General features: G+C 38.7%; 3 protein-coding genes and 2 long non-coding RNA genes across 6 annotated transcripts in view; 2 read left to right on the forward strand and 3 right to left on the reverse strand.

Moving 5' to 3' along the window:
* Nucleotides 1-54,291, reverse strand: part of trpc7b (transient receptor potential cation channel, subfamily C, member 7b) — an 83,824-nt gene extending 29,533 nt beyond the window's left edge. Inside the window, exons 1-7 of the mRNA XM_036575712.1 lie at nt 53,915-54,291; nt 37,273-38,035; nt 22,393-22,575; nt 18,338-18,502; nt 14,410-14,626; nt 10,532-10,765; nt 8,156-8,420 (exon numbers count right to left, since the gene is read on the reverse strand). Coding sequence (XP_036431605.1) covers nt 8,156-8,420; nt 10,532-10,765; nt 14,410-14,626; nt 18,338-18,502; nt 22,393-22,575; nt 37,273-38,035; nt 53,915-54,291 — 2,204 coding nt within the window. The remainder of the gene's footprint in view (nt 1-8,155; nt 8,421-10,531; nt 10,766-14,409; nt 14,627-18,337; nt 18,503-22,392; nt 22,576-37,272; nt 38,036-53,914) is intronic.
* A 52,046-nt stretch (nt 54,292-106,337) lies between these two features.
* LOC118811492 (nucleotide-binding oligomerization domain-containing protein 2-like) lies at nt 106,338-116,900 on the forward strand. Of its 2 annotated transcripts, none has more exons than XM_036575713.1 (9): nt 106,338-106,563; nt 109,012-109,080; nt 110,446-110,517; nt 110,771-110,866; nt 111,317-111,409; nt 113,780-113,881; nt 114,520-114,621; nt 115,307-115,371; nt 115,494-116,900. In XM_036575713.1, exons 2-9 carry the CDS (start codon nt 109,031-109,033, stop codon nt 116,441-116,443), a joined length of 1,530 nt encoding a protein of 509 aa, XP_036431606.1. In that variant the 5' UTR covers nt 106,338-106,563; nt 109,012-109,030; the 3' UTR covers nt 116,444-116,900. The 2 variants fall into 2 exon arrangements, with proteins under 2 accessions (XP_036431606.1, XP_036431607.1); XM_036575714.1 differs by having other exon boundaries at nt 114,529-114,621.
* Nucleotides 109,656-113,324, reverse strand: LOC118811493. Its single transcript, XR_005007480.1, has 3 exons — nt 113,058-113,324; nt 110,381-110,435; nt 109,656-109,805 (listed from the first exon to the last, which is right to left on the reverse strand). It is a non-coding gene; the product is annotated as an uncharacterized LOC118811493 (long non-coding RNA).
* Nucleotides 116,901-119,297: 2,397 nt separating the features above from the next.
* On the reverse strand, nt 119,298-242,775 carry LOC118811494 (dedicator of cytokinesis protein 2). The gene is given in 53 exon segments (XM_036575715.1): nt 119,298-120,366; nt 120,521-120,669; nt 122,272-122,374; nt 122,592-122,693; nt 123,383-123,479; nt 126,420-126,538; nt 126,631-126,768; nt 126,915-126,998; nt 127,106-127,282; nt 128,015-128,101; nt 128,551-128,635; nt 128,741-128,822; nt 129,498-129,639; nt 129,742-129,846; nt 130,891-130,980; nt 132,892-133,002; nt 134,048-134,138; nt 138,919-138,959; nt 142,051-142,207; nt 143,006-143,091; nt 143,192-143,340; nt 143,506-143,564; nt 143,911-144,011; nt 144,176-144,254; nt 145,329-145,423; nt 145,898-145,996; nt 180,267-180,362; nt 191,437-191,579; nt 204,770-204,876; nt 209,583-209,653; nt 210,019-210,127; nt 220,811-220,945; nt 223,188-223,288; nt 223,524-223,613; nt 223,754-223,851; nt 225,382-225,568; nt 226,065-226,118; nt 226,120-226,169; nt 229,411-229,483; nt 230,002-230,100; nt 231,161-231,411; nt 232,507-232,583; nt 232,811-232,886; nt 233,206-233,341; nt 233,502-233,583; nt 233,940-234,097; nt 234,477-234,612; nt 235,938-236,086; nt 236,341-236,437; nt 236,541-236,596; nt 236,720-236,760; nt 237,392-237,475; nt 242,598-242,775. Coding segments are annotated over 53 exon segments (5,499 nt in total). The 5' UTR covers nt 242,641-242,775; the 3' UTR covers nt 119,298-120,294.
* Nucleotides 155,783-177,971, forward strand: LOC118811496. Its single transcript, XR_005007481.1, has 3 exons — nt 155,783-156,032; nt 173,263-173,337; nt 177,947-177,971. It is a non-coding gene; the product is annotated as an uncharacterized LOC118811496 (long non-coding RNA).
* Nucleotides 242,776-246,434: the final 3,659 nt, after the last annotated feature.

The following is a 246,434-nucleotide window of genomic DNA, read 5'->3' on the forward strand; positions in this document are numbered from 1 at the left end:
AAGAACCTCATTTAGGAGGAGTTATAACTTAAGAGAATCTTCCAGTGGTGGGCATCACATCATTAACTGCTTCATTTGGTGTTCTAATAGCGCACGAACCACAGCTGCCACAGAGCTGACCCTGGACCAGCCTGTGGGGAACATATTAGACCTGAAAACTCTGATGTATCTTAGGAGGAGTTTGGGTGTTTGAGAATGAGAATCTTCTAGAGGTGGACATTACAGTTCTTTTCAAAGATTTTTTTCATATTTCAAAGCATTCAGTGCAAAGATTCATTCATTGTGAGTCATTAACTGATTTGTTTAGTGTAACTATGCTCCTGACTTAGTTGTAGTCCTAAACACACCTGATCCTCCTAATCAAAGAGCTCAAGAACGTATATAGTTGCACTCAAAATTATTCACTTCCCGCTGAGACTGGAACGATTTACAAATTCAAGCTGTTATGAAGTGAAAAATGCAAAATATAATAATACAAATATAATATAATTTGCATACATAAATCTTATCCATGCATGTGTTCAAACTCAGCAGCAAACATGGCAAAGAAAAAAAAGCTCTCAAAAAAGCGAAAGGGTGTGGAATAAAGAGCAAAATTTCATCAAAAGGAATCAGACACTTGAGCACAACAGCTGTATTGATGCCAAAGACTTGCTGTATGACCTGATGAAGACAGAAACATAAGTATCTGTGAATACGATAAAAAGAACATTACACAAGCAAGGACTGGACACCAAGCTGCACTCCACTCTTGACCAAAAAGCATGTAAAAAGTCGACTTGAACATACAAGAAGGCATTTGGACAGATCTGTGGAGTTCTGGGAGACAGTTTTGTGGAGTGGTGAAACTAAATTAGACATTATTTGGACTCATGGATCAGCAGTACTTCTGGTGTAAGAAAAGCAAAGCTTCTGACAAAAAGAACAGCATCCTCACAGTCAAGCATGGAGGTGGGTCAGTCCTGTTGTTTGGGTGTTTTGCTGCTGCAGGAACCGGCAATCTTGACTGCATGACTGGCATCATGGATTTTTTTGAAACACCAGGCCATTTTGAAGATGAATGTGATGCCTTCAGTGCATTGATTGAAGCTTGGTGATCATTGGAATTTCCAGGAATACAATGATTTGAAGCATACATCCAAGTCAACCAAAGCTTAGTTCAGGGATTGGTCTTGGAATGTCCTTGAGTTCCACTGAAAATCTTTGGTAGGATTTAAAGAAAGCTGTGGCAGTACGGAAACTTAATGAGCTGGAAGCTTTTGCACATGAGAAATGGGCAAAGATTTCAATAGAAAGAAGTCAGAAGCTCGTGAGCACCTACTGGAAATATAGTATATTTATATACTATAAAGTGTAAAGGATGTGCCATGAAATACTGACTTTGGGGGTTGAATAATTTTGCACATGGACATTTGTGGAGAGGATGATTTTTTTGTTTGAACTGTTAGCAGTAAACTCAACTTTAAGTTCTCAAAATCGCTTGAACATGTAGTAATAAACCTTCTCTGACTGCTTACTACAGCCTCAGTTGATATATTTTCAACTGCCTTGCACTTTGAGGGGGTTGAATAATTTTGAGTGCAACTGTACATATGAGCGGTTTGTGCGTTAAGTTAGGGTTGAAACTAAACTTTGTAGAAGAAGTAGGCCTGGACAGCCCTGGTTTATTGTGTCTATAGGGTAAGAACCATAGCTGCTGCAGAATGTGTTAGACCTTGAAGTCCCAGGTGACAAAGTGTAAAATATTAAAAATTGCTTGTTATATGAAACCTGACTGTTAGACATATTCAGCAAACATCCAGTCTGAATTCAGACCTATCTGAGACCTGTCTGGATGTGATCCAAATGTTCCAATGTCCTTTCCTCTGTCCAGGACTCCCAGCCTGTTATGCCACTCAAGTGAGCAAGAGGAAATGAGTGAAATGGGCTCTACATATGCAGGTTGTGTAGTAGACCCCACAGAATTCATGGCTCACAAAAAAACATTATCCAGCTTTTATGTGGTGATACCTTAACATTTTTCACAGCAGCCATAAAAAGAATGCACTATCCACCTGTTCTAGGGGTCCCTTCAGTTGAACCATGTATTTTTTTCCTTCAATAACGTTGATGGAATATATATTAATGGATGTGTATGATTTACAAAACAAGAAGTAAACTTCTTTATAAATGAGCAAGAAAGCAAACATTCATTGTCATTTCTCCAATGCAATTTGCTGTTTGACTGTGAATACTAAACAGTTACATGGCTTGCTAGCACATGTATGACATGCTAGACACAAAGCTTCTTCAATCCTAGCTGCATTTTCCATGGTGTCAGAAGTCTGTCAAGAACAGAACATTGAGGAATAATGGCTATTTCTCAATTTGAACACCCAAAAAACAACTGGGATTCGGCAGATTAGTATCATAGCCATGCCATGTTTGTTTCTGATTGTCCCCTATCTGAGCTCATGGCTAAGCAAGGAGCAGTCTGGCTAGGCACATGGATTGGAGAACAAAGCAGAGAAGCTGCTAACTGTATAGACAAAAAAGAAACACACACACAAAGGAATAGCCAGACACCGTTTCAGACAAAGAAACCAGGAGTGAGTGAAAGCTTTGACCACTCTGTGAAAGACTTGTTACTCTTGCTTATGGACAGTGAGTATGCTGACCCAGATGACATGCTGATAGACGCTATTATTACAGGGGTCTGAGAAAAGCGAGTGCAGGAAAGGCTACTAGATAAAGGTGAAGACCTGGCGCTGGCTACAGCAGAAGAAATTCTGAAGCAGTTTAAAATGTTGCAAAAGCAAATGTTTGCTGTATCTGCCAGAATGAAGCAAACTACTCCTGAACAACCACACACTCTAAAGCAGCCGAATGCCATACATCCGAGTAGGGCTTCACGAAGTCAGACAAAAAACTGCCCAAGCTGTGGTAAACGACCGCAACACAAATGGAGTCAAGAAAATGTCCTGTCAAAGGCTCTGTGTGTTCATACTGTCACAAACCAAATAACAGGCCAATGGTCTGTCACAAACGTTCAATAAATGTGTTGAGTGTGGAAGCAGCGCAACATTCCATAGATGATGAAATTCTGGATATAACTGTGACACAGGCAGAGGATATCTTTGCTGTCCAAAGAAAATCATGTCTCTCCATTCTGGTTGATTTTTATTTTTCTACATCTTTTGAACTCAGCAGCTGTTCTTTACATTGTATAAAAAAATTACAATGAATGCATTAGAAATGCTCTTAAAACACTTTGAATAAAACCTTTTTTACATTAACTTTACATTAAAAGTAAAGAGTGTTTTTCCTCTCTCCTGTAAAGTTAACATTTTGGTGATATGTGCTTTTCTTTGTACAACGATGATATGGTAACAGCAGCTCTGGAAGACAAATGGGCAGTAATTGTCAGGATTTTGTCTCAAGATGTTGCAAATTTAGAACAGACACTGGAGCAAAGTGCACCACTGATGGTGGACAGCTGTCAGCTACTCATGCACCCAGGTGAGTTGTAACACTCAACAAAAGTGCTTTGCTCTTAATTAAATCATAGGCTAAAGCCAGTGGGTGCAGTTAATCTCACACTCGAGACCCTACAGAATGGCACTGAAGTCAGCAAGACAACTGGTGCTGGTAAAGCGTCTGTAGTTTAAAATGTACCAGAGGGGCTGATGATTTCCCTGAGCTACAGCATACTAGTGGAGCATTACCAGCCAAATACACAATCCAGATTGAGGCAGATAATAAGGGTGTACTTCAACCAGTGTGATGCCTGCTGACAGCTCTCAAAACAAAAATAGTGAAGAAGCTCTGTAAGGCGGTGCATTGCAGCTAAGTTACCAAAGTAGACCAACCAACAGAATAGGTTAGTTTTATGGTGGTGGTTGTGGAAATGTCAGAATCTGTATAGATGTTGGAATAGTTAGGGACAGTATGGTAAAGACACCTGGAGGAAGCGAAGTATTGTCAACCTCTCCTTCCAAGTTAGTTTAAATTTAAAAGCTGTCAGATGGGCTCTCGAGTGGCGCGACCGTCTAAGCGTTGGCCCTATCATCCGGAGATCGCGAGTTCGATCCCTGGTGATGCTACAGCCATCCGTAGCCGAGAGTCCAAGAGAGCACAATTGGCCTCGCTCTCTCTGGGTGGGTAGGATGGCCCCTCCCTCTCCCCCCATCACTCAGCGCGATGCTAGTCAGCGCAGGCGTCTGTTAGCTGACGTAACAGATCTGGCGGTTGACGCTTTCCTCCGAGCGCGTTCGGCTGTCCAGTGACGTTGCGTGAGCGGCAGTTCGAAAAGAAGCGGTGGCTGGTTTCACAGGTCTCAGAGGAAGCCTGTGTTAGCCTTCACCCTCCTAGCGTTGATAGCATCGTGTGATTGGGGGAGTCCTAACTAGCGGGTGGAATTGGAAACGACTAAATTGGGGAGAAAATTGGGTAAAAATCCTAAAAAATAAATAAATAAATAAATAAATAAAAGCTACCAATATTTATTTGATGATATTAATTTCAAATATCCGAGTCAATTCCCATTCCGCCCGTGGAATGGCCACTCGACAGATATAAATTAGAAATAAGCTAAAACACAGACCAATCAAAATTCTAGTTGAACAATTTACTGTTATTCTGAGGCGTTTGCTTAGTGCTTCAAACTTGGAATGGGACGAAACTTAAAAGTCAAAAAAGTTTGAAAAATGCCCAAAAAAGTGAAAAAAAGAAGTAACAAAAAGTCAAAGAAAAAATTTGCTTCCAAGACCACAACTGCTGCACATGGACTGGAACTGCTGCGGGACTGAAATTCAAGGTTAGGCTCACCCGTGAATTAGTCATGCCCATCCAAAACCACAGTTCTTGCGTCACTACTGCACATGAGCCAGTAGATTATATCAGCACTGAAAAAATGGTTTAAGGAATCATATGACCATTTCTCTCTCTCATATGAATATCTTTAAATGCGGTGCTGGATCCACTAAAATAGGTACCAGAACCAATCTGGAAGGTCCGGCTCCAGGTCTAGCTTGGTCTGGCACAAATTAAGCTCTGGTCATCAGTCAATTTATTGATTGCTGGAAAGTTATTCATAGTGCATACTTTATACGTATTGTATATTGTGTGCCCACAGGAGAAAGGTTAACCTAGTTAGAAAGGTTTACCCTCCCTGGGGTTTTGATGTAGCTTGGGAAAATCTGATAGAGTCTTCACTGTTGAGTCTTAGATGGTAAAAGCTGGCCAGCTGATATAATTTCTGCAGCTTCATTCCAATGACTGGTCAGAATTTAAGAAGTAAAACTCTTCCTAGACAAGTTAACCACTGAAAGAGCCAGATATGTTCAAACCATTACAAGGACTCCAATTTTGGGAACAAAGACAGCTAATAGCTGTGCTAATCTGAGCAGCTGACTATTCAGCGGAGCCTAGCACAGGTCTATTCAGTTTCTAGAATCAATTGCAATGAAGATGGACTGTTGGGGTACACATCAAATGGAGCCTCAAATCCATTTGCAGAGCGATTTGAGAAAGATTACAATCAAACGATTCTCAGCTATCTCTGTTATATCTGCAGAGAGAATATCAATAAGCCTCACTGCAATGCAGAGCACTGTTCTTCAATAAGAGACAATTGCCATGAGAGAAGAGAAGAGGGGAGGGAAAGAGAAGGAGGGACGGAGAGAGAGAGAGCAAGAAAGGGAGTTTAAATAATGGAGACCCACTGACAGCACCTTAAATGCAGGTTTTGTGACAGTAGGAGCTTAAAATGACAGATTACATATGGTGCGATCAGAAATGTCAGTAGATGTTAATATGTATGCATGCACTATTTATATGTGTATGAGGGTGCATGGCAGTGTAGCAATGACATTTAGGAACAATGGCTGGCATCAGGGGATAATACATTTGTGTGCATGTATGTGGGAAAGAAGGACACGTGTATGTGTGTGTGCATGTGTGTGTATGTGTGTGCATGTGTGTGTTAGGGATGTAATTAAATTAAAAATTCAAAATTTGATTCAATATGATACAGTGGTGTCTCAGCATGACATTTTTCGATACAGCAAAAATAAGGAGTTCCTGAATTATGCGCCTTGTGTTCATATGTTAATGTCAGGTATATGCACATTTCCCTCACACTGTACAAGTGCCCTCCTGGTTGGTGTGTATAATAATTGTATATTATTTTGCCACCCCTATTTTTCAAGATCTGTTTAAGCAAGATGAGGCTCAGTCTTGCCCTGAGAATAGGGCTCAGCTTTGGTTCTTCAAGATTCACCACACTTGGGCGCCCCCTGGTGCGGTACAGACCGCCTGTAGTTTTCCTCAGTAACTCCAATCTGCACACATCACCACAGCACCTGAAATCCCGCTGATAAAAACTGATAACACCTCTAAGAAAGAGTCAAAAAATGTTGGCAATAAGGGGAGTTAACTTGGTACACCAAGTTTTCATTACTGTAAAAAACAGATTTATACAAGACTCTGTGAAGCACTTAATGCACTTATAACTCAGTACTGTCATCATTAAACAGCATAGTGAGTTATACCACAGTTCTGTGTGCTGGCGGCCAGGGTTCAATTCCATGCACAAATAATAACATCAGTGCTTTTGGCTGCCTTTATTAAAACATGATGTTTGGTTTTCTCTAAAATCGTGATTACACTGTCTTTCTTAGTGATAGTGATTGTAATATATGGTAAATTAATTTAATTTAATTTTTGTTCATGTTGACATTTTTCCCTTTTGAGCCCTTACCCCTGCCAAAAAATCACTGTGCACAGGCCAGGTTAATGTTTATATGCTACCCGACCCGAGCCTGATGGTGCCTGGCAAAACATTTTGGGCCAATTTTCCAAGTACAGCATGGGGCTCGGATTTGTTTTCTAATGAATGACTTTTTTGATGTAGTAGATTGGTACCACTTCAAAATAAGACTAGCCATTTAAAGGGTTCATGAATGGTTTAAAAATTTAGTTTGTTAATGGTTATTAGGTCATAAACATTTAATCATTAATAAGCAGTTATTACACATTAACAAAAAAGGGCAAAAGTGAGATGTTATAGTTGATGCATATGAATATGTGGTGATGTTGACAGGTTTAATGCAAACTGATGAAGAAGACAAAGTAAGATCAGTAACATCGAAGTTTAACTGTTTGAATGAATGTGGGTTCACTATTAGGCAGACAAAGGTCACTGCTACCCTTTTTATTTATGCATTGTGAATGCTTATTAATGATTTTTTTAATAAACTCATTTTAAACCATTCATAAACCTTTTCTAAGGGTAGATTTATTTTAAAGTGGTACCAGTAGATGTTGTGCATCATGTGTATCATGCATTTCCTCTCTGGGGTTTGAGGAGTGGGTGAATGCACCCCTGAATGAAACAATGGATGATGTGAGGGCCAAGTTGGGGTGGTGGAAAGGTCAAAGTGGATTTTCCATCATGCTTGTTAAGCTCGAACAAAGTGTCAAGCAGTTCTGCAGCAGTGGCGAGAGTAGCAGCAGTAGCTAGAGGACCTTCAGTGAGTGTGGATGATGTTCTCTGCCAGGTATGATCATCAATTCCACAAAAATATTCTGATAGTAAATACTATTAGTGTATGACAGATGTGTAAAATACTAGTTCTTTTTTTCCAGCACACCATTTTTAAACAACAAAACACTGTAAAACCTTGTCAGAGATAATCTGTTTTAGTGTGTGCAAGCGAGGTTGGGGCAAGTTTGTCAAGATTCAGTTTCATTTTCAATAGTTTGTGTGTTAAATGTGTCTTGATTCTACAGTGTTCTATTTACATTACACAGATTGGTCTGCCTAGATTAATAAAAGTTCTCCAATAGAACTTTTTCATTGCTTGTTGCACCAGTCCTCTAATAAATAGACCCCAAAAAATCACAATTCTTAGAATTTATAATTGATTTATAAAAGCCCAGTCATTTGAGCATGAGTGTGTGCGTAACATTAGCCCCTCCCGCTTCTAGCCCACTTTAATAAGCTGCACTCAGATGTATATGTTCGATCATTGACAGTTGTTTTCAACAAAGTTGATAAATGTGAGACCCTCAGAAGATACAGAGGGGTGTATCAGTGTCTCAGATTTTTCGATATGTACTAGAACCATTACCCTTAGTGTGTGCTTGTGTGTAAGATAAAACACGCTGTACTTACGTTGTGAAGGCGGGGTTGTACTTGGCTCCTAAGTAGTAAGAGTACAGGTTGAACATGCCAATCATGAAGGCGACGAAGACCATAATGAAGATGACCATGAATTTGAAGATGTCTTTAACAGTGCGACCCAGTGAAATCTGCAGTGGCCCAAAGCTCTCATTGGCTGGGAGGATGTAAGCGATGCGGGAAAAACTTAGGACCACCGCAATGGCATACAGACCCTCTGAGATAATCTGCGGATCAGACGGCCTCCACTTATTCCTGGCTAAGAGAGGAAGAGAAAGAATTGGAAGAAAGACAAAGTATGTTAAACTGGATAGTCTAAACATCTGTTACACTACTGAGCACAATATGTGTAACTGAATCTGAGCTGAACAGGAGCTAAAGCATCACTGTGTGTGGCTTTAATAGTATCTCCTCAAACTGAAATGTCTGGTCTTATTAAGTGTGTTCAGCTGTGATAAGACTTTTGTTTGAAAGTTCTCTGAAAGCACAACAAAGATCAAAGACGCACTGTCAGCAAAGAACAAACACACACACACACACACACACATACACACACACACACACACCTTATTTTATTTGTGAAGGAACAGATTAAAGGATGATTTTCTATCTCTACATCTTTCTCCCTATCTCCCTCTTTCAACATCATCCGTCTCTTCCTTTTCCCCCCTCTCTCTTTCTCAAGCTCTCTCTATTTTCCCCTCCTATTCTCTCATTTTCTTTCTCTACTTCCTCCTCCCTCTCCATCCTTTTTAACACTGTTTTTCTCTCTTTTCCTCTCCTGTCTCTTGCCTGTATCTTCTCTCTTTTTCTATCTCTGCTTCCTAATCTTCGTCTCTGTCTTTCAACACCCTCAATTTTTCTTTTTCTTCTCTCTCTCTCTTCTCTCTTCCCTCCTGTCTCTCACTAACCCCTCTCTCTCTCTCTGCCTCTCCCTGTCTTTCAACATCCCCATCTGTCTCTTTCAATCTCTACTTCCTTCTCCCTCCCCCTCTTTCTACATCACCCATCTCTGTCTCTCTCTTTCTCTACATCTGCTTGCTTCTCCTCCTCCCTCTCTTTCTACATCTCCCATCTTTCTCTTTTTTCTTCCTCTTCTCTCCCTCTCACTCTCTCTATGCCCTTTTCTTCTTTCTGGTTGTTCTCCAGTAGAGCGGTCATCCATGTCATTACCAGTGTACACCAGTAGATAGCAGCATTGATAACGACACATACAGAGGAGCAACCTGTGTCATGGTGTGGAGCATTAGTCCTAAACTGGTGCTGTCCTCTGGGATTTAATCTGTACTGTAGTCGTCATGAGACAAGCTGGAACTGCTGTTCAGTATAACAGTCATACACTGGGCACAGACAGAGGCAATTCAGAGATACTGATAGATACAGCTAGTGCACCATACATATATCAGACTGTGAAGCTGTGAAGCTGTTCTATTGTCCCAGACACTGAAGCGTTTAGTGCATGGACTGATCTATTATCTAGCAAAGACTCTGAATCATAGATAATAGATAATATAATCTTAGATAGATGAAAAGACCTTATATTCACGTATAGATAATAGATCAGTTCATGAAATGTTACATTTAATGGTCGTAAAGGCCACACTGTCACTGTTCATGCATTCATGAGGAGCCATCACCTTTGACCCAACTGATGAGATGCTTGTGAATGTACCTTGACCCTTTGAATGAGCAGCCATTGTTACTGTTTTGAAGCTCATTCTTGTAGAAATGCTGCTTTTCTATTGCAAGAATCTAATTCTAAATCTTAGTAATTAACTCTCATTGATTGTACACCTGTTGCTGGGATGCTACTGCACTGTGCATTGACTTAACAATGATCTTAAATGAGCAACAATTATAGCAATCCAGCACAAAAAAGAAGCAAAACTTTGTCTTAAATGGGAGCTTCATAGGAGAAGCAAAAAATGTTCTGGACATGATGGTATATTAATGTAATAATGATTTTATTGGAAGTCATTTTCGAGCATTTCTACTGGTCCATTCATCATAAAATGTAAAAAGCAGCTGGAGGTTTAAGGCATGTACATCATATATGTTCAAGCAAAGCTTGAGAACTTAGGTTGGACTTAAAGAAGAAGGACTATGTTTTGGCAGAATTTTTGTTTGCAGCAAAGTCAGACAGGTGTGGAGAAATGTACAGAAATTTGTTTTGAAATATGCTGGAATAAACAAAAAGTAACATTCTGAAGAATTTGCTATAAATTACTGTAACTATGGAGTACAGCAGATATACTGTGGACAGATAGCATATTACTGGAGTGCTTGTTATCAGTAAATGACTGTAATTTTGAATTTTTATGCCTGTACTGTATGTACTGTAAACAGACAGTATGTCAGTGAATCACCCACCATATGTGAAGTAGGCGACATCGGCAGGCAGGGAGGCGTTGCTGATGTCATGATTGGGCACATGGAGGTCGATGTAAAGCTGTGCTTTCGATGCTTTCAGAAAGGCCATGAGACGAGCTGTGAAGGATGCCACAAAGATGGACAGCATGCCAAAGTCCAGAACATTCCAGAGGTGCATGACATACTCCCGTGGGCCGTCAGACCAAATCTCCTTACACTCTGACCAGATCATACCTGAAAGAGAGTGTGTGTCCATGCAAGATAGAAAGAGAGTGCTCATCAAAAATACACAATATGTGCCAAATAAAAGATTATAGACAGAGGAATCCTGTCATATGGAAACCTCTTATATTCTGAACAATAATTTTATATGAGAAGGAAAATAAACCTTCTTTTATTCCATTCATCATTAAGTATTCAGTCAGGGTGTCTGACTGAAAGTCAGAGACTCTTGTTTGTATAATTTCCAGTCAAAACAGTCATTTAAAAGCTATTCATTTTCAGGAGACATTTCTGAGGTGATAAGATGTACAATAATTCACTTGCATAATGAAAGGGAAAGTCAACGGAAAATTAACGAAAAAACAGAGTTTCCAAAAACAGAGTTCAAGCAAAGAAGGTGCTGGTGTTCTCAGAACAATGGACTGACCAGCCCAGAGTCTGGACCTCATCATCACTGAATGTGTTTGGGACTGTGTGGATTGTGAGAAGCAGAAAATGAAACCAACTTCTAAGACTGAACTTTAGGGGTGTGGAAAAATAACCCTGCACATTTCTTTGTGACCTGAAAAGAACAGAAGCAGTAATAAAAGCAAAGTGTGGAAACACTAAATACTGAAAATGTGTAATTTAAATATTACATTAAAGTAAAAACATTAAATTGTTAATTGTTTTCTGTTCCCTGATATTCAAAATGAACAACTTGTGCTTAAAGGCCAGTTTGACTGGAAATTAAAATAAATGAAGGGTGGTCTCTGACATTTGCACAGTTCTGTACACACAGTTGTATGCAAAAGTTTGCAAATCATTAACACACCCTCCACAGAGAACAAAATTCTGCTCATTTTTATGCACAACTACTGTTTATTTCCTGAATTGAACACATTTTTGAAAACATAAAAATGTGTCCAATGTGTTAAACTCAGCAAATAAACAGAAATTGAGCATCAAAACTTGCAGAAAAAAAGATTCTTTTAAGTTTTAAGTGTGCTCTCTGTAGAGGATGAGTTAACTTACTTTCACTTAGAAAATCCACAAAACATGTCATTTGACCGCAGGTGTTCAGACTGAGTTATAGCTCAAAGCACTTCACAAAATATAAAGTTGAGATGCACTATGGTCCCTCCAGTGAACAGAACCACCACCTGCACACACACACAGGGAGCTGCAAATGCTGCAGAGTCATCTCTGCTACAATTACACTTACAGGCACAAAATGTTCTGGAATGAGAATCAAACACACACACAGAGTTCATATTCTCTCAGAGATTGCCTTAGTATGAATGGAATAGAGTCATTACCAGCAAACACACACAAACACGATAACAGGACAAAATTGGGGAAGGAGCAGCTGGACAGAATGAAGAGAGGTCAGAGCACAGATGCAGTGAGCAATGGAAAGCTACTGAGCTCTTCATCTTCTGTTCCCTTTTTTAAATCTCTTCTTTGCATTCTATCACTCAGCAGTAACCGTCTACTGAATTTACCAGATTCAGATGAGTGACGTGTTAAAATGAGTTCAGCATTCATTTATTTCAGCACCTAACGCATATCTGTGCAAGCAGATTGCTATTTTCTCTAATTCACTGTTGTTTTGTGCCTGGCTCTACCCCACCTGAACACCTTCAGGGAAATCACACACTAGAACAGCTTTCAGTGTGTTTTTCACATTTCCTAACATTCCCCACCATCTGCAGCTTCTGTGTTTGTTAGAAGCCTTATGTTGCACCTAAGGGAATATGTATGCTTTCTATCCTAAGACAATAAATATATATATTATAATAAATAATATATATATTTATTAATATATAATAAATATATATATTAAAATTTGGTCTTAAAAGACCAAGAGTTTTGGTGATACCATCATAGTAGTGAGTGGGTTTTTAACAGATTGGGGGAAAAAAAGGGCTCAGTTTTAGCTGCAGACATTGCATTGTAAAAAAGTAAAACTCTAAAAACCTGTCAGGATCAAAATAGCTTCAATACCAGGCCTTTCATACAAGCCTTCAGAAACAGAAATGAAAGGAAAGAGTGAAAACATGAAAACAATTTACATAGCATAGATTTCATAGCATAGCTATATACGTGAGCCAGCTAGACCAACAACTAGTCTAGCTGAAACTCTGTTAAGCTTTAAAGGATAAACTTCATATATTAGCTGACTGTATTAGCTGACAACTTCCACTAAATTGGCTATTGCACCAACAAGCATATTTGCTATCCCATCTACATGCTTGCCAACCATCTGAAGTTGTTTTGCCTCTCGCTTTTAAACACTGCACTTACCGTATGTAGTGGTTCCATCAGACTGAAAGTTATTTCTACAACGGAAGGCTTATTCTGTGAACCTAAAGCCACTGCAAGCTGCAGAAAAACGATATTTTAGTAACGACTGCGCATGACAATAGTAAAATTGACAGGCAAATCGATATAAGGGTTTATTAATAAGGTTGGGGGTCAGAATTGAAACAGTTAAGGGCAAGTCTGAGTCAAGTCACAAATCAGTCAACATGCTACTCAAGCGCCACTCTAGTTTGGTTCACTGCCTCAAGTCCCCATCTCTGTATTTGCATTATATATTCACATATTGCAAACATTCATTCATGCAACAGCTGAATAACTTCTGTTGAGTTTCAAATCAATAGGTTCTTTTCAAGTAAGAGGAAAATATGTCTGGATTATTGTATGATTCTGATGCAGCAGATAGAGACAATGTTGAAAAATGCTTACTGAAGTCTTGTTCGATCAATCTATTTGGTTCTCTTTGCAAAATTCTTCTTTGCTGTTATATCATCATGCAAGGTTTAAGGTTTGATAGGCACAGGAGTGGAGCTGTTGTCCTCAGGGCTTCTGAGTCAGGTGCTAGATGTGGAATTGATTAAGGTATTAATTGACCCCTTTTCTATGGGAGCTGCTCCCCTCTCTGAGGTCTAGGAGCAGCTTCTGTCACAGGTGGGGAGCAGTGCTAGTGCTAGTGCTAGTAGTTAATCAGTTGGCATATGAGATCTGGTTGTGTGTAGAAGCTTTGGGTTCACTGTCTTCTCTGACTTCTCTGTGCTCCGGTTCAGACTGGCATGGCACCCATGAGGCCGAATCATAAAAATGATATATTGTCGTTTGCTTACAAAAAGCTGCAGAGTGATGAAACCATACTTTCTCCACCATTCTGACTAACTCTCAAAAGGAGAGATTTATTGTCTCATGAGCTTTTACTAACATCTAAACTTATGAAAACCCAGTATCACATGATCTACTGCTGGAGTTGTAGCTAAAATGAAAGCATTCACTGTTTTCACAACTGTACTGTAGTTAGAAACTTCATATGCATTACAATTTGATTACCAACAAGTATTGTGTGGTCAGGCTTTCAGCATATTTGAAAATTCATTATCAAGCTAAATGTGTCAGCAACAGTGGTTTCAATCAATAAAGTGTCAAACAAACGTGGCAGACTGAAGAAATATCGTATATGTAATATCTTATATGTAGTATCTTGAAACATATTGATTAGCAATCAACAGTGAGAGAATTTGGCCGCTGCAGTAGTGAACAGAACACTGAAATCAAATGAACAGAATAACTCCCCACCGACTGTACTCACATTCCACAGACCCTCATACCCACCCCACCTTCTCTCAGCATGCATCAGTGCTTACCCAGCACCCATTTCATGATGAGGAGCTCTGTCCAGGAGAACTGGGTTGTCTTCACCCGGAACACCTGGCGAGGGTGGTCAGTAATGGTCTCATTGGGAAGGTTCTTCACACCCTCAAAGCGGTCTGATGCGTTCAGAACCAGCAGTCCCAGAAAAAGTGTGAAGGACACGGCATGGGCAACAAACTTCATAAAGGGGCTCCGCAGAATCTGACCCAGCTAAAGGAAAGAGAGCAGTAAACAGAAACAGTAAACAGAACAGATGCAGGCTGAATGGATGGATGGGTGTATGGATGGGTAGATGTGTGGGTGGGTGTATGGGTGGGTGTATTGGTGGATGGACGAAAGGATGGATGAGTGGATGAACAGATGTATAAGTGGTAGAGATAAGATAAACATAAAGGAATGAGAAAGGAAAACAAAAGAAAAAACATTCTGAAGGGGCAACTGGCAAAATGAATTTTCAGTTAGCAATTTAAAAAATGCAACATATTCATAAAATAAAATTTTGTTTCAACAATACACTGTGTCTGTAAATAATTCATTTAATTTGTCCCTAATTCAAAAGACAAACATCAGAAATCCTTTTGTTTTTTCAGTCAAAATTATTCAGTGTTCAAGGCAAGTGTCCTGAAAAGAATGGAAGCCATAATAAAGGCAAAGGGTGAACATATAAAATACTTAAAATACTGATATTATATTTGGTTATCAATGCTTCTGTATAATTTTCTGTTTCTGCTTTTTACTGATTCTGTAAAATGCATAAATTTTATTTACGGGCTGTTTTGACTTGAAATTAAATAAATAAAAGTGTAAAAGTGTGAACTTCTTATGTTATTCACCTCAAAAAGGTTTTTACATGAATGTTAAGTTAACATAATGATAGAAAAGAGGAGTCCCTGTAAACCATGCAAGTGCAGCATATTCAAAAAATGAAAATAGCACTGTTCAAACAGAACACACTCACATGCAAATAAACACACATAGATGAACCATCCTTTCTAAAATAGCAACAAAAAATGTCTATGAATTCAGGATCAGAGTGTGTGTGGAGTAAGGGGAGACTGAATCGAACCCTATATCCCTCCATGTCTCATTACATTCTGCTGTTACCTCAGGAACACACACGCACACTCAAACTCACATGCAATCTATAATCTCCTCACTGCTGATTGCCCCTGGCATGTAGTCAACCATTTATTCTTCATCTCCACATGTAAACAAGCTAATCAATAAAGCCAGTAATGTTTTACCCCCAACCCCTGCATTGATCTGAGCAGAACTGTTGCTGGATGTTTATGTAATCAGCAGGCTTTTGGAACATCTCGACAGCAGTGAAGCTTAATCAGTTAGTGTTGTTTTTCTCACCTTGTTCACCACAGACAAGCATTGTTCCTGTGTCTACAGCACAGTTTTGGAAATCTCGCAGGCGTTTGATCTCTTTTCATTGGTGTGCTTTTCACTGATCTACCTGCTCTGCTCTTCTGAAACATCACCAGAACATATTCCTTTCACAAAACTTGTCATCTCTTTCTTTCTCTCTTTCTTTCTTTCTCTCTCTCTCTCTCTCTCTCTCTCTCTCCCTCCCTCTCCCTCTCTCCCTCTCTCCCTCTTCCTTTCTCTCTGAATTTTTGCCTCTTTTAATGGCCTCTGTCAGTGTAGGAAGATGCTTTAATGAGATGTTAGACAGATTCACACTCAGAGAACTTAGAGAACACACACACACACACTCACACACACAGACACACACACACAGATACATACAACACAGCAAGTACCTCAGATTACCTTTGCTCATTGTTTAAAATATGCAATACAAAAATATGCAAAAGGGTGATTACAGATAGATACAAAATGATTACGGATAAACATGGAATGATTATGGATATATATAAATATATATGATTACAGATATGCAGAGATTACAGATATATATGGAATGATAACTGTGTGTGTGTGTGTGTGTGTGTGTGTGTGTGTCTGTGTTTGCTTTTGTACATTTTGAAAAATAGCCTAACACTGTAAAATGCCTTTAACAAAAGCTATGTTTTATTCTATATTGATTTTTGCGTATGGCCAAAAGTATGTTTAGGAGCAACAACAGCTCAGCTGTGAAGCAATAGATCAAACAAGCTCACAGAACAGGATTGCTGAGCATTGAGTGTCTGTCCTCAGTTGCAACACTCACTACAGAGTTCAACACTGCCTCTAGAAGCAGCATCAGGACAAGAACTGTTCATTGCAAGATCTCAATGCACGATGCCTAGCTTCTCTGTAGCAGTGGAAACAAGTTCTCAGATCAATCGTCCTTCACCATTCGGCAGTCTAACAGGCAAATCTGGGTTTGATGGATGGCAAGTGTCATGCATTCGGCTAGTCAGCCAACAAACTACATTCCCCGGAGTACACTGGGGAATCAGGAGACGGAGCTATTTCCTTCGCTGGCCAGTAATGACTCAGACTCCATTTCCCAGAATCCTCAGCCAGCTCACATGACTCCGCAGACATCCTCATTATCCTATCACCGTTCAAGATCACCTGAATACTAATGCTGTGCACCTGTGTATTTGTGTCACATGACTCAGATAGACAGTATTTCAGCCCAGGCTAAAGCTAGAATCATTGCGAGGTATTGCTTTCCTTAGAGAAACTTCTGAGTGTTCTTCCTGTTATCTATCATATGTATGACCTTCTGCTTTCCGTTTTCTCTGACTCTGTTTTTGGATTTGCCCCTGTGTACTTTTGACTAGTTTATTGGATTTATGGTTTTGACCCATCGCCTGTTTTTTGGACTTCGCTCTGTTTTCCCCTTGTCTGTTGTGGTAGCCATTTCTCTACTGCTGTTTATATTGGAACTGACCCATGCTTGTTTGCTGACTACGTTATACTTGCCTGAATCCACAAGTAAAGCTTTGTTTGTGTTTTTAACCGCGAGCGTCTGCTGACTGGTCGTATGTTACAGCAAGAGGACACTGTCTGTCTAAACGCACAACGCCAACTATAAAGTTTGGTAGAGGAGAGATAATGTCCTAGGACTGTTCATGATCATGGGCTTCTTTGTTCCAGTTAAGGGAAAACATAAAGCTACAGCATTCAATCACATTCTATAGCGGGGGTGTTCAACTCTTGTCCTGGACGATAGCACAGTTTGGCAATTAACAGACGTGAATCTGGTATGTTTGAGTAACTATGTTGGACACCAGTCCTTCAGTCTCAAAGTTAAACACCCCTGCTCTAAAGGACTGTGTGCTTCCAAATTTCAGGGCTACTGTTTTAGCATGACAATGGCCCTGTGCACAAAGTGAGGTGCCTAAAGAAATAACTTGGGAAGTTTGATGTGGAAGAACTTGACTGGCCTATGTACACAGCCCTGATCTCAACTCCCAACACTTTTGGGATGAAATGGAACGGCAACTACAGGCCAGGCTGTATCACCGCATATAAGTGAACCTCGCTACTGCTCCTGTCGCTTAATGGAAACAAATTCTTGGAGCCATGTTCCAAATCTAGTGAAAGCCTTCCAAGAAGAGTAGAGGCTGTTATAGCAGCAGAGGTGGCACAAAGTCCATACTAATGATATTGTTTTTAAAATGTATTGATGTGATAACTGTCCAAATACCTTTGGCTATGTAGTGTACATACATGTGACATGTTATTACATATAGGTACCTACACAGTACACAAAACACATATAGGACAGAGGTCTTCACAACTGGACGTTGAAGCCTGTTTTTGGTTGTGAATTTTGCAGTCACTGCTAGGTATGACGCTAGATGGCCAATCAGCTACATCAACAGTTTCATTAAATACCAGTGGTTGTAAAATACAAGGCTGGACACCAGATTTGAGTTCCAGATTTGTAGAACTCTTAACTCATATTATTACATATAGGTAGTTATGTAGTTATGTATGTGTATGTGAATGTGTTACCTTGCTGCAGGGCATGATCCAGTATGCTATGGCGAGGAAAGGCAGCCCTACAGTCACTCCCAGCACAGTCAGACACTTCACCCCTATAGACTGCTGCCTCAGACCAGACAGATTCTCATACCAGATAGTCAACAACTGCTGCTGGCAGTTCGGGTGAGCTACAAACTACAGAGTGAGAGAGAGGAGAGAGAGAGAGAGAGAGAGGAGAGAATATCATTCCATTGACACCACAGTGAAAACGACTTACTTACAAAGAGTTCACAGTGAAGCTTCTTCACCTTTAGAGTCAAACACATATTGATTTTTTTGTGAGAATTTATTTGTGTGAGCCCTGATCTGTGAAACACTCTGTGTGTGTGTGTGTGTGTGTGTGTGTGTGTGTGTGTGTGTGTGAGTGTGCGTGTATGTGTGACAGTTAAACGTGTGTGTAAGTGAATCTGCTGGCACCTGCAGAGTACATTATTATTGAATCTACATTATTTCACCAGTGAAAGGGTGAAATGGAACTCTCCACTGCTGTGTACACACACACACACACACACATAGCCTTACAATAATGACTATCAGTAGAGAATGAGCACTAGCTACTGATCTGTGCTATTGCTGTCATCATTCTCTCACTGCCTGACTCCAAATCCAATCTCAGCTTCATTTAGAAATCGCACTCAAATGAGTTTAAGTTCGTTCATTCTTTCTGTCTATTTCATTCTGCACATACAGTATGCAATGGTCAGAGAGCTAAAGTTATTCACTTTTCATCTAAAAGTTTTCAGTATTCAGTAGGTCCATCCCTTTTCCTTCATTACAACTTCCAGTCGTTTCTGAAGGAATTTATTTAAAGGAAAGCTATAGTGATATTTCTCCACACCTCCAAAGGAAAACTTGTACTTAATGGCCATTTTAATTAGAATTTAAATAAATGAACAGTAGTCTCGGACGTTTTCAGTGTATAGTACTGTATTTGCCAAAACACACCCTCACATGGTCACACCAACAAGATTAAAGGAATACTCTGGTGCTTTTTCAAGATAGTTTATAGTTAACTATGATTTTCATCAATCATTTCCATGTGCTTAGAAAAAAAAACACATTTATAGTCATAAATTATAAAATTATAAAACACACTTATATGTCAATGGCTTGATGCAAACCATCATTTATACCAGAGGTGTCAAATGCAAGCACTAAAAGGGCCATATTAAAAAAGCTCAGCAAATCTGTGGGCCAGCTGTGTTTTTATTTTACTGTTACTTAACATTTTGCCATGACCCCAACTGGCCACTGTTTGTTCAAAATATGCCAAAACTACAATGGCAAAAAACAGGCAACGAATACTTGAACAATTAAAAAATAATTTTAAATAAAAACAAATTGTTTTATATAAAACAATAGACTACATTAGCTGTGGATAACTATTAAACCTTTTTAAATGTCCCCAGTGTACAGTAGGTTTTTAAAAACTGCTTCTTTGCTTAAACTACACACCTGGCATCTTTTTTTTTTCTGTGGTGCTGTCCCATAGATCGTTGTTGAGGAGGGGGTGAAACGGGCATTATTTGAATTAATTATTTCAAAATTAAAATAATTTTGTGGGCAGAAAAGGATTTTGTGGGCCCTGTATTTGACACATGGGATTCATACCATGTCTGTGCCGTGGTACATATACAGTGACCTTTAGGGTGTGTTTATACTTCTAGTCCAGTTCCGTTGGTCCAGACAAAAGCAGAACGGAGAAACCTTGGCACCTTAATACATAATATAATCTATGTGGCAATCAAAAGTACATATTAAGTATTTTATAACGACTTCACACATGCCTCATCCTTGTTTTGAAGTGAAACGAGACCGACCTGCTCAGGGGGTCTCGGTCCACTTATTTGGTATGCACATGAGTTCAGATGGCAGTGTTCTTGTTAGCTCTACTGAACTGCACTAACAGAGCAGTCACACCAGGGTTGGTTTTAATCGAACCAAATCAGCCCAGTCTGAATGCACACTTAGATACTGTATTGATCTTTGACTTTGTCCTTGCACACATATAGATGTGTGTACATACGTTCGTCACATTGTGTGTGACCTATTTAACCCAGGTTGCTAAATGGTTGCATGACCTATAAGGTCAACCTGAACCAACCATGCACCTGGTTGCCACGGTAACAGCCCTGCAACCCAAACTGTCTGCTCTGATTGGTGCTGATGATAATGACAGCATTGCTGACCATCTTGCCACTCTCTTTTGGAGTAGTAAAGCACTTAGCATTCACATCACAGTCTCTCTGTCTCTCACACATATGCACAGAGAGATAAACACCGTTCAGGAGAACGCCTGGTACCAATAATTAACACTCTGCTGGTGCCGTTTTCTTTGTGGGAAGTATATTCGCGTGTTTATGCCTGTTGGTTTGACATTTACTCCAAGTGAAAGAGTGGACAGAAGAAGCTACAGGGATTACGATTCAATTCCAAAAAGAAGCCTGATATTTGCAATGTGCAAGAAAAGACAGACAGACAGCCAGACAGACAAACACTGAAGTCATCACGCACACAAAATGTCACGAAGCAGCATCTTGTTTCAGGACAAAGGCGATTCAGCACCATAGACAGCAACCTCATTATGAAAGGCAGCTGTCAAAAAGCTTTCAACACAATTACTGCACGGCTAATAGCACAGGTCACAGAATTACTTGACTTTTGACCTCTGGAACAGCTACAGTCTCTTTCATTCAGCATAAGGACTGATAGATGGGGAAAAAAGGAAATTGCAAGGGTTTTTTTTGCCTCCAGTCCCAAAGTGAGGCCTTCAACACTGAGACCAACCTGGTATTTGTAATTTTGTAGATAATATAGCCCTCACACTGTACTATTTAGGTAAAGTTAAAGTTAGCAAAACTAACCCAATTTGAGCAAAATTACAAAAGTACAAAGCTGCCAGTTATGTTATAATACCACAGAACAATCATTTCATTTTAGTATAATGCGTATGTATACAAATATTAGTATCTTTACAAACTCTAAATATAATATTTATGTATTTTAAGTTGCTTTTAGCATGCTGTTTCTCTTATAGCTAAGAGTGTAACAGCCATACAGTTATATATTACAGTTATGCAAAATTACTTGGACAAAAATTCTCATTATATTGACTTTCATTAAAAGTAAAGAACGTTTTTACCTTCTCCTGTGAAGTTACAGTTTTGGAGATGTTTATTAATTCATTTATTTATTTATTTTGGACAGCGGTGATATGTTAATACATCCTGTACAGGAAACAAACAAATATATGGCTTTTTCTGCCAACTGTAGATGTTAATTTGCTGAAATTAACATATTGAGGGGGAAAAAAAATCAAAATCCTAAATTCAGCGGAACATATCATCTGACCAGTGGTGCCCAAACTTTTGCATTTTGATTACAAAGGTTTAGACAGCAGTCATTGCAGATATTACAAGGGGCCACTGGGCTGTTTTCATTCTCCATTTTAAAACGGTTCTGCACTGCAGACATTTAAACCGCTCATTAAATTCTCAAAACATTCCTCACTGCTGTAAGTTGTGCATCCATACAGATCATCTCTAAGTAAAGCACAATGCACCAAACAGCCTTCATTAAGGATAAGCATTTGATTAGAATGAATACAGATGATACTAATCTATTAAAATATGCTTGGATAAGCTGAAGTGTCAGTCTTTCAGAATCGCCCAGGACATACCCAACTGCTATATATATTTAGACTCTGAATTACAGACTGACTACAGCAGACTAATCATTCTAGCAAAGCTGAGAGGGCTCTAGAATCAGTTTGGGAGTGTGATGAAGGTTTCAGGCTCAGAGTGTGTTGTATGATTAGATTATTGAGCTTGTTCTATATTCAGAGGTTCCCAGCAGGATCTAGAATCTTATGGTTTAGTGTTCATTTGGTTTAATGGCCTTCTTTAAGCGACGTGCACTCTCCTACTCTAGCCAGTGGAAACAGTGTAGCTTCAACCTGTAAACAAACACAACTTTGCTGGACAGTAGGAAGTGTGCAGCTGTCTTTGCTGCTGCTGCTATCTGACCTTCTTGACCTCGTATTTGATGGCGAGTTTGACACGGCTGAGGCAGGGCCGTTGGTGCTCTGTGGGCAGGATCTGGTCCACATCACCGTTCAAAATGGCCTCCACCTCCTCTGTGTCCCGACACAGGTCAAGAACCCCCACTACAAAGTCTTTACACTGCATGGACAGCTTACGGTAGTCATTCTGCAGAGAGAGAGAGAGAGAGAGAGAGAGAGAGAGAGAGAGAGAGAGAGAGAGAGAGAGAGGGGTTAGGTTTGACAGAGTGAAAAAAGATTATCTGTGTGGTTTCGTTACTTATTAGCAGGTCCCATGCACAAACGTGTTTGGGGGTATGGGCTCAGGGGTAAAAAGGACTATATGAACATGAAATAAACTTAATTAATCCACACCACCACAGACAGTGGTAGTGTAAACATTTTTCAGTGGAAACCAAACATAGTTTGAATGTAGGAGTTGCCATTCCTAAAATAGCCAAAATATGCTAGATTTACCACTTAACTAAGGATTTAAATTCTCCAGCATAACAGGCTGTAATGTTAAATATGCAGTGTGACACTTTCTGAAAGAGATGATCAGTGCTTTATTTCTGTGATTCCCAGTACAGTTGTGATACATGCATCCATGATGGGTTGGGGTTGCTGAGGAGAAATTTCCACTGGCGCCTACTGCATCAAGTGGAATACCCAAGAATGGTAAATCTTGTGGAACCTGTGTACATGTGCCTGCTTGTTAGCTACATTAGCCTTGTAGGTCCAAGAAAACTTGGTGTTCACCTTCTCCTTCTGTACAGCTTCATCCTCTATACATATCAAATGCTAACTGGACATGAGGAAAAGACCTTAATTATGTCAACTCTGAAGCAAAGACTCAAATCTTTAACTGCCATGTGCGGTTATAATCTTACATTCAGAGAAAACCTTCAATCTGATGGACAATATCGAACTGCTACATATGCAATAAATGTGGCATTTAAAATCGTTTTTTAAGATATATAAAAATAAAAAAACAAACCAAACCAAACCAAAGTTGGTTAAATAGCAGTTACAAATCGGGTGTACAAGCATACAGCCAGGGTCATCCCAGACAGAAGGCTGTAACTGAGACCATAATAATATAATAATAATGTTGTATCCTGTACAGTGTGCACTGCAGCACATTGCATATTAAAATATAGCAGGTTTAGCTTAAATGCTAATAACATAATAATTGAGACTTCATTTCACATCTAAAAAGTCATGACTAAAGACTTGACACTCGGACTTATGAACATCTATACTTGCAGTCAAGAAACCAAAACTTACACTGCTAGGCTAATGTAAGGTTGGGAGTCTCTTGTCCAAAGATTCTTACTGGAGCAATGGTGTTATCCACTGTGCTATCCACCACTTAAGGTTCAAATATTATATCATCTGCTTTGATCTTGGTTTCATCACAGTTGTATCAAAGTCACACACACAGCATTGTTCAAATGGCCACCGTTAAACAGAAAAGGATATTTTATAGTTACATTCCACTAATATCAGCCCTCTTCCTGGGTGTGAGGAGAGAATTACTCAGCCTTTGCGACTTCATATAACACACTAATGCGCTCGGTAGCAGAAGCAATTTAAGTGAAAAGACTGCAAAGTTCCCTGAGTGCTCTTTATCCATCCTTGCAGCTCTTATTCAATACACAGCACACTCCGTTTATAAGGAATGTCATAATGAGCTTCCAGAGTCATTAGACTGGTGCCAAAGCTGGAGCTAAAGCATGTCGTGAAACTGACTGATGCACAATGGTGAGGATGAATTTATACAGTGAGGGAGACACCTGGGTCTTTCAAAGCAGCTGGCTGACGATGCGTCACAGAACTGATGTCAAAAGGAATCCTATGGGCCTCACAGGCTAACAGCAAATTCAGCCTATATGAATTATTCAGATATAATAGATTGAAACAGTACTCATTATTATTACACATGTAATTGAATGGAGGACAGCAGCACTCATTATGGAGTAAATGCCTCGTGAGTGTGATCTGCAGGTTGCATTTTAATATTTTAAGGCCTCAACTGTATTGCTTAGTAACCTGGAGTTTAAAGAGAATTAGGTAAACATGCGCACATAAACATAACGGAGAAAGAGAAGAAGAGAGATAAAGAGAAAGAATGAGATGGAGAGATACAGAAAGAGAGAAAAGGAAAGACAGATCAAGATAGAGAGAGAGAGAGACAGAGAAGGGAAAAATAAAGAAAAAGAGAGATAGAAAGAGATAAGGAGAGAGAAATAAAGAGAGATAAAGAAAGGAGAGATGGATATAAAGAAAAGAGGGATAAAGAGAAAAAAGAATCAGATAGAAAGAAAAAGGAAAGAGAAAGAAAGGACAGAGAAAATGGAAGAAAGAGAAACAGAATAGAGAGAGAGAGAGAGAGAGAGACAGAGAGAGACAGAGAGACAGAGAGAGAGACAGTGAGCCTGGGAGACAAGAAAAAAAAAACAGATGAGCTGAGAGAAAGAAAAACAGATAAAGAAAGAGAGATAGACAGATAAAATAGAGAAAGCAGCTAAACTGAACCAGAGAGAGAGAGAGAGAGACAGAGAGAGAGAAGGGAAACGTAAAGAAAAAAGAGCTAGAAAGAGATAGAGAAATAAGGAGAGAAAAGAGAGAAAATTGAAGAAACAGCAAAAGAAACTGAGAGAGAAGAGAGAGCGAGAACCCGAGAGACAAAAAGAAAGGAGATAAAGAAAGAGAGATACAAAGAAAGAAAGATAGACAGATAAAAAAAGAAAAAGCAGCTGAACTGAACCAGAGAGAGAGAGAGATTTTCATTTCTCTCTCTCTCTCTCTCTCTCTCTCTCTGTCTCTCTCTTTCTCTCTCTCTCTGGTTGAGCGCAGTGGCTGAGGTCTCCAGCTGGGTCTCACAGCTCCAGTCTCGGCTCTAGCAAACTGGAGTTCCCTGACGATGTCTGGATTTTCAGTGTGAAACTGAGCGGAGCGATTCTGGCTCATTCCAGCCTGAACCGTCGTTCTGTCGTGTCAACCTCGTTACAAGATTAAAATCTCACCCCTTGTTTTAGCTCCACTGCACATTCATCTCCCACACGTTCCTCTCTAGTTAGCAGAGCCGTTAGATAAAGCGTTTAGCTCAGAGAGGCAGGAATGTTTTTAAACTCTGAAAATGTCTTGAAACTTCCTTGTACATCTTGTACTTGCTGAATAAAAGATTGCTATTCTGAGAACATGTTTCCAGTTGTACCAATGTCTTCTGCATCTGGACACCAAAATGAACATGATGCTACTTTCATTTGACAGTGTTACTGCTGAAAAGGGCTCATTTGGCCTGTCCATGCTCCGCCCACAAATGTGTTTCTCTCATAGCAACTGTTGTAAAATTCCAGTTCTACCAAAGGCGAATTTGTAGCTCATAACTTAATTTCAACCAGAATATGTACATTAACAGTTTGATATGAATTTCAAATCATTTTTATTTCATTGAGTTTAAGAGGTCACACTGTACACAACTTGTTCAGTTTTGTGTCGCTACAACAACATAGTCTAACTCAGCAGTGTAGTAATTTAAACTGGAAGCCCAAATGAAGATTATAGCAGTTTTATTAGGCTGAATGGGATTCTCTCTAATGTTCTGTAAAGCTTGTCTAACTTTGCAACAGTTGCTATGAAATAATGAAGAATTCGTATTTATGTTTTTGCTTATGCAATTGTCACATTGCAACTGAGTCTCAGATCCAGCTAACAGAGTGAATGTCTGTAGGAGCTACTGGACTTCAAACTCTCCAAGACCAGCACTCGCCATCAGTAAAGCATGTGGTTTATTGTGCAGTCCAGGTCACTCTGACACTTTATATGCTAAGAAATGCTGCTGCCTTTGTAGAGCTTTTAGGCCTAATGTTCAGGAATACAGTCCACCTTCAAACTATTCCAGCAGCAGATCCCCTCCAGACCACAACACACGCGCACACACACACACACACACAAGCAGCACATTAAGTGTAGTGAGCTGAGTATATTCAATGTAGTGGGTGTGTTTAGGTCATTCTGACACACAGAAATGCTGCACCTCACACTGAGCTTTCAGACCTAATGGTGGCCAAGAAGCTAATACACTTATATACTTCCATATACATATTGTTTCCATAAACAGGAGAAATATCAAAACAGAAAACTGATTTTCAGAGGTTTTATACTAGGAACATTGGAACATTGCTGTGAAGATTTCATTGCATTCAGCCACAAGATTAGAACAGGTACTGATGTTGGATGATTAGTTCTGAATCACAAACTCCACTCCAGCTCATCCCAAAGGGTACTGGATGGAGCTACATCACTCTACACACTTAATGATGGTTCTTCAAGGGTTCTTTGGTAAAGAAAATGGTTCTATATAGAACCATATATAGTTCTTGATTGATTGATGTGTTGAATACGGGTATATAGAGAATCTTTTTGAAAAGGATTCTTTATAGCACCAAAAAGAGTTCTTCTTTAACTACAAGCTTGATATTTTTCTGTATAGAACCATATTCAACACCTTCTATGATGCAAAGAATTCTTTACTCATGCAAAGAGTTTATTGAGTGTTCAAGGTTCTGTATAAAACCACTGTCTTTACTAAAGAACCGATGAAGAACCACCATTTTTTAGTGTGCAGAGAATGCAGTTCCACTGCTCCACAGCCCATATACCCCTTCTACTCAACACCTGGCATTGTGCATGGTGACCTTAGTCTCATGGGCAGCTTCTCCAGAAAATCCCATCATGTTACTCAATGTTTTTCTATGAAGATTATAAAAGTGTACAAAATTAAATACCTCAGTCAGTAAAAGGTTTGCCTTACAGTAGCTGAATTCTCTAATTAGAAAGGCTGACCTGTTTTTTTGTTTGTTTTTTTTTTTGACACAGTGCATCACCCAAGTCTTCAAGTCTTATTCAGTCTACACTGGCTTCTCATTAAGTTCAGCATTGACTACAAGATCTTGCTTTTGACATTTAAAGCCCCTAATGACCTAGCTCCAGGATATCCTGCCGATCTTGAAGCATTATAGCCCATCCAGACCTCTTTGATCAGCTGAGGCAAGCTTACAGCAGACTCTGAGGATCACTTGCAGCTCAGCTGGTGAAAGACTGTTCTCTTATATAGCTCCTAAACTTTGCAGTAGCATTCTGGTCATTACTGGGAGGGCAAACTCGATAGGTGTTTATAAATCCAGATTAGAAACACATCTGTGTAGGCTAGCATATGCCTAGTGTTTTGTCTTTTTTTTCCAGTGTTGTTAGTAATTGTGCTGTTACTTCATTTAGATCACTGCATTTTATCTCCTCAATCTTTCACTCATCTTCTTGTGTAAAGCAAGTTGAGATTTTGTCAGATCCACGAATATTTGGACACTGATAAATGTTATTTTAGCTGTCTACCACAGCATGCTGGAGCTCAAAGTGCAGCTTCCAGCTTTAATTTGAGGGTTTTTACAGCTAAATCAAGTGAACAATGTAGTAAATGTTACAACAATTTTCATATAAAGCCCCCCACCCCTCATTTTTAGGGGCTCAAACATAATAGGACTATTTGCTGCACAGCTGTTCTAAGGCCAGATGTGTGCTATTCCCCTCATTATACTTACAAGTAAGTGTAGCACTTTCATTTTGGGTCTGCTGCTGTTAACTTTCAATATGAAGTCTGAAGAGCTGTTACTGCCAGTGCAGTAAGCCATCATTAGGCTGAAAATCAAAACAAACCCATCAGAGAGATATGTGTGTCCAAATAAACTATTTGGTACATTCTTAAGAAGGAAGAACGCACTGGTAAGCTCAGAAAGGCCCAGACAACCATGGAACAACGGTGGTGGATGACAGAAAATTAATTCCCCGGTGAAGAAAAACCCATTCATAACAGTTTAAGATTAAGAACACCCTGAGCTCTGTGTCAAAGTCAACCATTAAAAGAAGACCAGCATAAATACAGTGGGTTCACCCCATGTGGACACATGGAGGCAGTGCTATAGCTTGGGTATGTGTAGCTACCATTAGAACTAGTTCCCTTGTATTTATTGATGATGCTACTGCAGACCAAAGCAGCAGGATTATGCTTAGTGCATACTTTCATGGAAATCCTATAAATCTACAAGCATTAAGCTGTAAATGTCTGCGTACATCTAACTGACAATTCATTCTGTTGTCTAAAAAAGTTGCTGGAAAGGGTCACTGTGTACTCCAGAACTGCAAAATATAGGTAAGAGACCAACAGTTCTTTGAGGTGGAGTTAGCATAAGCATGGTGGCAAATTCATCCTTCTCATTACCAACCTGCCTAGTTTCAATTAGTTACAGCAACAGAGTCGAGCTCAGCAGGAAGCATTTTAAACTGGAAATCCAATGATATGCAGCGACTGAACAAACACAGTGTGCTACAGTTTCTCATTATGTTGAATAGGATTTTTGTCAATGTTCAGTAAAACTTAGCAACAGTTGCTATGAAAGGCTGCATCTGTGAGCAGAGTGTGGTCAGGCCAATTAGGACAGGGCTGGTGTTATCACAAAACCTTTGCATAAATCTTAGTTTGTGATTATGGCAAAATGATGTACATATTGATTTTGTGCATTGATTTATTGACAGACTGATAAGGCTCTTTTCAGTGTGTCACCTTATGCACACATAATATTGAATTTCTAACTAGTGAATTCAATTTTTTCCCTTCTATAGTCTCTCTCTCTCTCTCTCTCTCTCTTTCTCTCTCTCTCTCTCTTTCTCTCTCTCTCTCTCTCTCTCTCTCTCTCAGAGCTGTCATTGACTACAGTGTGATGGATTACTTGGGATGAAAATGTCAAGCTCATGAACGATGTCCCCTGTCACACATTGCCATAAGTAAGGTCTGACAGGAGGTTTGTGTGTGTGTGGATATTTTAAGCACCCCCCCCCCTTTCTCTCTCTCTCTCTCACACACACACACACATCAACACACACACACACACACCATAAATGATACTCAGCTAATCCAACATGTTTGCCACTATCACAACATTGTATGAAGGACATCAATGTAACTGAGCAAAGAAGTGAACTATATCTGCTATTTAAACACACACACACACACACACACACACACACACACACACACACCACACACACACACACACACACACACACACACACAGAGTAATCCTGAAAGTCCTGAAATGTATTTTCACTTTATAAATCTACTATCCTGCTGCCGAGCATGAGTGCCTGCTCGAATCTGTGCCCTTGTAAAAGGGACTATTCTAACAGAACACACACTGCTATTTAATTCTGTTATGGTGCTTTTAGATAAGAATAAAAGAATTCTGAACCCTGAGTCTTACCCCTGCTTTTAGCGTTGTGCTTACAAACTTTATGCTCTTGCATAACACGGGTCATTGGATGTTACATTAACACTCACATTTTGGAATAGAATAATTGAGCTGCATGCGTGTAAAGCGTAAATGGGTTTCGGTTATATTAAAGTGTGTCAACATTTAATCCAACTGCAAGAAAAGATGCACTGCTGTTTAAAAGTTTGGAATCCAAAATCAATTTTGTTGCAAGTACCTGTATAAAATGATTCTGTTATGATGCTAAAGCAGCTTCATAGATTCTTCATAGATTCTCATTAAAAAAGGAAGGAATGTTAGAAGTGTCCAGAATGCTGAACAGCTGTAGATAATTTGAACTGATGATTGAGAAAGCTGTACTACATTCAGAACGTAGATACACTGAAATTAAAATCCAAATAGGTAGCCTAATAACAATATTTTATTTATAATTTAATAACTTCTGGCTGTTCCTCATAAAACTTGAAACATTGAATAAAACACCTTTAACTTTCTTTTACTATTTATATCTACCTCATATTATTTATTATTGAAGAAAAGAACAGTATTTTTTTAGCATAAGAAGTGATTTCAAACTTTTAAAAGGTAGTGAATATGATACAGCCTTAGAAGTAGCAAAATTCTGATTTAAATTAAGCTTCATGATAATAGCAGATGTTTCAAACAAAAACAACGATGATTATTATTACCATTATTAATATTTTTATTTTTATTATAAGGATGACGCTTAACGTAATTAATGCATGTAGTGTAAATCTGTCATAACAGTGAAAGACACACTGACAGACTGAGGGTTACTACACACTCAGAGATACATGCCTTTGGCACAGCAACACTGACCTAAAAAAAAAAAAAACAGGATAAAAGAGTGATGGACATGAGTACAGGACCGCCACTGAAAACAGTGAGCTTCCCAAGATGTTACCTGGGAGCCTCAGGCTCTCTTCTCCAGGTCATATGCCTGTCTATGCATATCTGACACCAATGAGAATATCACTGAAGCTGGTGACCAGGTCTGAAAATGGTAAAGAGGTTATTTTGGCCCCACCCTCCATGCAAAATGTTTCAATCTATGCATATTTGAAAGATGTCTTGCTTGAATGTTGCAGGTCATGCCACAGTATTTTGAGACTGATGTCAGGACTCTGAGTTGGTCATTCTAAAATGTTGTTACATTGTATGACTCAAACTTTTAACCTCTTAACTCTTCGGCTTTGCATTTCCTTTAGAAAATTGAAAATGTCAGCATAGTTAATTAAGTCGAAACATAAGTTCTTGAAATTAATAAGAAGTTTTGTATGGCCACTTCAGCTCTGGTGTGTCCTCAGACCTGGGCTTGGTTTTCAATTTCACTGCATAGTCCATGACTAACAGGATCTGATAAGGTTCTTCAAATTTGAGCTCTAATACTCTGCACAGATGCTGTGACTTGGCAATGAACACACACTGTCGAGGGACCACACTGCGTCCTCTCAGCTGTAGTGCTCTTATACTGCATAGTATGATTAGTAGTGCATCTGTACATGGTGTGCTGTCTCACTGCGTTTTTGACAGTCTCACTTTGATGTTCCAATCAGTATGTTCCATTAGTCCTCATGACTGAGGGTGACAGGGACAATGTAACTTCAAATCTACTCCTTTGATGCAGGACAGTAGCTCCCATGAAGTGTGAGACCCAGTCTAAGTCAGTGGTTTCTAGAAGGTCCTGACATCCACCATCAACAAACTTTAGAAACAGCGCTGTCAACTGTAGGGGCAGCGGCAACGCTGTAGACATTTTGGGATGTTTGCAGTTTTTTCTGTTTGAGGCTGTTTTGCCTGATGTCTTTTATCTGTAGACACAGTAGGACTTGAGGTCTGCACAGACATGAAACTGAAGACCGAACCCGAACCATACTCATGACTCATGTCGCAGCTGACTGGTGATGCTATACTAAAACCCAAACATGACCTGAACCCAACTGCATGCATTAACAGAGAGCGATCATTGCAGATGCAATTTTACAGCTTTACTTTATTCCACTGACTTAACTAGTGCAAAGAAGGACTCTGACACTTGAGGTAGTCGGTCACTACTTCCTGCTGCTCCAGCTGATCTCAGTCTGTTTGTTGTTTTGACTGTAGTAACTGTTTGGGGTAAGTACAGTTTGTGAGTTTTAGAATTTACGTATTTTATAACTGGCTCCTGTTGCAATCAGCAAAGGTAACATTATTCTATATTTGAGCTTATCCTCTTTCTGCAGGTCCCCTAGTGGCCTTTCTGCTGTTCATTTAATTTAAAAAAAATAGCTACAACTCTTGGTTTATAAGTTAATTCAATTATGTTTTTTAAAATCTATGTTCACTTTTCCAGATTGTTCTAAAACCTTTGCCACCAGACAAAAGGGTTCCCTGAGTAAAACCTAGCCACTTTCACCCCATCTTATAATCACCTCTTTCAACTGTATAACAAAGATGTACGGAAATTGATTCAGACATTCTGAATTAACATAATCAAATAAAACACAATAAATAAATCAGACCAACTAGAAAGCTGTTGGCACTCTTGTGCAAAATGCTGTGTCTCTGTGTTGAGCTGCTAGTAAGCAATGATGGGTGAAAGGAGGGGGTGACAACCCCCTGAAAACAATTCACACCTCTCCACAAAAAACAGTTGCCCCTAGATAAAATGGACAGCACAACTGCAGCTTTCTTGATATCAAAAATTGTGCACAACTCCCACAATAAAAGTAGCAGTTAAATACAATGAAATGTTGACTTGCTTGCTCCCCTACTAAGACAAAAACCCAGTTAGCTTCCACTTTGTTTTTATAAATCATACACATTTCCATTACGAAAATAAATTCCATCAACATTGTTCAGGAAAAAAATCCACAATTTGAGGGCTGACCAAAGCAGGCAGAAATTGCACTTTATAGCTAGTGTGAAAAAGGGTTATTAGCAATGTCATACAGTAACCTAAGGACAGATGGCACAAATACTTTTTAAAACTTCACATCTCACATCTTACCTATACCTCCCTAACTGGATTAACAGCCATCTCCTCCTCCAACATCCATTTCACCCTTGGATGCTGTCAAACAGAATATACTCTATTGTGAAATGTAATTACATTTCCTAACAGTACAGGCTCTACTAGTTAGAATGATGAGACTATTTCAGAATATCATTCTAAGCCACAACCGGCCTCATTCAATTACAACTCTGGACGTTCCATCAGCACACCCCACGTAACTCCAGGACACATGTCGCCCACAGCAACCAGCCTCATCGTCAATGGCAACAGCACTGATGCTGCCCTCTGGTACAGTATTTAAGTCACTGAGATGGACGGAGCCTTTGCTGATGATCTATAATGATAATGTGAGAAGCATTTAAAACTATAACACTAAGCATTTTTGTACAACATGTGAAGTTAACCCCTTACCAAGCCAAAAGTTTTATTACACACTTCTATAACCTAAGAAAAGCTCCATTATTTTCCCTGTAGTTACTGAATAATAAGCCTTAGTATCTAATATGCCTGAAATGTTAAGGGGTTAAATGAACAGCAGGATTATTTGTAACTACCAAACAAGCCTTTCATCAAGCGCTTGTCAAAACAACCACTATTTTACTCACATAAGATGTGATCTACTTAGCTAGGAATCTAAAAATTGTCCACTGCCCATTCAGTTATATTTTTATATATTTAGATATTGAAGTAGACTATTTAGCTCAGTATCATTACTTTACTTTAGAAATGGAGGAAAACAACTCTATGCAGTTTTACCTACTAAAAAAACTGCATTACCTAGAATGTAAAATCTGAGCTGGATCGCTGTTCTGGCCTGTTTTTTACTCCCAGAACACTGTTCTGGTACACTCCAGCCCATCTCCATCTCTATCTGATTACAGCAGAATTTGTAAGAGTATTCAAAAAATTGTTTAAAGACAGAAAACAAAAGTCAGAACAAATAACAATAATGAAAAGTTTAAAAAATTAAACAAACTGATAAAAATTAAATATGAAAACACTAAAATAAAAAACAACAAAGTCCATGCTCTTGATCTAATCTGCTCAAAGCTTATTTCACAACAACTATTTTAAATATCTCAGAACATCATATTTCTACTCAATTTCTACTCAACAGCAATGGTGGCCTCCATTCATCACAGATATTTAAGTGCTCATGATGCATTTGGGAAGTCCTAAGAGTCTTAGCATGAAACTCCAGGAAGTACATATATCTGCCTTTACTTTCCCAAATGTTGGTCATAACTGACTTGTTGACTGACACCTTCGTTTTCACTAGGCAACTAGTCATTTAAAAACATAGTCGAGTAGACTACATTAGAAAAAAAAAAACTCGGATGTCAGTGAGAAGTATTTTATTAGCAGCTATGGGGGCTAGAAAGGCAGATGCTGTCGTGGTTTGAGGTGTGAGATATGCAGAAGAATTTTCTCACAGAGAATTTAATCTGGCTGTGTTCCATGCACTGTCTAACAGGAAACAAACCATTGTTCATCAAGCTAAGTGCTTGTAGCAAGAGGTAGCTCTCTATTCACCAATAATCCTTTTAGAGTGAGGTAGAGGCCTGGTTGTTGAACTAGGGAACATTCATGGTAGGCCGTTTGAAAATGGTATTCCAGAATTGTGTTTGAAACTGTAGGCAGTAAATAAACGAGATATCCTTGTGCATTTGCCGATTGGCACTGCAAGTTTGTTTTTGTTGCACATATTGTGTAAATGTTAGTGATTGGATGTTTTGCATGTCATTCAAATGGCCCTTTCCTATGGCAGTTCTAAAAACCTACCTGGTCTGGATAACGAGCCTGTATTTCAGTAAAGTCTTACGCAGTTTGCAGTGGAATTTTCGATTTGTGTAGAATTTCCACACTAATAAAGCACTTCGGACTTTGCGTTGAGCAGAAAAACTGACCTCTGGTCTCTCCTTCTACATTTTCATCTACCACCACTGCATTGTTAGGCACTGTCCTCAATTAATCTGATTGCTGCCCATAGCGATAATTAGCGGATTTATAATGCAACCCCTGTAACTGACCAGTAAAAGTGACATCATATAACATGTGTATAGTACACATATGTACTCTATCATTCAAAAGTTTGGAATCACTTGTCATACTAATAATTACTGTTATTTTATTCAATAATAACTTGCACAGTGTAGACTGAAATACTATAAGCTAAACCCTAGAGGGTATTTTAAAATGTTTAAAAAAATAAAAGAAATAAAATAAGAAATCTAGTTCTAAATCTAAGGGCCCATATCATGGAAAGCTGCATGTAAACACAAAAATGTAATTTTTTCAAATTTTCAAAATGCAACACGTTCTTCCCAGTCCATATAGTCTACATGAGGAAACTAAGCTGCAAGAACAGCTCATTTCAGATTAATTGTTTTTGTGACGTCACAAAAACCAACGCATTTAAATACATATCTGCCTACAGCAGCGCCTGAATTATGACTGTTTTTGGTATATAAACCCACACACACATTGTAAGTGGACCTTAGGGGGAAAAAAAACATACAAGGAAAATGTAGGACATGGGTGCTTTAACATGAGAGTTCAACAAACAGTAAACGGCGAAGCATCAAATAACTGTTCTTTCCATTCGGAGTGGCATCTACAACCAGATAAACTGAAAAACAATTTTTTGACACAGTTTTCCTGGCTGTTTAAAAGCAGCCTGTGAGAGATCCAAAGACTCCGGCTGAAGGCTGATCAGAAGAGTGTGACTTTTCTGTGGATTAGAGTCGTGCAGTACATTTGTAATCAGCATGTGTGGAGAGGCAGCTGTGAGCATGCTCCGTTTCCACCAGTAAAGACTGCCAGACTGCTTTACCTCAGCTTACCTTGGAAACAGACTCCCTCCCACCCCTACACAGACACACACATACGTGCCCATACACACACAGCTGTGGAGAGACAAGTGGTAGCTAATTACACAAGCTCCTGCAGGAGAGACTCCTTAATTTACAACTCTGTGCAGAACGCACACGCTGCCATCTGAGCCCTAACATACACGCACCACCGCCACGACTGCTTTTCATCTCCTGATTCTTCTTCTAATTCTTCACTTCTCCTCCTCTTCTCTGTTCTCTCTCCTCTCCATTCCTCTCCTGTCAGTCTGACTCTCCTCTCCTCCTCTCTCCTCTGCTCCCATCTGCCTTCTACCCAAGATATCCTCTCTATTGCTCTCCCCTCCACTCTTTTAGTCATCATCTAAAATAGTTTATGATAGTTAAAGAATAGAGTCTGTAAATGTTATTATGAATTTATTAATTATGCAAATCATTCTTCTTGAGGAGCCCATATTATAGTAAAACTAATTTTCTTCAGTTTTTGAAATAAAAATGTTTGGACATAGTATGCAAACATTGTTAAAATTACAAAATGTGTCATTACTTCGCCAGTCCATACTGCCTATATATAGAAATGAACCTACAAAAACAGTCCATTTGAAAGTCACTGATTTTGTGATGTCACAAAACCCATTAACATATACCCACCTATTCAGCCTACAGGAGGTCAGCCAGACCATTCATGTTAAGGTTATAAAGAGTGTTTTAGTCAAGATTACTTTTTTGAATCAGGCTCAATATAGAGCAGCCAATCAGAACAGTACAAAAACAAAATGTTGAATTCTACAGGCACAATAACTTCTTTCATTCTAATGTTAGTTACTTTAATTCTGATAAATTAAGAGAGCTTGGTAAATTTCATGTACAAATTTTCATCCCTTATTCCCTACTCAAACTGGTGGTGCTGTAATTTGAATAATTATCGACAACATTCATCATTTGAAAACTGTATGTATTAGTAATAACCATAGTTTTACAAATCTGCTAAATAATAACTCTGGAGGAAAATACCTTCTATAATTTGCTAAACTCAGAGCACCCTTGGTAATAGTAGTCCTGTTTTAATCAACCTCATTTTAATGTAATAACAAAATCTGGTAATAGACAACAGCACCTCTTTTTTGCCAAGTAGAAGGCAAAGCTAACTGTTCAAATACAGCGCAGCTGAAAAGTGGTCCTGTATTCAAAACCAGACTACTGTAATCCACAAGAATTTTGGTAATAGCATAATTAGAAGCAGAAGAAAAATGAAATATGAAAATATGAAAGTACCTTTTGCAAGGCAATGCAAATTCTGCCTCGTTTGTTGTAACTTGAATGAGTGCATATTACTAATGCTATTCTATCTGGCATTAACTGGAACCCAAAAATCTACTTTATATGATTATCTGCTTACTTCAGATGTAGTCAATCAGCCAATGCCTGTTTGGGTTCAAATTTTGCTTCTTTCATTTAGAACTGGAGCTCCCAGGCAAATGGTGCTAACAATACTGGAAATCATCACCCAGACCTATTACACAAATACTTGCCAAAATCTTAACCAGTAGAACTGGTAGCTCATAGTTAAGCTCAACTGGTAGTACATAGTTAATGCTAAATTTCATTTTTGAAATCCAGGTTCCACTTGAATGACTAAGAAACAAAAAAAAGCATTATAAATAAGTGCTTACCTTAAACTCTGTCTCTATGTTGGCAAGCCGTGCCAGCTCATTGCTGAGCTCCAGAGCAGTGAGTACAGGGTCTTCACTTGAGAGAGACAGGTAGGCGGCGCTAGCGAGCCCTTTATACGCGTTCATTCGTGAGCGTGAGTGGCTGAAGGAATCACGGCGCTGTTTTTCTGTGCACTCACTGCATTTGCAGAAGTAGTCGTGTGGCCGCTCAATTCTGGCACCCTTCATCAGCAGGATGTGTACAATCTCGTACTCCTGACAGTGTGCGGCCAGAATCACCGGCGTTACGTCTTGGGAGAAGCGCGTCCCATCCTCATCGTATGCGTAAAAGTCATCGTCTCTCAGTTCTTGCTCCAGAGGACTTAACGTTAGTCTCAGTCCTCCTGCAAAGGCTGGGTGAGCCAAGATGGCTTCAACAATTCGTACGTAGCCTTTGCTAATTGCCAGTAAAAGAGCATCACCCACTCTTGCAAGCCCTTCCTTCTTGAGGAGCAGCTCTGTAACTTCCAGGTGCTCATTTCCAACAGCAAGCTGCAATGCATTCTGGCCCATGTAGTCTACACAGTTAAAGTTAAGGGTTTTGGACTCTTCTAGCATCTTGCGAACAACAGGGATGTTTCCATACTCTGCAGCATCAAGGAAACGTTCCTCCTCTGCGGTTAGACTGGTCCCACGCTCGTTAAACATGTAAGCGGGGCCTCGAATGGCCTGGCGACGCCCCTTCTCTCGCAGGGTGGTGTGTCTGCGATGCATGATCTCTGGCCTCAAGGAAAAAAGAAAAAAGTGTCAGATGGAGAGTAACCGCAAATACAACATGAAAATCATACATATGAAGACCTAAGGCAGAACTATTAGAGTATCTAGAGTTATTTTAGCACTGATATTCAGTAAAAGTGCTCTTAGAACTTGCATACATAGACACACATGTACACATCCTGCAGCTTTGTCAGCTACTAAATGCTACTTGCAAATGTTACCATGTTTCTATAAACTCCAGACCACAGCAATGTAAATTAGTCAATATTCCTAGCGCACCTGTGCACACATTAAGACGTTATACTAAAACATACCATATCATACTGTGTTACACAAACAGTAATTTAGCTTTTCAGATGAGAGATGTCCTCTACGCCAAACTCATTTGAATCCAGAACTCACAGACATTACGGTTACATTCATATCTGGTGTTCTTTGTCATTCCTGCTGGCCGCAGATGCGTTCCCAGATATCAAATCTGAAATGGCCCAAACCCAGACCGCATCTGGCAATTACTTGCTGCCCACATACCACATAGAATGATATCACAGGACAGAGCAAGATGCGGTTGCTGGAACCCAGCCTGTTTACAGCCATTAGAGGCCACATCTCAGCCAAATTTAAACCACCACTGCCAAAACCACAAGTACAGAGACTGGGATGATACACTGTACAAATTAAAAGTGCCACCAGGGTCAGGGATTTGGGGTTGGCCTGTACTTCCCAGGGTTGGCCTGGACCCCTACCTGCAGGTGGCTTTGGCATTAAAAGGATTGTAGCTCACCATCTTTTGATGATAATGGAACAGTCTGCTGGTTGCACCATTTCTGGTTTTATATTTAATGTTCTATGTACAAATATGTTGAATTCACTGTTAAAAAAAGATGTTTTAACCTGAAGTAAGTAATAAAGCTGGCTTAAATATTTAAGTTAACTAAACGTCAGACAGCACATTTTTTGTTGTCTTCGCTTACTGTTTGATATTCAAAGAAAAGAAAAGTATAAGGCATTGGATGGAAACATACAGATACTTTGGCTTATATACAATAATGTCAGACTCCACGGCAACCATATTGGACTCATAGACAGTAAATGCATCTTAGGCCAGAGCATGTAGTCCTTGGTAAAATTTAATGGCCGCATAAAGCCTAACCGAAAATCCTATAGCAGATTTCTAGGAGGGTAAAGGCTCTGACCATTGCATGTACCTAAGAATAATCCTTCCATATCCTAGTGATAAGCAAAAATGTCTCATGAATTTTAGGAACTATTATACCATGGGAACATTATCCTGGAATGCACTGAGCAGGAGCTATTATGATTAGCCCTCTAAAAAGGGCTTCGGCAATGGAAAATACAGCTAGGCAGTCTACCAGTAGAACACAGCGGTTGCAACTCTGAATTCTGCCTAAAAATTCCAAAAAGGGAAATAACAGGAAAAGAAAAAGCAGATGGTCTAACCAGTAATGCATCAACACATCAATCAGCACATAAAGGCCCAGTAGGTATGATGGATTTTATAAAAAAGAGCCCCAGGCAGCACAAGGTTGAGTTTCCACTGGCAAATAAAGGCACCAAAACCATGCTGTTTGTGTACCAAGTCATCTGCAGGTGCACCTGGCACTCCCCTGAAGAGCCAGATGAACAGAATGTAGCTCCAACAGATTGATGTGTTTCATGGCCACTGATTCCATGTTGATGCCAAACTGCCCCCAGTTGAGTACGTCCATTTTCCTGCGCAAGGGGTCCCAAAGGCACTTTGTCAAAGAGAAAATACCTTTGCCCCCAGGGAGCTAGGGCTGTCATGCGTTGATGTGTGATTCCCACCATGATGTGTTTGTGCTTTACAGCATCCAGATGTAAGCCTCGCAGCCACATCTGGAACATCAGGCCCAGGAGGAATAACTGTGGTAGCATCTGTCAACGCACCCACTAAATGCAGCAGTGTGTGTGATGCCAATCGGCTGTCTAGCCTAATAAGAAAAAAGAGGCAGAGAATGACTTCTGTGCTAGCAGAAGACAGTGAGGCTGTCATGGAACATTAGCCCAGAAACAGACCTATGAACTGGATAGTCTGAACTGTCAAGGTAAGGAACCTCTGCTGCTGATTCACAATCAGTCTCTAGAACAGCCATTTGTCCACCAGGGCTCCTTCTGGGAGCACAGCAGAGCCAGTCATCTTAATAGGGCAGAATTTTCATGCTTGTTGCTTTCAATTGGCCATAAGCCACCAGCACCCTCCTATTATGTGGCCAAAGGGCAAAGCTTTGAACTGACATGCCTGTCATAGCAAGCAAAGTGTATCACCTCTGTTTGAGGGTGATGGGTAAATAAAGTAAGCAAATCTGGGATGGACGTGAACCATTAATGAGTTAAAAGTTCATGTACTCAGAACGTAACATGACATCTTAAGTGTAATGTGGAATTCACCATTGCCTTCTGAGAAAAAAAAAAGTATATTTCCAGAAAAACAATAGGACTGCAGGTTGTGGGCAGGGAATATCTGGGCCTGAAACAGCCAAGGCTAGATAAAACAGTGCTCAGTAAATCCATTTGGGAAAGTGAATCTTTTGCAGCTGTAGATAGGATATAATGTTGGCCTGAGTTGCCACATTCAAGGGTGCTCCGTCAAGCATGGCGTCCACTGAAGGGCTGAGCTTGACTGTAGTCCCATGAAAAATGACTTTATTTGATAATAAATTCACATCACTTGCATGTGAAAGAACAGTAAGCTGTGAATAGATGTCTCAGCTACTGATAGAAAAGTCTTTGCAGTGCTTCTGTTACAACAGAGGTTCCCAATCTCATTCCTGGCAACTACAAGCTCTGCTTATTTTGGTGTTTTCCCTATGTTGCACATCTTATCCAGCAAACGAGATTATTTAGAGAGGTGAATCAGGTATGCTAAACAAGACAAAGCAGAAAATGTGCATAGTGCAGGGTCACCAAGACTGGGATTGGGAACCCCTGTGCTCAAGCACTGGAGTGGCTGTAATCAAGGCCCCACCAATCAGTCCCAGCAGGCTCCAATTCTTCAATAATTACCTATAATAATTATCTATCTAATAACAACTACATTGTCAAGCTCACAAGGGAGCCACTCAGGAGAACAGTTTTGGGAAACTGATGTACTTCAGATGACAGTTTAACGATACATCGCACCATGTTAGTTCAATGCTAAACTCCATCGTTGTACAGGAAACACCCCTGATGTGCAGGTGCTATAAAGGGGCTAAAGCTACACCTGGCAGTAGGGTTGCCAAGCTAGTGAGTTACTGCTCTCACAGCCCATGGAGGGCAGCATGGGACCGACATCTCTAACATTATAACAAGGCTGTACACAAGAAGTCCAGATTGTCAGCCTGTGTCAGCTAAAAGAGAAACAAGGGCGGCTCCCATGTAAGCAGAGTATTTGTACCCCCCTTGTTGCAGGGTACATCAGTGTGTTTATTGGCATGAGATCTTGACCTGTGTATAGGTGCATAAGGAGTGTCCAAAGTGCTTCAGACTGCCTGAGGTGATCAGTGGGAGTGTAACAGAACTGAAATTTCCCCAGAGATGAAGGTAATGGAAATACTTTGCTCAATTTGTTCTTCATGCGTGTTTTTAACTGGAGTATGGAGCACAATATTTTTATGAGCTGCCAAATATGCCTCCCAAAACAGCTCTGCTTTTCACCCTGAAGAAGCAAATAAGCAGTTCAGCAACTGGCTAACTAATCTTAGACCAACAGGCCATATGTTCTTTTATAATCTTCTTTTTACTTTATTGTTTTAGAATAACAAGCATTACAGCTGTTTATTAAACTTAAAAGCTGTTTTGTATATGTTTTATCATAAGTCCCTGTTAGTTATCTATTTTAAAAAAAGGATAATAAAGAAGGGCTGTTGCTAAAAATTCTCTTATTAATCAGTAATCTATTGAATACCAATTAATCTGATTTTGTAAACAAAATAAAAAAAAATAATAAACTTAATTAAACAATAACAAACTATGCACAGCCTTTCAGGGATTCTAAACTACTGTTTTTTGACCATCTGTTGAAAAGAAAACAACAAAATTAAGAACCGTATAAATCATCTAATCATGTAATGCAAACCTTGCTTTATTAATGATTTATTTTTAATGTTTTATTAATGCTTTTCAACACTCTTTACATTAATGTATTTCTATATATGAAAAGAAAGTCAGGAGAGATGGAAATATATGTGTTGATATAAAAAAAAATAAAGAGGTACATTACACCTCAATTTTTCATAGTTTCATCAGAATACACAGTGAAAAAGTCAGTGATATTTATATGAGTGTTTTTTAGTTTCTCAACTCTGTGCTTTAAGAGAGGCATATGTGACCTTCTCAGGCTGGTTCAGCTCTCCCCCGATCACACAGCCTTCTGTCTGAATCCTCAGGGGGTGAACAAGAACACAGGAAAATCCATTCACTCAATACAAGTCTCTGAAACACACACACACACACACACACACACACACACACACACACAATATGCCCGTCAATAAACCTCAAACTGTCAGGGATGTGTGTTTCTAGCCTGTAAATTACATTTCCTCATCCACAAAAGAGTGTGACCTATTTGCCAAACCTGGACCAAACGAGGTCTTCCACCTGCAGGAAAACAGCATTCGTCATTTTCATGCTAATTCATGAGAGACTAGAAGCAAAAGTAAGCTAATAAGGTTTATGTCTTGCTTCTTGTAAGCTTAAAAGCTGGATATGTCTGAATATTATCCCATTTAGCATATGAGTAAAGAGTATTAGTATACAGTAAACACTTAAAAAGGGTTCTTCAATAATTCTTTAGTAAAGACCTTATTTATTTACAGAGCTGTGACCACTAGGGTTGAATGATTTGAAAATATTCAATTACATTTTTCTGACCAATATTGCGAGTGTGCTTAAATTTGATTATTTTCTATAAATTCACCTCCAGGCTTTTTTCTCCTTGAAGCTGAGCACATCAGTATTTTTCAGACTTAAGGCCTAAATGCTAAATGTAGTGAGCCCGACTGGCAGCTCACGAGCTTTGTTATTAGGTTAATTGTCCCCACTTAAAATAAGTGAAGGCAACATTTAATAGTGTATAGTAATAGTACTATACTTTAAATTGCAGCTCTTGCAATTTAAAAATTGCACTCTTTCAAAACATTTCAAAACCAGTTAATCATTCAGCCCTAATGAGAGCTACAGCCTCTTGGCTCTTCTCTATGATGGAAAACCTGTTGTAAATGACTGGTGCAACACAGAGCCTTTAAAAACGAGTCTATATACAGTTGTAGGCAAAAGTTTGAATACCCCAGATCAAATTGGATGTTTTGTTGATTTTATAAGTGAAGTAAGTTAAAACATCCTATATAGGGAACAAATTTTAAATATAGCATTTTTCTTCATTTTAGAATTTTAGGGGTACAATTTGTATGTGTTTGTGTAATGCTGCACAAACACAAGAAGACGCTCACGGATCTTAAAAATGAAAGTCTGTTTAATGAGAGAGGTGTCAGAATGGAACTCCGGGTAAAACACAATCTCAGGGCAAAACCAATATCAAAATCCAAAAACCAAGCAAGAGTCAAAAACCAGAATAGACAAACCATACAGACAAACAGAGCAGAAGAGCAAAATCCAAAAAAACAGTCAAAAGGTTCAAGGCACATGTAGAGAAGTCAGAGAAATAACACTCAGTAGTCCAGTGAAATGACAATACCTTGCAATGAGGAGAACAAACCAAGGGCTATTTAAAGTCTGAGACAAACACAAACACAGGTGAATCGAATTAGAATTCAGGTGACTGAGAATGAGGCAGTTGCGTATGATTGGAGGAATAGATGATGTCATCGGGACTGGAATTATGGGAAATGGAGTCCTGGAGCGTGCTAGGCAAGGGAGGAGAACCCTGAAGCGTGACAATTTACTGAATTTAGCATATTGAAAAAATTAAAATATTTAAATGTACCATAACTGTGTTGTATTTTCCCCCGATCTATGTTAAATCCAGGAAATGATTAGTAATTCTGTATTAAAATGCCAAGACGTGTGTGCTCTGTAGAGAACATGTTAACTTATTTTCATAAATCAACAAAACATGTCATTTGACCTGATGCACCCAAACGTTTGCACACGACTGCAGCACCAGAAAGGGCTTTGTTAACCTTTGTTCTGATTCTATATAGAACCCTTCTGACAAGAGCAAGCACGTTGTGCAATGTTGCATAATATGCTGTAACTAATGTTTCAGATAAGCTAATGTAATGAGACAGACATACACAGATTAATCTGCTTTCACTTCATCATCTATTCATAATTATTGTTACCTTATCATGGAATTAGATCTGACTGCACATAAGATGGTCAGTGGCTTTAGCCTCCTGTGACCCCACATCATCATACGAGTCCATTACATTTCAGCTTTTGTGTGCATTATTTTTTCAACTTAGAATGTACTTAACATCATGTTTTGACATTTAGTTTGTTTGTTTACAGTCGGCAGTTTGGTCTGATGCACTAATTTGATGACTTTAAGTGATATTTAAGACCCAGCGTGGCATTAAACATGTAATACTCGTAGGAGGATATCTGTAAAAAGTTCAGGTAAAAGGTAAAAACAGGTAAAAAGTTCATGGAGAATAGTAGTCTAGCAATTCAGTAGTCGCCTAGTATACCACATGATTTGGATCACACATTAAACACATTCCGCATGTTCGTGTGTTTTAGTTTATAACAGTTTTTACGCATTGCATAAGCTGTATGACAGGGGCATTCAATTCCAGTCCAGGAGGGCTAATGTCCAGCACAGTTTGGTAAACCCCCTACTCAAACAAACCCACCAAACGTGGCAGTAAACTTGACAATTAACAGATTAGTTGAACCAGGTGTGTTTGGGGAAACTCTGCTGATTTCCTGGGCTTGCAAATTAGACGTGACTGTCATGCAGCGTTTCACATTAGAGAAAAGGAGATACTTTAGTGACTCACTACAGAACTGCAGAATAGTATAATTTGTACTGATGAGTCATTATACATGTGTTAAAAAAACTTATTTTAATTTTATGTATACTGAGTTATGAATGCCTTAGGGAAGTATCTAAATATGAATAGGCTACATTATTCAGAACAAACAGATCATTCATTCTAAACAGACATGAATAGACAGTCCCTTTATTTGTTCTTGTTGCTTATTTGTTTTAACTGCACAATTCCCTCTGAAAGTTTTCTATAGGAAACTTACTTGTCTGTACTCATGCCAGCCACTTGCTATTTATACTTTACAATAGCAAGTGATTCACAACATTACAAGAAAACAAACTTGCTGCTCTCATAAGATGATTTTCTCCCCCCACAAATGTTATTTTTACATACAGTTGTTTACATACAGATGGGAGATTACAGATGTTCAGCAGCAGATATCTACACTAATCATAAAGGATAGGTAAACAGAGGCTACATGGGATGAGATGTTGAGGTGTCATTGCAAAAACAAGTATCCAAGCCCTTTTAAACTTTTCTTAGAGGCAAAAAACAGAATCATCCATAGTTCCAAGCCTTTACTGGGTCCTTTCAGCCACTTGGGTCATATATGCCCCTTGATATTTATATAACTGACAGCTAGCTACCAGGCCAAGTAGCTAAATATTATGAAAAGCTTGTTTCATAAAGCTTGAACTGAGGAATGTTTTAGCATTCCTCTCACAAGGTTTGGCATGAAGAGCTATTTGCTAACATCTGATTTGCCCCAGGACATTCCGGCTTATTCAATTTAATTCTGATAATCTAATTTCATATTTACCAGGCTGACAACGACAAACATAAACACCAGAACAGCACTGATCATGGGCTAAATCCAGCCTGGCATTGTGCTCTACAGCACATGAGTATGCTGGGGTAATTTCTGCTTTGGAGAAGTTTCTTAGTTTTAGGATGGTTCTTGAAATGATTCTGCATTTTGCAAAAGTAATACATTTGTGGTGCAATTTATTGATTGACCTGTTCATGCTATAACATAACATGCGTTATTTCATAGCTACTGTTGTCAAGTTGAGCAAGCTTCACAGAAACTGCACTGAGTAAAACTGAGTACTCAGTATTTCTCAAAATACGTAAATTCAGAATGCATTAATAATTTCAAATTATATTTATTTTCCTGTGTGTGTGTGTGTGTGTGTGTGTGTGTGTGTGTGTGTGTGTGTGTGTGTCAGGCAATGGTGGATTTGGTAATTAGGAGAAACAGGAGAATTCCCTATGGGCCAGTAATGGTTACTATAGGCTAATATATATGTATAAACCCATGCATAAAAAAAAACATAAGAAATACAAGGTTAAGGATTACAACCAAGTCTGTGTTTGAAGCAATTTACAATTAAATCAGTGGCCCGGTCAGCTAACGAGTCTCATAGAGTGGGCAGAGATTGGCCTGTTCAAACTCTGTTCAAAGTGGTGCTAGCTGACACAGCAGGCAGTGCATCACATTTACATGAAGATGAACAGCAATGACAAAAAGTGAAAAAAACAACAAGGTGACACCAAGTAGTCAAGAACAAAGCACTTCAGGTAGATGCAATGAAATACTCTGAGAGAAATACTAAGAGAGACTTAGCTAGCCAAAATTAGTTTGTGAATGCAGACCACACCTTTAATAAAGAGAACAAATGAGAGAAGGGGAACTCTGAGGAGCTTGGGCCAGAGTTCTAAGTGGCCATTGCGGGTAGCTAGAAGACCGACCCCTCTGTTCAATTGAGCAAGCACGGAGAAGGTGGTGGGATGTGAAATTTCGTCAAAAAAAGAAGCAGTGAAAGAAGGGTATTCATAAGATGTAGGGAGTGAGAGGGAGGAGTTTCAGGTGTGGTCGTTCCCCAAACATCAGTTATTCCATAACTCCATTTTGCGAATGCAGACCACGCCTTGAGTAGTGGGAAATTATGAGAGGAGGGGAACTTCAGCTGGAGTTCTGAGTGGCCTCTACAGGTTGCTAGAAGGCTGACCCCCAAAACTCCAGGTTAGATGGATGTCAACGGTTCATGAGCTTGTCTGAGGTCTTGTATTTTAGTCCATATGTAGCCATTGTATGCTTGAGAAGACCATCATCTGAGTAGTTGGCCGGTGCAGTCGGGGAGTCCTTGGTGAAATTTTGTCAAAAGAAGAGTGTTTATAGGATTTAGGGAGTGAGACATAGGAGTTCCAGGCGTGGTCTTTCACCAAACGTCAGTCATTCCATAATTCCATTTTGCAGCATGTAACTGTCATGATTTTGCACAAAGTCTTTCTCTAGTTTTAGACTTAACAGACCAGCATTGTTGTCTGAACTTAGGAAATGAAGAAAATATATTCTCTGCTAAGTTAGTTGTTAGCCAGTAAAAAGTTATCCGTTAGCAAATTGCTGTTTTAGGAAACATTAGTCAATAGTCCACACCACTAGTTACTGTAACATGGCTGTTCTCTGACATCATTTCCTCATTACAGCGTAAACAGAGAGCACAAATATGTCTCGATTTAACTTTGCATCAGTAAAGCCAATGTAGTCTGTGACAGCAACAAGAGAGACAAATAGAGCTTTAGCTAGCAACGTAAAACCAATTTACTATCTAATTTTCTGTCAAACTTGTTCAACCCTGAATGCAACTGGGGTCAAACCATGGTCAATTGTTTTGAGGCGATGAAAACTCTTGCGAGGAAAACAAAGCAAACATGAAAAGCTGAAAACAGAGAAGCACTGTGACATGGCTCTGGGGTGGTCTCGCACAGCCAGCCATCTTAGCTTCTGTACCTACAGTACATCTCTCTGTTCAACGGTGTGGAAGAAGAGAAACGAGGGATGAAAAGAGAAAGGAGAGAAAAGCACATAGATGATTAGAGATCCAGGGAGATCAAACGAACAGGGGGACTGGGTGAAAATGGAACCCATTCAGGCAGCGCATGTTCCCTGAGGGACATGAAAGGGCATGGGACTGGTGAGTGGGTGTCACGCTGAGTGAAGGCGAACAGTAGCATAAAGCTGTATGTGTGTGAGTGTGTGTGTGTGTGTGTGTGTGTGTGTGTGTGTGTGTGTGTGTGTGTGAGTGTGTGTGTGTGTATGCATCTGGCTGTTGGTGGACTGAGAGCCTGATCTTATGACCCTGTCTTTTATGAATAAATACATATATGTACTCGGACTTGACAGTCATGTATATATTACTAATGCTCCCCATTTCCCATTTTGTTGTCTATTCTCACGCTTTTGGGTTATCTGATTTTCTTCCACTGGGTTATATTCACAGAGCTGTGCTACGATTCTGTAGAAATGATCATGGAGTTCGATGAACACCACACACACATACACACACACACACACACACACACACACACCAAACAGATGAAGAAGAGTAATGACTATGCATACTCTGCTTTGTCCTTGTTGACCTCGCCTCTCAAGCTGTCTCTCTCTCTCTCTCTCTCTCTCTCGCCCTTTCTTTCTCTCTCTCTCTGAACAGTCAGCCAGTATTGGTCATCACAGAACAAAAGAACCTGCTGGAATTACAATCACGAGAGAGAGAGAGAGAGAGAGAGAGAGAGAGAGAGAAAGAGAGAAAGAGAGGTGGACAGTCTTGACAGGGTCATTAAGAGTGGTGATGCCAGATGTGCTGCCTGTACAAAGCATTCAGCAGATGTAGCATGTAGCAGACACGTGTGCACCTTTAGCAGAACCCCTTTCCCTAAAGTACCTTCAATGGATGGTTGTTTAAATAACCTTTTTAAAATGAAAAAAAGAAATGTGAAAAGAACCTTTTTAAAGTTTAAAGAGCCTCCAAAGGTTCAAGCTACAACACCAATTCAGTTTTCTTAGAACTGTCTAAACCAAGAACCATTCAAAAAGACATTTTTAATGGTGTAACAGAGAGCACACAATAGGCCTTTGAGGTCCTGCGGCATTCTATAGTCAGTGCCTTGCCCATATTCAGAACTCTGGATCTAAGCTGTTTTTCTCTATGAGAAAAATGAATGGCATTTTTGAAGATTGCTGCCATGTGTTAAACAAAGATATTCTAAAGTTGACAGGTTTTTTGTGTGTATATTTTTCCCATGAGTGTCACTGAATCCTCTGGATTATGAGGTTGTTTAGTAGTCAAGACGAGCACAATGCTAAGACCATGCTACTTGCAAGCTAACACTCCTGCGCAATTAAATGACGCTGCATGAAAGTAAGCCCACTGTTAAACTTCAATATTATATACCCAAACCAGCCATTCACTGTTAATATTCACATAACTTATCTACCACTGACAAATCTTATCACAATATTTTACTTACAATATTTTGTTGAAGTTGCCAGATTTATGAAGGAAGTCATATTTCAGCTGATTAATGATTTCATAATTCAGAGGACTCAGCAATGTTCAGCAGAAAAAACAAAATATAAAATACAAAAATATATCAGCTTTGTAAACCTTTGTTTACCACAGAGCATGACAGCAGCAATTTTTAAACTTTACTTTTCTCTTAAAGAAACTAATATGGGCGTAAAGCCAGTCACAGAATGACAACATGACTTGAGAGGTCTATGAAAAGGTCACAATTCTGCTGCAAGACTGGATTTAGCTACACTTGTGGTCTGTATGCTGAGTGCAGAGTGCTGTGCAGAACAGAAAAAGCCTCAAAATCCAAAACACAAAAAAAAGCCTGCAAAACTTGGTGGGTCAAACATATGATGGGTAAGATGTGCTCTACAATGCACCTTTGGTCATTCTGCCCCAGAAATGCTACATCTCACACTGTGCCTTTAGACCCAGTGATACACAGCAAGACACACACACACACTCTCATGGGCAAGGGAAGGTTTGTGGCTAAAAGTGTAGTTTGTGTCATTTTGACATGTTGTACTCACACCTGCTACACCTTACACAGTCAGAAAAAAAGGTACTGAACAGGTACAAATAAGTCCCCCACAGTACAAAACAGCATACATCTACCCTTAAAGGTACAAAACAGCCCTTAAAGAGGAATTCCACCAATTTTTCAAAATTTCTGCATCATTTAATCATTAATACCTAAACAAAGACATTGTGTGAAGTGCTCTGTTCTAGAGAAAGCAAATCAGAAGAGTTTTTGGTGATAGAAGAGTTTTTGGTGATAGAAACCAGATGTCTAAAGAGTTTAATGCCTCTAAAAGCTACATCACAGAAAGCCATTTCATGAAATGGTTATGAGAAGAGTGTCTGATGCCTGCGACATTGTTTTACAATAGTTTTGAGAATGTCTTGCCTGAAACCTATTTTATTATATATTTTCATGGCAGAGGGGTGTGATTGTGATGTAGGGGGTCATTAGGCAAAATAGTCCCCAAAGAAAACATATTTTCTTTGAATTTACCATAACTTTACCATCATCAGCATTACATTTAAAACTGAGAAGATGGGTGTAGGTCCAGTGGTCATTCTGAATAATAAATAAAATTGCTTTATTTGTGTTGTGGACATTGTGACCCCTGGTTCCTATCAGCACCACTGTAAAGAAATCTAAGTCGATAGGTTTCTTTACAATAAACCATTTCATATCAAACCACTCTGAATGATTCATGTACCTACATTTTAAAAGTACACTACATTCAATTTTCCTGGGAAAAATGACGTTTATGTTTTCAGAGCTGTTTTGAAACAGAAACATTAAAGGAAAAGCCTGGAGTCAGTATATGTAACTTAATGTAACTTAAGAAAATACTTCCAACAGAATGTGGTGTATTTGAGAACCATCCAAGCAACTTAAGGGCACCACCCTAGTGACAGTGTACTACCTTTTTCTGAGAGTATGGACTGAGCCTTTGCTAGGGAGCAGAGAGAGCTCTCTCTCTCATCTCCAGTCTCACATCTGATGGATCATTCATTTGCATATCACTCTGTTACAGCAGAAGTAATAATACATATGTTCATCATAAGAAAGCAGACCACCGATGTCTGTGGGTACAGTGAGGTGGCCAAGGAGACTTTTTGTGTTCTTCTGAGAAACTCGTACTTTCCCATTAACTGTGTCACAATCACAAGTTCAGAAAGTCAGTTTGCTTTAGAGTGTAAAAAAGACTGTCAAAATGCTTTTTGCACATAGCAAAAATGGCTCCTCAACTGTTTAGCTGATGCATGAGTGCTTAAGGCCATAACTCAGTCCTACTGAGAGGTACATCTGCCTGTTTCCAGTGTGAGGAGATGAGAGTTAGCTGCCGGCATAGCATGAACACTTAGCTGAAAATGAACTCACTTGGTTAAAAATGAAAGTTATTTAGTGAGCTTTCCTCATTTAAACCTCCTATTTCAGATCATGCTAACACCACATGAAAGCAGCATAGAACTGAGGACGTGTTGTCATTTTGTAGTTCCTTATTAGCACCTGTACAAATACCTGGTCTACACTATTTTTGTCTACGGAGAACATATGTATGGCTTTTTTAACAGTCATCCTTATTGTGGTCTACAATTAACCTAATGAGTTCCAAAGCCTATATACTTTGTCCCAGGTCCATTTGTTGGCCCACATATCACTGTGTCATTTGAAAAAGGCAGTTGAAATAGTTGAAATGCAAGGCAGCATCATGTGGCATTAAATGCGTCATGTAGCATTAAAGCACAACCTCTTGAACACTGACTTCAAGACTGGCAACCTCACTAAAAGATCCAGAACAAACCAACAAGCTTTGTGACGTATGTCAGTCAATAGACTTTTTGCAGTGTTGTTTATCATTCTTATTCTCCCCAGATCAGCCTCAACTTCTACCTCCTCCCCAGACATCTCACTCATGATCTTATGATTTACTTGCGAAACCCACAAAATCCCATCTACTGAGTGACAGGACTGTACAATGTGCCAAAAAACTGTCACATAGCCCCTGGACATTTCACAATGACAGCAGCAGGCTAGAAAACTACTAAAATAACCACAGAATGAACTTAGTAGCCTCTCAAACTTGGCCCCAATAATAAGGAGAGGCAGTGAGCGAGGCCCGGGGTCACTAGTCGTGTTTCACTCATCGGTTTTAATCAGAGGCCATTCAGCGTGAGGCCAGCTGGATCATTATCGGAGGAGAGCCAGCCGGATTCGTCAATGTAGGCAGGCTGAGAGGTTGAATGAGAAACGGGATATAGTCGGATCTCAGATGAGAGGCTCAGTCTCAGTAGAGTCTTTAAAGTGTTTATGACATCCTGTCTAACTCCCTCCCGTTCTCTGTGATGCCCCAAGAGCAGCGGTCAAATGAACAGAACAGCCATAACCATTAAAAACTGAACAAAAATAATGCATTTAATTAACACCATTCAAATGTGTACATTGGTACCACATGAGTAAAATAAATATGTCCAAAAGCTACTTTAAGGTGCACCCAATGCTGGCATGGGCATTTAATATTGCACAGACAGCCTGTATAATATCCACAGGACATAGAATGGAATACTCTGGAGCATGTGCACATGAGCCTAAGGCCACCATTGCCAAATGCTAGCTAAAGGGGTATCACTCCCCTACAGCAGTGGGCTGTGGAGCAGTGGAATTGTGAGGGATGGAGCTCCATCTGATACCTTTGGGATGAGTTGGAGTGTCATTTGTTATCCTGACATACTCATCTTACATCAGCACCTGACCTCACCCATGCTCTTGTGGCTGAATGCAATCAAATCCTCACAACAATGTTCCAACATCTAGTGCAAAGCCATTCCAGAAGTGTACCAGGAACAGTGCTGTTACGGCAGCAAAGGGGGGACAAACTCCCAATTAGTATGCTTGATTTCAGAAGAAACATTGAATGTGCAGGTGTTTGGACACATAGTGTATATTACATCAACACCTAAAGTGAACTGAACGACAAAGATCATGCTGACGTGCAAATTAAGTACATTCAATGCATAACTGGATAGAAGCACTGACAAACTGAGTTAGGAGCAGCAAAAACACACACTTCACACCCATACACAGCTAAGACATGTACAAAGCTTTGCTCTAGAGGTCTGTAGTAGAGCATGTGAAGCACTTTCCTTACTGTGAGCTGTGATAAGGCTCTGACCTGCTGTAGCCTATGCTCAGCAGCAGTTTACCCATACACTCCAACAAGCCATTTACCCCTACCTCAGAGAGGAAACGGAACTGGCAATTATTTTCTGCCCACAGTATCAGGGCGATGATATAAGTCGTGATTTTGAAGGAGTGGAGTCAATCAGTCAGCCAGTGAACCAATCAATAAATCAACAGGGAAATAAATAAATAAATAAATAAATAGCACTGTGAAACAGACAGAACTTTTAACTAGTAGAATGAGGTAAGGGGAAGGACCACCACATAACTGCTGAGGGGCCATTTTTACCCGTCCTACCTTCTTTATCCTTTGTTCATCACTAGTAGTAGTATGTAAAAGTAGCTGCTACTCTAACAGTACCTGTAGTGCTAGTATTTAACCATTTAAAACAAATGTTAATAAATTACATGAACATTTACTCAAGAATTATTTTTCTACTTTAATTCTGTGGATCGAGAGAGAGTGAGAGAGAGAGAGAGAAAGAGAGAGAGAGAGAGAATGAGAGTTCTTTGGGATAAAGACAGTAGTAGTAGCAGAAGTAGCTCTACTATTTATCAATTTATAATGATTCATGAAGTTAATTAATGAATTGTTTTACTTATGTACGAATTATTTTTTTTATTTCTATCCGTTTATTCTTATTATTTGATTATAATTTGATGAAATAACTGCTCAAAAAGAGAAAGAGAGAGTTCTCTTTCCCAGTTGTGTCAGTTATTCACACTGAAATCCCTCTCGGTCAGTCATCACGCCGCCGTCGGTCGCGTGCCACACCGCGGTCACTCTAATTAACTCTCTAATCGCGTGATCTCGCGCAGCTTTTCGCCCTGTAATCGCGTTTAACAGCAGGACTTACGTGTGCGGCTGCGCGCGGTGGGGCCGGGGGTCTACTCCGTGCTCTGCGTAGTGGTTCTCGTGGTTCTCATGGCCGCTGGAGCAGCGCTGTCCGTGGTGCTGAGGCGCGTCCCCGCGCTTCGGGGCGCTCTGCCTCGGGCGGAACAGAGAGCCCGCGTCCACGAGGCGCCAGGGGAAGCTGGGCGCGTGCCCGCAGCCGCAGAGTGCGTGCGCGCTGTGAAAGAGCGGCGCTGACGCTCGCCGCGCCGGAGCACAGAGGTGGAGCTGGAGAGGGTGTGAGGAAGGGTCTCCGGTTGGCCCGGGCGCGAGAGGCGGGGACGCGGAGGCAGGGAGCTGCTCGCGCTCTCCCAGGTCTCTCTCGGGCTGTTCGTCAGACATCGGGGGAGATCGGCATCGGCATCTAGAAGACGAAGCGGCGCGCGGGGACTCGAGCGCAGGCAGAAGAACACAGAGGCGCGCGCAACAAGTAGGAGAGGAAAGTTGTGCTGAGACGAAAGCGCTAGCGACACGATCTCGAACGCAGGCGCGCGCGCACATGCACACACTTGCACGTGCACACACACGCATACGGATCAAATCGACACGAAACACAAAGGGGAGAGGGGAACCACGGGGGAGCGCGCGTGAAACGCGTGCACAGGTTTTCTATGATCTCAGTTAGACATACAGAAATATTAAAGGAAGATGAAGCAGCCTGTTACTGTCTTAATTAATTACATAAAACTTTCCTTAAAGGGGAATTCCACCATTTTCTCAAAATTTGAGCGTAATTCATTCACTGTGATGTACACAAAGCCATTGAGAGAGGTTTGATGTAAAATGGTTCATTGTAGAGAAACTTGCTGACTCAGGGGTTACAATGTCTACAGCACAAATGTGTCCATTTTATTTACTACCCAAAACCACCAGTGAACCTACACCTGTCTTTATATGTAATGTTGATCATGATATTTTGCCTTGAAACGCCCTGCATGTACCTCTTCACCAGGAACAGATTAAAAAATAAAGGCATTTTGGCATAAAATGTGCTTTTTTAATATATCCATTCATCTCAGACACCAGACAGCATGCTCATATCCATTTAAAGAGGAATTCCTCTAATTTTTCACATTTTCTCCAAAATTCAATAATTGAGATGTAAACAAAGTTATTCTTTAAAGTGGTGGTCATAAGAACCAGAGATCTACAACACAAATATAACCATTTTATTTATTAAATTGAATTAAATATTTATAAAATCACCTGTGACCTAGTCTAAAGTTTGTGTGTAATGTTGCTAATTGTAAAATAGTAGTAAATCTGAAAATCTCTCTTTGGAGACCATTTTGTCTCACAACACTTTGCAAGTTTCCTGTTAGAGGCAGATGCATTTTTCGTTCATCAAGGTACAAACAATGTAAATGTAGCCTCAAAGGCACAACAGTGGTTTTAAGGTCCAATTGTTTTCCTTAAATAAGTTGTTTCCCAGGTGAAAAGTACATATTTGTACATAACCTAATGTTTTAAAACAGAACAATAAAATAAAAAGCCTGGAGATGAGACGGGGTGTGTGGAGTCAATACAACTTAGAACGTATAATTTCAATGGACTGTGATACAATTACGTTCCCTGACTAAAGGTACTGAGATGTACCCTTGAGGGTACCACCCCAGTGACAAGAGGGGTCCTGCCGCAGTGACAATTCCATACATTTTCTTTCTGAGAGTGTATATCTCTACCATGAATGTGTTTTAAAAAGATGTTTTAGGCCAGAGTCTCATCACAAAGTTATAGTAAAACAATGTCTCCAGCATCATTGAGCGTTTTTACAATCATTACATGTAATATCTTTCAGTGAGGTTTCATTTAGAGCATTAAACACTTCAGACGTCTGGTTCCTATCACCACCGCTGTAAACAATTCTGACTTGGTAAGTTACTCTAGAACAGTACTTTCCATCATACCACTCTGTGTGATTCGGTCAACATCTTAGCCATTTAATAATGCAGAAATTTTAAAATATGAATGGAATTCCCCTTCAAGATGTGAAAGCACCCTACTGTCTCAAATAATAGTATTCACCTCGAGAATTACGTCAGCAAAACCTGCAAGAAAACTGATGTGATTGTGAGATTTTTGTGAGCAGTAAAGTGTAAGGTGCCAGCTGGGGATGTTTGTGAAAGAGGCTGTTACTCTGTTAGATAAAACAAATGCTCTGATAACGTTGATGTTTACTACCTGCCAGCAGTGGCGTCATGCTAAAACCTGGACAGCCTTATTAAGAACCCAGCAGATCTTATCAGTATGTACGTGTCCGCATAAATGAGCAGAGCAAACCAAGGCCCTGATCTGAACTCCACTTGGTGTCAAGGCTATGTAGCTACAAAAGAGCTGAGACTCACCATGCAGTACATGAGAGCATGAGATATTAACCACACACTATAACCCTGCACAGCATCATGCAGCTCTGAGAAACTACACAGAGCAGTGTCTAATCAATTCATCAAGTTTTTTCTTAAGTTTGTTCTTGAGAAAGCTCCTAAGAAAACATCTATGTCAGATTCATGACATGTTCTTAAACCACATAATTGTTTTCACCTTTCAGTTCAAGTGTGTATAGATGTGTGATTGGGTTTTAAGAAGAAATTTCTCCTTAAGAACAGTTGGTGAGGTCCATTATTTATGATGTTTTTTTGTGTGAACTCTCTCTCTATCTCTCTCATGCTGGTCTCAGTAGGAGGTGAAATCAGGATCAAGCAGTGCACAGAGAGAGAGAGAGAGAGGAGAGAGAGAGAAAGGAAGAGAGAGAACTGTCATCTGGCCTTCATCGATGATGGGTTTGGAAAGGGTTAAATGAACACACATAAAATCACACATAAAATCACGCAAATGCTTACTGCCCAGATAAACAGCTTTTTAAATGTACCTTTCTCAGGTGTCTAAAACATTTGCACAGTACTGCATGCATACTCTTGAAAAAGATGGTTCTTGTATGAATCATGTACACTCAAAAGTACCATTTGCATGCTTAAAGGATTCTTTGCATTGTGAAATAATTCCTCAGATTGACAGATAATATGTTGTATACTACGCTATATAGAACCATCTTTATTGTTATTATTAAAATAAGGAAACATCCATATAAAATGAAAACAGTTTGGCAGGTGGTGATTCAATTTCAGATACAAGCTGAAGATGAAGGGGAAACCTGTCACCAACATGGTAGCCATCTTAGATTCAACTTCAGTTTTACAAATGGGAAGATAGGTGTGTGACACATCAAACTGGTAGAAAATTTCACCAGAAAAAGAGCGGAGAACGTCAATAAACCGAAAGCTGGACGGCCAAAAACAACAGTAACCGCTGTTCTGGCCTCATTCGGCAAGAACCCAAACCATAGAACCTATCATCTGTCTCTGAAATGGGAGGTTAGCCGTGCCTCAGTTCAGCAAATTCTGTCTCCCCATAAGTGGCACCCTTACAAAATTCAGAGGTTGCAGTACATAATCAAGGACGACCCAGACCATGGGATAGAATTTGCAGAATAGGTGAAAAAGCAACGACAGATAAACCTTCATTTTCCCTATCAGGTGCTGTTCAGTGATGAAGCCAACTGCTTTGTGAATGGTGAGGTCAACAAACAGAATCACAGATACTGGTCGGACGCAAACCTTTGCTGGACTGATCCATCTAACACGGATGCCTCCCCTAAAATTACGGTATGGTGTACTGTGGGACCTTTCTTCACTGACAGAACATTAAGTGCAAGGTTGTTAGATGAAGACGTGTTTCCTTCCTTGTTGTCAGAGGATGAAACATTTCCTGAATCCTTCCAACAAGATGCGCCCGCCTCTACAGACGCATTGTCAAAGACTATCTTGATGTGCAGTTTCCCCAAAAGTGGACTGGTTGTAGCAGTCCAATCTATATATATATATATATATATATGTGTGTGTATATATATATATATATATGTGTCTAAATCTGTTGAGCAGTTTTAGAACTTTCCTACTCATTTATAGAGGAGAGGACATGCCATCAGACTCATCCATGTGAAAACTGTGATTACTTCAAATCTTGGATATTCTGTTCTTTTCAGTCTTATTTTTGTTACATTTTTTGAAATAGATTTTTATTTAAATAAATTAATGTAAGGTATTAAAAGGTATGGCCTAATGTGGGATCTTCAATACATAGATACATAGGTCTGCTACCTTAGTTTAGTACAAGACTAAAATTCTCTAAAATTGTCATTTTGGCAACTTAACATCATGAAAAAATGATTTAACATATAAAATGATTATGTGACTGCATATATCCTTTGTAAAAAAAATCCATATTCATAATGCTGTATTGATGAAGCCCAAAGCTCCAGTCATGTGTGATGAGACAGATATCTTCAGTGACTATTTATGGATTCAAGAGATTCACTAATCAATTCTGATTGGACCATACAGGCATCACTCAAAGCCAAATGGTCCTATTAAACTGTCAAGTGTTTGAATTATGATTGACAGGTTTATGCAAATTTCACTGCCCCGCCCTTCTATTGTAATCTTTTTTAATTATGACTGTCAGGCAGTGCTGTTTGCCAATATGCCTGCAATACTACCGTGTACATTTCTGTGTGACTGTATATGAATGGGTGAAGAATTCAATATTCAAGTCACAAGTCGCATGCAAGCGTTAAAAGAACAAAGGGAACTCAAGGTCAGGTCAGAGGTCATGCAGAATCACAAATGACACTCCATGTCAATAACACACACATGCACTGAATCAGATACGCACCCACCATGATCTGTCTTACAATTTCACAGCTGTAAGGTGATTGTTTATTCGCATTCATGAGAGCGTAAAGGTGTAGTGAAAAGAGAAATGAAGACAGTGAGAGAGAAATACCCTGAGGGAGAAATCAGCTACCTCTCACCCCCAAAACCAATGAGAAAAACAGAATAAACAAACAAGAGCTGATGAAGGAAAGAGGTGAATGGAGTGAGAGAACATGCATTCTGACAGAATGATTAGCCTCTGCCCTGCTGAGCAGGAAGTCAATATGCATTACACATGCTCTTGTATTATGGGCTGCATCTACTTCTGCACTGTTTATGCATTTACCTTTAAGGGTGGGCAATATGGCAAAATTATAACATACATATCACAAGATATATAACACACAATATCTATCTCAATATCCAGCTTCCCCGACTATTTGGAATAGGCAAAATGTAGCAGCAAAAGAGTAATGCCACATTTAAAAGGCTAGGATAAAGTATGTCTTTTTTTTTATTCCAAAAAATTAAACTATTTAAAAATAATATTTAACAATAGAAAAAATATTTTTACCATCAAAAATTTAATACATAAACTGTATTTTAACACTGCCATTATTAACTTGAATAACTAGTAGTAATACAGGGAGATTCACTCGAAAGAGGCCCCGAATATTCTGTTGTTACTCCCGTTAGGATGAAGCAATCTAAACCAAAAAAATACACTACGTACCTTTACGTATGTGTAATCGATTGCATTACATGCGATGCTGGAAGTGATCTCTGTTTTTTGCCAGACACATGAAGGGGTACGGGGGTAGGAGGTTAAACACTGCAACGGCTGTCCGGCACCTACCTCTTCACTCCGGCGCAGGGTGCATCCTGGCTTGTTCATAGCTCCATATACTGAGGAGCACATTGTACATTGTTTCGTTCAGATTGCTTCATCCTAGCAAGAGTTATTACAGAATATTCAGGGCCTCTTTTGAGTGAATCTCCCTGTAGTTAGCATTACTAATCATAATATGTAGTCATATTGTCTACCCCTATTGACAGTCTTTGTCCTAGAGCTCTAACAAATAATTTGCACAGAAGGGCTTCTTAATGAGCTGATTAAATGGATCAGGTGTGTAAGACCAGAAAAGCACTAGGACATGTGTATTTCAGGGATAAATTTAGGAACCACCTCAATTTAAAGGCCTTCTTCTAAAACTCTAAACCTTTAGCCTCAGTGGGACCTTTTGTTGTACATAAAAATACGTAAATAAATGTACCTTTTTTCCAGGTATCTTTCCTTTAGCCAGTATGTTGATTTTTTCCTTCTTCTCTTTGGTGTACTTCCTCTCCTCTTTCCCCTCCTCTTCCTCTCCTCCTTACTAGGTACTCATTGTAGCAGTTTTACTCTTGATTTAATTCTATGATCCTCTTTATCATCTGTAGGATAGTTTAGTTTAGAATAATATAGTACAGAATAGAATAAAAAAGTATAGATAGATAGATAGATAGATAGATAATTAAGTAGGTCACATATAAATGATTGATTAGAAATTTGAACTCTGCAGTTTAGGGCTGGAACTAAACTCTACAGAAAAGGATCTCCAGCATTCAGCTATTCTGCTCACTCACGTCTTTTCCTCTGCTCAAATCAGACGAGACCTGTCTGAGGGAGAAGCTCGTGTGGAGACTCAGGACCGGGCTTTAGCAGTGTGTACTCTCAGTTTAATGAGCCCTGACATGGTGGCAAGACGTTGGCCAACTGTTGGTTAGATGTTAGTGCAGCTGTGTGAGCACTCTTTCCTGTCCTAACTCTTGGAAGTAGAGGGGAAGGAGATACGGGTAATGAGGGAGGGAACGTATGTCAGTGCTCCATGCAAAGTTTGGTCCATTTTTGAAGACTGTCTCTCTGAATGTGAAATGTAATGTGAAGAAAGTCTGACCCATTGTCTTCCATTCCCCCACTTGTCCATCATCCTTTGTTCCAATATTCCATTCACAGGATCCCTCGGTTTCTCTGGCCACCTGTCTATTCTCCACCTCGTTCACTCGCTCTCTGTGGTGGAAAAGTCACATCCATAATGCATTATAGCTTCTCTTCCCCAGACATTTCTATGATGCTAAAGGCCTTGTGAACAGTCTCTCTCTTCCTCTCTCTCTCTTTATAAGCTTAAAAGGTTTTGTAAAAATAAACCCAAAACATCTGCAGTGGACTCTAATAATAAAGTGTTACTGTGAATTCTCATTCAAGAAAAGTAATTGAGTAACTGTCCAGTCATTATGACCCATCTATAGTCTGTGTGTGTCCAGACTGTTTTGAAGGGCTCGTCATAAATATTGCGATCACAAGTGTGCTTTAAGCAGAGACTAGGACCTCTTTATATGCAAATCTATGAACTTGCCAGAACAGAGGAGAGCAGAGGGGTTCTGGATTTCTAACAATCTTCTGCACAATGAGGAGAGGCAGCAGAGAGCACAGGAGAGATAAATGCTAATCAAGCTTCTGCCAGAAGAACAAATCAAAAAAATTATTCCTGCTGAGATGAGTGAGAAGAACAGTCTGTACTCCCCACTACAGAGAGAGAGAGATCTTGTGTGATGGAGAATCTTAAGGATCTTCAGGAGGCACAATTAATATATATCCACGCTCTGCCCACAAATGTACTCTTTAACAGCAACTGCAGCAAGATTGGATAAGCTTTATAAAACAAAAATACTATTCAACCTAATAAGAAATTATAGTAATGTTGTGCTGGACTATATTGTTGTAGCCACAGAACTGCAGTTACTACTCACATTTATTCAGTCGTAAAGTTTTCATGAACTTGTACAAGTATAGAACATCTGTCCAAAATTCTCTATTTTGGATCACAGCAGCTGTCCTTTACAATGTGTGAAAATTTCATGACGAGTGGACCAATAGAAATGCTCCAAAAGTTGGAGAGAGTTGAAAGATAAAGTTGACTTCTTCATGTCTAGGAGTGAGGATCAACTCTTGACTGATGACTCTGAGAGTCGAAATGCTCAGAGTTAATTCTTCGACTCTCTCATCTTCACAATATTTCAGATGTAACACTGTGATCAGCTTAAGGGAGTGCAAGGCATTTCTGAAACTTTATTAATAATGCTGCTAGAAAAAACAGCAGCAAAACCAGCATATATTGTTTTTTGGATGCTGGTATACTGGTCAATCAGCAAGATCTTGTTGGATGACCAGCTAAACCAGCACCAGAGCAGCATAAACCAGCCTAGACTAGCATGGAGTCGAAATACACAGAGTCAAGTCTTCAACTCTCTCATCTTCACATTATTTCAAACATAACATTGTGATCAGCTCAAGGGAGAACAAGGCATTTCTGAAGCTTATTATTTATTAATAATCCTGCTAGAAAAACCAGCACAGACCAGCACAGCTGTTCAGCTGGTCAGAGTTCATACTGGTCTGAGCTGTCTTGTTCAGCAGGGGTAGCCTGTCTATTTCGACACCATGTGGAATACAAGAAACAGCTTGAGTTTGCGTAGCATTTATTTGCTTACTTTCAGGCTTGGAGAGTCAGCGCACTATCCTAAAAGCCTAATCAAGTACTTGTGTCTAGGCCATGCCAGTGCTGTTCTCCAGCAGCTGTAAACACGAACTCTGTTCAAAATATGTCTTTTAGCTCATCCTAAAACCAACCTCTTCATAAACATTCTTCAGTATTAAGGCTGCAATAAATAGGGAGTAGAAATGAAACAAAAAGAATATTTTTGTAGAATGTTGTATAAAACTTGAAAAAAAAACTTTTTCAGCTGTTCTGGAGTTTAAAAAAAGTATTTTTTAAATGTGGTTAACTCGTAAATAATTTTTTAATAGTTGTTTATTCTGATTACTCTTCCCAAAATTGTGACTAAACCAGCTCAGTCACTCTGCACTATGGTACTGCCTTCAGCATGGCTGCTCTGTATGCTTCATTATGAAGTTGGCTACATGTGCTTCCTTTTAAAGATCAGTATTACGTTTTGCATGTGTGTGTGTGTTTAATGATTCAGGTTAGAGTCTGGAAAATGCAGGAAAATCCAAAAGAGGTGGAATAAGTTCTTTCTAATGCACAGTAACATTAGCCTGTTAATCAGCCAAACTTTTTAACCTGTTGTGATGTCACTATACGTAATAGCTCTAAGAAGTGGGTAATCTACATCTAGGATGTTTTAATAATGCCTACATCCTTGTATCCATGGTTTTAGTGCTGAGTTCACTCCAGAAAAAAACATTGTGCATTACTACAAAAAGTATTTGGAATATAATTGTTGCATTAACTTACATTACGAGTTAAAAAGCTTTTTGCCTTCTCCTGAAAAGACACTATCTTGGAGATGTGGCATCATATGAATAACATGACATATGCAGCTCTTAAATGGTACATGATCATATGTTGTTTTACATGTGATAATGTTTATTCCAAATGTGATCACACCTTTCTCACATGTGTATGAAAAATAATATGAGATGTTTAAAAACCACATGATTCACATGTGAAATACGTGTTTTTTTCTGTAAGTGGGGGGGGCAGTTTATTTCATTATGTTACATTGGTGACAATATCTGTAATGCTTTGCAATAGGTGAGGCCTCTGGCTTTCAAGCTACAATATTTTAGTTTAGACTAAGAATGCATCAATGAAAGAAGAATAGCACTTAAACTATGGTTGCCAGCTGATAGTTGCAGGATATATTAATAAGTTAAACAATACTTGTAGTTAAACATTACTTGTAGTTTTTGACCTGGTACTTTATACTTCTACTCAAGTTGTTCTTGGAAGACTACTTTTACTTATACTTTTTCATTTATTATCATGTTTGTTGCATGTTTCAGCAACTTTACCCAAACTTAACCCAACTGTGGTTGTAGCTAATCAAAACTAGGCAGATTAGAAATGACAATGTTAAATTTGCCACTGTGCTAACATTAGCTCATACACAGCAAAACAAATTACACCTAATCTGCACTAAAACGAAACTCATTCTATAATTTTCATTTGAAATTCATAGCACACTTAAATAAGGGTACTCTTACAAAAACTACAATATCCAATACACATTGCTTTGCTATTGTCCTGCAGATGTGCCAATCACAGCACTAACTTTAATTAATACTGTAGCACACTCGGTACAGATACAGAGACTTCCTCTGCCTTTGTGAAGGTGCTATTCATCAGATCAGTGTTTAAGGCACTGCAGCTGCTTGTTCTTTTAGAGACACTGATGGATATGAAGGTAAATCATTTTCTCATCAGGTAGTAACAACTAATTCTTATGAAATATATCTGAGAGGTGAGAGCAAACAGAGCTGCACTGAATTCATTAACCATCAGTACTGAGGCCCTGCAGGGGTGCATCAGCCCAGCAGCACTGTTTATTCTTTATTCAAATTTCTGCACTAGTAGTACAGATAACACCTACTTTACAGAGTTTTCTGATGACACAGCAAATTTGGGCATTAGGGAAGTATAAGCATTTATAGGTTGGACTTTCTCCACAAGCTGAAAATGTTTGGGGTAAGTGATGCTCTGTTTCTACTAAGCAGTGACTAAGAGCTTTGCCCATTATGGTACACTGTCCTGGCTTGTCAGTCCTTCTGTACTCCCAAAGGGCCAAATCAATCAGCTAAAAAACAGAAATAAAAATAATAGGAGTCATCTATAAATCTCTATAGGAGATCTTTGATGAGACAATTAGAAAACAGAATGAGAAAATTGCTTTGGGGCCTGACTCACGTACATTGGGAACACACATGTCTTTGTTTTGGTAGATGCTTTAGAACACCACTGTGCAGAACTAATCGATACACCCATCTGTTCCTATGTCAGTGAACTGTTTCAATAAGAAACTGATGTGAGGTGCTAGGGTAGGAGAACACACATTTTAAGGCATGGTGCATGACTTATGAAAGTACACTCAGGCACCAGTGGTACTGCCTCACTCTTGGAAATAAAGGTGCCACAAAGAGTTGCTTGTGTGATGCTATACAACACGGGCATCCAGTCTTATCCACAAAAGTCCAGTGTGGCTTTTTTAAATTCCAAATAAGTAGAAATACACCTGATTCTACCTAATTAGTACATCAGTTGGACTCAATCTTCAAACAACTGATCATGTGTGCTTGTGCTTGATTGGGATGAAAACCTGCAGTCACACCAGCCCTTTGCAGGTAAGGTTGAACACCCCTGCCATAGACGGCCCACTTTTGATTCCCTAAAAAAACTTCTTTACACAAATGGATGTTTTTAGAGAATCAATTTTGTAAAGAAGGTGTGTGAGTGTAGAACCTTCACACATTATTATAGGTTTCATTTCAACTTTGGGAGGGACGTACTGCTCATACCACCGGACTCATCATATCACTTTACCTTTGAGCCCCAAAAAGTTCCAACATCAGGGTTTTTTTTTTTTCATTACAGTTGACCGATCTCTGACCTCTCTAACACAGATCAGTGTATGATGTGATGACAAATCTTTACTTACATTTTATCTACTTCATCAAATCAAACGCCTTGAGATTGACACTCAACTGTCCAGTCAGCAGTACCAACCAGGCACCAGACAGCAAAGCTCAAAACCAGACACCTGGCAACCCTAACAAATCTAACTCCTTAACTTCAAACTATTACTTAAACCTAAACCTAGACCCTAAGTCTAGCCGTACCTTCAACACAATAACTAAACTTAATATTGAAATTCACCCCAACAGTCACTTCAGCTCAGTTTCTAAACCTAAAGCTAACTAAAGTTCCAGCGTTGCGTGGCGTTGATCTCTGTTCAGTGAGCGCGCGCGCCTGAGGGTTTCATTTGTGAAGCAGACACTCCGCCTCGGTTTCCGCCACCCGGTAAGCTAGCTAACTAGTTACTGTACGCAGCTGAACTCCCCTCCTGTCGTACGAGGAGCCGCGGGACGTCCGGTGAGGCACTGGTGGGTCCAGCATCCAGCTGGCGCGTTTCTTCATGTGTGTGTTTCAAATTTGAACTTATACGGCTGAAATGTGGTGATCAAAATCGTAAACGGACATTGTTTTGATCTGAAAAGTACAAAAACTCATCTTCTCTGCTTCTCCGCCAAGTTACGCTGCGTCTGTGTGTTTATGAGTTCACGTAGCTCCGCCTTTGGTCGGGCTTGCATATTGTACTGAGGTAAAAGTGATTTCAGTTACTCACAATGGCAGCCCCGCCGTTCAGCTGTGCGGAGAAGTTTATTTTTCTTATGACGAATAAAAAACTAAAAACTAAAATAAGTAAAATAAGTCATAACACGTTCTTCACCACATTGATGTGTCTGTGAGGAGCAGATGCGGGTTGAGGGTCGTTATTGGGCATGTCTTTACCGAGAGGAGATCAGAGACCGTCCAAGTTCAGCGTTTAGTAACGTTAGCTTAGCATCTCCCGCTGTAAACAAGAGAACCAGACGTCAGATATCAAACGTGTCTTGGCTGATCAGCTGCAACTGCAGTAAGTGGTGAATAATTTTAATTTGAACTATTCCTTTAACTTTAACCTCAACCTATTCTTAAACTGTCCCTAACCTTAATTTAACCCCAAAACCTAATCCTAAACCAACCTTAACCTCGACCAAAATTTAATCCTAATCCTAAACCATCCCTAATCTTAAATTAAACTCAAAACCTAATCCTGAACTAACCCTAACCTTAACTTCAACCCAAAACCTAATCCTAAATCATCCTTAATCTTATCTTAAACCCAAAACCTAATCCTAAACTAATCTTAACTTCAACCCAAAACCTAATCCTAAACCATCCTTAATCTTATCCTAAATTTAAAACCTAATCCTAAACTAATCCCTAACCTTAACTTCAACCCAAAACCTAATCCTAAACCATCCTTAATCTTATTTTAAACTCAAAACCTAATCCTAAACTAACCTTAACTTAAACCAAAAACCTAATTCTAATCTTAAACCATCCCTAACCTTAAACCCAAAACCTAATCCTAAATTTACGATAACCTTAACTTCAATCCAAAACCTAATCCTAAACATCCTTAATCTTAGCTTAAATTAAAACCTAATCCTAAACTAACCTTAACTTCAACCAAAAACCTAATCTTAATCCTAAACCATCCCTAACCTTAAACCCAAAACCTAATCCTAAACTAACCCTAACCTTATCTTGAACTCAAAACCTAATCCTACACCATCCTTAATCTTATCTTAAACTCAAAACCTAATCCTAAACTAACCTTAACTTCAACCAAAAACCTAATTCTTATCTTAAACCATCCCTAAACTTAAACCCAAAACCTAATCCTAAACCAACACTAACCTTAGATACAGCTAAAAATCTAATCCTTATCTTAAACCATCCCCAACCTTAACTTCAACCCAAAACCTAGCCCTAGACCATCCTTAGTCTTATCTTAAACTCAAAACCTAATTTTAAACTAACCTCCTGCTTGAAAGGTTCTTCCCTCAGACAAGAAGCCATACACTTCCTCATCTACTCGACTCTTATGCACGTCTCCACTTTGCTGCACTTTAACCAACATTTTGAGGACTATTGTAAAAAGGCCATCATTCTTGTGGATAACTTCAGCCAATTCCAAGCACTGCAGGGTCGAGTTAACACCTGCAGATCTGAATTAACTCGAGCAGTGTTCATTTGTGCGCAGCTGGACTTGTGTTAGATGTTAACAGTGGGGAGGTTTCTGTGTAGAAGCCAAAATATTCAGTCTGTGAACTTCTAACAGTTCAGAACAGGAGCTTAACTAGACTTAAAATCATTCTTTACAAACTTTCCATAATAATAATGAATGCGCAAAGTGTGGATTACAGTGACTAACAGGCACATTATAAGAGATTTTCACATTCTTAAAATTTTAATTATCCTATAAAATATTTACATGCACTTCCAAGTGGATTCAAAGTCCACGTTATTGGTCGTAGGTCCACAGAATGCTGTGAAACAGTCTTTTATGCTAATGTTCAGTTTTCATCTTCAATTGTCTCCCGTTCTTATAGCAACAGCAAATCGTCCCCCACCAGGGCTGCGCATTTAGAGTGCAAGAGGCTTATTGACATGAGCCCACTCCTGTCACGACAAAGATCAATAAGAAGAACTAATTTCCTCTTCTGGTTAATCTGCCTAATCACAGCCACCCTGCAGACATCTCTGCTCATCATTAATGAAGGCAAGATCGCAGGTAATAAGCGATTACGATTGGAGTAATATTTGACCACATGTCTGTGTGACTTCCTGAGGATCTGTTTGCAAGTTTGTTTGTCTAACTGTTGTGTGAAATAACTTACATTAAAAACATCCTTCCCCAAACAAAAATAAGTTTGAATGTGTTTTGCTTTCTTTCTCACTAACATTGACATAACCATGTCATGACTGATGTGATATGCTGCGATGTTATGTTGGTGTTATGTAGCATTTAAGTAAAGTGTTATCATGTGTTACCCCTCAGTGGTACATCTCAGTACCTTTAGTCAGTGAAATAATTGTACCATAATCTATTTAAATTATATTGTCTAAGTTGTACTGACTCCACACACCCCGTCTCGTCTCCCGGCCTTTTATTTTACTGTTCTGTTTTAAAAAAATAGGTTATGAAAAGATACAAACATTTACTTTTCACCGAGAAAAACTTATTTAAGGTACATATTTGGACCTTAAAACCACTGTTGTACCTTTGAGGGAACACTTACATCGTTTGTACCTTAATGAACGAAATGCGTACCTTCACAGTACCTTTATTTCTAACAGTGTGAAGAGAGACTATGCTGCTATGCATGTAAATGTAACTATGAATCTTTTAGTCATGTGAATGTCTTGACTTCGTCCAATCCCTTGAACTAACAGAGCTCAGAGCTCAGTTGGGCCTTAGCATGCATGTAAACATAGCTAATAATGCTTGGTTTCAAACACATGTGGAGTGTGAAAGTGAATGGGAATATATCGTCACTGCCCCCCCACCCCACCATCCAAAAAAATGTGCTATCTCCTTTACATTGTTTGAACTTTTTATGGTGAATGGACCAATAGAAATAATAGATAAAGTTAAGAATGTTTTACCTTCTCCTGTAAAGTTACCATTTAGGAGATGCTTTAGTGTTTATATATATATATATATATATATATATATATATATATATATATATATATATATATATATATATAAAATTGACTGTAATGATATTAAGTGGGACTAAAGCCAAACAAAGGTGGTAGATGTGTTGTAAAGATACTGTTATACTAACCAAGAGAAAGCAATGTAGGCACAGACTGTGTTGACTAGTGAAGGTACAAGAATGTTGGTCTGGCCCATTGTGGTAAGCCGATGTGGGCCAAAATGTCCAGGGGAAATTTTTCATCCTAGTACAGCCCTGGTTATCCCTCCTGACAGTATTGAATGATTCTTCCACCCTCAGTCCCATTTACCTTAGAAAATAGTTTAAACATTGTCTGTCTTAGATGTCAAATCACTTCAAACCAGAATCCAGAGAAAGAGAAAGATGTCTGCAAAAGTGGTACAGCTGCCTCTTTATTTTGATCTTTTTCTCTGTCTCTGTCTAAACTCTTTGACCTTTTTACATGCTGAAATATGGATTCTGCAATATTGCTGGCGCACATACTGGACCATTTTAAACCCAGGTGTAAAAAGGTTTGCTCTCTCTCCCTCCCTCTCTCTCTCCCTCCCTCTCATTGGGGCTTGATAGTGGAGCATGTGCCAGTGGAGCTGTGCATGGCTGCTCAGATAAAGAAGCCTGAGAGGGCCACTAGAGTCAAAAACAAATCCTGCCTTGTGTTTCCATTTTGCGTTCCGCTCACCATGACCGCCAGAGATCTCCCTCAGGTTGGTATGCAAATGCTTCCGAGAGAATATCTGCTCCTTTGAGGGTCACCAACAGTGAAAGCCACTGGCACAACAAACAATTACATCAGTCCAAGCCGGCATTAAATTAAGTACAAGAGATGGAAAATGAGTAATGCTTAAACAGGTACAGATGGCTATAAAGCCAAGATTTCATGTCACTCTGGCTCTGTTTCAAATGTGGATCTATGGTTGTTGGGCAGAAATAAAATTTACACAGTGTTGACCTCACCACAAATGTAGTCAGTCAGACAAGATGTATTTGGTGTCTGACATTTGCTTCTTTTGTTTCTTCTAGCTTTGCTTTGAAGCTACAAGGCTAACAAAGCTAACAAGTAATAGATCCTTTTCACACTTCTGTATTTGACGCAGTCGGGAAAACATTACAGTGGTGGTGGCATTAACAAATGACAATGTAGATAAAGTCCTCCTTTATAATATCTCTAATGTAGAGGGCTTGCTTACTTTTACATTCTTATTAAGGTATATACTGATTTTTTACCATGAAAGATGTTGCTTGTTTAGTAGAGAAGTTTCATTTTCAGAGAGAAGAGCAATCTTGACAAGGCCTACATTAAAAGTTAGTTACTGACATTGCTGCTCCTGCGCTGGATAGATTTAAAGAAGGTGAAAAGCTGTCTGTGAGCAGGAGAGAATGTGACATCTAAAAATAACGTAAAAACCAGTGGAATTACCTTAGTCATCTAATGTTAGGTAGATGATCCAGTGAACCATGTGATCAGTATGTTTTAATGCTTTTCCACAGTAAACTTCATCGTTAGTGATACAGTGTTACTGCTCAAACACTGAAATAATTAAACATTGTCATGTCAGTCAGGTTACACAGGAACATTTGACTACAATCTGACCATTTGCAACATTGGACACTGTACAAAACAACGCGAGAAAATGTAAAATGAGTTAAATCACATAATACGAGCAAAAGACGAGATATAACTGATTAACTTTGCTCTAAACTGGCACAACACTGATTATATTCCAGTAAACACTGGACAGCTTACTTTAGCCAAACCTGTTTCTGAAAATGAAATCTGCTCCACAAAATGAATGAGAGTAGGTCAGTACCTTAATAGGAATGTAAAAATAAGTGAGTATTCTACATCAGAGACATTACAAAGAAGTCTACATTCTTATTTGTAAATTGTGCCACTACTGTAATGTTTTCCCCGCTATCACGACTTCCACTGCATCGAATACGGAAGTGTGAAAAGGGTCTACAGAAGCTTATAGCAACTTTAAGCATTGTGCCAGCTGTCTTCCTAACTGTACATTCACACTTCTTTCTTTTTTTTTTATCATCAACTGCTATAAAGCTGGACAAGTTTTATACAACCTGAAAATCCCATTGAACCTTATCAGAAACAGCTCAGTTACATAATTAATTTCAGTTGATGTTTATTCTGAATACATGTGAAATGTGAGACAAATTTGTTGTTTTTCCAACCTGCCTAGTTTCAATTAGCTCCTACAACACAGTTCAGCTCAGTGGCATAATATAAACACAGAACTCCAGCCTGAGGTCATTAGGTTAAAAGGGATTTTTGCCAACATTCTATAAACTTTGTCAAACCAGGAAACAGCTGCTATTAAAGAACACGCCTGTGGGCAGAGCATGGTTAGGTCAGTTGTTAAGTCGTCTCATATAGACTTGTCTGTGTGTCTTTTATCTATAAAATTGGACAAATGTATATTGCATGGCTAACAGTAGTATCAGCCACTGAAGCCTGAAATTTGTCCACACTGTTTTTGTAGATAAAAGTACATCAAACCATCGCTTTAAAGATATGCTTCAGTGATTTATTATTATTCGGGGCCCAGAACCCTTTTTTCATGTGTGTTGAAGCTCAGGGTGACCCCTGTAGCTGAGTAAATGTTCCTCCTTTCCTCTTCAGCTAAAAAGAGGATTCAGACCCTCACTGAAACCTTGCTCTCTCATTCTCTCACATTCTCTCCCTCTCTGACAACTAAGCGAAATGGCTGCCTCTACAGGTAATTGGGCTCAGCTGTTCATCCATGGAGAGGGAGGGAGCTTAGGCAAACCATCAAACTCCCTCTCTCTCCTTCACTTTCCACTGTCTGTTTATAGCTAACCATCCTCAGAGGAATAGAACTGAGCTTTGTGTGCAATTTCCAGACATGTACAGAACAATGCAAAGACAAAAAGAGGGAAATATAAGGCCAAGAAAGTCCACTCTAAAAATGAGCACAAACTTTTCCATGTAAAGGTTCACACATCTCTCTTCAAAGAACGAGTCATCAGAAGATTCTTTAGGGAAAAGTGGTTCTTCAGCTGCAGCACAGCAAGGAACCCTTTTTGTGACATATTTATTTCCGTATCTTAAATTTTTCTGTTTTTTTATTTTTTCCCTGATGTCCACTCATGGCATTTGTTTATGCACTAAAATCAGTCACAGTTCACTTTTCACATGATAATTTCCAACTTCTATTTTTGTTACTATGCCTTTAAGTAAAGATAAATATATGTAAATGATCTCTGTTCTGATCGGCTGACCTGTATTGTGCATCATTCAAAAAAAGTCTAGGCTGAAACACTTCAGTGCAAATAAATGGGGTTAAACTGCTGTAGGCTGAATAGACGGATATATGTAAATACTTTTGTTGTTGTTGCTGTTTATATATACACCAATCAGGCATAACATAACAAAAACTCCAGCAGCACTGCATCTACCACCCAAATAGTACCTGCTCTGTGAGGGTCCATGGGGGTCCTGACCACTGAAGAACAGGGTAAAAGGGGGCTAACAAAGTATGCAGAGAAACAGATGAGCTACAGTCTGTGGTTGTAGAACTACAGAGTGCTCCTATATAGTAAGTGGAGCTGATAAAATGGACAATGAGTGTAGAAACAAGGAGGTGGTCATAATGTTATGCCCAATTGGTGTGTGTGTGTGTGTGTGTGATGTATATATGAATGGGGAGAGGGATGAATGACGTGTTCTGAAACTTTAACAGTGTTTCCATGCAACATCAAACGGTTTTCAACTATATGGGCCCTTCAAGAGTACAGGTAGACACAGAATAATTCAAATGCACATTGTTCATTCACACTGTAGCTGACCATCCTAGGTGCCCTCCAGATGACCTGGGAGAAGCCCAAGAGATGGAACCAAACCTCCAGGCCTGGAGAAGGAGAAGAAGAAAATAAAGAGTGAGTGGGAGGTGAGAGGAGGAAAAATGAGGGAGAGCTGTGAAGGAAAAAGGATGTGATTTTTAAAGGAACTGCACAGAGACCTGTACAATAATAATAAATCTATACAAACTCCAACCCCCTGCTGAAATACTGAGATATGCTCTGTAGGGGAGAGATGGAGACTGAAATTAAATTTCATCCGTTTATGCAGTTTTTCTTTCCGTTTGAGTGGATTTATTCAATACTGTAGATTATTTTGCAATAACAAAATGCTGCATCTTCCCCCTAACCCCCCCCCCTCTCTCTCTCCCTCTCTCTCTCTCTCTGTCTCTCTCTCTCTCATTTCAGTTCAGCTCAATATAGTTTTATTGGCTTGATTATATCTATTACAAAATAGCCAAAGTACAATAAAGAGAGTTTTAATTATTGACATCACAGTTGAACGAATTTGGGAGCAATAAAAACAACATTAATGGTGTATTAAACAGCACACTTCAGTATTACATGCATTTGGGAGTTTTGTCTTTGGGTTTTCAGAACCTTTCTACAAAATTATGCCTGTAAGGTTTTTTGTGGGATGCTTGTTCCATCTGTACAGCATTTTGTCCATGTAGTACAATGGTGTAGTATTATACTGTCAGCTGCTTGTACCAAATTTGTATATCAGCAGTGTAGGATTTCCTCAGTCTCAGTTTATTTGGACAGTCCTCTGTAGATTATTTACAAATGTTCAAGTTGTTAACAAACCATCACTCAGTTGATGCTCAACAGAGTTAAAGTTAATTGACCAAGATTAGGTTTAGCATGACATTCAGGGTTGAGATTCAGGTGAGGGTTCTAGAGGTTAGTTATGTTTAGTTAAGAAAGTTTTTTTTTTTACCTCTAAAGTTACCATTTCGGAGATACAAGGTTTTGTTCCGACAACAATGATATGTTAATGATCCACTGTAGATACTTTGCATAATCATAATTTTTCATTAAATAACATTCAACTAAACATCTCAGTGTGAAAAATGATGCAAAGTTTAACTTAAAAAGTAAGTAACCTGGTTGTCTTAAAATTCTGAGTTCATTGAACTTCAGAAGATGATAAGTTATCTGTGTAAACCAGATTGTTCTGTTAACTTACTATTAGAAGTACAGTTAACTCACCAATTCAAGGCAAACTTGTATCTTTTTAAAGTTAAAACATTGCATAATTTTTACATTGTACTTTACTGAATGTAATTTAATGACAAAGTAATGATCTGCAAAACCTCTACAGTGGACCATCAACACAAAAAACATTCCTAACTTGTAATGGAAGTTAATAAGTCAGATGACCATTTCTGTATGTCCAGTATTCATGACATTTTAACACAGTGTAAAGAGTAACTGGAGTTTTCAAACTGTGCAAAGTAAAAACTGACAGAAAATGGAAATATAGGTTTTTTGTGCGACAGCAATAATATATTGTTATAGTTTCCTCTTTGCGTTAGTGCTGCATATAGTGTGTTAAGCTTTTCTCCTGAAGTGCATCTACTGCCATGCTAAATCTCCCTAATGCAGTAATGATGAGCCGAGATATGTGATAAAGAACATAAAACAGTGCACCTAAGACAGCACAGCTGAATAAGCTGAGTAAGAAAATTCTGTGGGTTTCTTTTGAAAGATACTGTTTTTCTGGCTGTTCTTCTCCCCAGCAGCTCCTGGTATTGCTTTCACCTTGGGCAGTGATAGGCAGACCATCTGCATAAAGCAAGAATTTTACCTTCCTGTCTTTTTAGAGTAAGCCTGAGGGAAGTTAACTCTTTAGACTGCACTCCTAACTGCTAACTGCAGAGGATGAACAGTGTTGTACTGAGTTGGTATCAAACCTCTGTTTTCTGGTTTAAGAACTGCATTTGTCATCAGTGCTTGCTTAGGCCTCGTTTGTTTCCTGAATACATAAATCAAATTATGTCATAAAGCTCCCCCCTACACCACTTTTGAAGGAGTTTGTAATATCATGCCTCGTGTAAAACAGAATCGAATGCCTTCAGGCAAAATTTTTCCTCATTTCTTGCTTGGTTTGTATGTTTATCGGTTAGGATGTGCTGGGAGTAAATGTGGTCAGTAGTGTGATGATTTTGAAAATAAGCCTATTTGACTCTTGCTTACGTCTTCATGTTCAATGAAGACGTAAGCAAGAGGTCAAAATTTAGTTAATTAAAAAGCTACTAAATACCTTCCCCAGATTGTGGCTTACACAAAGGCCCCTGAAGACGATAAGGTTCAATTTGTCTCCACTCATAAAGATTTGTTATAAGACCTTAATTCCAGATCTCAGGACAAAGTTAAATATTTCAATATATTATACTCAGTCTAAAAACATACGTTGTCTAGTTTATTTTTTAATAATTGCTGATAAAGCCCTGCAATGGACTGGCAACCTGGGTGTGTCCTGCCTTCCTCCCAATGACTGCTGGGAAAGGCTCCAGCACCCCTCCATCACACCACCGCCCCCCCCACCCCCCACAACCCAGAGGGACAAGAATGTACAATTTTTGTAAATGGGTGCATAAAATTAATTTGGTAGTTTAAGTGAATTTTTTTCAGCACAAGTTTTTTTGTTTACTGAACTGTTTGGTGTAAATCACAATATCTACGCTTACATAACTGTAATTACCACGTTGCCTTCAACATAGCACCATTTTAAAGCAGGTGACAGGCTTATAGCAAGTGATAGCTAGGCTAAAGTACAGCCTCCATACTTTGGGGTTAGTTGTTACATGGCATTACAACTAAGCCACCCTTAGTGAACAAAGACAAAGTAGATTTTGTCTTTTGTTCCATGTGTTCACACCGATTTTAAAATGAAAAATGAAATTTCCCTCTATTAGTATCCTTCAGATGGTAGTATTTTGGTTTTAAATAAGCATTATTTAAATATTAATGAAATTGACGTTAGCAGTTGGTAAAGCTGTAGTTATTTAGAAACAGTGTTCCATATTTTACTGATGTGATGTTTTCTATTTGTTGTCCTTCACTGGACAAAATATAAATGTCATTGTTTGACACAGAGTCTCATGTCAGTTTTCATATATAATTTGATGTGTGTGTGTACGTATCAATTTAACAGTCTTTCTGTCTTACAGATTATATATATTGCAGTATAGTTGGAAAATATATTTGTTTCTTATAACATGGAATTACATTGAACTAACATTGTTTGCAAAGCTACAGCTCTCAGCTTCATCTCGCTCCTAAAATTGACACCTCCATAACGACATTTCTGGATTAGATTAAACCACTGCTGCAACCTAATGAACCCATTAAATCAGAGACTACACTGACATGTGAAAGTCTTCCTAAAATTCAAAAACATATTGGATATTGAATGTTTAATTCCACATGTATTTGCCCTGAGGAGGAAAAGGGAAATAGCTTTAAAGATCTGTTACTGCTGAAGTTATCTGTCTGTGGCATTAAAGATAAGGATTTCATTTCTGAAGGATGTCACTGAAAAGGAACCGGACTGTCCCAGTGTCCACAGGGCACCTTATATAATTCCAGTGTGCTTAGAGGTGTCATACAGTGTTGTAGAGAACAGAATTACACATATGTTCTATGATTTGGAAATAGAATGAAGCATTGTATCTCCATTTTGTTACTTTTCCTTTTTTGACATAATTCGGAAACATCAGCCGTTCTTAAAATTGTGCGAAGCTTTTTTGATGAAAATATCAATATCAATGGCTAAAATTACTTAAAATCTCTTCGCATCAGCTCAGATTAAAAGGTAAGAGTCTTTCCCTTGTAGACATACCATGCTTGAGTTGCATAGTTTTGGTCTGACAGCAATGAAATATTAATTATTTATGCATTTCTGTCCCCATTAGAAGCAGTGTCTGTATATGAAGTGTGGTGGGATAGTGTTGGTGTATCTGAGGTCTAATGGGACAGTTGTGTTTCTGATGCAGCTCTGCTGGTGCTGAAGGTGTGAAGAGTGAAGAACAGATGAAACCTCGTAGGACATGTTTGGCCAGCCCGTTCTTTTCCTGGAGAAAACCTCAATATAACCTGTGTGAAATTGTTGCTCAAGGGTTTTTCCTTGAGCAGTAATTTCACACAGGTTATTCTGAGTTCAGTACCTGTACTGAGAGAGAGAAAGAGAGAGAGAGGTCATCAAAATCAGATTTATCCCTGGAACAGTACTGGAACAACACTGTTTCTACCCTCTCGGCAAAAATAGTTGTATATGCAGTGAGGGGAAACAAGGATTGAGACACTTTTTGTTTTTTTTTTGAAAATGCAAGTACAACAGAGGGACCCTTGTAGCCTTGAGCAATTTAAGACTGTGTGACAAGAGCAATAGGCCAAAATGAAACCACAGTCCTGCAAAATGCTAATTATTATTTCTATAGACATCTCAGAGCTGTAATAGTCAACAACAACTTTGCAACAATTTATTAATATTATTCATTTGTGCTATCTGAATATGTTTTCCCTATACATTTCATTTGTTTTTGTTCCTATTTATAAGTACAAAGTCAAAAGACATACTGCATGTACATTTCAAGTGAATATATGCACTGGAAGAATGTCTACATACTCATTTCCTTCGCTGTTGTACTAAAAAGGGACTCTTTGACTCATAACAATAGTGGAACAACTTCTAGTGTTATATCAAACCATTTTAGAAAGGTTCTTTAAGAAATCATACAAGAGGTTCTCCATCAAATCAGACAAAGAACCATTTAAGCATTCAAATGCTTTTTTGAGTTTTCATGGTCTATATATAACCATTGCCTTTAATGAAGAACCCTTGAAGAACCTCTTTTTTGAAGAGTGCACAGTTCCTAAAAAGTTTCGTCTGAGAGTCTCAAAGTTCTTTATGTTTTTAGAGATCGAAACCAGACAAACCACCTAAACTGCACGACTCCCAGGAGACGTCTGTAAAAGAGCTGGTCTTGGAAACAATCACACGCGAATAAAACAAGTGAGATGGAGAGAGACAAGAAGATGGAAAGGGAGAAAGTAACATACACAGGCAGACAGACAGACAGAGCTGAAGAGAGAGAGACAAGTAGATACAGAGAGGAACAAGGTTTTGCATCAGCAGCGTTTTCTCACTCTTTACTATAAGAACCAAGAACACAAAAGCGGAACTGCTTAATGTAAAGGTTACACAGTCGTATGCAAATGTTTGGGCACCCCTGGTCACATGACACATTTTTTGATTTTCTTAGAGAAAATAAGTGAGACATCGTCTACAAAGAACATGCTTAATTATGACAATTTAAAGCATATTTTAGTGCACAATTTCTGTTTAGCACATTTAAAATAGTTTAACATACTGGAAAAATATAAAATGTGCCATAACTTTTGCACAGGCCACATTTTATGTTTATCCATTTTTCCAATTTGTTTAGTTCAACAAATAAACAGAAGTTGTGCATTATAATATGCAGAGGTATGTTCTCGGTAGAGGATGTGTGAACTCATTTTTTTGACTTAGAAGATTAACAAAACGTAATTTGTCCAGAGGTGCCCAAACACATAACTGTATTATCACTGTCGCAACACAATCTTTAATCTCTGAAATGGAAACTACACAGAAAACAGGTGAAAAACAATTGTGATATACAGCAGTGAAATGAGTTTCAAGTAATTTTGAATAATTTCTGTTGCCACATTCATCATAAAATGTTTACACAACATAAAAGACAGCAGGTGCTTCAAAACAGTGTTTTTTTTACAAAAAATGGAGTGATGTGCTTTTGATATGACACAAGAAGTAAGAATGTAGATGTGTTCAAACTGTCTCTCTGTCTGTCTATCTCTGTATCTGTCTGTCACACTCTCTCTGTATCTGTCTATCTCTCTCTCTCTGTATCTGTCTATCACTCTCTCTCTCTGTACCTGTATCTCTCTGTATCAGTCTATCTATCTCTCTCTCTGTGTATCGGTCTTTATCTATCTCTCTCTGTATTTGTCTCTCTCTCTCTCTGTGTGTGTGTGTGTCTGTCTCTCTGTCTCTCTCTGTGTCTGTCTCTCTGTCTCTCTATCTGTCTACCTCTATCTCTCTCTTTATTTGTTGTAGCATGCAAGAAACTAACAATGACATGTTAGTTTAGGTTTTTAGCATTTATTCATGGGATTATGACAAACTGTCTCTCTCTCTCTCTCTCTCTCTCTCTCTCTCTCTCTCTCTCTTTCTCTCTCTGTATTTATTTGTCTGTCCACCTCTCTCTTTCTCTCTATGTATTGTAGCATGCAAGAAATGTTTTGACACGTTAGTTTAGGTTGGGGATATGTGTGTGAGAGCAGGAAGAACTGGGAGTCAGACAGAGCTGAGAGAGTGAGTTATGAGCTGAGTAGCGAGCGAGCTGTTAGAGGAAACTCTGCCTATGCACAACAGCTGCATAATAATTCACCATGATGTGTGAAAGCAGTGTCTCTTCTAATAGCAGTGAACATTACAGTAAGCTGGTGTGTGTGTGAGTACTTCAAACAGTGAGCTCCTCTCTGACTCATCGCTACACTGAAAGCACTTCAGGATGGAGAGATATTCAGTATCACAGAAAAAGAGCTGCTCATACACCATCCAGTACACTCCACACTGATTTAATTAATATGAAACATTAAAGCCTCATCATTTCAGAAGTGAAGGGTCTCAGGGACTTTATAAGGGGATATTATGAAACTGACCTGCTTTAGCTTGTTAGCTTTCTGATACAGAAAAGGGGAAAAAAACCTAGAAAGTGCTCACTGTCTCACAGATACTCGAACTCCAGTGCTAGCAGAAGGAGTGTGTGTGTGTGTGTGTGTGTGTGTGTGTGTGTGTGTGTGTGTGTGTGTGTGTGTGTGTGTAAGACAGAAAGAGAAATGGAACCAGTATAAAAGTGCATTCTATTCTCTTAAAATTGGATGATTAATAATTAATCTGTGTTAAACAAGACGGAAGGTTTAATTAACTGTGGCTGCTTCTGACCAGACAGGAAATTAAACTTTTGTTAGAGTGAGCGAGAGAGATAGAGAGTGAGAGAGAGAGAGAGAGAGAGAGAGAGAGAGAGAGAGAGAGAGAGAGAGAGAGATAAAGAATGAGATATGGTGAAACCAAAACTTTATATAAAATACTACTGGCTGGTGTACTTCCACAGTACAGTTCCACATATCACACTGTACATTTCAGACAGAAAGAGCAGCCTGCAGCAGGACAAAAAAAGAGAAGAGAAGAGAAGAGAAGAAATGGAGCCAGAGAAATAAGAGAGAGGAGAGGAGAAATGGAGCCTGAGGAAAGAGGGAGAGGAGTGGAGAAATGGAGCCTGAGGAGTAAGGGAGAGAAGAGAAGAAATGGAGCCAGAGGAATGAGGAGAGGAGAAGAAATGGACCCTGAGGAATAAGGGAGAAGAGAGGAGAAATGGAGCCTGAGGAAAGAGGGAGCGGAGCAGAGAAATGGAGCCTGAGGAAAAAGGGAGAGGGGTGGAGAAATGGAGCCTGAGGAATGAGGAGAGGAGAGGAAAGGAGAAGAGAAATGGAGCCTGAGGAATAAGGGAGAGGAGAGGAGAGGAGAGGAGAGGAGAGGAGAGGAGAGGAGAGGAGAGGAGAGGAGAGGAGAAATGGAGCTTGAGGAATGAGGAAAGAGGAGAGGAGAAATGGAGCCTGAGGAATGAGGAAAGGGGAGGAGAGGAGAAATGGAGCCTGCGGAATGAGGAGAGGAGAGGAGAGCAGAGAAGAAAAGAGAAGCTGCAGTTATTTGGGTTTTCATGTTTCATTGTGTTATTTCAGCTTTATTAGAGCATCAGAGTCACCATCAACAGCATTACACTTCTGCAGAGACACTCTGGTGAATAATTATCATGCTCTCCTCCTCTCTTAAACGACAGAGCCTGACTTCAAAGATCTTTCAGCAAGAGAGAGAGGAAGAGGGTGAGAGAGAGAGAGAGAGAGTATGACATCTTCATTCCTTTGACACTGTCTTGTTAAGAGCTATAATTATTTTCCATTACAGCAGAGAGAGAAAAGACATCACTAATTTCAATGTTTGTCTTTAACTGTCTTCATTCCTCTCCCTCTCTCTCTCTCTTTCTCTCTCTCTCTCGTCCTCTCCTTTTCTGTCTCTCTCACATCCTCACCCTTTTCATTAATTAAGCTGACAAAGGCACTTAATTTGTCACCGTCTCCGTGATAAAGGAACAGAAGGATTATAATTAGGATAATAAACATGGTGGAGGCTTTATTGTGTGTATGAGATTAATATTTCAATTTGTCTTCATGCTTGAGTCGCCTCAATCATTTGCCATAAGCCGGTGATGGAAATAGTCGAGGTAACCAGGACAGCCAGACAAAGATGGAGAGGTAGAGAGAAACGAAGTGACCTCAGCCAGCTTCAGCTTCAGCGCTGCCATTTTCTCTGCTCCAGCTCTGCTAGTTATCTGATGTTGAATCTGCTGTGGCCACCGAGGACTGGACTTGTAGAATTCTGATGATGGTTGACCTTTAATACAGTATCGTTCAAGAATTTTGAATCACTTCGTGTGAATATGAATATTATTCCTTAATTTTCATACAGTATAAAAAATGCAATGTAGATTTAAATATGTTTAGATGCTTGATTCAGTATGTTTAAACTTTCAGATGTTTATAAAATAAACATGTACAACAGCTGTTGGCATTAGCTGGCTAGTTAACACAGAAAGAACAAGAGATAATATGTTGAAATAACATTACAACACACTCTGTTCACATATATGTAACAATACATTTAACTCTTAACAACATGTAACAGTATACTTCATTGTCATGTAGGTGGGCAAAACAAATGCATGATCTCTGACCTGAGGTTTGGACATGAAGGTCGGTAAGGTCATTTACAGCTGACAGGTTGGACAGACTTGTAAAACCAGCCCCCCACCCCTACCCCCTGCCCTCCCCCTAGCATCCTGCACCGAGCATCAGCAAGTCATGTTGGGGTGAGATTGGAAATGTGTCTAAATTACCTTGATCATTAAAGCATGAGCTCTCATCAAATATGCATGGGAAATTGCAGGCAGGCAGTGCAAACACACAGTGCTGTAATTCATATTAAAGATTCTCCGCCTGTCATATTACATACACACTGTCATCTCTCTCCTTCTACCCCCTCTCTCTCCCGCTTCATTAACCCACTCAGCATTTACACGACTGATCGTTGCGTTCAATAAGCACTTAACCATTTATCTTTACTGTCTTTACTGTTCTAAGAGTGGAGCAACAGCTCCTATGGCCACCAATATCATTATAGTCACCGTCATCATAATAATAATGCTTATCTTTATTATCTTTCTCAGTACAGCTAACAGCTCACGTACACAAGGTCTACATATACTGCACCATAAATACAATATCTGTTTGATCACCTTATTATAGTCTATGAGTGATCTGTAGTCAATGTAAATATATAAAATTGGGGGAAATATGTTACTAGGATGGCTCTTGCTGTTGCATGAAATATCTGTGTAAACTTTTTAATCAAGCTTTTATTCAAGTCACCTATTTCAAATGTACTAAATTAGAGGTATTGTTAATGAATTGTTCCACTACTATAAATAAAGCTTTTTACAGTCCACATTTTCAGAGCAGTCGTAGGATTTCTCTGTTTAATAGCTGGATAGAAAGAGCTGAGGCAATAAAATGCAGTTCCACTGTAAGTCCAAAAGTACAGACAACTTACTGTAATTTTTACAGCTGTTTTTACAGCATATTAATAAACCTTTGTGATTAATAAATAAATAATTTGACTGGGATTTAAAGGGCTTAATGATTGTGGAGTTCACTGCCTGGATGTGAGCGTAGTCCTTTCGTTAGGATCATTCCAGCAATCATAGTCATGGTTCATAGAGGGATTCAAAACACAGGCTTTGAGGGTTAATTCAACCATTTTCAAATCTGAGAAACAGTTCATTTTCATTAATGAGGAACCATAGAAAAAAATGACAAAAGCAGAGGAAAAATTTAGTAGGAACTGGAAAGTAAGGAAGTAGGAAACGCTAAAAGACTCGGAAGAAAAAGAAAGCAAGGAACTAGGTACTGAAAAACAAGAAAACAAGGAAATATGAAACCCTAAAAAGGATGGAAAAAGATGGTTCTTCTAGGGTTCTTTAGTAACCATGAGTTCTATATAGAACCATTTTGTGCTTAAATGGTTCTTTGCAAAGTGGAATAGTTGTTTAGATTGATGGAGAATCTGTTGCGTATGGTTCTATATTGCACCAAAAAGGGTTGTGCTATTGTTGCAAGCTTGATGTCATAACAATAACAGAACCCTTTTTGGTGCTATATAGAACCATTTTCAAAAAAACTTCTATACAGAACTATATATAACACGATCTCCATCAATCTGAAGAACCATTTCAACATGCAGACACCAATCAAGCATGACAAGCTTCTATACAGAACTCATGGTTAGAAACATTCCTTTTACTAAAGAGCCCTTGAAGAACCATCTTTTTTAGAGAGTGGAAGACTAAGAAATGAAGAAAAAAAAACAAAAAACAAGGAACTGGGAACCAACAAGGCAGAAGACACTAGGAGACTTAGTACACAAGGATATGGCTCAGAATTACAGAGAATAATAAACATGCAAACCCCAGGAGCAAGCTTTGCAAATGGGCAAACAAAATAAGAACTACGCACATTCATATACAGGACTAATGAAATAATAAAACACAGGTAAACACAGTGATGTGCTGAAGCCCAGCCCTACAGACCCTGACATGTACGGATAGCTTCTTTATGTACCTGTACATTTCTATTTGTTGTCTTGTTGTATGTCAGTTAGAAATTAAAGAATGACACTTTTTGGTGGAGCCCTGTTAGTAATGAAATATACAAAACTTAAGTGAGTGAATTGTTCACTTTAACTTGCATAGATATTGCAAACTGCAGTAGGCACTTCAAATACAGTGGTAATTTCTGTTGTTACTGGACTGCTAGAATGTGCTGCATTGCTCTATCATCCATTTATATATACTATTCTAACTGAAAAGGCAAAGTGACTGCACTTTATTGACTATGGTTGCCATGTCAAACATGTTTGTGGGTACTGTGTACGTATGTATGTATGTACGCATGTATGTATGTATGTATTTATGTATGTATGTATGTATGTATGTATGTAGGTAACACTGCAGTGTCTTGTATTTTAATCCTGTTTAGTAGCCTTCATGTATTGTTTGGTATTGCTGCTGTGTTATATTGTTGAAATCTGTTGGAAACAACGCTCAAACAAGTATATCATTGCACTTTCAGCACATGACAATAAAAAGCTTGGATTACGGTACTTTATTAACATGCACATGGATACACTCTCACACATTCTTGCTTACCGTTTAAATGTTGCATAATTTCACTGTAAAGCAGATCTGCCCTGTAAAAAGATCTAACTACTAGGAGAGAGAGAGAGAGAGAGAGAGAGAGAGAGAGAGAGAGATACAGTTGCATTTGGGTCTAATTCTCCTCACATCACCTAGATGGAATAGTAAGTGCAAATGCTGTGAAAACACTTACCCCATTCTCCAAACAAGACTGGACACAATGCAGTGCTTATTTAGACCATTTTAAGACTGATAGCCTGATCTAAACAATGCTAGTCAATGGGATCCCCCAGACACACACACACACACACACAGAAAGGAATAAATAAGTGCACCTTGAAATATTTCCGTCGAAATGTTATTGATCTCTGTGGCTCTTCTTTTAATCAATGATCTCAGGGCCTGTCTCAATTCATTTTCTACACAGAAGGTTCTCCTAAGTGGCTGAAAGTTCTTCTGTGTAGCTGACAACAAAATTGTCTTGGCAATTGGGTTTTTCTTTATTTCTTTTTTTCTGTAGAGATCTGCTGTGTATTCTTTCCATCTTTGTTTGATTTTTTTTTATTCAGTCTGTTATGACAATCCTAGTCATGCAGATCTACCACCCCGGAAAAATCAGAACCTTGGAGATTCATCCCTGGAGATACAACACACCTGATATTCAGCCCGATTACTTCATTAGCCTGGATCAGGTATGTTAGAAATAAAGGTTCTGTGCAGGTACATGTTTCATTCATCAAGATACAAACAATGCAAATGTTCCCTCAAAGGTACAACAGTGATTTTAAGGTCCAATTATGTACCTTAAATATGTTTTTCTCAGGTGAAAAGTACTTATTTGTATCTTTTCATAACCTAATGTTTTAAAACAGAGCAATAAAATAAAAAGCCTGGAGACGAGACGGGGTGTGTGGAGTCAATACAACTTAGAAAATATAATTTCAATGAATTATGGTAAAATTAAATTGATCCATGCTGCACTAATAAAGGTGTTCTTTCACATCAACTGTTGTGAGGTTGGACTCAGCAAAAATTCCATTCAGGCTAGTAAGTTTAGGTTAGAGCTGGTGGCTGTAGCACTCACTTCAATTAAGGTGGAGCTTGTTAATTAACTGATTTGTTTTATCAGGTGTGCTAGAACTAGGAAAACACCAAAATATGGAGGATAAGGTACTCAAGAAACAAAACTGGGAATCACTATGCTGCACAACGTAGTTGGACTGGTTGTTTTAGGTAAGTCAAACCTATCATATTTGACACCATGCTAATGCTAGCTTGTGCACATGAAATAATAATAATAATAATAATAATAATAATAATAATAATGCACCCTAAATATCAATATTTTGACCAAAAAAAAAAAAAGAGCGCACTCCAGTTTCTCATCAGGTTGAATGAGATTTTTGCCAGCTTTCTATAAAACTTGTCCAGGAGCTACAAAAGAAGGCATTAATGGGCAAAGCACAGATAAAGCAACTGGAGTTCACATTCTGAATCTTTCTAGCGTGGAGATTACGTTGCATCATCTTCCCTGTCTAAGATCATTTTTTGGTTACTTGCCATGCTTACCAATGCTATGGAATATGGACACCCATTCTTAGAGAAGAAAAATTTGCCCATGTTTTTTTCTCCTCTGTTCTATGTTGAAGTGAGCGTGTTACCATGTCAAAATAATGAATTAGAATTCTGAAATAATGACTATGTCAAAATAACTTTTTCTTGAAATGCTTACAATGTATCTAGAAATAATGACTTAATATGTCACAATAATGAGCTACTGCTGGATCATAAGTCATTATTTCAAGATAATATGTCAAAATCTGGACAAAATAAAGGCTCACTCTGTGAGAGTGAGTAAACATTTCAAGAAAGTATGTGATTATTTTGAGATACTAAGTCAGACTTTTGACATACCGTTACTTGAAACAGAGGAGTGTTTTTCTCTCCTACCTCATGAGAATGGACCTCCGCAATAACAGCAGGGAATAAGGATGCTGTTTCTAGCCTGAGAAAGAAAGAGTGATGTTACTGAGACTGTAATGATTCTAATGATCGTCATAAGCAGATTAACATTAACATTAGCAGATTAACATTATATTTGGGAGATACTTTTGTGCTAGTGCTTGTTCTCAAGGTGAGAGTATGTGTGTGTGTGTGTGTGTGTGTGTGTGTGTGCTGTTTGAGGGTGACAAACAATCCTCAGGGGATTTGTGTCTTATAATCTTACAACCTCCAGGGGATTTCCTTCCTCCTCCTCCCCCCATTAGCAGTCCGATCATGCTTAGCAGCAGCAGGTAAAGAAGCACTCATCTCTCCTGCCTCTTATTTATTCACACCTAAGGCTATGCTTTCTTCATCAGTATTAATGAACAGGCCTGTATGCAAAAACCCTTACTGATACTCTCTCTCTCTCTCTCTCTCTCTCTCTCTCTCTCTCTCTATTTCCTTCTTGCTGCCTTTCATCACAGTAATAATCTACTGAGGTTTTTGTTTTTATTAATGATCCATCATTGTCATTTTTGAAAATAGGTGATGATGAGTCTGTTTGTGCATGTGTGTGTGTGGTAACCAAGCACAGCAGGTGTTGTTTCCACTATATAATCAATACTGCAGAATGACCATGGAATTGCTGTATACTTCATACATTTGCTATAACTTCAGTCTTCTCATCCATGAAATACACCTCTGTGGCTCTGATGAAATGCTAATGTGTGTGTGTGTGTGTGTGTGTGTGTTCAAGCTGAGGATGACTTCAATGCACAGGCATGTGTGTGTGGTGTATGATTTTGCTGGTGCTGTGATTCAAAGCCTGGATTCACTCGAGCATGAAATATCATCTACGTTTTTCTGCAAATATTATCTTTCATCAGAGCATGAGGTGAAGAACCTCCTAAATCATAAGAACAGCGGGATGTTATCAAAGATGTTCTTTTTTATTATAGAGACAAATTATTTTTCAGAAACAAGGATATTTTAATTGTGTTTACGTTTGAATAATGTTTTAATTTCTGATTCATATTATATAAGATCAATTGTGAGCTACTGATGTTTTCTACTTATGCTGCACTCGACTCGGAGCTTGGCATTGCGTCATTACGTCACTTCAACCTCATGTTTGAGCTACACAGTGGCGAATAAGTGAGAAACCAGCTAGCCAGATAGCATCATGTGTGGTAACTAACATTTATGATGTATTTACCTTCTCAAAATACCAAACTCTATGGTCAGACTCTAATTGGTCTTCTTCAATGGGAGCTGGTTCAAAAAATGTGGATGGGGAACAAATGTATCAAAAAAGTGTTTTTTCAAGCATGAATTATAACTAAAAGTTTTCTAATGTTCTACTTAATTCTGCAAACTGAAATATGATAAAGCTTGCCCAAGTATGAATTTTAATTACATAACATATACACTCATTAAGTGCATCTTGAGCCCTATTTGAACTGGATTAGTTTACCTGGGGAGGTGCTGTAATTTGAGTGAGCATCTACGGGATCCATCATTTTAATCCAGTATGAATCTGCAGTTTATACAAGTCTGCTACATAATAATTCTGGCATGTTAATTACTCACAGCTCCCTCAGTAAAAGTAGTCCTGTTTGAATCGACATCACAATAGTGTAATAGCAAAACTGGGTCAAAGAAAACACTGCTTGAATTTTGTTTTTTTTTGTTTTTCTTGGGCCCAGGCGACAAGGCTAACGGCTAAAATTGAACTTGATTTGACCCATTTCCTTTAATCCTCAAGTTCATGACAAGACCCCTGAAATCCACAACATTTTTGGTGATGGCCATATTACAAAGCAAAAAAGTGAAACACCTCAGAAAAATGTACCTCTTGTAAAAGCAATGCGATTTTTGTCTTGTTGGCTGGTATTTGGTAAGTTTAATGAACACACTTTACTAGCTCAGTGCTAGTCTATTTGCCGTTTAGCCGTACAGCATGTTGTTGTTCGGAGGTGTGGCGCCTGTTGCATAATGCTGACATAAACAAACTAATCCAGCTCAAACAGGACTTTAGTCACTGTTTATTTGTAAAACTTCTGTCACCACAAACTATAACTACTACTATTATTCAGATGTTATCAATAGTAGTTGTAATAATACTTAATATTAATACTAAATATTTATTAGTAGTAGTGGATGAAGCAATCATGCACCTATATTTTGAAAAATATATAATGAAAAAAGATTTGCTGGCCACATTTAAGGATAAACTGTAAATTTGTGACAGGCCACTAGTTTGAGACACATCTAAATCTCATTTAAAGGTGGGGGAGAAACACCTTTCTGAACCACCTTTCAGAAACACCTTCCTGAACTTCCATATTTGGAATTCCCAGTAAAGGGGACTTTTGTTGTTTTGTTGTTTTTTCCTAGTCATCAAATGTTGTGATATTTAGTCAAATGCAGCATTTATTCTGCTAGTTTGCTAGCTGCTGAGCTAAGGGCTACAAAACTAGCTATAACAACAACAACAAAAGAAAAGCAATGCACCACAGTTCTTACTCTGAACCTAACACTTAAACCAGCCAATACTATTATTCACAAAGTTTATGCATATAATTCTTGGGCTACTCATAAAAGTTCACACTGCAACATTTGCTAAGCTAGCTAATTAGCTCACAGATGCTAACCAATCAGAGGAAGTACTTTCCTATTAAACAGTCCACACCTTATTAAATACCACCTGCAGTGCGCATCTGCATTGTTCCTGAGATGGATGTCACTACCAGTGAATACTAACCAGTTTATCTCTGTTAGTACAGTGATTAGCATTAACATCAGCAATTGTGAACATGTGTGTCTTCATCATCAGGCCTCACATCAGTTCCTTTAGGGGATGCTGCTGCTTTGGAGGGTCTCAGAATAGTTGAAACGTCAATCAGAGGCTTTACTGAATCACTAGGGTGTCTAGATTATGTAGTGCATCAAAGCACAAATCGCCCGAGGACATCACCCATCACTATTCATGAACTTGTCAACAAAGTCTGGCAAAGCTCAAGTGCATTTATGAGTGCTTGCTGTACAAAATAAACCTCTTTTCCAAACCTGACTGCACTACTCACTGAGTACTCTTTCCTGCTTTTGCATTTCAAAAGCCGATCATCCCTTTCAGTGCTGTTTTTATTTTTTTAACATGCTATCATAGCTTTGCTTTTCCAATTTGGAAGTGTGCAGCCCCATGCCTGGATCATATATCTATGTGTGTGCATATATATATATATATATATATATGTAGAGAGAGAGAGAGAGAGAGAGAGAGAATTTCCCCGTTGTGGGACTAATACAGGATTATCGTATCTTATATTTTGTACAATACAGTAAATAAAGTTTATAAATATGTGTACATAAGCATATTAAGCAACTCTGGAGTATTTTTTTCCTGCTGGCTTATTAACAGCTTTTTCCGCCTCTTTTTCAGAGGGTTAAAAGGGAAAATGTGTCAGATAGCGATGGTGTCTGGGTTAGTTGTTTACTTTGGATTGACTTGCCTCTCCAAGGGGTCATCTTATCAACTTCAGCTAATACAGTAGTGTTTTTAAAATAGCACTGGGGATTCCCTCAAGGAGGGACAGCAGGGGCAAATTGACGAGGGCGTGTCATACCATATTTAAACAGAGCATGAATTCACTCAGTCGCTTCCTTCTTCTGAAAAACATGGCTTTCTCCTCTGCCCAGAGGACTCAGCACCACCTGCTGCTGCTCTCCATCTGCCTCTCTCTCTTCTTCACACCTCCTTTCTTCAGTGAAAATAAAGAGTGAGGCATCAGGCCTCCTTTGATTGTTCATTTCTGCCGCGTTTTGAAAATGTCAGAAAATCTCATCATCGATCTGAGGCACCTGTCCAAGGAGTAATTGCTTTCATGGATACCTTTTCACCATCTGCCTTTCTACTCCCACACTTCTGTTTTTTTTCCCCTCTCTGTCTCGCACACACTAACACTCTTACCGCCATCTCTTCATGCCCCAGTCAACGCTCCCACACACACTTCTGCATCCCTCCCTCCCTGGTGACCTAGTGCTAAATTGATATTGTGTTACGCAGATGTTGGGTGTAATAGGCCTATATTCTTCTTTTTTGTTTTTCTATTCTTTCATTGTTGCGTCTCTCTGTCTCCATCACTCTGGCAAATGTTCCTATGTTCCTGTTAAAGGTTTCATTTCAGCTACATGACAGCAATGCTACCATCAAAAGACACAATTCCCCAAAGGGCCCTGGCTAAACTCTGATTAGAAAGCTGTTTTTCTGTCAGCCGGCTGAGCCGAAACCTGCTCCCAGCTAAACTACCTAAACAAAACAATAAGGCAATATTAATTTCAGGTGTATTAAATACAGAACTGAATCTAATGCGGCTACTCAGTGACTGTTTTAATTGCATAAATGATTTGACAGACAAAGCAGTCAACCAAGAAAGCAAGCAGGCGACTTCTTTTGAATAATATATTGGTGATTTTTTTTTTTGCAGAGTGTGTGTATGTGTGACTGCAGTGTGAAGTGTCATTAAAGCCCCATGGTGTTCTAATTAAGAATCACAAAGACGTGGGGGGAAGGGGGCTTTGGAAAAACTGTGCTTAATTAGAATCACAAAATCGTCTGTCCAGTGGGAGCAGAGAAAATGGCATATCTCATTAGATTACTAGAGAGAGAGGGAGAGAGAGAGAGAGAGGAGCAGTTCATAAACAGCTGTCAACAACAATTTAGAGAATTCAAATTTTCATACATATTAATATACACACACAGTCGTATGCAAAAGTTTGGCCAAATTGCATGTTTTGTTGACTTTCTCAGTGAAAATAAGTAAAACACATCCTGTACACAGAACAAACTTAAATATGGCAATTTTCTGCAAGTTTTAGTGTATAATTTCTACTTATTTACGGAGTTAAAATATAAAATGCAAAACGGTTGTGGCACATATGTATATGTATGTTTGCTTTCTCCTGTAAATTGTTAGAGATATAAGGTTATTTAAGATAATATGTGAGCCTACAGTTTACTACTGCATTACTGCTGGATGTTGTACAGCTTGTCCCAGCTTGTCTGGCAGAATTCCTCCCTACAGGCACGGAGAGGAGTCGGCTTGTGTTTAGCATCCCCCTCAAGGTTCTCTGCCTCTGAAGGGTTGTTAGAGGAGTCAATATGCAGTCACTGTTGTTCTTGTTCTGTTCTTGTTTGGCATAAACTTGGTCCAACCAATAATCAGCTTTACACAATTTCCCTTTTACTCCAAATGTAGTTAATTAGCCAGAGTATGCCTCAAACACACAGAGTTGTCAAAGTATGTGGTTTCTGACACTGCATGACATACTTTTATTAATAAAATAGACAAAAGTACAGAGAATATTCAGAATAACATTTTTTAGCTCTGTCCTGTATTTATGAATTTTTTTGATAAGTGTGAGGCGCCACATAAGCCAATCTGTTTGAGATCAATTAATAACACAATACAGTTTGAAGAAAATATGATGACATATGCAAAAGTTTGGTCATCAGATTACAGGTGGTGGTGTTTTTCTAAGTGAAAATAACACACCCTCTACAGAGAGCACACTTCTGCACATGTTAATGCACAATTACTGTTTATCTGCTGAATTTAACTTAAAAATCCGATCCATGCAAAAGTTATGGTACATTTAATAATTTCGTCTTTTTCCTAATATGTTGACAAATCTAACTTAGCAAATGAACAAATAGTGCACTAAAATTTGCAGAAACAATACCGTATGTTGTTCTCTGTAGAGGATGTGTTAACTTATTCTTCATTTAGATAAGATTCAACACACGCAATATTTGACGAGAGCTGTTCAAACTTTTGCATATAGCTGGATGTAGTTTGCATAATGCTAACAGGTAGTTATAAGCTTCCATTACTTGTTAGCTGCATTAGCTCGTAGCTCTAGTGCAAAACTAAAGAACCTCAGACACAAGATAGGTCTTAATCTCATTGACTAGACTACATTAGGGGTAAGAAGAATACTGTGTAAACAGTAAAAATGTGTGAACAGTAAAAATACTGTATATTGTTAAATAGTGTTTATAGATTTATGAAGATATAAAACTATACTGTATAGATTGTTGTTTGTATAAAAGTTCTAGAAACTTATACTGTCTGGTTTGTTGAACTGAGATGAGCAGAATCTCTCTGTGCTGGTCAGTGCATTAACCTTCCACCAGGTACGGCCACTTTGTATTAATCTGTGTATGTCTCTTTCGTTAGGAAGGGGTACTAATGAGTATGTGCTGGCGTGTGTGTGTGAGCGTGCGCACAAGACGGTTACTGTACGGTTAAACTATGTGCCCTGAGATTTGGAGTTACCGTGGAAACAAGGACGACTCATTATACCTCATTCAATCAGTGCATGTAATTCCAGAGAGATAGAGAGGGAGAAGGAGAAATGAGCTGGGCTTATTGTGTTATGCTTAAGTGGAAAACACATTTATGGATAAGTATGTGTTTTCATATTTCATTTATTTTTATGTTGGTATACCTCTTATGTGATACAGCCATAATACTTCCATGACCTGGAATTGACCCCTTCCCATCAAAACTTGTATTAATTGCCCTTCCAAGGGGCATAAAATGTAACCTGATGTAAGAATTATGCAAACAGAGGGAATAATGAGCTTTTGTCCTCCAGTACACATACACAAACCTCTAATGCCAAGTAATGATGACATGTCCATGTCTGACCTGATGATGTCATTGTGCTCTAAGCCCCTGCAGCTTCAGCCTCATGAAGCCAGCAGTCCCGCAGACAGATAATGTTATGCTTTTCACTGATCCTTGCCTTTATGCTGAACACACAGCCAGTTGTGATATAAATTATGAATTGTTGAATTGCTGTTCAGTTTGAAAACCTAGAAATTAGTAGAAAAAAGTTTTATCCGGTATTTCCTGCCGCTCTAGTTTTCCTCCTTACTGTATTCATCCTCTGTACTTTCATTTCCTTAAAACAGTTTTTAATCCGGCACGCTGGAGTCACTCACTCATGTTGATGACAGAATTTAGCACCAGGTGGCCTACGCTTGCGAGAAAATGGACATGCAGGAAATAAAAGAATCAATTCAGAACAGTTCAGCACAGCCAAAAGAATGTTTATATTCACTTTGTTTAGCCAAAAGCATTTTTATGTTATATGTAACATGTTTTATGTAACGAAACAGAGCTTTAGAGTGAAACACCTGAATGCTAATATCTTAGCACCGCAAAGCGTGAGAATGGTGCTTTATGGACAGCTTAAGACTAAAGACATTTGGGATGTTGTTCGAAAGTGTTGCATAATGAATAAATTTATTTAAGCAGAACTTCATCTTAATTTTGGGCAGCTGATTGTTGTATTATATTATTTTATATTTCTGAGATCTAATGATGACCATTGTTGTCCGTGCATTGTCATTTTTCTTCGCTACCATATCAGGTTTTATTTGGCACTTTGGGATGATGAGCAGTTTTGGACAGAATTTTGTTAGACTGGGGTCAGTTTCAGACTCGCCACTTGATGTGGCTCCAGTCAGGCTGGGTTTAGACAAAATGCGGCTAGCTAGTTAAATTAGCTGAATAATGTAAACAGCATATACCTTTCCTGAAACAGTTTATTAACAAACTTTATCTTAATGTTAGGTATCTCACCAACATATCTTAGTTAAGTTAGCCCAATACTACAGCATATACCTCATCTGAAATTGTTTTGACTAACAAACTTTTACCTAATGTTTATGTTAGAACATAATGTTATGTGTCTTTTTACTTAGCCAGCTAGCTGGGTAACTTCTACCCAAGCTGGGGTTTCCTCTGCCCAAGCTGAGGCTTTTTCAGGGGGTTTGGACTGTGGGACTACAGCTAGATGTCAATCCATGTCAATCCAGGCCCATCAGAATAAAAATAAAAACCAGAAAACTACTCTAAATCCAACAAAACTCCATCGACTTTTAAATGGGAAATGCTTACACAACTTGAGAGAGCAAATCCTGTCCAGTTGAGTGAAAATTGCTGCTTAGAGACAAAACAAATGCCTTGGGGAGAACAGGGCTCCGTTCTGTTGATCACTGCTCAGTTTGTTTTCAGTTGTGAGCATTTTCGCTGCCTGCCTCTTTAGACTTTCAGCAAACGCATGATTGAAAAAGAGGTTTAAATTACAAAGCGAGGATGTATGTCTATGGCTTTGGTGTGTTCAAGAGTGTGTAGACGTGAGCATCTCATTATGAATGCGACTGTATGAGTGTGCGCGTGTGTGGGTGTGTGCTTCTGATTATCTAGTTCATGTATTGTTTCAAACTGATGGCAATACTTTGAAGTATCAGAGAATCAGGCATTAGAATACAAATGAATGCAACAGCTCTCAGACTGCCTAAGCAAAGAGGCCTTTGATGCAGGTGGTCGACAGGAGGTTTGGGTGTGTGGGGGAGTGTGTACGTGTTTGTGTGTGTGTGTGTGTGTATGTGTGTGTGTGTGTGTGTGTGTGTGTGGCTAATTGGAGATAGTAAGATAAGACTGATTAGACGCCTTATTAAATTATAGTTGCATCAGCACAACAGAGCACAGAGGAGATAACAGGGACTTTCTCTTCTACACTAACACACACAACCCACCCACCAGCATCAAAAGTAAACACAAACAAAAATGAATATTTCAGCATTGCTCATACGTCTCCATCAGAATATCATTGTTGTCATATTAAAAACTTGATTTTATTTTTACACTACTTGCCAGCTGTTGGATACATTGTGTGAACATTTCATGATGAACATAAACTCTCATTATGTTAGCATAGATAAAAGTTAAGAATGTTTTATTTTTATATGTAAGCATTGTCATTAAATCTTTTATAAGGATTTACTAAAAAAATTATTACAATACAATTGCCAGTACAAAAGATACAATCAAATTCATTCAGAGTGGGTTGATGTGAAATGGTTCATTGTAGAGAAACTATATATGACATGATATGATATGAACCAGGAGTCTTTAAAGTTATCATTTTGGAGATACAAGCGATATATATCTTTTCCGACAACAGCGATATATATATATATATACATACACACACACATACATACATACATACATACATACATACATTATTATTAGTAAACCTACACCTAAATTTTATATGTAATGTGGATAGTGGTAAAATAGTAGTAAATCTTGAAAAAGAAGTTTTCTTTGGGGACTGTTTTGCCTTAAAATGGCCTACATATAACCCAATTCCAGAAAAGTTGGGACAGGATGTGAAATGCTAATGAAAACAGAAAGCAATGACTAGTAAATTCTATTTGAAATACATTAAATGATAAAAAAAAAGATACAAAATCACAATATTTTATGTTTTATCTTGGTTTGTCATTTTTTTAAGCTTATATGTCAGCAGTAGCCTCTGCAAGTGTTGTTTTTGTTAAACACTTACAGGGGCTACTGCTGACATAAGCCTAATTTACGCACACAGACACTGAGTCAGCCATACAGGGTGCTCTGGCCCTTTAAGAGCGATCTGAGAGAGACTTGAGTCATGTATGCGCATTAGCTAGTGAGTTTTTCTTGTGTTCAGCTTAGCTTGAATAAAGTTTCCCTCCTTGGGATTTTTCTTATAAAGCTGAGTTCGTCTCAGCGACTCTCCCCAAACCTTACGCACTCATTCCAAATTTGATGCCTGCAACATGTTCCAAAAACGTTGGGACAGGAGGGTGTTTACTACTGTGTTACATCACTTTTCCTTAAACAGTACTTAATAAATGTGCCGATTGATCCAGTTTTGAAAGCGTAATTTCTTGCCATTTCTGTTACACAAGTCTTCAGCTGTGCAACTGTACAGGGCCTTTGTTGTCATATTTTGAGCTTAATAAGACACATTTTCAATAAGAGACAATTCTGGAATGCAAGAAGGCCAGTTTAGCACTTGCACTCTCTCATTACACACCATGCTGTTGTAACATGAGCAGAATGTGTTGAAAAAAGCATGGGTGTCCCTGAAAAAGACAGTGTCTAAATGGCAGCATATGTTGCTCCAGAATGTGTTCAGTGTTAATGGCGCTTTTACAGATGTGCAAGTTACCCATTAATACAGCCCTCCCCATACCATGACGCACTCTGGGTTTTGAACTTTATGCTGGTAGTAATCTCGAATGTCTTTATTTCCCATCCATTGTTTTCATAAACAAACTGAAATGTTGACTCGTCGGATCACAGTACAGGTTTTCAGTGTCCATCAGTCCATTTCATGTGTTGATGAAATGATTTAGACTCAATGGACAGATACTTGTCAGGACTTGTTCACACTCCTTTGCACTCCATCTTGCACAACTTACTGTATGTTTACATCCTACAACACTTATAACATATCTTGAGCCTCACAGTTGCTTATATATACATACATATGTTGTATATTTTAAAACTGTATACTTGTTTACATCTTATAGCACCTTATAACAAACTCTATACTTACTATACTACTGTGATTTACCATACATGTCCAATACTTTTACCTGTTACTGTGTAATAACCTACTGTGCAATAACAGTATAGACACTTTGAGATTATTTATTTTTCTAGTTATTTGTTAGTATAATTGTTCTATTATGTGTGGAGGCACTAACTGGACTGCTTTTTAATTTCACTCTACCCTGTGTAGTGACAATAAAGGAATCTTGAATCTTGATATATGGCTTTCACTGTGCGTAGTACAGTCTTAACTTGCATTTGTGGTTGCAGCGACGGATAGTGTTAATAACAATGGTTTTTCGAAGTATTCCTGAGCCCATACAGCGATACCCATCACAGAAACATGCCAGTTTTTAATGCAATCCCATCTGAGCAGTCAAAGGTCACAGGCATTCATTTGTAGTTTTTGGTCTTTTCCATTATGCACACAGATTTCTCCAGATTCCCTGAATCTTTTGATGATATTATGCACTGTAAAAGATGAAACACCTAAAATCCTTGCAGTCGCTCACTGAGAAACGCTATTCTTAAACCGTTGGATTTTTTGCTGGTGCACTTTAGGCAAAGTGGGAGTCTTGCCCCATGCGTACTCATAAAGGACTAAGCCCTGAAGCTCCTTTTATATCCAAGCATGATTGCATCACCTGTTTAAGATGTTTTTTGAACATTTCACAATGTTCCTGGTTATAAATTGTCCTTGTGCCAATTTTTTTGGAATGTGTTGCAGGCATCAATTTCAGACTGAGCTTATATTTACAAAAAACTATGAAGTTGATAAGATAAAATATTACATGTCTAAGTGGATTACAGGTCAAAGTGAATTCTCATAGAAATTATGTGAAATGTCCTTTCACACAACCTTTTCATTGGTCCATGTCTGATACTTGTCTGTTTTGCAGTAGAGAAGTGTTATCTATTACTTTCATCTTTGGTATATACATTGGTATATACATTGTATATAACAACTGGTTACTTTGATGATGTTCTTTAGGTAGCTTTTTAAAATGTGTAACAAAATTATATCTGTTCCAGAGGGGCGAAAAACACTTTTTAGCACAACATCAAACTGATGGTTTAATGTTCAAAGCCCAGAGAACAATTCCAACCAGACTGCAATAAGAGTCCTGTAAATCACAGAGGTGGAGCGTCAAAGTCTGGAGCAGAAGTGTACAAAGGCTTTTTGGATGTAATTCTGCAGAGGTCTGCAAATAAACGGCTAAAAAAATAACAATCTGAATCACACCTGCCATCTTTGAAAGAATACTTTGACAAAAAGAAAATGACAGTCTTGGAATAATCTGTTTCAAACAAGCGCTGCTTGGTTTGATTCCTAACATGTTGAACTTAATACATTTTGAAGTATGGCACAAATGTCCAAATACCTTTAGGGGGGGCACTGTATATACGATCAAACTCATGTCTGGTAGTAGTGCATGTAAATTTGAGTGTAACGTTATAAGAGCCTGAAAAAAGGCTTGATATGTGGATAAGCCAAAATTATTATCAATATCATCAAGAATGTAACAGCAACAAAAATAAAACAAAATATTACAGTGATGTTACAGTGGTAATACTAATAATTGTACTAATAATTCTTGTACTAAAATGGGTGTACTTTTTACATGTACACTCATATAACCCAACAAACAACAAGGTGTTTTTGCTTTATATGACTTACACACTAAATAAATACCCCTCAGTAATATAAGACACAGGAGTAGAAGCCATCTCAAGTAATGTAGTAGCTCAAGCAGCCGATGTTTTAGGAAAACAATCACAATCGCAATCATTCAGTCATCCTAAACAAAGCTAAGACATTTTATGTGTTATTCTTTTCAGTCGTAATTTTAACACTTAAGTTATTTAAACTCTGGCCAGGAGCGGGAGACATGCTCTCCACTAGGGGTGCGGGAAAAAAATCGATTCTTAGACGCATCGCGATCCGGACGTGAATGATTCTGAATTGATTCACAAATGTCAAAAATCAATTTTCTAAATATTTAAATTTATAACGTAATGTTGACGGAACGCAAAAGGCGGAACTTAGAAGTGCGGAAGTGCAGCGCCCGGACAGTCTGTGACGGCACACAACAAAAACACAACTGGACAAGTGAGAAATCCGAGCGGCTCCCTCTAAAGCCAGGTTAGATCAGGAGTCACAACCCAAATGATAAGAAGACCCATTTTGTCCTTTCAACAAAAATCAAACCACCTTGGGAGCCACAACATTTAACATCCAGTATGTCTCAGTATGTGTTAATGTCCTAGTATAAACTAAACAATATAAACGAAAACGCAGATTTACTTCACTCTGCTTTAAGCTTTAGCTACAGCCACTTTCCTCCCATCTCCGCCAGAAAACTTTTCCTCAGAAGTAGATCAGTTAAATGTCTCTCGACGCTCGACTGTTTAACGAGGCTGAAGTCGCTTCTTATTCTTCAGCTTCTTGTTCGAATTTACCCGTTCCACCTTAAATTCTAACTGATGTGCCGAATGAAAATGCGGCACCATTTAAGGTGGAATGGGAGAATTCCAAAGAGAAGCTGACTCTAGCTTCGCCACTTTTTTGTGTGACAGTCTCTCTTTGCAGATTTAATGTACCAGGAACCAACTGCGCTGCTTATGAATGCATGAATAACGCATCGCTGCTATGTGACCTGCAGTCTGCACGCCGGGTTCTCAGTCGTTGCAAAACAGGGCTTTCGCGCTATGTTGCACACGACCCGTAGATATTTTACTGACACAGCGATCCCCCCCGTCTCTACAACGAGACCAAAACCGAAGTTATAAAATCACTAAAGAAAACGGGTAGAATAGCTGTAACATGCTGCGTGGACATCCATTACCACTGGATCTTATTTCACCGTAACTGCGCATTTTATCGCATTTTAAGCAGCTTCTCGTGCTCCAAACAAGAGCACTGATGAGAGCCTACTAGTTCACTTGCCACAATCACTTCCATTTGTTTTATTAAAAAAGAAGTAAATTCATTATGGATCATTACAAATACTTTGCTTTAAAAGTACTAAGTCAAATAACAATAACACCAAGTTACTTCGTCACTTTAAAATGTACATTGTCTCTATATTCTGTGTATATTTAATATATTTCCGTTGGTTTTTCTTGTATTTTTATTTATTTACTTTCTGTAGAGTGATTGGCTGAGCCTCACCACAAGCATTTCAGTGCATAAATGTCCTGACATGTTGTGCAAATGACAAATAAACTTGAAACTTGAACTTGAAACTTGAGCTCACACAGTGAGAAAATATAAATGCTATATAGAAAAAAAAAAGATGCATCGAAATGCATCGATAATCGTTTTATAATCGCATCGCAGCCCTCTGAATCATAATAGAATCGAATCGTGAGGTGCCTAGAGATTCCCACCCCTACTCTCCACTAGCCCTGAACTCCACCTATGAGGACAATCACTGGTTCATGAATCTAGGAAATGCTTTTTTGTCTGTCTATCAAAAAATCTACATGAATTAGGGCATTTTTCATGTGAAGTATAGGTAAATAAAGGTAAACTGCAAATGATGTGTAAAAAGGCAGTATTGTGGCAGTGAGGAAACAGATGTGGAGTAGTTTGTATGTCAGTCATGGTGGCTGAATCTGTGCTGGGTTGTAAGTGTGATGAATAAGGATTGTTGAGTAGAGAGATAAGAAAATGCATTACACACAGTGTGTGTGTGTGTGTGTGCGCGTGTGTGTGAGTGTGTGTATGGCAGGATTGTTGACAGGATATCTTAGGCCATCGTCCCCATATCCTGACTCACCATCAGATAACACGTACACATGCGCTCTACACTCTGCAGTCTGCCTGTCACTCATTCACTCACACACACACACACACACACAGAACACATGACATTTGGTGTTTATCTGTCTGTCTACTCTGTCATTCCCCTCGTATATGTTTCGGTGATAGAGATTCTGCTCAAAGTGAATGTGACTCAGAGTAAATCCTAAAGCTCACACAATCCATCTGCTCCTTCTTTTTCAGTGCTCCAAAAATGAGAGATTCTAGTGATAGTAACACACACAAACACACACAAATCAGGAACAGTCTCACAAGGTCTCTGAGCACAAGAGGCCCCTCACATCCCACAATAATGTAATAACACAAAACTAATAAAACAGACAAGAGCTGAAATATAACTTTTATAAACAGCTTGTGTTTGTTTATGTGATCTTTGAACAGTGCTGTAAAAATGTGATGTTAATACATACAATTATTAATTCCCCAGAAATGTACAATATTTTATATATTTTTATTATTTCTCATTATTATTTCCTGCTGCACATTTTTGGTGTTTGGAGCTTTTAATTACTTTAATTATAGCGGCAGGGTATGTGCAGATGGGCTTTTATTCCATCTATGGGTGTTTCTGCAATCGTGGACACTTTTATTTTCAAGATTTCTGCATAATTCAGTCACTGAGATGTAAACAAAGTCATTTAGAGTCATTCAGAGTTTGATGTGAAATAGTTCCTTGAAGAGAAACGTGCTGACTCAGACTTCTTTACAGTGGTGCTGATAGGAACCAGGGGTCATATATAGTTATCAGTCAGATAGTTGTTTACTATTCAAAAGCACCAGTGAACCTACGTGTGTTTTTCTATGAAATGTTGATTAAATAATGTTGGTGAAATAGTGGTAAATCTAAAAGTATGTTTCTTTGAGGACTATTTTGTCTCACAACAGCCTGCATGTACCTCTCTCCACACTTGGTTCTTTACTAAAGAAAATGGCTCTATATAGAACCATGAACACTCAAAGAACCCTTTGATGGTTCTATATAGAACCTTTTGGAAAATGGGTCTATATAGCACCAAAAAGCATTCTTGTGTTATTATAAGCTTGACATCATAACAATAGAAGAACCCTTTTTGGTGCTATATAGAACCCTTTTCAAAAAAGGTTCTATATAAAACTATATAAAACACATTCCCCATCAATCTGAAAAACCCTTTCATGATGCAAATAACTCTTTAATCATGCAAAGGGTTATTTGAGTGTACATGGTTCTACATAACAGTTTTCTTTACTAAAGAACCCTTGAAGAATCATCATTTTTAAGAGTGAACCATGAATGAGTTTAAAAATTCTGTTAAGGCCAAAACCTTCTCATAAAACAATGTGTCAGACATCTGGCAGCATAATTATAAATATTTTCACATAATTGCTTTTTGTGAGGAAGCTTTTAGAGGCATTCGACGTCTGGTTCCTATCACCACCACTGCAGACAATTCTGACAGTAATTCTCAGTAAGTTCCTCAGTAAGTTCCTCTAGAGCATTTCGCATCAAAGCATTCTGAGTGACGTTGTTTACATCTTAGCTTGTTGAAAACTATTTGGAATTCCTCTTTAAGACCCAGGGATGGATTTTTAATAAAATAAAAGTCTTGGAAACTTTTTGTCATGTTTCCTTTTAATTACTTTAAATATGCATTTTATGTAAGAATATAATTATTTGCCTTTGTCCCAGATCCAGACAATCTTATAATATTACAATCCGAAATAAAAATGTTTGTTTTTAAATTTGTTCCTCTACAAAAAAGTGAAGTATTTCAGTATTCAGTGTGTGAGTACTTTCTGTTCATTTTTAGACAAATCATATTTTTTGACTAATTAATTATTTTATTAATTTGTACACATTTAAGGCTATTAATTTGTCTAATTTTTGCGTCTGCAGTGGACCCTCCCCAGTCTTTGAACTGTCTCGGACCCTTGTGGCCTGAGGCCACGGAAGGCCACAGGAGGCTCCTGGCCATCAGAAGTCCCTGGGCCCCACTGGCACGGTCAGTAATCCATTCCTGACACAGAGGTTTGTTTTTACCTCTTGTACCTGGAGGTGGGGTCATACACGCAGTATCTCCCACACATTACCCTCAGTAACAACAACAAAAGACGATTTGTCCTGAAAATGTACAAAACACACATACATGCACACAGTGGCTTATGTGCATGCAAGCTAACATTTAGCAAAACATAACAAGACCATTTTCTGTCCAGCTGTAAATCTGGCACAAGTGTATTCTCTCACATGATCCACTGAACAGATCTGGCAGTCCATTATCTCTCTTTTCATTCATCATTCTTTCTCTGCATCCATTCAGTAATTTAAATGCACTCGAGTACTGTACAGCAAGAATATCTGGCCAGTTAAAGTGCTCATCTTTTCTGAGCCATTACCCCGATCTCCAGCTGTGTGAGAAACCCAACACTGCCCTCTAGAGATTCCTGAGAGATTGACTCATAATAAGCAGATGTAATGAAGAACTGTATTGGAATAACCAGACCTCACAATAAGTTGATATTAAAAACAATAACTACATGCCACTTTTAAACTGGATTAATCTCCTGATTATATTCCAATTAAAGGTCTAGTTAGGATTTTCTGAAGTAGTTTCATATCAGAGGGCCAATTTGCTAACAGTAAGTGGGGTGGACTCTATATCACTCTGTTTCAGAAGGCTGGAGGCTTGTCTCGTCCTGTGGTCATACAAAACCTTCCTGTTGTATTTGCATAAAAGTCCTTCTACTGAATCCTGATTGGCTGTTCAGGTTCATTTATATATTCTAACATTGTGCATGTAAGCAGCATGGGTGTAATTATAGCACGCACACTACAATCTGCTGCTATCATAACATACTTTGAGTGTTTGTTCACTAATGTCACACAAAAGTGAACTTTTTTTTTATTCAGTTATTCCCAATATATATTAAAGCAGTAGATAAAGCCTTTACTTTTAGAGCAGTCTAGCACAGGGGAGCCCAAACGTTTTGTCTCGGGGGAGTTAAAGTGCAGTGTTTGTGGTGGGCCAAAGGCCAAAAAGAGAAAACATCAACAAATACTTAAGAGGAAAATAAGAAGTATATAGCATACAGTACAAAAATGTGGGTTAGGAGTTTTGGGGGAGGAGGATACGGTAAATTATACTGATATGTTCCTTCACTCTTAATGAGCATGTGAACTGAGAATCTCAGAAGGGAACGTGTTCACAGGGGAATAGGGTCTTCAGAGAGATGGCATTCTGAATTTTGTGGCTGTTTAGCTGAAGAACTACCAAATCAACTCATCCTTTTCTCGAGGAATCAGATTAATTCATTTCACTGATTCATTTCATTTACTTACATTTTTTTCCATTCGGAATCTTACAGATTGGCAGCTGAATTGGTGCTGCTCCGAGCAAAAAGTATTCACATGTATTCACCTCATAATGAATGCTGGGAACTTCTGTCTGTGAGAAACAAGTCAAAGGAAGCAATTACTAAAATGTATTAAATTTCCACTGCATGTGAATTTTACTTTTAAATACATTCTTCTTCATATGACCACATTAGTATGTTTGAATTTGGAATATTCACTCACTCATAAAGACATTGAAGCATTCGGTGTAAGAAGCAGAGGAGAGCCTTCCTTGACAGACTTTAATCTGTTGATCTGATTTTTATGGCTCTTGAGCAGCTGAAATTTCACACATACCAACACAATCAACATTTTGTAAATGCTGTTTTGTTGTAAACTATCCAACACTGCCCTCTACTGATTGATAACAGCTGTTCTGGAAGGTGTGTACAGCATCTTCACTGTCTGAAGTCTGGAGTCATTTGGTAAAACACTGAGGCAGAATCATATGAAGATTCCTAAATTATCAGTCTTTAAAGGGCACATATCATGGAAAACCAATTTTCCCTCACTTTTTTGAAATAAAGGATAAAAAGAAAAGTAATATTTAAACATTTGTTAAAGTTTTAAGATGTACCACTCACTACAACCCAGACACAGAGAATATTCTGCAAAAACGGCACCTTTTGAATCCATTGTTTCTGTGATGTTACAAGAACCAACTCATTTGTATATTTCCACCTATTTGGCCTATTTAGCAGTTTCGCCCCCCGCCGATTCACAATGCGTCAGCTTTGTGTGCTTTATGAATGACGCACAGTACAGGGCAGCAGATCAGAGCTGACGTCATTTACATATGTCAGCATTAAAGGCAGTAATAAAAAAAAATACAAAAAAAGAGTAGGACCCTTCAGTGTAATCAACAATGCACAAATAATTTATCTTGGGAAAGGTCTTGTGATGGTGTATAATGTCGATGGTGGGCTGAAGGCCAAAATGATAAAACAGTATACAAATAAAGAAAGTACAAAATTCTAACTGCAAACAAAACTATGAAACTCACACTGCTTCATCATGTGTATCTAGGTTGGCATTCTTTGCATCTACTGTTTTTTTTGTTTATTTACTGACAGGCTGAGTGAGTGTTAGATGGGGATGTGATATGCAAATAAATCTTCTTAGTCAAATGAGTGGAGTTGCTAAAATTAAATGACTTTTAAGTTCATAACAGCTTTGAATATGAGGCATTCACTTGTATTTCAGCAGGAAATGATCTGTCTACTCCGACTAACTGTGAACTCAAGTGGTTGACAGGTACTGTCTACTTCTAGTTCTAATGTGCTGCCCTGTTAACACCTTATTTAGACCAGCTGCACAGTCAGCAATGAAAAGGATTGCAGGTTAATCTTGTGTTTTCAGGTGATGAAAAGAACAGATTACAGTACTTCAAAAGAAGGAAATTCAGGCCTGTAACTCTGACGTCCCCATGTGGCTGGAGCGTGTAAGAGTGAATGTGAGAAACTTCAGATTCAGCAGTGATGAAGCCATTGTTCAGTTTTGTGCACATATTGATGGATAAGAAAATAGGAAACTTTAAAATGTGACAAAATGCACAAAGCATAGTATTTCAGTTGTGATGTAACAGTAGTCATAGAATAATTAAATAACCATTATTACTTGTGGAGAACTCTGGAAATCTGAAATGTGGCAATATATGAATTTCAAATATATGACACGTATTAGCATATATGGATTTCCCTCATTCCCCAACTTATATCTGTCAAAGAGTAAACATTAATAAGCATTAATATGTGCAGAAATATGTTCTCTGTAGAGGATGTGTCCACTTATTCCCTCTTAGAAAAATTATGTCATTTGACCAGAGGTGCCCAAACCTTCGCATAAGATTATTTATTATACTATTAATGTACATATGAATATTAATGTTAATAGTTGAAGATACATGAAATAGTTTTAATAATTGTCCTATTTAAATAAGAATATTTAGACAAACATCCTCTTTGTTTCTTCCTAATGAAGTGAAAATAGGTATAATAGGTACATAACTAAACTCTAAAAACATGAAATGAATGAAAATATTGTTCCCTGACACATTTAAATAAACAGAAAACATAACAACAATAACAATGTGTTCAACCATGCATCAGACACTCACACACACACACACACACATACATATATATATATATATATATATATATATATATATATATATATATATATATATATATATATATATATATATATATATATATCGAACATTAGATCAAACATTTGTTATTGCACAAGCTAAACATTTCAGAAGAGAACATTTGCCTGTTGCTTTCATCCGGGTTCCTGAATTGATAACACAAATGCAAATAAGGAAACAAGAAATGTTTGTGCATAAGTGCTCTATATATATATATATATATATATATATATATATATATGCGCATGATTTTATACATACACATATATATATATATATATATATATATATATATATATATATATATATATATATATATATAAACATTTATTTTATTTGCATAATAAGTTGCGAAAGAAGAGAGAAATATTAAATTTCCTAATAACTTCCTTGATCGTCCCCTGTTACAAGGTTGTTATCTGCCTCGAACAGAGGGACGGGAAAAGGAGGGAACCTTTCAGCCCATCAGTAGGAGTGTGCTACAGCCTATTAGCATTAGTGTGAACATGCCCTGTTCCCTTCTTTGACAGAGTTTCAGCAACAGGCAGACACGAAGAACCTGTTCTGCTGTGCTGCTTACGCTTCTTTCTGTGAAAACAGAGTTCATTTCATCTGCCACATCATTGTGGAGACTTTCAAGTGTGGGTTTCTTCCCCTTAACAAGAGACTCCTTGACAGGACAGTTATCTAGCTGGGACAAGAATACCTTTGAATGCCCTTTGTGGGTTTGATTTGTTAAAAACTGTTTGGCTTCTTGTGAAAAGACGGTAAGTTTAACCCAGACTACCTTTGTTAGGTAAGGAGGATAGAGGTCAAGCTAAAAGTCTTGATGTTTACACTTTTAAAAAGGTTCAGGGGTTCTTTGGACACCTTCCCCACAGACCCTAAACTAAGTGTATATATATATATATATATATATATATATATATATATATATATATATATATATATATATATATATTTGCTACTTAGTATATTTCTGATGATTTCAGGATGTTTTTGGCATGTACATGTATATACAGTATATCAAAATCTCTTTGTGTTTGCTTTTGTGAGACCTTGGTTTCTGTAGCTGACTAAAACTATTACTGAAACAAAGACTAGCAGTGAAAAAATATCCTCATTTAACTGTCATATAAATAAAAATGACAGTTTTCAAAAACACGAAAACTAAATCAAAACCAAAATGTCACCGGCAAAGCTAACTGAATCTAAATAGGTATACATAGAAATGTGTGAATGAGTTTTGTAGGTGCTCAGTCTACTGTTGTGCTAATTTTATTCTACTCTTACCAGATACTTACTATCACAGTGTCCATCATAATCCTAAAAACTAAATCTGAATAAAAACTAAACCGAAGTTGTTACTTTTCAGAAACAAAACTAAAACTGTTACTGCACCCATAAAAGTAACTGAAACTAAACTGAAATCAAAAAGCAAAATGAAAAACTAAATAAAAATAGAAACTAATGAAAAACTATTAGCTGTGTGGGACAGCACATTTGGTCAGCAGTGTAATATTTGGGTTTCACCGCTATTAATCACTTCACTACGGTTCAAGTTATATTTCAGGTTAAATTAAATTCACATATTCTATTTCTAATGATTTCAGTAATAAGTGTTTTAATCTTATTAGTAATAAGCTGCCGATAATAAAGGGAGACGAGCAATAAAAGAATAGTGAAGCAATGCCTTTGATTTTGGCACATGTATCGTCACATGGGGGCTGGCATCAGCAGCCTGATTGGTTAACTTGAGTTTGATGAAGAATTACACCAATTTATCCTAAAGAAACAGAGATTAAGCAAAGTTTATTTTTATTGCTTTGATTGTGATCCATGTCAACATTAAGCATTTCTATTTTCATGTGACATAATAGGTGGGACAATAAAATTACATTTACATTTATAGCGCTTAGCAGCTGCTCTTATTCTGAGCAACTTACAAAAGTGCTTTACTTTCCACTCAGAAACTGCTAGAAACAAGAGTTACTGCTGATACCTAGAGGGAAAAATAGAAAGTACAGAATTGAGACATAGTAAAAGTGCAATACAGAACATTTTGTAGATTAAGATTCTTTTAAGTGTTCCTCAAAAAGATAGATCTTCATTTATATTAGTAATATACTGTGTATGAGGAATAGATCCTGGTTTTATACAGTGATAGGCTAATAAAATGAAATAAGTAGATTGTTTCTTTTGGCACTAATAGAGGTAAATGTGAACAAGTCTGTATGAACCAGGTCCATGAAAAAAGCTGGGGGATCCCTCTTTTCCATCCTTCTTCTCTGTACTGCTGGCTCTTTTCAGTCTTTCCTCATTCTGCCTGTTATACTTCCGACACACAAAAACTAATAGTATCCTATCATTCTTCACCATGCTATCCCTGTGTTTTTCTGGTGCTGTGTCACTCTGTGCTGAGATCACTTGCATCACCTGATATATTTATTAGCACCATTACACTTCCATTCCATTCCATACATCCAGGTGTGTGCTAAATCTCTGAGTGCGTCATAGACTTTCTGTCCCTGCTGTTCTGGCTCCACCCTTCATAATCTCACTCTCAGGTGTCTCAGTTGTGACCCCTCCTTGACTCACCTGTGTCTGGCCTATTTTGTTGTAATATTATATAATATTACGTGTACAGTATATTGCATTGTGTGTTTGTGTGTCTTGTAAATGTAGGTTTTTCCCCGTCCTTTAACTTGGACAATTAAGTTCTTTGGTATTTTTCTATGCTCTTTTGGTTTCTTCTTGTCTTGTAAAAACAGGCTGTGTACATGTGTCCAACCTCCACGTCTGAAATATTACAGGGTGTTACTGTAAGTGCATGAATGGTAAGAAAGGAAGAAGCCAGGTTAAGATGATGACCGCAAATGCAGTGCTACATCATTTTGCAATGCAAATGCCCTGTTCTGTACTTTCTTAAACCACTCAAGCATACAAGCATACAGGGAATGATACTTATAGTTATTGTACTTATATATATATATATATATATATATATATCCTTGTGCTTATACCCCTGTTTATCATAATAATAATTACATTACTTTGTTGGATGGTTATTATTAAAATTACTCTTTCAATTAATAGAGCTTACAGTCAATACATAATATGTGTTGAATGGCTGGATATGAGAAGTATTTCCAAAAGAAGAAGTGGAAGCTGTGGGCATACCTCTGAACTTACTCTGAGGCTTTCTTATATTTCAGCTCACGGTGCAAGGCAGAGATGGATCCTTCTGAACTCCAGGCCCCAGACTTGGAAGCAGTGAAAAAAGGGTGAGCATGAAAGGAAATGAATGATCTCCAAAATAGTAACTTTAACTTTTAATTTGAGTTAATGTTACAAGATTTTCCAAGTGAAAATTATTTTGAAACATCATTAAACGTTCACACACACTGCAAAATGGTGTAGAAAAAAATGGAGATACATGTTTTATTTGGAAAGTGATCATATTCTTCATACACAACCTGTAGAAAAAAAGTACTCCTTCAAGAAATGAAGTGAGCAAGTATTATTTGAGTTGTTTTATTTGGTGAAGCAATTAGGAGATGTATGTACAGTCTGATTAAAAGGACTTGCTGGCCGTTGCTGGCAATAGAACTAATTTTTGACCTTATGCTAAGGAAGCATGACCTGGTGACTGACGTTAGTGATCATGGTGTACAGATCTCTTATGCAATTAGAGTTTTTTTTTTTTTGTTTTTTTTTCCCTCCATTTTGTCCAATTCATTGCTCAAAATGTAAAATCTATGTATAACAATATTAAACGCTAAGAAATACAGGACTTCAGTCAGACACACTCAATTTAAACACATTGATCTAGGACAGGAAAACTATTGCTTACTTGCTGGAACTGAATAAAGAGAAGGGCTCTGACTGAACTGGTAGCACCGGATTCTTTCATGGTTTGTAATCAGTTTCGTCAAAACCTCAGCTGCAGCACTGTGGAGTTGAGTAGAGTGGGTCTTAGTCTTTGCTGCAAGTACATCACTGCCACTTCCTGAAAAGAGAGAGAAAATAAAAAAAAACAAAAACACACAAAAAACTCAAAGTTAACACCTTAACTGATAACTATGGAAATATTCCAAAATTACTTTACACAAATGTGAACCAGTTTTTATCTTAGCCCCTACCTAATATACCCATGTAGCCATACTGTATAACAATAAATATTGCATCATCACCTGCTCATTCATCAGAAACTCACTTTAATAGCAGTGTTACGAAAGACAAAAAGAGAGAGAAAGAATGGAGCAGGGAAACCACACACACACACACTCCTATCTCCAACCAGCATTGATTACCCCACATAATAGGTATATGACACCTCTGAATAGAATTCCATGGCTAAACAAACCCACACTGAGAAATCTGAACCTCACGTGTTTTCATGCACAGGGTGTGTCGCACTGATATGGAATACATCAGTTATTAACAAAAAAAACATGCATTCTGATATTCGGTTCCCACACTGTGGCCAACTCTGATATTCACAACTATGGAACAGACCTAGTTCTTAAAAGTGGGCCTGAAACTTTAACATGAACTTACTGTTGTATGCCTGACCACACCTACCGAAAATATACCCCCTGGTACAGGCATATAAGTTCTCATCTCTGTTCTTCGGCATCTATTCACAGGACAAATCCAGAGATGGTGTGTTCGAAGTCCAGGGGCCGGAACCACCAAAAGGCAGAGAAAAAAGATTCAGGGTAAGTGAAATTCATTTATTGTTAATTACGGTGCTGATCAATTTAAAGCCTAAATTCCTCTGTCCAAACGTGAGCTGTATGGACATTTTCTAAAATGTATTTATTTATTTTATTTATTTATTTTAATGCTGCCTCGCTTTCTCTGAAGATGGAGCACTAACTTATGCTTTTTAAAGAAGACTAATCAAATGTTATTTTCAACAGTTGTTTTCTCTGGGATGATTTATTCATTTTATTATTCTTGTTTCTCAAGGTTTGGCTCTGATAGATCTGTCTCGCCTCAATCTCGTGCTGGATCAGTGGAGAAAAAGTCTATGAGTAAACCAGACAGCGATAAAGGAGAGCACAGGCAATAACTCACTTACACTTCTCCTCTTTTTAGAGTAACTCTAGGAGTAACAGGAGCCAGTACAATGTAACCACTCCCACGTTTTGCTACTGAAATGCAACACTGACCAAACTGACCCTGATGGCTCCTGTGGCTCTAAATGTTGGCAGTTTGGTTTAGAAGTTGTGTTATTGTTCTCTGTATTCACTCAGTTTACTGGAAAAGTGCTTCAGCTTTTGAAAGCCTAGGCTCAGTGCCACTCTTAGCACAATAGTCAGAGTGTTTTGAACTGTAGGACGTCAGGCCACCCAGCTAACAACAGACATGTGGAAAGTACCATAAAAAAGAAATTTCAGGGTGTTTGTGCATGTTTGTGTGAAGGATATGGGAGGGGATATTTCCAATATTTAATCTAATAATATAGTTACAAATGAAAAAAAAGATTTAAGCAAAGATTATTTATGTCCACAGAGACAACAGATCAGAGAAAATCAACACTCATCGTAAACTAGAAAGGACGCCGTCTGTTCCGTGGACAGTGAATTCACCTTTCCAAGATTCCAGGTAATCCACATGCAAATGAACTGTGTTAATCTTAGGGGCCCCAGTGTCAAAAAAGAAAAGTACAAATGGAATTACAATGTAATTTGCTAATTTATGCACTATTGCTATATCTTAATCAAGACATTAGGGGGCCCATTGGCTATGCTTACACTGCTGCATGCAGTATAATTATTGCAATATAATAATTGTCAGCTCCATAATTATTGACACTCTTGGTACAGATGGGTAAAAAAGTAATGAAAAAAGGTTTTGTTTTGTACTCTTTTTGTCCCCCTGAGTGTTCAGGAACTTTGAAGTGGTCACCCATGACTTCCTGTTTCACTGAGGTGTCAATATGAGGTGACACAGAGGCCAAGATTCTACACTTATTTGCCAGCATGGGGAGGATAATGAATAAATAAATGAGATAAAAGTGCACTGACCTTCACAAATCAGTCCAATGGCAATGGCTGTAAACAAATAGCTATGTGCCTGAAAATGCCCTTATCCACTTTTAGGGCAATAATTAAGAAGTTTAAAACAACCAGAGCTGTAGTTAACCTGCCTGGCAGAGGACACGTGTTTATTTTACATGTCCCTGCACTCAGGCAAATTTAGTACAGACCCAGCTCAGTATTACGGCTTACTCCCTAATTTAAAGCTAATTTTGGCTATCAAAAATATCTTAATTACTCTTTTAATGCTGGTAACATTTTCTAATAAGGACATTCGCCAGCTTGTTGTTTGAATTTTTTCTGTTCCAACTTAAATGGTGCAGCAGTTACATTCTGGTGCCTGAGGCATTATAATAACTATACTATAATAGGTTGCTCAGTTTCTGCTTGACAGGTGGGAAACAGTAACATTAACTTATGTTTGCTGTTTCACTGAACCAACAGGCCAGTATTGTTTTGTCCTGTTCGCTAATGTTTGTGCCGCACCATTTGAGGTAGAACAGAAAAATTTTAACAAGAAGCTGGCAAAAAAGAAGCTAAATTTGGCCTCGTAGTTTAAATGCTAAAATCTACACAGGACAAAACCAGTTTCTGAAAAAATTTATTTACCACAGAGTGTGATAGAGGTGGTTATTCAAAAAGCCCATCCACTTTTGTAATGTGGCAGCTTGCCAGAAGTGGGATTAGAACCCAAGCCGTCTGGACGGTATTTCAAAGGCCAACCGGGTGAGCCACCACGGGGTTTTGGAAAGCAGGACCCAAACGCTGAGCTTCTATGCGATTGGAAGGTATTATTAAAATAATATATACAACCGCAGATGCCGGGGCTCGAACCCACGGTTAAGAAACCGGCGCCCTACCACTGCCCTATGGAGGCGGTGTCACGTGATGCAGGAAGGGTTCACTTTACAAGGGAACGCCGAACACGGGTGGAAAACAAAACACGTATGAAAGCCCACCTGCTAAGGCTTAGGCGGGAACTAAACAAAGGACGCCAGGGGAAAGACTGGCTCTCTCAACACTGAGGAAATGATAACTGAAAAACCACTTTCTCAACAGAAAGGAATGACCAAAGGAGAATGAAAAAGGGAAAGGGGCAAACTTTAGCTTTAGTTATTTCTCTCTCTCTCTCTCTTTCTTAAAAGGAAGAAAGACACGACTCGAGAAAGGGGGATAGGCTCGAGAAGTGACAAAGAGAAATGAAGCTCACTTACAGTGAGTCTCTTACAGCTTCTAACCGAGATTACCGGCCGGTCTGTTTGCCAGAATTCTGAAACAAAGACTCAGCAAAGTGTGTCTTCTTCTCAGCCCTTATAAAGCCCCCTGAGCAGGTGTGGCTCATTTGGGTCGTTGACTCCCCCTGGTGGCCGGCGGTGGCCTAGCCCTGGAGCCAACCCTTACAATTTTGGTCAGCTTAGAGTTCCTATATGGGCAGAACATGAATTACAGAATGATGCATGAGTTCAGTGGTCTATGGGAGACACACAGCTTATGTACAAGTTGTGTGCTTTATTAAACGGCTGTGGTTGGCCACAGCCAAGCCGGACAGAAAGCAAGGCATTAGGCTAACAGCTCTGCATTAACTCACATCTACACTCTCTCACTTCCAAGCTCCCACTCCCACAGTTTTCCCTGTTTTGCAGGCATAAACACAGCGAGTAGGCTAACCTGGCCCTTTACGATAAGAGTCCTAAGCAAAATAAACTCAGAGAATAACTGCTGGAGAGCAATAAATAAAATAAACATGCCCAACAATTCTTGAACATGCTACAATATATAAAGAATAAAAATCTAAAGATTTTTACTTGTGTTTTTTTACACATAATTTACTTTTAATAAATAAGCTGACTATATGTGCTTCCACATATGCTTGAATATGAGTTGGTCAAGGTAGAGAAAAAGAGAGAAAAAAAATGGTCTGTTTTTTCTGTCTCAGACCTCAGTCTACCCGAGCTGATTCCCTTGTATCAGGCTGCCAGTCTATGAGGAGCAACATTTCAAAACGTCATCCACCTGGTTTCACAGCAGCACTTTCAGGGTAATTACATTGAAATGAAACTGAAGGCTACACTTTGAGTCACTTCACTAGTAGTTGCTGTCAGTGATATTGCGATGATCTCTGTGAGGGGAATGTGGCCCTGTCACCTGAGCCTTTATGCGTTGAGTGAAATGTGAGTGGAACTTGTAGGCAAACTCCACACAGAGAAAACTCTGAGCACCGGGTAGAGGATGTAAAACTGCATTGCAATGCATGATGTATGTCTAATCTAATTATTGTAAAGTCAGAGATTTATACTCCTAATTTACACAATAAATTTTAAAATTTGATTTAATATAGATCCTTTTATGCATATGAATGACTATTACAGTCATACCGTAATTTGGGTGGCCCTAGTCAAATTACATATTATATTGATTTTCTAAATGAAAATAAACATCCCCTACAGAGAACACACTTCTGCACATTGTCACGCACAATTACTGATTATTTGCTACAAACAGGTAGAAATTGTGCACTAAAATGTGCATAAAATGCCATTTGTAAGTTTGTTCCATATAAAGGAAGTATTAACTAAACATGTAACCTGACTATGGCTATTTGAACTTTTGCATATGACATAATATTAAGTGAATTAATGTTAAACAAGTGGGCATTGGCTGTGTGAATCTTTTGAGCGCCTGCAGGCATGATGAAGAAAGTGCAGACTCAGAAGAAGACAGTTTTGATTCCATGGAGACTTTCCCTGGCCTGAAGGATGACCACCCAAGTAGTGACAGGTAGCTAAAACCAGATGCAGCACTTGATTGTCTGTAATACTGAAGAAAGAGTACATCTCACTACCAAAATAGGAGAAAACGTTCCACATGCAAGAACTTATTAATGGTGGAAACATACTGTAAAAATATCCCCGCTTTGTTAATGATGGAATCAAAAGCCCTCATGAGCCTCAAGAGTTTTTGTGGAAGATGAATGAAGATTAAATGTACAATGCATATAGTACAGTTCACATAGATATGATCACTATAAAAATGACCAACCCTTATAATGACCATTATAATTTAGTCAGTCAGTTTTACTAACTACAAGAGCTTAACTTCCTTTTTTGCTCCCTGCAGCCCAAGAGCTTTTTACAGATCGTTAACCCCTAAAAATCCAAGGATTATTACATACCAAGACTTATTTTTCAGTAACTACAGGGAAGTGTGTACTAAATCTTTGGGCCTGCCAGTGGCCTAGCCATTTAAAGGGTTAGTTTAGTCCAGGTAAGATATAGAACTGTGGGTTAAGACAAAGTAATCTATCCCTTAAAAAAAAAATAAAATAAAATATTCAGAGAATACAATGGACAATTTCATTTTCCCCCTAAAACTAGTGTTAACAACTGTGGTATTCTTTCTTCTTTTTTGACCTTTTTTCTTCTTTTCTGTAATCTCTAAACCCTCCGCTAATACTTTCTCTTAGTTCTAGTTCTAATCATTCGGACTCGGAGCAGCCTACAGAGTGTGTCATTCCAGAGCCCAGTGATGGTAATGACTGTTTATATAATAGGGATATGGTTATATATGTTTACACGTTTTTCCATCACATTTATAACATTTTTAGTTTCCTCCATATTCAAGGGTTTGCTCCTTTTTTATGCCCTCTGCAGTGAGCATCCTAAATGAGACCAAGAAGAAACTAAAGGAAAGATATAAAGAGCAGCTGAAATACATTTCTGTAAAAGCAGAAAAACACAGGAGTCCCATTTTACTGAATGATGTCTATACAGAGCCCTACATTACACAAGAAGAAGAGGAAGAAGAAGGAAGCCCTGCACATGAAATAGGAGAGCCAAAGGCAATGTCCATGCGAGTAAGGTTAGAAGAGCTTCCAGTTAAATGGAACATCTTCGAACAACCACCTGAACAGCGGAAGCATATCAAAACCATGCTCACCAAGGGAATAGCCGGCATTGGCAAAACCATATGTCTACAGAAGTTTATTCTTGACTGGGCTGAAGGGAAAACCAACCAGGAGATCGATTTGATGCTCGCACTTTCTTTGCAGAATTTAAACCTGAAGAAAAAGGAAAATGTCAGTTTAACCGAGCTCCTGCATCACTTCTTCCCAGAAGTAAAGCAGATCGATTTGAACACAGTCAGAATCATGCTCATTTTTGATGGCCTGGATGAATATCACCTTCCTCTAGATTTCCAACACAATACTAACTGGTGTGACCCCAACAAGCCTACAGCAGTTGATGTGCTGCTGACAAACCTCATCAAAGGAAATCTACTGCCCTCTGCCCTCCTCTGGGTAACGTCTCGACCGAGGGCGGCAATTGCAATACCTTCAGAGTATATCCAGAAGGTCACAGAAATCCACGGGTTCACTGAAGCCCAGAAGGAGGAGTACTTCCACAAGAGAATCAGCGATAAAACTAAAGCCAGTAGAATCATCTCACACATCAACACAACCATGAGCTTCCAGAGAATGTCCCACATACCAGCGTACTGCTCACTCTCAGCAGCTGTTCTACAGGATACTCTGGATGATACAAATGCTCCTCAAACACTTACGCAGATGCTTACTTGCCTCCTACAAGCAGACCTGCAGTAAAAAGGCCACACAGATTATGAATGAGTTTGAAACACTGAGCACCCAAAAACATGTTAAACGAATAGACATCCTTCTGTAACCTGAGCCATCAGCTTTAAATGAAACCCATCCTATAAAAACGGGACTTGCTTTCATTCTTTCCATGTAATCTGATGGCAAGTGTCATTTTGAAATCAGACCTTTGTTAGTCTTTGTTTATCTTATTACTTGCTTGCTGTAAAGTAAGATCACCACTTGGTTCCGTTTAGTACTGTACTGAATACTGCAGCTGTCCAATTGTCTCAGTGACTGCACTTTCTGACTGGCTGCACTTAAATCCTTATTTTGCACTTTGCTTTAATTAATTACTTTTCTGTTTAACTTATTTAGTACTTAATGTATTTTCCTCTGAGTTAAGCTTAATTATGGCCAAACACCCAATAGTCAAGCTGTTATTAATGGAGCACAAATACTATGTTTGCTGCCAGTTTTTCTTTAGATAGATAGATAGATAGATAGATACTTTATTGATGCTGAAGGAAATGTAGCAGTATATACTGTGTATATATATATATATATATATATTATATATATATATATATATATATATTATACAATATATATTTATATTGTACGATTTTGATTCCTTTTGCTTTGTCTGTTCTTCTTTGTCCGTTGCAAATCAACAAGTGCTGTTAAATAGTCAGGAAAAGCTAAATTAAGCTACAAATACAAAAATCAAGACTAAAGAGAAATGTGTCTGAAGCGAAGATTGTTTTCTTTGTGTAACTTAACTAAATTTGATTCTTATGAAGCTACCTCAAATAAGTTGTAAAATTCCTGTGCTCCTCAAGCATAAGTACTGCTATAGCCCCCAGTTAATCATTCTAGTGTTTATTATCTTGTGAATATGCTATAATGAATAAGACACAGCATCTATTCAAATGGAGAAAACTGACATAGTTTCATGTCTAAGCAGTGAAATTGACCTCTGAGCTTAACAACTTTGAGCATGGGAAAAAAGATTTAAAATAGATTTATTGAAATTGGCCTATGATATTGAATATAGTATCTTCAATACACAAAAAATTATGAGGTTTTATAATAATCAGATCATGGAAAACTAAGGAACTCAGCTGCATACATCACCAGACCTTAAAAAGGTCTAAAGACTCATGCAAAGTTTTGGTGTGTTATAATGGAAGTCAAATAATCTGATTTGATGAAACTGATGTTAGCTTTAGGCTGAAACCTTGTGTTGCATCTGTGACATTTTCTACGTTTAGTTATCTCAGGAAATCCAGTGCTGCCAGTTTTAGATGGTAAATGAGTGAACACTTATCAAATGCCTGTTCCTTATTAGTCTCTGCTGATGGGGTTTTGACTGAAGGCTGTGACTGTAAATTAGGGCAAGATTTCCGTAAGTGTGTTACTCATTGCTTTAGACATGTGAGTGGACTTGTGTTGCTCTTTCCAGTGTTTGCTTAGAAGTCTAGAGTTACGTAGCATAATTACATAATACATAGTGAATGAATGAACTGCACATATATTAGGTTTATACTCTGTATTGTTCTCTGTATTTTTCAGTTGTTTCAATGTCAAAAAGGACAAAAAAACATACATTTTTCCACAGAATGAGTGGGTGGTGACTGAAAGCTTGGAATCTGCACTTTCAACAGAATTTGTCCAATTTCTTCAATAAGCTATGAGTGAGAAATAAAACAAAATATAAGGGCTGCATGGTATATACATGGGGGTCTAGGAGACGTGACCACTTCACCACCTTAACACTAAGAGAAAGCTATAAGAATGATGTGCTGTAGAAATTAGCACTGACTGATGCTTTCATGAAACATAATGAGTATATTAAATGCTCTTGTGACTAATGGCGTTGCACACATGGGGTATGACTTTGGGTTGGTTTCCATCCTAAAGCTGATGTCCTGTAATTTTTGTAGTTGAATTTAGAAAATACACTTTGTATTTGTAATAATTTAATTTAGGAAATGCACATTAATTTGCTCTCACATTAATTTGCCATTAATTTAGGCCTTCATCCCAGACTCATTTGTTATAGTACAACACTGCTTGGAAATACTGTGTCATCCATATAATAAAATTAACTAAAACTATAATCCACTCATTTACTTGTGTGTGTTTTATACATAGGTTGACAGACAAAAAAGCGTGATCTAATTGTGTGTATTATGAAAGCAAAATTTGAAAGTGTTAAAAGTCTCTGAACACAAATAAATAAATAAAAAACAATCAGACTGCATACACAATGTCAAGTCTTGTGGCAAAGGAAGGTCAGGAAATTGTATTTATGCCTGCCACCGTTGCTTTCTTTTTAATAGACACTGCACTTTTAATAGACATAACTGCAGGTTTGTAATGCAAAGCTTTATACTGTAAAGCTGCAATTGCTCATAACCTAGAAATTAAAACCTTTCAACAATTTGTCAATGAATAACAAAATATAATCTATCACTGAAGAAATCAACATGTGAAACTCCTAAATTGGCCACCATTCAAATCTACATCATGATTAAATGATCAGGTACAAGAGCTGAAAATGAGATCCATCATTAAAATCCATTTGCTGATGTAGCATTTAGTCACTTCCCCAAAGAAAAATGTCTCCATTTTTGTCAACTTATTTTTCCACATCATTTGAACACAGTAACCCTTTACATTAGGTGAAATTTTAAAAAAGATCACCTCAAAATCATTTAGAAATAATCATGTCTTTATATGAACTTTCATTAAAAGATAAACAGGTTTTTGCCTTCTTGTGTAAAGTTACTATCTTGGAGACATTTCTTTAAACAGTGGTGATTTGCAATGATGACAAAAGACACTGACAACATTAAAGTGAGTTGATTTTTTTCCTTTTTTTTATACAACATCCAATAAAATACTACTAGCTACAGAAGGAAACAAAGAGGAAAGCTGGCTAACATTAGCATGCTGTCTAGCTTTTTCCAACCAATCAACGGATATAATATTACCACCATTCTCAGTATTAAAGACTGCATTTTAATGGAAACACTGTAATCATACTGACTGAAATGTATTACCTGGTTAATCGAGCACAGGAAGCTATCTGGCTAATGAGCTGAGGACAGAGAAGCACAACTTCCTCAAACATAATTGTTCAACTGTTTGAGTGTTGTGTTGTGTAACAGGTCTCACTCCCATGAAAAAATATCTACAACCTTTGCAGGAATTTATAATTAATACAAACCTTCAGGCAAAAAGGAATTTATAGCTTTGTAGTTCTGCACTGGATGTAAGGAGTTTCCTACTTTGCATCAGAGGCTGAGACCTCTCCTCTTGTGTCACTGCCTGTAACTATAGTACAGATTGCAAAAGATTACACAGAGTACCCTGAAGGAGCTCATTAGCTGGTTACCTCACATTAGTTCCTGCATTATGCATTAAACATTACTTTATGTAGTACTATGCAAAAGTTGACAAATTTACCAAAAAGCTATTTGCATACATAATAAAGATCAGATTTACATGTAAATTCTAATACTGACAGAAACAGCACTGATGCATTGAGGATTATTTCTTCATTTATCAACATGAGAAAATATTAAGGTTCAGGTAGAATGTGAGCTCATTTCATTTAATCATTTCTTCATCAACATTATTAGAGCTCTCAAAACACTAAAGCTCCAGCATTTTCTGTACAGAGTTTCAGGCTAATATTATTGTGATTAAAGGTCCAAATAGGTTGTCTTTGCCTTCCACAGTCCGCTAATATTACTGATAATACAAGTTATACTTGATAATACAAAAACAATTAAATCTCCATTTATCTTTTCTAGACGTAGAAATTATATTCCAGAAAAAAATTTAAAGAATTAAAAACGTGTCGATGTTTTCTCGCTGGCAGAGTCAGGTACTGCTTTTCCCTCCTCAGGCTTCGAGCTCAGCTGTAAAATACACACATACAGACACAATTTGAGACAATGATGAATAAATGAACAGATTCTGTTTCTGGTATTAAGGGTTTCTGGAGTTAACAGGAGTTAAAGAGACAGTACAGGACTTCAAATCAATCTACAGTGTTCGGCTTGTTTAACTCACCCGGGTTTTAAAGAGCAGATTAATGACGCCTTTTGAGCGTCGATCGCTGGTGCGGTCAGACGGCAGACACACAGACATGCTCTTACTGTCCCGTCTAATTCTGGGTGATTCCACCTCCTCACTGCCATTGGCTACGCTCAGAGACAGACCTATAATAGATATCAAAGGGAGGAGAGTGTGAATGAGTTAGTACAGATTTTATAGAACTGCTATACAGATCTGAATGATCTCATATGTACAGTCAATTATTGGCATCACTCAAGAAACAATAAACAATACGTGTAATGATTCAAACATTCTTCTTCTGCCGGGAAGAGGATGCATGAGCATAGTGTCTCAAAATACAGTGAGGAGGATGGTAAGAGAGGCAAAGAGGAACCCAGAGATTACAGTTTCAGAACTGCACAGTAAAGTTGAAATGCCTGAAATGCCTGTTCTTTTTTCTGGGCAAGCCACAAAATGCAGTGCCTGAGCATTGCACAATGTCTATAAATAGAACTGTATGATGTGTTCAGATGAGGTGAAAATTGAACTTTTGGTTTAGCACAACATTGTCATGTCTGGCGAAAAAAGGACTGCATAACCACCATTAAAAATGGTGGTGGATTATTGATGCTTCGTGGCTGTTTTCCTGCTAGTGGTCCAGGGGCTCTTGTGAAGATCAATAGCATAATGAATTCCACTAAATACCAGGAAATTTAACTTTAAAATCTGTCTGCCTCTGCCAGAGAGCTGCAACTTGGCCACAGGTGGATCTTTCAGCAAAATAATGACCCCAAGCGCACATCAAAATCCAAACAGAAATGGTTTTAGGAACACAACATCAGAGCTTTGTGATGGCCCTCTCAGTCTCCAGATTTAAACCCAATCGAAAATCTGTTGTGCGTTTTGAAGAGGACGGACCACGACCGAAAACCCAAGAATATCAAGGAACTGGAACTGTTCTGCAGGGAGGAGTGGTCCACTGCTTGTCTGCTATGAAAGTTAAGAAAGCACGCTGACTGTAATAAAGAGACAGCTTGTCAGACTTGGCTGTGTTGTAGCACCCCTTGCTGTAAATCTCAGAATGCAGCTTGCACTTACATGCGTTACATTATAAATTGCGTCATTACACATTTTTAAAGCAACAACGTGCAAAACCCTGTCAACGTAGCTCAAAGCAACTGTGATCACGTCCTTACAAAAAGTATGTTTATAGTCTTATACTTTTGCAACAGAGTGGCATACAAAAATCAGTAGATGACGTGTGAACCTAAAACGAACATGTTAGCATTTAAAGTTAGCAATTCTGTTGTTGCAGTATTCTCTATGATATGATATGATATGATAGAGCTCTCATACAGGCGCCTGTAGAGGCGAACCTGCTGAGCACCAAGTTACAAAAATCTAGAGGTGCGCAACCACATGCTGTAACATCGCATGGAGCCAGCACACAGGGTCAGAGATGCTGTGATTGCGTCATCTTCAGCACACACACCCTGAATCTGCCCATAAGACAGCATAACATCAAAATAAGTTTATTTTCAGGGACCCCTCAGAATTTCACACCTTGGCTTCAATTACCTTTCAGCTACATTAACCACATAGCTTCAGTGCAAAATTAAAGAAACAAATTTCAGACCCCAAACATGTCTTGGGTGATCGACTTTGGGTGAGGTAAAAACTGTGAAAACTTTGAGGTCTATGCTTTAACCGGGTGATGTTTTAATTGGTTTAATAGGCTGATATTTGGGCTTTGAAGATGTGTGTACCTGTTATAGTAGGCAGTGATCTGGAGTTACTGTTGGCCAGGCTGCTCTCTTCACTGGGCTCTGATAGATTTGTGTCACTGCGGAACTCCTGCTTTTTTGACAGCTAGGGGACGACAGAGAATCAAATATACACACTCAGTCTCACAATAATTGAGTTTTCTATTAGCAGCATTGCTGCTGTTTCTATTGCTTTCACTTATTCATGCTGTTGTATTCCCATCCACTCGTGCCAAATGAGGATACTTTTTGTTTGAAACAGATTCCATTAGCTGTACTATAAGAGATGTCAAGATTGTTTGGTAACACTTTAATGCTCTTACTCGTTTGCCGTCCAGAGTGCTGGTCCTCTCTTTCTCTTCACTGATAAAGATCATGCTGCCCCTTCCCTGCTTCTGCTTCTTCCTCTTGGACCTCAGTCTCACCTAAGAGAATAAGACAATGGAATTGAGGCAATGTTCTGTTACAGGGAATGTAAGCAAGCACTGGCTGCATTAAAGTGTGTGCTGACATGTCAGGGCAACAGTCTTTGTGGTATACTGTTATGATTAGAATTAAATATTATGACTGAGGTCTATTTTAGATTAGGATTTTTATTGAACCCAATTAAGAAAAATCTAATTCTGATTCTACGCAAGACACTGTATGATATCCACTGTGTACAAACTTAACTGTGCTTATCATATTAATGATTAAACAGTCCTCATGCTCTTTCTTCTTATTTTTCTTTTGTCTAGTTTCAGACCAACTAGCCCCTCCAAGGCAAGACTGAATTCTATAAATGTTTTTTCTGTGATGCAGCATATGAAGTCCTGCTGAGTTTCAAATGGATGACAGAACAGATGTTCTGTTAGAAATGCAATGTCTGCATTATGTAGCACTGGCTCTACCTATGTAGAGGTGTTAGAGAAAAAGCTTGTGGTGCATGGTTTAGGAGTTTTAGGAGTTGTGAATTATTATTCATAAAGATTATGGTTGAGGTCTTTTTAGGTCAGGTTTAAAGTGGGAGTTTAGGTTTGACGTTTTAAGATTAAGACTTATTTATTTGCCAAATGCAGATACTGCTTCTTTTAACCTAAAATGTATTCTGTTCATAATGCTTCTAGATTCTCACCTCCACTTCTTGTCCGCTGTCATCAACCACACTGATGCTACCACTGGAGCGAGGCAGGGAAGTAGGGGTAAGTGGCACGGCCGAGTCCAGAGAGACACTAGAGAGAGAGTGGGATAGAAACAGAAATCTGCAAAAATAGCTCATTTTGAATTTATCATTCTGAGGTCACAGCCACGAACATACTGACATATAACCACCCTGTCATGTATTCGGCCAGCCAGCCTCAAAACTACGATTCCCAGAATCCTCCGCCTCATCACCTGACTCCAGGAAGATCATCAGCAGCCTATCACCGCTCTAGTTCTCCTGAATATTGATCATTTTCACCTGTATGTTTTCTCACATGACCTGTTTTAGATAGTATATTAGCCCGGGCTATAGTCAGGTTCAGTGCGAGGTATTGTTTTCCTAGTGAAACTACTGAGCGTTCTTTCTGGTTTTGATCTCCCCTGTTCTGACCTTGTGTTTTGACTTTGTTTCTCGGATTTTCGGATTTGCCCTTTTGGTACTGTTGCCTGGTTAGCTGGATATATGGTTTTTGACTTTCGCCTGTGTTTTGGACTTTGATCTGCCTAGCCCTATTGTGTTTTGATCGCCTTCTGTGTATTTTTGCTGTGCCTGTGTACTGACAACGATATCTCGAAGTAAAGCTTCTTCACTGTTTTACATCCGTGAGCGTCTGCTCACTGGTCGCACGTTACACACCCATTCAGCCTTCAACAATTTATCACTGCAAAAAGCTACATCTTAGCAAATCAAAATGACCTTATCTTTAATTGATATCTCTAATATTTCTCATGTTTAGATCATTTAAGAATATTATAATATTATTTTACCTACTTTTACACATACATTACTTATTTTTTACTTATATACTGTAAAATAGCTTGTCAGTTCAACCTAAAAGATTACTTCATATAGTATCAAGCAACTGAACTAGTTTTATTCAACTCACAAAAAATAACATTGATTGAAAGAATCATGTTGAATAAAACTAGTTAATTTACTTGTTGCCACATGAAGTAATTTTTTTAGGTTGAACTGACAAGACATTTTTTACGCATGTTTAATACAAGCAAAATTATCTGCCAATATAGTGAGATAATTTCACTTGATAAAAGGACTTAAAATATGAAAAAATGTCTAGAAATAATTGGAAAATTCTTAAAATACTATTACAACAATCTCAAGTGAATTTCAATCTCAATCTCACAATCTTAAGTGATAAATATTATATATATTGATTAGATTGAATATGCTCCAAACTGCCAACATATTTTTTTGCTGTGATTATGCTGAAGTGACAAAGAGTGTTGTTACTGCAGATTGTCCGCAGGAGAGTTATTGGAGCACCAGATGTGGGCGAAAATGATCAAACCATTTTTTTTCTTCTTTTTTTGCTAGCTGTCAGAAAGCAAATGTGTCATTGCAGCTTTCCAAAGAATCCACACATGCAAAAGGAGTGTCTGACATGTACTTCTTTGAGTTAATGTTACATCTGCAGCTTTTTCATTTTTCAGCCAAGAGGACATTTCCATAGTTTTGGTACAGAAATGTACATAAACCTTACAAGCAGAACTGTAAGCAGGAAAAATAACATACAAAAAAAAAATACAGAACATGGGCCCCTTAAAAGATGTAACGAAACACAAACGCAAAAGCAAAAGAAAAACAAAAAACAAAAACATTTGTCTGGGATGTGGACTGTGACAGATGAGCTGTTTATGGCCATCCACTTTCAATATCTTTATTAATCAATTGGCAACCACCTCTAAACAATTTGCAACTCCTGGCTTCAGTCTGAATGACTCAGAGATTAAACTCCAGCTGTACACAGCCCTGCTGAGCCTGGATTTGCAACAGCAGCAAGCCAGGCTTTGGCAGTAAACCTGAACTAAACTAAATCATTGTGAGCTCAGGATCTTAGTGAATAAAGCACAAACACATGTCAGAAACAAGTGAGTTTGAACACATCCCTGCTTCCCTGACTATGATTAATTTAGGCTTAAAAATCAATCAAATTTTGATCTACCAGTAAATGAACTGACAGAAAAACCATGTAGAGTGTTCTGTACATGGTCTTTCTATCAACCGTGCATTCATTCAGCCATGCTTGTCATGTTAATGATTCATCATTCCTGGTGCTCTTTCTTCTTTTTAATCATTTTTCTTCTGGTTGTCTACTTTCAAACTCACCCCTTCAAAGAAAGACTAAATTCCATAAGCAGTTTTCTTTTACATATCTCCACTGCCAATCAGAAATATTCACTGGGGTTTCAGCTGGATGACTGGCGGGCATAAAAGCACATTCACGCTTAAATGGCACCTTTAGACGACTAGTGTAACTTATGCATTATCTAATAGAAATATTGTATCATCTCTACTAACTGGATGCTATGATAGAAACAAACAGCACTGAATACTAAAAGTACAACAAATGCTGCCTCATCATCTCATACCTTAGGACCCAGTCATGTGATTTGCAAGTTTATTTCCTGCAATGTAAGCATACCTTGCTGCTACTAGTCTATAAATCACTGAACATTTTAGGCCCAGAAATCATCTCTGATATGTTTAAAGAAAATAAAGTAGGTCTCTTAGACCCGTGAATACGGGTCAGCTAGTAGCATCCAGAGTCCAAACCAAACATTTAGCTGCTATGCTCCATACAACTGGATCCAACTGGATGTGGCCCAAACTAGATGTGCCCCAAATGTAGCCATTTTTAAATCCAAGTTACAAACATTTCTCTCTTCGTCTCATTGCACTTTATTTTAAGCATTGCAATTTGAATCTTATGCATTGCAATTTGAATCTCATGTTTGTAAAGCACTTCAAGTTGCCTTTGTGTATGAAATGTTCTATATAATTAAACTTGCCTTGCCTCTTTCACAGTCAATATCATGGTGGTTGACTTTGAGAGAAAAGCATTTAACAGTCAGCATCACAGTTACACCCAGAGAACTTACTGATTCATGTTAGAATCAGTATAACCAGGTGTGGCTTAGTTAGCAAAGCATTTTTGGGGTGTGGTTACCTGTCTGGATGTGGTTTAGTGGGGGTTCCACATTCTGATCCAGCCAAAGAGCAGATAGACTGACGGACCGAGCGGAGCATAGAGCGTGGACGTGTGGACCTTCTATCATCCATGTCCGGCTATGGGTGTAGGGTGAGAAAAAATAAATGAATATAAGCAAATAGAAATTCTCTTCTTTTATATCTTCAGTCAGTCAGTCTTCCCCTCTCACCAGTTCTCTGACTCCGTACTCCTTCTCCACTTTCTTTTTCAGCTGTTTGAAGCACTCCTCCATGCGCTCGTGAAAAGGTCTGAGGTCATCCGTCACCCTCTTCCCATGCAGAACGATCCCTCGGCCCAGCAACGGAATCTACAGGGGTCCAAGCACCACAGGCATTCAGAACGTCACAGCAATTCAGAGACATCACAGCAGTTCAGAGACATCACAACAATTCAGAAATGCTGTAGAATGCTGTGTGTGTATGTGAGCATGTGTGTGAACAAGTCTGTGCGAACCTGCCACGCGATGAGATCTTTGAGACGAGACAGCTTTTCTTTGTCCTCTGGATGCTCCTGCGTGTACTCGTCTATGAAAAATGCCTATGGCGAAAGTGAAAGAGAGGGAAAAAGTGAAAAAAGAAAGAAAGAAAGAAACAAACCAACAAAACCAGGAACAAACACATGAGCACATACGCACAAATACATACCTTCTCATACTTGGCAAAACCACCCATGACAGCAGGATCCACAATACCATTGAGCAGCATAGAGAGGGGGTTTATGGGCAGAGTCTCGTCACACTGGTATTGATTAATCATGGTGAGGATTTTCTCATTGGTGTTGCCCATTGTCTCGATAGCATTTTCCAGAGGACTGACCGTTGTCTGACAGAAAAGCGAAATAGTGCATTAATGCAAACATGTCTCAAATTAGACAGAAGCACATTCAGTGGCCGACTGTTACAGCTACGCTGTGTTAAAGAGCGCCGTGTGAGATCTTTCTTACCCACTGCTATAAGGCTCTACAACGAGTCTCCTTACCGCAGAGATGGTACTGATCTCCTGCTGTCTGACCTGTGCTGAACCTCATCACTGTATCTCCTCTCCGAATAATACACACTGTGCAATATATCATGACTACTACTGTAATGACACTTTCACTATGCACTTTACGCTGTAATATTGATGCAACTCCGAGTTAGTTATGTCTATATATGCTTTTAATTTACCTCATACCACTCAGTGCCTTCTTTCATGCAAATACAACAAATCTGTCTCATATGCCATGTAAATATGCAAATAGATATATTTTACTTTATTTCTCTTGTACTTTAACTTATGTCTAAATTTATTTCTATTTTTCTGCATAGTATATGTAAGTTTATGTGCAATTATATGTCTTGCTACTGAAACACAATTTCCCTTCGGGATCAATAAAGTTCTATCTATCTATCTATCTTAGACATGATGAAATTAAATAATGAATAGATCCTTTAACGATGCTGTGTTTTAGAAACTGTGTATTAAAAACAGCACATGCATATAAACACTGCAAATTATTAAGAAAATAAGAAATATTTACAGTGCTGTTAAATTTACAGCTGGACTAATACTCACATGAGTCATGCTTGTAGCCTCAAACCAGCGCAGAATTCCTGGCAACTTATATGCGGTGTAGAAAGTGGTGCGCTCAATCCACATTGACTATAAAGAAAGAGACACAGACTTTGGGTTTAGGGGTGTGTGTGTGATTCCTGTCCTATTTTCCTACATCATTTGACCACAACAGCAGCCTGCTACACTGAGAGAAAATTTCATGATAAATGCACCATTTATCATTTTTTTACCATACATCATTTTAAAAATGCATGGGAAGAATTAGTAACACGACAACTGCATTTTTTTATTTGCACATTTTTTCAAAATAATTTATTTTTTTGTAAATTACTATGTTTACTGAATACTGTGAAACTCATCTGGAAATGTGATTGGTGGAGATGAAAAAGTATTGCATGTTAAAGACTTGTGTAATATCAATACTGCAATCAATATGGCCAGTGGACACTGGACATGTGGACAAATAACAAATGATTATGCAGCCCTAGTCTAGGCATGTGCGTTTGTATGTGTGTCAGCAAAAGACTGTGACTCACAGCAAACTCGTTGTCTGGATCGACTTTTCCCTTCCTCACAGGCCTGGAGTACTGGAACCTCTGAACATAGTTTGACTTATAGAAGCTGAAAAATGAAAGAGGTGTAAGGGAATGAAAGCAATATGTAACAGTGGCCAAAACATGATGTGAAATAATCTGCAGAATGGGTTCTGACTGGTGGAATACCCACTTGATGATCTGATCAGGGACTGGCTTGTTCTTTAGACGGGGTGGAATCTCTAGTACAGGTTGGACAGTGAAGCACTGGATGTCTGAAAGCATTGTGCTAAGAATGACAAACTGATCCACATAAATTCACGAATAGGACAGTTTTGTTTAAGTCTGCACAGAGTTAAAAAGCATGCAGGTTTGATTACACCTCATTTCAAACAGTGTTACATGAACAAATACATTTCATTGGACTTGGAATGTGTTATTTGCATACACTTGACACTCGACCCCATTACAGCTTTTAAGTAAATCATTTATATATAAGCAAAAAATCAAGAAACCCAAATCTGGCTCTGTTTACACTTGGCATTAACATCCAATTTCTGTGATCCAATTGTGCTGATCAGACTACCATCTTATCAAAACACACCATTTTTACACATGCACTTTTCAAAAAAAATTATAGCTGGTCCTGATGAGAGACCTGTGTACTGTCCTCCTTTATAAGTCTACGTTTAAATACGAAAAAGAAAAACATAACTTGCTTAATGTGAGAGACACAACGATACTGAAAATTGCAGGTGGAGCATACATTAGACTGTAAATGGCCGCATTGCATTTACACACACACACAGACAGACATTTGACAACAATGTGTATTCAACTACCTTGGAATTAGGGCAGCTAGACTAACTAAGCTAGAGCACATTCTGATCATACTCATCAGCGTTTTTACACATGTACTTAATAATTGTAATGTTGTAGTTAAAGGATACACTGCAGGGGGCAATTCTTGATGTCATCTCCAGGCATGGTGGTGGTGTTGAGTCTGACAGCGCTGGGGAATTGGCTCATCAGTTGTCCCTGAAAGTCCTCCCTGCGCTCGTACTCTTTACCACGATGAATAAAGACCTTATTCTGCAGTTAAACACACCAGTAAACATGTCACAACCTAAACCTCCCTAAAACCCACTGCTTTCACACTTCTGAGACTATACAACAAAGCACACACACACTGACCCGCAGGAACTGGGGGAAGCCACAGCCGTAGTATCCCACAGCAAAGTAATCTGGTTTAGGACGAAGAATCTTCATGATGTTCTCATAGAACTTTGCCTGTTGTTTCTAAACAGAGGATCAAACAGCATTTAGAGCACAATGGGAAAATATCAAAACATGCACAAAGAAAAAACTTTGAAAGAACAAGACGGACGACTGAGACAGAAGCGACAACAGAAGGATGACAGAACACAATAAATGAAGGAAAATGTCTGAAACAATTGTAGCTCTAGTTGTGTAACATCATTTTGTTCAGTGTTTAATCACAGATATGACATCTAAGCTGCATTTTGCAGAATTTAGAATTCATAACAGAGCTGACCCAATTAGTCCAGAGGAAATTAATTATCCAACATAAATAGCACACTGCACTGTTCTGAGGCCGACACGAATCCACAGCCTCAGAACAATCAGAATAATACAGAATCCTTTGATTAACTGGAGAACAATTTCATTAATTATTGAGCGTAGTCACAAATTTAGAAAATATATTCACATTCAAACAGCCTGAATGTTAAGCAGGCAGAAATATAACCTTGACTTAAAAGATAATCTGACTCTCAAGGGAGATTTTCGTGTGATTGGGGCAGATACTTTTCTTTCATTCTGTCCTTCTCAGAAGTGAGTGATTAAACTGGGCATTAAAGATTTAGTGAAAACGAAAAATGTGATGTGATGACTGTGCCTTTCAGGAATGTATGAAGGATTCATAAATCCTGAGTTCACCCTTAGAAGGCAGCATTAACAAAGGCATGCTGTACTTCAATATTAGTAAGTTTTGACTTGAGTGTGCGTTCTAAACCTTTGAGTGTTGCTGCATCTGTGTTTGTAAGTGGAAGACAAATGTTTCATTTACAATATTTTATTATTGATCTTGTCTTGAGGAAATGCCGTCTTTACAGTTGTGCAAGATTTTTGTATTTCTTGACATTAAAAAGTCTCTAATACAGTGAGCAAGCTGAAAGTAAATGTAATTTGCTATACAACTAGTTATGTGTTTAATTATGTTATTACATGACTACATTAGAATATTAGCTAAATGACAACAATAATTCTCGTCTTGGTTAAATTATCTGAACAGAATCAGAAAAACTGTGAATGTTTGTTTACCAGGTTCTCTCCGAGCAGCTCATAATCGAAGACTTCCATCTCATACTGGTCAGCAAGCTCTTTACACAGAGCAATGGCTTCTTCCCACATCTAAATCATACACACAAGCATGTCAGAACAAAATGTGTGAAGGTCCAAATGCATAAAATTCAAGATTAATTGTGTTCCAAGGTGAACTTTAGTTAAGATTAGGGGTTGGCAATATAATGATATTTTATCATTACCTTGATATACAATATGCATTTCTGCAAATACTGTGTATATTATCACTACTTGAAGAGCACCAAACAACTACATTTGATTAGATATCATCATCCTATTTAACTGGATTTAGTGCAGTGCAGATTGCGAAATGGTGAACTATATTATGTATTATAATTATAATGTACTCTTAGCTTTTTATAGCAGTTATCAAATAACACTACCTGTGCACTTTGCCTGTGTTTTAAGATATTGTGATATGTATTGCGTATTGTAAAAAATTCTCTTAAAGTATTGCAAAAAACAATTTTAACCATATTGCCTGCCCCTAGTCAGACAATGAATTCTTATTTCAGGCTAAGATTACACAGTCCGGGGACGCGGGAAGTTGAGGTGCTGAGGGTGCCGCAGCACCCCAATTTCAGAATGTTTTTTCTGTTAAAAATAATAATGTGAATAAAAAGTTCTGAACATTGTAAATAATTTGAGCACAGTACAGATTCATGTGTGCATGTTTTAGAGTGGATTTTGTGTTTCTATACTTTAAAAGTGAACATCATATTTTCAGTACAGTGAGACAAAAGTTTGCTGCCTTGAGGGTGTGTAAGAAAAACACACATAGGCTGAGCTTCAAAGAAAGAAAATCTGTGCAGAGATGGAGGCCAGTTCTTAACCCCAAGGCAGCCTAATATTGTATTTTAAACTTTAAAAAGTCATCTAACATAATAATGAAGATTTTATTAACCGTTATTCTCCTGCTGTGTGCATTTCAGTGTTAAATCTCACTGTGTGGCTATGGGTGTGACACAATCGGTTACTACGCCATTAATCAGCCAACTTGTCACTGCTCAGCTCATTTGCATAAAGTTCATCCACAACTATAGAGCAGAGAGATGACGTGCGTCAGTTATTTGTATATATTGTCGTCGCTCGCCACCGATCCAGCACTGTATGATGTGCTCAGTTTGATGTAAATTTAAAATAAAAAAGAAAAAAAAGAAAAAAGGCAAATCATAATACAAGATGTCATTGGCCATGACACACATACCCTGTTTAAAATTTCAGCACCCTCAACTTAAAGCACCTTCCCGTATCCCTGACACACTCTATATCACAGAAGAAACGAGACCACAGATGCACAAATGCTACAGCCTACATTCATCAGTGTTTAAAGAAGACACTGTTCTGAACCCTAGGCTTTTCTTAGTTTTTAATATTAAGCCTTATTTTTCTGTAACTACAATGAGTTATTCAGTAGGTACTTTGAAACTAACATGTAAGTCATGTAGTTATTATACAAAAAAAAAACTGAAGTGTGGGCCACATTTCAGAAGGGATTTTAATTTAAAGGAGCCCAAACGGCTTCTATTTTATGCAGGTTAACAGAGAATTTTGTGTTTTTCTGTTCTTTTTTCTAGTGCAGCACTGAAAAAAGTGCCTTAATGGTTGCTTTAAATTTACATGATTAGATGTGTACACTGGCTCAACATTAATAATATTTGTTACATCAACATAATTACTATGTGTATGTACTTTCTTTAACTTACTAAGTTGATGTAATATACTTTATTTGTGTGGAACTGATGTACACATTTGGATTATGTAAAGTCAACAACTTTTGTTTTCAGTGAGGGAAATGTATCAACACTGTCCATGGTAATCAACTGTTTGCTACAGATGCAGCAGATAGAGGCTGAAAAGTGCTAGAGTATTTCTTCAAGGGGTTGGAAGTCATCAGCACATGTCACTACTGAGCTACATGTAAATTTTAGTAGTCTAAAAGATTTGAGTCCAGCACACCTTGCCCTGGTCAAAGTAGCTGATGATGGTGCTGTAGAGTGACTCTTTGAGCTGCCGCTGGGACTGGCGGCTCTGGAAGTCCACCTGAGGAGTACACTGTTCATCTGACCACTGCCAGAGAGGGGTGTGAGGTGGGAGATGAACAGGGCAGGATAATGGAGATGGATGGAAGAGAAACAAAATTAGTGGAATGAAGATTGAGGACAAATTGAGTGCAAAAGAATGAAATGAAATGAAATTAAACAAAGTGGACAACAGCATAAAAAAGTTATAATAAAATGAGACGGGTCACTTTATACAAGGAGAGAAATGCTTTGTGAAATTCACTTTTGTACGCCTACAGCCTTTAACATCATAATCTATTCCAGAAAAGATAATAAGGATATAAAACTTGTCTGCTGGAATTACACCTGTTACTCAGATGTCTATTCTATTTAGGAAATGAATAGGGTGGTGAGAGGCAAGAGAGGATATTGGTGAAGAAAGTGTGGAACTGTGTTCACCAGTGCATTACAGGTCAGAACGTAATCTAATGCAAATTGAACTGTAATCTCCTGATAATATTGATCAAAAATGACCTAAGAAAAAGAAGAGAGAGAGAGAGAGAGAGAGAGAGAGAGAGAGAGCAAGGGAAAGAGACATAGAGAAAGTGGTAAAGTGAAAGAAAGAACAGGGAACAGAGAGAAAGCAAGAAGGGAGGGGGGAGAGAGAGAGAGAGAGACAGAAAGGGAGAGAGATAGAGAAAGTGGTAAAGTGAAAGAAAGAACAGGAAACAGAGAGAAAGCAAGAAGAGAGAGAGAGACGGGAGGGAGAGAGAAAGAGAGAGAGGGGGTTGAAAAAAAAGCTCCATAAATCTAAGTGTTTAGTCTGCAGGAGCTGAACTGAAGTTATAAATCCAGTCTGAGTGCTTTATCTATCCACAAAGTGCCACTGGACGTTGTCAGGGACGACTGTAAATCAGCCAATAACGATGCCGCTTTCATTCCAAAGAACTCCCACTGCACCAACCAAAATATCCCTCTCATTGCCATGGCGACCTTTTGTCTGGGGTCAAACTGAATTGTCTGAAATTGCGGTGTGTGTGTGTGAGCTGCTTACGCAAGGCTGTGATTAAGACTGCTCTGAGTGGCTTCAGTGCGTGTGTGACTGTGAGTACCTTAAGCAACTTGGAATGCAGCAGAAGTGTGTATGCAGCCTCTGTGAAGTTCTCCCCGTCCAAATGAAGATCCCTGAGCTTATAGAGGTACCTGTAACACACACATTAAAACATGACTCGTCTCACACCTGGGACCTATTAAGCTGTACTTTACAGCACCCTCCATAAGAGGACAGTATTGGACCTGTAATTCAGAATTAAGCTTGTATTTCTTCAGCGTTTAAATCAATTCTCTGGAGCCGGTCTGTTCAGCTCCAGTCTCACACTCTGGCCATGCTCTGTTCTCCCTAATAAAAACCAAGATTAACAAAGGATTTGCTATGGTCAACATGTAGGGTAGAGGATAAAGGAGGAACAGAATATGTCAAATAAAGAAATACATGATTTGAGCAGCTGCTCTTTCTTTCAAAATCAAAATGATTCTGATGGACACGAGCAGATCAACAAACAGGCTTACCTGGCCTGCAAGTGTCAAGGGGGCCCCCTGCAGGCACTCAAGCACAATTGTGACATAACTCGAGGAAAAAAAAAAAGGCAAGCTATGATATGTAGACTAAATATGTTGCCTGATGTGACTGATTGGTGCCTGATGATTTGTTGCTTTTGCAGTGTTTCTCAAAGACTCCTTCCTCACCAGTACTATCATTACACATGGCAGCTACCAAACACAGCAAAACCATGGCATTGCTGACCACATATAATAAACAACATATATATAATAAACAAAACAACATTTAACAGACTGTCTAACAAGCCAGTACTCTATATGTGGACACTCTGTAGAATAGTTAGCAACTAATCACATGTTCACTTACAAAAAAGTTCATGAAGAAAGGTGCATTGCTAAGCGCTGCCAGTATTTTTAGCATGTTCACTCATGTAGCCACTCTCTGTATTAGCTTATAACAACAACGCGACATTGTAGTGATGCATGCGGAAAAAGGTAGACGAAGCTTTGTATTTGGAAAAATATAAACCCCATAGGCAACTGAACTTGAACTGAGAACGGAGGCGACCCAGATTAACAAAGTCCATCTGGGACTGGGGGCGAGGCGGGGTCTCCTTTCCAATATATAGAGCAGAAGGAGGAGGCACCACCATAATGTCATTGGAGAGATCTTCTAAAAAATATTTGTCAAAAATTGTTTCTACCATCCTATGATCGCCCAAAACTGTCTTCCAGACCTACTAGCTTGTCTGATGGCTACTTTGTGAATGGTGTCATACAGACATACTAGTTAGCTGGTTAGGTCATACAGACCTACTGGTTGGCTGATCATATACTCATACTGGTTAGCTACTTAGGTCATAGGTAAGGCAGCCTTTCTAGTTGTCTGGTTAGGTCATACAGACACACTGTCTGGCTGCTTATGTCATGCAGACACACTGGTTGCCTGGTTAGATAATACAGACATACTGGTCAACTGGTTAGGATAAAAAGACATGGTTGGCTTGTTAGGTTGTGCAGACCTAATAGTTGTCTGTTTAGGCTATACAGACCTACTCGTTGACTGGTAAGGTCATACAGACATAGTGGTTAACTGGGTAGGTCATAGAGACCCAGAGGTTAGCTAGATAGGTCACAGAGAAATATTGGTTGGAAATATTGGTTTTAGGTAATATAGACATAGTGGTTGGCTGATAAGGTCATTTAGACCGTCTGTGTATAAAAGTTAATTTAAATGATAGAGTGTTCTAATTGCTGTAGTTGATAACGTTAGGACACTCCATCTGATTTCTATGGTGTGCTTAGATTTGCTATACTTTTATATATTGTCTGACAGGTGCCTATTATGATTATGTTGGGGTACATATGATGGGCCTCTAAGAAAGTGTAGACCAGAGGTCCATGACCAAGTTAATCCACCCCTGCTGATGTATTTAATATTTAATCTGCAGTAGACGAATGGCAAATGGCTACTGCAGGTCAAACAGCAGGTTTTAAAAGTAAAACAGATCAATACCAAGGTGAATAATGAATAATCAATAGCCATTCTCAAATGTGTTTGGCCTAAAAAAACTATGCCCTTCTAAAACAGAATGACCAAAGCTTCAAGGGCTGGAGCAATGCCATGTTTTTTCTAGGCATGAAAAAGTCATTCAGAGCAGAAATTTAACACCACAGTCTCAAACCTATAGAAAACGCTCCACTAGTCTGAATGAAAGGATGGGAGCGTTCCCATGAGACAAATCAGGTGTGTCAGAATGAAATTTGATTTTTTACAGTGTAGTAGCTTACAATGCTGGGTGAGAACTTGTCTAAATCTTTACATGAGGGGCAGAACTGGAACATGAATAAAATATCCTGCAGATATCTGCTTAAGATATTCAGCCTTGACCCAGTGTGTGTAAAACATGTGCAGTAATTCTGTCATTCCTCAGCCAGGTTCCCTCTCTCCAGCCACACACTCAGACACATCCAAGTTTAATGTGCCTCTAAGGCTGCTGTATGTCAAACAGCAAGGGAGAAATCACTCCTTCTCTTTTTTCCTTTTCTTTCCTCTCCCTTTTTTCTTTTTCTTCCATCATTCTTTCTATTTGTTTTTTCTGTCTTTCTCTATTTCTTTATCTGTTCCATTATATCCTTTATCTTTTACTTTCATTATCTCTTTAAACTTTTTCTTCTTTCTTTTTATCTCATTTTCCTCCGTTCTATTTATTTACTTTTTTGCCCATTTTTATCTTTATTTCTTTCGTTATCGCTCTCCCTTTCTTTCTTTATCTGTTTCCTCATCTCTCTGTGTCTATTTTTTTTCTCCCCTTTATTATCTCTTTTTTTCTTTCTCTCCCCCTCTCCCTCTCTATCTAATAGCTACCTGGCACACTTTGATCCTGTAATATTCTTTGGCTAGTGGGAGGGTGGAGGTGTGTCTTGTGTTTTTTTTTCTTTTTTTTTGGTTGCAGCCGGCTCTTCCAGTGCTGGCAGAGATATGAAAGGAATTGGGGAAAACTCCAGAGAATTACAGAATTATAAACCAGGCCTAAGGTACATCTTCCAGCCTGGATTTAAAACATCTCTGCTTTTCTCCCTCTGTTTGAACAGGCATGCGGATCAGTGGCTGGAATAAGACTCACTGAAGCAGGTTATTGATCCAGCAGCATGATCTGACTCGTGGGGAGAATATGCATATGATAGAGAGACTCACTCTCTGCAGATCCTCCAGGGGCTTTAATGTCTTGACCAGCCAAAGTGTGTGTGTGTGTGCGATGAAGAAATGAAAGCCAAAACAAAAGCAGGTAGGGGCTTTCACTATCTGAGGTGCTGGGATGTTGTTAGCTTTCACAGTAAGCACAGAAATGCAATTTTCTTTTTTAACCCGTAGGGCCTTTACATACCAAAGGTGATTTATTTGTACAATTTATTCTGACATCAGTTAGTTAATCCAAAAAAAGCATATAATTGTATGCAAAAGTTTGAGCACCTCAGGTCAACAGTAGATGTGTTGCTGATTTTCTAAGTGAAAATAAGTTAACACACCTGCTACAGAGAACACACTTCTGCACACAACTGTACCCGATGATATCTTGCACATCAAGCATAATATTTTGGAATTGTATTCGCCCTCTGTTCGATTTTTGCAAACTTTCATCACGTGTAGTGCTAACATCTCCAAAAGCACCTCAAAATGAGTTAAAGACTGAGTTTCAGCTCCTGAATGAGGCAACGAAGCTCTCTGTGCTGCTTTCATTTACAGGTGGTGTTAATTTGATGTGGATTGTGGAAAGTGTGGATTCTACACTTTCAATCGATACATTTGTGTTTGTAAGTAGGAGATATTTCATTTTCTATTAGAATTTGATTTGAAGTTATTGCTGTGAATATAGTGTTTGAAAAAAAAAGTCTATCACATTTTTGCCAGATGCCTTGACAGCAAAACAAATGGATAAAAAAGTCAGAAGTGCAGGCTCAAACCTGTCGATAAAAAATTTAAATCAAATATAAATCTAGCTAATTGTATAACTTACTCTATATTTAAATATGTAATTATGCATTTACATTTAAAGAGTTCAGTAAAAATAAAAGTAATAACTTGACTTTTAGGCTGTAGGTCTAATAAAGGAGTCTTCTCTCACTTCCTCTCTCTAACATTTATCACACTTGCTTTGAGACTTTCACTATCATTCCTGTAGATTTCTGTCTCACTCAGTCACACTGTTCCTTATCTGTATTTTCAACGTTCTGCATTATTTTCATTGCTCCTATATGCCTCTTTCTCCTTCTCCATCCTCCTCCCCTCCATACACTCATCCCTTCTCTCTGCCGTCTGCTGCTTGATTCCCTTCATTACCTCTCTTCCCCCTCACTGTTTTTCTCTCATTAATTCCCCCTACGTACTCTTCTTCTTATTTCATCAATATCCATCATTCCCATCTCTCTCTCTCACTCATGTCCTATATGCCAAGCGATCTCATCTTTTTCATGTCTATGACTTCATGTCTAAATGACTCAGAACTATTCCTTTCCACCAAAGTCAAAGATCCACTCGACCATCTCTGCTCACTCCTCTCTTTCTCGCTCTCCTCTCTCTCTCTCTCTCTCTCTCTCATGCGCTATGAGTGAGTGTGTTGCTATGGGTGGAGGAGAGGAGGCTGATCCTCTGGATTTTAACATTAATTCAGCAAGGCCTAGATAATCCCTTGTCAGATTACAAACACACATACACACACACACACCAAGGCAACACACAACCTACATGTTTACTGCACACTCATACAAGCATGAAAACAGAAACACACACACATATTATATATATATATATATATATATATATATATATATATATATATATATATATATATGTGTGTGTGTGTATACATATGCATCTTATATATGTATATATATAAGATGTATACATATTTAATTAATTTACCTGATGTACATTGCCTCACGATTGATATCCTTGTAGAAATTCTGAAAAACAAAAAACACAAAACAAAGGTAAATATTTATAAGTAATTCACTTATGCATATATATGTGTGTGTGGTGGGTGCATGTCTGTACCCATCTGCAGAGCTTGCATCACATTTTGTCTCTCACATGTGTTCCTGTAGGCTTCTGCGTAATGGATAATAATCATGTCTGGCTTTACACAATCTCTGAATATCAAGCAGTATGAATGCATGAGACCCAGCGCTCTCACTAATGCAGGTAAGCCTCTAATAATACACACTTCCTGACTACATTCTTCACTCAGACTGACAATGCTTGCAGATGTTTGGAAAAGCACTGCAGCGTAGAAGCTGATGTGTGAAAACATAATGAAAAAAATTAGGAAACGTCTCAATGGGTCTAGATAAAAAGCTGTTAAATTTTTTTTCCTTAATAAAGTCTGTCTGTAGCCTCCCTAGCATTTTCAGCTTAAGAGTGGCTGTTGTGGAAAGCCTAAAAATGCATGCAACAATTTTCTCTACCACAGCGCATGGAGCCTGCCATCGCCATCGCTTAACTCTGCTGCCATTCACTCTTAAAAGTAAAGATGCCAAATGGGTTCTTTGGAGTGATGCTGTAGTTAAACTACTTCCAGTTCATGAAGAACATTTCAGTGCATGGTTCTTCGAAGAAATGTTTTTGTAAATGTGACATAAGCGTGAACCACTTAGGAACCTTTATTTTTAAGAGTGTACAGCTCCACCTCAATGTCATAGCAGACACTAAGCTCTATGCTCCTTCACATGGCTAAAGTCCACTGGACGTGACGTGCCACGCAGCATTCAAAAATTCTGAAAGATGCACACACCACCACCACCACCGACATTCAGCATTGACGGAGATCCAGCACTGCTCAATTTCTCTAAGTGCCACAGCACTAATCAACTCTCTATTACTACAATAAATGAAACCCATTACAAGACCTCAAAAATCAATAGACTTGAAATTCACACAGAGAAAAGGCAGTCAATCTAAGGCCCGTTTAATAAACAGTGAATGCGATGCATTTGCTGCCTCAGCTAACGTTAGTAGCCTAGTCATATCACAACTCACTTCATGTCCTGTCTGCCACCATAGAGCAGGTATTATTTGGGTGGTGGATCATTCTCAGCACTGCAGTGGCAGTGATATAATGGTGGTGTGTTAGTGAGTGTTGCGCTGGAACAAATGAATCAGACACAGCAGTGCTGCCGGAGTTTTTAAACACCTCAGTGTACCAGTTCTGTGGTGGTCCTGTGGGGGTCCTGACCATTGCAGAACAGAATAAAGGAGGCTAACAAAATATGCAGAGAAACAGATGAACTACAGTCTGTAATTGTAGAACTACAATGCGTATCTATATGGAAAGTGGAGCTGATAAAATGGACAATGAGTGTAGATACAAGGAAGGTGTACTTGGCCGATTGGTGTATAGTAAAGTGAATTAAGTTTAATTCATGTTTATGTTGATGTCTGCGCATCGGCCTAGCTCAGTACGGTGGAGTGCTCAGTAGCTTTGATGCTTGATGGCTGATTGGCTGGCGTGTCAGTAACAGGACGACAGGGATCCTGACCTGTTTTAGATCAGGTAGATACTAAGGGAAATAGACTGTAAGTCTGCAAGGCTGCTGTTTCTGGGGTTTCTGCTCACAGAGGCCTGCCAGTGTGCCCTTGAACAAGTCGCTTAATCCCAAATTGCTCCAGGTGCATTCAACCCAGTCCCTTCCCTCCAGGGCCTACTTGTACACGAGAATATGCCATCCCCTTTCCACAATGAGAATATATCCAGTTGAGCTCTCCAATGCCTCTCATTGCAGCTGAGATTCAAACTTTTATACAAATACGATTCAAACTCAATTCACACATAAATCCCTGCTGAATGTTCTTGCAAAGCATTCAGCAGTACTTTCACCACAATCTGAATGATTTCTGATGTTTTAGCACTTATAAAATTGTGGAATATGTCAGAAAATGTGTGAGAGTGTCTAAGCATCCCTATATCTCTGTGTGTGAGTGTGCATGAGTGTATGTGTGAGAGAGAACGAGAGAGAGAGAGAGAGAGAGAGAGAGAGAGAGATGTCGAAATGCATTAAAGATACTGAACAAGCACAATAAGAGCAGATGTTATTACTTTGCTATAAGAATCGTTCATGGATTCTGAATGATGGCAGACGATTTGAGTTACCACTATGATAAAGTGAATCCGACACTGGAAATGAAATTAATACTCAACGGCTGAAGCTCTGCCAGAGCATTCTGACTGTATTTGAAAACAGCAAGATTACGGATTGTTCAGCTCATCGCATGCCGCGTCTTAACATCTTAATCATGAGCTGATGACATTATGAAGTCATAAAAAAAGCAAAAGCATGAGGCTGGGGAATTAACCCTTAGAGGATGCACTTATCCACAGCGATAGCAAAAGAATGTTGCAATTTGATATTAATTATTTATTACTCATAGCTCATGGAACCAAGGGGAGAAATTCTGTTTCTGAAGGTAAGAGCTCAAAGTGTTTTAACAATACCACAATTGCATTCGTATGTATAACAGAACATTATGGTATTGTGGTATCATGATTTGAATTTGTTATTTATAAAATATAAATGTAAATCAAATGTGAACGTAATTCATTATGTTTCCTACTGCATAACTAATTGTAATTACATAATTGTATTTTAAATCTAGCAAAATGATGTTTTAATGAAGCACCAATCTCCCAACTTCTAGAACTTAACTACAGCTGCGAGCTTGTAGCAAACTGATAAAAAATGACAACTGAATTGAGCATGAGAATCATAAGCATTAGCAAAGTTCATCGCAATAGATCGTTCTTCATGAGAAGAGATGACAAGAGAAGAAAAGACAATGCACTAAGTTTCTATAGACATTGATGGCTTAGTTCAAAGGCAGATAAGAGGGGAAAAGCTGCTGTGAAGTTTGACACGTTTGATGGCTGGAAAGCTAACCTGCTGGGTTGGAGACTGACAGCTCAGTGTAACAGTCAGTTAAAAGCTTGAGTGGCAGCTGAAGGTCTTTATCCTGCTATACTGAGGTGGGCAGGTATGACATGAATAGGTGGGCAGGGCTTACCAAAAGATTGACAGTGCAGCTCATGCGGTTGTTTCGGCTGTCGTCACTCATCACCGTACGGTAATCAAGGAGACGCTCCAGGAGTCCAGTCACCAAGGAAACAAAGCTCCGCACCTCTGACAAAAGCGGGGCGTGCTCCTGAGCACACTCTAGGAGACTAGAGTCAGGAACACATACAGATGGACACAGACAAGAAATATAAACATATTCATATATTTGAACACAAATAAACAAAAAAGTGGCACATGCATTAAAGCAAACACACGCAAACACACAGAAATGGAGTGTATGCACGTCTTGACTTGGCTCTCCGGCCTTGGTCATCTTTCACTCTAAACACACAGATTTAAGGCTGAAGAGGATTTAGAAGATCTTATGGCGCAAAGCCATGCTTCAACTCCTAGACCCACTCCTAGGCCATAAATCACACAGCTAAAACAGCTCAGACACTGTTTTGACACATGAGAGACAGAAACGTAGTGAAACTGGGGGTATCAGTGAGATAGTAAAAGAGGGAGAAATAATAATAATAATAATAACAATAACAATAATAATAATAATAATAATAATAATAATAGTAATAAATAATAAGTAAAAAAAATCTAAAAGGTTCAAACAAGATCACTGTCAGAACATTATCTTGCATTGCCAAAAAAGTAACCTTACAGGAGAAAATAAAAACAAAAAACAAAACTTAATTATAATGAAAGTTAATGTGAAAAGATTTAATTCCAAGCCATTTTGGACTACTTCTATTGGTCTGTCCTTCCTGAAATTTTGACACTGTGTAAACAGCAGCTGGCACTGTTAAATTATGTAAAAATGGAGACAACAATGATTCAGAAGTAATTGGTATTATCCAAATAAACAAAATAACGACAATAATAAAAAAAATCTTAAAAATATAAACAAACAAACAAATAAATAAAAAAGCTGGCTGTGTGTGTGAATATACATTGTCTGCAGTAGCTCCATGTATCTGACATCTCCTCCCCCTCCTTCCACTTCATGATCCAACTTCAAAATGATCTCATTCTCAAACTGAGAGAGAGAGAGAGAGAGGTGTAATAAAATTCTTAGTTATTAGGGCATAAAAATGATATGACAGTAAATAATCAGTCTTCTGTTTATGGCGCTGTACTTTTTTAAAGTGTCCTGCATGTTTGTGTTCACACTGCATCATGTCAAAGAAGATGGGTATTGTAGCTCTGCGAAGTTCCTCCTCAGGAATTAACGTCATCTCCAGGATCGGCCCCACCATGCCAGGGATAAAACAGATTTTATTCCCCGCTATAACACACACACACACACAGACACACACACACACACACACACACACACACACAATAAGCAATGAAATGGAAATGCAGTAGAAAGTGAATTTGCATACACTGATCTCTTGCGTAAGCTTCAATATATGTGACTATACACTCACTCACACACACGCAGACTTACCCAACTTGTACCACATGTCTCTGATGGCAAATCCAATCAGCCTTCTCATATCACCATATCTGAGAAACAAAACAAAGGAAAAAAGAGGAAAATAGGAAAAGAATAAGCAGATCAAATTAAAGTGTAAATCTCTGTTTGGTTCTTTGTTTGTCTGTGTGTTTATTTGTTTGCCTTTTTCCACATTTCTTACTCTACAGACTGGCACGGCCTACGTTAGTTAATATAGAGTTCCAGAGTGTGTGTGTGTGTGTGTGCGTCTGTGTATGTGTGTTTGTTTGGGACTTAGGTGTGACTATTTACAGTTAGGTGGTCAGTAAATGTTCCACAGCAGCGTGACTAGATTAAATGCAACGCACCTGTATCTACAGGCATATGTCTGTGTGTGTGTGCGTTCTGGTGTCTCACTTTGCCAGGATCTTGTTTCTCTTTGTGGGGGAGAAGTGCTGCAGCTGCAAAGACTCTTGGGTAATAAACGCCACAGCCAAATGGAAGTAATTATTCCACAACTGCAACCGAGGGAGAAGGGAGTGGGAGAGGAGGAGAGAGCAAGAGAGAGGGAGAGAGGAAAAGTAAAAGAGAAATGGAGAGAAAGAGAGATAAAAGTCATATTTCTTAGTTACATTCATTCATGCTTAAGGTATGTCTTATACACAGACATCCACACACCCACCTGCACTTCAAAGTTGTTGTTGTCCAGGAACTTGTGGTTCATGGTGTCAGCGTAGATGTTTATGGCTCTGAGGAACACTCTGATTGGATGATGAAAACAGAGGTTTTATATAAATATCAATCAATGGTAACCTCATACTTTATTCACTGAAATGCACCCCAAATGTTTTAAACATACCGAGTATCTAAAATACTGACATTTTGTTTGATTATGCTTATGCACAACCTCACACACACCCTAGCATTTCAGCATGCCTAAAGCTGGGCCTACACCACACAATTTCTAGCTCAATTTCAAACGCTTTTGCTCCTTCTGACAAATTTTCACAATCTGAAGTGATTTTTCCAGGTTGAGAGCTCAGTCAGAAGTGACACCAAGGATGATCTGGTAATGTGAGAGGGAAAATGTGTCAAGCTTTAGCCTTCTGATTGAAGACCTTCCAAAATGTTCAAACATGTTTGATTTTTATGCTTCAAAACATTCAGCAGTCTTGTAGTGTGAGACAGTCAGCAATGTAACTGAATGAGTGATTCAGGCAACAGCCAGTGAGAGAGATAGGAGGGAAAAAAGGCAAAGAGACACGTATGCACACTGCATGTACAGCAGACTGTAGAGACAGAGCAACTGCTTGCTGAAGGCTAATAAGAGCCTTGATACTGTTTAAAATTTATGGATGCAGATGTGAAGGAATTCACCACACATTCAAGCCTGCACTCGAGATTTTGAGCACTTTTCATAGTCAAAACTTATAATGCATGTGATACCCTAATTTTGCCTTATCAACTAGTGCAGTGGTTCTCAAACCGGCCCTCACGGACCCCTAGATGGTCCAGATTTTTGTTCCAACCTACCTCAAAACACATATGGATAGAGCAAAAATGTGGATCATCTGGGGGACCGGTCTGTGAACCACTGGTCTAGTGTGTGTGCTCTCAAAAACACAAATACAAAAAAAAAAATCTGTAAAATGCTGACATTACTTGGGTGATGCTCTCTGTTATTTAAATCTGTTAAATCTGTTAGGATTCAAAAAGTCGTGTAGTGTATGCCAAGCTTAACAAGCTTTAACACACTACTCCTACTGTATTCACTTATAACTGTCTCATACTCTCATTCACACCAAGTGTGTATGTGTACGTGTGTGCGCTCTCACCTGTTCTGCACCATGATCATGGTGACCCAATCAGAAGGATAAACATGTTTACCAATCAGATCCTTAAACAGCAGGAATGTCTCCATCAAGAAGTCCTACAATAGCACACACAGCCTTATATTAAATGTCTTACACTAAATACGTATGTGTCGGTTACAAAAAATGCAAACTGTCACTGTCATATCAAAACGTCATACTTTCTTTTTTATCTGATCAAATTTGACCCTGAAAAAAAGATTGTTGATCTTGCCCAGTGCAGTCTGCCAAAGATACTGCTTTAAAAGCTGTTTAAAAGCTGTACTTGAATGAGAGAGCTACAATCACAGATTCTGTCACAGCACTATTCAGTGCATGAGCAACTGGGCCTCAGCCTGCACTATATAAATGGTTGAAGGTCAAACTAGGAAAATGCGTTAGCGCTGTTTAAAAGCTAAGTAAGAGTTAACTTTGGCAGAATGTTTTTCCCTGTGTTGTAAATTTACCATTTTGGAAATACAAGGTTTTGTTAGGACAGTGACAAATTACACTTTGTGTGTCAATGTGTGAAATGTGTGTTTGTGCAGTCTCACCACTAGGTCACTAGTGCCACTGAAAGTTTCGATGTAGCTTGAATAGTGTCGATCGTCCATTTGACTCAGTATAGCAGTCATACAGGCTACTACACGAGACTGAGGAGAGAGAGGGAGAGAGAGAGGGGAAGAGAAGGCAATTGAGGGCAAAGTGGTACATTACAGAGGTTGAACAGCAACTAATCAAAAAGTCCTGACACACATTTTGGGAAGGAGAGGGAAAGATGGGGAAAGATGACAAACAACTTTTCAGATTACGCTTCAATCATTCAAAATCTATTTCCACCTCCTCTCCCTGCCCTCTATCCCAGCCTATCTCTCCTCCCTTATTTCTCCCCCCCCCACACACTCCTTCGTGTAGGTGACACAGTGTAAAGGTGGGAGGATGATGAATGGCAGAGGAGGAGGTAGAAAAAGTGATGGATGACGGATGGATGTTTGCAGATGGTGCGATAAGCTCCATCACTCAGTGGCATGTCAGCATCTTGACCGCATTCTGCTGATCAGGAGCATGTGGAGAAGTGTGTGTGTTGGTTATGTGTGTTTATGCACTGATTTGTTTTGTGACATTTGACTCTCATTTGGAATGTTCACTCAGGATGGGATATAATGAGGTGGTTTAATCATTAAAGGGATTTTCAATCAAGCCTCTTTCTGTTGCACCTGTAACTGTTACTGATACATTTCAATGTGAAATGTTTCCCAGTTCTGTAAAAGAACAGAACCTGTTGACTCAAACATACAGAAGCTGTTCTTTTATAAGCATTGGGAAACGTTTTAAAATTATTTTTCAGTGTGGTAAACACTAAACCAGATGCAGCAGATAGTCTACTGGTTGCCAAACACTGGAATATTCCTTAGTCTACATAAGCTGAATGATTTGTCTAACTTGTAAAGCCTCACACAGAGCAGAACATTTGTACCAATGCAGCACCAGTCTCTGAGGTTCATCTGGGTGGAATTTCATCTCAGACATTTTATGCTGGATACATTATTAACACACTGAAGATGGAAAATTCAAACAGAGAATTTAATTATGAGATGAAAAACATTTGGTTCCACATTTCACTCCACCCAGGGTCTTTCTGGGTAGTTTTAATAACAACTCATCCAGTGCAGATGGGAATCCTGCCACTAGCATTTAGTTTCCCACTTTATGGCCTGAACTTCTTTAGCTACATTCATAGGGAAAAGCTTGAAGATCTGGCAATATCTCCAAGTGTTTTAATAATGAGACTTGTTGAAGCATTTGGAGGAAGTTTTTAAAACTTTGATTGGTTATTTGGACAATATATAATCCATTCCTTTTTAAACATGGACAGAGTACAAAAAACTATACTCATGTACATTACAGCAGATATCAGTGACCAGCCACTTTATTAGAAGCCCTTACTTTGAAGGTCTCTCTTTGTGGTGTACAGTTAAAGACAATAGTTCATCTGCAGAAATGCACAATCTGCATTAGTTATCCTTTAGTCCTCCATCAATTGCCAGTTTCTGACCACAGAGCCACTGTTGGCTGGATCTTTATGCATGGAGGATCACTGTAAAACAAGCAATGTGTAAAACCCCCAGCAATATCACTGTGCCTGATACACCAGTACCTGATACACATACGCTACCATGTCAATGTCAATGCTATGCTGAGAATGGTCAACAGCAGTTCTGTGGTCAGAAACTGACCAAAGATGAATGGGGTAGAGGAGGGCTGATAAACACATAGGCTGAAGTACACACACACATGTTACCATATATATATATAAAGGAAGCCACAAAGTCTTGTCTTGTTTTTCTACAGTGGTGTTGATGAGATTGTGTTCACTAGGCCTGAACGATTTAGAGAAAATATCTAATTGTGTTTTTTTAAACCAATATTGCAATTTAAACATGATTTATTTATATACATTAAGCCGCTGGCCTTTTTGTATTAAGATGACCTGCAATTCCATTTATTGGTGCTTCAGACTTGAACACTGAATTTAGTGTGCCAAACTGACAACTCACAAGCTCTAGGTAATCAGATTTAATTTGCCCAATTTATACACATTAAGACAACATTGAATAATGTGGGATATTCTGCAACTCTTGTGATTTAAAAATCGCACTCTTTCAAACTGTGATTTCAATACGTAAGTGATGGACTGTTCAACTCTATATAAGATACAAATGCAATTTGGATGCAAACCTGCAGAAGTCTGCAAAAAAACTACTAAAATAATGAAGATCTGAAACACACCAGCCGCCTTTGAAAGAACACTCTGCCAAAAAGAAAATCACAGCATTGAAATGGTCTGTTTAAAATAAATGTAACTATTGTTAACATCACCACTGTTTTTGTTTCAAACATTTGGCAAGAAACTGAATCTCATTTACACCAAATGCATGCAATTAGCATCTTTCATTTACTTTCGTTCACAGGTTCAAACGCAATTCGACTTTGCAGCATTTAATCAAAGACTCATAACGGTGAGGAAAAAGGTTAGCTCCTACAGAGATAAAGACAGATATTTCAGCTGGAGAAGATCTTGGAGGTATTGTTCATTTTGCACCTGCTTTTTTTAAAACTGAGATAGAAGGTGTCATATATTCAAGTTCACATCATGGTGTAAAAATAAGATATGTAGCTGATATAAATAAACCACTGAATATTTCTTGCTCTCTCAGAGAGATGCAGGGAGAGGATTTCACAGCTGTTTGTGTGGCTGGCTTTAAATTCTGCTTACTGGAAATATGCTGATCACACAGACGTCTGCTTCTCTGAGAAGCTTTTGCGTGTGGGTATGTGTGTGTCTGAATGATTTCCCTATTGTTACTGTATTTGTACTTCCAGATTGAGTTTGAAAGTGGATGATTGAAGACAAAAGCACATCTTCAACTCACACACATGCACACATCTAACAAAGAGGCAGAAGATACTAGAGAGTAAGTTAAACATGGAAGTTAAAAAAGAACTTCCTACAAAAACACTATATTTGAGTACATGTAGCAACACACGCATATGCACACAGACATATGTGCTAACAAAGATGGGCTGGAGCATCCAAATCTCTCCCTCACACACACAGAGGTGTGTAGGGGATAAAGCGGAAGAATGAAGTGTAATCTGTCTTATGTAACAAATCTAATTAAATAGAAGAGAGTGTCATCTATATGGGCAGATGGCTTACGCTGCAGAATGAAAACGACACCACACACATACGCTCACACACACACGAAACAATGCACAATCTCAGCAATACACATACAAACAAAACAATAAAAATCTGCATTTCGCTCTTAATCCTGCCATTGTGTAAGTACCACAGTATTAGGCCGTATTTCTTCCTCTTTACAGAGAAAAAGCATGACTTATAACAAATGCATTAAATGAATGGCCCATAAGAAACAATATCATCAAAGCAGTATTTACCTTAATGCTTTAACAAGCTTTATGTAATACCTTCATATTTTAAGCCCTATAATGAAAGCTGTACTTGTGTCTATTCCACAGCCTATTTCACTAATGTGGAAATACAGACATCGCTGCAATTTCCTATACAGTCTCTTACCTATGGCAGCATGCTGTAGACTTTTTTCATATTCAAATGCTGAAAATGCTAATTAAATATATGTACAATTGCATTTCCCATGTGAGTTTGGATTAGTTAAGACATCATTCAAATTCAAAGCATGTATTTGCATTTGCATTTCTGTATATAATGGATGGAAAAGTTCATATGGAAAAGCAAAGTCCTTCTGGCTTCATTTTCATCGTCTTGATGGTCTCAATCTGACATATTAAAAACAGAATAACAATCGGCCATTTGCATTAGCATTTCCTCACTGTTGCACTCCAGCTCTGCCAAAAATTTAAATGTACTTGCAACTCTGATTGCAATTGCATTTTCACTGCCAACAAGGCTCTCCCGTCAATCAAATGCTGGGGGTGGGACTTTTTAATGTGGGCATATTTTAAGAAGAAGTGATGAAAAAAAGTCTAAACGTTTTCAGTACTAGCTCATTGTTTGGAAAAGTAAATGAGTTTAGAAAAGTAGATTTGGAAAGTGATTTTATGTTGTTGTGTGTGGAAGTGATTCTTGACCCAACTAAGAGAGCTTGTGGCTATCACAAGCATCAATATTGGTCACACTGAAAACACATCTGGCAAGTGAGTGACCAGCTTCAGGCAGAGGCTCACAGGACCGTTGAGAACGTGGACGGCCAATGATGGAAATTCCTATCAAGGAGATGCAGGGCCACTGTGGGTTATCCCAGTGTTTCCCAACCCCGGTCCTGGAGAAACACTAACCTGCATATATTAATGTTTTCACTGCTCCTAACACACCTGATTCAGCTAATCAGAACCGGGCCTTATGTAATATATAAGGCAATAATGACTAACACCAGTAAATGTCTGTTTGGGTGCCTAAGCGGATAAGCCATTATGAAAACATGCAGCAACAATTAAACATATTTGGTAAACAAATTTGATTTCAAATCAATGTGGTATCAAAGAAAGTCTGTCCACTGTCAAAAGAGGTGTTACAAAGTTATGGAGAAGTAAAGGGTTTGAGCAGAGTTGATAACTTTAATTTTTACTTTAAATCAGGACAGAGTAGCAAGCTTGTATCTGTCCTCAACCTATACATGTTTTTAGTCTGAATTTGAATTGTTTTTAAGTGTGAAATCATCTGTACTAATGCAAATGTTATTAATAACCGTTATGCTTTCATGGAATAATCTTTGACCACTATGTTGCTTGGCAACCACAGCCTGTTAATAAACTAAATTATTTGGAGGAAGAATTGTTTACTATGATTCTTATAAATAATACAGTTATACATTTATAAAGCATTGGTGTATTTAACATATTTTGTCACTATTTTATTAATTAGTGTCAGGCAACAATACCACATAACTGTGGTAAAATCACTGTAATGCAAGGCCTCTTGTGGCACATTGCTATAGAAGTGTGCTCCAACATTTCTATTCCTTACTACAGAAGTTCATGACAATTTGAAATGCATCTCAAGCAAGCCAACTTCTACATGTACTCCTAGCACTGCACTTTCAATTTTTGCAATGATGCTCAATCCAAACAGATCAAAATGTGCCTTGGTTAACCAACTAAGTGGGTGTTTGTGCATACTTTGTTGCAGAATTGCATGCGTGACATGCATGTTACATGTAACCATGTATGTGTGTATAATCTAATTATGCATGGATAATACAATCCATGTCAGTTTCTTACTGGGGTAATTTACCATCAGACTAGTTATAGCGACTCTCTAATGGCAGATGCATCGAGGGAAAAAGGGCGGTAGTGAATAACGCAAACGTACCGCAAGCGGAAAAACAGGCTGGCAATCCTCATTTATAAATCAGAAAATGTGTTTTCCAATGTCATTTGCTTCTAGCGTCACTTTAAATCTGGCAGTGTTTTATGAATCTGGCCCAATATGACCTGTGTAGTTTTGCACACGGTCTCATTCTACATGTTCCTTCACCGACACTTCTAGGCCAAATCAACTTAAATTTGGCAAGGCCCCATCCCCCTGGAGCACCAGGGTTAAGGGCCTTACGCAAGTGCACAAGGAAAGGAGCAGAGCAGAGTTTCATGTGGGACTAAATCCAAAACTAGTGATTTTATTCATTTTTAGCCTTCATGGATAGTGCACAGTCCAGCTGACACTCAAACCAGAATCCCAGAAACGTTAAAATAAAAATGGACAAAATTCAGGCTTTAGAATGGCTGCCACTATTGTTTTACTTTTGTCTATTTTTATATATAGCAGTAAGTCATACAGTCTCAGAAACCCCATAAGCAAGTCTATTTTAAATTACTTATTAACTTGACACAGTTTGAGGTAAGTTTATTATGATTCAGGCATGTCATTTGTACAAAGCTATTTGATGGCGTCTAAGGTTCCATTACTTGTTAGCTACATTAGCCTCATAACTCCAGTGCAAAACTAAAGAAGCAAGTTCTAGACACCAAACGTCTTGGCTAATCAACTACAAAATTGTGTAAATCTGATTATTGTCAAACCTGTCACATAAGGGTGGCTGCATTCACATAGTCACACATGCATACTCAAACCTTTTCAGAATGAGTTCCTCAGATCTGTCATTTTTTTCTCCTCTGAAATCTCCCTCCTCCTCCATTTCTCACCTGGCAGCCCCATTTCAACACGGCAATCTTTTATTCTCCATCTTTTCAAAAATGGAATATTTAAGTTACATGATTTCTGGTACCACAGGCATCGCAGCCGCAAGCACACAAACAGATGCTCACTCGCGCTTTAAAGTTTCAGCAGCCACCACAGCCTGTGAGGAAGGGGCAAAAGAAAGGGAAGAGGATAAGCATTACAGAAAGAGGCAAGTTTAAAATGTGAAAGATGAGCAAAGGAGAAAAAGCAGAAGGAATGACAGCATAGAGAGAAGAGAGGGAGGTAGTGTAATAACAAGCCCACTCTTACACACTTCAGCTTGTGCATAGCTGTTTATAGGTGACAGCACAGCTCACAAAAGAGAAAAGATTAAATAGAGAAGAAATAAAGACTATAACTATAGGGATGTGCCTGGGAGAAAGAGATAGATAGAAAGAGAGGGGGAGAGAGAACAGGAATAGGTGAAAATGAATGACACAGAGGGAAATGAGGAAGGAGTAGAGGGAAAAGAAAAATAAAAGAGAATGAGAACCCCCAGGCTTTGAAGAGAGCAAGAAACAGTCCTGCCAAAATGAGAGTGTATGAGAATACACAATGATACACCCTTTCATTGAGGCGAGGGGGGTGGAGAGAGAGAGAGAGAGAGACAGAGAGAGGCAGGGGGAGAAGGAGGGGAAAAAAGACAGTCCACAGGTACTCATTAGACACATCAATGGCTGGAGGGCTGCACCAAGAACAGGCAGAACAAAAAGTGTGTGCATGGGTGTGTGTGTGTGTGTGTGTGTGTGTGTGTGTGTGTGTGTGTGTGTGTGTGGAGAGTTTTATGGTCACTTGCCTCTTGTCCTGATTTCAGTTCACTCCTGTCTTCCCTCAGGCTGCCAGACTCAACAACCTCATCTACATCTTTTTTTTTCCCTCTGCTCCCTTCATTTTTCCTCTTCCCTCAGTGCCCTCCTCACCTTTTCTCTTCTGCTGCCTGCACACTCCATTTCTCCTTCCAGCCCTCTTCTCCTCACCTCCCTCTTGCTTTCTTCACCTTCACTGTCCTCTCTTTTCTCGTTTCTTTCTGTCTTTTCACTCCATCAATGAAAACAGAGAGTAAGAAAGAAAAAAAGGGTTTTCTCTTTTCTCCCACCTTCTCATTTTCTCTCTTAATTTCTCCCTCCCTCTCAACTCCTTCCTCCCTTCCTCTTTCTTCACTCCCCATTTCTCCTCTTTTCTGTCTCTTCCCTCTTTTTCTCTCCCTCTTTCCTCCTTACTGTCTTTTCCTCCTACCTCTCTTTTCTTCCTTTCCTTTCTTTTTCATCCCAATTCAATTCTTCCCACCTCTTTTTACCCCTTCCCTCTCTTTTCTCTTGCATCATTCCCTCTCTTGTTATTCTGCTCTGCCTCATTTCTCTTTCCTCTCTTTTCCCTCCCTTTTCTTTTCTCTCGTATCCTTCCCTCTCTTGCTTTTTTCTGCTCTGCCTCTTTTCTCTTTCCTATTTCTTTTCCCTCCCTTTTTCTCTTTTCCCTTGTATCCTCCCCTCTCTTGCCTTTCTTCCTCTCTCTTTCTCTTTTCTCTTGTATCCTTCCCTCTCTTGCTTTTTCTGCTCTGGCGTTCTGGTCTGTCCTGTCTTTTTCCCCCTCCCTCTATCTCTTTTCTCTCATATCCTACCCTCTCTTGCTTTTCTTCCTTCCTCTTTCTCTCTTTCATTCCTCTTTTCTCCCTCTCTTTTTCTCTCTTGTATCCTTCCCTCTCTCATTTTTCTTCATCCCTGTCTCTCTTCCCCCCACTCTGTCTATTTTTCCCTTCCTCTCTCACCCCTTCCTTTTTTCTTTTTTCTCAATTCCTTTCTCTTTCTCTCTCCCTCTTTCCCCTTTTCTCCTTCCTTCTTTTTTCCCTCTTTCCTATTTTGTCCCTCCCTTTCTCTCTGTCTCCCTCTCTCTCTCTCCCCTCTTTTCTCCCTCCATCTCTCTTGTCTTTCTCTCTAAACTAATGTTCTGAGAACTCATCACAGCTCTAAATCAAATTAAAGTGAGCTTAGCCTGAGCAAACAGCGGCTACACCTACAGCCTTCACCCTGACACGCGGGTGTGTGTGAGCGCGTGACATTCTAAATGCTAATGAAACACAGTGTGTGTGTTTGAGAAAATCATGTCACACACACACACACACACACACACACCCACACACACACACACACAATCTGTTTCCTCCATCTCGGAGGCACATGCAAGGTGAGCACTCACCTTTTTGGCCCCAGTGTGCAGCGCTCCTTATTTTCAGACAGAATGCTTAGACACCCTGTTTATCTTCAGAGAGCAAAATATCACATATCCACAAACACAAACACACAGGTAGGCAACCGTATGTCTACCAAAGTGCATGCATACACATTTTTTCCTTTGCTATTTTACCCCTCCATAAATCTTTCCACATATTCACATTGCCTTTGGAGGGACAGGCACTACAGTGTGTATCTGTTGTACAAATTTGCTGCACTTTTCTGTCTTTTAGGTTTGGGGGCTTTTTCACTCATCTCATTCAGATTCTAGACTTTCTCTCACTGATTTTGACTCTTATCTTGCAGAAAATTTGGCTTTTGTCTCATTTCTTGCTGAAAGGTTAGTAAAGGATAGCCCATAGGAACATGTGCTCAATGTTCCTGTTAAATAGAAAATGTTATATTAAAGATTTTAAAAGTATTATAGTGAGCAACAATTCTGTCCTATGAACTGACCTTTCCTGACCGTTCTCTGCTTCACTCTCCTCTTGCATTGACTTGATTTACTGACTTGCGTTTTTTTTTTCACAGCCTTTAGTTGTGTAGAGAACAAAAGAAACTCAGAGAAGGATCAGGAATCAAGAGAATGATGGAGTGATAGAGAATAACAGGAGAAAGTGATAGAGAAAGTGAGATAGAGAGAAAGACAGAGAGAGCGTGGGGGGAGAGAGAGGGAGAGGGAGATAGATAGATACCCATATATATACATGGAGAGCGAGAAAGAGAAATGCAGAAAAAGAGAGAGAAGGAGAGACACAGAGAAAAAAGAGAGAGAATACAGACACACAGATCCAGAAACATATAGTTGGACAGGCAGAAAGAGAGAGGGGGGAGGGAATGAAGGGATGCAGATATACAGACATGCAAAAAATATATAGTTAGAGAGAGAGGGAGAGCCAGAGGGAGAGCAACAAAAAGCAAGACAGAGAGATTTAGAAAAAGAAAGATACAGAGAGAGACAAAAGAGAAAGAAAAAAGAAAGAAAGACAGAAAGGAGAGAGTGATAAAGAGAGAAAGAGAGCAAGAAAAGGGAGAGAGAGAGAGAGAGAAAGAGAGAGAGAGTATAAACTAGATGCATGTGAAGCTACCTGACAGCCAATGCAATACATCAATGAGAGCTACACTTATAAATCAGTGACTGTATATCAGCGAAAGGAGAAAGAAGACTGAACAGTGTGAGTGTGTGTGTGTGTGTGTGTGTGTGTGTGTGTGTGTGTGTTTGTGTGTGTGTGTGAGTGTGTGTTCCTGGTCGTCCCAAGAGTTGGGATCTGTGTACAGTCAGAGTCCTGTACTGCACTCCAGTGTAGCAGAGCAAAGCAGAGAAAACCAGGACACACAGCAGGATTAACACACACACACACTCACATGCGCGCGTGCACACCACAGAGACACTGAGGGAGGGAGAGAGGGAGGAACGAAAGGCTTGGTTAACCAGTAGACGGAGGCAGACAAACGCAACAGAGACACAGAGAGAGAGGTGTGTGTGTGTGTTTGTGTGTGTGCATGTGTGGTAGAAAAGAGAATGGAGGAATAAAAGAGAAGAATAAAAGAGAAAATCTAGAGGGGAAAAACGGAGATACATGCTGAAGTGTCAACAGTCTCTGCGGAATGAAAGATAAAAGAGCAAGAGAGAATGAAAGAGAGAGGGAGTGACACAGAAACGGAGTAGAAAAGAGGAAAAGAAGAGATGGACATGGTGATCACACACACTTTATGAAGGTCGGTACTTTACATGTGTGTATGTGTGTGTATGTGTATGCGTGTGTGGTAAGTTTATTGTATTTCAGCGCAGAAAAAGGAATTATGCATGTATAATTATGCAGGTCATTAGAAATGAGCAAGTTCACTGTATGTAAACACATACACTTGAGTGTTAAGCTTAGCACTCAAGACACTGTTTGTGTAAAGGTCAATATGAGTAGTAAAGTGTACAGCAAGAAACAGGAGAAAGGTGTGTGTGTCGGTGTGTATGTGGAGGTAAGAGAGACTGGACATTCTATATATTGATATATTGTTAATGTTACAACTACATAACTACCCCCATTTCTCAAGACACAAATGCTGAAGACTTTATTTTAATGCAAACTTTATCTAAGTCTGTCACTCTCTCCTGATGTCTGTGTGTTTGTGTGTGTTTGTGTGTGTTTATCTTCATTTATCTTATCTTTTTGGGTTTACATGTCCTGTTGAATTATAAGCTCTCTGGACTGTAAACTACATAAAGATTTGTATTTTGTCTCTAACTCTCTATAAGTAGAAATATGTGTGTGTGTTCAATTTGATTGCATTCAGTATTTCCAGCTATACTTAGATGCATCTGTATGTAGAGTTCACTCAGATCTGAACTCGTATCATGCGGTATGAAGTATGAGTCAGAATGGACTATAGGAGCAGAATAGCATGTACATTAGAAAGAAAAACTCATATAGGGAAACACATACATTGAGAGAATAATTGCTTATTCAAGGAAACACATATAGATGTAGTTATATCTAAGGCATATGTAGTTGAAGCTTGTATTTGTAGCTTGGATACATTCTCTGAGTGGACAACAAAGCACTTTTGTAAGTTGCTCTGGATAAGAGTGTGTGCTAAAAGCCATAAATGTAAATACAGTGAAATATTTATTCTACACTGTCTCTCCTCAGTCGTCACTACGTACATTATATATATATTATATATATATATATATATATATATATATATGTTTAAATAGTGATGAGTGAGGATCTGTTTTAATCTGCATACATGACTCAATGACGTGTGTGTGTTTGTGTGCGTGTGTTCTCATGTTGCATAAAAGCAGGTGTGTAATCCTACCCATCTGTCAAAGAGAGCTTTAATGCAGCATTGTGTGTGTGTATGTGTGTGTGTGTGTGTGTGTGTGTGTGTGTGTTCTTTCTGCGTCTTAATCATGGGGCATTTATCCTAAATTGTCCTCTTATGTGCACATACAGTATGTGTGTTTGTGTGTGTGTGGGGGGGGGTTTATAATATAGCACAAATGGTTTTCATTACAAATGGCTGTGTAAAAATGGGGTCAGATTTAAACTGATTACTATTTATTTTTAGCCATAAATCTGAACATTGTTGCAAGCTTTCGCAGTATTGTGCAGGGATTTTAAGAAATTATGTGTCTGTGTGTGTGTGTGTGTGTGTGTGTGTGTGTGTGTGTTGTGTTTAATACACACTACAAGAGTTGGGATCTGTATGTACTGTCATATTAAGGGTGAGTAAATTGTATTCATGCTGTAGCTAGAATGAGTGTAGGTTTTGTGTTGGCGACAGACTTTATTACACCCATTTGGTATCTTAAGTGATTCTTCTGCGTGTAAACAAATGTAATTACTTGCATTTTCAATCCCACACACACTGTCTCATGCACACACACACAGATGTACAGCCACACACAAACACATGCATGCTAAGGCAGCCAGAGTGACAGTGCACCGCCTTCTCGTCTCCTGTACTGCCAACAAACACACCCAGAAACATACACACAGAGACAGCAGTGAACGTATTCCATATGGGTGTTATACATTCCATAAGAAATGCTCTGAGTTTCCAAATCTGTCTCAGCCAGCACACATTTCACTCTCACATTCTCAGCCTCACACAACACTGAGCCACATTAACATCTCAAACACACTAGAGGCAGGAAAAAGTAAAGGTAGACTGGAGCGGCCCTGCGTGCAACGTCTTCAAGCGGAGGGACAGGGAGGAGGACAGCAGAGAGGACCCCTATGAAAGTAAATGCCAAAATACTACAAATTGTAAAAACATACAGTAACATACATTCAATATGTTATTATTATAGATGAGGAGGAAAACTATTAGAGTATGAGGGAAAAAAAGTCACAGAAACAAGGCGGATTTGGTAAAAACACTGACAAGAAAGTGGGAAGGAGAAAGAAAAGCAGAAGAGAGAAGTGGGGGAGAGAGAGTTAGAGATAGAGAGAGAAACAGAGAGAGAGAGAGGTGGCTATATTATGGTGACAGTGATGGAGAAGGAGTCAAAGGAGAGATTTCACTGTGTGATAAACAGGACACAGGGGAAAAGGGAAAGAGATAGAGAGAGAGAGACAGAGAGAGAGAGAGAGAGAGAGAGGGCTGAGTGCTAGGGCAGGGGTGACTGTAGAGGAGAAAGACACTGATAGTGATGGAGAGAAAGAGAGAGGGCAGAGGGATAAAGATGAGTGGGCAGCAGAAGAGAGATAATGATGGAGGATGGAACATGGAGGTTAGGAGGGATAGCTGGACAAATAGAGAGATAGATAAAGAAAGAGAAAGAGAGAGAGAGAGAGACAGAGAGAGAGAGAAGGCTAGACAGAAAGAGAACATTTAGACAGGCTTCAACTTCTCACACTCACACACTGTCATCTCTGACACTCTGCCTGTGTGTGCAGGAGAGAGAGAGAGAGAGAGAGAGAGAGAGAGAGAAAGAAAGAGACAGAGAGAGAGAGAGAAAGAAAGAAAGAGACACAGAGAGAGAGAGAGAGAGACAGTGACAGTAAATGTCAAACACGCTTAGCCTTAAAGAGAGATGAATTAGAAAGTACCAAAATGTTCCCTTTGCTTTACTCTCCTGTGCCCTAACCCAAAAAAGCACACACACAAACACACACACACACACACACACACACACACACACATATAAACACTTTTCCGCTACTCTGACTTTGACTGAAAGCACTGTTTGATTAAGTGATTGAAACTGAATGAAAATGGGATGTGCTTGTGTGTGTGTGTGTGTGGTCTTTTCAAATCTCTATTCTCCGCACTCTGCTTCATAGCCACACTAGGACCTCCTTTATGCAAATACACACACACAGCCTTCCTCCACGCACTCATGTACACAAAGCAGGCCTATAAACCTCTGAGCACACAACAACTCAATTAATTTCCAAAACTTAAGGAAACAATTCGGTGCATGAATCTCACAATTCACCACAATCTGATTCCACTATTTTAGCACAATCCTCTATTTTTAAGAACACCCTAAACACACAATAAATATTACTAGATGGACTATCTACACTGCAGTGTAGAACACAGAAAATGAAAACAACACACCAAGCCAGATCATTTAATTTTAGTCTAAAATTAGCACCTTCTAAACCGAATGTTTTTTGAAGTGATTATTACAAGCTAGAGATGGTATGATACCACTTTTTCTTTTCTGATATCGACATCAGTCTTGAAATTAATATTGATATGTCTTCTTGAAAAACTACTTAAAGCATTTCATTTAAGACGAGCAACTAAAATAAGGCTATGTATGCTATACTCAAACTCCTCAAACGCTACTACCCCCCCAAAGGACGAAATACACACCTAACATCACATCACACAGTATATACAGTGCATGCTATTTCAGGATAGATTTGTTACTGCATCGGACTGGACTTCATTTTCTGTCGATATCGGCCCAAAAGCATACCTGTCATCATATCAATGTCATCTTTAATCAAAGCAGCTGAATTGCCACCTTCAGATTGATGCATCACACCCACACACACACACATTCACACTCAGACACTCTTCTTTGCTTACTGCAAATATATACACATGGTCCCTAATGAATCAGCATAAATAGCTCATAGTGAAGCAGTGTTCTGAACACCAGGCCATCAGAGTCCAGTTTCCTCTTGCTCCTGAGGGAGGTGTATACTGTACAGAAAATGGAGTGAGAAATCTATAAAGTTAAAGCACAAGCGATGATTATGCAAATGCTTTGTTGTACAAATAAATGTATTTTTATCCCTTTTATTTTCTTAAAACAGTGGTGCACCATCTCTCCCAGCATAACTGATTTGTTTTAAAGCTTCATGAACTTCATGTTTCAGGATCCTCGAGGCATTCATTAATCCCAATCACAGAGGCTTGGCATTTAGTGCAGTGCAGTGTTTTTTTCCTCATTGTGAACTGAGCCACACTTTAATGCACATAGGAAGAGAGCGAGAGAGAGAGAGAGATATCACCTTGAGACACCCACTTCAGACTTTCTCCCAACACAGTGATCAATACATTACAAGGTCCCTTCATAGTGTGTGCACGTGTCTCTCTTTGTTTACGTGTAAGCAATCTAATGGCCTTCCTTGATTAAATTCCAATGTGATTTGCCTGTTTATTAGAGTGCATGAGGGAGAGTGAGGGTGTGTATTTGTGTATAGGTGTATGTATTTGTTTAAAGGTGTGTATTCAGGGCTCTATGTAAACATTTTGAGCAGGTAGCACAAACATTGTACAAATTATAATTTTAGTTTGTACAGCAAGTAGAGGAAAGCCTGGTTTAATTTAAAAGATTCTGCTCTGAAAGTCAGTTAAATCACAGCAGTGCCCACACATGAGGAACATACTTTGATACGCCTCTCGAAACCTGTTGAAATCTCTGCTTTTCTCAACTTTGACCCTGAGGAAGCACACAAACAGTTAGCTAAACAGTTACTGTGTTCTTCTACTTTCTACTTTGTTGTTGTAGCATCTTGAGTATGATATATATTTATAAACTTAAAAAGCTGTTGCATATATGTTTTACTGCAAGTGCCTGTTAGCTAGCTAATTTATTTAATGTAAGCTATCAAAGTGAAGTTAATGGGCAGTGGGGCTGTCAGTAAGAATTATACGTATTCTACTTATTCTTTTTATTTTTTTTCACCAGAACATATTGTAACCAGTCTGAGGATGCAAAATCTTCTTCTTTAGTAGTAACAGTTTGCTTTAGTTTTGTTTGTTCAGGTTATTTCTAAGCATATAGCCAAGCTAACTCAGAAAGATTGTGATTATGGATATATAAAGAAAGCAACCAGATGTAATCACACACACACACACACACACACACACATTTTCTAAACCACTTATTCTTCTGGGTCGTGGGGGATAGCAGGACCCTATCCCAGCAGCCATTGGGCAGAAGGCCGGGTCTGAAAGTAATTACTTAAGTAGTTTACTCGTACTCAAGTAATTTATCACTATAACAACAGCAATCTTACTTAAATACCACCTGCACTTTTTTGAATGGTTAAGTCCTCTTGAATAGCTTCCTCTGTACTTCCAAGAAGAAGCGTGGGGCACTTGGACGTATCACCATCTAATATACTAAAATATGCTAATCAGAGGATTAGGGCATGGCAACAAGAAACTAGCTTACAGCTACAGAACATGCCGGTGCTAATGTAGCTTACTTGCTTGAAATGTCTGGACTGTGCTGTAAGCTATTAGTTAAAATGAATAAACGATGTTGGTAATTAAAATTACAACAGTGTCAAATTTATGGTCCACATCTATTTACTGAACTGTTAAATAAGGCTTAGAGCTCTCCCAGTAGCAGGCAGCATGCTACTGCAGTAGCTTAGCTTAAAGCAACTTCACACTTGACAGCACAGGTTCATTTTGACTTATTGAAGCTCCACTGACCCAGAATAAAGACTCAAATCTGTGGGAGTGTACTATGCTGTTCTGTGGCTTGTTCTACTGTCCTTGTTAGCACCAGAGGCTGACATTAGTTTGGCTTGAAGGCTAAAACATTTTTACACATCACCAGCAATTCCAGCTCACCGATGCTCCACTGAAGCAGGTTTAGCAGACAAAGACTCAAATCTGAGTGAGTGAAATCGAGCAACTGGTACTGGAGTAACAGAAAGAAAAGAATAAAACAGGTTCTGTGATGTATTGAGCTAAGTTATTAGCTGGATAAGCTAGTGCTAACATGATCAATTCGCCTGTGCTCTCCTTACCACTGTTAAACATTTAGCACGTGTCGTTCACACACACACACACACACACATCATAAACTGCTTATGCGATCTAAATCGCAGGTGGGGTGCTGGAGCCTATCCCAGCTGTCACTGGGTGGAAGGCAGGATACACCCTGGACAGGTCGCCAGTCCATCACAGGGCAGACGGGCAGACAGACAGACATACACATTCACACCTGGGGCAATTTCAGCATGTCCAATTGGCCTGACTGCATGTCTTTGGACTGTGGGAGGAAACCGGAGTACCCGGAGGAAACCCAAGCAGACACGGGGAGAACAGGCAAACTAAACACAGAAATGACCCTGATCGACCGGCCGGGAATCGAACCCAGGCCATTCTTGCTGTGAGGCAACAGCACTACCCACTGCGCCACTGCACCACCCACATGCTGTTTAGGGGTGATGAATTAAAAATTTTGCTAGATTATTTTCTTATTATTAATGTTACAGGAAAAGCCTTTGTCCTCTCAATCTCATCTGCTCAGGCTGTTGAAACAGAGTTCTGTATTCCCCAATCGCAGGGAAGTGGGGAAAAGGGAAGGGTTTGGAAGGCGAGTGAGCATTTACACTTTGCAAATTCATTTATATTAATAGATCTTCACATTCTTAAAGAGTCTTAAGGTTTCTGGGTGCTACTATGCCATTTTTGTAGTTTCTTGGGAATAACAATAATACATAAAAGTATTTATTATTCAACTTGGATTTTTTATGGTTTAAATGACTTTAATTTTTAGTACTTCGTCCAACTCACTACACACATGCGGTCACACAAAGATCTGTTTTTTACTCTTCCAATTGCGTGTGCACACAGGTATATATATTGGTATATGTGTATAGGGATTTGTTTTTGGGTATATGCGTACGTGTTTGTGTACAGGTGTGTGTATACATGCAAGATTTGCATGTGAGTGCAAGGTGTGAGTTTGAGTGTGAATTCTGCTAATGAACTATTTAAAACAGTTATCTTTATGTATCCACTGAATACTGCCTTTACATATCACTGTTTGTCTGCTTTATAAATGTACTGAGAGTCTGTGTGTGCATTTGGTGTGAGAGTGTCTGAATGTGAGTGAGAGTGAGGGGGTTGAGTGTCAAATAGATCTCTCTAATGAGCGTGTTCGGTAGCTTTCTTTTTATCCTTGTAGATGGTGCTCTGTAATGGCTCCTACTTATAATGAAAAAGAGTGCACTCTTCAGAGAGCTCCCAGCATGGAGAAGTTTCTATGAACTAAATCAAATTGTAGCCAAAACCCCCATTAACTCACTCCTGTAGAGCCAGACGACACAACACCAGCGTAATGGAGAGTGTCTAGTGTTCCCTTAGAGGAAAATGTCAGAGAAATTGAGTGGACATGTAAGAGAGTTCTAAACTTCAGCATTACTTGGCTTAAGACACCCTGCAGAACTCCCACCTGAACTCCTGAAAAGACATCTGAGAACTGGAGCAACTCGGTTCAACATTTTCACTGTACGATAATCTAGTAAAAAATTTGCGGGTCTTCAAATGCAAAGTTCTGCAAAAAAACTTTTCTGTACATTTCTGTGATGAACAAAAACATGACAGTTGTTCTCTGCCTCATTTATTTTTGATAACATAACTACACTGGCTGTGAACAAGCTGTTGGAGGTTTGCAAAGTTGTTTGCAAACTTTTCAGTTTGGTTTATTCATGGTCAATAACGCCATGCGATTGGTCACAAATGTCTGAAGTCTGCACAGAGAAATGTGCACTGAGAAATATAAAAAAGGCTGCTCTAATGTGTTTAGAGGGAGTATTGTTTGCTCAAAACATTGGTTTCTTAGTTTAAGGCAAATGACACATAAGCAGTAACACACAGAACTGCATCAGTATTTTGGAAAAGTCAGCATTGAGGGAACTGTCTGATCATACACATCATAAAGCCTGCCTGAGAATCACAATCCACTTGAAATTGCCCCTGACACAATTGGTTATTTTCTCAGTAATCAATAACCTCTTTTCCAAGTAGAGCAGAATGGGCTCCACAGCGGACTGGTGACACGGTTACAATTTCTTACCCATCTGTTGTGCTGTTGAATGAGAAAACTACACAGGACAGTGGCTCAGCAGCACTGTTTAATATTTTACAGTTGTCATTATATTGATGGTTTAACAGTCGCTGATTTATGTGTTATGTTTTATATAGCTAAAACAACCAGGGGTCAAACTAACCCCAAAGAACACCGATGTGTACAAAAGGTGTATACAACATTTACAACATATAAGCATGTTCATTTTATGTTTACCCAGTTGTCCCCATTTAATTAGGAAAAGTCATGATGTCAATCATGTCAATCAGAAAAATGATGTCAATTGTTTATTTAGAGACGTTAAACACTTGATCAGGTGGAAAAATTGTACAACTGGTAAAAAATACATTTTGAAATGTCAAGAGTGATACATTTCTGTAGATTGTATGTGGATTGTCGGTCAGTTGAAGTGATTTGAATAATACCTAGCGATGTGGGTAGATGAACCTGTGGGTAGATGAATCCTTTTCTTAACTGACCATGTAATTGTAAAGCACAACCTCCTCCAATTGTTTCTAACCAGTAGCTGGATGCATGAATGAGTCACATCCCTGAGATTGGGTCCAAGTTTAACGCCTGTTGACTGAAATTCTGCTTTAGTTTTATATCACTTTGTACACCATCACCTGTTTGGTGTGCAAGTCATTTGCCTTCTTTTGTTGTGCACACTTTAAGTACCACCCAGTATGTATGAGTGTATTGCAGTGACAGTATCAGTGTACTGCTTGCTGTCTGGGCATGCATGTGTACTGGGAGGCTAAGTGAATAAGAGAGAACTGTTTGTGTGTATATATATGTGTGTGTGTGTGTGTGTGTGTGTGTGTGTGTGTGGTCTGTGTTATTTGGACTGCAGGGACACCAGCCAGTAATCGATACCCAGGGAGCTGTGGATGAAGCACTCTGTCACCAATTTCTCTCTCTCCCTCTCTCTCTCTCTTTCTCAAATACACATACACACATACATACATACACATGCACACATAGACACAGGTGTGTGCCCAAAACAATACAAAACTAGCTAAAACACAACTAACAAAAGCAAATTAATCACTTATGCTTTTGTATTACATCCTTCACAAAACACAAAACACACACAAGCATTATTCACCTGCACAGTGCGACAATGCAAAACACACACACACATCATACAAGAGTGAGAGAGCTGAACAGAGACAAAGCAAGCAGAGAGAGAGAGAGGACAGGGACAGAGACAGAGAGAGGGGAAGAGACACAGAGGTAGAGATAAGAGAGGGAGAGAGAGAGAGAGAGTGAGAGACAGAGAGAGAGAGAGACAGTCAGATAGTAAGACAAAGAGAGAGAGGTAGAGAGAGAGGGACAGAGAGAGAGAGAGAGAGAGAGACAGACAGAGAGAGAGAGAGAATAGACAGAGCAGCAGCAGAGAGAGAAAGATAAGAGAGGAAGAGAAAGATAGTGTTAGTGAAAGAGACTGTGAAAGAGAAAGAGAGCCAGTGAGAGAAAGTCAAAGAAAGAGCTAGAGAGAGAGAGAAATAAGAAAATGAGAGAGAGACAGAGAGAGAAGTAAGAAAATGTGTCTGAGACAAAAAGAAAGACAAGGGCAAAGAGACACAAAAAAACATGGCTAAATGTGACAGTGCACACAAATGCATTATGGTATTAAGAGATTTGAAGACTGGCAATAACATATACTGACCCTTCATTACACACACACATACACACCCCGTAAACAGACAGAGCATTTAAAATGAGCAGTGTGTCCACAGGGAAGAGAGGGACAGAAGGAGAAACACAAAGTCAAGAGAGGATGAGTGTGAAAGAGGTGGGGAGGGAGGAATATTGGCCCCGCTAGAGTGGATAGAGAGATCAGGGAGGCTTTGAAGGAAGAAGAGGAACGTGTGAGAGAAAGAGGTGTGTGTGTGTGTGTGTGTGTGTGGTGGAGCGAGAGAGTGTGAAGGATAAAAGCTGAAATATCGCTGTCTGCTGCAGCTGAAGCGCGGCATAACATTAATGGACAAGACATGACAGGAATGCAATGCCAGGAGCACGGGAGTGGAAGTGCATGTGTGTGTGAGTTGAGAACGCAGGGGTCATTTCAAGTGTGAAAATTCAATTACAAATTTAGGGATGGAACCCAATACAAATTAATTATTTGGACTGAACAGATAAGGCACCCTCAACAGATACACACAGGTGAGACAGTATTTTTATAGCTGTGGTCCCTCTGAAAGTTTTCATCTTCTTTTTTTCAGACCAGAGTAATAACTCAGAAGACACTACAAGACACTACAAGACACACAGCAAGCTCTGCTTGCTCGTCTGTTACTAATGAGTCTGTTTCTCTGGTAGCCCAATCTCCGTCCTACTTACCAGCCCTAAACACAGCCGTACTAATCTCCAAACTGACCCCATAGTTCTATACCAACTGTCCCGTTTACCAATCATGAGAACAGCTTTATTAATCTCCGAAATAATCCTATAGTTCTATGCAACTGTCCCAATAACTAGAGCTAAACACAGCCTTGTTAATCTCCTAAATATTCCTATAGTTCTATACCAACTGTCCTGCTAACCAGAGCTGAACACAGCCTTATTAATCTTCTAAATATTCCCAAAGTTCAAAATCAACTGTGCTACTAGCCAGAGCTAAACACAGCCTTATCAATCTCCTAAATATTCCCAAAGTTCTATACCAACTGTCCCACTCACCAAACTTGAGAACAGCTTTATTAAAATAATGAAATAATCCTATAGTTCTATGCAACTGTCCCAATAACTAGAGCTAAACACAGCCTTATTAATCTCCTAAAAATTCTCACAGTTCTATACCAACTGTCCCGATAACTAAAGCTAAGCACAGCCTTATTAATCTCCTAAATATTCTCACAGTTCTATACCAACTGTCCCAATAACTAGAGCTAAACACAACCTTATTAATTGCCTAAATATTCCTATAGTTCTATACCAACTGTCCTGCTCACCAATCATAAGAACAGCTTTATAAACCTCTGAAATAATCCTATAGTTCTATGCAACTGTCCTACTAACTACAGCTAAACACAGGCTTATTAATCTAATAAATGTTCTCATAGTTTTATACCAACTCTAAAGCTAACTAGCTCTGAACATATCTTCATTGATCTCCAAAATAATTCCATAGTTTTATACCAACTGTCCTGCTAACCACACCAAATCCCAATTTATTAATTTCAAAAATAATCCCATATTTCTATACCAACTGTATCAAGTTTCACAAAGTCACTAGCCTGCAAAGTAGCATTTTACACATTGCATTGATTTAGAACAAAAAAGCAGCTTTTCATGCATTCACATTTCCTGTTCTAAGAAATGAAAGAGCAACGTAGAATTTACAGGCACATGCACAAAACATTGCTACCTGCATAAAGAAACACTTTTGTTTTGATTTCACTTGTTACATACACCTTATTAAAATGTTGCCTGTATAAAAATATATACATCAAATTAAGATGTCCATTGTCTGTATAAAATTACATATATACTCTTTCCCTATTGAAATTCAGATACAGATGGATGTGGAAGAGTGTGATTTTGGTGAGAAACACAGTGATTATGCTGTGATTGCCATGACGTCTGCAGTGATTCTTTGTTAATATGAACAGTAACCCAATCAAATTAACAGATGAGAAATTGCCTTCTGATATTCTAAAAACGTAATGCACTCAAATCCCCTGCTAAATTAGCTTCAAACCCCCTTAACACACACTCACACACACATCTCAGCCACTTCCTCTGCCTTTCCTTTCAGCATCCTAATCAAGTTCACACACTCATACACCATTTAATGAGGAACAAGGGCATGCGTGTGTGTGTGTGTGTGTGTGTGTGTGTGTGTGTGAGAGAGTAGCCCTATTTGATTATGATATGTTTCTAGTATATACACACCTGTTCATGCAGGTTATGTTTATGTGTGTGTGTGTGTGCTGCATTGCTTATTATTAATGTCCTTCTGTCAGAGGCTAATGGGGGTCATTAGCATATTAGGCTAACGATCCAACAAATAACACACAAGCACACACACATACACACACACGTGAAGTGAATAAGAGCAGACCAACAGCTTAGAGACAAGAAAGTAAGAAAGACGGGGCTTAGCCCAGAACAAGATAACAGCTCAGAGAGAGAAAGAGTGCTTACACCCAACAGAAACAAGAGACAAAGAGCACATTTCTAATTTAAAAAGAGCGAAGGACTGGAATTAAGAGGAGGAAGAGAAGATATAGCGGGATTTATATCAAAAAAGTGGGAAACAGAAAAGGACACAGGCAGAATGAGGAAGGATACAACAAAAATGAGACTGCAAGAGCCAGAGAGAGAGAGAGAGCCAGAGAGAGAGAGAGAGAGAGAGAGGTAAAACAGAGAAAGTGAGCAACACAGAGCAAGAAGAAGAGAGACAGAAAAGTATACAAGAGAGAGATAAAGAGATGACGAGAAAGGAAAGAAAAAAGAGAAGAAAAAAGAGGTGAAACAGAAAGAGAGAGAAAAAGAGAGGGATAGTGACAGAGACAGTATAAAAGAGAGAGAGAAATAAAGATGAGACAGAAGAAATAAAAAATAGAGAAGAAAGCAAAAAAGAGAGAAAAGAAATGAACGAGAGAGAGGAAGAGAGAGACAACCAGAAAGAGGGGGGGGGGTTAAACAGAGAGAGAGCAACACAAACCAAGAAGAAAGGAGAGGGAAAAGTACAAGAGAGAAGAAGAGACAGCAAGAAAGGAGAGATAAAAGAGAGAAGAGAGGTGAAACCGAGAGAGAGAAAAAGAGAAAGAAAGAAGATAGAACAGAAAATAGAGTGAAAGGAAGTGAAAAAGAGAAATAAAGAGGAGACAGAATTAAAAAAAATACACAAGAGAGGGGTACAAAAGACAAAACATGAACAAGAGACAAGAAGAGAGCGAGACAGAGCGAAGAAGAGAGATTCACACAGAGAAAGAGAGAAAGCAAAGAGAAAAGAGGAAAGGGAAGCAGTCTTTTGCTCAAGTCACTGAGAATCTAGTTAAACTCTATTATAATTCAGCACAGGCCTGTATTATGTTCCCACAATTTAACTCACCCTTTTGGGAACAAATTGCAGTAGAACGCTTTCTGAGCTTCTGAAAGATGCACACGGTGCCCACCTGTTAGCTTATGAGTTCATGCAAAGTACACTAAAAATCTCAAGCAAAGGATATTAAAAGAGCTCTTAAAGGAGCTCAAGTGCTTGTTTGAGAAGAAAGACGTAGAGAGATTTTTACTTCACCTTATTCTTCCTCCAGCAGTGGCTCTGAAAATACAGCCTTAAAGGTGGAGTATATTGTTTATTGTTAAAAAAAGAATATTTTGTCATTCAAGAAGTTCTGGTTTTTCTCACTGGCTTTTAAGCAAACTGTGTTATTTCAGAGGGAGGCTACAGTGCAGAAATGTCCCTGTAATAAGCTTCCAGCAGGCACAGCACAAGTGGCAGCTTGGGTCTAAAACAGGCTTAAAGAAATCCCATATTAGGGCCAGTCGCACTTCATGAGCGGTTATTTAATGAACTGTAGCCTGCTGCTTAGACAAGCCTTGACTGGGGCTTAAAAAACTTTAAGGCTGGAAGTTCCTAATGCTTTCATTTGTCTGCTTTGTGGCTCAGATGAAAGTATCATGGAGACACTTTAATTCTGGAGAGCCCATGGTCTTGAAGGTCTGGTGATATTCCTGCTTAAATACACCCGGTTTAACTCAGTACTAAGACTACATTCACATTACAAGCCTTTTTGTTCAATTTCCATTATCTGTTCAGATCTGATTTTTTGTGTTTGTGAGTGGCCCATATCTGTCCTTAGTGTGAATACGAACTGTGCCCTCAAAAGACCTCGGCACACACATTCTATCAAGTTAAAGCTGCTGTTGACATGCTGCCAACCCTGGATGATGACAGCATAAAAAAAATCCAATCTCATTACAGTCGCATGGCCATGTATTTGTATTTGTGCTCTGAAAAAGTCTGATGTATATCACATTTATGCAAAAAAGAGGATTTATGCCACTAAAACCCTGTAATGTGAAATAGTCCTAGTTACCAGTTTAGTAGTTGTGCTAGAGCAAGGAAATCAATCAAACTGTGCAGGACACCTGCCATCTTGTACCAGAGTTAGGCACCCCTGTTCTAATTGGACTAGTTTCACTGACATGTGCTGTCCTCTCCTGGACAGGTGCAAAGACAGCCGACGGGACCAAACAAACGGCACAGTGATATCTAGCCAAAGTCGAAAAAGCCACTAGGGACCTTTCACCACAGACAAAGCCAAGAAGTTCAGAGACACAAGAGGATCTCCCACTAATGAGACCTTTAGAGACCATTTAGTCTTTCTCTCTCACACAAACACACACCCACACATATTTAACATTCTATGAAGTATAATCATCTTTGGATCAAGCAGCATGCTGGATAAGAGACATCCCTCGCCCTACAGCTCCCGCTCAGGGGGCTGAGCCAGCTGGAGCGGGTGATGGGCCGAAGGGCAGCCGAAACGACCAATCCGGTGCCAGTGCTGGGGGTGCCCCTTGCGGGGGGGCGGGCCGTCCTGTCGCAGAAATGGGGTCCGCTTTGCAGTGTGGGAGTGCAGACGTCGCCGGGGTTGCGCTCTCTGCCCTCCTTAAAGAGGAGAAATCAGCCAATAGGCGCAGTCCATGGAGTCTCCGTCTCCACAGAAACCATGTCGCTGGACAGGGTGAGGCCAGCCATCAAGGGGGCATTTCAGAACTGCATCAGCAACGTGTCCCAGGATGACATGTCGCAAGACGGTGGCATCTACTGCCAGATCAAATCTGTCCGGACTAACCCAATTCAATCAGGATGCAGGAGCAGTTTAAAGCGGAACCCCCGTTATGCCAACGGCAGCATAGTTGCACCAGAGTTGGTGGGTGGAGTCTCCAGCGAGGGGGCAGAAACAGCAGAGGCAGGAGGCCAGAACCGGGACAAAACTCAAGAACCCAAGCGGGGCCACTCGCTGAGAGGGGAGAAGGCTCGCCCTGTAGGCCACTGTGGGATTGTGAGCTCTTATGCCACACCCCCACGACCCTGCCGTATGATGACATCACCCAGGCTATGTGGCACTTGCGGACGAAGACAATCTCAAGCCCCGCCGTGCATGGTTCACGCCTGTCGCAAACGAGCAGCCAATCAGATCCGAGCGAGCATGACTCTTCCGATGCCACCCAAAAAGGACCTGCCCAGACTGCAGAAGCAGCATTCTAGCGAAACAAACCCAACAAACACTTCCCACACTGATCAGAGTATGCACAAAGAGAGCAGCTCTCTTTCTACACAGTCACAGAAAAGAGACACAACTACGCAAGAAACACAGACTCAAACAAATGATGTGGCCCGGCAATCGGTACAAAACAAAATCTGTAAAAATGACTCACTGAGCTCGCAATCATTTAAAAGACAAAGTAAACAGAAGTCATCACAGCACACACAGACGCAAAATGCACAAACAGGAGCGCCTATAACAAAAATCCAGCCAACAGAAACAGCACATGAAAAGCAACACACGCCGAAGGACATGCAGCCTCAAGAGGAGTGTGTGAATAAGCAAACACCCCCAGCTCCAGAGTCTGCACATTCATCTGTGTATGTCACCCCTAAACCCCCTCCTCCTGTGCTTTCTATTGGCACAGAATCAAAAACTACTTCCACTCTCCCACCTAACAACTCCTCCCAGTCGAAGCCTACAGAGCTAACACCGAAAACAGCATCACCCAAAACTGAGAATAGGTCAGAGACCAAACCCACACCAAAAACTCTCCCTGCTGATCAAGAACCTACAGTTGAGAATGACGCAGAAACCAAGCCATGCTCGGTAGACCCTATTCAACCCCCGCAAAAGGACATGACCACACCAGATGTCCCACAATGCAATGGTGTGCCGACAGCACTACAAGGCCTACTCCAAGACATAGAGGAGAACCTGCTGTCCAACCAAGAGAAGATCAAAGTTCTACTCAATGTGATTCAGGACCTGGAGAAGAGCAAGGCAATGAGTGAAGGGTGAGAAAGAAAGAAGGGCAGACAAAAAGAGAAAGAGAGGGGAGGGGGCAGAAAGACAGAGGGGTGAAACAGAGAGAGAGCAACACAGAGTGAGTGACTGAGAGAGAGAAGACTATGAAAAACAGAGAGAGAGAAAGAGAGAGCGAGAAGGGGAGTGAGAGTGAGAGAGAGGGAGGACAGTGAAAAACTGAGAAGGGAGGATGAGAGTGGGAGAGGAGAGCAAGGCTGTGAGCGAAGGGTGAGAAAGAACTAAGGACAGACAAAAAGAGAAGAGAGAAAGAAAAGAAAGACAAAGAGAGAACTATGTAAGACAGAAAGACAGAAAGCGGGATGAGAGTGAGAATAAAGGAAGAAAGAGAAAGAATGAGAGTGAATGAGAGAAAGGGGACAGTGAAGGACAGCGAGAGAGAGGAAGGAAGTGAGAGTGAGAAAGAGAAAGGGAGAGTGTGTGAGAGAGACAGAGAGAAAGAGAGAGAGAGGTAGAGAGACAGACAAAGGAAGATGGGGCAGTGAATGGGCAAGAGAGAAAGCGAGAGAGAAACAGAGAGAAAGAAACAGGGGGTAGTGAGAGAGTGAGAGGAGAGAGAGTAAGAGAGACTGACAGAAGCTGAGCGAGAGAGAGAGAGTGACTCTAGTTGGTGTTGAAACTCATAGACTGATTCAGTATTCCGCAGCTTGAACATCCCATAATTCCCATGGTGAAAGTGGTCTCTCACGGCAACCCCTAAGGAATCAAAATCATCAATAGACATTCTCCCCCCTTCGCTGCTCTCTCTCATCTTTTAGACTTGGTTTCTCTCATCTCTTTCCTCTCTCTCGCCTCCAATCCTTATTTACCCTCTTCCCTTAACCAGCACAGTCCCTCTTACCTCTCCTCACTTTTTCCCTTTTACTCTGCCTGCTTTTCTCTGCATCGTCTCTGCATCGTGTCCTCTCTCATTCCCTATGCTTCCTTCCCCTCTATCACTCACTTTGCCACCTCTCCTCATGCTGTCAGTTCTCATCAGCTGCTCCTGACAGACAGTGCTGCTCTGTGTGTGGATGTCTGAGAGTCATTTGTAATCCTGCCGCGGTGAGTAATTCAAAATTCTGAATATTGTTTACTGTCCTGTAAACAGCCGCTGCTCCTACAGAACAGGGCAGGACATCAACAACTGCTCGACGTGTCAGAAAACAGCCTGCATCATTTACAGGTACTATCCACAATGCATTACATGTTGGCATTGGCGCCGTCTTCTCAGCAAACATGTCTCCAGAAGACGGGCTGATGTGTTGGAGGTGGTTATTTATATGAGTTTAATAAGTGGATTTGTTGTAGCGCTGTGGGTGAAGGCTGTTCTGCTCTGTAGCGTTTTATCATTAAGACGCAGAGGGTTCATACCGCCAATTAAGAGAAATAAAGCCCTATGGGACACTAACACACATACACGAATACACACACACACACAAAGAGAGAACACACACTGTGGCCCAGAGCATCATGGGATATGCAATAGCAGAATCACCCCAAAAGAACTGGGATGCTCCAGTCTTCGCTCTTGCTGGCATGAACAACTCAGCTTCATGTTCACTATTCACTCTCTCTCCCTTTTTCTTCCTCTCTCTGTCTCACTCTGTCTTCCTTTCTTCTTTATCTCTCTTTTCCTTTTTCTCTCCCCTTCTTCCTCTCTCCTCTCTCTCCCTCCCTTCACACTCTCTCCCTCTCCTGCATTCATTCTCTTGCTCTCTTTCTTTTTTGTCCTTCTCTCCCATCACTTTCTCTCTTCTCTCTCCCCTTCTTCATCTTTCTCTCACCTTTCTCTCCCATCTTCCTCTCTTTTTTCTCTTCCCTCCTTGCTCTCTTTTTCTTTCACTTTCCTTCCCCTCTCTCCCTTCTCCCTCCCCCCCCTCCTCCTCTCTCTCCCTCCCTTCATTCTCTCACTCCCTCTCTTCCTCTTTTTTGTCCTTCTCTCCCATCACTCTCTCACATTCTCTCCCCTTCTTCCTCTCTCCCTTCCATCCCTCTCTCTCCCTTGCCTCTGTCTCTCTTCTATTTTATGCCTCTTTCCTCTATACCTCCTCTCTTCTCTTCCACATCTCTGTCTCTATATACGCAACCCCCCCCCCAACCCCCCCCCGCCTCATTCCTCTCTCTCTTTTTCTATCATTCTTCTAAGCTGCCAGTTCCATCACACTCTCTCGTGCCGGGATGAAAAGCATCAAAAATTATTCCACTATTCTGAACTTCAATCTGACACACATACAGACACACAGACACACACACAGACAAACACACACACACACACGCAGAATGACCCGTGTGCACACACAAGCTTCAAGCCTCTTGCTCTCCTTTATGCTTTTACATACACGCAGACACACACTGAGGTAAAAGAAGCCGCAGGAATCAATTAAGAACAGCTGCTTTTTTCTACAGAAGCTTAATCCCACAACAATACAGAGAGAGCAGCCAAGTGCACAAAACATCCCCACACACACTTTACAATATGCAAAGCTACACACAGACAGACAGAAAGTTCAGCCACACAGCAGCACTGCAGGATAAACACAGTTTATTAGACACTTAAGTTTGCACCTCACAAATCATCTGTCTTTTCAGCTGGAATACAAAAGCAGAAAAGACTGTTCACATTCATAACATTATCTCCTGCTTTTCTTCTTTTTTTTCAGACACACACACACACACACACACACACACACACAACTGTGCCTGGCTTTGTGCTAACTGTTGGTTTATGATTTCTGGAAGATAAAGTTTATTCTTCAAACTTCTCTCTCTCTGGAGAAATGCTCTGCTTTACAGGGATTTCCAAAGAGGAATACACTCTTCCCTCTCTCATCTTTCATCATTTATTCATCCTTTCAATCCACTTTTCCTCCATTTCTCCCAGCTCACTTCTTCATCTCTTCTCCTTCTTTTCTGTCTCACCATCTCTACCTCTCTCAACATCTCTTTACTAGGCTCTCTCTCCTTTTAACCCAAAGTGTTTGCATCTCTCCAACGTCTGCCTAAGAGTCTCCATCTCTCCATCTTTCAGTCTGCACTTTCAGCCTTGCACTCATTTCATGCTGACGCAAGGTGCATCTAATGGAGCTGGCAGACACACACACACACAAGGGTTTGCTACAAACTGCAAACTTCACAGCCCCCTTTTCCCTTTTCTGTGTTCCCACTCTGCCTTTCAGAATAGCGCTCTATTCTGACCATTTTGCAATCGTCCACACATCCTCACTGGACATGGCTGTGGCAGCGTTGTCACAATGCAAGAATTCTGACCTTCAGATACCAAGTATAGTATACCAAAACAATACTACATTGTTACAAATAAAGGTACATTGTGGAGATTCATTTTTCATTCATCAAGGTACAAACAATGTAAATATACTCTCAAAGGTACAACAGTGGTGGACCATAAAAAGTTTTTCCCAGTGAAAAAATACATATTTGTACCTTTTAATAACCTGAATGTTTTAAAACAGAACACTAAAATAAAAAGCCTGGAGACGAGACGGGGTGTGTGGAATCAATACATCTAAGAAAATCTCAGATAATCTCAATGGATTATGGTTCAACTACATTCCCTGACTAAAAGTACTGAGATGTATACTTTTTTTTTTTAAGTGTATGGAATTTGGAATTTTGACTCTGATACTAAGAGTGCAATGCTCAGTACATTAAAACAATACAGTCAGAAACGTGAATTTGGACTTTGATATTAGCCTAATATTAAACGAAGAATAGCAATGATACTACAGCAAAATCTTTACAGTCTTCACTTTGATATTTATACCAAGTGTAGTACCACAATTCTTAATGCCACAAACTGGCAAAATTAGCATTTGACTTCAATTTCAATATTAAGTATAGTATCATAATACCAAAATGGCACTACAGCCAAAAAAAAGAACACAAAACAATTGCCTTCTGATTGCTCAAAGCTTACTGGACTGACCACAGAAGAATGTTCAAATTCTTACAATTAACATCTTTGATTTTCTTTTATTCAACCTTCTTTATCAACACTAATCTCTTTATTTTGATGAAATCAACAAAAACATAGATACAAACACATAAATACAATCAAATACATAACTAACTAATTTAAATATAGCCTCATTCAGCATGTTCCAAAGCGGACAACGAAACTAGGATATACAATTTTTCAAGTACAATATCGGGCTCGGGTTTGTTCATGCAGTAGATCTGTTTTTATTTAAAGGAATATGTCTATGTAAATGTTGTGTACTCTCATGCATATTCTCTCTTACTCGCTCTCTCTCTTTATCTCTCTCTCTCTCTCTCTAGTAGCATTATATTCCATAGCCATGATCTGATTAGCTCTGGAGTTTAAGCATTTCTGTAGTAGTCGTGGTGATAGAAGCTTTAGTCCAGTGGGGATAACAGTTGATCAGAGGAGGGTAGATGATGTTCTCTGCCAGGTATAATCATCAATTAATATATATTTATTATATTAATTACAATTAAAATATGATAAAAATACTGATTATGTATTACAGGCTTCAATTTCATGTCCTCTAATCAAACTAGCATACATAAGTTGATTTGTTATTAGGTACACTACAACGTCAGCTGAAGGTATTACAGAACTGAAGGTAGTAAAGTCAGAGTATTGTACTGTTGGCCACGCTGTGTTACTAAAAGGCACTGAACTTTCAACACATTGTGTAATACAATTTTATAGCAGTACTGTCCAGAGAGTACAGGGTCTTTCTCTCTTGCACATACATTTTCACACACACACACAGACAGACTGCAATAGTGCATGGCCCCCTAACAGAGGGCAGTTTAATATTGGAGCCTACAGCAGGATTAAATGGGTCGTTATGTATCTCTCCTCACTACCACTAATACGGAGGAACACAATGCTGCCGTTCCAACACCAGCCGGAAGGCAGCATTTTAGAGAGATAATTAAGAAAAAAAAATGGAAAGAACAATAGAGAGAGTATTAGAGAGAAAGAGATAAAGAGAGAGAGGGGGGACGCTTAAGAGAGATGAGATAAAGAAAAAGAGGAAATATGCAGAAGAAGACAATGGGTCTTTGAAAATGAGAATCAGGACAGAAAAGAGAGGTATGAGCTGCCCTGTTTGTATGTGTGTGCGTGATTAATGCTTGCCTGTTGTCCTGTAGTTTGTCTTAGAGTTGACTAACAGGCTGTTATAAGCGCCCCAGAGATTAGACTAAACATACGTCTCACTTTGTCTTTCTCTTCCTCTCTTTCAAAGTCATACATTCTTTAATAACATGACAAGCTTCTGTTCCTAAAAGCAATGAACAACTTCAATTAGTTTTCTTTTTCCAACACTTTTAGCCAGACAACACATCCATTAGATACAGCACGTATAGCTTTCACAACATAATGCCTAGCTGAATGTTTCTAGGAACTTTTGATGACTTTAAAAGATTAAAGTAAGCCATGGACCGTAGTATTTAGTATGTTTATACTTGGATCATGTGGTCTGCATCTAAAATATGGCTGCATATATAAATTCCATATAGCAATTATATTGCAACATATTTTTGTATAATATTCTCACTGCATATTTGTATTTATCATCTGTAGATATTGTGTTGTACAGCTATAGAGAGAAATTTCCTAAGCCTCATCACAAGCTTTTCAGTGTATAGATATATGATGTGATAAATAAAAAGAGTGACTTTGACTTACAGCGCTTGTGGTATGCTTTGTGCTATTTTAAAAACATCTTGATGAAACCTGAGGTTATAGATTATTCTCTCTCCCTCTCTCTCTTTCTATCTCTCTCTCTTTCACGTTCTAGTGTTGAGCATGATTTTCGGCTGCAGGAGGGCCGTTTCCAGAGTGTCCTTGAAGCACTGGATGTGGAATACGATGTCCCAACACCCATCCCTAAACAACCTGCCCCTTCTCGACCCCGTACCAAGAACCGTGTCAAGAAACTCCGCAAGAAATGCTTCTGGTGGCTTTAGCCCTCGACAACAACCGCTACGACAACAGTTACCATGAGCATCGTTATTACAGCCAAAGCCTCTGAGCATTCCGATTACAGAATCCCTGTCTGTCGCCAAGGAACAGGTCTATGTGTTTATGGCTTTTGGTTGCTGAAAAGTATTCAAGTAGCTATGGAGGTACACCAGCACTATCATCATGGAGAGGTGACATATATCCATAGAACTTCATGACAAGATTGTGGATATTAATCTCGCCCCAAGTATGGTAGAATCTGCAGAAACAATGCAACTCTGCTTTTCAGAAGAACAAGTGGATATACTTCTCTTTACCTTTATAAAATTTATTTTTTAGTTCTCATACTTTAGGTTCATGAACAAAATATTGAGAAACCTTCTGTCCAAAGACTGGAGAGAAAAACCCAACAGGACAACAAAAACCTTCAGGACATTTCCAAAGTCCTGAGGGAACTGACAGCCAGAGACTCCAGCCAATCAATAGCCCCTTCTCGGTTGACTGACAGAACTGGGATCCAATCAATATTACCCTTCACAATGACTGACAGAACGCTAACCCAGTAGAGACACCTTGTCCCAAACATTTCATCACTGCATTCCCTGCCTGAAGAGTAAATGTAGATGCCTGAAGTTCCTCCCAACTTAGGCTGCGCTGACTCCAGTCTAAGCTCAACAGAGAGTGTGAATTCTCATCCAATTACTGATAGCATAACATTAGCATGGGTAGAAACAGTTACATCCCAGATGCACTCATTTTAATCTTAATTGGTTGCTTGCAGCCTGAAACTCTAGAACAGGAGTGATGCGGGATTTGCATCGTCAGGCACTGAAGAACAGGATAAAAAGGAAAAGTCTGTTTAACTATTTAAGCCTTGCTCCCTCGCATACACAATTGCCCGAGTCACTCTCAACGGCAAGATTATTTTCAGGCTAATGTCGTCTGGATGCACTTATGATAATTGAACAACACACAGACATAGAGACAAGAGATTGGTCTGAAAATGGATATGCATTTGGTTTTCTCACACACACTTATTATAGTTTCACAGTGTGACTTCATTAGTGGAATGGATGCACAAGTGTCTGCGTGCATACACACACATACTTAGTCTTCCGCTGTTCGTCTGTCTTGAACATAGACACATCACCATTACTGTATTTTTGTAAACTGCTATTTGAATAGGCTAAAACTACATTACCCATGATTCCTCTTGCCTACCTTTAGCTGTCCTCACGGCTGTTTGTAACTGATATATTTGGGATGATATAAATAAAACATATTTTGATGCAGTGATTGTTTCCAGTTTGCTGACTGTGGCAGGGCAAGAAATATGTTGTGTTTTCTATTTAGAGAAAGGGCCAGACTCTGCAGCAGAGTGATTTAGTATGTAAACCTATAGGAGGACTGGGCACACTGCTTTCTTCCCTTCTGAGGATTTGCATGTTTCAAGAGAAATACTTCCATAAAAACAAACAGAAATGAAAAATGACAGTATAGGTAGAGTACCAGAGAGAAGTTCTGATAAGGTGTCTGATCTGATCTTACCTGAGTCTACAGAAAACAGCAAACATGACACGGTGTATGAATGAGTTTCTAAAGCTTTTACAGTGAATCAACAAAATAACAAAAACATAGGTTATAAAAGGAAAGGAGAGGGCAGGAGAAGAGAGGAAAGAGGAGAAAAGCATAAAAGGCACTGACTTTGGTGTAATACACACAAAAAGCTTCTATTTTTTTAACATTGAATCAATCAAAATTGTAAGTTTTGCATACAATTCTTAATGGGTTTCTCAAACTTTTTCAGTGTAGGTTTCTGTGCGACAAGAAGTTTCTAAAACCTTAATAACTACTCAAAAATGATGTAGGGTTGGCGTAGAACACAACAAGTCTCTAAAAAAGAAATCAACAAATGAAAAACACAGTCAGGCAGAAGAGAATATAGGATGGGAATAGAGAATAGGTGAGGAGAGAAGAACAGAGAGAAGATATAAAAAGAAGAGAACAAAAAGTGAGGGAATAGAAGAGAAAAGAAGAGGAGAAAAGTAAGAATAAAAGATTAAAAGAAGAGATCAAAGAGAAAGAGAGAAGAGAAGAGAAGAGAAGAGAAGAGAAGAGAAGAGAAGAACACTCAGCGAGATAGCTGTAAAACTCACGATGAGGGTGTGTTCTCGGCCCATGATGATGACCGTGCGGTTTATGGTCCTCAGCAGAGATGTCACAATTTTCTGGATATGCTGAAACGTGTCTCCCTGTAATCATATAGAGAGGAAGAACAGAGATAAAGAATTAGAGAATGAGAGGAAGAGAGAAAGAATGAGAGAAAAAGAAAGCATAAGAAATCATGTAAAGAACATAAATAACACCCATTACTCTGACACACCAAAAACCAAAGTGCTTTACAATAAAACAAAAAGGATTCCCACCTTCTGAACACCACTACCATAAATTCACACAACAGTGTACAGAGCTCAGTCCACAGTTCAACGACTGCTGAATGCTAATCGATAAAATGTGTTTTAAGCTTTGTTTTAAAAACAGTCACAGATGAAGCATGCCTGAAGTCACTTGGAAGACCATTCCAAAGTCTTGGTGCAGCGACAGCAAAAGCACGATCCCCTTTATGTTTAAGACGAGACCGAGGAACAGTTAAAAGTGACTGAGACACAGACCTTAAAGATCTTGAGGGCGCATATATACAAAGCATGTCCTCAACATATGCAGGTAGCTGCATATGCATAGTGGCCTCGACAGCATTACCATGCTGAGGGCTGAGGGCAGTGGCAAACCACAGGCCTGTTTCAAATGGAAGAAAAAATGACCCCCTTCAGAAGCCCCTTACAAATGGCCATTACCGAAAAGTGCAAATCAAAGGCAATTTTCAGAAAGCAATTCAGGAAGTAATTCAGGCTGGTATTGAGGTTCAGGTGGTCTTTTCGGTGACAACAAACTGCAAAGTGGCACTTTTTAAGTGACATAAAATGTAAGATTTTTTCCTTCTAATGCATTGTGTTAGGAAAAAAGGCTTTTGATATTGGTAGCACAAAACCAATCGAATTTAATATATGCTGGCTGGCATGCAAGAACTACAAAGCGGCATCCTATTTTAATAGTGCTTCTCTGAAGCACAATCTCCTCCTCGAACATAACACACACGCACACACACACACGCACACTCAACTGTTACTCTCACACACTCCACAGACACAGCTAAAAGGTTACAATTAAGACTTCAATAACACTATCATTACTGAGGGAGACAGAATGGATAGGGAAGAATGAAGCAGTTGTATGTGTAGTAACGTGTGTGTGTATGTGTGTGAAAGAGAAAGAGAAAGAAAGCGCAGGAGAAGAGAAAATAGCTATTCTGTTGGACTGAATTTTAAGCTGGCTAGCCTTTGATTCTCGGGGGCTCCCCTGGCTCTTGCTTCCCCTCTTCTGTGCTAATTTATTGCAGATAACGTCATTGATTGCACTGAAGGACTTCTTATCTCCTCTCCCAGAAGCAAATAAGTAAAAAAGCATATATGTGTGTGCATGTGGACTCTTGCAGAGAGCAACTCTTCTGAAAATAGATCAACATCAACAACATCCCCATGGATAAAGCCACATGCTTTATGTCTAGGAAAAGATGTCTTCCTAGACTGCAGTGCTACCAGTGACAGCCTGATGCATTAGCCTTGCCTCTGGCACTTTTGCCTTTTTGCCTTCGATTGTGGCCTTTGGCAAATACAGACCTTAAGATCCGCACTCCAGCAGCTGTCTATCATGCAGTGTGTGTGTCTAGCTTGTTGAATGGATCTGAAGCTTGGACTCCCGGAGGCCTGTCATACACACTGTCTGGAGCCTACAGTGGGAAATGTCTGGAAACTGGAACACATACCCACCAACCTTCAAGCGCAGCCCAATCAGAGTTAAATGCAAGCTTGTAAGCAGTTCTGCATGGCTAGGACACACAAACCACATGTCTGCAGCACACCAAACAAAATACGGCCATTTAAATGTCCTGGAAAACTCTGTGCAACCATGGACCTGAGGCCATAGGGATCCTCAAAGGCCTTGTTACAGGAATGCACACAGCAGACCACAAGCGGTCTCAAATTATTGGTTTAACAAGCAATTGTAAGGCCATATCACAAAGAAACACACAGGTGTCTCACACTTGCATTAACCTACCAACTTCCTACCTACCCTTCACTGTTCCACACTGTTACATCAGCAATAACGCTTGCTCTTCGGTCTCTTCCCACATTAAGAAGGTGGGAGTCCACCTCGAATCAGCTACATTGACTGGTTTTATGACCAGTGACAAACCTCTATCCCATAGGGAAATTAATACTCATTTACTCTTTTCATCAATGCAGAGCAATGATGTTGAGGCCTCATGTTAAGGTAATTGTCTATTCTGCCTATAGATGATGCCGGCCTTGGACTGGGTCATGGTACAATCCCCACTAAAGTTAATGTTTACAACCTCTCTCAAAAGAAGGTTGAATAAAATGAGAAATGAAAAATTTTAGAAACTTGTTAGCTTCTTGAAACATTTTTGCTAAGAAGCATGAAAACAGTGTGCTGCAAACTCAAAGCAAGGCCAGAAGGGAAGATAAATCCAATACTAGGCCTACCGCTGTCAAACAAACACCAGGCATCCGAAATCTAAGAAACTTTGAGAATATCAAATACAGGCCTCTGCATAATTCAGAAATACATTCAATAAAACAGTGTAGAACATCCACTTTTTAATAGCCACAGTTTTTGATGCTAATATTTTTTTCCAGCTGAAAACGAAGGCTCAGACTCCCCACACTCTGTAGGAGGTGGCATGATCTCACCACACACTAACAATGTCTACACCTCAGAGAGACATAAGGGCTGCCTTTAGCCAGAGTGTGTGTTCTAAACAGGGGCATCACGGTATGGGGAGGACAGTCCTGATTTCACCACTGTGCTCACCAATAGTGAAAAGTCCTGGATCAGTCGCTTTCACTATGTGATAAGAATGCCATGCATTTTGACCAGAGTCCGCATCCACTGCGATCACCTTGGAGACCAGAGAGCCTGACTGGGCAGCTTTGGGCACCATCTCAGTCATGAAGGAGTTTCCTTCCGGAGAGGGGTATAAGATTTGTGGAGAGTTATCATTCTCATCACTTATGAAGACGCTCACAGTCACGTTACTGCTGAGTGGAGGAGAACCGTTGTCTCTAACTACCCAGGGGTCCTCAAGTTGCCTGCACTAGAAAGTTTACTTTGGTGTACAATTGTAAATTTGGGAAGGGGTCTCATAGATACTTAATTTGCACAAAGCCCAGATGTATGTGAAATGCCTGAGGTCTAAGTGAAAGAGGGTTATAATAGTTTTAAGAGTTACGTATAATGTGTTTTCAGAGTTTTATTTATCTGTCTCCCCATGAAATTCAGTTTTGTTTATCTGTCAAGGATTATTTATCTTTATCATTTTCTTTCTTTCTCTTTTTTTATACATTATACATTACCCACACTCGTGGCCTGTGATACATTAATGCATCTATTAGCATTTTTATGGGCCTTAAGATTCTTTTCTCATTTAGACCACAAAATAGCTGTTATACAGCTGTGCATTAGTGTTGTACAAGCATTAAATCTAGTGCTTCTTTTCAACAAGTAATACCTATATTTTTAGAGGTTACACTTTTATACTATTCTTGGGTTGAAAGCACTTTTTGTTACAAAAATGTTTTCTTTATAAGTTTTAATTTTCATTTTAGTGTTGGTGTCCCACAGTAACCTTGACATCAGCTTAATAAAGTCAGCCTCTAGTGCACACCCTTCTTTTGTTCTAAGGCAACATTTGGAGAAATAAACAAAATATTTTAATTATTTAAAAAAGATGAAAAAGATATTAAAATGTAAGGCCACAGTCTTTGCAAATCTAACATTAAAATCGCCTGTGAAGCACCTCGCCTTAACACTCATCTCTCTCTCTCCCTCTGTCTCTCTCACTCTCTGTTTTGTGTTTCTAAGTCATCCTCCGGCTGCATAACTGCATTCTCTGTTTTCTTGGGTCATGTTTTCTCTGTTATTCGTGCTTTTCTGCATTCATCTCTCTCTGTCTCTGTCCTTTTGTTTCTGTCTGATGTGGAACGAAGAGACAGAGGTGAAAACAGTGTGACACCATCTGTCTGCTTCGTTAAGACAAGTAGACAGACAGGAAGTCATTAGAAAATCCACAGAGACAGACGCACACTTTCACTCGCACACATACGCTTGCGCACGACGGCGGGCCTGCAGTGTCACCGCACTCCACAGTGCGAGTGTGTGTTGAGTTTGCGTGGAAGTGGAGAGTGTAAGCCATGAGCTCACCTGCACTCTGATTGGTTGGGACATATGCAGCGTTCTGGAATTAGAGTGAGTCAGGGAGAGCCGCTCCGCACTCCAGGAAACATCTGCTGCTCTACCTAACACGCAAAGCAGCATGTGTGTGTGTTTTATTACATTTCTGTCACGGCCTGCTTGGTCAATATAAAACGAGTGGACAAATCTGTCATTTTCAGCTGAACTGGACAGATCTGAGAATTAGGACAGAGGAGACCTGCGTCCATGTGTGTGTGTTTTATTTCCACTGACTAATGTTATGATGCAGAAGTAGTGGATAAAGCCAGGGACTGGGCTGAGGAGAGAGAGAGAGAGAGAGAGAGAGAGAGGGACAGAGAGAGAGAGAGAGAAACAGAGAGAGAGACAGAAAGAGAGAGAGTCAGAAAGAGAGAGAGTAGGGCCTGACAATACTGACCGATACTGAATATTTATTAGTATCAGGAAAAATCCTGCTCATTTTGTATTATAACAACAGACACCTCTGATGTGAAAAGAACCTTTCACTTTATGAAGACTTCTGCTGACAATCACCACCTTCACCTGCTATGACAGCACTGCAGGCTGAAATAGTAGATCTGAACACAAAACACTTTACTTAAGACTTGAGTACACCATTTATTTAAGTTTAAAAGTTCTGTATACAACATTTTAAAAATTAATATAGCAGCCAACAACTATTTTCTATGTAAAGACATTATGGAGTAATGGCGTCCTGAGCAGAGAATATAGCCATACCCCCTCTGTGTGTGTTGTGATCAGAGCTTCTCTGTTTTTTTGTTTTCATAGCTGGTCCAGCCGTGTGTGCATGTTAGTCCTGCCATGTGAAAACGTCAGCCGTCCCTACATGTAGTTTTGCCCTCCCCAAGAGACAAAGACAGTGACCACCCACACAGCCTTGTGTATGCAAGATGGTGGAGTGCAGTAGGAAACGTTAAGGTGAAAGCCACCTTTCAACTATTCCTCCACCGAATATTCCTTGAAGTTCACAAGGCTGAAGTTGGCTTCCTTTCTGCATTTTCCTGTTCAATTTTAAACTGTGCAGCTGTTCCATTCTGCGCCTGAGCCGCCTGAACTTAACTAACACCATTTAAGGTGGAGCTAAGGTGGGAAAATCCAAACAAGAAGCTAAGGCACCCGAATAAGCCTAACTGCTGCACCAGGTAGAACGGGAAAATTCAAATAAGAAACTGGCAAAAAACATGCTGACTTCAGCTTTATCTAGAGACTTGAAAGGTATGAAAAGGGATGAAGGTGTGGCTCTGATTCTGCTTGACAGGTGGGTAACACAAACTCATTTTTACTTTTTCACTGATTCAATAGGTCAGTAGTGTCCCATGTGCTAATGTTTGAGATAGCTAATCCCAACTGGTTAGCTTGCAGCAGGAATTGAGCAACAGTTTGCTACCGAACAACCCGCTAACATTAGTAATATTGCTTGCTGGGTTCGCTCTAATGTTATATCATGGTATTTGTCTGTACAACGTTTTCGAAGGGTTTTAATGTCTCGAAGATCTAAAAACTAGTTTGCTAGCCCAGTGTCATTCGCTTTGGCAACGCGCGTTCATGAATTTGGGGGGCAGAGCTTCTGTTGGAGCACTGAAGGGTGTATTTGTTTTGCTGTTGAGCTCAAATATCAACAATCCTCTCCAAAATTGTATACTGAGCCAGAGAATAGAGAACAGACAATCACATTGGTCAGTTGACAGCTGACAATTAATGATAATATTAATAGTAATTAATTGTTACAACTACTAGTTAAAACTATAAAGTATAAAACTAACGGAGTATGTTGACTTTTGAACCATTTAAAATGATAACAGAAAATCGTAGCACTATAAAACTGTTATCAGTCACATAATTTTCATGTGGGTCAGGCCCTATCAGAGAGAGAAAGGGAGAGAGAGAAAGGGAGAGCGAAAGAAAGACAGTGAGATACAGAGAGAAAGAAAAAGAGAGCGAGTGAGAGAAATCTGTTCTTGCTTCAGAACAGAAAAATTCAATTTTCATATTCATATGGGTTTCCACTTACATCAACTATCTCACACTCTAACTTCAAAACCACAGAATCTCTAGCACACAGTTACGCACACACACACACACACACACACACACACACACACATCTGAAGTGTGACAGCTTAATCAGGTACATGCAGAATCCCCACAGTAAAAACTCCCTCACTTCAAGAGCTTGAAAATGTGTGTGTGTGTGGATGCTCTGAGAATACAGAAACACCTGTATCTTCTCATCTTCTAAAATATTCATCTCACCCCCTTTGTTCATCTCTCTTTCTTTTCACCACTAGCATTCTGAATGTCTTCAAATGTGCTATTCTAATTCCAATTAAACTGCAACACTTTGCGTTCTAACAAATGCTACAGACAGATAAGGGCTCTGAGTCTCCTACAGCCATTTGAACTGATCACTGTTCAAACAGTATCCACATCTTTTAACAGACAATGTTCAAATAGCCTGGAAATTGTTTCTCAGGTATGTACTTTTATGATGAATACTGAATATCTGAGAAATCAGTTCTACATCATAATGAAAAAAAAAAAAACAGGAAATTTATACTGACTGCAGTGGAAGCTCTACAAACTGACCTCTGATCATCCAGCTACACTTCATTATAAATTCATTTCGTATAGAATTTAAGAACAGCATGATATATCTTTTTATTGACATCTGTTTGCATTCGATTTAACATATTCCCTTGTTAGTTACTTTACTTTTCCCTATATCATTTTATTTATCTTATTCTTTATTGTTATTTTGGTATACTAAAAATTATGATAAAAGGCTGTTTATCTGGGTAGTAATTGCTTAGAAAATCACTAATATTAGAATAAACACAAATAACATTAAAATAATACGTAGCATATTTAATGCATGTCAACTGTTTACAAACCTCTCCTTGAGAAATTATTTGTAGTAATGATCCAATACCTGGTTTGCTCAATCAATCCTTCATTACATTAAATCAGGTGTGCTAGTGATGGAATTTAACAATCCCTGTGATGGCTGGGGGTTTCAAGGATATATCTACAACCAAACTGTTCTTCAAACTAGCTCATAACATTTGAACTACTTTTTTGAAATTAAGAATTTCTTTTTATTGTGTTTCTGTTTTTTTGTTTGCATTATAACAAAACGTGCAGCAGTTTCAGTCTCAGTGCTGTGAATGTTGTGAAGCAGAGAACAGTAGTCAGAAGTGTGGCTGAGGCATGCAGCTACTTTATTACCTTTTTCTCCTCTGCCCCTCACTGAACGTGTTATCAGTGACAGCACTACAGAGAATGCTATGCTATATGTAGAGTTCAAAAGGAGAAAACTGGTTCACTGATAAGCACAGTGTTTTAATTTCCTCAGAACTAACTCCCTGTATTATACACAACACTTTCACATTTACATGCTTGCACTGTGCGCTGTAGCTTTGAATTTGCATATATTCTTTTAATAATTTGTGTTTTAAGTGGCGGTGGCACAGTGGGTAGCGCTGTCGCTTCGCAGTAAGAAGGACCTGGGTTTATTTCCCCGGCCGGGCTACCTGGGTCCTTTCTGCATGTTCTCCCTGTGTCTGCGTGGGTCTCCTCCGCATGCTCTGGTTTCCTTCCACAGTCCAAAGACATACAGACAGGCTGATTGAAGATGCTAAATTAAGCATGTGTATGTGTGTACATCTGTGTGTCTGCCCCGTGAAGGGCTGACGGCTTCTCCAGGGGGGTTTCCTGCCATCAGTGAGCGCTGGGATAGGCTCCAGCTCCCCCCATGACCCAGAAGGATAAGTGGCTTAGATAGGGAGTGAGTGACTGAGTGAGTGAGTGAGTAATTTAGATATGGCCATGTAAAACACCCAGCTATCTGTTGTCAGAATCAGGCTCGTCATGAAACAGAAGGATTGACACTGGTCAGGAGATCGACATGACTTACATGAGCATAAACATATTTTGGTTAATTAAAATCTAGTACAGACATATGATAGCCTGTTAGCTACGCCTGTAGAGTTAAAAACAGTCTCAGGTTAGCAGGTGTGTGACTGCATCAGCACGTTTGTATCAGCATTTAGCATCAGATCATCTTAGAGTGATAGTTTCATCGAATGTACACAATTTGCCCCAGCTGATCAGCCAAGACATGTACAGTACCTGAAGCCTGCTTCTTTAGTTTTGCACTGGAGCAACGCAGTTAAAGTAGCTTACAAGCAAAGAAAATTTATACCATATCAGTTAGCATAGTGCAAATTTTCCTAGGAAACATAGCAAAAGGGGGGGAGAGAGAGAGAGAGAGAGAGAGAGAGAGAGAGAGAGCATGACCCATTCAGACTTCTTTCTTGATCCCTGTGTGTATTTGAAATTTGAAACGCTCCTGGAATCCTGTTAAACAGAAAAAGCGAAGGATAGAAGAAGCATGCCAAGGGGAGAGAGAGGGTGAGTGACCCTGTCTTACCTTCCCCCAACCTCCTCTGGTCACTTCTTCTCCCTCACTCCCTGTCTGCTGACCACCGTCTGGCCTTTGACACTGTTTGTTTACCCTCATTCCGCTCTCTTTCTCATCATCATTTCATTCACACATTTCTTGCACAGCTTCTCTATTTCTGTCCATCTACATCACTTTCTCTCTCCTGTTTTTCTTGCTCTCTGACTGAGACGAACCCCTCTTGAGATTCAGAAGTGCTTTATTGGCATGATCATCCCAAACAGTGCTGCCAAAGCATGGCAAACAGCTCTAAGATATAAAATATATTTGCAAAACATAAAAGAAAATAGCAACAACGCTACTACTATTACTACTAATACTGTTACTACTATTGCTATTACAACATTACTAATAATACAGTAATTTAAGAAATATAACAGTGTTTTATAAAACATAATACAAATAATAGAGACCTTCATGAAACCAATTACATATTTTAAAGGGTCCATATCCTACACTATGCATTTTTGTCTAATTCTAATGTTCATGTGAATTTGTGCAGCAAAAATGTAATACATCTATTATAAGACAAGACAATTTCCAAGCCTCTCTTTATAGCTTAGAATTAATCATGCTGTTTTGCTAGATTAAGACTGACATATGTAGATGACCTCTGTTTGGACTGGCTTAGAAGAAAAAATGTGGTTCAAAAAACAGCATGGATTGAGATGTTCAGGACAAACTGCAAAGCTTGGACTGAAACCCTTAGGCATTTTACAAATGTTTGGACCTTGAAGAAGGCTGCAATGATCTGCTTCTCAGCAGCCAAGAACAGCCAAGAATGTTTAATCATCTTCCGCTCTGCTACAGATCACCTGCTGTAACAACACTCTTTAACACCTGAGTGTGAATGGGTGGGCTAAACTGTTGTAGACTGAATGGACAGCCATATGTAAATGTACTCATGGTTGTTCAATCACATATATGATGAATTCAAAACAGGCTATTTTTATGTTTACATACTACATCAAACATCAAATTTTAAAAAGTGAGGAAAGTTCAGTTTTCTATGACATGCCTTTTAGGTTTAACAATAGATTTGCCTCCATCGCTCTGTTTGCTAACTGCCTCGCCTCCGCCCCTTCTCTCCATTAAACTCCACTCTGTGCTTATCTCTGTTCCCATCTCCTTATCTCTTGCTTTCTCTCAGTCCGTGTCTCGCTGCTTCCCTTGGTGAGCTGTAATCCGTGTGAATGGCCGCTTTTGTCCACAGATACACAAATAGGATTTAAGAGCTGTGGGCCAAACGGTGATAAAACTGTGTGCTATTCTATTGCTACACAAATACACCCACTATCTGCATCAAATTCGATCCTATACCTCTCATACGAGTTGCAAAACTTTACCGTGTTGATTAAATTAGAACACCATGGGCTCTCATCTCTCTCTCTCTCATTCTCCTTCACTAACCTATGACATCTGTTCATCTTGTTCACCACACTCCCTAAACAAACAGTCACTAATTCCCCTCATCACTCTATCCATCTCTTCACCATTTCCACTGACTCATTACATCAGTTCAACACTCATTCTGCCTCTCTCTCTCTCTCTCTCTTGCGCTCACTCGCTCTCTCTCTCATCTGTGTTCTTTGAGTTCAAGCTTCATTAGAATCATCAAAGTACATAAAGTGAGACTGAAGCATTACCCAGACTTCAAAGCATGAGCTCCTCACACATTCTGGCAATTAAAGGCACTATCAGGTTTGTAGAGAACATGTATATAGAAGGTGTGTATGGGTTACATCATAGGTAATGAGTTACATCTCAAAAGGAAGACAATAATTAAAGGATTTCTCAGCATCTTCATGATTGGTTAATGTCTTATTAAGCAGGACTATTACTGGTTAGTATTGTAGAATGATTATCACTAATTTATAAGCGGAGTTTTCAGTTTTTGTTAGACATTGTTTCAACGTCTCTGATCGGTCTCAGACCTAAAATATGTCAACAAGTCAGTGAAATTAACAATTCTAAAGTCTTGAATCAAGAAGTACAGAGCAGTGACTGAAGGTAAAGAGAGATAAAGAGAGTACTGTAACTAATCTCTAATATCTCCAAGTTGGCCTGGGAGTGGCTTGGGGTCCCCGGGAATGAGCTGGAGGAAGTTGCGGGGGACAGGGTCATCTGGGATTCTCTGCTCTCCCAACTGCTACCGTGACCCTATCTGGACTAAGCAGCGATGATGATGATGATGTAACTAAGTATGGCCACCTCAATAAAGCTTACTGACCAGAACTGAGCACACATAGTTTTAGAGGTTAAAAGAGAAAGTCAATAACTTTGGGATTTGTGATTGGGTCGCTAGCTCTTCGGTATATCGTAAGCAACTCAATCAAATCTCAGTGATTGGTCAATGTTGCAGTGTCTTGGTAAATATCATCTTGATCAGTTACATATTTGCAGTGTGTGAATTTAAGTCAGTGAACTGAACTGAATTAAACTGAATTGAATGTAACATTCAGCGCATTCATATGAAGGCTTGGCACTGGATCTTACCACGTCTTTGCGGCTGAGCACCTCCAGTATCTTGTTGAGTAGTTCCACACTGTTCCGCCTTTCATCCTGAGGCCCCTCCCCAAAATCAGCCAAAGCTCCACTCAGCTCCTTAAGCATCATGGGTAACAGGATATCACGGCAGTCTGGAAATGACATCACAGCGCTCAGCAAAATGTTACACCACCGTCTATAAATTTGTAAAAAGTTCACTCATTGTTATCAATTGCTGCAGTGCATAAAAGAGTCAAAGTGCATGATTCAGTACTATGGTTGAGGACACCTGTACAATCAGAAGGAATTTTTTAACATCAGGATGAAATTTCAGTCCTGAAGCAACACATCAGCACAACACTGAACGTACACATGCCCGCTTATTTCTGACATTATATAGACCTCCATTCATTTCCCTGCAACTTAGCCAAACCTTAACCATAACTACTACTAGCCTCATCCTAACCCTTGCCTTAACCCTAACCCTAAAACATGTCTTCACCTTAAAATTAAATGACTTACATTGTGGGTACCAGATTACACTTTGGGGACCAGCTCTGCACAAGGTAGAAATGTCCCTACAACGCTAGTGTATAAACAGGTTTTGGTCCCCACAACATGGCATTAACCTGGTATACACACATACACACAAACACATACTCAAGGGAAATAAGTGGTCTACAAATTAGAAAAGGTTCATTTTAAATTGACTCCATAGTTTCTTCATTTAAATTATCTCTATACCACTGACTTCCATCCATCCATCCATCCATCCATCCATCCAGTCATTTTCACTTCTTCCCTACGCAAAACTCATGCCCTGTCTTTCGTCTCTCGGCTGCAGTTTGAGTGTGTGTCTGTGTGTGATTGAGCGTGTGTACTGACCCTAGCTCTCTCGTTAGAAACTTAAAGTGCATTGTTAGTAATGAGCATCTAACGAGCCAGAAGCTAAATGAGTTTTTAATGTGCTGACTCCACCTGGCAAGGGGGTAAGGAGGTGAGACAGATGCATATGTCCTCAGGTGCTGTGTGTGTGTGTGTGTGTGTGTTCATGTGTGTATGTATCTTGTTTCCAGGTAGAGACAGTGATGGTCACACACACATATTCTCACACACGCACACTGTGGAAACATCCATCCTAGTTACACAGTACAGACTCTAAATACAACCCACTTTTATAAAAGAAGTCTACCTAAGCATAATGCATTCTCCTAATACTTAAATATAAATTTAAATATAATGCACAAAGTTATTTTTGTTGTATAGTTAGGTTAACCCTTTAGAATGTTTGGCTTATTACATCCAAAGGCTTAATATTCAGTGACTACCTGGACTACAATGTAATTTATTTGTTATGTATGTAGTAGAAATCAGGACCCACCAACATATCCTAGCCATTTAGGGAACTATCTACTTTAGACTTATTTCTGATTGCTCAGTATATAAAACTGTTGATTGTAAAATCTTTTAGGAGTTTGGAAAGAAGTTCCACAGTTTTGTGTCTCATATTTGGATGACTGTAAATCTAAGTTAAAAGCCAAGAAAGATTTAGCTTTTGCTGTGATTGGAATTCCTTTAGATATTATGTCAGCTCAAACTGACTCATTGACTCAATTTTATTATTTAAGAAACATTTAAAGATTACTCCTTTATTGTACTCCTCTTTCTTAAGTCGTGATCGTATCTTGATTTCTGTAATGTATTAACATTTCATTGTTACTTTGTTTCACTAAATTTTAGAATTGCCCCTATGAGTTTTAATACATTTAGAAAGGTGCCATATAAACACTTGTTATCAGTCCATTGGTAAATTCTGACCTATTAAAATACTTAGAACAAGAAAATCACACACCACACCTAACGGCCAGAATTGATCAGAATGTGACATAATGCTTCTTAAGATAATATTTCTGGAAACCATTTTTATTTATTATGCACAGGTTTTAAGAACTACTTTTATATCAGGACTCCTACTTGTGTCATGCTCTGATTGAGTCTCTGTGTGTTCTCCAAAACACAACATTAGTTATTTCAAGGACAGTAACAGGCCTACTGATGGCTTTCTGAAGTGTCCTTAATTACACACCAGTCACTTCCTGCTCTTACACTTGATAATAAATCATTAAGTTTATGCACTGGAACTGTCTCTTGGCAGCTGTTTTAAGACAACATGGCAGCAGTGCTGTCCAGCGCCTATGAAAGTAGCATTAAAGGATGAGAGTGCAAACTCACATCAAGAGCCTTTTAAATAATCACCTCATATAAAATGCAATAAAACAAATGACCCCTGACAACAGCACTTGTAATTTTAAATGCTAATTGAAAGGTTCAGTGGAATTTCCACATCAAAGCAAAGTGCATGTCACAACAAACTGTAAACTCTAAAGGCTGAACAGCCTATCTCTCTAACTGCTCTTCTTATTTCATTAATAAATCAGTTAAAGCGACTAAATAGATCAATGAGAAAACAGTGAGATGGACAGAAAATTCAATGCAACCACACTGGGGAGGAGGTTACAGTGAGGCACCAAGTTCATCATGTAAACTGTTACACTATCTAGACTGACTGTCAAGGTTCATTTTAAGTTAAACAATATAGCATTTACATATTAATCTACCTTGTGAATAACGCTGAACCCCACACATTTTATCCCCTTGTTTTGATGACAGCACTGACCAGCACTCAAAGCTTTCATTTGTTTAAACCATTTTTGGGCAAAAAGGTTTTCAATATGTGCTTTTAACAGTACTTTGTAAAAGAAAACTGTCTAGTCTTTTAGGCAAAATCTACTGTTCATACCAAGAAAGATGAGCATGAAGATGTCTGTTGCAAAATATACCTAAAATATACCCAAAATATTAAAAATGCCTTATGTTAAAATGTCTTTGCAGGTATTTGTTCTTTCTTAATTTAAATGTGATGGTGAGAAAATTCAAATTTCGAAAGAAGGCAAAGTCCTCAAACTTTTGATGGCCAGTATACATGTGCCTAATTCACAGAATTTCTTTTCTTTGCTTTGTGACCTCTACTATCGACAGCTGTTAAAGTGAGCAGTTGCTGTTTTTTTAAAACACTTGTCATGGTTGAAGTAAAGTAAGGGTGAATATAAGTGCAATTTTACAGTGCTTCTGGAGCCATGCAGGGTTAATTACTTCTCTCAAGGACACTTCTCTCAAGGGTAGCAGTTAGGGAGGTACAGCAGAGGCTCATGTCCATAGCTCTTAGTGTCCTGCCAAGGAGTTGAACTAGAAGCCCACTTGCCACCACATCTGTTCAGTATAACAGCAGCGGTGCACTCCCTGTCCACGGCTGCCCTACCTCTGTGATTACTCACACTGTTAGCAGCAGCTTTCTACTGCACAGGAAACTGACACGGCTGGACTCATCAGCTGTAACTACAGCCAAGTGCTTTGGCATCAACATGGTGTGAAGGGGCCACACAGAGAATGTGTGTATTGCATACAATTCTTTATATGAGCATAAACTAATAGAAGAAAGTCTGTTATCGGTCAATTAAAAGGTCTATGTTTCAACTAAAAGTGAACCAATATCATGCCTCCTCTAAAAATGACATAGTATAGGAACAGTGGACTTGAAATTAGTTTGTACCTTAAATGAATGCATTGATTCCGCTATATATACAGAGACTTTCTGAGTATATGGTCCAAACTTCCATCTGCAGAAAAATCTATGGTATTAACTATAAATCGCTTGTTAAAAACAGTTTAACTGACAGAATGTTAGTCTACCAAGAATGCTACAACTGATTTGTTGATTTGTTGACAACCTGAAAAAAGGCAAAGCTGTGAGAGACACAGAGAGAGAGAGACAGAGAGAGAGAGAGACAGAGAGAGAGAGAGAAAATGCAACTGACACTATTATCTAAGGTGACTGCAGGGGTCATTGATGGCTCTTTATATAGAGAGCACCCTTCAGCATCGCAGCAAAAAACACGTCGGTGAAAATTAGCCAGCAAGCACTTTCTCAAGGCCACATTACAGCAGTGTGACCTGCAACCAGCGTGCTCTAAGCTACAGCACTGCCCCCAGTGTGTGTGTGTGTGTGTGTGTGTGTGTGTGTATGTGCACAGGCATATCCGTAGCTCAGTTTTTACGACTCTGACCTAGCCATTGAGCAGTGCATAAAGCTGCATTGTTTCTGAGTAGATCAGGTTTGGGCTAGCAGTGGAGTGCTCCACAGAGTGATGTTTAAGTGACAGTCTCGGAGTCCTTGCTAGAGAAGGACATTTTGTTTATTCTGAACCTCAGGACTGCTTGAAATACACATAGTATGACTCCAAAGCTATGTAATAAATCTGAGACAACAGCTGTGCATGAGCATCAATGCTCTGAAACAACACAGTAAACCTAAACATCATAACTGTCAATCAAATCTTTTTCTCATTTTTTATCAAGAGAAACACTCCATATCTCTTGGGGTAGAACTGTGTTGTATTGTTACATTAACATTAACAGTACATTTAAGATAACTTTCCTCCTCTTACAAATGTACCAATTCTGAGATAGAAATGTCATTAAAGTGACAATATGTGTGTGAGTGAGAAAGTATATCCTCTTTAGGGTTTGCTCTGAGATGTTGCCTGACATGTTGTCAGGGTGTATATAAACATTGCTTGGCTGTCTCTTATGTCAGAGATATAGGCATATAGACATCTTGTCTTTGAAGAGATGAGAGGAAGGCAACAGTCGCCGTGGAAATCATAACTCAGCCCTTCGTCTCCTCTGAAAAACTGCTTGTTCATTTTTCATCTCAGGCCTCGTCTCAGAGAGTTCACAATAAACTACTTCAAATGGTAATAGGATGCCATTTCAATTACCCAGCCAAGCTAAATCACAACACTCAAAAGCCACATGTCACTGTCAAGAAACAGGGTGTGTGTGTACGTGTTTGTTTGTTTGTTTGTTTTTATACATACTCATATGTATAAAAAAAAATATACACATAAAAATATCCTGACATTGCAGGAAAAACAGGTGAAAATACAGGTAACCTTCACTTCTTCAATACCAGGATTGATAAAAATGCTCTTGACTTTGTAAATCTACATATCGCTACATATTCCTTTTTTTTTTCTTTGAGAGAGAGGAGAAATTCAAGATCCACTCTTGCCTCATATCTGAAAAAATCCACAGGTGTTCCTGCCATCCCTCCAGTGTGAGAAGACAACTCAACACTACGGGTCTGAAGCCGTTACCAAGAAAAGGAAATGGACAAAAAAGAAGAAAAGAAGCTGCTGGTGTTCTCAACATCACTAAAAGTGTATAATTATAAAATTATACATGTGACATGACACTGAATGAAAACTAATGTATGTTTGAGAAAGTGTGCAAAAACAGAGATTTGCTCTGTAACTAGACTAGCAAAACCCAAATCATTTTTGTTTATAACCTTTAGAACAATATCAAGTACAGCAGAACTTCCAGCCAATAAGCTTTTCCTCTCTCACTCTCAAAACTCAGTGCTTGTACTATATCACAAAGAGACGCACGCACAAAATGCAGTGCTCACCATTTGCAGCCAAAAGCTTAGATAAAAACACACAGTCACAGACTAATAGACAGATGGTGCCAGACTGAGCACAAAAAACACAAAAAGTGAAAATGCCCTGCATGGTTTTTAATGCTTTTAGCCCAGCGGGATGAACACAGTCAGACCAGCCCCTGGCAACAGTAACCATAACAACGGCCACATTAGGGGCTGGGGATAGAAACTTTAATTCACTTTTACTGCATATGAATTAGTCCGATGAGAAGCATCTCCATGTGTGTGTATATGTGTGTGTGCTTCCGGTCTATTCATCATTTTAATGTGTCAGGAAGAGATAGGGTGAGTCAGAGTCTGCATTTGTGTGGGTGTATGTGTGTACGTGTGTCTATGTGTGTGTGTTAGGTATTAGTGAGGTTATGTAATGTAGGTTTTATTTTACTGTTTCTCATTAACATCTGCCTACTGCCCGCCAGGGTTACATTCATCATGTGGGTCACTCTACATCACCAAGGAGATTTGGTCTCTATTCAGCAAAGGACAGGGAATACTCCATCTAACACACACACACACACACACACACAAAGGCACTAACTTTTCAAAAGAATAGAATGAAAAGTAAAGCCATAGACATAATGACTCATAAAATACATGTTATTATTACTGTATTACTGGTTCAGCAATTTACAGCTATGAGTAGTAAATTAGTGTACTACTCTTCAATAAACATCCAGATCAGTCTTATGTTGTGCTGTGTTATGCTATGTAGTGCAATACATACCCTTTTATCGCTTATAAAAATTAGATGCGACCAAAAGCCATTTTCGCCAAAAAAACAACATATTATTTTCTCAGCATGAACTATTTTAATAAGCTTTTACACTGACAGAAGAAAGCACATGTGAACGTTATTCTGCATCCCACTATATGCACTGTAAAATGCCTCCGGGACAAGCAAGTTATTAGTTTTGAACTAACCTTTTTAAGGCTAAATGAGATTAAGGGTTATGACCATACATGAAAGAGGCAAACCTCATTTGAAATATGTACTTCACAGATTATTAAAAAAAAAAGACTCAAGCTAGTTTTAAACGTGGGTCTGCTCACACATCAAAGTGTTGCTTTGCTGATGCCCTGGCAGTTGGATGCCAAGTTGCAGGTAAACATTCAGCCTTGGCATATTCCTGCCAGGCATTCACAAATACAATTGCAACTACTTTCCCCAACACAGGTGGAGACACACAGGCTAGCAAAACAGAGGCATTTGCGGTACCAAAGTCTGTACTTTACTCTGTTTGACTAAACAGAACTGCGAAATACAAACTTTAATATAGTGATTTTTTTTAACTGCCTTTGTAAAATAGGCTGTAGAGACAATAATATACTACCCATGTACATCACTGCCTGGTTTTATTTGCAGTGCACAGTGTGGTACAAGTTAGCAAAACTGCCGTAGCAGCATGTTTGCTCAGTACTTAGGTGCTCAGCATGTTATTTTGGAAGACACCGCTTTTACTGATAATTGTCCATAGACAGAGCTGTCTGCAGAGGCTGCATTGAATATAGCATGTCAATCGAACAAAGCGTTTTTGTACAGTGTGAGTACATGTCGTAGGCTTTGTCTGTACATGGTGGTCAATTGAAATATACAGTGTGAGTCACCAAACAACAAGATTTGTAAAATAACACAGTATGCATGTCTCGCTTTAGAGGACATTCAACTACGGCTGAACCAGCCAAACAAAGACAAGACATAAAATTCATCGAGTGAGTTCCTCAGATTAGCCTCAGATGTGATTCCTTCTATAGAGATTGTTGCTGAAAGAGACAGATGAGCAGCATCGGATCAAAACTATGAAACATACAGCTGTACAGAAGCGCTTTTGTGACTGAGAACAAAAGGCTCTCTTGCCCACTGCAACACTACTCAATCTAAGGTAATTAATGTAGCATAGCAAGGTACTGCACAACATTTAAACTCAGCTACATTTTAATGAATTAACTGTTAAGGGAGATTGCACTCATTCACACTAACAACTACTTAATTTTAAGTAGGTTTCTCAGTATGGTATCTAAATCAGTATTGCCAGATACTTAAAAAAATGTAATTGTACTTGGTCTGAAAAAATAGTATTGATGCATAACTACTAATTATCATTTCCAATAAACAACAGTTCCTATGTGAATAGGTGGGTATACCATTCAAGTTGAGGAATGTTTTTGCATTGTACATATGAAGGTGTTATAGGCAACTGGTTACTATAGATATGCCTACTGAAAAATGAAGTGCACAGCTAAAAATGGTGATGTTTGGGATCACTGCTTGAGAAGACAACAGCACGACTACAATAACACATCATATTGAACATCCACAAGTACTGATTAAAAGACTCAGGCACCTAAGCAAATTGTTTAAAACCATTTATCTGGACAGTAAGTCTGTTTTTTGACAGTAAATACACTATATAACATCAGAATAAACACGAATAGACATTAATGCTGTAAAAAAGTAACAAGATTTTCTTGTTTTTAAGAAAACTAGTTACTGTCTTTTAGAAAGTCAGAGGAACACAGCTTTAGTTCCAGATTTCTCAGATTGTCATTAATTAGTAGTGATGAATCAGCCATCGTATCCATCAGAACCGGAACTATAAGTTTTACAACTGATATTTTGATAGGTCATATCCTTGGTTTTGACTTGCAAGTTAACGGTTAATTGCTGACTAATAACAGATGGAAATTCACTATTTCAAATAAAAGTAAGTTTTTTACATTTGCCACTGAAACCCTCTCTATCTATTTAATACATCTGTGACCAGATTCAAATGCAACTCCTATTAAAAATATGTTTTCAATGGCAAACTGAATGTACAGTATAACTGATTTCCTCGCTGTGTCCTGAAATTAATATCAGAAGAGCTCTCTCTGAGCTCAATAACAACTGTGTAATTTCTTTGTAATGCTTTAATGATTTCAGTCTGTCAGACATTAGTGTGTGACAGTGGAATAATTTGAGCTAATTGGCCTCATATTATATTCATGAATTCAATTTCATTCCAAGTGGAAATTAAATCAGATAACAACCTGTCAAATGCATCTGTGAGTGTATGTGCCTGGGTGTCAGTGAGTATGTATGTGTGACTATGATGACATGCAGGAATGCATATGCTTTCATAATCCCATAAGTATAGGGGATAACTATTACTGAGTTTTCTATGAGCACTGCATGCATGACTGGACAAAAAAATCAGTGTACAGTGTATAGCGCATATGCATATTTATACAACATCTATAATGATTCTGTGTTTAAAAGACAAGCAGCAAGGGTCTACTTATATTCATCAACTGGAGACTGTACAAAGGATCTTTTTTTTACCACAATCACAGTTCAACATATTGTTCAACAGCCTACTTATCAACAGTGACAATCAAAACTGCAATTCATCTTCCTATTTTCCTCCCTCTAACACTTGTTCAAACTGAACTTTCACATCCCTCGCTCCCTCACCCACTCTGGTTGGATTAAATGTGTATTGGTCGGTGTTGATAGGCTGACCAGGCTATTAGGGTATAAATGTCCCTCGCCCATCTCACTCGTCTAACAAACAACATACAGCAATACAGACCAATATGCTGGGAGAATTTCAATTAAAATACCTGTCAGTGCTGCTTGCAGGGGTGGCGGTAATTCAAAAATAAATAAACGAGTATGTGGATAAATAAATGAGCAAACAGACAGCTGCACAGGGAGCTACAAGCAAAGGATCTCTAATGTTGGCATGTCAAGATGGCCTTGGGCCAATCACCAGAAGGCAAAGAGCCTGATTTATAACTATATAACATTTAATGCATGAGCCCCATATGGTATGTGCTGGTGGTGTTGTGAGACATGCGTCATTAAGTATGAGACAAATGATCCAGTAGGAGCAGAGGGAGTTCATACATGAAGGAAAACTTCAGAAATTTCTATTAGTTTCACTCTCAGGAGGGAAGCATCCTTGAAGAAGAATGGAGTGTTTTCAAATTGTTTTAACAGAAATTAGTATATTTTCTTTGCTGGTTTGCAATAATAGAAGGAATACTCTAGAAATGGTCAGCCTGTTCAGCACCTGCCCAAGCGTGCTTTTTGTAAACAGTTTTCAGTTCCTTTCCAAGTATAGAGAAACATACCAAAACACTTTGTGGTTGATCTTTGTTACAGATGTGCAGATAGAGATTACACTGAAAATCACTTAAGTATTTATTTAACATACTAAAAGCTAACCAGGTTCATTCTGAGGGAGTATCAGTAACAGTATTGATATAATCAGGGCTGGATGTAAAGATATTGAGCATGTAGCGATGGTGCTATAAAAGCTGCAAATGTTATGGCACAATTTTTTGACATGTAAGCTTTCGTTTCTGCTGTAATGATGTGGTTGATTAGGGCCGTCTTCGGCACTGTCGAGGACGTATCAAGACGCTGTAGTTCACACTACAAATGTTATGTGATCATATGCATCCCTGACCCCTTCCTAAGGTGGTCTGAGTAACTAGATCACAGTGTGTTTCTAAGACACATTGTACCTAGTGGACCTGCACTTAGCGCTGTCCACTTATGATTGGATCACCCAGGATGCAGGTTAATACCAAGTGTGAACGGGGCCTTAGATAAACAGTCAGCCACAAACATAATATGTAGTAACTATACTTCTGTACAAAGCAAGGCAATGTAGGCTAGTGGTGACTTATATGTACAGTTATGAATCACTCTGAGAGAATCAATCATTCAATGATTAATAATATAGTGAGGGGAGGGATAGCAAAAAAGAATAAAGAAAGAAAAGAGTGGGAAAGAGACAACTTGACAGAGATGGAAGAAGGAAAAAGAAGAGAAAACCACAGGAGGGAGTGAAATGGTGACATGCTGGAAACTCATCACAGAGAGTGGGGGAATTAGTGGAAGAAGAGAAGGAGAGGAGAAGAAAATGACAGTGAGGAATGGAAAGTAGAGAAAGTAGGGGGGTGGAAACCACTAGGAAAGAGAGAGAGAGAAAAAAGAAGGAAAGAACTAAAAACTGGAAAATGAAAGGGGACAAATGAAACAGACTGGTGGAGTGAAGGACCAAAAAGAAGAGAAAAAGATCAAAAAGCAGGAAATCACTGAGCAACAGAAAAACTAGAGACTACAGAGAGAGGGAGAAAAACTGAAAAACAGATTCTCAAACAGGTTATTAAAATCCACCCTCCAACCCTCAGCCAAACAAACCAAAAACACAGCCTGACTCTACACCACAGATGTAGGCCTTCAGTGAAGGCTTCAACTTTCTGTTTTATGTTATGAGCCTCCTACAGCAGACATATACAGCTGAGTGTGTTATGTTCTGACACAGTGATTCTCAATTCTCTACATATTTTTGAGAATAACATTTCATCTCTCACAACAAAGATAACACGTTTCATTCTAAGTTAAAACAGAGAGCAGCTGTATGAAGGTGGATGTGCAGTGAGTTGTAGCAAAAAGCACAACTAGTCACAAAAGGTCTGCTATCTGAAATGACTCAAAAAGGTTGAGAATCACTGGTCTACCACAAATAAACACACCTGATAAAGTTCAAATATATGATAACTAGCTGTTGAGCTGAACAGCTTTTGGAAATGCAAAACTGCACAGGAACTGGGACTGACAGCCACCAGGTGTGGGCGATATGACAAAAATATATCATCATAAAACACATTTTGTTAATATACAAAAAGTATTCCAGTATTTGAGTTGTACAGAGAAAAATGACCCAGTAGAGCCACAGGTTCAAAATACTAATTATGCACTTTGTGTAAACATGCAGTTTCAGTGTTCTTTAAGCATTGACTATAGCTATGATTAGAGATGCACCAATCCCAGTTTTTTCTTCAGATACCGATTCTGATACCTGACCTCTGCTTAGCCGATACCGAGCACAGATCTGATCTGTGCTTTTTTAAGGTTTTATTTAAATACTGTTTACCACACTGTGTCTAACATGAGGCTATAACTAAAGCAAAAAAGTATTAAAAATGAAAATTAATAAGGATGAAAAACAAGAATGAAATAAACAACAATTATAATTCCAGTGTAAACTTTTCAGTGCAACAATAAAGTTGTAAAATCTAAACATTCAAAGAAAATTTTGAGACTTCATCTCCATACTACAAGTTACTGTGCTACTTGCAGCTGTTATCAAACATTAAAATACCTCCAAATTGCAGATATTAGCAAGCATTAGTGGTACTGCTTGTTTTGTTAGCTGACATTTAAATTGATGATTTTTAAGATGATCCTTATTATACACTTCATATTTAGTCACATTATTCAAATTAAATTTAACTGTAACTTTTTAGCCTGAAATTAATAATAATGCAAATGTAAAAAATAGTTTTTCAGAAGTGAAGCTGATACAGTACAGGGACAAGTTCCTGCACAGGGCTTTTATACTGACTTACCGCAGCATAAAGTAACAACTGTGACAGATTTCATGTTTGATTTCATGTAAGCCGCAACAGCGGCTTATGTTGCATTCACATTTGCATTCATGTTATTCCACATCTGTCACGCATCCACCGAATCCCACGTTGGATTCATCTGGAATTCAACAACGAGACGTTTGGCGTCAATGGCTCCCGAAAAAATTAACATCTGGTTTATTCCACTGCTGCAGTCAACGGAAAAAGTTGGGAAAACTGAACTCTTAAAGGATCGTTCTACTCACTGCTGTAGTCTGAGTACTGCTGCCTGTGACGGTGACAGAATTTTCCATTGCAGATCAGTTGAAAATATTGGAACATCCAGTCTGTCATCGTCTGTCTACCACAAACATGTGAACGCAGCATGAGAGATGGTATCGAATGTGTATTAGACATGTCTGGCCGATATCTGTTTTGTTTAAGGTCAGTATCAGTGCTGTGCATCACTTGCTACGATATGCTCAGAAAACCATATTTTAATGTAATATGAAGTAATTTATCACAACAATAATAAATTGCATCATATTGTTCACCCACTGACCAACAATCTTACAGCATGTCATTCTAATTCTAATTGCTGGTCTGGACACACCCGCTCATTGGACGTTAATTGCGAAGAGTGTGTGTGTGTGTGTGTGTGTGTGTATTTATTACACATACACTCAGACAGATGTGTCTGAACATTTGGCCATGATTTATGCCTAGACTTTTGAACTGCATTTACTTGCCCTGACTGGTAAATGTCTCTTTAATCTGCTTTAGCTTCATTAAAGAGCTTCTTATAGCCCTGTAGCTTGGGTACAATGTCTTCTGCCGAGCAAGGAGCTATAGAGTAGCAATTTTTTCCACTTGGGCCTCCAGTATATGTCAGTCACGGGGTGTGAAGCAAATACACACTGAGGCATATGCACAGAAACAAAGCCCCTGAATATGAGCCCATGAGGCCATTATAAATCCCAAGCTTCACGAACAAAGTCATCACACTCTTTATTAAAACCCACAAACAAACTCCATTCATCACCTATTAGCATCTACTTAACAGGCTATTGGACAGGACCAAGCCAGAGGACACTGTTTACTGAAGCATAATGGTGCAGCGCAGAGAGGAAGAGAGATAACGAAAGGATGATGAAAGAAAGATGGCAAGAAAAAAAGTAAAATTGAACAGAGCACAGGGGAAGCAAGATAATGAGGGGAGGGAAGATGGAAAGAAAGAATCTAGGGGAAAAGGGAAGGATAATGGGGTCAGACAAGATGATGGCGAAAGAAAAGGTAGAGGAGAAAATGAGGAGGAGTTGGGGCAGAGAAAGTGCTGATGAATGTTGATTAGATGGATGGATGTGTGAAGCTGCTCACCCTTTCTCTGGAAGAGGCGACTGCTGACGATTTCAGTCATGGAGGCCACTTTCTGCTTCTGCAGTTTGTCCGGAGGAATACAGGTGTAAAAATCATACAGCAACTTACTACAGACGGGGAAAGTGACACAGACAGTGAAAGAGAAAAAGAAAGAAGACAATGGTCACAACTCTTGAAAGCATTTAAAACCTTAATAGTCTCAGTACTACAGACTAAAAACCAGGGATTTATTTTCGATTTAGCACAATATTGTTTATGTCACTGTCAGCTTTGATATCATGGAAATGTGATAAACACTAGTTTTCAATACTCTGAGCTATATCTACTTATCTCTATTTGGCTAGTCAGATACAAGTGTGCCTTTTGAAAGCATTTATTAACAGCCAGTCAGCTGAAGTTAGTTTCTTTAGTTTTGCATTATAGACATGGAGATAATGCAGCAAGTAACAAGTAATAAAAGCTTATGCACACCAATTAGCATTGTGTAAACGGCACTGTCAAATCATACAAAAATAAGAAATTCTGACTGCTGTCTTTTTTTATTTCAGTGATGTACTCAAATGTTACAGAAAACAGCATGCCATGCAGTATAGGAAACCACATAAGCAAGTCTATTTGAGACTACTTGACATGGATTGAGGCAAGTGTGTTATAACGCAAATTAGGCCAGCTATCTATGAGACAGAATGTTTTGAAATTACTTCAGTTGCAACAGTACAACAGGAAATAATCTTGCCTGCTTAATGATTATGGCATAATAAGCTAAAGTAGTAAGCTGATACACAATAAAACAGCAGGAAGGACCAAAAACAAGAGGAAGAGGACATGTCATTTCATATAAACATGCAGCAACAAAGAAAAATGAATGAAACTAATGATCACCGAACATTAGAAAGGGAGGGGGTGGATGTGTAGCTGTCTGTCAGTTAGGTTTATCACATCAATTAATTAAATGGCTTTCATGGATATTGTATTAAAAACGATTTACATTTCCATCAAATTATAGTACCACAGCGAACCTCCGCATGCTCATAAAATAAAACAAAGGTTTGTTCTGGAGCAATATGACCCATGCTGAGAACTATAGTACTCTAACTCCACAGAACATGACAAAAGCCCATACTTTCTCTGTCGGAGGAGGAAGGGAGAGGAGAAAAGAGGCAGAAGAAAAATGTGTTTTGCAGAACATCAAAAACTGTATTGTGCAAGCACTAAAGCAAGTCCAGTGAGATGTATTCTGTAGAGTGCTGTGTACTGATCAGTTGTTGGTACTCTGCCTTCTTGATCTTGACCAAGACGAACGCTGTTGATTGAACATTATCAATCAAGCCTGTAATTGGCCTGTGTTTTGTGATAAATTGAATACACTCACACACACACACACGCACATACATACATACATATATACATACACAATGTACAACCAAATCAGATCCAAATAATATATTGTCGCTTTATTGTACATTTATGCACCAAATGTACATTGTTAGCCATTTCTCATCATGAAACATTCACACAGTGGAGTTACCTTTGTTTACCTTTGTTTTTCTCATAATCAAAATAATCATCATCAATTCTGAAGGGCACTGAACTATTTACGGACAGCACTAGAATTCAGTAAAGTTAAAACTGCTGTGTGAAAGACGGCTGGTGTGTGTGTGTTCTACAGCCGGACGACGGCCATCTGCTCTGAACTCCAGCTGCTGTAGTGTCTAACATAACGGCCGGCTCATTAAAAAAACAGAGCAATAGCAGCTACCAAAATGCCAGCGCATTAGCAGGCAGGCCTCATCCTCCATTCTGACATATTGCTGGGCTAACACACCTTTAATTAGGCTAGAGCTACACTAATTAATATAACATTGCCTTATTAGAGTCACCTGAAGTGAAGAGCAAGGAATTGCAGGTTTGCACCACCTCTGTGTGTGTTTGTGTAGGATAGGTAGGCAGGCAGGAGTTTGTATGCATGTGCTGTCCAATGCCAAGAGCCAAATAGCTTTCATTCCTTTCCTCTTGTTAATTGCTACTTCATTACCACTTGTTGATTCTCAAGACAATGACCTTCATTTTCACCTGAATGCACACATAATGCTAATACAGGACCTTGGGGAGCTATCAAAAGTGTTTTGTGACCCTCACTTTGGAAAATTAGAATGAATTAGTTTGTGTGAAAAAAGCTCACACTCAGTGGCATGCTTCATTTTTCTTTCAAAAAGGCCTGTGTTTGACATCTGCTGTTTCAAACATGTAGGACATGGACTTGCTAAGGAATACGGAGAAGGACTTTGACAGACGCATAGTAATAAAGTTTGTGGTTGTGCGTGTGTCTGGTAATGGCTAATTTGCCTCAGATGCTCCAACCACAGAAGTACATGGTCTGTTTGATACATAAGCTGTGTTCTGTAAGCTAGGCTTCAGCCAAGAAAGATGGGTCCTTGGTAACGCTGTCCTACGAAGGCTCCTCATTTGTGTTATATAATACAAAACAGAAGGGCATAACAAGGGCACTTTGTCATGTTTTTGGAAAGAAGTCCAATACAAAATATGAAAGACAAAATACTATTGATGTGAATGATAAAAGCTGGTAATCAAAACATTAATTTGTTTTCCCTAAGACTAGCTGGCTATCCATGCTGCCGTGTGCATGCATTACCATGCATCAGTTATTATCAGTCCAACAGGAAACAAACCTTTGTTTATCAAGATAAATGCTAGCTAGTTTCCAATAGGAATCAGTTGCCTGTTCTTGTGTGAGAGCAAGATATAGCTGCTGGATTGAAAGAAGCTTGTAATGTTTACAGCATCCCATCTTTAAAAGGTATTTGGCTGTTCCGTTTAAAGCAGTTAATAGCAAGTAAAGAAGATATCCATGAGTGTTTGCTGTCAGAAAAAGCATGTTTTGTTAACACTGTGTAGCACTGTTTTGATATTTTTCTGCCCCTATATATCAAGTAAAAACAATGGTCTGTGGTCAGTCAGTTTGCATCATCAGTTTGCATGGTAGTTTGAAGGCAGATTCCTACTCATTGTGCTTTTAGTTTACCTCATACCACTCAGTGCCTGCCATCATGTAAATACAACAACTGTCTCATATGTAAATATGCAAATAGATATACTTTATTTCTACTCTTGTACTTAACTTATGTCTATTTATATTTCCATTTTTCTGCATAGCATATGTAAGTTTATGTGAAATTTTATATCTTGCTACTGAAACACTGCAATTTCCCTTCGGGATCAATAAAGTTCTATCTGTCTGTCTGTCTGTCCGTCCGTCCATCCATCCATCCATCCATCCATCCATACATCCATCCATCCATCCATCCATCTATTAGATGATAGGCATAAGTCTGGTTTGTGCTATGGTTTATAGCCCACTAAACATTATAATTCCACTGAGAAAATGTTCACCGTCCATATGAGTGAAAGACACTGTACTACTCTGCAGAGGAATTTTTGATCACCTCTGAGCAAACTTTTAAATTCTTTCATTAATAAATGGACAGTGACCCCTTAGATTTAAAAATAGTATGGTGCTTGGTAGCAGAAGTAGCAGTGCATCTGCCATCAGGTGTGCTCCACACTTGACTGAATTATGGCAAACCGCAACAAACCAAAGAAGGATGCAGTGGAGTGTCATTTGGACCTAAGAAATATATATAGTATATAAAACCAATGCATTGCATCAGCGTCTCAGCACTAGTCTTAGTGACAAGACATTAAGAAGTCCTTGAAAACAATATGGTGAGGACTAGATGACAATTTGAACAGCATAAATCTGAAACTCAAGGCGGAAGGGGGACATGAGCACTAAACTGAATCATAGATGAGCATCCAAAATCACGCTCCAGCTATAAACTCTTCTTCTTTAAAACGTCACAGAATTTACCACTGTCTGCCTATTCTTTATTGATTTACTCAACTGTGTCTATTCACTGGACAAAGTGTGGACGAAGGATCTCTGCAAGCTTAGAAAAAAATCATCCCTGACAGTCTCATTTAAATACGCTCAATACGCTTGTGATTTCACTGTTAATGTACTCTGCTTGTATTCCATGATTTTGCATTCATCTCTATAATGACACATTTTGTATTATACACATTTCAGTGTTTACTCTTTTATTAAACTTGGATTAAATTCCGAAATAAAAGTTTTTTTTGCAAAAAAAAGGTGTTGCTGCACATGTCATTTTTAAACGAGTTTGAATAATGTCACAAAAGAAGCAATTTTCTCTCTGTAATGTAGGCTGCAACCTCTTACTGCCTTACAAATTAGCATTCATACTGCATTCACCAAGGAAAGTAACCAAGATGGTGGCTCAGATAAGATACGCTCCAACACGCCCAAAGAAGGACACAAGAGAAGCTGCAGTTTTATCAGAAGGAAAAAGATCACATTCAATTTTTGGAATATTATTCAGTGTCTGGTGAGTTTGGAAGACAAACTCTCTAGTCCCACCTTCCCAGATCCGTTTCTGCGTTTTACTTCCACTACCTTGTATTTGTTTAGTGTTTATTTGTCATTAGCTTTGTTTGTTCTTTTCTTTTCTTTAGTTTGCTTCCAGTTCCTTCTAGTTCTGTTTTTATGCTCTGTTTTGTTTTACTCCAATTGCTTTCTGTAGACTGTGTTTTGTATCGTTTTATATAATAAACCTGAACTCACATTTACATCCACCCACATCCTGCTTTGTGTTTGTTACAATATTAGACAACCACATAGGTCAATCAATATACTGGTTGGGCCCTAGTGCTGAACAGCTTAAATGAAAGTGTGACTTCTGTATCTCTATGTTCATAAGTGTGTCAGACTCACCTGAGCAGCTTTGCATCAAAAACAGTCTCAATATCCTGCAGCACAGCGGGCAAGTACTTTAGAGCTGCCACCTGCACACACAAAAAGATAAACACACACACACACACACACACACAGTCTTTATTTGGGTCTGTATTAAACTATGTTAAGCTGGCTTTCACGGTAGCTGAGCTAAACTGTCAAAGCCTGGTGCTTTTAGCACACGAGATTCACCTGCTGAGAAAATTTTACTTCTCTTAGACTGCTTAGACCAATCCAGAATGAGCTATGATGAAATCATACAACTGGCTAAGCACAGGTGCTTCAATTACTAACAATGAAACAGTCTACCAAGAAAAGCAAGTTGCATGTAAAGGCATTAACAAATACTCACTCTCTTTTTTCTCACTCTTTCTTTCATGCACACACACACACACACACACACACATCCACCCACCTGCTGTAATAAAGTGGTGGTGTAATCACTCTTCATCAGGTTGTTGATGGACTCAAACAGGCCCTTCAGAGAGTCCTCAAACTCTGCCTGCTCCTTTCCTTCATATAGCCTAGAGTGAGAGAAAAAAAGAAAGAGTATACATATGTATGTATATATATATATATATATATATATATATATATATATATATACAGAGAGAGAGAGAGAGAGAAAGGATAAATTGAGAAAAATGTCTGTATAGTAAATATTACATTAATATTATTTTAATGCCAAATATTGCAATACTAAATGTGAAATAAAAACAGCCAGAGGTTCATTACAAAACTATCTAATAATAAATAGAAAAATGAAAAGAACTCTAATTAGACCTTTAGAGTTTCTGTTTTAAAGGTCTAAGGTCTAATCTACTATGCTTCCCTAGCTGTTGGCTACAGTTAAACACTCACATTTAAATAATGGCATTATTTTTTTCAGTACATAGACCAACATTTATGACCAAAGACAAGCACTTTTGAAGTTGTAAAAATGTAATGCTGGTAATTAATAAGAAGCACAAGGTAGAATAAACCAAGTAAATTAAATATTTCAATACGCAGAGCAACAGAGTTTAGGGCCTCTGAGTTTAAGCGAAGCTCCGTCCTACATTAATAGTACAGGTCTCTTTCCCAGAGCAGCAACAGAGGGTCATTGCCACAAGATTCTATATACTTTAAAATGTATAGGTACTTTGGGTGAATTTTATTTTAATTTGTCAGTAATCAGTTTTTACTGATTGGTAAATTGGTAAAACCGATTTACCAGCTAACGCAAATCTGCTTGGAAAACAGTAAATTAAATAATTTAAACAAAATAATTAAAATAAATAAACCTTTTTTTTTTCTTAAATTATTTAACAAAACTCAGATACAGTGTAGGGGCTATTTAAGAGAGACAATTAGCCTTACTTACTTACTATTACTCTTGCAGTAATAATGGTGCGCATGCTCATACTGTGATATCGTTATGCAAATGATATATCGGTCAGCCCTGAAGAGCAGACTATAATAAAATGCACAAACATACATACACTGCTCACACAGTCAAATCTCTTGCTGTGCTGGTATGTGGGGTGTAAAGCAGTGTAATCTCGTCACTCTGCTGCATTGAGAAGCCCAGGCTGACTGGCACTTCAATCAAAGCTGTCTGATTTAGGACACTGCACCAAAGACATCTCACTTTTCTCACTCTGCTTACAATTCTGTCTCTTTTAAACCTCCTCTCTCTAATTCTTCCTTTCCTATCCATTTCAGCATCTTGCCATCCTCCTCTCCTCTTCTCTTCGTATCTCTCTTCTATTTCTGCGGTTATCTGTCTCTCTAACTCATCTCCTCTGTTGCCTTTCTCTTCCATTTAAGCTCAACTCCAATGGTATTCAGTCATCATGCACTGAGCATTTTCTGTCTTTTGTTTGCTCTAACATGCCTGATTAAACTCACACAGGATTGGGGTGATTAAACAAGTTCGGACTGTCCTTGAAAAGAATTCACTTCACCAAATCGTGATTACTAGCTGTTCGTGTTTGGATGGACATAGGAAACTGTTAGATTTATTATAACAGCAATGTAGGTCCACCTAAGACAAGCCAATGATGTCACCAGCTTTGTCTACTGTGTTCACATGGTATAAAAGAACACAATGGCTAGTAATACTTTACTATTCATAAACCAGGTAACACTGATCTCTCTTATATACTATTATCTTGATTTCATTCAAAACACAGCAGTTAGAGTGCTTATCTACAACAAAAAACTGCACACATTACCCCCATTCTTAGTCAGCTGCACTGGTGCCAGATTAGCCTCAAGTACTACTTTCAAACATTCATGGTTTGGCCCCTGCATATCTTGCGGAGCTCCTTTAACCTTCCAACAACCCCCTCCACCACCCTCAGGTCCTCTGGCAGCAGTCCCTTAAACTAGAATCGACTTTCTTGGTGGCAGATCTTTCAGTGCCATAGCCCCAAAACTGTGGAACTTCCTCCTCCAATCTCTTCAGGACTTCTACTATCTCATCCTTTCCTCTTTAAACAAAACTTCTCTCCTTCCTCTGCTTCATATTTTTAAGACTATCATGCTGTATTGTAAAGTGACCTTGTGGTAGTGAAAAATGTTACATAAATAAACCATTGTGACTTCACCAACCAAGATCACTAACCTAATAGTGTGATAGATATCCTACCTTTGGATTACAGTTTTTAATATGAAAAACTTGGGATGACAGCAACCCAGATATACCATGGCTCTTAATGCCTGATGAATCTGACATATAGCCAGTGTTCACAGTTAATTCTTATAATATTACCACTTTTTAACACTCGGTTTATAAGGTATATAGTCTACAATTTACCTTTTATTTTTATTCTTATTATGTAGATGTGATTTTGTGTACAAAAATGTGAAATGTGGTCAGTGCATGTTAAACTGGTTGGTTTTCATGTCAGATGAGGCTTAGGTAATGGACATTGCTCCTCCAGATGAATTAATCAACCAGTAGTTGATGATTTCTAATGGGCTTCTACATTCTACATAGGTTTTTTCTTCTTTTTTCAGTGGATGATGTTTCATCATGTTAGTTACTTGATAGCAAATATGAGCAAAACTGTCACAACTTATAGCCCTGGTAAAATAATAAATTGGGTTTTCACCAAATTGCTGGCCTGTATATTTTCTCCCTGACAAATATCCAAATAGTTGTTTTAGTGTTTAAACTCTAAGAGCAGTTAAACAAAATGTGAGTACCCATGCACATCCCTAGTATCAACTGTCAGTACACAGGCATAATCATACTGGGCTGTGTCAGTCTAGAACTGCCACAATCACTCTAATACACATCTGGCAGACAAAGTGGCACATCTGTCAAAAAAGTGGCAGGCATTGCTGCACAGCTGCTAAAGGACTCACACATTCATACACAAAACACTGATTTGTACTCTGATGTCTGTGTTTACTACAGTGCTGGGGGTAGAGCTGGGCGATATGGCCAAAAATGTTATCACGATAAACAAAATTCATATCGTCCGATATCGATACATACCGCGATAAATGTCAAATCATCATTTCTTTCAAGGTTGAAGGCTGATTTTTGCTCCTGGGGGGTTAATTGATGTTTTAAACTATCCTTTATTGTCAGAACACAACAAACACTCACCAAACAGTGGAACATTTCACAAATCTGTAATGTGAGAGTGGGAGAAAGTGTCTGGTGAGCTGTTTTTACCAGCTGGAAAAGCATGGCTATTTTGTAATAGTCGTAATTTAAGAAAGAAAACAGATTATTTTTAGCTGGTGACGAGCGCTCGGCTACCCCGTTACAAATGACATCACAGTATTCAGACACCAGCTAACGATGACTGGATCTCTATACTATCGTAGTAGTTTAAGGGGTGAACCGCAAAATATCAACACCAGACAAACAGAGTCCTCCTTTTAGGTACATTTAAACTGACAGCGGTGCTTTTGTGTCTTGCTTGATCTACAGTATCATCAATTCTCTGTGTTGTGGAGTGACAGAGCGCTGTTTCAAGTTAGCCAGCTGCTAAAAAGCAGCTAGCCTGGAAAGCTAGCGCTCTCCCTCTCTCCAATGCCTCACAGCTTCCTCAGTTTACTTTCGTTTCAATCAGGGCTGTAATTTACATGAACCCACTTCTTTCTTTCACTTTCATTGCTTGGGAATGCACTCATACTAAAATATGACTATCCGAGCGCTGTAACAGCGCTGTAGTTGTGAGGATTGTGATTTAACACCGCTAAAGTTGTTAGGATGTACAGAAAGAGGTGAGTTCGCTATAGGACAGTATAGTTACACCACTGACCTCGTCACTCACACTCGGTCACAGGAGATCAGATCGCCTGTCGCTCTACTCAAACAGGGACTGTATAACTCCGCATTTCAGCCGTTGCTAAAGACTCATCTTACTTGTGGCCCCCTCCCTCTCTAATCATGTAGAAAAACTCAGAAGTGCGCCCTCTCCTGGCGACAGCAGAGTAGTGTCGCTTTTCTTGCAGTAGAAAACGCCACCAAGGCTTTCGCTAGAATGTAGAAGTGTGAGAATGGTGTATTATATCGAACATTTATCGAACATCTTGTATCGCTCTATCAAGGAAAAGTTATATCGCGATAATTATCGTTTTACTGTCCAGCCCTAGCTGGGGGTAACGCTTTATTTAGATGGGCCACTGTGGACGCTTTGTACATGATCAGTCTATTTTTAACTACTATTTAACTAAACATGTATTAAATACAATTGAACTTGAAGTTGCATGTGAAAGATTCTATTAAATCTAACCTTAACCCTAAACCTAACCTCAAGGTAAAACCTACACCTGTTCCTAAACCTAACCCTAAACTTAATGTTGCTGATAATCAACTGAGTATCACCAGAAAGTTTACAACCAGAATCACCAGAATCTGTAGACCATCTATAGAGGACCACCCAAATAAAGTGTGTATGGTGATATGTGTATGCGTGTAACAGTGTTTTAAACTGCTTTGTGTGAGCCTGTTCAGATACCTGCAGCTTAAGTAAGGACAATGGCCCATATTCACAAAGCTTCTCAGAGTACAAGTGCTAATCTAGGATCAGATTCCTCTCTTTTTACTATGGCTTTACCAACAGGAACAGATCCTAAATCAGCACTCCAAGAGGCTTTTTGAATATGGGCCAGTGTTATCAATGTTATATGCTGACTATAGGCCTTTTAACTTTATACTTAAATCACGCTTACAATGTAAACCATTACAGAACAGCAACACTGGAGTAACAGTGGAGCAACAATGGCTTGGGTTACTCATTTATGACACTTTTTCTCTCATGCTTGATGTGATACAGGAGAAAAAGCAATTCAGATTTCCTGAAAGCATAACTGGCTAAAAAGTTATAGGGATGGAAAGGTAAAATGTAGTGCTAAAACACCAAAGACAAAGTTCAATTTCCAAGGAAGACACATTCAAATAAATAAATAAATAAATAAATAACTGGCCTATCCCAAAGTCCATATCTGTGGTTTGTGGACTTGCTACAGTGCACACTTACCTGATGTAATTCCAAATTAAGCATTAACACAAGGGCATAGGTACGTATCTTGCTTAGAAGTCATAGCACAGCTAGTTAGTTTAATTTATCTCCTCAACATTATAATACATAAACCTTCAATTCCAATTACATTGGGACAGTATGTGAAATGCTAATAAAAACAGGAAGCAGTGATTATTTACACTCATTCCAAATTTGATGCCTGCAACTTGTTCCAGAAAAACTGGGACAGGAGCATGTTTACCATTGCGTTACTTCATCTTTCCTTTTAACAATCTTTAACAAATATTTGGGATTGAAGACACAAATTGATGCAAAGTACTTTTTTTTTGTTTATCAAGGCATAAATAATGTAAATGTACCTTTAAAGGTACAACAATGGTTTTAATCTCTAATTTTGTCCCTTCAATAAGTTTATTCCAGGGGAAAAGTACATATTTGTACCGTTCTGTGACCTAATGTTTTAAAACAGGACAATAAAATAAAATGGCTGGATACAAGACTGGTCTTCAGAACCCTAAACTGAACTGATACTTTTAGAGGTTCATTTGCTTTTGCCACCAAAGACATTTAATGCTGGATCACATTTTCAACAAATATTTATGAAAACCATATAATTACTTGTACTTATATTTCCTCTTTATGTATCATTATGACTTAGATGAAGATCTGATCAGATTTATGTAGAAATTCATAAAATTCTAAAGGGTTCACCAACTTTGTAGCACCAGTGTACATAGCACAACATCCACTGTTAAAATGACATACATATACTCTCCATAAATCCATGGGAACACACACACACACGCACACACACACACACACACACACACACACACACACACACACACACACACACATTCACATAACATTAAAAGTTGAAGGATGGAACACCTGGATTTGGGACACATAGCAAACACAAATAGCACCAAACACAGTGGGACATCACCCTTAAGGCTAGAGGTCAGGGTAATAAAGCTAACACACACACATACACACACAAATATACTGCAGCAGAGTGTTAATCCTGGTGGCCCGTCTGAAATGAAAAAGCATTAAAAGGTCTCTTCCACTTTACAAACTGCAGAGCTGTCAGAACCCTTTGACCGCTCTAATATGGCCAACAGATGGATGAGGGTTACTACAAAAACTGGAGAGACAGAGAGTATACAAGGACATAAAAAGAAACATAGTCAGAAACAAAGACCAAGAGTGAGATGAAAAAGGGTCAGGAAACAGAGGAGACCAGAGGAGAGGAGAAAGAAGCAGACACGTAAGAGAAGGACAAATGGATAGATAACTCAGAGAGACATATAAACCCTTTGGATAAGCATGTGGATGTAAACAAACAAAAAAGCAGTGCAATCCAGAGAGAAAGAGAGACAGACATACAGAGAAAGAAAGAAAGATTATTACATTTTAATCTAATTTACATATAAATTCTCTTTCCCTAAATTGTTTTAGACTCTTGAATTCTTGGCAACATAAGTGCACTGTTACTTGTCATGCCAGTAAAGTATGCATCCAAAGGAAAAGAGAAGGGGGAGGAATGGGGAGAGAGAGGAATGAGGAGAGCAAGAAAGCTGGAGAGAGAAAGAAAGAGAGAAAGATAAAAGGTAGAAGCAAACCTCTGCAGTGCTCCTGGATGTTTGCCCAGTAATCTATCTCCATCACATCACACTCTCTAATTAAAAGTCTTTCTAGTTATCATATGCTGCTGCATGCGCTGAGCCAGACAATGAATCCATCTTTCTTTTCTGTCGTTTGTCAGTTCAGTCTATCACAAACGCTAATTCAGACACTCGCTTCATCATTAATGCTCATTTAGCATTGCACACACACACGCTTCTTCATCATTGTTCATTTAGCTGCTGTTGAAGCATCAATGCTTATTAGGCATTAACGCTACAGTCAGCTTCAAAGTGCTGCCACACTCAGAACTAGTCAGATAGAAGACTGCAACACACAGACACACACAGAAAGTTTTCTTCGTAGAGTGTTTTCATTGGCTTTGGCAGCTAAATGCTCCTGTACTACAACTAACCCAACCTCAACAATAACCTGAAGAAAAAGCAAGCACAAGGTATATCTTCACATTTTATAGCTAGTGATTAACACGATAAACGTTGTCATACGATGTATACCTGAAAACAGTCACACACTTGGGATTACATGGCAATTCAATTTTTTAAAGTTGGCTAGCCATTCAAAAAAGTAGTGGACTACTTTTGAATAACTAGTAGGGATGAGTTAGAATGCTTGAATATTATGAAATTTCATAAAAGTTTAAAAATCAAATAGTAAATTAGGATGTTAGATGTGCAAATAAGTTTGTCACTAGCATAATATGCTCTAAGAATCATGTATGACCTCTGGTTTCTCTGACCAAACTCTGGCTAACTCTTTTTAAGCTGAAAGGCATGCTATGAAGTACAACATGGCTAGGCTAAAAAAGGTTTGCTGAGGTGAAAACAGATGATTTTGTCCATTTATCTCAAAGACCTTAGATTGACACCTTTTTCTGTGTAAATTTCAAGCCACTTATCACGTTCTATGGATTTGTGGTCTGGGTTTAAAGTAGTACAGTAATGTCCGTGGTTACTGTCTCCTGGCACATCCAGTGTGCAGGACCCTGTAGTGTGAAGGGGAGGTTAATACTTGATTATTTTTTTAATAATTCTTTAAAAATTCAAATATCATATTTGACCGAAATGCCCATCCCTAATAACTAGTTGCGAGTATCTTGCTTTACGGGCTAGTGGAAGCTGTCGTATTTTGAGATGGGTATGTATAGCAGAAGAATTTCTGTTGTAACTAGCCTCTCAGACGAACTGACATATATTGTATGCTAAGATTACTTTGCCTCTCAAACATGACTACCCACATTTCTGTGCACCTGTTTTTTATCAGTGTAATAGGAGACAAACGTTTGATTATCATCAATGCTTGCAGGTCACCAGTGTTACCATATCAACAGACCATGACAAACAAGCCTTTCAGTGCAAGACGTAGTCATTACGGCATCTCACATTTAAAAGTTATTCAAGAGTTTTTTAAAGGGCTTATTGGCAAGCAAACAAGAAATTCTCTCGTTTGCAGACAAGCATTTTGTTTCAGTCAAGTCTATTCTTGTTTTAGGCCCATTTTGGTTTGCATGTTGGTCAAATGGCCTCTTCCTGTTAAACGTAGGTGCTTCTTGGCCACACTGAGTGCTACAAACTGAAACCTACTTGAATTTCTATCTTGCAGGACTATATTTCAGTGCAGTATTACACAACTATGAAAGTATATCAGTAGTAAAATAATAAAGAAAATGCAATATGCAAAATGGCCATGTATTCCAATGTTTGAATTTAAATTCTCACTCTTATATGCAATGTTGGGCTCAAAATTAAAATTAAAATTCAATATGGCCATTTTAATTAGCCATTTGGTGTGCTAGTGTTGACATTTAATTTAGAGTTAGACACTTCATAAGTAGCTTTATTTAAATTAAAATTTATTCATGTGATTATGTAATAATGGTGTCAACATAATAATTTAAATGTAATTTACCTTATATGCATTTGCACTCTCTTATAACACATTTGAAATTGCATTATCAAAGAGAGCACCAAATTAGAAAGATGGCAAAATTCTGTTGTATAAAGGGGAAACAGCAACTCTTCTCTTTGAAATTACATATTTATGCCTACTGTGTGCGTTCTGTGGCAAAACGGTTTTGATAATGCATTCGACTCGATTGAATTTTCATTTCATAGACCCTCACGTACCAATCATACTATCAGGTCACTACCAAAAGCATGCTCAGTGGAGCATGGCATCCAAGAGTTTGTAGCTATCCTTACATTAGTAGCTGTAAGTTACGCAGAGCAATAAATCCACTGTTCTTCTGGAAAGATCATCATGATCTGTGGCCCTGATAACATCCTCAAAACATCCTCTGAATGTTGCAGTTAAAACATTCATAGGAATGTTCCCTGTGTGTCAGAATTACTGCTGTTTGTGACAGACCCAAGATATGACATTTATTTAGAGACCCCATGGCAGAATTCAGCTAAAATACGGCACGGTTCCGACAAGGTACAGTGGCTGTTTACAACTTAATAATTTTATGAGTTTATGATTGGTAACACATAAGGTGGAACACAACAATATATCCATATCTGATGGTCACTGGATTTATCTCTATCTGCCGCATCTGTAGCCTAAGGTTACAATAATTTCAACTCGACCATTAAAACAAAGAAATCTGCCACTTGGTCGATTAAAGATTCTTCGGGTGTCATGTGTAAAGACATAGTAAGCATCATAACTGGATTTATTGCTCTGTATCATCCTATCTTCTAACGTAAGATCGGCGCCATGGTCCAGATGAAGCTATTCCCACTGAGCATGCTGTTGAAAGTCTGTGAAAATGAAAATGCAATCGGGTCAAATGCATTTTCAAAACAATCTTGCCACAGAATCAAATGTAAAACATTAGAAATGTTTTACATTTGAATTTTTCCTTCTTTCTAGCTTAGCATTATCTTTGATAATGTAATTTCAACTGCATTATTACAGGGCACATAAGATTGAAAATGCATATATACATTTTAATTGTTATTTTGACACCATTACTGCATAAATATATGGATATAACTATGCAATACTAGAAATATATTTTAATTTAAATAAACTTTCATAGCTACTTATAAACCATCTAAATCTCTGTGTAAATGAAATGTCAACTCTAGTATACCAAGTGGCACATCAAAATTGCAAAACTGAATTTGAATTTTAATTTTGAGTCTAAAATTGCACACAAGTGTTTAAATTAAAAAATATTTGCCATTTTACAAATTACATCTTAATTTTAATTTTGCTACTGATTTGCTTCCATACATAACTTATAGTTGATAGTGGAATTGGTTTCATCCAGAAACTAACAGGAAAAAATAAAAGTATTTATTGCTTTACGTTTAGAAGGAAAACACAGCTTTCTGGACTCCATACTTCCATACTTTCCGCCACCATGTTTCATTACTACAATTGAGGCTAATGAGCTTTTGTTTACCACCATTTGTATAAGTGCAATCTGCATGCCCCATGTCTCATCATCACACATGCCCTAAACCACTGTCAGAGTTATCTATAAAAACAGACGAAAGTACAAACAAAATGTAGGCATCAAGATGGCTGCTACAACTGTTTTAACCACTGCTACATATTTTGTCCATTTTTATAGATAACAGTACGTCACACAGTGTCAGATACCACATAATCTATTTGAGATTACTTACCTCGAAAATTTGCCACAAGTGTGTGATGATTTAGGCATGCAGTTTGCATGATGTGAACTGGGGTACATAAGTTTCCATTACTTGTTAGCTACATTAGCCTCATATCTTCACTGCAAAACTAAGTTGTGGAAATTGTGGGAATGGATTTTCCACTGAACTACCGCTTTAAGACTCACTGCAAAATAATAAAGACATAATGTTGACGTGACAATGTGGCACTCTAAGGGGACTCAAGTTCCCAGAATGCTTTGCTTTCCCAGTAGGACATGAGGCAGCTGCAGCTAAGTCCCTCTTCCAGGCACTATTACACACAGGATTTGGTGAAACTTTTTGTTGATAAACAACCAAGCTGCAGCCTAACTTTTAATTATGCCCAACAACCATGACAACTCTCACACTCAAAACCACAACTAGTACTTGCGCAACAAACACTCACTGGGAGTAGAGCATGCGGGAGCGGACAATGAATTTGAAGATGTATTCGAGGGCCTTCAGAGTGCGAAGAATTGGCTCACATGCCTCACCACGGCTGGACACATCCAGATACGTCTTCAACACTGACATCAGCTTTCTACGGGAGAGACAGAGAGAGAGTGCCATTTTTCAGTTCAGCTCAACAGTGTGTATTATCATGTAAAGTTACATTATTGTCAAAGCAATTAACAAGAAATAAGAGAAAACAGGGAAAACAGAACAGAACAATAGAGGACATGATTAGTCGATCATTTAAATGCGTCACATTTTTCATATGTGTGTTCCGGATATCAAATATGTCTTTAACGCTGACATTACTGTACTCTTGTGACAGAGTATGCATGTAAAAATGCATATTCATCAGAAGGGCAATTCATTTATATCTTCTTGCCCCAAGAGATGTTCTTCTCTCTCATAATACTGCAGTTGCTCTAACAGGATTAAACAATAACATTAAAGTACTGTATAAATCCCCAGACACACACACACACACACACACCGCCTCCCTGCTGTATAAACAGAGAGGATGTATTACTCTGCACTCTGATGTAACATGCATTATTTAGATGTTGTTAACCTATTTCCTTTTAATGGAGGATTTTAGGTGGATTTTGTTCATGTGGAGCAGAGTTTTATGAAATTTATAATGATGTCCTTAGCTCTGTTTATGACATTTAGCCGAAGGCCATGATTCATGCTGTCTCTCTTTCTTTCACTTTCCCTCTGTCTTTCTCCCCTTCTCTCTTTCTCAAAATAGAGAGAATGAGGGAAAATAGAAAGGAACAAGTGTAAAAACAGAGGGCACTGCAGATGACACCTGTCAAATATGTTAGACCTGAAAAAATCTCCTAAACATGCACTCACACATACATGCTCACACACTCACACAAATACTGCACATTCTACAGCCTGTCAAAGAAAGAAAAATCATTACTGCTAATTCTATTGATTGGCAGTAATGATGTAATATGGTGCAGAAGTCAAAGACCACCCATTATATATTTCATTTCCACTCAAAATGGCCATTAGGTACAAGTACATACAGAAAAGTCTTCCGACACTAAATATAATGTCTAATATCTAAATATAATATCTAAATTTTCAGTATTAAGTGTGTTTACCCTTTGCCTTTATTACAACTTCCACTCTTTTTGGGAGGCTTCCTTTCAGTTTTTCAAAGAAACTTGCAGGGATATATTTCCACACATCCGTCTTCAGTTCAGTCTTAGCAGTTGGTTGCATTTTCTGCTCCTCAAGTCCAAGTAATCCCAAACACATTCAGTGATGCTGAGGTCTAAACTCTTTGGTGGTCAGTCCATTGTTCTGAGAAAACCACCAGCTTCTTTGACTTTTCTTATTTTTTGTGTATTTCCTTTTCTTAGTAACAGCCACACATCCTTTCCGAGTTGTCTTTTCACAGTGGAAGGATGGAAATAAACACCTGTAGATTTTTTGAGAACTGCATAGCTGTATGAGTTCCCTTTTCTCTGTATCTCTGAATCACTTTTTTAATTCCAGTTTTGGAAACTTTGTTTTTTCACTTATTTTCCTTTGACCTTCCCCATTCAAGTAGATCATCATATATCTAAGATAGATTTCGAAATATTTCCTAAAAAAATAACAATTGGCCATTTTGATTGGAAACAGAATAAATAAAGGGTGGTCTATGACTTTTTCCACAGTAAGGTATATGTATACATGTAACTAGGGCTGTGTTACAATCCATCATATTAAAATAAGCAGTTTTTAAAAATAAATTAAGCAATATATGATAATCACTAAAACAATAACTGAACAATACCAAACCATGCACAGCCTTTCAAATGTAGATTCTAAAATACTTCACAGTGAAAAGATAAACTAGGAAGCCTTTAATAAGACTTCAATAAAAAAATCTATAAAAACACTGTAACGAAAAATGCATATTAATGAATCTGTTTCTTACTGTAAGAGAAAGCAGTGAGAGAATTTGAAATATGCATTATCATCATGCAGACTGCCAACTAAACATTGCCAGTGCACTGAGATGGCACATTTTAATAGACATTTTTTTAATTGAGTGAATGAATTTTTGACATCCCTACATGTAACACACAGTGAAACAGACATGATTGCTTCTAATCTAGTAGAGTAGGTCACTCTCATTAATCAGAAATGATTTATAAGCCTCACAAAGCTTTACAAGCATTATAAAAGCACCAGAAAAAAAGGAAAAGCAACAGAAACCTTTTTCGAGAGGTAAAGGAATATGTCTAAAAGAGCTTAATTTAAACCTTATATGTACAAACAGAAAGATTTGTGTCTTTCTTTGTGTGTGTATTTGAAATATCTTTACTTACTTGTAAGCCAGAGTAGCACTAAAATGCTGTTTAATGTAAGCTTCCAACACAGTGTTAAAGTGCTGAAACTTCCTGTCTGCAATCAGTCCTATGATATAAATCTGACAGAGAGAGAAAGAGAGAGAGACAAGGAGAACGAGAGTAAGAAGAAGAGACAGTGAGACAAACAGAGATTGTGAGAGAAAAGAAAGAGAGTTAGAGACAGAGAGAACAAAGAGAAAGAGAGGGAGTTAGACAGGTATGGACAGGAGGAGCATCAAAGAAATATTTGGTAAGGGAAATAAAAACTTTATTCAATTTAATAAAGGTCTAGCAGCACATTTGTGGGTTCCTTACCAGGGCGTCAAACACCAGTATGTCATAGTCATCCGTCTGAGAGTGCTCCATCATGATGTTAAACAGAGCATCGAGTGTGTCCTGTAGAAACTGTATTCACACACATACACACACACATACGGTTAAGAATACAATTGTAAGCAGAGGTAACAAAGAGGTTACTCTAACAACATACACAAAAACACAAAATACAAACCCCTACACCCGTCTAACACTCCAAAAACACACACCTTGACAACCTCCTCTCCATCGATGAGCTTGAGGTCCTGTAGGTTACTTTTGAGCAGTTCAGGCCGAGTTCTCCATTTAAGCAGCCCCAGCAAGCCCACTGCAAAACACACACACACTCATACACATCCTTCTGCTTTTACACCTCAGCTCCAATCTGCTACTTTTCTGGCACTTGTATACGGGTTTTGGTAAAAATTTAATCTACACAATTCTCCCCTTACCCCAAATGTAATCAGCTATGTTTTGTTCTGAAGCTTTGAGGCTAATACACCCTAGCTGGAATGGAAGCTTATATGTCATCATCATTGTGCAAACCTGCTTGCCTAATTCATCATACACCTACATCAAACCAAACATGCTAAGTAACCTCAAACTTGCTAATGTGGTTTCTGGCACTGTATTACATAATGTAATCAATAATATGCAGTGCTTGGCAAAAGTCTTAGGCCATCTGAGAAATGATATGTAAATCTATTTTTCTGGGCAAGAAGCATTTATTTGTTCAAAACCACTAACTAATAAATACAAAAAAATAAACAATACATTGTGATTTCTCATGAGATTGTGTTAGCTTCTCCATTTCCAAGCCTTTGCTTGAGGAAGTCCAGTATTTACGCAGTTACTATCCAGTACCCAGTTCAGTTAATCAGTCCTTTAAATTAGGTGTGTTGTCCATGGAATTTAACCAATCCATGCAATGGCTACATGAAGTGGAGTACATGAAGAATTTAGGAACGAACTGAGTTCTTCTAACTGTATTTCTCTAACCAATATATTAATAACCTTTTTGAAAACAGAACACTCGTTAATTTTTCTGTATTTATGATTATTTGTATTTATTCTAACATTTTATTGTAAATGTTTACTTGAAAAACTCACTTTCCAACAAGATACATGGTATAAAGCAATTTTCATAGCTGCCTAAGACTAGGTACTATATGTATTTATGTATGTCACATAAAATCAGTAGCAATCAGCAATATTAAATTGTCGCTGTGCAAAGAAAAACAATTATCTCCAAAGTGGCAACTTTATAGGAGAAGGCAAAAACATTCTTTAATTTTAATGTAAGTTAATATAAAGAGATTTTACTCCAAGCAATTTGTAGCATTTCTATTGATCCATTCATCATGACATAAACACACAGCACAAAGGGCAGCTGGTGCGCTTAAAAGATTTAAAAAAAAGTATGTTGAAAAAAATGGAAATACTTGCTTTTTTCTGGACAGCAACGAATTGCTGAATTTTGTGTGCAATTTTGTTCATTCTTAGACATTTTTAGTGTATATCCTAAAGTAAGGACTAACAATCACTTACAGAAGATGACAATATTACAAATGCAGGTATAAGTGTATATGTGTGTGGTTGTGTGTGCGTGTGTGTGTGTCCATATGGGTCCGGCGGAAGCAGTGTGGCATGATTGATGTTTTTGGAAGATTCATTAATGTGATTAACAGGCTTTCTCAAGAACAGCTGTTATAGCACCTGACTGTGAGTGTGTATGTGTGCATGTGAGGGAGTGAGTTGGAGGATTTAAAGATTAAATGTCCATTTCTCAGTGAGAAATGTACAAACCACACTTTTCTCTATCTCTCTCATATTCACACAGATATATAAACACACATACCGTTCTGAGTGAGCTTGGTGGAGCAGACGAGAGTGGATATGGTGAAGCTGTCCCGTGAGCTGACGGACAGGCCGCCTACGCTGCTGTTGTTCCTCATCAATGTGGACCCCTTGTGGACATCAGTGTGACTGCGCTCTGCCGGCAAAGACAGATAGGAGCTCACATCCTCCATGCGTTTACTATCACCCTAAAAGGAGAAAAAAAACACTTATATAAACAACTCACCGCACCGGGCCAGTGTAGCTTTTAAAAGGCCCATATCACATTTTCCTTGCTTTTTTGAAACAAATGAGTTTGATGCAGTATGTAAATACTGTTAAAACTTCAGTTACTACTGTTCAATCCTCAGTACATACACCCTATGTTTGGAAATGGCTCTGTTTTGTTGTTACTTACTACAAATTTAGGGAGGGATATTGGAGAGGAAGATGAAGCTATTTCATTGCAGAAAATTTCAACATGCTTGGAGGAGAATGCTAAGCACTCACTACTACGCAACCATGCAGATTTTCTATCATCTAGTACTTCTCAAAAAAAAGGTTCAAAGGGTTCAAAGTATCCTGCACTATCTGCAGGATGCATATCTGCAATGCTGTAAACTGTTTTGACTGGGTACCCTATGTGAGGAGATGTATTACTGAAAGTAATATGCTCTGTGAATATGTGTGAGTCTAACATCTGACCTTAAACACCATTAGGTCATGTATTCCATCCTTCAGCACTGTCCCATCCTCCTTTCATCAGTCGCACAAACGCCATGGCAAAGTTCTTCTCACTCTTGTCCTTTGCTACAGAGATAAAAAAAATGTAGGAAATACATAGGATAATATAGCATAAAGGATCTATACATACAGACATATAAGTACATTTTTTAACAATGTACGAATATTTACAATAACCTATTGCACTAAATAAACTTTAAATGTTAAAAATACACTTGTTTTCAGAGAACTGAGGAGAACGGTAACTAACAGAGAGGAAGAGAGAAGCTCCTTCTGCTTCATTTAGTCTGATCTTTTGAGCTTGACTGAATCTGACTATAGAAAGATAACATGCTCTGACTTTAGAGCAGAACTTGTGCCTCTTTCACATCAAGCAGCTGCCGTGTTCACGCAGGCTCACAACCTCAGAATCTGAAGGATGTTCAGAGGGTGGTGGAAATGTCATGCTGAGGCAAAACGAAGTTCAGGTAGTAAGAAAGTTCTGTCATTCGATTTATTTCAATTTAATTTATTTAATTCAGCTGAATAATTGAGGAACTACGTGGCAGGTCATTTAGTGTGAGCATGTTCGATGAATTATATAGTGGGAAAGAGAGGTAGATTGGAAGTCGTAAGGGAGAGGAAGGGAGAGAGGATTTACTTTACAGACCTAAAGCAGAATGGACAGAACCACTCTGCATTTCAATACAGTCTTTAACATGCCCTCACTGACTTCACCTCATGACTCAAACTGCATCTGCTATGTTACACAAGTGGCCACATGCAGGACTAAGAGAGGAGGGGACAGTGAGGCACTTATTTTTCTGTAGGAATACACCTGCCCTCAGTTAGTTTGTTATTGGTAACTCTTAGCTTGCTAACTAGCATGCTAGTAAAGTAACAATCAAAGAACAAATCAATAAAAATCATTTAACAACACACATATAACAGACAGAGTAGTTAACTATATAAAAGACAGTTTAAATGTAGTAAATCGAATGTTATAGTTTTAAAACATGAAGTATTTTACAGTACTGTATTGCTCTGGCTTCTAAACAGCTTCGCTGGAATTGGAAAAGAACATGGGGCAGCACTGTGTCGTTAAAGTCTACATTGATGTTGAGGTAACACGTAGGTGTAGGTCAAGTTCATAAAGGTAAATGGCAATTACATAAGCCTTTAAACCTACATAAACCAAAATAAACCTACATAAACATTTATAAGGCTTATTACAATAAAAGGCATTGTCATCAAGGCTGCTTTTGTTAACTTCAGCGTCAAGTTGACGTAACACCTACAGTGCAGTCCAAAAGTCTAAGACCACATTAAAAAAACCACAGTCTGAGACCACATTTCATCTAATCCTGGAAATAAAACAGAACATTATAGAATTAAAAGAAAAAACAAAGAAAAGTTCTGACAAATACAATGAATTATGTGTTCACAACTTTGCATTATTTCTGGATCACTATTTAAATTTCAGCAAATTTGTGTCACTGACCATGTTAATGCTTTTGTACAAAAAGGGCAATTTCTAGTGTTATTTCTTTTATCAAAACTCATGTTCAGATGACTCTCAGGTGGATTTGATCTACTCATCAGGGGCTTTTGTCACTGTTAGTGATCAGAGCTGTGTCAGCTCGAGTGCACGCTGTGTCATTAAAGCAAAAGAGGGCAAACATTTTAAAGCTTCTACTTTTCGCTGATTGTTGTGCTGATAATATCATTTGTAATGAAACATTTTCATTAGTGGTCTCAGACTTTTGGTCCGCACTGTATGTCAAGTGACAGGTTTTTGCTGATATTAGGTGTCATAACACTTTCTGGGGTGAAATGTCATAGTATGTTATGATGATTGACTTTGTAGCTCAGTGTATTTTTCATTTGTCAAACACAATGGTGATTATGTTACAAATATAATGAGTAAGGCTGGCTGCACAATTAAACAAAATTAAGTACTTCTAAAAAGATGCTTTGAAACTTTGTGGTAACACTGAAATGAATGCATTTTCTCTGACCGTTGACCCATTAATTTTTTCACACACTTCTATAACCTAAAATAGCTCAACCAGTTTACACTGACGTCCCTGTTGTAAGTGAACAATAAGCCTTAGTATATAATTAGCCTGGGATTTTAAGGGGTTAAGCAAAGTGAGTTACTTTTTCCTGTTTATGTTATGAATCCTAATAGTAATGCTAAAACACTAAAACAAGTTATGTATATTTTAGTTTATTTGGCTCTTAAGTAAAATGTAAGGTAAACACTGGCACTCAAAAAGCTGCTTCCTCGCATCACTTCTTTACTTGAAAAACATCTTAATGTGGGATTGATGTAGGATTTCTTCAGGCTATTTGTGTCGTCTTCAGGAATGACCTGGGTAATAAATTTTGTCAGGATTAAAATGTCCATTGCAGACTAATAAAGACAAGATAAACTGTGAAATACTACTGCTACTAAAAAGTCAGCTGTCATAACATGCTATGCCATTTCACCCCAGAAAGTGTTATGACTACCTAATGTCAACAAAAACCTGTCACTTGACATACAGTCAGGACCAAAAGTTTGAGACCACTAGTGAAAATGACTAATTACAAATTAGATTTTCAGCAGAACAATCTGAGTAAATTCCATAGTTTTTGCCCCTCTTTTGCTTTAATGACAGCATGCACCTGACAAAAGTCTCTGATAAGTAGATCAAATCCACCTGAGACTCATCAGAACACATGCTTAAATAGAAGGAATAAGACAAAAAAATCTAATCTTTTCACACAAAAGTTCAGTAAAAAAAAGTTGCTTAAATTTGAAGTGACATAAAAATAATGCGTAGTCGTAAACATTTCTTGTTCAACTTATTTGTTAGAATCTTCATTTTTATATATATATTTTTTCATAATTCTAAAATGTTCTGTTGTTTATTCACAGAATTATATAAAAACAACCCCAGATTTTCAATGTGGTCTCAGACTATGGCACCCCACTCTAGGTGTTATGTCAACTTCACACTGAAATTGACAAAAGCAGCCATTATGACAATTGTCGCTTATTGTAATAAGCCTGTTTAAATGCTTATATAGGTTTATGTCAGAGTATCATGGAAGGCTTGAGTGATTATCATGTAGCTGTTTGAAACTGATCTATCGTAAACTGTTTACTGATGTTGATGTTGACTCAATCCTTTGCCTTTCCAAGGCGTCATATCAAACTTCATGCGATCTAATACAGCAATGGAACAACCCATAAGATGACTCTGAGGTTTCTCCTTAATGGGAAATGATGAGGACTTATTAAAAACAGCTCCAAAATAAAGGGGCATTCCACAACACTCACACTCCTGAGAAGAGCGATGGCGGAACATGAAGCGCAGGTGAATCCTTGGCATCTCCTCCAGAGGGATCGCCACCTACAGGCAGGAGGACAAAATTACAGCATTCGCAAACTGGCCACTAACTGTGGTTAAGTATATATATTTGGTACAGCCATCACTCTTTCTTACTTTGACCACACTGTTTATATCATCAATTGCTGCGTTCTTTATCAAATGCTATGAAGCATTTATCTCAATTTAATTCACATCATTTTTATAATAATTTATTTCACTTTAACTGGTAAAGCATCTAAAAATAATTTCACATTTTACTGCCAGGATTTTCTGAAAAATGCTGAAATTTCCTGAAATATTGTCTGTTGATCATTTGAGGTTGATTGGAATCATGGCAATTAAAATGGTTGTTGTGATTGCTGTTATGTTTCGTCAAGGATTTGTTTTCATGCTTCTCTTCTTTGTGTTTATGTTGTGGCAAAGTCAAATTGCCACGCACTTGTCAACCTACTATAACTTCCTATCTCAGCTGTGCTTTCATTTCTGTTTTAAAGAGGTATTTCTCCTAAAATAAGAAAAGAACAGAGAAACAGCCCAACCTTGAAAGTTTCCATCCAGCGAGGTTGTTTAATCTGGTAGTAGATGACAGATCTGTATTCGCTTACCGGTTGATCCCCTGCTCCTAAACAGATAGCATTCTGAAGAGGAAGATCAAGAAGAAGTAGTAGTAGAATTTCTCAGATGTGAAGCACAACTGTACTGAATTTTCCAGCACAGAGCATGTGTGAGCACATGTTCAGTAGAGTGTTTATTTAATATCACACCGACTGACTCTGTGTTCTCTCTGCTTCTGATAGATAAACACACACACACACACACACACACACACACACACACACACACACACCTAAAAGCAATTTATATCTGAAAGATGATGACAGAGATTGCAACAGTGATCACTGACTTCTATCTAAAAATCTGAGAAGCTCGATCCTCCAAAGCCGTTCACTCAAAGCATCGGAGTAGATCTGAACTGCATTATAGTGGAAAGCTCCACTATAAATCCACTATACTATTTTCATTTGAAAATATAGTAAAAGAAATAACTCCTTTCTGTTTCACTTTTAAGCAATAGTTTGGTAAAAACAATTTTCCTCTTACTTATGTAGTCAATCAGCCAGGTTTGACAGGGTTTGCTTCATTAGTTTTGCATTGAAGCTATAGGGCTAATGTTGTTAACGAGTGATACAACCTTAGGTACATGAACAAACCTTGTGCAAACTTCCTAAATCATCACAAACTCTTCTCATATGTATGTGGTATGCGTATGTGGTACGCGTATGTGGTTTCTGACACTATATGATATAGTCTGTAGATAATTATTATTTAAATAAAGTGAGACTGTGGCAAGCCTCAATTTTGTCTGTAATTTTGTCCTTTTTTATAGATAACAGGATGTCATACACTGTCAGAAACCACAGCAATTTTATTTGAATTTTCTTAACAACTCGACACATTCTGAGGTAAGTGTGTGATAACTCAGGCAGGCAGTTTGCATGATGCTAATTGGTTGTGTAAACTTCCATTACTTCTTACCTACATTAGCCTTGTAGCACCAATATAAATCTAAAGAAGCAAACTTCGGACAACGAGTATGTCTTGGCTGATCGATTCCATTTAGAATAAGGGAAATATCGTGAAAATCTGTGCAATTTTTTTTTGCCATCACTTTAAGTTTTAAGGTCCACCCACACTCACCGGCACAACCTTTCCCTCCTCATCGCACACTAGCATGATGACCTCCACGTTCTTTTGTGTTGTTTTGTTGTATTTGTCGAAATCTCCGGAGTGAAGTGTGAGGTAGATGTCATTGCGGATGTCTCCCGGCATGATTATCTCGGGAAAGCCCAGTTTTCGGGCCACCACTGTGCTTCGGTCCACTAGGTGGGGGTATTCTTTACGAATCTGGACAATATCACCCACCAGTGCCTTCATTGTTACCCACAGCCCTGCAAGGTGGATAAAGGAGGTACAATTGGATTGGAGAAAGGAATGAGAGACATATCAGAATAAATGGCCAATTAAAGCCATAAAGTGGGAACACTCCTCTACACAGTGTTTGTTCATAATGGGCAATGTTAACTATGCTGCACTGAAGTTACAGTTTACATATAATTTGCAAGTCTACTCAGGTCAGTACTTTTGCGCTAGCCATTCTTACACATCTGTCTCGAATTGTCCTTGATATTTATTGTGTTGTACAGTTGCAATATGTAGAAGATGTAGAAGTTTGGTCAAAATACATCAAATTACATGTTTTATTGCATTGCAGTGAAAATAAGTACACATCCTTTGGCCAGGGGTATTCAAACTTAATCATGACTGTATGTACTGCTGAGCTTAGTTTTATGCTATTCTGACAATTACTGTAATGCATTTTTGTTTTGTACTGCATAGTCTCATATTTGCAGATGGTTGAAACAGTAATGGGGGGGTGATACGGCAAAAATACAACATCAAAGCATATTTTTAGACATTTTCATGATACAAAATATGTATCACATATATTCACTATGTACTTTTTCTGAGGTTTGATAAGTTGGAACACAGAAACAACCAGCAGTACTACATTTAAAAATATTCTCAAACATTTTAAACACAATTATTTCTATTTCTATTGCTCTGTATCTGGTCAGGGCAGTAGAAAAGGCCTCTTCCTTGAATATGTGGTGTGTATACAGTCCATCATTTCTGATCCTGAGCAGCCAATCGTGGATGCAAACAAAGGCCAATTCAACCCCACTCAATACAATATAAAGGAAAAAATGGGTTCATATAGTTTATATAACTGAACTGCATCCAACCATTTCTGTCCCCACTCTCTCGATTTCTCTCTCTCTCTTCTCACCACTAGCTGGTGTTAATGAAGCTATAAACCTTAGCTTTTCACTCTCTGAGGCAAGTCATTAGAAACCAGACCCTTGCTCCCTCACTGTCTGAAAGAAGGCTTATTGGATGCTGTGGTATAATAAACCTTTAGCAGAGAGAAATAACACCACTGTACTGCACTGTAAGGGAGAAATAACAGGAGCACTTTATCGTACCCTGGCCTCCGCTGTCTCCTCTGGAGGCCGTCACCTTGTTCAGGAGTGTGTGGAGAAAGTCATTCTCAGCCAAGACCCTACAATATGCACACGTAGGAGAAGGGAAAAGACAATGAGGTGAGTCGCTTCGCAAGATCAACAATACTAAACTAAATAAGTGACAGGCAGTAGACAAGGGAAAGATAAAGGAAGTGTCTGGTGATTGAGGTGTGAGAAATAAGAAAATAGCAAAAGGGAGAGAAGAGAAGAGAAGAGAAGAGAAGAGAAGAGAAGAGAAGAGAAGAGAAGAGAAGAGAAGACTTACGGATGAACAGGGATGAAGTATTGCTTTTCTTCATCACATTCCATCTTTCCTTTGATGATGTCACTGATGTCCATCACTAGCAAGGAAACAACAGTGATGGCTTCAAATTCAACTAATAACTTTTCAGACAGCCAAACAAGCTGCATCCTAGCTGTATATGACACTCAACTAAAAAACATATAAAAACACGCTAACTTAGATGGTGACTGTATGCTAAGCTATGTTATGGCTTACAGATCCAAACAAATGCAAATACAGGTGTTTAATTTAAACTTACAAACTAGACCACAAAAACATGATTAATAATCACACTAAAACCACATTTGAACTGCTCTAATTGAACTGCCTTTGCAGCGAGATCTTCCAGTTTTAACAGCTGTCCATCAGACATCTACCTGCAACCCCAAATGGTCTGCGCAGTCCTGTGGTAAATTTCTTAGTGCTGGTGTCTTTCAAGTCCATTCTCCCAACACGCACAATCTGACATATCAGATAAATCTTCTCTCTGTTCAAGTCTTTGTTGCCTAAATCCTACAGAGAGAAAATGAGTGACAATTATACTCTATTAGTGTCTTAGAAGGTGTATGGTTGCCATTTTGTCTTCAAACAAAACTTTTACTGCTATTTAATAGTTAACACAAAATATTTGATGCTATGAGTGTGATAATGGTCCCCTCTAGTGTTCACTTACAGTAAACACCACCTTCAGGTTGTTCAGCATCTCGACATCTTTAGGAAAACCTTTATCCCCCCATCTTACCAGATAGTTCTCACTGCAGTAAGAAAGAGAGACTGTTACAAATTGTTTGCTTTTTTCCTGATGTTCCTTCTTAAACAGTTGAACACTAGATTAAAAATCATTATGCACATAGCTTATCAGATTTGCTGGAGACTTTTGCCTGTTCCATCTTCACAAACTTCAGAGATACGAACGAAATGAAATATTTAACTAAATCCAAAACTGTCTTCAACTATTCTGATGCTATATTGTTGCCATATTGTCTACTCTGATTGGACTTCATTCTGAAATATGAAAGTGAACATTTTCATTTTTCAAATGCAATGATGGAGCTGGACTACAAAATTATTTCATCAAGATCTACTGTTGAAACATTACTATGGAACGCACCTGATGATCATTTGTTTGAGGGGGTCGTACAGAGACATGAAAAGTTCAGATTCTTCTCCAATGCGACAGACAAAATTGCGTACAAAGACGTAGAGGCTGTGCGTGGGTGAGGACTGGATTCGTGCTGAGACTCCAGAATGATCCATCTGGACATTAGACTATAATAGTGAAACATAAGGATCCATGTGAGATACAGTTGTTTAGATTAAAATCACTCCAACAATCATCTGACTCAGCCACATTAATCATTGCCTGATTAGGCTGTGATTTGCTCCAGCTTAGCTCCGGTTCAGACTCATCAACATGGCACTGCTGTAATTAGAAAACCTCTTGAAAATGGCAACTGACTTTGTGCGAATACTTCATGTTGAATGGACCAAAATATACACATTATTTTCAGGTTTTTCAAATTTAGTTTGCCAATTTCATGTTTGTAAATCTAGTTTAGAATTCTCCACTATAACATTCTAAATATAGTTACCAATTTTCAACATTAAGCAACCAAGTTGTTAGAAATATCTGTTCTTTCTTCCTGACCTGCTCTTCTTTGATACGCTCCGAGATGGTTGCTGTGGCATCCTCATGAGCTCTAAACAAGCTGATAACACTGGCGTTATCAGGGTCCAGAATGTTCCCATTAACATCCCTTACTACTAGATCCAACTCCAGGATCCTGCACACAGGGAGAGACAGAGATAGAGAGAGGAAGACCAAGTCATCAATCCTGTTCTTCATACCAAGATGATGTGTGCTACACACTATATCCATGAATGTTCTTATCCAAACATTTTCATACTTAATTGAACAATATATGTGAAAATAAAGCATTCAAAAAGTTCAAAAGAAGGCCCGTTGTCCCAGACTTTTAAGAGGCAGTGTACATCACTAACACCGAGCAAGCCTCAGACATGGTCCAACTCATCAGCTCATTTGCAAGCCCTTCCAGAGTTGAAGTGGAAGTGTCAGAGCAGGAAAACACAAAAATGCGGAGGATGGTAGGTACTCCAGGAACAAGTTGGGAAACTGTGCCCTACACACATCCACCACATACATTTAAGTCGGTGCATCTAACTGTAACTTCAGTGAACAAAAAAAAAATAGGACAATTAGGACATTAGGACAATTTTGTTCCTGACACAATAGGTTAGCCATGTTTATCTATGATTTTGCTACAAAATCAGGATATATTTGTCTTAAAAATGTACAAAAACAAGTGTAAAAACAAACATATGCACGCACACAAATTCATACACGCAGACACACTCACATATACACACATACACACAGAACCATTTGTTTATGGCTTTATGAATTTGGTGGGGGGCAGAAGGGGTTAGAGGGGGGTTTAGAGGCGTACTCATTTGCAGTGGATTTCACTCCAATACAGCAAAAAATCCCCAGACATGTACCTTTGTTATGAAACTAATGAGGAACTACCAGTTCTCCCATTGATTTGGACGGAAACTTTTATTTTCTCAAGACCCCTGCTACTTTACCAAAGCCTGATCTAGTGGAAGGACACATGCTTCTTTTGAACTCCCCTGAGTGTCAAGAACAACCACTGAATAAGATATCAAACAATAAGTCTCACCTAAATATCACAGGTAATTAGGTATATTCATCTAATATATATAAAGACAGAGCGCACTGCCATATTTACAAAACATAAACCATAAAAAACAAATAACAACAGTGCTTACACACATAAACTAGATTACTAAATTCAAACAATAAATTACTTATTCAAACATTGTGGATATAACTTAACCCCTTGAACCTGAGAGTTAAAATTCAGTTATTAGTATTAGCATTTAGTATTCAGTAACTACTATGAATTATTCAGTACTATGAAACTAACATGTAAGTTATGCAGCTATGAGGGATTAATTGAAGTGTATTGATGAATTCAGACCTTTAGGGTCAAGGACTTAAACCACCACTATGACTTTAACAGTTGATTGGACAGAGACAGAAAAAGAGATGACAGAGGTGAAGTACTTATTTCCATAGTCGATTTTAGACGTGACTTTCTGTTTGAGTTCCTTAAACTCGTCGCCAGGCAATGTGCCAGAGAGCAGCTGAGAGCGCCATTCCATCAGGTCCCACATCAAACCCTGCACCTGCTTAAAACGCTCCTTCTTATTCACCTACAGTCAGAAACAGAGTCACTCACTTGTCAGAAGGTAAATACATGATTTAACATAAGTTAACATTAACACCAAGACAGCCATATCACACATACGCTAATTACCTTATAGAACACACAAGTACATTTATTCCAGGCACATGTAGTCTAGGGGTGTACATTTCTGTCCTCACAATGAGCCTGATGGAGTTTTTAAAACGATTTATGCTTTCACATCCAAATACACACACAAACAAACAAGCGTAAATGTAGTACCACAAACAGCTGTTTCCAGATGCTGCCCCATTCTCTCAATGTGGTGGTAACCTCCTTAACTAGAGGCATCTCTGCAGAGGTCACAACCTCTTCATTCCTACGGAAAGAAAGAAAGAAGAAAATAGTAAGAGAACTGTGCCCTGGAAGATGCAAACAGAGAAAGTGAAATCATTAATGAATGAATGTAGGAAATCACTCACCCCCTTTTTTCAATGATAACCTCCTTAAGCTCAATAAAGCTTGCAGGAAAGGCCCCCTGCAGGACAGAAACCACGTTACAGAAGTTTTAATTCAAATGTAAGACAAGAAGATAGAGGAACAAGCACAGGACATGAACAGAAAGTGAGAGAATCCGAAATACAAGCAAACTTTCACTTACTTTCTTATCCTTGTTCCGGGTTAAGTAGCCCTTATACCAGCCTGAAATAACAACAGCAGCATTTTCTTTACAGCTAAAAGTAAATGTGTGCTTGTACAAGTGTAACCTATCTATTCCATAATGTGGGAAAATAATTGAGTATTTTTTTATTTGTTTGTTTTCTATCCTTTAATTTATGTCACTGATTGTTGAAAAGTTCATTCAGAGGGAAAAATACATCATTTTCCTTTTCAGTTTTAGGACACTTCATGCTGAGGCTGACACTTTGTTGGCCTGAATTTGGTTCATAGCAGCTGATCATTTAGTATAAAAACCTTAAAATGTCAAGTGCAAAGCGGTTCAGTAGAACAAATTAGCAAAGCTAAGCGATGCTTAGCCTCTTTTTCGGGGTCAGAACAGAAGGCCCGTGGGCTCTAAATAGCAGGATTTATGATACTAAACATGACTAATCAGACAGTATTTAAAACAGGCAGTCCTAGTTAGCATTCCCTGCTATTCCTGCATTTCACCCAAGTCTAATTGTGACTCATTATTGGAGTTACACTTTTTGTTGCTGTAAGTTACAACATCAACATATCATGCTAAATGCTAAAACTGCTAAAGTGTTCTCATTGCAACTTTTAGCACCACTATGAACTCAAACTCCAAAATCCCACAGTTCCAAAGTCCTACCTTCACACGCCTCCTGTATTTGCACTGTTTCACCAACGACCAGAGAAAGCTGCCTCTCTTCTTTGGCTGTGAAATTCCACTTGACTACAAAAATAGGAAAACGAGAAAAAATGACTTTTAAAATCATATTAATGCATCAGCTGAGTAAACACTCACACAAACCCACACTCACAGCCTCTAAAGCGTCTCATAGCTCATAAAATTATTAGCCAGTGATGAGAATGCACAGGCCAGTCACTATCCATTATTTAGGTAATAGCAATTATAAAAATAGACTTAGCTGAACAACAGTGAATCGTTCAAAGACTAATGATAAATATATTATTGGAAGATGATCAATTAGGAAGCCTTCAAAAAGTGTTAAGAAATATTTTTAAAAAATTAAACAACATTATCATCACGCAAATTGCCAACTAATAATCGCCAAATTAAAGAGTATAAAAGTATAAAATTTTCTTTTGATACTTTGGCTCGCTGTGGTTTTACAGTGGTCCTTTCAAAGTGACCTCTCGTAAAAAACAGAACCAGTTTTTCATACAAATAATGGACAAAACAACAGAAGAAAGGAAAAAATAACAAAATGCACTCATAACACACAGGCAGGTTAAAAAAAGGAAAGAAAGAAAAGAGCACACCAGGCTCCAGTTAACATATAGTTGAAATTTGACATTTGAATAACAAAAAGAAAGAAATGATTTTACCCCAGATGGCTGTACTACTTATCTGAGAGTTTGCTATATATCGATAAATCTGTTCAAATTGTCATGTAGAGAGAATGTCAGAAAGCTAAATACCTTCTCAAACCTCCACAGATCTTGAGGAGATGCAGGATTTAAAAACAGTGCTATATATATATTGCTATAGCTATATAACAATATTCTGTTTATGTTTATTTACCATATCCACTGCTATAACACACTGAACAGGTGCATATTATACTCAATTAAAGCAACTGCTTCATCCTTAACCTCTCTCCAGTGTTTCTGTGTTGCTGTCTACAATGCAGCTAGGTACACTTAAGAGTGTTTCGAATGACTGATTTCCAGCAATCATCATCTTTACCGCATTTATTGTTATTATTTTTATTAAATAACAATGTTTAACTGATTAATAGTTACAGCCCTAATGCACATTAGCCTACACATGCACAGACTATCAACACAATACACACACTCCAACGCTCATTACATTATATGTTAGCCTATGCTAACACACGTTCAAAACAGTTTTTTTCCATTGACCTTAACATCATGCTCTGTCTCCAAAGAACATCTAGTAAAAAAATAGTTATTGAATCTTCCTGTTTGTCTGTGCACATTACAAGTTCTCAGAAGAAGGTGCTTTGATACAGGCCCAATCCCATTTCACCCCTTGCCCCTACCACTTAGCCCTCTGTTTTGCGCGTTCACGTCTAGAGTAAGGGTGTCCCAATTTTTGTTGAGATAGACGGGGTAGGGCGAAGTGTTAGGGCTAAAAGGCCCTCCAAACAGAGATTTTTCAGAGGCATACTCCAAACGGAGTGTTATGAAAAAAAAGAATAACCGGCAAGATGGCTGCGCGAGCGACCGAAGAACCCAGAAATGTGAGAATTTTCTTCGTTAAAAAATTACGATAACTATTGTATTATCTTGGTTTAATGTCGTTTCAATGTATAATGTTGGTTTTCTTCGTAACAAGCACAAAAAAATCGCTAATAGCATGCTAATTTCTCGGTAGCTAGCTAACTTTCCCGTTCCACCTTAAACAGTCCGGCAGTATTGACGCCAGGAGTGCCAGAATGTAACTGCTGCACCATTTAAGGTGGAACGGGAAAATTCGAATAAGAAGCTAGCGAACAGATGACTTCAGCTTCGTATCACCAAATAATTGGAGTGGGGGATAATAAATAATTGTCTTATCCCCCTCTTTGAAAGCATTTGATGCGCTAAATGTAACTAAAGCCCAGCAGCGAGGTTGCTGAACCTCGCCCTTCATCACTGAAGACGCGCTGGGGTCGCCTGCAGAGCAGCGCTAGTAGGTTGTTAATGAAGCGATGTTTTGTTTTGTTTTTTTAATTGAGGGTTGTCCCATTTCGTAGGGCAGGTTTTTAACCACTACCCCTTGTAACTCAGTTCCAAGGGGTTAGGGTGACACTCGAAAACAAGGGGTAGGGGTAAAAAGAAGAAATGGGATTGGGCCACACTCGGTACAAGGGCTATGTGAAAAAATGGTCCTGTTACAGAATTACACATACAATACAATCATCCTTTTTTATATTTCTTCTTTATGTGTTATTGCGCCAACCTTACTACAGCGGGTCACCAAGAACACACAGTGTTCACCAAGAACACACAGTCCCTCAGTGTTTTTGTTGCCTGCCCTTCTTTACTGATGATACTTGTTAGACAAGGCAGACTAATCATAGCATTTATGCCTTATAATTGAACTGCATTGGATAGTTATTGTGCTTGTTTAACTCCTTTTAACTGGTCTATATTCTATACTCTCTGTAACGGGACTGTATGTTGCACTCATTAAAGTAGGCTGACCAGTTCAGCAGAGAACAACAGATTATCAATGCTGAATAAAAGCTGAATTTACCAGCTTTCAGTTTGCTCTTCTAAAGGTTTAAATGTCACTCTTTATCAAGTCAAGGAAACAGAATATTACTTTATGGGTAAGTTAAGCAAAAATCAAATTATATTTGGATTAAATATTAATTTTTGAATACATTTAAATATACAAAAATGATTGGTTCTATATTAAATTAATATATGTAGTGTTGGTACAACTAAGAACACACACTTTTTTTAGTAATATTTAAGATGGAATTTCAGTGGCTGTGTATACAGAAGTTTAAAAATATATTTCTAAAAAAAAATCAAATGTTGTGGGCCAACCTCACCCCTCCAACCCAAAGCTGTCCAACACTATGGTATACTTAACTTTACCCTTATAAGAATGTACACAAGCTAACAATGATATTCGTACTTAGGTTAGCTAGCTACTCTGTTTGAATGCCCAAATGAAACAGCTTACTGTCAGTTTTAATGTACCTCAGTATAGAACTCTGTCTGGATAACCATGATTTAGTTGTCCTGGCTGGCTAAATTCACAAATAATCAACATAAATGTTGAGGTTTAGTTTGCCAGACATATAATGGCATATTATATCATATTATCACTACAAGCTCTACAAACGCTCTACAAACGCCTAGGAAATTCATTAAACTGCAGCCTAGATGGACTAGCCTACAAGCCTGGCAATTAGCATTAGTAATTCCACAGCAGGTACAGCCACTCTGCTGACATTTCAAAAAGTGATAAGGACAAAATGGGGCATTTCACAAAGTGGTGGGGACATGTCCCCATTATCTTCTTCATTAATAATGCTTATGTGAAAATCAATGACCTAATGTTCCAAAAAATTGTGCAAACAACACCGTGACTCAGAGCTGGGGCCTTTTATAGCGACTTAACATTCAGACGGACACGAATGATGTCATTTCACAGCCCATATTAATCAAAACATGAGAACGCTGAACTAAGATCAGGTTTCACGGTTCATGCAGTCCTATTTGGTATTGTGTAAAATACATAAAATGATCCCAGATTCTTAGCATTCTCAATCTGAAGTTTGATCAATATGGGCCTAGGTGGTGGAGATTTTTTTTAATAATGTACTATTATAGGCTATTTTTAATGCTTATTTTGCTCATTTTGCCTGAACAGATATTAAAGAAAGAATTCTGCATAGCTGTTCTGAACTGGTAAGGCCCATATTCCTACTGCATTTCACCTGGAAAAGCAGATCCAATTTTGCCAGTCAAATTTCAGAAGACAGTTGTCCTCCTTTGTAGTGCTGTGTTAAGGTTTATAATATCAAAAAAATTAATTGAACCTCTAAACAAATCTAATATTTAAACAACGTGCCCAGTGTTACAAACAGTCTGTGCAGCGTTCTATAAACAGGCTTAAAGCCTGGACAGCAAACACATGTTTAATAGGTTTGAAATGGAAAGGATTTTTAACCTCAAGCCCTGTTCAAAGTCAGCCATGTGCTTGTTCGTTGCTAAGACCCAGTGCATTACTGAGAGTGACTGAGTGAGACCATGAAAACTAAAAATTTTACATCAAACAATAAAGCAAACCAAGTCAAGCGCATCAACCTGATCATAAAAAACACATCTGTGCATCATAAATGTGACAGAAATATAGTATCAGTGTGATATGACTTCCTTTGATTAGATCAACAACACAGATCAAACCACCAATCATCTACGTGCCTATATGAAGTTTTATTATTTGTGGTGTAAATAAAGTAAAAAACTAAATACCATGGTGAAACAGCATGTTTAGAGCATCAGCAATGCATATACACAGACACACACTGCATTTCTGCAGTTCTTAGTTCGTTGGCCTACTTCCTCTCTTGTCAACTTCCTTTGTGAGACCACATAAACACAGATACAAACGGCTATCAGGTCACCTGACAATATCAATAAAATAAAGCATTAAGAAAGAAATTTAAAATCTACTTTAACAGACCTTAGTAAAGTGGCACGCAATTTTCATAAAGTGCACCTAGGCTGCTTAATGGGTTGGCAAAGATTTGAAAAACACAACAGATTGGCTACACTATAGTGTTTCTTGCACCAAAACCCAACATGCAATTTCAAAATTTCACAAACCGATACTTTATTTCTCTTTAAACATGATCTGCCTTGAGTATCAAACTTTTAGCGTTACATTTCGCCATTTAAGTTCACTGCAAAAAAGTGTGCAACTACAGCAAGCAGTTTCATGCTAAAACAGTTACACAAAGTTAAATCTCACTGACCAATCAAAAGTGTTCTTTTACTTTTTCCACATTGCAAATGCTCATCTCAGTGCATGCAACAGACACCCTGAATTACACACATAGAAACCTACATGCATGGAGCTCTTCTGTAAAACCAATACTGCCAAGGCTACAATAGCATGTTACTTAAAATCTCTGTGTATTCATATGTAATGCTTTTAACTTCTGTCTCATTGTTTTTTATTATAATCTTTTAAAAACATAATGGTTTCTGAATCAATCTAGCAAGCAACACCTGCCCACATCCTGTGAAGCAGGAAGCAAAATGAGCGTCCACAGACTGTGCTCCGAGGGCCAAGACTGATATACACACATTGCTCAATCTATACACCCACAGCACTCAAACATATACACTCACACACATACCAACTCCATATCTCTCAGTGGTGGTCCTGGTCCACGGAGCCATGGTGAAGCAAGACAATGCTTTGCCCCTGTCTGCCTCTGGGTGCCTCGAGTTCCTCCTCGCTCTCTATTGCTCGGCCCTGTCTTTTTCTGGCGAGTGTGTGAGAGAGAACGAGAACGAGGTGCTCCTCCCTCTCTCTCTTCCTTCCTCTTTTCAATTCTACTCATTTGTACTCAGCTGCTTTTCTTCAAGAACCTCATTGCAACTTCTCTGATTGGACAGAAGCGTATACAAGATCATATTACTTGCATTATTTAAAATATGGTTGCCTAGCACTGTTTAATAGCATATTAACATAGGCTTCTCCAAGCCAGCCTTTCAGGGACCTAGGTCTAACTACCTGCCTCTAGAAGTCTAGAGCCTGGACTAGTTGGCTCACAGATCCTCGTCTGCTAGAACAGACAGCAACATCTCCTCATTACTGGAGCGCCTCACGGATGTGTGGCTTGCCTTCTGTGTTGTCCTTGTTCACTCACAAGGTAAATCCTGACCCTAGCTTCATCTCTGAAGATGACACCATTACCATTAGAACACAGCAATATGAACTGCAGGGGACAACAGATACAAAGTTCTGCATAGGAAGAAGGTTCTGTAACAGCAAAAAAAGATTTTTGACAATCTGGTTGTCAACAAAACTACTGAGCAGCTTGTTAGCATGGCGAGGCAGCCAAGGTCCTGTCTACATCAATATTGATGCTGTGGATAAGGGCAGTAACCTTATTGCTAATGGCTTCAGCTTGTTTTGCCAACCACACTGAGCCCAAAGCAAAGGGTACAGCCTATAGGCTACAGCAATTTAACAGCATTGTAGTTCTTTTGCAACTCCTTAAAATGAACGTGTGTGTATTAAAAACTAACAAACATAACAGCAAAGTTCTACATACTCTTTAAAGCAAGGTACTATCTGAACCTCTCCCTATAGTGGTTTAAATGCATAGCTAAAACTTGGAATACTAGCTACATCCCATGAACATACACTGGAATTCTGCTGATATATCAAAAACATCAGCATAACTCAACTGCTGAGCTGTAAACAAAGACCATCGGAGTGGTTTAATGTGAAACTGTAGAGAAACGTACAGACTTTACCAATGTCTTTACAGTGGTGATGACAAGAACCAGAGGTTGTGATGTCTACAATGCAAGTATAACCATTTTATTTACTATCCAAAACAACAAGTAAACATAGACTTTTATCTTCTACGTTTTAGCATGTAATGATAATGATAAAATAGTAGTAAATCTGCAAAAAAGTTTTATTTAGGTACTATTTTGCCATACAACACCAGCATGTACCACTACCATCAATATTTTTTTAGTTTTAGGCCAAAACCTTACCTCAAACAATCATAAAACAATGTCTCAGGCAGCAGGCAACATATTCATTACTGTTTCATGTAATTCTTAAGTGGTGCATCTTTTAGAGGCATTACACGCTTCAGACGCCTGGTTCCTTTCACCACCACTGTTAACAATTTTGACTTGGTTTCTCTAGAATGGCACTCTGAATGACTTTGTTTAACAGCCTTCTTACATGAACTGTGTCACATGGAGGCAGCGTGGGAAAATCAGGTTCGCACATCAAGGATACTTATGGGTTTATGAAAATAGTTACTAAAAGCAGTACTAAAAGCAGGTCAGCTGATAAATCCCTGTCTTTAAAGGGAGTGAATAGACATCCCTTATCTCCTCTCTGGTAATGCTGTGGATTACTCATAATTCCATTCATTTACAGCATAAACAGTAAGACTAAGGAGACATTGCTGCTCCTATTTATGCAGGAATGCAATTAGAATGTGAACACCTCCCTCTTATGGTTCTTAAGGGAAGTATCCAAGCACATGATTTCTGTTATGCAGCAAAAATGTAACAAAAGAAGGTAATTACTGCAGAATCTAATATACTGAACTGTTGCTCAACAAAGAGAAATGACCTGTGCAAGCCTAAAATAACATTACATTTTTTAGAAATTAGTATACAGGTGTTGTTTGAAATAATTGTGTTTGCCCTAATCTTATCAATGCCTAACTGTGACCATCATAAGGAAACACAAAACATAGAATGTGAATGCTATACATTAGGTAAACACTATATATCACTTTTCACTCTAAACAATCTTCAGCTCCCTATGATCACAAGATTTTTCACACTACAGCCCTGGACGGCAGAAGTCTGGCACAATTTTATGATTTCTCTACTAAACATGGCAATTAAATCATGGGTTTAATCAAATGTGAACAGGGAAATCACCAAACTGTACTGGACTCTGGCTTCAGGCCTAGAATTGGAGATGCCTGGTTTCGACTGGTGTCTGTATAACGTCATTTGGTGGAGTTCGAGGCACTGTTTACATGAGGTGAGCTTTGAAAAATATTCTAGCTTACATCACACTTCATTTATTCATACATAGTAAACAAACATGTGACAAGACTTTTGCACTGTTGAGCAATAACAGCAGCAAGACACAGGGTAACAAGTATCATATTAATGAACAATGTAAGTTATGGACACGTTACAGTTCCATGATTTCTGTCTTGCCTGTACATTTTATCCCTTAAACACATCTGTTTGTGGATACTTTATTTCATGACTCTCATAACTACAAAGTTACATATTAGTTTTTTAGTAGTTACTGAACAATCTTCATGATTAATGATTGAAAAATAAACCTAGGATTCATGGGGTTAACCTCAGTTTGACTACATGTGAACCTTACTCATGAGGGAAAGTATTAGCACTTGGAATGTGTTGGTAGTCATGTCTCTCTAGCTCACGGAGTGAAAAGCATTGTCACTGCAAAGCCGTTTTTGCTCTTTTGTCACACTTTTGTGCGAGCTTAAACAGTGTTCCGTTTTGCCCTAAAAGGATGAACTGTGTTCACGGAACAACCTGGTAGATGCAAATGTATGACAATCAAAATGATTAGGCAGACATTTTTCATATTCTATCACACTGTATCATATTATCTTTGCACTTATGACAGGGCTTGGAAATAAGGTCATGACCCAGTTTAACAGGAGCTGTAGTAATCAAGATACATATGCTCACCTTTTTTCTTAGGTAATCAAAAAAGTTGGCCTGCTTTCAGAAACACCAAACCCTTCATATGTGCATGAGAAAGCATTCTTATCAGATGTTTCAATGTGGACTTCATTTGATTGCACTACACTTTTAGGTGTATTAAAGGCACAAAACTATGCCAGTAAAATTACTATTAATTTGCTGCTAGATATTAATTTGTTTTGTATATAAATTTGTATGTTTTAAATTTGTTTTATCAAATGAAAATGAATATTTGAGAGGCCACTATAGATGCTCACTTTATCTTTCGCTAGCATTTAACTACATATTTATTAAAGGCAACTGAAATTAGGCTCTATTAACCCTAAACCTATCTCTAACCTTAACGTCAACCCAAAACCTTAATCTAATCCTAAACCTAAACCGTTTGATAAACCTTAAATCATTGGGTTTTACCAGATAGTTTGTTAACAATTAAAGCACCTGCGGCTAATCTATAGGGAACTACCAAATAATGATTGATAAAGCATAATAAAGTATGACCAAAAAGGGTTAAATATTTAATTAATGGATATTTAAATACAGTTTTTTCTTAAATCTAAATTATAATGTAATGAATAGGTCAAAATGATATTGGTTTGGTGACAAAGTTCAGAAATGTGTCCTAACCACCAGAGGCTGCTAGAGGCACAGAACACAAGAAACATGTACCACTGTTTGTTTAACTTTGAATGTTTCTTGGCAGAACGAGCTCATGGATCAGCCTGTCAAAGTGC

Source organism: Colossoma macropomum, unplaced genomic scaffold (assembly GCF_904425465.1).
Source record: "Colossoma macropomum unplaced genomic scaffold, Colossoma_macropomum, whole genome shotgun sequence".
NCBI classification, from domain to species: Eukaryota; Metazoa; Chordata; class Actinopteri; order Characiformes; family Serrasalmidae; genus Colossoma; species Colossoma macropomum.

What these genes read in the sequence shown, in the direction of transcription:
- LOC118811492 (XM_036575713.1), top strand. Translation starts at nt 109,031, where the DNA reads ATGGATCCTTCTGAACTCCAGGCCCCAGACTTGGAAGCAGTGAAAAAA. An exon ending in TTGGAAGCAGTGAAAAAAGG is followed by an intron (nt 109,081 to 110,445) that starts GTGAGCATGAAA and finishes ATCTATTCACAG; the next exon opens with GACAAATCCAGAGATGGTGT. An exon ending in CATTCCAGAGCCCAGTGATG is followed by an intron (nt 115,372 to 115,493) that starts GTAATGACTGTT and finishes TGCCCTCTGCAG; the next exon opens with TGAGCATCCTAAATGAGACC.